This window comes from Engystomops pustulosus, chromosome 2, assembly GCF_040894005.1.
Source record: "Engystomops pustulosus chromosome 2, aEngPut4.maternal, whole genome shotgun sequence".
NCBI lineage: Eukaryota > Metazoa > Chordata > Amphibia > Anura > Leptodactylidae > Engystomops > Engystomops pustulosus.
The window spans coordinates 57,896,256-58,171,076 of record NC_092412.1 but is presented as its reverse complement, the minus strand read 5'-3'; the positions used below and the strand labels follow the sequence as shown (position 1 = coordinate 58,171,076).

Genomic DNA, 274,821 nt, shown 5'->3' with positions numbered 1-274,821 from the left:
TAACTGTATTGGCTTCCGTGGGGGCATTGTAATTATATTGGCTACTGTGGGGGTACTGCAATCATATAGGCTACAGTGGGGACACTGTAACTATATTGGCTACTGTGAGACCCATGTTACTATATTGGCACGCTATTTGAATAGGGTTCGATGCTTTTATAATGAGAGGGGGCCCATTTAGGAATTTTGCCCCTGAGTCAAGAGGACTCTGGTTACACCACTGGAAGTACCTTCCAGATATACTGTATATACTCGTGTATAAGCCGAGTTTTTCAGCACAAAAAATGTGCTGAAAAACGTCCCCTCGGCTTATACACGAGTCATACAGTACATAAAAAATATAAATATAAAATAAACAATATAAAAAATATTTAAAAAACAATAAACTTATATTCTCACCCTCCGGTGGCCCCGACCTGCAGCGCTGCTCCCCCGATGTCCGTGCGGGTCCTCTTCTGGCTTCCGCGCCCGTCTTCTGTCTTCTCTAACTTCATGCTGGGCGCCGCCATGTTTTTCTTCCAGGCGGCGCCTAGTATGATGTCAGCAGCGGCTCGTCATACTAGGCGCCGTCCGGGGGAGAACAATGGCGGCGCCCAGCACGAAGTTAGAGAAGAAAGAAGACGGGCGCCGAAGCCAGAAGAGGACCCGCGCGGACATCGGGGGAGCAGCGTTGCGGGTGAGTATATAAGCTTATTATTTTCTTTTAATGCTGGGCTGGCTGTATATTACTGTAGGCAAGCTGTACTGGGGGTAGTGCTGTATACTACTGGGGGCAGTGCTGTATACTACTGGGGGCAATGCTGTATACTACTGGGGGCAGTGCTGTATACTACTGGGGGCAGGCTGTATACTACTGGGGCAGTGCTGTATACTACTGGGGGCAGTGCTGTATACTACTGGGGACTGGCTATATACTACTGGGGGGGTCTGTGACCAATGCATTTCCCACCCTCGGCTTATACTCGAGTCAATAGGTTTTCCCAGTTTTTGATGGTAAAATTAGGGGTCTTGGCTTATACTTGGGTCGGCTTATACTCGAGTATATACAGTAATTTTTAACAAAGATTTTCCACCACTGCTCTTTAAGATAAACTTTCTGACACTCAAATATGCAGTAATAGGTCCATAACTACTAGGAATCCAGAGATATCATTCACCTCAACTCCCATTGTAGAACTCCCAAAGGACCCTCTATCAAAATTAATACTCCTTAGTTGTTTAAATAACACAATATACAGAAAAAATGTATCGGAAAGAGAAAGTATCCGACTTCTATGGTTTAACAAAAGAGCAAGTATTCAAGGGACTTCAAACAGCTCCCTCAGGTTGTGTAATATACTTTTAGAATTCCTTTTATATGTTAAAACTTGTCCATTTACCTATAAAAAATCACCTCCATAGTCATATGCAAATGAGCAGAAAAGAGTCACTTTATACTGAGATGAATCATTTTTAGATGCTGGAGGGGAGTGTCACTAGTTAGCATGTAAAAGTTCATGACAAGACATTTAAAAAAAAGACTGAAAAGTGTGGCTTGTTTGGAAACCTGCAAAATCACAGCCGAGAAAACCTCAAGACTTCTCTAACAATTTCACTGGTACAAATAGGTCAAAGGTAAAGATGTTTGGTAATAATGCACAACTCCATATTTGACCGATGGCAAACAACGTATCAGCACAAACAATTTGTGCCAACTATTAAGCATAGTGGAGGAAGAGTGATGGTTTGGGCTTGTTTTAGAGACACGGGGCCTGGGAACCTTATAGTTATCCATTTTCTTGCATATAAGCCCTAAAATAATCACAATTACTGGTTCACTGTCAGTAATTGAGATTATGTCCCCTTTATGCTTCCTTCATGCCAAGTGGTATTAGAGTTAGTGAACTTTTGTAAGTAAATTTAATACCAGCGCAGCCAGCCCCGCCAAATGCATCAGGAGGCTGGTGGGGAGTACTTATGCACCTACCCATTGAGGTTTGGGTTTGCCGAGTTTGGCCAAGCCTTGAACAAAAGTTTGGTTTGGGTACATCAACCCAAACACCCAGTGATAGCACCCTTGCTGGTGCCAAGCAAGGGTGTTAACCCTTTAATTGCCACTGGTATCCACTCATCTCTATATAACACTCATATTCCTTGCCAGCATTTAAATGCCATTTTCCTTAGGATGGTCATCATCATGGACATCTAATTGCCAGTGCACACATTCCATCGGTGGCAAATGAACACTCAGATCGAAGGCGGTGCCTGAGTGGGTGAGCCACTCATCCCTACTTAAGAGAGCTAACGCCCCCACAACTCAATAAATTGAAGCAATGTAGTAGAGAGCTTTTTTTTAAATTATCCACAATAATGTGAGTGACTGATAAAGTCATACAAAAAATGAGGAAGGACTTCAGGTTACTGCAAGATGAAGGTTCTACGTGTTATGAAATACGTTTTTTACATTTTGGGTGAATAATGCCAGGGGATATCTGAGGTCCCTCTGAGGATCTTTTTACCTAATTTACATAATTGTATATTGCCAGACATATAAATAGATAGTTGAAAACAAAGGTGCATGCTTTGCTTCAACACATATTAAACATTGGAGGGGAAAAGAAGACATTGTGACATGAAGGCATTGTGACATGAGACAATGTCATAAATTATGACCTACAGAGAACCAGGGAAACAAGCTGAAATCCCTCTTCAGCACTACGGAATCTTCACAGGTCTCTGCACTTGACAACATACTAATGAGAATCAATGTCCCCAGTTGCAATTGGGAATTTTTAAAGGGAATTTGTCAGCAGACAATATTCCGGGAATATGAACATCTGGTACAAAAACCCATAATGCTATAAATAAATGAATATCACAAAACTGACTGTCATTAGTCAAAATGGAGCTTAAATAGTTTGATTTTATGATTCATAAAATGTTATGGGCTTTTCTAAAGTAGGCAAAGTTATCACCAAGATGGCCGCCACTGGAAACTACAAGTCCCATGATCCCTCAGTTATCAGTAATAGCTCCCCCCTCTTAAGCTCTGCTTCCAGCGATGATGTAACAGACTGTCCTGCTCTGTTACCATAGTAATGATGTGTAACTGCCATCGCTGCACATTACCTCACTGTGATGACGTCTCACCATACCACTGGCCATAATGGATGCACTGCAAACAACCGACTACAGTCAAAAATAGTGGTGATCACATGACCTGCTCTGGCAGGTACAGGACATGTGATGTGGACATGTGACCAGTGGCCATTTTCTGTTCTATGTCTGCTCTGCGTGGAGAAAATCAACGGACTGATTAAAGGACCAGTAGCATTTTAATTTCAACAGCATTTTTCTGCTAACAACAGCAAAACTAATTACATATTAGCTTATGTTTTAGGCTACATTCACACGAATGTATGGGGGACGTATATATGTCCATCGTATATACGGCGTATATACGTCCCCCATACACTTCTATGGGCTCACGGCCCTGTACGGGAGCGGTACAGTGCAGCACAAGTGCGGCACCTTACCGCTCCGTAGCCGGTAGAAAGATAGGACATGTCCTATCTTTCTTCGTAATACGGCACCATGCGCTGTATATTCCTATGGAGAGGGGCGGGGGTGAAATGCGCTCATGCACTGCTCTTCTGCACAGTGCTGATGTATGCCCCACTTATTCCTGGAATGCCCCTTTTCATTTTTTTTATAAAAATTATTATATAATTATAGCTTGTAATGGAGATTTTTGTATACAGGCGGTCCCCTACTTAAGAACACTCGACTTACATACGACCCCTAGTTACAAACGGACCTCTGGATGTTGGTAATTTATTGTGCTTTAGTCCCAGGCTACAATAAACAGCTGTAACAGTTATCACAGGTGTCTGTAATGAAGATTTATTGTTAATCCTGATTCTTATGACAACCCAACATTTTTAAAATCCAATTGTCACAGAGACCAAAAAAGTTCGGGCTGGAGCTACAATGATAAAATATACAGTTCCGACTTACATACAAATTCAACTTAAGAACAAACCTACAGACCCTATCTTGTATGTAACCCGGGGACTGCCTGTAATTCATTGTGGGCAGGGACTGAAAGCGATATTTGCCCTTGTTAACTGTTTGCCCTCTACTACCTATATGTTTTACAATTTTCAAATTGAACACTAACCGGATCCTTAGGCTTATGTTCTTGTGAATAAGGCAGTAGGGGTTCATACATTAGGAAATGCACACCAAAAACTTTGGAGGAGATTTACAATAAAAGGGTTTTCCCACAGAGAAAAGTTAGGCCCGGAGACCCCCACAGATCACGAAAACGAGGTGTCCGATGGGGTCCCTCCTACCTCCGTCAGACCCTTTGTCGCTCCGTCAGACTAATGGTGCAGATGCATGACCGTTCTGCTCCATTAATCTCTATGGAGCTTACGGAAATTGACCGCACTGCCAAGCGTGGATAGGGCCTAACTTTTCTTTGTAAGGAACCCCCTTTAAGAAGGCATGTATAAAGTTTTTCGTCACTTCCGTCCTGTATGCCACTGATGGGCAAAGGGGGGGTGGGGTGGCGAAGGTGTGAATGCTCCGGCCTGCTATATTTATTATAGTCTCTGCTGGAGACTATAGCTGAACTCTCTGCCAGGGTCAACCTTGCGGAGATTTCCCCCACATTCAGAGGAGGAAGCAGAATGGAAAGACCTAGCTTTCTACATCTTATACCGCATATACTCGAGTATAAGCCGACCCGACTATAAGCCGAGACCCCTAATTTCAACACAAAAAAACCGGGAAAACCTATTGACTCGAGTATAAGCCGAGGTTGGAAATGCATTGGTTACAGCCTCCCAGTATATAGTCTGCCAGCCCCTGTAGCATACAGCCTGCCCAACCCCTGTAGCATACAGCCTGCCCAGACCCTGTAGTAGGAAAAAAAATAACACTGTACTCATCTTTCCGATGTCCCCCATAGGTCCTCTTCTGTCTCAGACTGTCTCAGACAGAAGAGGACCTATGGGTGACGTCAGAAAGGTGAGTTTTGTCTTTATGTTTTTAGTTGACTCGAGTATAAGCCGAGTTAGGGTTTTTGAGCACAAATTTTGTGCTGAAAAACTAGGCTTATACTCGAGTATATAAGCGGATGCATCATATGCTACTCAGACGGAGGAAACAACTATGCCTCCTTCATACATGCAAGTTAGGTTCGTTGGGTCTGTACTTAAGTTGAATTTGTATGTAAGTCGGAATTGTATATTTTATAATTGTAGCTCCAAACAAAAAAAAATTTTGCCCCTGTGACAATTGTATTTTTTACATTTTTAGCTGTAATGGGACCAAGGATTATCAATAAAGATTCATTACAGACACCTTACAGCTGATCATTGCAGCCTGGGATTAAAGTTAAGCATCCAGAGAGCTTCACCAGAGGTCACAGTGGGCAGAGGGGTCTGTCTGTAACTAGAGGTCATTTGCAACTAGGGGTCTTCTCTAAGTCGGGTGTCCTCAAAGGGGTTATCCGAGTTTACTAATAATTTAGAGCCGGGCTGCAGCTGGCTATTTAAAAATAATAAACGTGTACTTACCTCCTCCGGCGCTGCCAATGTCCTCTTTACAGGGGTGCACAGAGAGCTTTCGGCCAGCCAGAAGCTCCCATCCGACACCATCTCCCAGCGCTTACAATGCTGTTAGATAGGGACGGATGGGAGGAGCCGGCCACCTCGCCGGCCGGATGATCCCTGTGCGCAGCTTCTGTGCCCTTGTAAATAAACAGAGGCACGGATCAGACGGACCACGGCGCAGGACATTAGTGGCGCAAGAGGAAGTAAGTACATGTTTATTATTTTTAAATAGCCCGCCCCATCCCGGACCTAAATTATTAGTAAACACGGATAACCCCTTTAACCCCTTAGCGCTCTGCTACTGTACTGTAGCTGTACTGCGCTGAGTCCTGCTAATAGCGCTCAGCGCAGTACAGCTACTGCGCAGAGATGATGCCGGTTCAGCTCTGCACAGGAGCCAAACCGGCATCGGGGGTCGCGGGATGTCAGCGGTAATGTACCACTGACATCCCCGGCTAACACCCGCAGTTGGAGTGGGCTCCGATCGCGGGTGTTTAACCCATTGAATGCCGAGGTCAACGCTACCGCGGCATTTAACCTGCCTTCCGGGAGTCTTTGACCCACGATCGGCGCCCCCGCACCGTTTTCGGGGGCGCCAATCAGTGCAATGGAATGCAATGGTCCCGATCGGACCCCAGAGATGCCTGAACGCAGTGCCTTTAAGATGGCGTCTGTGACGTCATCTTAAAGGCACAGTGTCAGCCTATGCATGTGCATAGGCTGACACTGCTAATACCCTGCAATATATAAGTATTGCAGAATATTACCATGAACAAGCAATCAGATGATTGCTTGTTCATGTCCCATGGTGGATCAAGTAAAAAATGTAAAAAAAAAATGTTTTTCAATAAAAAATAACTTTATAAATCACTAAAAATGCCCATAAGCCCCAAAACATATGAAGAGACAAAGAACGCTCAAAAAAGTTTAAATGAAAACACAAACCCCACATATATTGTATCACCGCGCCCATAACAATCCGTAGAATAAAACTAAATAACTATTGAACCCGTACGATGAATGCCATAAAAAAATGCTTTTAAAAAACCTGCCAAAATTATGATTTTTACCTATTGAATCCCACTAAAAATGCAATAAAAAGTGATTAACAAAATATATGTACTCCAAAATGATACTATTGCAAAGTAAAACATGTCCTGCAAAAAACAAGCCATCAAACAGCTCTGTAGCCAAAAACGTAACAATGTTATGCCACTTACAAGACGGCGATGCACAAATGATACATTTTCCCCCACATTAGGGTTTTATTTGGCAAGTTTAGTAAAACATAAGAAAAAATATTCATGTCTGGTATCCCCGTAATCGTATCGACCCATAGAATAAATATAACATGATTATTGGGCTATATGCTGAACAAAAAAAAATCCAGTACAGAATTGATGCTTTTCTATTCGTGACCTCAAAAAAAGTTCCTACATTTTCAACAATAGGGAATAACAACCCCTAAATGGTAAAATTGGAAAAAGCATCTCATCCCGCAAAAAAAAAAATGCTGTCACATGGCCCCAATAACGAAAAAGCGAAAATTTTACATCCTTCAAAAGGGGCCAATTAGGAAACTAAAATCCTGGCAGCTGCAGGGCGCTCCTTCACCTCTGTGCCTCGCTGTGCGCCCATAGAACAAGTAACGGCCACATGTGGGGGGTCTATTGCCTCGGGAGAAATTTCATAACAAATTGTATTGTGGGTTTTCCCTTTTTATTTTTTGGAAATGTGTAAATTTTAGGGCTAAATGAACGTATAACCGGCACAATTTGAGCATTCTAAATTGCACCTCCATTTTGATTCAATTACTATGAAGATCTCAAAGGGTTAACAATCTTTGTAAAAGCTGTTTCTCATAGCTTGAGGGGTGCAGATTTGAAAATGGGTTGATTATATAGGGGGATTTTAATGCTAAATATGTAAAATTTAATTTCAAACAGTATTTATCCCAAAAATAGTCAATTCTGAAAATACGGAAAATCGCTATTCAATTTGTAAGCCGCGCAACATCAAAATAAATTATTTAAAAAATGATGAAAATGTAAAGTAGACATATGGGAAATGTTATTCGGCAAGTTATTTAGGTGGTAAATCTATCTGGCTGAAAACGCGATTATTTCAAATTTCGAAAATTTTTACAAAAATTCATAATTTTTTTCTTTTTTTTGTAAATAAACGCAAAACTTATCATCCAAAATTTACCACTAAATGGGGAAAAAACAATCTCAGAATCGTTTTGATAAGTAACAGTGTTAAAAAGTTATAACCATAAAAAGAGACGCAGGTCAGAATCCAAAAAATGGGACTGAGCCTTAAGCTACAAAATGGCTGCATCCTTAAGGGGTTAAGTAGGGGACTGCCTGTGTATGTATGTGTATGTGTAATCACATGAGGCAACTCACTAGGCATGTAGACATGGTCAAGACAGTCTTCTGCAGTTCAAACCGAGCATCAGTATGGGGAAGAAAGGTGATTTGAGTGCCTTTGAACGTGGCATGGTTGTTGGTGCCAGAAGGACTGGTCTGAGTATTTCAGAAACTGCTGATCTACTGGGATTTTCACGCACAACCATCTCTAGGGTTTACAGAGAATGGTCCGAAAAAGAAAAAACATCCAGTGAGCGGCAATTCTGTGGGTAGAAATGCCTTGTTGATGCCAGAGGTCAGAGGAGAATGGGCAGACTGATTCGAGCTGATAGAAAGGCAACAGTGACTCAAATCGCCACCCGTTACAACCAAGGTAGGCAGAAGAGCATTTCTGAACGCACAGTACGTCGAACTTTGAGGCAGATGGGCTACAGCAGCAGAAGACCACACCGGGTGCCACTCCTTTCAGCTAAAAACAGGAAACTGAGGCTACAATTTGCACAAGCTCATCAAAATTGGACAGTAGAAGATTGGAAAAACGTTGCCTGGTCTGATGAGTCTCGATTTCTGCTGCGACATTCGGATGGTAGGGTCAGAATCTGGCGTCAACAACATGAAAGCATGGATCCATCCTGCCTTGTATCAACGGTTCAAGCTGGTGGTGGTGGTGTCATGGTGTGGGGAATATTTTCTTGGCACTCTTTGGGCCCCTTGGTACCAATTGAGCATCGTTGCAACGCCACAGCCTACCTGAGTATTGTTGCTGACCATGTCCATCCCTTTATGACCACAATGTACACAACATCTGATGGCTACTTTCAGCAGGATAATGCGCCATGTCATAAAGCTGGAATCATCTCAGACTGGTTTCTTGAACATGACAATGAGGTCACTGTACTCAAATGGCCTCCACAGTCACCAGATCTCAATCCAATAGAGCATCTTTGGGATGTGGTGGAACGGGAGATTCGCATCATGGATGTGCAGCCGACAAATCTGCGGCAACTGTGTGATGCCATCATGTCAATATGGACCAAAATCTCTGAGGAATGCTTCCAGCACCTTGTTGAATCTATGCCACGAAGAATTGAGGCAGTTCTGAAGGCAAAAGGGGGTCCAACTCGTTGTGAAAATATATACAGTATACACTGTAAAAGCAATACAATCATAAATCTCTTTTCGTTCAGTAGTTGTTTGTGTGATCAACATGGTATCTTCGGATATTTATGACTGGTCAGTCAACTGATCCGATGATTTCTTCAATCTTCATCAGTTTTCACATGTTATGAAGCTCCTTCTAACTATAGCCAGTACAGTCTGATAAAGATGTCCTCCCAGTACAACCAAAAAATAGCTTTTGATTCAGTATGGGCTGTACTTTAGAACGCCTTTTTATATTCAATCTAGAGAAACATTGTGAAAACATGAACTTGCACTCCTACAAATATACCATTTCAAACCAAACCAGGTCTTTGTAGACCAGGACCAGTAGACTGCAGCTACTCATCCCAAATACATCAAGAGCCCCCTATTGGCTCCTCTTCCTTTTTTTTTCACCTCTATCATCCATGACGCCATGGATGTCTTTACGCTTTTCCTTATTTTCTTCAATATTTCATAGCATTATCACAGGCACAATTGGTAATCTGTATGTGTAGAACTGGCTCAGTTGCAACATAGCTTTGTACATTTAATATACAGGATTTTGGGTCACCAATAAGGAGTAAATATTTTTTTGTTCGCTCGCAGGTATCTGTTTATTACATCTTTGTACCAGTGTTACACAGTAAGGATACATTTGCTGGAGAGGAGGTGACCCCTCCCCCTCCATAGAAAACAGCTTCGCACGGCCGCACACTTGGGAAAAGAGAGAGGTAGAAAGGTTCAGCACTTTGCTGAGCTTTGTGGATAAGGGTGATTAGTTTAAATAGTCCTTGGAAGGAGAAGGGCAACCATTGGAGTGACTGGCACAGACTGGAGGCATCTGTGTAGAGTTTGGTCTGAAAGACAAGCTTGGCTGATACATTAGGGATAGATAACAGTGGGGAGAATTTAGTCAGTGGAAAACCGATTAGCAGGGAGGTCCAGTAGTTTAGAGGAGAATGGATAAGAGAGAAAATTAGTGTTTGAGGTTTCCATTAAGAACAGATAACCTAAGACAACGGGCATGCTGCCTCGGAGTTATGGTAATATTCACCCCTTCCTGCCGATGCCCTTTTTCATTTTTGTGTTTTCATTTTTCACTCCCCACCTTCAAAAATCTGTAACTTTTAAAATTTTTCATGTACAGAGCTGTGTTATGACTTGTTTTCTGCATAACAAATTACACTTCAAAATAGTGGTATTTAATATTCCATGCCGTGTACTGGGAAGCGGGAAAAAAATTACATATGCAGTGAAATTGGTGAAAAAACGCATTCACAACATATTCTTGTGGGCTTGGATTTTACAGATTTGACTGTATGGATTTCACTTTTTTTTTTTTTTACTATTTTTCAGACTCCCTAGGGTACTTTAACCCTAGGTTGTCTGATCGATCCTACCATATACTGCCATACTAGCACATTGTAATGAAAGAGTTAACACGAAGCAGCCTCAGGTCTTCGGCAGACCTGAGGCTGTCATGGTGACGGATCGCAGCTCCCCGATGATGTCACGAAGAAATAAGTGAACCTAGGCCCATGAGCCCTCTCCATGCACCCGCACCCGGCATGTGACGGTTAGTAGATGGCAGAAAGACAAGAAGTTCTGTTTTTGGAAAGATTGAGTTTCAAGAAAAGAGAGGATGTAATACTGGAGAAAGCAGAGAGGCAATCACAGGTGTTCTGCAGTAAGGCAGGGGTGATATTACATGCAGAAGTATATAATTAGGTACCATCAGCAAAAAGATGATACTGAAAATCAAATATGCTGATGTTTTGTCCAATGGGTGCAGTGTAGAGTGAAGAAATAAGTGAATCTAGGACTTAGCCCTGAGGAACCAAGACAGTGAGAGGAAGAGGTGATGAGAGACATCCAGAGAAAGAGAAAGTGTTGTCAGAGATGGAGTGAAGCATCCTGAGTAGAAGCTGCTGGTCCACAGTATCAAACATTGTCGAGAGATCCAGAAGAATAACGAGAGAATAGTCACCTTAATATTTAGCAGTAAAGAGATGACTGGAGACTTTAGAAAGAGCAGTTTCAGTTGTGTAAATAGTATGAAAGCCAGCTTGTTGGGGATCAAAGAGTTCAATGGCTGCCAAGGGAATATGTCAACACTAAAAACTTTGTGCTTACCACTTGTCTTCTCTTGTAACAGGTAAAAATATTATGGTCATTTTATATCAGTTTCCATACATGCATAGAACTGCACATTCTCAGTAAATTGAAGACCTGCACAAAATGGTCATGTGACTGCAGGTCCTTTGGCAGTAACAGTTTCTGCACACATGTAACATAATGGGGCTTCACATCTAAAGATTAAAAAGTGTTTAAACCGCAATAAGAAAATATGCTCCGGCACCAGCTCACCCTGAGCTGGTGCTCGGTATTTGGAGCTTACAACTACTATTTCACGTGGTAGGTTTCCTTTAAGTACAATGTAAACCAATTTTAATGCTATATGATAGAACATGACAACCTTGTGACTACTAGCTGTGCAGGTGCACTGTAGTATGCAAATGCCTGGAGCAGACAGGATGACAAGATACTGCTTAAACTTGTTTTCTTCAGCCACCCCAGGTGTGCAAAAAACATTATATAGTATTTAGAAGTTTGGGAATGATTAATCTGTTTCCAAAACTCCCAGACATCTTGGGTGGTTTAGTATAGTCTGGAAGAAAAAAACATACACACATAGACTTGCAGATTCAGCAGAATTAATACACTATATCACTTTCTTAGGCTACATTCAGACACATGTATGCTTGCCTGGCCGTAGCCAGACGACTATACGGCAACGCGCTAGAGAGGAGGAGGAGTGAGTGCTGCTCACCCCTCCCCTATCCATAAGAAAACAGTGTCGCATGGCTGCAAACACAGGGAAGTATAAAGCATGCTCTACCTTTTTCCCATGTACGGTATGGCATATAGCCCCAGCACCCCTGAGGACGCCACATATTTGGCAAAACATTTCGGGGCAGGGGCTGTAGTAGTAAGGTTAATTACTTTAGGTTAGCAACCTTAGGACTGGAAATACAGTTGTGATTTAGGTTCAGATAGTGGCAAAATTTATAGAGTATGTGTGAATGTACGGCATTGTGTCCTGGATATATGAGTGTGAAGGAGCATGAATACCTTCCCTCTTTGGTATAGTGGACACTAATAATTGGAGTCTCCATATGAAATCATCCCATCACGGATAAGACTGTAAACACAAAATATTTAATACCATCTATCACCATTGTTTTTGGAAAAAAAGCAACATTCTATTAAGTCCATTGCTATTAATGGAACTCCATACGGTCACTTAGGCTAAATTCACACAAACGTATGGGGGATGTATATACAGCAATGTATATACGGCGTATATACTTCCCCCGTACACATCTACGGCACACATGCGGCACCGTGCCGTGCTCTGTGCAGTGAGCATAAGTGTAGGGGTGTGGAGGTGGCATTATTCAGTGCAGGTCATATTGGAGGGTAATTAGTGTAGGCTGCATTATTACATGTTAGGCCACATTTGGGAAACATTATTGCCACTGTGTTTTCTGTAAATGAAAATGATAAGGACAGATGATTTTGGCACAAGCCTGTGTGAGAGGAGTTATATACAGTAGTGTAGTTTTTAAAATCGACTTGTGAAAAAAATTTAGAAAATTAACCTATGGGTTGCCACATTCTTAAAGGGCACCTACCACCCCGATTCTACCTATAAAAGGTAGAACAGGTGGTAGGTGGATGAATGGGACGTGGGCTAATCCTCACGTCCGTGGCTATATGCCATACCTTCTGCGCATGCGCAGTAGCTCTGGCCTCGGAGCCGCGGCCGCACAGCCAAAGGCCTGCGTTCTGCGCATGTGCAGAACGCCGGGAACTCAGCCGAAGATTAATTGGTAGGCGGAGGAACAAGGCTACTGGGGCATGGAGTAGCTGCGACTAGTAGCCTCATGTCCGGCTACTCCACGCCCCAGTAGCTGCACAAAAAAAAAACGTACATATTCCGACATTAAAGTTTTCTAAAAGACACCCGGTGCGTGAGGATTAGCCCAAAAAAGGGCTATCGTCACGTCCCATTCATCCACCTACCACCCGTTCTACCTTTATAGGTAGAATCGGGGTGGTAGGTACCCTTTAAATAGTTGCTCCCAGTCCTTCGGTGTCGTTGCCCCTAAGTGCCTCACGCCTATTTTTTTACAGGGGCACGGCACCTTTGCTACAACTAATTCCAGCTACCTGGCACCCCATCTATCCTGTTTGTATCAGTGACTGATACCGTGCTTGGACAGGAGACGAATAGACCTGTCAGTCAGACATCCCCTAACAAGTTATACAGAGATTAGTTAGGTTCTTTCATTAAAATATTTTAAATAACACATTTTAAATTGTCAAAGAACATGCAATTACTGTGACAATGCAAAGCAATGTTCTCACCCCCCCCCATTGACACCCACCCACTTCACCCGTCTGTTCTCATTCCTACCCAGTGCTTGCCTAATCTGACTTTAAAAACTGTGTGCAATTTCACCTTCAATTCAGTATCTGTATTGCATTAATCATTCTTTGAGAATAATATAAAATCTGCCATCTTTTTCATATTTTTCAGTTGATGATAATTATAGTAAATATCTAATACAGAACTGACTTCTGTCTGACTTACAGCAAAGGGTGATAATGATAAACTGTCTTATGGAGAAAAATAATATTAGAAAATTTCTATATAATATGGTTTTGTCACATATCTGTAGTTTTTCCATGTTTACGACTAGATGCGCACAAATAAGCTGATTCTCGTAGTTTAAAAGGAGATGTTAACATACTTTTTCACAGCGGATTTACATCCCTTTGGCATCTATTGTTCTCAAATTCTGTGAAAAAACATTCGGACTAGAACCTACTCTTTACAATGCCCCCACATGTTTTGGTAGCATTGGGACTCATTTACTAAGGGTCCGAACGCCACACTTTCGTTGGGTATCCCGAATATTTCTGTTTTGCGACGAATTGCCCCGGGATTTTGGGGCACGCAATCAGATTTTGGTGCATCAGCGTCGGCTTGCACGTGACAGAAATTGGGGGGCATGGCCGTCGGACAACCCAACGGACTGCGGGATCACGACGGGACCGGGTAAGTAAATCTGCCCCATTGTGTTTCCAACACGTTAACTAAACGCGAAGCAAATTTAATTTTATCCCAACATGCGATCGCAGGTGGAGCCTTAAGATTGCATTTCAAAATGCAACCAAAATGCCACTTGTGAACACATCCTCAGGGGCTCTGCACACATGTCATGGCAAAAAAGACATCGGTATCCAGCCTTGTCAGGAACAACTCCATTTCTTTATTTAGGCAAGTTATAAAAATCCATAGCAAGTCATCTTTTCCAACGCGTTTCAAACAGGCTAGCCGTTCTTAGTCATGGCCTTAGTAGTGCCATGACTAAGAACGCCTAGACAAAGTTCTTCTGACTGAAACACGTGTCGGGGCTGGTGCTGGGAAGCGTGGTCCACTGTTTAACATTTTGCCCATTCATAGACTGTATCTTGCACTTTATGGATGCATTTGGTCTGTACTTTTGCTTATGATTACTTGTCTACACTGTGTATTGATTGGTGAGTCTAGTGCTGTGTGTGTATATGTGTGTGTAGCATATATGTAAATTTTGCTGCATACTTTCTAAAAACCCGTGAGCATTCACTGATGAATGGTCACAGGTTTTTACACAAACTACGCCAGGATCTCGTGTACTTTTGTCTGCCAGCGCAGCACGGCCGGTAGATAGATCATGAAGGCTAAGTCTCATGATGTATCCACCGTGGCGGCAGTGGGTGGAGCATTATCATACACAAGTTTCTATAAAATCTTTGCGAATAATAATACAATAAAAGTTATGTCTGCCCATGAAGATTTTTTTTCTTGCTTTTTTTTATATTTTTAACAAAATTTGTGGACTGGAAAATTGTGAACTCATTGTGGCATATACATGAGCACAGCTACAGTTGCCTTTTTCTTGGCTTGGGGGCTGCCGGATCCCTGGTTACCTGGGTGGTTGGATGTGCGCAGCCTCAAGCTCATCTGTGGTCATGGTGCTGGTACCAGGGAACAGAGGCCTTGTCCACAGCCTGGCAGGTCTCTGACAGGTGGAAGTACAAGAAAGGAGGGAAAGGCTGAAGATGTAAAAGGTTTGTTTCTGCTGGGAAATGGGGTGCCCTTGGTAGTAACAGCCATAAGCAGAGATAAGAGGTAGGGAATGTAAAGCATTCAACTTACAGTTCGTTTATTAGGAACTCGCTAATGGCCACAACAGCAGTAACATCAACTGGGTCAAGATGGCTGGTTGGATATAGTTCCACAGGAGGTGCTCACAGCCTGGTAAAGGTAGCTTCAGGCTGGAGAGGATAGTTGGCTGCTTCAGCAGCAGGATGGGGCAGATTCCTGAAGTGGATGCCTGCTTTGGGCCTGATCTCCACACAGGCCAAGTGTGTCAGGGTAGCATGCCACAGGCACATGTGTTTCTATGAAGCTCAGTAGAAGAAGACCTCTTCCTCTGTCTTAGGAAGAAATTAGTGATGGGTCATTCGTGAACAAGCCACCACAAAGAGCTCACTAAACCCCGCCCCTAAACGGCTCACCACGCTCGCTTTAACCTGATAAAAGCGGGTTAAAAGTGGACTGGTGTGACTGACTGGCCTGCGGCTCCCTATTATATATTTAATAGGGAGCCGTTTAGGAGCCAGAAGAGCCGGCTCTTCTTAGTGAGCGGAGCATAATGAGCCAGTTTACTGAGAAGAGCCGGAATTCCAATCACTACAAGAAATCCCTGACTTTTTCTGGCCACAAGGGATTTTATAAACCCCCCCCCCCCCCTGGTGAAGTGGCGAGCACATTATCCAACCAGAATTCTCTTTACAATGCAACAATAACATTACATCTGATTGATCACATAGTTGCAGCTTCCTTCTCAGGAATAAAAAGCAATAAAAGCTGCAACTGAAAATTCTTCATTTGGTGTGGGGTTTATTTGTGTGGATATTTAGCACGTGTCAGTTTTTTTTTTTTACTGCAAAAAGTCTTCAGCATTGCTGCCCTCTGTGGACATTTGCTTAGAGAACATTTACATGCAGGTCTCATGCACATCATATGTGCCACATTTATTTCTGACGTGCGCCACAATTGTGCAGCATGAACATAGGTCACAAAAAATGGTGCACTCTGGTTTCCAGTTTTTCTGAAATCTAATAAAACCTACATACATTTGGTATGCCCATAGCAACCCATAGAATAAAGATCTCATATCATTTGGAGTGCACAGTGAAAGTAGTAAAAACAGTACCCACAAAAAATTGGTGCAAATTTGTTTTTTTGTCAATTTCACTGCATTCTGATTTTTTCCTGCTTCACAGTACATGACATGGGAAATTAAATACCTCCACTAGGATGTACAGTTTGTTATGCAGAGTGATACAGCTCTGTGCACGGAAAAATAAAAAAGTCATCGATTTTTTAAGGATGGGAGCAAAAATGGAAACATAAAATCAAAAAGGTTAATCTCATGTGGATGCACCCTAGCATTTCACTGTTGGTGGGAAAATGACCTCAATATATAAATATGTGCACATACTGGGGCTTATTTACTAAGGGTCCCACGGCCACATTTTCGGCCACATTTTCGTTTCCCAATCATATCGCTCCGTGTATTGCATCACACCCAATGAAATTGTGCCGCAAACGTGCCGGCTTTCATGCGACACAAATTGAGGGGCGGGCCTTTGGGCATTCCAATGGATTTGGACTAAGCGTGGGATATAACATTCAAATCTGTGTCGCAAGCCATGCACTCACATACACCGGGAAGAAGAAGGTGCACTCTGTAGGACCTGAGTGGGGAGTGACACATGCAGGATATCGGGCGCAGGATCTACGTGGATCGCGGCACAGTGCATCATCGTCGAGGAACGCACCTCGGGGATCGCGACTCGGACAGGTAAGTAAACCCCCCCTATATTTTATAGCATTCTATGTAGTGATTCTCTTCACCGCATAATGCATTTTACAAGTAAAGTTTCCCTTGTAAGTACATTTCCTGCTCTATGTACAATTAGGAACCTCTAGGGAGCCAAGAAGCTGATTCAGATGAACAGACCAGTGAAGACGAGGCCAGCCATATACACAGCAGATATACCACTTTATGTGAAACACCTGGCCTAAGCTCTGGAAATGACCTGAGTGCTGAATCTCCAGTTGTAAAATGTACAAAGCTCAGACATGTACTGTCTGCAGTGATGAAACATCTCCCATATATTGGATATATGAAACATGGTAGCAAATGGATTCTGAACCACAAAGTTGCTTGATAAATATTTAATGTAGTATTGCTGGCATTGTCAGCAGGTCTCTACCCTGTCCAAGATCATTACTGCTCTCCCCATCACTGTAAGATCATACAACACTCAATGCAGAAGAGATAGGACGTGGTTATGTGTTTTATGTCTCGTACTTTATTACACCTTGCTATACTGAACTGGATGATTACATGATGTGCTGCTATTGAATAGGAGCTGACACCTTGTGCAACCTGCCTGTTTAGGTAAATAATGGTATTCCCAGTGAAATAAAAATTCTTAATATTTTGTGTTGTGCTGTTCCTCTTAATTCTGAGAGAAGTGTATGAATAAATAGACAGCTGGGTGTCACTTGTTGGCAGGGCCGATTGTAGCCCTTTTGCTGCGTGAGGCTAAAACTGAAATATATATGGCCCCCTCTTTATTTATATACAGACCCGCCTTGATTTACAAAATGAATATAATTTCCTAGTGCAAGAACCAGATGAAGTGCTTGAATCCGTTGTTCTGGATTAATTTTTATTTGTATGCATATGTGTTTAAGGTTTTTATTAAAGAAATTGTATTTGCAAAGTCTGAGGATTATTCCAGTGCCATTGGTGAACATCCATTCCTCCTACAAACCTCCTATACTTGATGTCCTACTTTCAGTGGAAAAGTAACAGGGACATAACATGTCTGCAAAGGAATATGTCCACCATATCAAAGCAGCACAACCCCATCAGGTGAGTGGAAAATCACACAAGTTATCTATTTCTACCAAGAGTATTACAGCTAGGAGCGTACCTTCTCTCCTTTTATTTTTCCTCCCCCCAAGTTTATTTCTTGACAGTTCCCCATTACAGCCCTCTCCACCCCACCAGTTTAATTAATATCTGGCCCCCATATGCAGATGCATTCCCCAGTACAGTTATATACAAGAGTCCCCTAAACAACCCCTTACATGCCCTAGTTTATTATATACAGTATTGCATATGCAGAGTCTCCCTCAAGTTTAGACAACTGCAGAGCCACTTGACCAACTCCCTCCCCCCCTCCAGAACTGGTCCCAGTATCAGATCTGCCCTCCAGTTTTGTATATACAGCCTCACTAATACATTTTGGTAAGGATGTGGCCAGTTTCAAAATAATAGATACCTCCCATGCTGTTGCAGTGCTTGTCTTTTTCTGCCTTTTGCTGGGATGTCATCAGTGGCATCAATTATATCATCACACTGAACCTCCTGGGGCTGCAGAACACACCTGAAAATCCAAGACTTGCCCTCTAAGTCCAGGGAGTTTGGGAGATAGGGCACTGTATATGGGCACATGCATCTGCATCCATTCCTAGTCCATAATAATTCCTCCTGGGTGCCCATAGAGAGGGCTCGCAGTGCCACCTCTGGCACCCGTGCCATAGGTTCGCCACCACTGTTATAGAGGCATTTTTCTAAGGATTTCAGCTGCAGATAAATAACATGTAACATTATTACACATGACATATAATAGAAAATTTTCTGCTCCACAGGATCTGCCTAAATACTAAAACTGTTTGCAGGACCTCTAGAGACAGAATGCATCTATGCACATGCTAGTCATGCATTTAGACTCTGAAGGCTGAAGAACACATCTTCTTAGTCCAGAGCTATAATCTAGTGAGACCCCTAGTGGTTACACAAAATATTTATGAAAATAAAACCTTCACTTCTAAAATGACCACTTACTTGCTTGAATTCAATAATCAATTCAAAGTGAAGTGATATACTGCTGTCAAATACAGTATAAGACTAAGGTGATTTATAGTTACATAGTATAGGTAGGTAGTGTTTTTCCAGGAGATTATATCGGCAAATACCGCTCAGAATCCAATCTTTGTATACACTTACCATATATACTCGAGTATAAGCTGACCCGAGTATAAGCCGAGACCCCTAATTTTACCACCAAAAACTGTAAAAAACCTATTGACTCGAGTATAAGCCGAGGGTGGGAAATGCATCGGTCACAGCCTCCCAGTATATAGCCAGCAAGCCCCTTGTAGTATATAGCCAGCCAGCCCCCAGTAGTATATAGCGAGCCAGCCCCCAGTAGTATAAAGCCAGGCAGCCCACAGTATATACAGCCATCCAGCCCCCATGTAGTATACAGCCAGCCCACATGCAGTATACAGCCAGCCCCCAGTAGTATACAGCCAGCCAGTTTCAGTAGTATACAGCAAGCTAGCCCCCATGTAGTATATAGCCAGCCAGCCCCCTGTAGTATACAATCTTCCCCTATGTAGTATACAGCCAGCATGCCCCAGTAGTATACAGCCACCCAGCCAGATGTAGTATAGAGCCAGCTCCTAGTAGTATACAGCCAACCCGCCCCCCAGTAGTATACAGCCAGCCATCCCCATGTAGATCATAGCCAGCTCGCCCAGCATATAAAAAAAATAAGTTCACGTACTCACCCTCCAACACCCCGATGCTCCACGCAGCTCCCGATCCTCGGCACAGCTCCCAGCGGCTCTGCTTCTATCTTCTCTATGCTGTAGTAACCGGCAGAGATGCATCCATGCGATGTTGCCTCTGATGACGTCATAGTGTTCACCGGACGGCAGATTGCATGGACACGTCTCTGCTGGACACTACAGCGTAGAGAAGATAGGAGAAGAGCTGCCGGGAGCCACCTCGAGGATCGGGAGCCTCGTGGAGCATGGGGGCATCAGAGGGTGAGTATGTAAGTTTATTTAGGTGAGGTTTCTCAGCACATTTTTTATGCTGAAAAACTTATACGCGAATATATACAATAAATTTCTTTATTAGCTTGAGTAAGATGCGTTTCAAACTCGGACTGGGCTCTTCATCAGTTACATGAAGCATACAGTACAACAGGGATATCTGACATATAAACCTCTCCTCTTGGCAGGAAGATGACCCCCAGCTGACGTCAGTATGAAGTCACAATGTAAACAAATACAACATATACTAATTTGTCCATTGAAAAAACTGACCCACAGTTATTCCACAAAATAAAATCTATAGAAAACAATGATACGCTAAAAATATATTAATATCTCATAGAATCCTTTTTGCATGTGACTGGTTGGATTATAATATGTATCAGCTCATATTATGTGTCGTCCATGTGGCGCCCCCACACACTTTCTTCGATTCAGAAGTGATGAGGCGGATCAGGATTCTTTTTAGCTCCTATACCAGGAGCCTTTCTCAAGGGGTAGAGAAAGGCTCCTCATCTAGGAGCTGAAACATAGCACTCTTGGAATAAAGTAATTCAGTTTTTTCACTAATTTTGGTGTGCCACCACTTTTTGATTTATATATGTGAAGGATCTAAGAAACCTGAAGGTTGAGCACCCTATTTTTCTGAACTGGTGCAGGAGCTTAAAGTGAGAAAACCTTGTCACCTCTGGAGATTAAAATTTTTTTTTTACGTACAAGATAGGTTCCAGAGGTTTGTTTTTTTTAGTTGAATTTTTATGTATGTAAGTCGAAACTGTATATTTTATAATTGTAGATCCAGACAAAACATTTATTTGCCTCAGTGACAATTGGAGTTTAAACATTTTTTGCTGTAATGGGACCAATGATTATAAATAAAGCTTCATTACAGACACTTTACAGATAATCATTGCATAGTAAACACAAACAAATACTAGTAACTGTTCATAAAAAGGTTAGTCAAACCTATATCAATATGCAGAGCAGTTGTGACAGGGGACACTAGTGATCCTCACAACTATATAGAAAAATACATCACACAAAAAATAAAAACCGAGAAGAATGACATACAAACTATAAAGTATGTAGGAAATAGGTAAACAAGCTTTATTGATCACAAATCATGATAAAACATATTCATTAGTATGGCAACAGGAGAGACAAAAATTTACATAGTCAGGAACCATAGTGCATAAGATCAGTAATGGTAAAAGGCATAATAAAGTAACCAACCGTTATTAAGTATGCCCATCCGGATCAAAGTGGTGTTTACCACATCAATACAATAAAGTAACACTTAAGTTAGAACATAGATACATTTAATATGTGATTGTGGTCCGGATCCCTATGACCATGGTTTACCTGGCTTGTGAAATTGCAACCGGCGATGCTTCACCAGAGGTCAGAGGGGTAACTAGGGGTCCTCTGTAAGTCGGGTGTCCTTAAGTAGGGGACCACCTGTATTTAATTGCTTCATTTTTCAGGTTCTGGCCTTCTTCCTAGCTAAAAAGCAGATTTTTGGATATTTCAGCTTGAAGGAAACCTACCAGTTAGAATGGTAGGGGTAAGCAGTAAGTACTGAGCACGAGCTTTATAGCAGAAGAGGCTTCGGGGCTGCGCGCAACCGTGCGCGCGCAACATCTCCGGCATTTCCTATGTAGTGCGCACGCAGCGCCGAAGCCTCTTCTGCTATAAAGTTTAAAAAGTGTTAAAACCGCAATACAGCGGTTATTAACACCAACGAAAGTAAGTACCGGCACCAGCTCACCCTGAGCTGGTGCTCGGTACTTACCGCTTATCCCTACCATTCTAACTGGTAGGTTTCCTTTAAGTGATTTTATGTTGATTTGTTAATATGAACAGGTATCTATGTACTCTACACATGTCTATCATTTATGTTTAGGAGGCATTAAACATAATTTTTCTATTTGGGGCACATTTTTGCCATAAAATTTACTTTTTATGCATTTTCAATAAATAATTACACTCTGATTCAAAATTGCATGTAGGCGCCTATGTTTATAAACTTCTTAACGCAATTTTGAAATTGGGACAAGTGTCTGCTTTCACAAAATATATTGTTTTTGGGGGTTTAGTATAATTCTTTATGCTGTAATTTCAGTTTTATTTATACAGGTACATACAGGCGGTCCCCTACTTAAGAACACTCGACTTACATACGACCCCTAGTTACAAACGGACCTCTGGATATTAGTAATTTATTGTACTTTAGTCCTAGGCTACAATGATCAGCTGTAACAGTTATCACAGGTGTCTGTAATGAAGATTTATTGTTAATCCTGGTTCTTATGACAATCCAACATTTTTAAAATCCAATTGTCATAAAGACCAAAAAGGTTCTGGCTGGGATTACAATGATAAAATATACAGTTCCGACTTACATACAAATTCAACTTAAGAACAAACCTACAGACCCTATCTTGTATGTAACCCGGGGACTGCCTGTATTAAAATTGTAAAGATATAGCAATTTTTACCATTTTGATTTCTATCTTTATAGATAAAATGAAATTACAGCAACAGAATATTCAGAAATGCCTGGCAGTGGAGGGGTTTAAAGTAAAAATTCTGACCAAAAATCCAAATCAGAATCCTGTATTCCTCCTAAAAAATGAAGCAAAAATCTCATTCATAGCTCAAAAACTGAAAAAGTTTTTGCATGGCCTCCCTGTGGTAACACTATAAATATATGGCCACAATTTATGGTTTGAAGTCTTCCTTCCTCTCACAATTACATTCAGAATTAGTATAGGGACAGATGCCATTAACTACCTCGGTGAGAAGGTCTGCACATAAGGGGCGAACCAGCCACCCACTACATCTAATAGTTGTATGTCAGGAAAAACAAATAAGTTTACACATCCCATATAAATAACTTAAATAAATAACTAAATAACTTGGACATAACCCATATGTATGAGCCATCTCTAAAAAGATAGGGTCAGAGGGAATTGTTACACATTAAAATCTTAGTATTACTGTATATCTTTCTGTGTACCTGTCAGTACCTGTCCAGCAAACCGCGCAACCACAACCAGGCTTGGCGCTAGCTGCCAGACTAGGTAGGTGGTGACGAACTCACCCTGCGACATCCCTGCGGGCTAAGGCCCTGCCTAAAGCAGATAAACTGCCCTGATAAGGGTAAACCCACTATCAGGAACCTAACTGACGGTCCCTAAGTGACCCTACAAGATGAAGGGGAAAACTTACTTCGTCTGTCAGCTGCGGGATGGTGGACTGGACAGGTAACCGGGATACAGATATAGGTCAGTGTTCACACCGGTAACAGAAACCAACACAAGACAGACAGGAAGGTGGGGTCATACTAGGAGATAAACGATACTGAGGGACAAACAACGGATACCGACAGATAAGCGAAGTCAAACAAACCGGGTCAAAACAAAGATGACGGCAAAGGTACAGATTCGTATAGCAAATAGAATGGTCAGTAGGCAAATCAGAAGTCAATACACAGAATAGCAAGAAACACAATAGCAAGAGCACTAGATACACAGAAAGACTGCAATAACCAGCACCAAATGAAGGGGCTGAGCAGAATATAAGGCAGTAATGGACACTGCCTCCAGCACTGACTGGCTCAGCCGTCCATCACTCAAACCGCAGCTGCAGGCAAACACCCAGCTTTCCCAGGATCAGAAATGCATTTGTCAATCACAGGCAGCACTGGGTGTGGTTTCCAGTAAGAAGCCTGAAACCTGATCTCATCAGAACAATTTGTGAGTTCCAACAGTACCCCACTAGATTACATAACCCTAATTTTAGAGGCAACACCCCAAAGTTTGGTATGCAGTTTGGTATGACAGAGAATGGGATACCCAGTCAAATAAAAACGGTTGCATCATTGTGACAATCCTCTGTGATGAGTTATGAGTTGTAATAACAATTCATTTATAAAATGTTCCTCATTGAGGGGCAGTTCACATTAACATGGAAGCATGCTACTCACAGGGAATATCACATGTATAAATTATTAATTACTCAGTGCCAGTCATTTTCAGACTCCATTCTAAACTGGATAGGCTGCTGAGCACAAGTAACTTTCCACTATTCACTAGTAAGATGTATTGTATCTATGTTCTTGCAACCATTTTTTTTTTTATTTTTTATCAACTGTATGTCTTATGTCTGCACTGCACATGCATGTATTAAATATTTTAAACTTCATAAGTCTCTGCTTGTAATCATAAAGAACTTAAAGGGGTATTCTCGTCTCGGCAGTCACATTCAGTTTCATTAATCTGCCATATATAAACATTTCTTCAATTGGATGTTATTAAAAAAAATGTTCCTGTGTGAAGATAATTTCCCATAAACATAGCCATGTTGTCCCTTAGAAACGAGATAGCTTCCTCGGATACGACCACGTCGCACTCTGGCAGCGGTGGCCAGACTTGCGCTATAGGGTCCTGCCGGACCACCAGGATTCAGCATTCATTACCATAGGGTGGCTGTGCGACATGTAGTAACTCCAGGACATTTTATATACAATAACCTTTTGTTTCTTTGTGCAATCCCTCCAGCAGAGGTGGCCGTATCCAGGGAAGCTATCTCGTTTCTAAGGGACCATATGACTACATTTATGAGAAATTATCTTCACACAGGAACATTATTTTTAATAACATCTAATTGAAGAAATGTTTATGAATGGCAGATTAATGAAACTGAATGTTAATGCCCAGACGAGAATACCCCTTTAAGTTTCTAAAAAGATAGTGTTACCAATATCAATTTTAAGGAATATTATAGTTAATTGGGTTATCTGTAATTTAGGTTTCTAAATTGTTGAGAATAGGAGGGAGGAGGAGGGCTAGCAGAAGCGTGAATAATTTTAAGTCTCCCTCCCAATTAGGTTTTAGTTTTTGAAATCATACATTAACCACGTACCCAGTTTCTCTGAAAATAAGACTACGCCGAATATAAATCGTGTTATTATTTTTCAGAGTGGGGCACAACTTTAAGACCTATCCAGAAAATAAACCCTTCTACAAATTTCTATATCCTCTGAACTTTGCCGACTAGAAACACTTATGGTGTCAATTTAAAGAGGAAATGTTTATTGGTGCCACAGAACACCAGATATCCATTGCTATAGACATAAAAAATTGGATCCAATGATTCTAAAGGCCACAGAGTCACAATAAATTCCCCACCTAATTCAGGTTTGGAAAGTTATGATGATGTACCAGAGGAAGCAGATGTGATTAAATTTGAATAATTTAGATTTTTGAATAAGCATAAATGTAGTTGTTTGTTAATGGAACAAAATAAGATAACCCCTGAAAGGTAGCTCTAACATATATTCAGAGAAAAAACTAATTTTCTCATTTTATCAGCATACATATAATCTTAGCAATACTCATGTTCTTCTGTGTTTTCTAAAGTATAATACTACAAATCAACCAAAACATAATTGTCGTGTCAATGATTATACTACTGTTCCTAGAGCATGTACCGTAGAATACCTTACAGATTATTTTTAGCTTGTACGTCCTCATCTCTTACTGCCTGTCAGTGTTCTAACCTCTCTGGGGATCTGTTACATACTGCCCTGTTTCTGTCCTATTCCCTACAGAGACATTGATAGATTCTACCACCAAATCTTGATTTATTACAAGTTGCATACAGGTTTTTCCATGAAGTCTTACCTGCAGGTAACATCTTGAAATTAGACGCTGCTCTGACCTTTCTAAGTCCACTTGATTTTTTTCAATTTCTCAGCTCAGATTGCACTTCTGCACTGTAGCTTTGTGTATCTTCCATAAGAATATTCATAATTTAATATCTTCCTGAAAAGTTGGCAGCAAATAAAAAAATATATAACACAGTGGAAGCCATTAGATAATGGAAAGTTGTACTGCAGTGTGTAAAAGGCACCTTCTGCCTCATCATTGTTTTTTGTAGGGCAATAAACAGCAGGTTATCATCTCTTGTAGGTACTGACTTGCATATCATTTATGAGTTGGGAGGAGGGTTGCTTTAACTACTTCATGACTGGCCCGATTTAGGGGTATTCCCAACTTACAAGAAATCTACCACTTTCAAAACATAAAAAAACTGCAACTGTAAGTGCCTGCATTACGATGCAATATGACAGCTGAGCAGAGGAGATTTGCCTAATTACATTGCTGTTAACATCTTTTTTTACAAAATACAATGGGGCAGATTTACTTAACCGGGGCCATTCGCGATCCAGGGGTGCGTTCTCTGCGGTGAATTCGGGTCTTCCGGCGATTCAGTAAGGCAGTTCCTCCGATGTCCACCAGGTGTCACTGCTGCGCTGAAGTCCGCCAAGGTCCTCCGGAGTTCACAGTCCGTTGCTGGGTGCAGGTAAGCGCGTGTCCAGCGACACTTTTTTAAAAAAAAATGCGGCGGTTTCTCCGAATCCGTCTGGTTTTTGTACGGCCACGCCCCCCCGATTTTCGTCACGTGCATGCCGGCGCCAATCACCCGCATCAGGACCCAGAGCAGAGTAGAACAGGCAGAAGAAGAGGAGTAAAGAGAAATGAGTGTGCTCTGAGGTCGCAAGTATAAGTAGTCTGCTCTTAATGTTGGCAATATTAGTTGTCTGCTCAAGGAGTCTCCACAGGGTCGGACTGGCCCACCGGTGTTCTGGTGAGATCACTGGTGGGCCCCAAACCTTCTGGCTCCGTCCCCTCATCATGCAGACTCCTTTTTCTACTTGGGACTTCAACCTTACCCGATGGAAAGCATTGCTGATGCAGAAAGCTATGAGCTCTCCACATCATCATTGTGCCTCTCTGCTGCTGTGTATAGCAGGTCCCCTTATGATGGTGTCATCGAATGCTGTCCTGTTGTTCACAGCAGCAGAAAAGAAGAGCTACCTCAATACGGTGGATAGGTGAGGTACGTGTTGTTTTTTTTAACTATGTTACAAAGAGAAGAGGGGCCACACTAAGGGGGGGGGGGGGTGAGGAGGGCCCACAAAAATATGGGGTACTAAAGGGGGCCACATTAAAAAGAAGGATAGGGGTCACAAATAAGGAGAAATTTGAGAGGGGACCCAGAAAATGGGGGGCCAACAAGATAGTGGGCCCCAAAAATGGAGTTGAGAGTGGATTAGAAAAAGAGGGGGAGATGAGAGAGGGAGATATCAGGGGCCTCACAATAAGAGCAGGAGATACAAGGGAACAAGAGGGAGGTGAGCAGGGGCATAAATGAGGTGGGTGAAAGGGGGTATAGGTATATACAAGGGGGCCCATAATTAGAGGGGAGAGAAGAGAAGGGCCACAATAAGAGGGGGGAATTGAAAGGGGACCCACAAATTTTCAGTGTGGCATTAAAATGAACTGTATATAATCGAGTATAAGTCTATCCAAGTATAAGCCGAGGTGCCTAATTTTAACACAAAAAATGGGAAAAACTATTGACTCTAGTATAAGCCTAGTATATAGCATGCCAGCATATGCCCCCAGTATATGTCCAGCAGCCCCTGCCCCCAGTATATAACTAAAAACAGAAATAAATAACAGAAAAAATCTAAATGTGTACTAAACTCCCGACAGCCCCAAGCAGGTCCTCTTCCTATTCTCATTTTGTTACCATTTTTATGGGTGATAAAATGCACAAAAAGTGGGTCTCATCCTATGTGAAAATTGTTTTTCTATTTTAATGGATTGGGTGTCTTGGGATATTTATTTACATAACATGTTTTTGATTGTGTTGTTTATTATTATTTGGCTTCTAGAGAATGACAGAAGGAAGGATGACAGATGCGGACAGTGAGCCTTACTACTGAGCTCCCACAAAAAAACCCCTTCTTGCTTACTTGATACACCATAAACAATGCATTGGCCCCTCCCTGTTTCAAAATGCAAACAAGTAACCGGACATACAACACAAAAAGAAAAGAAAATTTAACAATCCAGGTCACAACAGGTCTAAGGTAAAGTCTAAACTGAGATCAAAATTCCAACAATAAAGCATACAGGGTCTCTCTCTAAAGGTATAGAACAGGTTTCAATAAACAGGTGAAGGGAAAGAAGTACCTCTGCTCCAGAGACGATTGAAGCAGAGCTTTCTCAGTCAAAACACTTAACCATTGCTGGATATGAGAAGACTGAAAAAGGGGGCGGGGGGGATGGTGCAATCAACTGTAAACCAGCCAGTAAGCTAAGACCATGTTTCCACAAGCAAATACCAGGAAATAGCAAGAAATACCAAAATCAGATTCTCCTCAGAGGCATACCTCGGACCAAGGATGAAAGGATGACGCTGGCGAGGGGCATAACTAGGAAAGGTAGGACCCCATTGCAGACTTCTGAATGGAACTTCCTACGCTTACAAAAAATATACTGTAATTTTATTTTTCAAATGATTTGCAAAATGAATAGAAAATATAGTCCAGACATAGACACGGTTTTATCATCAAAGTTTGCTCCATTCCAGCATTACAGACCTTTGGTATTCTAGTTGTTAATTTGCGGAGGTAATTTCCCCGCATGCTTCCAGAAGCCCCTCCCACAAGTTGGATTGACTTTATCGGCACTTTTTGCGTACCATATGGTCAAGCTGCTACCACAACAGCTCAATGGGGTTGAGATCTGGTGACTGGGCTGGCCATTCCATTACAGATTGAATACCAGCTCCCTGGTTCTTCCTTGAATAGTTCATGAATATTTTGGAGGTGTTTTGGGTCATTGTCCTGTTGTTGGTTGAAATCAGCTACAATCAAGAACTGTCCACAGGGGGGGTATGGCATTGAGAAATGGAGAGATAGCCTTCCATATTCACAATCTTTTGTACACATCTCCCACTCCCAATAGCAACAAAGCAGCCCCAGACAATCACATGACCTCCACCATGCTTGACAGATGGCATTCCTGGGGAACACTTACGGTAGGAGTGGGCTCTGATTGTGGGTGTTTAACCCTTTAAATGCCGCAGTCAGCACGAAATAGTAAAAAAGTTTAAAAAAAAGTTTCCAATAAAAAATAAAGTAATTAATCAATAAAATTGTCTGTAAGCCACATAACATCTAAAGAGAAATATAACGCTAAAAAAAGTCTTAATCATAAGACAAACCACACATATATTGTATCACCGCTTCCGTAACGATCCATAGAATAAGATTAAATAATTATTGAACCCGTACGATGAACGCAGTAAAAAAAAAAACTTTAAAAACCCTCCAAAAATTATGATTTTTACCTATTGAATCCCACAAAGAAATGCAATAGAAAGTGATCTACAAAACATATGTACTCCAGAATTATACATTTGCAAAGTACAACATGTCCGGCAAAAAACAAGCTATCAACCAGCTCTGTAGCCAAAAAAGTAAAAATGTTATGCCACTTAGAAGACGGTGATAAAAAAATGATAGATTTTGCCCCACATTAGGGTTTAATTTGGCAAATTTAGTAAAACATAAGAAAAAATATTCATGTCTGGTATCACGGTAATCATATAGACCCATAGAATAAAGATAACATGATTATTAGGCTATACGGTGAACACGTACAAAATCCAGTACAGAATTGATGCTTTTCTACTCCTGACCTCAAAAAAAGTTCATGATTTTCAACAATAGGGGATACCAACCCCAAAATGGTAACACTGGAAAAAGCATCTTGTCCCGCAAAAAAAATGCCATCACATGGCCCCAATAACGAAAAGGCAAAAATTTTATAGCCTGCAAAATGGGCCAATGAAGAAACTAAAATCCCGGCAGCTGCAGGTCCCTCCTTTGCTTCTGCGCCTCGCCATGGGGAGTCTCTGTACTCGGGAGAAATTGCATAACAAATTGTATGGTGGGTTTTCTCTTTTTATCATTTGGAAATGTGTAAATTTTAGGGCTAAATGAACGTATAACCGTCAAAACTTGACATCCTAAATTTCACCTCCATTTTGATTCAATTACTATGAAGATCTCAAGGGGTTAACAATCTTCCTAAAAGCTGTTTCTGATAGTTTGAGGGGTGCAGATTTGAAAATAGGCTGATTATGTAGGGTTTTAATGCTAAATATGTAAAATTTCATTCAAAACAGTATTTATCCCCAAAATAGTAAATTCTGAAAATATGGAAAATCGATATTCTATTTGTGAGCCGCGTGACATCAAAATAAATTATCCAGACAAAAATAATGAAAATGTAAAGTAAACATATGGGAAATGTTATTCAGCAACTTATTTAGGTGGTAAATCTATCTGCCTGAAAACGCGGTAATTTCGAATTTCGAAAATGACAATTTTTTCAAAAAAATTCATCATTTTTTCTTTTTTTTTTGTAAATAAACGCAAAACTTATCAGCCAACATTTACCACTAAAATGAAGCACAACATGTGGGGGAAAAACTATCTCAGAATTGCAGAGTTCAAAAGTTATAAACATATAAAGAGATGCAAGTCAGAATCCAAGAAATGGGCCTATATACACCTGGATATGTAGATATTGCATTAAACACCAGACGTTTGCAACTGGAATAGTCATTAACCACATTAACAATGTATAGAGTGTACTTATAATTAATTTAAAATAAAATGTGATTTTGTTTCAGAAATAAGGAAATTTCTAAGTGAACGCAAACGTTTGAGCGGTAGTGTAGACATATATATATATATATATATATATATATATATATATATATATATATATACTTCATATTATTAAACATACAGTATTAATACACCATAAACACACATACAGCATATGCAACACACATACAGTACCATACACAAACATATGGTAGATAAACACATAAACATACAGTAAATACACACCTTACACCTCTTATACATACATCATATACAGCATATACACATCACATATACACACACATACAGCAAATATACAAACCTACATACCGTACCATATACAGACATACAGCATATACACACATGCAGTATATGCACGCACATATACAGCAGATACACATCACATATATACATATATACCCTGAAACTGCTGACCCTGGAGCAGCTGCTATGGCTGCTACCCCTGAAGTTATGCCCCTTATGCTGACACAGATGTTACAGAGGGGTGATATGAATTTTCAGGTTTTTCCACACTTTTAGCCCTCACTAAGGAAGCCAAAAGAGTTTGATTGCTGCTATTGTTAATAAACTGCTTCATCATAACGTCCTGCTTCCAGTTGTTGTTGTTAACATCGCTGCCAAAACTGACCATAGGTGTTAACTGCAGGTGTCAAACAAATAAAAAATGAGATACGCTCCTTGTGCGGAGATGGCGCAGCCCATTACCCCTTTCCATACAGGGTTGATAACAGTGTGCAGTACTTGGATGTTGTAAAAAAAAAAAGCTAAAGAAAAACAGTTTTAATGTTTACTAACTTTTCAACAAACAAGTTAGGCAGACTTTGAAAAAATATTTTTTTTCATTTTCCACTTGTCATTTTGATGGTCCCTGGGTCCCCCATCTGTCTATGTTCTTTGTGCTCCATTGATGAAGTCTCATCACTGTATGTACTGACTGTCAGCAGTAGGGGTGTCCTGAGTGGTTTGTCCTTGTTTGTGGCGCTCTCGTTTTTAAGATATTAATAAAAGTTTCCAAAGGTCATCAGAGGTAAACTGGCCTCCCCACATTGCCCAAGTCAAACAAAACTGGTGCCAATCAATTGTTCTATGTTTGTTCTGGTTTGTGCTGCTTACATTTTTCTTTGTGCTCATCAGAGTTTATTCCTTCCAAAGTACAATGTGCTTGCTAGCTCCCTCTGGTGATCAAACCAGAGAGGTGTCACTAGGATTCTTTTTTTAACAGTTCATCCTAAACACCTGAACCTATGTAAACACCTAAAAATAACTTTAAAATGATAGCAGCACAAATGAAAATGTGTGCTGCACAAACGTATCACTAACGTTTGACACCAGCTTTGTTTGATTCACTTAATGTGGGTGTGGGGCTGATTGACCTTTTGACCTTTACAATTTTGTTGATATATTTAGAACTTGAGCAGCACAAACCAGCATATATGCAGCACAATTGATTGGCACCAGTTTAGTTTGATTTGGGAAATATGGGGGGGGGGGGGCTGGTTGACCTCTGATGACCTCGGGAAACTTTTATTAATATCTTAAACTGCAAAAATGAAAATTTCTGCTGCACTAACCAAACCAGCATAAACATAGCACACACGTTCAACACCAATTTTGTTGGTGGTAGGTTTGAAGTGTTTTGGCTTAGTCAGCTTCTTTTTTTTTTTTAGATACAATGGGCCGCATTTACAAACGGACCTCTGGATATTGGTAATTTCCTGTACTTTAGCCCTAGGCTACAATAAACAGCTATAACAGTTATCACAGGTGTCTGCAATTAAGTTTTATTGTTAATCCTGGTTCTTATGACAACCCAACATTTTTAAAATTGTCACAGAGACCAAAAAATATTTGTCTGGAGCTACAATTATAAAATATACAGTTTCAACTTACATACAAATTCAACTTAAGAAGAAACTTACCGAATCTTGTATGTAACCCAGGGACTGCCTGTATTAAAAAGAAAACTTTTTTCTTCAGTGACACTGCCATCTTGTGGATATAAGCGTAAGTGTCACAGAAAAAAGTAGTAATTAAGTAGTGACCGTAAACTAGTAATAAAGTTGCATGTATAATATATTTGGAAGCAGTGTAACAACTATCTTCATTGGCTACAAGGAACTGATTCTGGGGGCCTAACCTCTATATAAAAAGCAATGCATGTTCAGTTCTTAACAGCCCTGAAGCACGTTTTTTTCTTCTTTGTTGCTCAGATATTTCCATAAGGAAAGACAAGAGACATCATGTACATAGTGGTCAGTAGCTAAAGCTGTCTTATCATCAGTCTTGAGATCTATGAGCACCACAAAAAGAAAATGTAAACTTACAAAGGAAAAGTATCGCCTCTGCTACACATCAGATAACTGTTTGCCTAACAATCATTCAGCAGAAAGCTATATTTCCTGATTTTATTATACATATTATATGGTCATCCTAACATGTCAAAAGTGACAAAAGCGATTTTCTAAGATTTTCATTTAGTAAATATGGAGGTCCTTAATAGAGCCATAAGCTGTTAAAAAATAGAGGCATCTAGCAAGCATATAACTGTGCCAGAAAAGTGCTGATAACCCTCCAAACAAGCATTGCCAAATGTACTAAACCCATAGATAATATTGATATGCATTGTACATATAAATAATGAAGCCATTCCAAACCATGGAGGTCAAGATTCCTTTTTTTATATGGGATAGTATAGTGGAATTTTTTAATTATGTTATGCAATATAAAAATGTATATCCTATGCAGATGTTGCTTTATTTTTAGATTGGTTCACTATTAGTAACCTATGCGAATATAAGGCAATAGAGTGGAATACATCACAGTTATTGGTTATATATGAAGAGAGATTCTCCTTCAGCATAAGACTCCTTGATGTGAACAGCCTAACCTGTACATACAGCGGGGGAAATATCTATTGAATAAGTCACCAATTTCCTTAGTAAATATATTTCTAAAGATGGCATTGACATGAAATTCGAATTAAAATCAAACCATAGATGTCCGTAAATTAGGTTATGTGTAATAATGAGAAAATAGGGAAAAAATATTGAACCCCTGAAGAAAGAGAGGTGTAAAAAGCCTTGGAAAGTCATGATAACTTGCTGAAATCTATCAGTAATAAGCAAGGGTGAACCTAAAATCTCTGCTGCCTCAAGCGAACTATAAAACGCCCCCTTCCTCCAACTGATTCAATAGTAATAGATCATGTTATTTTTTTCTTTAGTAGGTGGGTTCTTCATGCCGTGTCTGACACCCTTGTTGAGGTCTGATGGGAAGAGACGCCATTTGTAATTCTCAGGTCCTGCTCACTGCTCCCCACCTTCCTGCAGTTGATGCTGCCTGAGGCGAGAGGCTCAACTTGCCTCATGGCTGGTGCACTCTTGGTAATAAGAGAGCAATCCTGCAACTTAGTGAAAAATAATATCAGCTGGTTCAGCTGAAGGCCTATAAAAAGGTGTCACACTTCAAGCATTTCATCATGGCAAAAACCAGAGTGCTGTCTCAAGGCCTTTGAAATCATTGGTTACAGAAGAATTTCTAAACTACTGCGGGTTCCAGTGAATACTGTTGGGAGCATAATATGGAAGTGTAAAGAACATTTCACAATAAAATAGTTACAACATCTTCTCCATTTAGACAGAGGATGGAGAATAATAAAATGATCCTAGAGCCAAGGACCAAGTGTGGAGAGTTACAGAAAGACCAGGAATCAGTAGGGAAAATTGTTTCAAAGTGATGCACATGAATAAAAATACATTTTCAAGCACATTCAAAATTTTCTCAACAGCATTTATATAAGTCTTTGAAATACTGATAGAAGGAACGTGTGCAATAGTGCGAAATGGCCATCACTTCTATAGAATATTCTGTATGTCCACTATGCCATCTCCATTTGTTTTGTGAGCATGCACAGTAAACCAAATTTAAGAAGACATCATTGGGTGAGTGCCTCCTTCATCTCCCTGAAGACTACATGCTGAAGCTTGGTTATGAATAGAGGACCTCCTAGAGTCTACATGAAGCATCTGCTTGATTAAGTCCATACTCTGGTTGTCAACTGGGAAGTCCAAGGTTCTCATACAAGTTTTACAGAATAAGAACAGACAGTAGCCACTCACTCTCTCTTTATGGGGGAGTTGTATTAATGTGTGCATAGTAGAACTAGACAGCTCTACTGTGCCTGATTTGCAGGGTACACCCTACCAAGTAGGAAGGGTGCCCCTGAACTGGTGGTTACTGTGTTTGGGTTATTTAGGAGGGGTGTGGCACTCTCCACGCCCAGTGAGTGATCTCATGACGTTCGCCCCTCCTTTTGCGGTATGTAGGGTGGATATAAGCAGTGGTTTTGGCTCCCCCCTTACTCCACGCAGCATTCTTAAGCAGTCCCACCCTCCGTTTTTTATTGTACTGTTTATTTGTTCTTGGTTCTTTATTAAGTCACAGCTGGTGGAATGAGATATTGGATATGGTGATGCTCAGCTGTCCGACTTTCCAGCTGGAAGTCCGTCTGGCATACAGCTGTGCTTGTTGTTTCCCATACACTCTTTCAAGTGCCTTCATTGGGGTATTTTTAATAATTGTGACCATTTTTATACCCAGCAGAGAGTTTTTGGCTTTATTTATTTGGTTGAATGTTATTTATAATGTGATGCATTGCATCTGCAGCTCTCCATAGGAAATAATGCAGCACGGACGTTCTTATAGGCAAAAATAGAGCATGTTGGCATGGCACAGAACATGTTGTGCTCACTGTACAGAACCCGGGTGCCGTAGCCTTCTATGGGGACAAATATATCCGCCACAAATTTGCAACTGTATATACATATCCACGAAGATTGTGTGAATGCAGCCTGAGACTGTTGAGAACTAGTTTGCACTTCCCAAAACTACACAGTTGGTGTAGTTTGCAGCACCGCACATGGACTATTTCCTGGCCATAAACTTTTTACTTTTTATTTTGCTTGTGAGTTAATTGTTGAATTCTGTGAAGTGCGTTCCTTCCAATGTTTAACTCTTTAATTTATTCAGCAGTTTTTTTATTTCAGCCAATGAGGAGAATGTTTTGAGCAAGAGCCATATATCTTGGAGGCCATCACCCTAGAAAAAGAGGCGCAAATTCAGATGGTGCTTGTGGTCCTAAACTCCAGTAATATTGAGTTACGGATGAAGTCACTTGTAGAAGTGATTAAGTAGTAACAGGTAAAAAGAAACAGCAATTATCCATCACTTGTAGATTTTGTAGAAAACAGCTAGGACCCCTGAAGTAGTCCTTTTGTACTTGGGACTTCTACCTATTGTTTCAAAAAAATCTATAATCTCAAATAAAATAAAATGATCAACAGAATTTCAACAACTGGCCCACCAGGGCACCAGAAGATCCTCAGATGGGCCCCGGTTGTAACCTAACATTAGACCCCAGAGACACACCAGAAAATAACCAGGGTCTATTTCCTAGGGGATGCTGAGGGTTGAGCTCCCAGAATAATTTTAATTGGTGGACCTAAGAAAGCCCAATCTGACACTGCCTAAAATAACATATAGGCTCTTACTGCTTCATAGTTAATTGCTGTACATGAACCTATATGCTGCAGTACATTTCTTGTTTTTCCCTTGTTACTGTTTAACCAAAATGTTGATGTGAAGATATTTCTATAACAGAAAATTTATGAACAGGATATAAACCTTGCTCTCCTGGTTGTTATTGTCATCCTATGTATGTCTAAGGCTTTGCTGTTGACCAGTAAAAGCAGAGAAAAACTATTTACATAGGTAACGCTTTGTGCATGCTGTGCTGAGCAGAACTTTCCACAGGCCCTGCATTGTGCCACCCTCCTCCCCCTCTAGGAATTAGGGGAGGCTCTACAGAAGCTAAACAGATGCCTGTGAATCCTGGACTGAGCCTCACTCTGAATCCACATTCTCTGATCCCTGCATGCAGCATATCACTCCAACAACATGTCCGTGGTTATATTTCTTTTGCAATTTATAGTGGCTATCATCATGCTGCCTCTTCACATCCTTAATTTTCTAGGAATCTGGGATTCATTCACTAAGAAGTACTTTCCGTATTTCCTTAGCAAATTCTCAGAAACATACAACAAATTGATGGACAAGGAGAAAAGAAATCTCTTTTCTAATATCTCTGACTTTTCAAGACCCTCTAAAGAACTCAGGCTCCTGGAGATTGGCTGTGGTACCGGGGCCAACTTCAAGTTTTACCCACGTGGTTCCAAAGTGACGTGCTTGGATATCAACCCAAATTTTCAAAAATTTCTTTCTAAAAGCCAAGCAGAAAATGACCACCTTACATATGAGCGATTTGTGGTAGCCTCAGCTGACAATATGACATCGGTGTCAGACGGCTCCATGGATGCTGTTGTGTGCACCTTACTGGCTTGTTCTGTACCTAACATACCAGCCATCCTGAAGGAAATCCAGAGGGTTCTCAGGCCGGTAAGTTCTCCTAAAACTCCTTCATTTTAAAGCTGCATAAAACCTAAATTGTTTACAGTGTAAGTTTTAATAGGAGCTGGATAAAAATCCTACAAAGTTCATGGCTATATAAGGTGTTAGGTTTCTGTATAACAGAAACAGAATGACCTTTCAGTCCTGGATCCTTGATCCATTGCACCGCAGACTCCAATTGTTCCCAATGGTGGTAGATATTAATACATTTTGACAATGCCTTAATCAAGAACCGTGGCAACGTAATCTGCCCTCCCATGTTCCCATGGTCTTCATTTTGTTATAGCTACCTTCCCTTTTTTGTTCTTCTGTTGTTAGAGTTTCCCATGGAGTCAATTTCCCTGAAGTTTCAGCTGTGTAAGGCTAACGTGTGCACTTACACCTTCCGATGAAAGTTTGCTGTTCCCAGGCAAAAACAATGTCTGTATGATCCTTATTTGTTCAATATGTGTGTTGTCTGTTGTCGAAAAAATTGGTTCTTAAGTCTGGCAAATCATGTCACTAGTTTGTCCCAGCCTTTTAAACGTTCACATTACCTATAAACTGATTTGAAAATACAGATGGCACATGGATGGCACATGGATGACACCTGTGTGCGGCCCAAACCACAAACATGGGCAAGAATAGGTCCCGCTGTGAGCTTTTTACAGCCTCCACAGGTCATTTTACATAGGTGTTGTAAAAATGCAGGAGTTTAAGTGAAACGTCACAAAATGGAGGAGTGAGAAGTAAACAAATATGTGTGTGTCATAAATAGTCATTAAGTGCCCCAGAAGTAATAGTAAACTTGAAATATGCCTCATACACTAAAAAATCCACTAGCAAGTATAATCGCCTGGACAATTTTATATTTCTGCATCTGAAAGTGGCAAGTCCATGACTAAATCCACTTGAGAACGTGAAAGTTCAAAGTTTGAAATCTGCTGCAAAATCTCCTTGCAAATTACAGTACATAAAATTCTGCAACATAAGAAACGAGAATTTTGTCACATGTGTCTTGGACATCGTGTTCCACTTTATAGACTGTGGTATAAATGAGGCATGACCAGTCCTAGTTTCCCATGTCTCAGAATGACCTCTCAATGTTTATTAAGCATGTCAGGGAAACTGCAGTCATGTAGTTACTGAGTGTATATATTCTCAATAACAGTCTGAAGGTTAAAGTGTAATGTAGTAATGTGACATGTTCTATTGCCAATGCTAGATACATTTCTTATATTATGCATGCCTTTCTAACCTTTATCTAAAATTACCAGTTATATTAACAGTATTTTCTACACTTGGCAATTTGACATGAATATATTGACATGATCAATTTGACATGAATATATTCCAGAGAATACAAAATGCCTGGCTCTTCACAATGTTTTCTAATTCAACAAGCTAAAAATCTAAAAATCTCTACACATAGAAAAGCCTATCGGTGCTTGCCCATGAAAGAAAGTTCTCAAATTTTAATCCCTTAGTGATGTTGACACAATCATTTTATAATAGTTTAATAGTTTTATTGTTGTTTAAGCTCCTATCACTCAGTGATGGTCAGGGTAAAATTCTGGAGTGTGGACGGGGACTCTAAGCAGATACTTCATGACAGTCAGCAAGAGGCTCCCTTTAGTATGGCAAAACAAACTGTAATTTTGGAGAATTTTATAGGAGATAGATCATAGGGAGATTGACGGGCAGCACAGTGGCTCAGTGGGTAGCACTGGTCAATATCTGCAAAGAGTTTGTATGTTCTCTCTGTGTCTGGGTGGGATTCCTCCGGGTCCTCTGGTTTCCTCCCACACTCCAAAAAATTACTGGTAGGTTGATTAGACTGTGAGGCCCATTGGGGACAGGGACCGATATTTTCTGTAAGCAGACACTTGCCCCATTTTCAAAATTGGGGCAAGTGTCAATTGGAGTTGAAACATTTTTTGCTGTAATAGGACCAAGGATTAACAATAAAGCTTCATTACAGACACCTTACAGCTGATTATTGCAATCTGGGACTATAGTAAAGCATCCAGAGAGCTTCACCAGCGGTCAGAGGGGTCTGTCTGTAACTATGGGTTGTCTGTAAGTCGGGTGTCCTTAAGTAGGGGATCGCCTGTATCTGCTTTTCAGCTAGAAATTTTAAGACAGTCACAACCTGCAAAATATAGCAATAAAACAGAATAAAAAGTAAAGGCGCCATAAATCCTATATAATTTTGAAAGCAGACAACCAGGCGATGCATTTGGCAATTAACATTCAAAATTTCCTCTAAAATATGTAAAAATCCAGAATACTTATATAAAGAAAATATACTTTCCTAAAACAGTAAGCTGTGAGGAGATCATAAAGACCCCACATGTGTATATTCACCAAATGTGCAGCAAAGGGAACTGCAGAAAATTGCACTGAGCTTCACACAGATCTATCATTGTATGCTCCCTTACACAATGGTTACCCAGATAATAACTATATATCTATAAACCAAGCGAATGAGATAACAAAAGTCACTTTTAGATGTCGCCATTGTATTAGCCGCACAATAACAGAACCCTCCGCGCTTCATAAAAAATTGAGTGAGACATAACATAGGTGTGTAACGGGTCACACAGACAACGGAACTAAAAGTCTCTATGGGAAGAGTCCGGAGGGAGGAGTCTGTAGACCAGTGCACCCTCTGGACCACCGCAGGAGATGGTATGAGGCCCGCGGTGGCAGCCAAGGTACAGGGATGTGCAGGAAGCGTATGGGAACGCTGGAGACGGGAGAGACGGAGGCGTCTGGAAACGCTGGAAGACAGGACACACCAGGAGCGTATGGGAACGCTGGAGACACACAGAAACACTGGAAAGCCTCTGGAAACGCTAATGGGCTTTCTCTTCCACAGGAACGGCTTAGGGAAGCCTGGCATGGAAACCATAGGAGATCCTAGGAGAAGATCCGGCAGGGAGAGAAGGGAGGTGCCGGATTATAAGGGCGAGCCAGATTAGCAGGAGCCAATCAGGAGGACGCTGGCCCTTTAAGGCTTGAGAAGTCCGCGTGCGCACGCCCTCTAGTGGTGAGAGCATGCGACTGCAGGCAAGAAGGCCTGCGGCCTACACGCTGGGAGCTGGAGCACAGACAGGAGCCAGGAGAGGTAAGTGAGGGCTGGGGGAGCGGGGACCGCGCAGCAGAGCACGGGTGTACCCGCGATCCACGACATGGATCGTGGGAGCACCTGTGACAAGGTGTACATAATGGAGGATGGTGGGAAATAAAAACTTTATTCCAGAACATGTGAGTGTCTTTGGTGTTACATGTAACTTCATGGACATGTTCTGGTTGAGGTGTAGTCACATTAGGCGAAGGGGATCAAATGTTCATCGTATCAGTCAATTTTCCCAACAAAAAAAACGATCACAAAATAAAAGGCAATAAGAGAGTAAGTGTGTTCCTAGATAGTTCTGCATAGAGAAGGACTAAAAACATGAATATTAGTTGATCGTATCCCTTATCAGAATGTAGTAACATATAAAGTGAATATTTCCATTATCTGTGAGGTGCAGCAGCTCCTGTGTGCAGCAAATTCTCCCTGCAGCCTGATCGGGTAGGACACTTCAAGGGGCTGTATCTTTGGCTCTGTGACACATAGAACCTCACTTCTTTTTTCCTATAAAAGAAGAGAGTCTCCTATTTTATATGAATATAAATCTGGGTTTCTAAGTGTTAGGAAAACAGAGATATTAACTGTTAAACTGCCTTTGGGAGTGATTTTTATATTTAAAAATTGCACCTGATATTCTCACTTTAAACCTGAATCTCTGGATCCAAGGCACCTAGAAACAAAATTCAAGATTCATTTGAAAGAAGAGATTCTCCCCTTTCAGGGGCCCTGGGCAATTGCCCCCTTTGCCTACCCATAGCACCGGCCCTGTATGAGATATTGGGGCACATTTACTTACTGCGCGATCCCGGATCCGGAGTGTTCAACGACAATGACGATTCACTACGAGTGTGCGCCCGATATCCTGCATGTGTCGCTTCCCTGATCATGTCTGCTGGAGTTCACCTTCTTCTTCCTAGTGCATGTAAGTGCATTGGATGCGAAACAATTTTAAATGTGAAATCCTGTGCATTGTCCAAATCCGTCAATTCGTCCGACGCCCGCGTGCGACACAATCCCCGGCACGATCCCCGAAAAGTCAGGAAACCCGACGAAAATGCAAGTTTATTTACACTTTTTTTTAGCTTCTGAACATTTGCTAGTATCTGACACAGAGAAAGAGAGATGAGACAGATTAGAGTAGTGATGGGAATTCCGTCTCTTCTTAGTGAGCTGGTTCATTAGGTTCAGCTCCCTAAGAAGAGCCGGCTCTTCTGGCTCCTGAATGGCTCCCTATTAAAAAATATTAAACACCACTTTTAATTTATTGTGTTAAAGGGGAGCCGGTAAGGTGCGGGGTTTAGTGAGCCATCGACTCACTGATGGGAGCTGGCTCAGGTCATTCGCGAATGACCCATCACTAGATTAGAGTTATGAGATGGATATAAAACACAATGACACTCTCAGCTTTGCTATCTCATCTAAAACACACAGTCAGCTGTACTATGCCTCTCCTCCATCTCATAAAGACCTTATCTTGTCTGCTTGTAGAGTAAGTCTCTGCACACTTCTGCAGTGCTTGTGTCTGAGCTGGTCTTGTAATGTAGTGCAGAGGGGCAGGGAAGATAAAGTACCAAGATTCCTGCACATTTTCCAAGTGTTCTTTTAGGTGTGGCCTGTAACTGTGTTCCAGATAAATCTGCCAAAAATGTTGCCACATTTTACTTTGTTTTGTAAGCCGACTAATAGGAGATGTAAGGGTAGACTAGACAGTATTTAACTGCAACAGATTTACTATACAGCATTCCAAAATTAGATAGTTTGATAATCCTGGTGCAGCAAAAGGGCTTATCCACATGAACGTGCTAAGTCCATGAAACAGGGACTGCATGGTTGGCACATTTCATGGGCTTAACACTGTCCTGGGGATGGAACTACAAGCATCATTGTTATATATGATGTAAGGTTTCCCTACATCCCCATGGGACCACTGCACCCTAATGTAATCATGATTTTGGTATGGAAACTACTTACTTCAGAACTTTTATTAAGTATCAGTCACAACTGACTGACCGATCTAGATGGGATATGTCATAAATAAATGATAGATATGGGTCATATCTCCAATTACCCCCTTCCTGCACCTGCGGAGAACAAAGAGTGCACCAGGCTATACGCTTGGCACTCCCATAAATAATGGAGAGTGGTTGCACATGGAGACCCCTGTTCCCTAGATATGTGCAGATCGCCTTTCAGATTTAGGACCTACTGCACATGTAGATGTAGGAATGACTTTCCACTGTAGACAACACCAAAGTTGTGTTGTCCAAGTACTGTAGTTAGTTAATTAACTACACTTTTGCTTATAGACCACTTTAGAAATAATGCAAGCCTATTCTACGGTATTTTCTTTCTTGGGTAATAAGTTTTACTTGCAGGGAAGTTTTTCTGGTTGAAACCTGATACCTTTCATGCTTGAATGAGGGATTTAGGTCAGTGAACACACACAATAGAAATTGTTTCAGCATCTCTCTTCCTGCAGGTTGATTTAATAGATAATAAGCAAGTGAAACAAAATCGTGACATTCCATAAAATAGTCCAAACTTTGGAATTTTAGAAATATTTCTTTCCAGATTATATAGATTTTAAACCACAATTACAACCTTTTTCAGGTAATTACAATTCGATGCTTGGCCCCAATGCAAAATCTGTAGAAAGGCCTCATCATAAATCTGATAACTTATGAAGTGCTAGTGTGGTCTTTGCTTCCCCTCAGGCATCAGTAGAGGTGATTGCTACCTCTGGATCTCCTCGGGTATGTTCCCAGTCCGTCTCAAAATCTGCAGTGGGTTTTCAGCGGGGATTTTCATGCAATTTATTTTTAGCAGATTCTATAGAATTTTGTGACTTTCTTTGTGATTTTTACAGTTACTCTACTGTAGAAACACTCTATGCATATTTTTGAATCTAGTTTTAAAGTTATACTCCTTGCATGAAAATGTTAGACATTATTTTTATTCTTAAAATAGCCATGTCCAAAATGTATTTTCTCATTTTTTATAATTCCTTTTTATTTTGTGAAAAAATTGACAAGTGGGTGGTTTCCAGTTCTGGCATGACCATGAACAGTCTGGCATTGAAAGCACTGATTGAACAGTGTCAGAATTTTCCAGGGACTCAACCCAAACTCTTAACAACTATATGTAAATTTAATTAATAAATGAAACACTCCAATGCAGAGTTGTATGACAAGCTGATAAAGAATTTTGTTGTATAATGGAAAATAAAAGAATTTATTTTAAAAAATGTGTGAGATGAGAGTTCCTGTTAAGGTGTCCATATACATTAGTTGGAAGATTAGCTGGTAGAATGGCAGCCAGCAAGTAATTCTGAAGGACCAGCCAACCAGTAGTCCCAGCAATGTGCTTGGTAGGAAATGAACACCCCCTCCCCCCAAAAAAACAACCCTTTCAATCAAAATGTACCTTAAAGGGGCATTTACATTTCAGCAAATTAATGCTAATGTTCATATTACAAAAAGTTTTCCAATATACTATCTATATCAATTCTTCATGGTTTTCTAGATCTTTGGTTATATTTACTACAGAAATCTGACCATGGTCACACAGGTGCACGACTCGTAATATCACACAGCTCTGATTACTCTCTGTAATACTAACGAGCCGTGCACCTGTGTGACCATGGTGACATTTCTGTCCACTAGTAGTAAACATAAGCAGAGATCTAGAAAATCATGAAGAATTAATACAGAAAGTGTTTTGGAAAGTTGCATAACTTTTTATAATACAAACAATGACATTCATTTGCTGAAATGCAAAAACCCCTTTAACCATTTATGTAAAATGATCTATATTTCTGTTGTATGTCGGTTGGTTTGTTATTCTATAGCTGTAACTTATTTACATTTACTTAACTGATGTATATACAATAGCGTGTTACTTATTTCTTGGATTCCATTGAATTTTAAGAGGGAATGTGCATTTCTCAGTAAAATAACAAACCACATTAGTACCCCAGGTTATAGAAAGTCTGGAAGAAGTAAAAAAAACAAAAAAAACATAAAAATTAAATGCATACAGCCCTATTTTGCCTGTAAGGCAAATTTTGTAAGATCTCTACAATATATACCTCTCTATATCACTTATTTCATATGGAGGCCTGTGAAGATTTATTCTGTTGGATTATTTATCAGGGAGGAGAGGTCTGGCAACAGTAAGAAAATGTAGAGCAATAGGTCTACAGACAAAAACGAAGATGTTTGCGCTTTCTTTCTGCTGAGTCACTGACTGGTAGCCGACACATACATAACTAATAATAATCCTGTGCATAATAGTTGGCATTAGTATAAATACAGTACTTTATATTACTATAAATACATGTATTATTGTATTGATGCAATTAAAAAATTAATATAAGACTGCCTAAGAACCGAATAGTACATGACCATATATTCCCTCCACATAATGACTAATAGGGAAGGGGGGGGATTAGTGTGACTGTGTTCACAAGCCCCAAGGAGGAGAAGGGGTCCGTGGTCTGCCCATTTCCCAGGTATATAGATTTGATAGAGAAGTAGGCAGCACCCTAGAAATTCAGTGAAACTCCATGCTGATAATTTATTTCTATAGGCCAACATTTCAGTGTAACGCACCTTCCTCAAATAAAATATGATGTTCAATGCAATATGTACTACAATGTAACCATTTTGTCTTTTATTATAGGGAGGAGTTTTCTACTTCATAGAACACGTGGCTGACACTGATGAATCCAGCTGGATTTGTTTCTTTCAGAAAGTCCTGAATCCCTCCTGGAAGATCATTTTTGATGGATGTAGTATAAGAAAGACCACATGGAAAGACCTGGAGAATGCTAAGTTCTCAAAGCTAAACCTGCGCCACATAAACGCCCCCACATCTATGAAGCTTATTAATCCTCATATTATTGGATATGCTGTGAAATAAGCTTTGGCAGAGCTCCATTTATTTCCAAGATTTTCCCATTAGCACCTGTGTTTAACAAACAAATTCCCAAACTTTTATTTGTGTTGTTCAATCTATGTGGCCTTTAGTTCCTCTGAGTAAGGGCGGTTTCAGGCGACTGTGGTCATCCTGTGAATCACGGATCGTGCAGCGTCCTGTTTTATGGACCAACCACAATGTGAAGAACTGGATTTATAGTGATAACATGAAACATGTTGTCACCATAAATCTTTCCCCGCAGTAATCATGACTGTAGTACAGCACTGCTGTTCAGCATGAAGCAGGGTCTTGGCGGACCGACCACGATTGTCTAAAACTTCCATAAAACTTCCATAATGGGGGCATATTTTACTGTATCTTTTTTGTAGCAAATACTGTGACATAGCATAACATGTGTAATATAAGATAAAATATAGTGTTATACTACTACCTACTGTTATTCTCTGCAATTAATATTTACCATGATTAATAATATTTTTCTGCATTTATCAATTCTTCACTGTCCTAATACTTATACTATTGAGAAAAGGAATCTAGTGGAACCTAAGGAACCTCTTTCACACTTGCGTGCTTTTGACGTTCAAAACTTGCATTACACTCTGTCCGATTGTTTGCAATGGGCTTTTTCTTATTTGCATTTTTTTCATGCCCCATTCAAGTCTATGGAGACGCATTAAAAACACATTGGAGTTGTGAGCATTGCAAGTGCAATACAATTTAAATGGATGGGTTGCTTGGTGATGGGTTGCTTGGTGGGTACCAGTTGAAGAATCATGTGATTTAAAACATGCGCATGAAAAACGCCCGGAAAACGCAGTAAAACCGCAAACAACACGCACGTGAAAAAAGCGAAAACGCTCACGAGTCCTAGCAAAATCTGACCAAAAACACAGGCAAAAACATCAGTTTGTGGCTTCTGTCCTCCATCCTCCTCATATTGTGGCCATCTGTCCTCTACCCTACTCAAATTGCGTCCTCCTGTCCTCCATCCCTATCATATTGTGGCTCCCTGTTGTGCATCTTCCTCATATTGTGGCCTCCTGTCCATTATCCTACTCATATTGTGGTTCCCTGTACTCCATCCTCCTCAGATTGTGGCCTCCTGCATATTTTGAAGAGTGATTTTAAACATATAAAGTTCAAATTATTACCTTGTGTTTTCTGGGGTTTTTTAGGTTTGTTTCAAGCAGCATCTATAAATGTTTGTGTTTTATTTTTATTACAGTAATCAAAACTTAAATTGCAATTATTTTCAACGAAAATAACCAACACACTGTTAAAAATCGCAACATGGGATTAATAAAATAAAGTAGACATATTTATGGGTTAACCCCTTCAGGACGCAGCCAGTTTATAGCTTAAGCCTCCGCCCCTTTTTTTTGTATTCTGACTGGAGTCGCTTTATATAACTTTTATAACACTTTTGAACCTATCAAAGCGCTTATGAGATTTTTTATTCCTCACATGTTGTACTTCATTTTAGTGGTAAATGTTGGCTGATAAGTTTTGCGTTTATTTATAAATAAAGATAAAAAGTCATGAATTTTTTAAAAAATTGGCCATTTTCAAAATTCAATATCATCGCTTTTTCAGGCAGATAGTTTTACCATGTAAATAAGTTGCTGAATAACATTTCGCATATGTCTGCTTTACATTTTCATAATTTCTGAAATGTCTGGGTAATTTATTTTGATGTCACGAGGCTTACAAATCGAATATCGGTTTTCCGTGTTTACAGAATTTACTATTTTGGTAATTATTTTTTAATAATTTCTATTTTTGATGAAATGTCAAATATTTAATATTAAAACCCCCTAGATGATCTACCCATTTTCAAATCTGCACCCCTCAAACTATCAGAAACAGCTTTCAGGAAGATTGTTAACCCCTTGAGATCTTCATAATAATTAAATCAAAATGGAGGTGAAATTTAGAATGGTCAAATTTTGTTGGCTATACACATTTCCAAATATTAAAAAGAGAAAAACCATCTTAAAATTTGTTCTGCAATTTCTCCCAAGTACAGAGATCCCCCACATATGGCCGTTACTTGTTGTAGTGGCGCACAGCAAGGCGCAGAATAGAAGGAGCGTCCTGCAGCTGCCAGGATATTAGTTTCCTCATTGGCCCCTTTTGTAGGCTATAAAATTTTAGCTTTGTCGTTATTGGGGTCATGTGATGACATTTTTTTTTGGCGGGATGAGATGCTTTTTGCAGTGTTACCATTTTGGGGTTGGTATCTTCTATTGTTGAAATTTTATGAACTTTTTTTGAGGGCAGGAGTACAAAAGCATCAATTCTGTACAGAATCTTTTACATTTTTTCTTTTTGGTGTTCACCATATAGCCCAATAATAATGTTATCTTTATTCTATGGGTCAATACGATTACGGTGATACCATACTTCAATATTTTTGCATCGCGGTCTTCCTAGTGGCATAACATATTTTACTTTTATGCAGCTGGTTAATGGCTTGTTTTTTGCGGGACATGTTGTACTTTGCAATAGTATCATTCTGGAGTACATATGTCTTTTTGAACACTTTTTATTGCATTTTTTTGTGGGATGAAATAGGTAAAAATCATAATTTCTGGGTTTTTTAAAAAAATTTCTACGATGTTCATCAAGCAGGTTCAGTAATTATCTTTTTTAAATGTACAGGTCATTACGGACGCGGTGATACTATATATGTGGGGTTTATGTTATAATTAAATGTCTCTTTATATGTTTGTGGGGATTTTTATCAATTTATTTTTATTTAAGAATATTTTTTTTACGAGTTACATCATCGGACGTGAACAAGCAATCATCTGATCTCAAGCTGAGCCAGCATCAGCTCTGGCTCTGATATATTGGACGCTGAGTGCTAGGTCACTGTGCTCTGTGTCCGATATATTGGTTAAAGACAAATAAGAAGAAATTTTAAAAAATGCAACAAAAGAGCATAGAACATGGAGACATTTATCACAACATAAATTAGGAACATATATAGAACAAGGTCTATATCAAAAATATGACACATGTCCCCCAGTATATATATATATATATATAATATATATGTGTGTGTGTGTACTTACTGTGATGCTGTGATGTGTTTATCTTTTTATTCCTATGTAGGTGTTTTATGGTGTAGTTGGACATGTTTTAATACATTTTTTTCCTTTGTGGTGTAGGAGATTACTGTATGATAATTTCTTACTATAATGCTGAGATCCAGTGCCCTGTGCTGTCAGCTCTGTGTGTTCCCTGCCTTGCTCCACACTAGATCTCTGAACAAGCAGTAACACTGATTCTATGTCCTGATTGGTGGCTGGGCTTTTTCTGCATGCTCATGTCAATGCCCTCAGTGCTTTGGCCTCACTGCCCTTAGCTGATGTCACAAGCAGGAAGTCCCACCCACTTCAGGAGAAGATGAGAGGATTTTTAGGCATAGGGCTGACAGATATATGAAACAGGATTTCAGGCTAGGAGAAAGCCAGCAGTATCATAGGAATTATTGGTATTGTTGTCAAAGGCTCTCTCCACCTGTTCTAAAACTATTTTTTGTCAAGCAACTTTACAGTTACACTTTAAAGAAGGACCACTCTTTTAAATGTAGAAAAGAAATTTAAAAACAGTCTGCTCACCCAATTACGTCTTAATTCCTTGAGGATATCCTTGATATAATGGTGCATGCAGCCCAGTCCTCAGCAAATCTACATAGCCATAAAAATGTAACAAAAGTGATGATTGTGAGCGACCGAGAAGAGGCGGGGCAGGGTGACTGTATGATACAGTTCTCCACCTCCCTGACTGGATCTTCAGATAGCAATGAGATGGAATCAGAGTTATTTTTCACAAATGGTGGCACCGTATATAACAAAATCATTGAAGCACAATTACCCTACACTGTTTGTGGTTTATGGTGATCTGTGGAGACAGGTTCCCAATAAAGACGGTAGCTACCTGTAGAACAATCCCGACTTTCAAGAAGACTTGTGATGTGATTTGAGAAAAAGACATTGGATACATTGGATATAAAAGAACTTGGCTATTGCCCTCATTAGAGTCACTAGGTATATGGCGATGTATATGGCCTCTGGAATACAGGAATTGCAAAATGGAAAACACAAAAAAATTAAAATGATTAGTCTTGAAAGTAAAATACAACTCATTGCAGATCACAACTTATAAGGACATTCTGTGAGTTTAAAAAAAACTGAAAGTTACCTTCACAACAGACTGGAATTACTCTACAATGTAAACTGGATGTCTGTAGAAGAACTTATCAGTCTCTTCTTGCTTCACAATGTTGCACTGTTGTACTGTAACATGATACAGAGCAGCTGCAATAGACATGTAGGTGAAAAGTCAGCTCTTCCAAATCCTCCACTCACCATGACTTTACAACTTCTCAGTCACGTATATCTTCTATAGAACCTTATATAGATAATATTTTAGCAGGTTTGTACTTTTATCCAGTCTTTTGCCGCACCACAAATTATAGGTCAAGTCCTCTTCCTGTCGGATTTGTGATTGGAGGAATGATAGAAGGAATGAGCACTGCCCCATAAGATTCCTTGCAATAAATAATTTAAAAACTGTTCAGATTTATTTCACATTCCAGTAAAAAAGAATAATACATCACCAAACTTTTTTTCATTCATCGTCCATAGTTTTATGGTAACGTATTCTGAGTGTAGTGTCTAACTGTTAACAGGTCTTCAAGGAACGAACAGGTAAACCACACCTGTTTGTTCCGTGAAGCCCTATGGTGTAGTTTGGTGTAGGGGAAGCAGCATCTCAGCTAGGGAGAGGAGCAGACTGGATAAACTAATTAGGAAAGACAGCTCTGTCCTCCTGACACTGTGCAGGGAGTAGCTGAGAGGAGGACACAGTGTAAGTTGAAATCTGGAGAATGTATCCCATGCATGCCCCCACCGAATGTGGGCGATTTGGGCGGTCGCATGACCACCCTAATCACCCACTGTGTATTTGGGACCGGGCTGTGTATTTGCTGTTCTGGGCAGTCGGCAGACATGGGGAATGCCCCGACTTCAGCCTATGGCAAAGCCAGGGAACAATACGTTCCCTGCTCTGCCATTAGACGATCCGAGGTAAATCAAGATGGTGGTGCCCTGCTGCTGGCACCGGTGCAATGTGTGACGTCACTGTGCCGACGCAGTGTGAAGTCACTGCCCTTCCTGACGGCAGGGTGCGCCATCTTGGTACACCTCCAAGGGACACCGCGAGGGAAGAGGTCAGAGTGCATCGGGGGATCGGAGAAAGTATAATTTTATAATTTTATCTTGGACTGTATATAAGTTTTATTGGGCAATTGTATATAGTTAGTTATTCTAGATTGTGCATATAGTTATAATAGAGTGACTGTATATTATTATAGGGGGTGTATATAGTTATTATGGGGGTATATAGTTATAATAGGGGGACAGTATATAGTTAGTTATTATAGGAGGTGTATATAGTTATAGGGGGTTGTATATAGTTGTTATAGGGGGACTGTGTCATATTTTTCAGACTATAAGGCGCACCGGATTATACGGCGCACCATCAATAAATGCCTGCTAAAACGTCTAGGTTCATATATAAGGCGAACTGGATTATATAAGGCACACCTGATTATAAGGATGAATGACCAGCAGGTGGCAGACCTGTGCACAGTTCAAGGCAGCTGCAGTTCCAGGCAAACGTGTCTCCAGTGCACAGATCTCAGATATCAGAGGCATGGTATGGGCTGTTAGGGGTTAATGTTGCAAGGGTAATGCTGCAGGGGTTAAGTTGTCTCCCTCTGCCCCTTCTCTTTCCCTACTCAGGCAGGGTGTTAGTCCTGTGGGGTTCCCTGTTGCTTACTCAGGCGGAGGATTGTTGCATGGCCAGCACAGCTGGTGGTACTGCCGGCCCTGCTAGTGTGAGGTATTGCGCCCGGTGTACAGTGGTGGCTGGTGCAGAATATTGCTGGCACATAGCTCTTAAAACACTCTTAAGTGTTTCATAGTACGTGTTGTCTGTAACTAGGGTTCATATATAAGGCGCACTGGCGCACCTTTGATTTCTGAGAAAATCAAAGGATTTTTTGTCCGCCTTATAATCCGAAAAATACGGTATATAGTTAGCTATTTTAAGGGGTGTATATAGTTATTATGGGTGTCTGTATATAGTTATTATAGGGGGTTTGAATATAGTTATTATAGAGGGTGTGTATAGTTATTATGGATGTCTGTATATAGTTATTATAGGGGGTGTGTATAGTTATTATGGGTGTCTGTATATAGTTATTATAGGGGTTGTATATAAATGTTATACGGGAACTGTATATAGTTAATGCTGAGGGACTGTATATAGGTTATGTTGGGGAGACTGTATATAGTTAATGCTGTGGGACTGTATATTGGTAATGTTGGGGGGGCTGTATATAGTTAAGGCTAGAGGTGCTTATAGTGATTACTGGGGGGCTGTATACAGTGAATACTGGGGGCTGTATATAGTGATTACTGGGGGCTGTATGTACTGATTGCAGGGGAGGCTGTATATAGTGATCACTGGGGTGCTGTATATAGTTATTGTTAGGGGGCTGTATACAGTAGTTACTGGGGCTGTATGTATTTATTACTGGGGGGCTATATATATAGTGATTGCTGGGGCTATATATAGTTATTACTGGGGCTATATTTAGTTATTGCTGGGGGGCTGTATATAGTGATTTCTGGGGGCTGTATATTGTGATTACTTGGGGCTATATATAGTTATTGCTGGGGGGGCTGTAGATATTTATTGCTGGGGGCTGTATAAAGTGTTTACTGGGGTGAGGTCTCTATACAGTGATTACTGTGGGCTACATATATGTATTGCTGGGGGCTGTATATAGTGATTACTGGGGACTATATATAGTGATTGATGGGGCTGTATACAGTGATTGCTAGGGGGTTGTATTAAGTGATTACTGGTGTCTGTATATAATGATTGTTGGGGGCTTTATATAGTGATTGCTGGGGGCTGTATATAGTGAATGCTAGGGGGCTGTATATAGTGATAACTGGGGAGCTGTATATAGTGATTGCTGGGGGGTTGTATATAGTGATTACATGGGGCTGTATACAGTAATTGCTGGGGTTGTATATAGTGATTACAGGGGGCTGTATAGAGGAGTGGTGGCAGAGCTGCAGTAAAATCGGGAGCAAAGAAATGTAAGCACAAGCCTATGGAGGAGTGAGAGCTGAAGCCGGGAGGAGCACTGTAAGTCTCTGCCCTGTCTGCTCACTACATGGGTGAGTGAGTTGTGTAGCTGTTCCTTGTGTGTTCCACACTGACAGCAGCATATATATACAGACTGTAATTTTCTCTGCTTAGCCCCCCCCCCAAAGACCTGATAGCACAGAGTCCCCCAATCCATGGTTCTACTGCTACTTATCTCCCCTTTATCCTAAGTATCCCCTGCTACTTATTAAGTTCCCTATAACCCAATTCCGGACACTTTTGTCTTTCCCTCTATATAGAATCCTAGTTTTCTGGGTCCCCTGCCCCCTTAGGGTACAGTTAAATTATGCGTTTCCCATGAGTTTGGTTGGTTTGAATCCATTTTTCCTCATTTTGTGAAGTGTAAGCAATCGTATTAACATTTTCACAGTTGCTTACACTTCCAAAAATGAAAAAAAAAACAGATTCAAACCAGCCAAACACATGGTAACCATGCAAAAAAGCATTTACAGTGCATTTAAAATGCACCAAGAATGGACCAAGAACGCACTGTGTGACCGCACTCTAAAGGTATGATGACTTTTGTGGATTTTGGCACAGATTTTGTATATCCCTCTCCTATTGGTGCCTGTTACCAATCGCATGCGTTACCTCCGCACAAACTTCTCCCCCTTCCAGTTGCAATGCGTTTCAAATCGCACTGCAAGCAGAATGTGTATCCGCACCCTGATATTCTGCTCATATTCCTGCCATGTGAGAATATTTTGCTATCTCCTTTGTAGATGTAACACCACAACCGAAAACTTATCCAAAAAGCAGTAGCATGTAACACATGCACAAAAAGGGAATCTATCATCAGGATTCCTGATTATCAACTATTAACGCTGCTGGGTAGAAGACTCTGTTTATTATGCATTATGCTCCTTTAGTTTCCTTGGAAAAGTAACTTTACTTTTATTATAATGAAGAACATCACCAGGGGACATCAACAGAGCCCATTGTTCTCCAGGGTCCCCAGAGCATTGCTGCCCCGTTACCTCAATATTTCCAGCACCGAGTGTAGGGGGGAGGGCAAAGGGAGGTGGGGGATGGAGTCGGGGGGCCCTGGCCCCCTGTATATATCTCCAGCCCTCCAGTATATATCTCCAGACACCCTGGTATATATCTCCAGCCCTTCAGTATATATCTCCAGACACCCTGGTATATATCTCCAGCCCTTCAGTATATATCTCCAGACCCCCTGGTATATATCTCCAGCCCTCCAGTACATAGCTCCAGCCCCCAACTACATATCTCCAGCCCTTCAGTATATATCTCCAGACCCCCTGGTATATATCTCCAGCACTCCAGTATATAGGTCTAGCCCCCAGTATATATCTACAGGCACCCAGTATATATCTTCAGGCCCCCAGTATATAGCACCAGGCCCCCAGTATATAGCACCAGGCCCCCGTTATGCTCCAACCTCAGTATTAAACACAATAAATGTGGCATCAGTGTGATGCATACCAGATAAGGTCGTCGTATTCCCCTGGTACCTGAGTGGCTGGCTTGAGCATGGCCTACCACTCGACTGGGTCACAGTTGCTCGGTATAGGCGGAACAGGCCTCATCGACATTAGTCAGGTGTCCACAGGTGGTTTGCAAAAAAAGTAGTGAGATGCCGTAAATGGAAGGAAACAGTTCTCCCCGGGGCACGTCCTATGTATGTATGTGCGAGGATCCCCAGGTAGATGGTAGAGGGAAGGCTCGTGATGGTATGTGGTTTTCAGGGAGCACAGTGAGACAAGGGATGTGAAACATCAACTCACTGTTCCTTTATTCCAGAACACCAGAGCATCATTTCCATTTGCGCCTCAGGCAGCAAAAAGGTTAGAACCGGCCCTGGCCTCCTGTATATATTTTCAGCCCTCCAGTATATATCTCCAGCCCCTCTCCAGTATATATCTCCATCCCTCCAGTATAAAGCTCTAGCCCCCCACTATATATCTCCAGCCCTCCGGTATATAGCTCTAGCCCCTGACTATATATCTCCAGCCCTCCAGTATAAAGCTCTGGCCCCCAGTATATATCTCCAGCCCCCCCCCCCACGATATATATCTCCAGCCCTCCAGTATATAGCTCTAGCCCCCACTATATATATCCAGCCCTTCAGTATATGGCTTTTGCCCCCCAATATATATCTCCAGCCCTCCAGTATATAGCTCTTGCCCCCTAGTATATTTCCAGGCCCCCAGTATATAGCACCAGTCCCCCAGTATGCTCCAGCCCCAGTATTTAACACAATAAATGTGGTATCGTTGCAGAGTAGCCGCTGCCTGGAAAGGCAATAGTTAAATGGGTGTAAGATGTTATACAATTATGTAGCTGTATTGTAAGCTGGAGTGTGATTGGAGAGGTGCTACCACCTGACCAGGGGGAGTATAAAACCCCTGTGCAGTGGGAGCCCATGGTCCAGTCCGCAGTGTCTTTCCACACAGCAGAGGATCTTCTTTGCCTGTCAGCAGTGCAGACCACATGGTCCGAGTGAAGAAAGAGATAGATTGCACAGCACACCTCTAGTGCTGTCACAGAAACCAATCCCAGGAGACTCTAATCCAGAGCTGCAGCTTCCATAGTTTGGAAACAGCTCCATCTAAATTATCCCAGCCTGCAGCTACCATCAGGCTTGTGTCATATCCTGCGGACCCCTCTCCTTGACCACTCCAGAACCAGAACCCAAATCTGCTGTTTGACCGTTTAGGTCCGTTGCCTGCTATGTGTTGTTCAATAAAGAACCATGAGTTGATTTGCACAACGTTGCCTCAGCCTGATCCCTGAATACGGCTGCTTACCACCACGGGCTTCCCATTAACCAGGGACATATCTTACAGACACTGATAATATAGCTGTATATATAAGGTAGAAAACAAAAATAATGTCATGTAGAGTAGTTCGTCCATTCATAATGAGATCTCCCTAGCCATGGTCTACCTATATTGCTATCTCCTAATCTTTCCGTGCGGTTGGCTTATAAACACACCTATCTCAAGAAAAAAAGCCATTTTACCCATTAAGTATGAAAAAGATTCATCTTTATTAACCCCTAGGCGCACCTGGACGTTATAGTACGTCCCCGTGGCTAAATACTTAGCGCACCTGGATGCACTATAATGTCTTCTGGCACCAGCTCACGAACGGAGCCTTCGCCAGAAGCAGCGGCTGTCAGCTGGCAATCACAGCTGACACCTCGCGATAACACCCGCGATTTGAACCGGCTCCGATCACGGATGTTAACCCCTTACATGCCGTGGTCAAGCATGACCGCGGCATGTAAGGGTGTTTCTGCTATGGATCGGATCCCCCGTGCCGCTTACCGGGGGATCCGATCCACTTCTGGGCAGCCCTGAAGTCTGCCAAGTGCTCCGGGGCTGCCCGATCTTCTGAGCAGTCAGATCCATTCCGGGTCTGAATAAACTGAGCGTCTGCATGCTCAGACAGTTTACACTGCTCTACAATGAAAAAGTATTGTAGAGCAGTGTATTGGACTTGAACCAGCGATCAGAGCATCGCTGGTTCAAGTTCAAGTTTGTATAAGTAAATAAAAATATAAGCCCCTAAAATGAAACTTTCCCATAAAAACACTTAATAAACTATATCAGCACATGATAATATATGAGGAGTAAAATCCCCATATACTGCCATACTGCCATCATATAAATATATACAGCCCCCCAGTATAAGAAGAATCTGGTGTCATATAATATATACACCCCCCCCCCAGTATAAGAAGAATCTGGTGTCATATAAATATATACACCTATACCCCCCCTCAGTATAAGAAAAATCTGGTGTCATATAAATATATACATTCCTCCCCCCCTCCACAGTATAAGAAGAAGATGGTGCTATATAAATATATGCACCCCCCCCCGAGTACAAGAAGAATATGGTGCCATATAAATATATACACCCCCCCAGTATAAGAAGAATCTGGTGTCATATAAATATATACACCTATACCCCCCCCCCCCCAGTATAAGAAGAATCTGGTGTCATATAAATATATACACCTATACCCCCCCCCAGTATAAGAAGAATCTGGCATAGGCCTATAACATTATATAATGTTATATTATTATAACTATTAATTAATAATTGCCCATGAAAATAATAAAACTTACCTCCAGACAGGGTGCTCCCACGCCGTGCGTCTCCCGTCTTCTCGCGGCTCTTCTATCAGCTATGGCTCCCAATAGAGACACAGGCGGCGTGACGCTGCATAGAACAGAATGACGGCAGCAGCCAGGAAGGCTCCATATGTAAATCGCACCTGTGTTTTAAAGAGACTGGTGCGATCTGGTGGACGATTCGGGCAGCGATTGGTGCCCAAATTGTCCACATCAGAGCGGCAAATTTCGCACAGCATTCTGCCGCCTGAGGCAAGATTTTCATGGTCTCATGGCAGATGCGGCCCTAGGTTTACATACATTACATTAAGATGAGAACAAATTGAAGTACATAAGATTGAAAGCCACATTGAACAAGTAAAGTGTAAGGAGGGCTCACAATCTATAGATAGATAGATACATAGATAGATCGATCGATAGGGTTTGATCGATGGGCTATAGTGATGGGCTACTCAGTTTTTCTGCCTCACGAGGCTCCTGGACATCTTTCTGTACAGATCTAGTCCCAGGATCAGTTGATTCCCAAAGGTCCCGTTGTCTATGTACACTAGGGGGAGCTATGTAACTACACAAATATGTCCTTTTTTATCCTCACTAGAAATCATATTACCATAACAGAGTTGTAATTGGACTTTCTTTATTCGGCACCATTAAATGGCACCATTTATGATACTGTGTAATTTATGGGGAAGTAACTTTTTAACACCTCTGTCTGCAGAACAGTAGGTGGTAATTTATTAGTGTAATGTTATAGATATCAAGCCATGTTCATTTTTTTCCGTTACAGTGGTCACAGTATGTGATAATAGTTTTTATATTTCAGGGACATTTTTAGAAGTAAGGACACCTGTTTTTGTCATTTTAGTTTGACGCAAATCTAGTTAAATCTAGGTAAATCTAGTGCTTTTACCAGTACCATTCACCTTATTCCATGGCTTTAATTCCCACCTAAAATAAGATCGACGTCAGTCCTTGAGGTGAATTTTAAACATAGTGGGGGGAATTCAATATTGCCCCTGCACCCGAAAATGACAGATTTGCCCCGGAAAAATGCCTTCCGACACATATTTATGAAGGCTTTTAGACCATTGTTCGTCTGTTTTCCGACAACGGTGGAATGGTCTTCTGAAGGGGCGTGGTCTTGGAGAAATGGGGAATGGTCATATGGAAATTAGTCTGTGCACACAAAGTATGGCTAGAAGCAGGTCTAAAAGTAGAACTCAACAGTCTTAGACTACATTCCCATGGCCATTGGGGGACGCCCATAGGCCGGCAATGGGCCCACGGCGCCGTACAGAGTGGTACGGTGCTGCCCACGTGCGACACCGTACCGTTCTGTGCCGGGCGCCATACATCACTATGGAGAGGGGCAGGGATGAGTAGTGCTCACCCCTTCCTTCACTCCCGGGCGCCGACGTGTGCCTGCCGTGCTACAGGCACACCTTTGTGTGAATATAGCCTACGGCCATGATTTCTCCTGTCCCGTATTTACGGCCCATATGTGCCGTATATACGGGACGTTTTTCCTCCATATGTGCACATATGTCACCGTATAAAATACGGTGGGCTGGCAAATAATGACAAATTTGGATGGTTTGGATTACAGAAGGCGCATTTTCAATTACCGTCTCACCGGTGTGAGACGGTGTGTGGAGTGTGCCTTCAGGATTCTTAGCAGAAAGTTACAGGTTCTACATAGCCATATACAGATGGACCCGGACAATGTTAAGAAGGTAGTGCAAGCCAGCGATATTCTTCACAACTACGTTCAGATCCACTATGGTGCTTCAGATGGTGAAATGGAGGGACAACATCCAATAGTGTCTATTCCCCTGGACAACAATCTCCAAAGATGACCTGCACCGGCAGAACTGTTTATTCGTGAGCAGTTTGCCTCCTACTTCGTTTCTTCGGAGGTTGCAGTCCCCTGGCAGATATCTTCAGGGGGTCTTCAAATCAGGGGCATGCCCGTCGGACGATACGACGGATGCAGACAACGCGCAGGATCTAACATCGTAAAGACACGCACTTACAAGCACCGGGAAGAAGAAGGTGAACTCCGGCGGACCTCAGCGGGGAAGCGACAGGATCTGGGGCGCACGTTGTAGAAGAATTGTGCCGGACTTCAACTTCGTCAGACCGCCCGGGGATCGCGACAGGACCGGATAAGTAAATGTGCCCCATTGTGTATACATGTAGGTTTTTTTGTTCAGTTTTCCACTACCACTTTTTTCGATCATGCTTTTCTCTCGCTTTTACTGGTCTTGGGGGGGGGGGGGTCACATGTATAATGCACAATGCTGCAGCGGTCACATCTATCATGCACAATGCTCCAGGAGTCACATGTATAATGCACAATGCTCCAGGGGTCACATGTCTAATCCACAAAGCTGCAGGGGTCAAATCTATCATGTACAATGCTACAGGGCTCACTGGCAAGTGGGTGCTGCACATGGCTTTAAGGAACTTTATAGGGACACGGGGACCAATCAGACTCACCGACTGCATTCCTTTGCTTAGTAGTCTCCGCTACGCTCCATTCTTCTGACAGCAATTGTGCCGTCACCTCCTCCCACACTTTTGCCTTCTTGACCCACTCTGCAAAGTTTCTGCCCACTTGTCCCACAAAATGGCATTCGCCTGCACTAGGGCAAGTAGGCATTCCATTGCCAAAAAATACATTTTTGAGAGTAGACAGTAACCAAATCCTACTAGAAAGTACACTTCTAGAAAATGCTGACAGGAAGGTCCACCCCCCTGATTCTGGTCACTCTGGATCTAGCACGTATATACCACAGCTTACGGTGCACAACCGTTTCAGCACATATTTAACCCGCGTTTATACGTTCCCGTAGACTTCTATTGAGCGTACGGGACCGATATACGCGAGAGAAAATAGGACATGCTGTATGTAACCTGTAAAAAAAACTGTACGGTATGAAAACGGCCATTTTCATATGTTCGTGTGAATGTAGCCATACTGTAACAGATTCATTATCACAATGATAAATCTGATGCAGCACAAGACTAGTGGTGACCAGCTCTGCACTGTTGGAGACTGCGACACATTAATTAATTTCTCCCAGGAATAAAAAGTATGTTTTAAGGTGACTTGTCAGGGGGTAGGTTCTTTTTAATAGCCCATAGTGAGTCTGAATCCAGTGGGAATTTTTTCTGTTCAAAAATTTTTTGTTGAAATTGGCAAATAACAAGGTTCAAAGTAACAACAGTGAATCAGGTACACACCACATCAGCATGTATATCTTGGAGAAGAAAAGATACTGAAGCAGCACTCCGTAAAAGTGATTTATTCCCTCTTCAAGATGCGACGTTTCGTCCATTCAATCAGGACATTCTCAAGCATGCTTGAGAATGTCCTGATTGAATGGACGAAACGTCGCATCTTGAAGGTGGAATAAATCACTTTTACGGAGTGCTGCTTCAGTATCTTTTCTTCTCCTACATACACGGGCCCTGAGTGGACCCCGATGTGAAGACCTGCACCCGAGTTTTTCTCCTTTTCTTCACGCGGTGCTGCTCCCAAACTTTTGTTTGTTGGAGCATGTATATCTTAGTGTACATAAGACAAATGTTATACAACTAAAATGGGTATGGATAGCCGCTTCATGAAAAAAGAAAAAATAGTATGAGTGCCACAATAGAGGCTATCCCAATATGAAGATGCATATAAAAGATGTTGTGAAGGACCATTTCTAATAACATTAACCGCAATAAACACATAAAACGAATATATACCTGGGAAAATACATTGCGAACGATAGGAAGGGAGAAAGGAAAGGGCCAAGGGAGGGAGCACAACATGGGGGGGGGGGGGCTAAAGGGTACGAGGATTCATCCACTTGATCCTAGGTTATCTCCTGTTCAGTCTATACTCCCTCTCCAGTGGGAATTTTTGTAATGTAATAACAATAGTTATACAGACTAATTTGAAAGTTTTATTTATTTCATAAATTGAAATATCTGAATCAATTAACTTTCTCTCTCTTTTCCACAAATTATTTTTGGAAGTATAGATCCTGTGCTCTAGAAAGTTAGTAGGGGAAAATTTACTTACCCGGTCCCGATGTGCGTTGTCCGCCAATCATGGACTCCTGGCACGATTCACCAAGATCGTGCGCCAGATATCCTGCATGTGTCGCTTCCCCGCTCAGGTCCGCCGGAGTTCATCTGTATCCCATATACAGCCCCCAGCTTAGTAATATACTGTATCCCATATACAGCCCCCCAGCTTAGTAATATACTGTATCCCATATACAGCCCCCCCAGCTTAGTAATATACTGTATCCCATATACAGCCCCCAGCTTAGTAATATACTGTACCCCATATACAGCCCCCAGCTTAGTAATATACTGTATCCCATATACAGCCCCCCAGTTTAGTAATATACTGTATCCCATATACAGCCCCCAGCTTAGTGATATACTGTATCCCATATACAGCCCCAGCTTAGTAATACACTGTATCCCATATACAGCCCCAGCTTAGTAATATACTGTATCCCATATACAGCCCCAGCTTAGTAATATACAGTATCCCATATACAACCCCCCCAGCTTAGTAATTTATGTATCCCATACACAGCCCCCCAGCTTAGTAATATACTGTATCCCATATACAGCCCCCCAGCTTAGTAATATACTGTATCCCATATACATCCTCCCAGCTTAGTAATATACTGTATCCCATATACAGCCTCCAGCTTAGTAATATACTGTATCCCATATACAGCCCCCTCCCAGCTTAGTAATATACTGTATCCCATATACAGCCCCCTCCCAGCTTAGTAATATACTCTATCCCATATACATCCCCCCAGCTTAGTAATATACTGTATCCCATATACATCCCCCCAGCTTAGTAATATACTGTATCGCATATACAGCCCCCCAGCTTAGTAATATACTGTATCCCATATACAGCCCCCCAGCTTAGTAATATACTGTATCCCATATACAGCCCCCCAGCTTAGTAATATACTGTATCCCATATACATCCCCCCAGCTTAGTGATATATAATATATAGCATCCCCCCCCCAGTATAAAATAATTATGGCCCCATATAATATATATAGCATCCCCCCAGTATAAAATAATTATAGCCCCAAGTCCCCAAATAAAATATACAGAACCCCCCCTAGTATAAAATAATTATGGTCCCAAATAATACATATAGCATTCCCCACCTAGTATAAAATAATTATGGCCCCAAATAATACATATAGCATTCCCCCCCCCCTAGTATAAAAGAATTATGGCCCCAAATAATACATATAGCATCTCCCCCCCTAGTATAAAATAATTATGGCCCCAAATAATATATATAGCATCCCCCCCCTAGTATAAAATAATTATGGCCCCAAATAATATATATAGCACCCCCTCCCTAGTATAAAATAATTATGGCCCCATATGGTATGTATAGCGTCCCCCCCCCCAGTATTAAACGCTTTCTAGCCCCATATAGTACCCCCCCCCCTCCCAGTATAACATGAAACCTTCCCACATTTAATTAAAGTACATGAAAAATAATAAAATCATACTCATCTGCAGGCAGCTGCTCCCTCGGCGCGGCTCCGGTCTTCACGCGGCTCTCCTGTGAGCTGCAGCTCCGCACAGTGACACAGGCGCCGTGACGTCATGACGTCTGTGTCACTGCTTAGAACGGAGCGACGCAGCTGCCGGAAAGGCACTGCGTCGCTCCGCATGTAAATCGTGCCTGTGTCTTAAAGAGACAGGCGCGATTTATTTAGCTGGTGGGGGCGATTTCGCCGCCCTTTACAGGGACCCGCATTCTGCCGTCTGAGGTGAGATTTTCATCTCGCCTCATGGCAGATGCGGCCCTGCCCCCACCTTCAGTAAAATGCTCTGTCATTTCTGCCCATTTAAATTTTTTCAACCCCTCCTATTTGAAATAGATGCATGATGGAGTGGTTTCCGGAGGATGGGGGGGAGGGCACTCCTCACTGGCCACTCCCATGGGACACAGCTCTGCAGAGAGAAAGGTAAACTTTCATCTAACTTTTTTTTTATCGGAAAGTTTTATTAAACAGTTAGGCAATGTGCACATTATTCTCTATGGGGACAAAGGGAAGCCAGAATAAGGGCTCCTGATGACAGGTTCCCTTTAAACTCTGCAACAGTGAGAACATGGATTGCCATAGTTGGTCGGGATCATGTAAAGACTTCCAGGCTTCCAGGAGCAGTGTTTCTATCACTACCATAGAGTAACAGTGAGATACCATAAGCCAACTGAAGTGCTTTATTTATAGGGGACAATAAGGCAGAATATAGGGACATTAGATTGTGTCTATAGAGAGTGAAAGATCGCTCACAATTTGTAAGTGAGTTTATATTTTAAAAGACACTGTATAAAACAAAGCCTTGTAGATAAAAAAAACTAGTAACTAGTAGTAACGTGGTTTTACCACACCTGCTATTGTCCCGGAGTTTGTGTCATTACTAAATTATGTGGGAGAATGCCCGTCCATTCAGGGCTATTGGAGGGGCATTCATTCTTACATCAACGAGCGTCTGGGTCTTCCGGGTGTCTGCTCCCCTCGGGTGTGTCTCCTGGGCCTAGTAGGAGACGTCCTCCAAGCAAAATTTGAGAGGATTTTGTTCCGGCTACTAATGTTTTATGGGAGGAAGGTTATCCTGCTAAATTGGAAGCCTCCTAAGCTCCCCACATTGGCCAAATGGGTATCACTGATTAATGTACAAACTCACTTATACTGCTAGAGGTGCTCCGGACCGGTTTTCCTTGATCTGGGATGTGTGGGTGACTGCTCAGACTGCTTCAGGAGAGGAGGAGGGATAGCTCTGTGTGTGTGAGGTGTGAATGGAGGAGTGAATGAGTTTCTCCGCCTTGGGGAGTGTGATGCCCTCTGCAAGGCAATATACAGGCTTGGTATTGCATTACTGACCGATGTATTTCTCTAATATTGATTTCTTTGTACTGCTAACCCTAACTTTATGATTGTGCCTTATACTTCCCTGAGGCGGATGTGTTGTTGCCTATTGTGCATTGTAATTTTGAAAAATGACAAATAAAATCTTTAAAAAAAAACCTAAACTATGTGGGAGAAATTGTGATTATTAGTTGTGAGGAGGGCGAACAGGGAGGCAGCCGCTAGCGTAGTGTTAGGGCACGGGGTGTTCCTGCCCAATGCCTGCAACTTTTTAAAAACCTGTGCACTTTCTTTAGCAGATTTTTGCGCAAAACTATGCCAGGTCGGACCTTTTGTAGTTTTGCCCGGCTGCCGCACCACCTGACATACACATCAAGAGTGGTTTTATTAGGTTTTAGTAGATTTTTAAAAAATTTAATGTACAAAAAAAAATATTTCCCATTTTGCCAAATTCTGAGGCCAAAAACTTTTTCACACTTTGGTGTACAGACCTGCAAGTTTTGCAGTAAGTGCTGGCGTTTTAATTTATATCAATTTGGGACCTATATGACTTGTTTGATATTTTTGCTGGAAATCAAAAAAGAGAAAGGCAAGTGTGTATAGGCAACAAATTCCAAAAACTTTATTTCAATATGCAAATACAAAAAAGTCCAATATATATGTTTTAAAACCACTTAAAAAGTGTACAAGTACACATATATACAAAAAACGGAGTGGATCCAAGCCAGTAACAAGGACCCACTCACAGCCACAGGTGTGTGCAGAGCACCGCAGTATGAGCAAATTCCTTACAATAGATATAAACAGCAGTTCAAGTATGTATGCCTGAATGGAGTCCTATAAAGTGCATTGCTATATAGTATCCAATGTGAACAACAGAATTACAAAAGTAACATCACATCATTAAGGTAAACATAATGGAAATGAAACACATGGATACACAAAGTAAGACGTCCAAAAATCCAACACCGGACAAAGACCATAGGCACATCAGATTGAAATTCAAGCTAGAGTAAATGGAGGAATGCTAAGAAGTAAACCTGTGGCTGGAGGCACCCCACGCGTTACGTCGCCAGATTGCGACTTCCTCAGGGGTAAGTTGTTTGATATTTTTCTATTCAAATGTTTATGGGCTCTATTTTCTGTTATGGCGTTCGCGAACCTCAAGGTTGTTTTGTTAATGCAGCCTAGCAGCAATACATATTTGGAAAATGTGTGGATAGGCAGTACAGTTCTTTTTTTCGCTCCAAAGGTTGATACATTTTTTTATATGTATAGGTAGTAAGACACATGCTCCCAGTATATAGCTAGTATATATATGTAGAGCCAGCCCATGCCTCCAGTATATAGGTAGCCCAGCACACACCCTATAAATAGGAAGCCCAGCATATTCCCTCAATATACAGGTTCCTTAGCTCATGCTGCAAGTATATAGGAAGCCCAGCACAGGCCTCCAGTATATAGGTAACCCAGCACATGACTCCAGTATATAGGTAACCCCACGCATGTCTCCAGTAAATAGGTAAGCCAGCATGTGTCCCTAGTATATATGCAGCCCAGCAAATGCTCCCAGTAAAAATGGTTATCCCAGGAAATGTCCCCAGTAAATAGGTAGCCAGCACTTGCCTCCGGTATGTAGATAGTCCAGCTTATGCCCCCAGTATACAGGTTGTCCAGCTCATGCCTCCAGTATACAGGTAGTCCAAATCATGCCTCCAGTATAAAGGTAACCTAGCACATGACTCCATTCTTTAGGTAAGCCAGCACATGCCCCAGTATTTAGGTAGCCCATTACATGATCCCAGCAAGTAGGTAGTCCCGGAAGATTCACCAAGTATATAGGTACCCCAATACATCTCTTAGTATATAGGTAACTCAGCACATGCCCCAAGTATATATGTAGCTCAGCACATGACTAAAATATATAGGTAAGCCAGCATCTGCCACCAGTATAAAGGTAGCCCAGTACATGTCCCCAGTAAATAGGTAGTCCAGGCACTCCTCCCAGTATATAGGTATCACAGCACAATCCCCCAGTATATAGGTAGCCCAGCTCTTGCCCCCAGTATATTGGTAGACCAGAACAAGACCAAAATATAGAGCTAGTCCTGGCACAAGCCCCCAGTATATAGGTAGCCCAATACATCTACCAGTGTACAGGTAGCTCAGCACATTGCCTCTGTATATAGGTATCTCAAAATATGCCCCCAGCATATAGGTAGCCCAGCACAGCAGAAAATTAAAAAAAAATGTATACTCACCTACCAAGCTCCCTCTTACCTCCACCATGCAATACTGCCAGTATCCTCTCTATGACCCAGGTGGTGCTAATGACCTCACTGCTCAGTCAATGGCATCAGATGGGTCAAAGGAAATGGTGACATTGCATTGTCTGCACCCAGTAATCAGTGAGGGTGTGTGTCACCATAAAGCATACATTACCACTTCATAATAGAAATGAAATGAATAGAAATGAATGCAGGAAACCTTTAATAACAGGTTTACTATGTTACAAGATCTTCCATTTGGTTGTCACTTTAGTGATATATTTCTATTTATAATGTGATTGACATAATAAGAACAAATCATCGCTGACCTGCAATACAAAGAGTGATGGGATGAGCTATGAAATTATCCAAAAGTACAGCTCCATTCTCAGTGCAGTGGCTGAATCTTGACTGATCTTATATTGATTATTCTCTGGATGACACAACCTATGGCTAGTCCATCAGCATCAAAAAGCAAAAAAACCTTTATCTTATTTCAAAACCTCTTGATGTACTAATGCTGTACTTACTTGAGAGTGTTATGAATGTTGGTTTTGGGTTCCTCCTCTGGGTCTGTCTTCCTTCTTGAATGGATGTAGGACGGGTGGAGGGATGATCCTTGGACCTCTCATGCTGAACTCTCTCCATCATCTCTCCTCTATGGCCCATTAATAGTCTGATCTTTCTCTCTTCCATGCCCGGTGGTTGGATCTTATGCCATGATCTAGAATAAGTTTTCAGAAAGATTATTATCATCACAGACTTTTTATCAAAGTTCATATTGTTTCTGTATTCTGTTACTTACCACATTCTGTTTATCAATAGTTTGTGTTGATGATGGAGCCAGTCTCTCTTAGTCCAAATCCATGCAGGGATAGATCTCATGCCAAACAGTGTGCCCTCTTCAAACTCCAAGTAAGAAAATGAAACCAAAAAATGAAAAGTAAAAATACAATCCCCACTTATCTGATTCCGATCCTTCCAGATTCTGTAATGGTCTTTATTATTGCATCAGCAATGATATACCTGATGTATAAAGCTCTGAACCAATCACTGGCTGCAGCATTGACCCTCCACAGCTTCTGTAGTAATTGGCTTCAGTATTGACCCACTACATTTAGAAAGTGACTGCAGCGAGTGCATGTTCCTGTGTCAGGGGGTCTTTGCCAGTAATTCAGGGCACCAGTCTTATAATTCATATGTGAATGACTAATTAACTTCATAGTTTACAGTGCCACAGAATATATTCAGCTGATACTTAGAGACAAGGAGAGAAGAAAGTATGATATTCCTCTCTACACAGTCTTTCTTTTGAGAAGGTATTAGCTACTAGTAGATTTCCTAATACATAGTATAATGCAGTAATATAATTCTGTACATTTGGGTATTTATAAATATATGTGTAACAACTATTATTCCTGCACATTTACTTACCCGGTCCAGTCGCAATCCCGCGGCGCATTGTCCGACGAAGATTCGGGTCTGCCGGGATTCAGTAAGGTCGTGCGACCGATATCCAGCAGGTGTCGCTGCTGCGCCGAGGTCCGCCGGAGTTCACCTTCTTCTTCCTGATGCATGTAAGTTCTGATCTTGCGACACAATTTCGTTTTTAAAATTCAGAGTTTTTTCTAAATCCGTCAGGTTGTCCGACAGGCACGCCCTCCGATTTCTGTTGAGTGAAAGCTGGCGCCAATGCGCCACAATCCGATCGCGTGTGCGAAAATCCTGGGGCAATTCGGTGCAAAACAGAAATATTCGGCAAACCCAACGAAAATGCAGCGTTCAGACCCTTAGTAAATGAGCCCCATTATGTTTTGTAGAAATCTGAAACAATTTGCTATTCTTTTCCTGTGTAGGAAGAACCTGATGTAGTCATCTTCTAGAAACATTGCACAGATAAGATTACCTCTGTTTTATCTGTTTCATAGTATCATAGTATATAAGGCTGGAAAAAGACACAAGTCCATCAAGTCCAACCTTCAAGAATTAAATAAATGTTTTATCCCCATAACCCGTGATATTTTTTCTCTCCAGAAAGGCATCCAGGCCTCTCTTGAACATGTACATAGAGTCGGCCATAACAACCTCCTGCGGCAGAGAGTTCCATAGTCTCACTGCTCTTACAGTAAAGAACCTTTGTCTATGTTGATGGTAAAATCGCCTCTCCTCTAGGCGCAGAGGATGCCCCCTTGTCCTGGTCACAGGCCGAGGTATAAAAAGATCTTTGGAGAGATCCTTGTACTGTCCGTTCAGGTATTTGTACATTGTAATGAGGTCTCCCCTCAGTCGTCTTTTTTCTAAACTGAATAATCCCAAATTTTGTAATCTGTCAGTGTATTCTAATCCCCCATTCTCCTAATAATCATGGTTACTCTCCTCTGCACCCGTTCCAGCTCTACAATGTCCTTTTTATACACTGGTGCCCAAAACTGTATACAATATTCCAAGGGCAAAACTATGTCTTTATCATAAGAATCTATTCCTCTCTTGATACATCCCATAATTTTATTTGCTTTAGCAGCAGCCGCCTGGCTCTGGTCACTAAAATTAAGTTTACCATCCACCAATTTCCCCAAGTCCTTTTCAGCTCCAGTTTTACTAAGTAATTGACCGTTTAGAACATAATTATACCCTTTGTTTCCGTGGCCCAAGTGCATAACTTTACATTTATCTACATTAAACCTCATCAACCATTTCTCTGCCCACTCCTCAAGCTTCCACAAATCCCTCTGTAATGCTAAACTATCGACCTCAGTATTTATTACTTTACACAGCTTAGTATCATCTGCAAATATTGAAACTTGACTGTGTAAACCCACTACAAGGTCATTAATAAAAATATTAAAAAGAAGTGGCCCCAATACTGACCCCTGTGATGTCAACCCAATCTGAGAATGTGCCATTAATGACAATCCTCTGTTTTCTATCACTAAGCCAATTACTTACCCAAATACACAGATTTTCGTTTTAGCACCTTAAACGCCTTATCTTTCTCGCTTATTGCTTTCCTTACAAGACTAGTTAGCCACATTGGCTTTTTCTTGTTCCTCTTATGCTTTTTCCCATAAGGTATGTGTTTCTCACAGGACTTTTTCAGAATATATGAGTGATAATCTATCACTTATGAAATATTCTGAACTTTACATCTAAATTCAATAGAAGAACTGAGAAATAGCATTAATATTGGGACAGATTTTAGAGGAGTGTCTTAAAGACAGTGTAAAGATAGTGTTATACTGCAAAAAATACTCCAACAAGTGCCAAATGCTGGGGGATACATTTGGTGTAGTTTATGATTTGCGCCTACAATTGGTCGTCATAGATTATGCCATTTAAATTGATTATACAAACTTTTTGTCATTACAGTCACTGTGGCTTGAGCCTTGGAGGCCAGAAGACAAGATATAAGTGACAGAAAGAACACTTTTACATATACAATCTGTTACATCTGTTTGTAGAAAAAGCAATTATTTCTGTCTAGTTAAGAGGATAAGACGATGTTACCCAGGAGTCATTATAAAGTAGTCCTATATTCTAGGTGCAGGATATCATCGGCCGTCTCCTCCTCCTGGATTCCTCTTGGGCGTTGGGCTGTGATCTGTGATAGACGAGTTTAATAAAATAGTATTATTGCCCATTGTTTTACATCCATATTTAACGATTTTCCATTTGCAGACATCCCAGGACTACCTGTAATTTTATACAGTCCCGCAATGGGACTGTTTAAGGAGGGTATCCACTGACTGGGGGTGTCCTGAGTTTATATTTATGTTTACAAAGGGGTGATTGCACTTTAAGAAGGGGGATCTTCCCTCTCACCTCCCCTCCCCCTAGCCTTTATATTCTCTCCTCCCTGCTTACCCCGCCTGGATCAGACAGTAGGTGTTCTCCTTAAGGAGACAATGCCAATTAAGGCCACCTTAAAGGCATGTGGAGACTTAAAGCCATAGATGCTCCACTCGGGAATTCTGGGAATAATGCAAATAAGTTTTCCAAGGTGTTAAATGGAAAACAATACCTCCTTTTGCTACCTTGAAAGGCAGCCCCCTTAACATCAAGTATGACCTACAAGAAGTCTAAAAATATGATGTGGGATTAAGCCAAACCATTATATCTATTCCATAAGGAACAGACTCCCAACTGTAGACAGCACTGTTTCGACCTGGTTGGGTCTCCTCAGTACAGTGTAAGGAACTGATTTGGCTGTGTGAGAGGCTATTGACTAGGATCAGACAGTAGGTGTTCTCCTTAAGGAGACAATGCCAATTAAGGCCACCTTAAAGGCATGTGGAGACTTAAAGCCATAGATGCTCCATTAGGGAGGGAAGGCAGGACTGCTTCCAGAATTCCCTATCTCTTATGGTTTGTGTGCTGTTGCTGTTCTCTTGTGTTTTAGTGTTCTTCAAGTCGCAGCTAGTAGAAATGAAAGAACTTAAAACCGCCTGGAAGTCCGTAGTGCCGGATGGGAGTCCGTCTGGGCAGTCCGTTTCAGGCAGAGCGACTACAAAATAATGTGCCTTATGTTTGTTTATGATTGTTTAAAGTATTCACTCTAAAAAATGAAAGAGATGCAGCCTTTTTACCACCCATCAGGAAGTATGTCCTCATTATTGGATGGGGTTGACAGCCTAATTACGGGTATTTTGTTATTTATAAGGGTTGAGTACGTGTTGGCAATATAAAGTGCCTTTGTTATTTAATTGATATGTTATGCTGCTCCTACCCTCCAGTCCACTCATCCTGATAGTTCTCTTTTCATGTTCATGTCATTTCAGCTTCCTGGGAATTTAACTGAAAGAAAAAATGACATCAGTAAATGGGTGAAATAACTCTGGGTAAAACCTTATAGAGTAGGTTAACAGTGTATTCCACAATGTATTTATTAATCATCAATCTGGCAATGACAGATCTGCTATTTCAAAAGATCCCAGCATTTGCATGACTTCCCACCTCATTTTTATGCAACTTTTGAAGCAATTTTTAATAGGTAAATGGGTGTCAGGACCACCACGGGAGATGGTACTAGCCTAAGTGGCACCTGGTCTTCACCATAGCCCGCGGTGGCAGCCAAGTTAGCAATGCAGGATGACAGGGATGACAGCAGGAGAACAGTGCTGGAAGGAACACTAGGACTCATGGCAGGAACACAGGAGCTGGCAAACGGAAAAGGAATGCAGGAACGGACTTGCACACGGAACAGGAACACAGGAGCAGGATCACGGGGACACAGGAACGGAACTGGAATTCAGGATACACAGGAACAGAACATGGGAACACACTGGAGACACAGGAACGCTGGAGACACAGGAACGCTGGAGACACAGGAATGCTGGAGACACAGGAATGCTGGAGACACAGGAGGGCTTTCTCTTCACAGGAATGCTGGAGACACAGGAGGGCTTTCTCTTCACAGGAATGGCTTGAAGATAATGGCAGCCACCGGATTAATTGCAGACCTGGAAGTGGCCAGGGCCAATCACCTGTGAGCTGGCCCTTTAAATCTCTGAGTACCGGCGCGTGCCAGGATCTCTCTTCGGGCCCGAACCCTTTCCATTCTACAAGGAAGAACCTCTTACCTCTCAAAGATTTCATGTCCAGAACCTCCCTAACACTCTCTACACATCCGGGGAATCCGCCTCAGGAGCAGGAGGAGGATATTGCCGAGAGAAGCGGTTCAAGACGACTGGCTTCAGGAGGAAGACATGGAAGGAGTTTCGGATGCGCATAGAAGGAGGAAGGCGGAGCTTGTAGGCCACTTGATTGATGCTATTGATTACCTCAAAGGGTCCAAGGAACTGGGGACCAAGTTTGTAACTGGGTATCTTAAGCCGGACGTATCTGGAGGAAAACCACACCTTGTCACCAGGAGAGAAGATAGGAGAAGCTCAACATTTCTTATCAGCCTAGGTTTTGGTGTGGTCTGTGGCTCGTAAAAGGGACTGGTGGGTCTGGTCCCAAATAGACTTGAGGTCCTGCACTCCCGCTGGGACATCAGAGGGAGTAGACAGTGGAAGAGGAGGGCGAGGAAAACGTCCGTAGACCACAAAGAATGGAACCGAGCCAGTAGACCCCAAGTCAAGGGAATTGTAGGAGACCTCAGCCCATGGTGGAAGATCAGCCTAGTTATCTTGATGGGCTTAGACGAAGTGGCGGGTGTAACAGTCCAAAGTCTGGTTCATCCTCTCTACTTAACCATTCGACTGAGAGTGGTAGGCAGAAGAAAAGTCAAGGTTAACTAGTTTACGCAAGTAACGCCAGAATTTGGACACAAACTGGACTCATCAATCGACACAATGTGCAGCGGAAGACCATACAGACGGAAGATATGTTTGAAGAACAAACTGGCAGGCTGTGGGGAAGACGGAAGACCTGGGAGGGGAACAAAAGGGGACATCTTGGAAAACCGGTCAGTCACCACCCAGTTGACAGTACTGCCCGAGTAGACAGGCAGATCAGTGTTAAAGTCCATTGCCACGTGAGACCACGGGCGACTGGGTATCAGCAATGGAAGTAACAGTCCATCCGTTTGAGATGAGAGGCTATGTTGCAGGCACAGGAGGAGCAGGATCCCACAAACTCCCGAACATCTTTGACCAGATCTGGCCACCAGTAGTAGCAGGAGACGAGGGCCATGGAATGTTGCACCCCTGAGTGCAGGTGCAGGTCTAACATATGCAACACCCTCGCCGATGCAAGGCAGAGCTGTGTTTGCAAATACGTCCCACCATGTAGCTTGCAGCCTGTGTAGGGTCTGATTAGCCTCACAGCATGTCACTACATAACACTAGATAACACAGATGAACTCTGCAGTGGTAGATCCTGCCTGGTAAGGCAGGAGTTAATTGCTTTATGTGATGTAAAATGTGTCCTCCAATCACATGTCTTATCCTAATGTATTGTAAGCTGGGATGTAATTGGAGGAGTAACCACCACATGACCAAGAGCTGAGAAAAAGTGACGGTTGGAGATTTCCAACAGTCAGTTCAGTGAGACCAAGCAGTGAGTTAGACAGAGAGAGGAAAGGGGTATCATCCTACCTTCCAGGGTGATACCTGAACCACTCCAGGACAAGCTGAAGCTTCCTATTAGGACACGGCTACCTCCCAGCCTGCCCTCTGCATCCTGGCTGGCGATCTACCTCCTGTGGCTCCCTCCAAGTACATCTCAGAAATCCACTGTCGGTTCCAATAAAGAACTGTAAGTTGTTTTTGTTCAACCTCTGCCTCCGTCTGGTCCCTGCTACTACAACTACCATCATCACAGGCACCCTGTCCACCACACAGAGACTCATACTCTAGACACCAAAGGGTCGCCCCAGGGAGATCCGCTATAGCAGCCTCTCCCTCATCATTTCTTGCCAACACCACCCTGCTGGAGACCTGCCAGGCTGTAGGACAGCCCTCCGGTTCCCCATACCAAGCACCGTGACACTAGCGTGCCTAGGCCGCAACCGCCAGCCACTCAGGTACTGCGGGCCCCGGCTGACTCCAGGCCCCGAGAAAAGGCTAGGCCCCGGTGGGGGATGTTGCACATACATCTTGCTGGGAGGTAGCTCCAAAAGATCCGCCGGAGCTGCTCCTGTGCCGAGGAGCTGGTTCCTCTCCAACAACATACTCAAGTTCTGGAGAGTACACCAGGATGTCATCTAGGTAGACCACAATACGTATAGAGAAGGTCCCGAAAAATGTAATTCACAAACTACTGAAAGACAGCAGAGGCATTACACAGACCAAAGGGCATCACAAAATTTTCAAAGTGCCCGTCCCAGGTATTGAACCCCGACTTCCACTCGTCACCTTTGCAGGTCCGGATGAGATTGTAAGCACCACGGAGATCCAGCTTGGAGAACACCCTGGAACCACGCAGGCGATCAAAGAGTTCTGTAATTAACGGCATGGGGAAGCATTTTTTAGCCCGCTATAGTCTATGCAGGGACATAAGGAGCCGTCCTTCTAGGTGACAAAGAAGAACCCCACGGCAGCCAGAGAGGAGGACTTGCGTATTAAACCCCTTTTCAGGTTCTCCTTGATGTGGCAGCCGCTTCGGGAACAGAAAGAGGATAGACACGACCTCTGGGAAGAAAGGCACCCGGTAGGAGATCCACAGGGCAATCATAGGGACAATGTAATGGCAAAGTCTCTGCTTGTTTTTAAGAAAGAACATCTCTAAAGTCCTGGTAACAAGCTGGAAGACCCTCCAGAGACTTGGAAGACACAGAAGAAGTCAGGACCGAAAGTGGTGCCCCCATACATCAAAATTGGCATTCAGGGCCCCAACGCAGGATCTCACCAGTTTTCAAATTAAGGACCAGAGCATGGAGTTGTAGCCATGGAATACCCAAAAGAATAGATGATGTGGAGCGAGGCAGTACATAGAAGACTAGTCTTTCTAGATGTAGGACTCCAAGTTTGAGATGGATAGGTTCAATGAGGTACTGGACCGGATTGGAAAGAAGCTTACTAAGGAAATAACAAGGGGTTGCTTGAGGGGAACCCCGGAATGTGATGCCAGGAGTCTAGAGCAGCATCCACAAAGTTCCCCACGGAACCAGAGTTCAGGAATGCTGAGACTTGCATGGGAGCGCTGGTACCAACACTGAGGAGCACTGGAACAGTCAGGCGTGGAGAAGCTGAATTCACACCTAGGGACACTTCTCCCAGAAGCCCTAGGTGCTGGCATTTCATCGTATTTATCAGGCATAGAAAGTCTGAGCCTCAGTTCTGGTGCCGGTGGACAAGCCGGGATGACAGGAGAAGTCGCAGGGGTAGTCGCTGGAACTGCCGCAGGAGTAGACAGAGGAGCCTGATGCTGAGGCTGAGAGTCAAGCAGCTGTTGAAGGGCAGCAGCAACTTGGCCTAGTAGTTCTCCTTAAGAAGCAATCTGTTGAGACTGTCGAGCGACAACACCGGAAAGATCAGCCAGTAACTGACGTGGCTCCTTGGTGGGGTCCATAGCCGGATCTTACTGTCAGGATTCAGAGTCTGTGGACCCTCTGGACCATTGCGTGAGATGTTACTAGCCGACACCTGGGACCAGAGTCTAAGTGACACCTGGTCTTCACCAGATCCCTCCACAAAGGGTAATGGTCTTGCTGCTGCGGGGTACCACCAGGTCGTTCCACAGGTGCGATAGGTCAACAGTGCAAAAAGACAGGATTCTGGACCACGCTACTCAATTATATACATCATTTATATAGAAAAAACAGTACAAAGTGGATAACGTGTTTCGGGCGAACCGCTCTTTTCTGCAGGTCCGCTACTCAATTACATAGATAGCTTATTTAGAAAAAACAGTACAAAGTGGACAGTGCGTTTCAGGACGAACCGCTGCCTTCTTCAGCTCCATACAGTGGAGACAGTATTCTGAAAAGCCTGGCTCATCGAGGACGGTTGTGGGATGGTAATCACAATAGGTGGTCCAAGATAGTGTCAAAACACCCTTGTAGTAGAAGGGTTAGGTTGGAGTTTAGTATATAGAAGAAGGGAGCGGTTCGACCCGAAACGCGTTGTCCACTTTGCACAGTTTTTTCTAAATAAGCAATCTATATAATTGAGTAGCGCTGTACAGAATCCTGTCTTTTTGCACATTCCATATTGCATATACCGGCTCACAGGACACGCTGCTAGCTCATTTTAGACCTTGACAAAAGTTTACTATGTTATGCTAGAAATGTCACTTACAGACATTTGATGGGATGTGGTATTTTTTCTATTTGTTCTTACATTCCACAGGTGTGACTAGCCCGCGGTGACAGCCAAGGTAGCAATGCAGGAGACAGTCCGACCCCGGGGTGACAGAAGGAGAACAGCGCTGAAAGGAACATTAGGACTCATGACAGGAACACATGAACGGACTGGCACATGGAACAGGAATGCAGGATCAGGATCACGGGAACACAGGAGGAGGAACTGGAACGCAGGATACACAGGAACGGAACACGGGAACACACCGGAGACACCGGAATGCTGGAGACACAGAAACGCTGGAGACACAGGAGGGCTTTCTCTACACAGGAATAATTTGAATATCTGGCGGGGAATGATGGGAGCCGCCGGATTAAATGCAGACCCCTTTAAATCTCGTACCGCCGTGCGCCCTAGACCGCGGGGATGCATGCAGGCCCTAGAACGGATGAGAGCAGGAGCAAGGAGAGGTAAGTCCAGGGCCAGGGCAGCGCCAGCATCACAGAGTGGGGCACTAGTGCACCCGCGATCCGTGACATGATTTCACATAGAAGAATGAATTCTATAAAGGACATTTCATACACTATCTGAGGGAAGACCCTGGGGTCTCTCGCATACCAGGTAACTTTGTACACAGGTATCCAGCTCACAGGTATACATATAAATGTACCTAACTCATACTTTTATAGGCTATTAGTTGTAACCAGGGGCGCACCTGCCATGAGGCGAGTTGAGATTCTCGCCTCAGGCGGCGCGCCTCCTGCTAGACTAGGGGGCGGCGTCGGGCTCCCGCCCGCTGGCAAGTGTTCCAGCCGGCACATCTTACCACCCCCCAAACTCCCCCCCCAACATTACCGCCGCCCATCATATTCACCCGCCGGCGACCGGCACCTGTACCAGCGCGCAGGCCGACACTTCCCCCAGCGGCCCGCCCTTCATATCCAAACACCCGGCACAGGTACAAATGCGCGGGCAAATGCGCGTCCCGCCCATCCATTCAACACGTGCGCGGCCGGCACATGTACCTGTGCGCCAGCCGACGCTTCCACCCCCGAGGCCCGCCTACCACATCCGACCGCCCGGCACAGGTACCAGTCCCTGCCCCAGCCCAGTGTCCACGCTGGTCGCCCCCCGTTCCCCTCCCCCCCCCCCCGCTCCGTTTCTGCCCCCCCCCCGCTCCGTTTCCGCCCCCCCCTCCGGCTCCGACATCCCCTTCCCCACCCCGGCTGCGGTTCTCACCTCCCCGGCAACCCCCCCCACCGGAGGACAAGGCCGACGAGAAAAGAAGAAAAGAGTGAAGGTAACTTCTATGTATGTGTATATATATGTGTGTGTATGAATGTATCTATGCATAGATGTGTCTGTGTGTTTTGTATGTGTGTAATATATAGATTCTGTATATGTATGTCTGTATATTTGCTGTATATACTGTTTATATATGTGTATGTATGTGTGTACATTCAGTGTGCCACCATGTAAAATATACTATATGGTGGCACGCTGTATGTATTATATGGTATATGGCGGCACGCTGTATGTATTATATGGTATATGGCGGCACGCTGTATGTATTATATGGTATATGGCGGCACTCTGTATGTATTATATGGTATATGGGGGCACACTGTATGTATTATATGGTATATGGCGGCACACTGTATGTATTATATGGTATATGGGGGCACGCTGTATGTATTATATGGTATATGGGGGCACGCTGTATGTATTATATGGTATATGGCTGCACGCTGTATGTATTATATGGTATATGGCGGCACGCTGTATGTATTATATGGTATATGGCGGCACGCTGTATGTATTATATGGTATATGGCGACACGCTGTATGTATTATATGGTATATGGGGGCACACTGTATGTATTATATGGTATATGGCGGCACGCTGTATGTATTATGTGGTATATGGGGGCACGCTGTATGTATTATATGGTATATGGGGGCACGCTGTATGTATTATATGGTATATGGCTGCACGCTGTATGTATTATATGGTATATGGCTGCACGCTGTATGTATTATATGGTATATGGCGGCACGCTGTATGTATTATATGGTATATGGCGGCACGCTGTATGTATTATATGGTATATGGGGGCACACTGTATGTATTATATGGTATATGGCGGCACGCTGTATGTATTATGTGGTATATGGGGGCACGCTGTATGTATTATATGGTATATGGGGGCACGCTGTATGTATTATATGGTATATGGCTGCACGCTGTATGTATTATATGGTATATGGCGGCACGCTGTATGTATTATATGGTATATGGCGGCACGCTGTATGTATTATATGGTATATGGCGGCACACTGTATGTATTATATGGTATATGGGGGCACGCTGTATGTATTATATGGTATATGGGGGCACGCTGTATGTATTATATGGTATATGGCTGCACGCTATATGTATTATATGGTATATGGCGGCACGCTGTATGTATTAGATGGTATATGGCGGCACGCTGTATGTATTATATGGTATATGGCGGCACGCTGTATGTATTATATGGTATATGGTGGCACACTGTATGTATTATATGGTATATGGCGGCACGCTGTATGTATTATATGGTATATGGCGGCACGCTGTATGTATTATATGGTATATGGGGGCACGCTGTATGTATTATATGGTATATGGGGACACACTGTATGTATTATATGGTATATGGCGGCACGCTGTATGTATTATATGGTATATGGGGGCACGCTGTATGTATTATATGGTATATGGGGGCACGCTGTATGTATTATATGGAATATGGGGGCACGCTGTATGTATTATATGGAATATGGGGGCACGCTGTATGTATTATATGGAATATGGGGACATGCTGTATGTATTATATGGTATATGGGGACATGCTGTATGTATTATATGGTATATGGCGGCACGCTGTATGTATTAGATGGTATATGGCGGCACGCTGTATGTATTATATGGTATATGGGGACATGCTGTATGTATTATATGGTATATGGCGGCACGCTGTATGTATTATATGGTATATGGGGACATGCTGTATGTATTATATGGTATATGGCGGCACCCTGTATGTATTATATGGTATATGGCGGCACGCTGTATGTATTATGTGGTATATGGCTGCATGCTGTATGTATTATATGGTATATGGGGGCACACTGTATGTATTATATGGTATATGGCTGCAAGCTGTATGTATTATATGGTATATGGCAGCACGCTGTATGTATTATATGGTATATAGGGGCACGCTGTATGTATTATATGGTATATGGGGGCACGCTGTATGTATTATATGGTATATGGCGCCACGCTGTATGTATTATATGGTATTTGGGGGCACGCTGTATGTATTATATGGTATATGGCTGCACGCTGTATGTATTATATGGTATATGGCGGCATGCTGTATGTACTATATGGTATATGGGGGCACGCTGTATGTATTATATGGTATATGGCGGCACACTATGTATTATATGGTATATGGCGGCACGCTGTATGTATTATATGGTATATGGCGGCACGCTGTATGTATTATATGGTATATGGCGGCACACTATGTATTATATGGTATATGGCGGCACGCTGTATGTATTATATGGTATATGGCGGCACGCTGTATGTATTATATGGTATATGGCGGCACGCTGTATGTATTATATGGTATATGGCGGCACACTATGTATTATATGGTATATGGCGGCACGCTGTATGTATTATATGGTATGTGGCGGCACGCTGTATGTATTATATGGTATATGGCGGCACGCTGTATGTATTATATGGCATATGGCGGCACGCTGTATGTATTATATGGTATATGGCGACACGCTGTATGTATTATATGGTATATGGGGGCACGCTGTATGTATTATATGGTATATGGCGGCACACTATGTATTATATGGTATATGGCGGCACGCTGTATGTATTATATGGTATATGGCGGCACGCTGTATGTATTATATGGTATATGGCGGCACACTATGTATTATATGGTATATGGCGGCACGCTGTATGTATTATATGGTATATGGCGGCACGCTGTATGTATTATATGGTATATGGCGGCACGCTGTATGTATTATATGGTATATGGCGGCACACTATGTATTATATGGTATATGGCGGCACGCTGTATGTATTATATGGTATATGGCGGCACGCTGTATGTATTATATGGTATATGGCGGCACGCTGTATGTATTATATGGCATATGGCGGCACGCTGTATTGATTTTATATTGTATGGCGGATTGTTGTATGTATTTGTCCTTTGTAGTAGCTCGCTGTGTGTATTCTATAGTACACGGTGGGATGCTCTATGTATTTTGCATCTGGGTCTGGTCCTGACACTCCTGACACATATTACATATATGGAGTCGGGGGGGGGGCGTCTTTTTATAGCTCGCCTCAGGCAGCAGAAAGGCTAGGTGCACCCCTGGTTGTAACTACCTTTGTTTGTAATCCTGTGAAGTGGTTGGGCACATATAACGCAGTTGTAACCCACATATTTTCTATTGCAATGCCCTATATAACAAATCATTGAATTCCTGTTTACTGTGTTTCCTGGTTTGTACAAACTTCTACCTCTCCTGTTGCCCCTGTTTTTAAGATGATTTTATCATGCTGTGTAATTAATAAAGTTTATTGTTCTAATTTCTAAAGACACTCTGTATCCGATTCCCCATTTCTTTGGTGGATATATACGTTATGGGACAGTCTACCACCAAGAAAATGGTGGTAGATGTTCAGTAAGTCCTGTACCTGATAGAGGACAGAGATCACCTTCTGCTTGTCTCCAGCCTTAACCCAGGACAGAACAGAACATCGGTGAGAAGTCTTACACTTCTGTCCTTCAATGTTGCTGCACTCTGATACAACAACAAAAAAAATCTCAATTTAATAAAAGTATTTTATCTTGCCAGGTTTATATACCAGGTTTCTTTTTTAATAGTAGAATGAGTGGTGCACAGATATGGGAGCCCACAAAACTTACTGCTGAAAAGCAATTTTGCTACTTTTCATTACAGAAATAGCAACTTTATAAAGTTCATATAAATATTCCACGGTAGCGGTGACGACACTTCACACTTTCAATGACAGTGAATGTATGCCAGAACAAGGAACCCGAAATGTTTTAAATCAGCATTGGAATATTGGAATAATTGAAATATCCCTTATGATGATAAATCTTTATTTATATATAGTGAAATAATATTCTGCAGCGCTGTACAGATCAGTTACATATTCTAACAAAATAAGACATAACAGATAATATAAAAGTAATGAGGCCCTGCTCATATGAGCTTACAGTCTATGAGATGGCTGTTACACATTGATCCTTTGCATCATCAGTAATTTGCTATTTTATTGTTTACAAGCAACATATCAATGGCATAATGCTGGTGACTATCACTTGTGTTTGCTCCTTGGCCTAGCAGCAGCAGATGGAGGAGGAGGAGGCCGCTTACATGTCACACCCTCTGCTCACTGTAGAGAACGTCACGTACTAGCTGGAGAAGCTGCTCACATTACACAGTACAGGCGATGATCATGGCTCTACACATTGTATTCTTCCAGATATGTGTTGCTCTTATTTCACTGCCAATACACATACTTGCACTGCTGGGTCTATGGGATCGTATAGCCAAGAGGTACCTACCTTACCTCCTGAATAAAGTCACCAAGAACTACAACAAATATATGAAAGACCATAAGAAGGAACTATTCAGCAACTTGAGTGAATTTAAAGGACCTGATGGAGAGCTCAAAGTCCTAGACCTAGGCTGTGGCACAGGAGCAAACTTCCAGTTTTATCCTTCAGGATGCAAAGTGACATGTGTGGATCCTAACCCTAACTTCAAGGCGTATTTAAGCAAGAGCGTGGCAGAGAATGACCATGTGCGTTTCCAAGACTTCCTGGTGGCTCCAGGAGAGAATATGCCCCAAGTAGCCAGCGCTTCCATGGATGTGGTGGTCTGTACACTCGTACTTTGCTCTGTGGACAATATTGATGGCATCCTGGCAGAGGTTCATAGGGTCCTGAGGCCTGTGAGTCTACACTTTTTATTACTAATTACACAGCATATTGTTTGATTGAAAGATGTATATCATGTTGGATGGTAGATCCTACTGTAGACCACAGTGTATGACCATGGATGTTTTTCACCACTGTGTTATATCCACCACTGCAGGTGAATTTACCCAAGGGCTATTGTCCTTGTATAGTTGGATAATTGCAGGTTGCTGGTTTACCTTTCTCTACCTGAGAAAGCTGAGTAGCAATCAATATGGTTGTCATTTTCTAACGTTCATACATGGGGAGGAGGATGTATTACTCTATAATGGTCAGTTTGGATTGTTATATAATATCGTCCGTATTATGGCCATAACTTTCATACCATGAATGGATCTGATGACTTGAACTTACCGCACAATGGAGCCCTAGGTTAGGTCATTAGACCCATGATCAGGACAGGATTTGTGGCTATAATATGGATTATACAATACAGATGCTTTACTGTACTATATACTAAAAGGTGTTTAAATAGGGGGATTCCTGCTCCTACCTGTGACCTAAGAGGTGGTCCATTGTTGCTAGTGCCATCAGAATTCCCAATGGGCAATTTGTTTGGTGGGGTCGCAGATGAGGTTTATGTGAGAGCATCTGCAACACCTAACAATAGTTGCATAGAGATAAAGTTAGATAAAGTTAGATAAAGATAGAGGTCAAGTTATGTGACCCATCCTTTTTAATACATATAGAAAGCGATCAACACGCTGTTGTATGTGAGTTGCCCTGCTATTAATGTATATGCCAACCATTTTTAACTAAGTATCAATAATAGCTATGTTTTAATATCCCCCATTTTTCGCGAAAATAAGTTATTCAACTGAATTATTTACAAACTTAAAAAATGTCATCACATCTTCCATTTTCTATTATTCGGTTTCTTTCCCCTCTAAACTTCTTTCTCTCATTTTCGATTATGTTCACACTAGTATTTTGTCTTTTGTTTATCATAAAACCCTCCCCTCTGTGATCTTTTATTCAATGGACTAAGGTGCTACATTTTAATAGGATGCTTCAGATGTGTTTGATGGCAATAAAAACTGTGTACTGATGCTATCTAAACTCTTGGAAAGTTTGACAAAACCTATGAAGCACAGTCTAAATGAGACAGCCCTTATATAAAATTGAATAGTAAAGTGGGAGAGGAAAGTAAAAAGCACTCATAGAGTTGTGGCATTTTATTAAAACTGGACAAATTACAATCCTTAAAATAGGTAGGAGGCTCACCGGATGAGGTTCTGTAACATTTAGGCACAGCTCTAGTTGGAGTTGTGCCTAGTTGTGTGGATTTTGATTATGTTGGGTGCTGTCCCTTTGGTGTCTCATGGTCACAATCTCTTTCGGGGGTAGAATGATGCTTGTTCTAGTGCAGAGACTGGTGCTTAGATGTATTTAGGAAAGTTTTCAGACCTGAAACATGTTCTGACCCTGAGATACTTATCTAAAATTGACACCTTATATAGTTGTCAGCCAAGTAACCATGTCTTGTCAAGTGTGAGAAGCAGTGATAAACCTAGAGGCCTCTGGGGCAAATGTCCTAATGCAGCCCTCCTTCCGCTATATGTGGGGGGTCAAAATACCAGGATTAAACACGTGTTAGCTGTAAAAAAAATATAGCTACCACAAATCCTGAAACAATGTTCAAATGCAATGGGCCTTAGTTGTGCCCCATTTAGATTGACCACCATCCTGCATGCTGCTGAGCATAGTAACAGAAGGCAATTTCTACGTCATTTAGCCAAAAGGACAACCCTTAAAATGTATGCTTAACAAGAGGACCCGCAGCTGTCTGCAAGAAGAAGGGAAAGAGATTGAATGGTGACAGCCGCAGGCCCCCCTGCGGGCCCAGTTACGGTCATATCCCCTGCAACCACACTTGTTATTCCCCCCAGCGAGAAGGAAAAAGCTCCTGCCACAATAAAAGAGGAGGGTCAGGGCACCTCTGTATATATGACATGGGGAGTCAGTCCTAGATTTGACCTTGTGATGGCCGAGGATATTTGTACAGCTCCTGTAAGGGTCACTTCAAATGGGGGTATTTGGAAAGCGAAACATGATCTATATGCTGGCTACCATATACCAACTGTGGCTCACCTGAACTGAATGATTACTGTGGGATCAGATTTAATCATGCAGGTATTCAGATGTCCTCATACACATAAAGATCTACTCGAAGCTTCTCACATGAATACTACTGTAGAGAAAGACTAATATCAATCTAAATACCCTTAGAGAGAACTATTTGTCTAAGCTTGATAAGCTCAACACATGTTAGTCAGAGCCGGAACTAGAATCTACTTGAAGTTGTTCTTGGTTGTTACTGATAATTCTTCATGTGCTGTAATACATATTCATTCCTATTAATCTTACAGAATATCAGACACATTGAGAAAAAATCTTCATATCTAGGGTAAGCGTTAGTCAAATACTGTCACAGTTCCAAGGCTGCAAGGTCAGCCACTCCTTACTGAGCCTATAAAAGTGCTCAGAGCCCTTTAACCTGGATATACCATATCATGAGACAGGGATTTTCCTCCCCTATGCCCTTCATTATTTCTTCCCCTATTTGCCCTAGAGAAGCTTCATTACACACACCAGTGCTGCCAGTAGTTACAGTGCCATCTATATTCAGTAAATAGAGCCTATAAGCATCATAGGTTTGTACTTCCACACATTCTTCAATTCCCATTATGGATGTACATAGGTAGGAAAAAATTTGCAATAGTTAACATGCATTAAATGGGGTCATATGTACCTATACCAGTAAAATTAAGATGAAAGAATGCTTTATTAGCAATTGGGTTTAATGTGGTTTCTTTATCTCCCACTATTCCAGGGTGGAGCCTTCTATTTCATGGAACACGTAACGGCAGATCCTTCTTCTTGGAATTATTTTTTTCAGATCATTTTGGACCCAACATGGAAATATATAGGAGATGGATGTAAACTTACAAAGAAAACATGGAAATACCTGGAAAGATCCAAATTTTCTGACGTTAAATATAAACACGTATTGGCCCCATTCAAATGGAGTCCGGTCAGACCCCATATTTATGGTCACGCATTAAAGTAATCATAAAAAGCAATTCCTTCAAGAATCAAAACTCTCTAGTAAATATAAGATCTTCGTTAAGTTTCTTTACCAATTTTTTAACATTTTTTCTTGATTCCTGTAAAGATAAATACGACTGGAAATACATTGTTTACCCTCCACAGGCATTATACTCAGACATTATACCCAGACAGCATGAAATTCACTATAATATTCAACATATCTTTATTATAAAGATCCATTATTATAAATATCTATTATAATCTGTATGCTAATGAGACAGTTGGTGGATTATGTCCTAAGGATCCAGTGCACTGCTATTCATTCCTGCGTGAAACCACAGATAAAAAGATGTGTCTTGTGAGATGGAAGAAGGGGTAAGAGGTTATTAAGATGGGAATAGTAGTGTTGTCGATGCTTAGGAAGTGACCACGACACTAACGACCACAACCTCATTAGCATATCAAAAGAAGAAATAAGAAAGATGTATTGGAAATCTTCATTTCTCCATAACATGGTGCCAGCAGATTACAATGCCTGGGGGAGGTGGTAGACCCCCTTTAACTTCAGCAGGAAAAGGTCAGGCTTGGCTCTCACTACACTATAAACACTAGAATGTCTTCCTGGTATACATGTATCCTAACGGGAAACTCATTATTCAAAAAATGACATTATAGGCACAAATTGAATTTAAGAATTTCCAAAAAAATTATATCATGGTGCATTGAAACATTTTGGGATATATTCCCTACAGATCATAAATAGAAAGAAAAGTGGCATCCAGGCCCTTTTGAGGGGTCGGTAAGAAGCTTCCTAGAGTCATCACAAGTTTAGGGGGACGACTCAGGGAAGATACTTATGGTTTATGGTCAGCAGCTGAACATTTCTCTAGTTTCCTTCTTAAAGGGGTATGCCCATCTGGGCATTCACATTTAGTTTGATAAATCTGCCATATATAAACATTTCTTCAATTCGATGTTTTTTAAAAAAATGTTCCTGTGTGAAGATAATTTCTCATAAATGTAGCCATGTTGTCCCTTAGAAACGAGATGGCTTCCTCGGATGTGATATTGATCCCTGTGGGACCACCAGGATTCAGCGATCATTACCCCAGGACGGCTGTGGGACATGCAGTAACTCCCGCACATTTCTTATACAAAACCTTTAGTTTCTTTGTTCAATCCCTCCAGCAGAGGTGGCCATATCCAAGGACACAGTATTATTTTTAAGGGACCAGGTGACTACATTTATGAGAAATTATCTTCACACGGGTAGAACTTTTTAAATAACATCTAATTGAAGAAATATATATACAGTATATGGCAGATTAGTGAAATTGAATGTGAATGCCCAGACGAGAATACCCCTTTAAGTGTCCCTGGAGGGCCCATAGATAGTTTAGCTAGACAACAATGGGAAGTTATCCGCCTGCAAGGTGACTGGCAATGATCAGAAGTATCAGATCCTAGTGCCGATACCAGGGGTTTCTAAAAGTATTTAGACTTAATTGAATCTTATTACTAACTTGAGACCTGAAACGAAATTCAGGAAATCTGCTCAACTCTGCTTATAATTAAGGGGAAAAAAATGTTTCAAAAAAGAAAAAAAATACCACTGAAGACCTAAGATTGGGAAGTGATTTGTATTCTATTTTAGGCACAGATTAAACCTAAAAATTGTACTTCTTTATTATCTCTGATCTTAGTTTTTGCAAAATTGAAAGAAATTCGTACTGAAAAATGTTCTTGTTTTTATACATTTGGCCTCGGTGGCTATGTGTCATGTGTATTTTTTTTCTCTTTGCAATATAGAAAAAATGTAAAGGAAATTATTGCATAAAGTCAAAAAACAGTTATTGTGTCTTAGGAGCTTTTATTAATGTATTCTTTTTTGCTTTTTACTGAACACACTAAAACCTGATTTGACATGCCAGATGCAGTATAAGTCACAATGGGATACATTTATGGAGTATTGGTAAGTCCTTCAGGCAGCTATCGCACCCAAGACCGCAGGTTTCTCTGGTTAAAGCTTACCTGAACTTTTAATTTCAGACATCAATAATTTTATATATACAATCACTGGGGGACATTGATCAGGACTTGTACGGACGTGCACCAGTAATTGGGATTTTCCCCTATACAGCACCTCTACTCCAAGTGAGCACGGCCGGCGATGATTTTGGCATCCCTGCCCCATGCCTGCGCACCTGGTACAGCCAGTGAACTTTCATAAGTGAAATTTTGTAAGCTGCAGAGTATTGCTACCGGAGGGTGGGTCGTACATCATATGGTGGTGCACGAAGGCCGGCTTAGGATAAATCTCCCCCACTCTCTCCAAAGGATATTCCTCACCCACTACATTTATCACTGACTTTTTGGTGTAAAAAAAGTGGCAAAAAAAATTACAAAGGACTTTTTTTTTTGCGATTTTTGGAGTCAAAAAATCACATGGGCCTTTTCCTATCACTCAGAAATAGTGGCTTAAACATAGAACCTCTGCTAGTGCATCACCGTGCAAAGACAGATTTATGATTTGTGGCTTTTTAAAAATAATTCCAAAAAAGTAGCAAGGTCATTTTGAGTGCAGCGCTTGGCAATTTCCATCAGCTCCATAGAGATTAATGGAGCAGAACGGTCATGCGCGGCCGTCTGCTCCATTACTCTGATGGAGCAACGAGGGGTCTGAGGGAGGTATATGGGACACCATCGTACATCTTGTTTTCATGATCTGTGGAGGTCTCATCACTGAGACCCCCACTGATCAGAAAGTTAGGACCTATCCTGTGTTTGTTGGAAAACGCCTTTAATAATCCCAGCGATCCCACGAGGTAACCAGATTACACCCGTGCAAATAACAACACAAATCTCATGCAATGTTTTCTTTTTTAAGCAGGTCCTATTCCTGTCCCTATTAGCAGTCCATGCCTTCCCATAGAAGTCTACGGAGCATATGCTATGTAGGTGTCATTCACATGCTGTATGTTTTTGCATATTGGTCGCTAGGTGACATTTTTTGCCAGCCTTCATTATTTTATATGGACTGTAAATGTGTTGTACATACGAGTGACACAGGGACGTCACATTTACGTCCATACGAGGGAAACATACAGAGGACAAATACAAGCAACTGACTTGTGCTTGTCTCGGGCAAGTGTCTGACTTGTGTATAAAACTTTGTGCTGTGTGCATGTAACCCGGGCCATAACGCATGAAGGATTGTAAACCAAGCACACGGACATACTGGTGTGTGCCCCCTCTGGCAGGATCTGCTCTTCTTTAAGCTTAATATGCCCTTGTTTTTAAGAAGGCTTTAAAGGAAAGAAAGGCTATAAAGGTTATGCAAATGAGCCTGAGGGGCTCCAGGTTCCACTAACATCTTTGGAGCCTAGAGCCTCTTAGGCTTGTTTGCATAATTTTACAATTTATTTGTAAAAACAAGGACATAAGAAGCTAAAAGAGGGGGGACACACCAGGATGTCAGTGTGCTTGGCTTACAATCCTTCATCCTGCTGGTAGATGTCCTTAAAAGTAAAGCAGACAGTAGTCCTGCGTAAGGAAAGAAGAGGGGGTCTGGATATAAAATATGGCACTATTATTATTTATGCACAGGGTTGCTGCAACCAATGGCCCCATGTTATATATAGAAAAGCTACAGCAAGCAGGGCAGTTTTAAGCAGTGACTGGCCAAAAAGCAGCAGGTTCCATGAGTGGGCCCCTCAGCAGCTGAAGGCCTCGACACCTTCCCGGGACATCCGGTGCTGTTACCGGCCCTGGGCTGCTCCGTTCACACTGGATGGGAGATAATGTACAAATGTTACATTGTATTGAACAGGTTTTTAAGAAATCCCATTTACAAATGGATGTTCAAATAATGTATTTTTTTAGATCCTGAATGCAGTGGAAATGTCCACTCCACTGTCGATGGTGACACAATGGGGCATATTTACTGACCTGTCCGCTGGAGTTCCCCAAAAGTGCATTGTTGGAGATGATAATGCACTGTGACGCGATTCACTAAGATCATGCGCCCAATGTGTCGCTTCCCCAACGAAAGTGAGCAGCACGACCTTTAGTAAATGAGCCCCAACATCACTTGTAATACAGGTTTTTACCTGCAATATCATATCATGTGGCTATTTTGCTTTTTGAGCTTGTCATATATTTCAAAATTTCCAATGAACGAAAGCAAACCCCTGTAACATTTTGCCTCATTTACACAACTATTTGTGTGTTGTCTATTTCTACTACTGTAATACACATTTATCTTTTCACCTGATTTGTTCTTATATTTAGTAGAATTGTATGATGCGTGTAATGTTTATTATGAACTATATACCTTTATACATAATGTTTGTATTTGTAATAAAATAGTTTTCTATATTCGTTTCTTATATCTTATGCAGTTTCTTAAATACCAAACATTTGACATCCTTTTTTTCTTTTTTTGCTATTATAACTTGTAACCAGAGCTAATAAGTTATCACAGAGCTGTGCTGGGTCTTGTTCCAGCCCTCACATGATGACCGGGATCTAAAGAGGAAGCGCTATTCTCACTTCCACCACTATAAGCACATGTGATCAAGAAGGAGGAAACAGAGGGGCGTGGCTTGGCCGCAGGAGACAATGGCCGCATGATACCGGAGCTCTGCCACTAGTACCGCCGAACAGCGTATTTATAAGGCAACCAAGAGAATCAAAAGCTGCCACGATGCCCAATGCCACCGGGGCGCAATCTGGCAGGAAGCGGGGGGCAAAAGATCACCCCACTAAACAGCCGCAGCAACTTCTCCGACCAGACCCTGCGACCGCGCCGAAAAATCAAGATGGCGCCGGCCGCCTGCAGCACAATCCGAGCACACGCTCGAGAGGAGCGCTGGAACGTCTAAGCTTCGGCAGACAGCCAGGTAAAGCCAGTGGTGCAGGAGATCCCCATGCACAGGAGGGGAAAAACAGGGGCCTGCCCAAAAAATCCCTGCCAGGAACATCTAGATCGCCAGAAGGCACAGAAGATGAAAATAGCATGCCTCCCTTGATCTTACCTCCCAGCAGCAGCAGCCCAGGGAGCTCCTCTCCATCAGCGTCTATCTGCTCTGCCCCTAACAGCCTGGACAGCACGGATTCCCCATCAGGAAGCCCTGCAAAACAGAAACTGAAGCATAACATTGAGCTCTATGAGCAAGAGGTGAGCAACTCAGCACCATGTAACCTAACTACTGACAAAGAGACTGACATGTTTGCTACCCTGCAAGCCTCTGATAAATATATATCTGAAAATATGCTTAAAACTATGCTGACAGTCCTCAGGTCTTCACTACAGAAAGACATTTCTACTTTGATAAAACCTCTACAAAGTACCATAGAGGAGGTGGGAGATAGAGTTAACCATGTGGAGAACAAAATGGCGGAATACGCCAATGCATTCAATGATCTTGCAGATTCACATAACGCTCTGGAAGATTCCGTCTCATCAATCCAAGCTAAGTTAATAGATACAGAAGACCGTGACAGACGGAACAATATTAAAATAAGAGGAATTCAAGAAACAATATCTAACTCCCAGTTACGCACGTATGTACAAAAGATGACCAAAACAATACTCCCTCACCTCGCTGATTATGAACTCAGCATAGACAGAGCACATCGTATTCCTAAGCCTAACAACCTGCCCGACACTATCCCAAGAGATGTGTTGGCCAGATTTACTTTCTATCATGTTAAAGAGCAACTCCTGACACAAACAAGAAAACTACCGAACTTACCCGCTCCATACAATACAATTAAGTTGTATGTGGATCTTTCAGCTGCAACTCTTCAAGCAAGAAGAAATTTCGGCCCTATAACCTCTCTCCTAAGAGACCACGAAATCCAGTACAGATGGGGCTTTCCAACAAAAATTTTGGTAAAGCGACAAAGTAACATAATACAAATTAAATCACTTGAAGAAGGCTTCGGTTTACTGGAATCTTGGGGCATACCAAAGGAAAAAATCATACTGGCAAAAACAAGACCTACAACAAAAACAAGGATCAACCCAGAATGGCATACCAACACCAAATGATCTGAGCTAAACAGAATGCAAATCCTCAGGCGGTTACAAGTTGGTAATCTCTGGATTCTCATGTTTCCACAAAGACAATCCAAACCCTCACCTCTAAACCAGTACTAAACAGGTGACTTTAGTACCTTTCTGTTGTTCGCTGTGTTCTCAACACTAGTTAGACACAGTATTGTTATGTTTGACCTGAAAATTTTAACCATGTTTTGCTATTGCCACTGTACAGGGCTACCAGCTTTTGTTAGATATTGTGATGTACTGCCATTGTGTCACAGCGGGGAAAATTTCCTCCCGCCATGAGTATCAAAGTACTCTCACTAAACGCTAAAGGACTTAACAGTCCCTTTAAAAGATCTATGCTTTGGAAACAAGCCATGGAGAGCAAGGGGGACATAATTTGTATTCAGGAAACCCATGTATGTGTCAAAAACCCTCCTAAAATATCGCACGCAAGGTTCCCTGAAATCATTGCGTCAACATTTGTAAAAAAAAAAAAGAGGGGTATTGATAGCATTTAAAGATACAATCGCACTGTCTATACACAATACCTACATAGACACATATAGCCGTTACATTATCATAGTTTGTACTATCAACAACCTAGAATACACCATTGTAAATTTGTATGCGCCCAATAAAAGGCAAGGCCCCTTTCTGAAAAAACTACTATCTAAGATCGAGAAGGTTAAAAAAGGAGCATTGCTTATCTGTGGTGATTTTAACTCAATAGGCAACACAGAACACGACACTACCTCTAAATCCTCCCATAGAAATTTCACTTTAAACCCACTGCTGTGGGAAAATAATCTTTACGACATATGGAGAATCCACCATACCACCGAAAGGGACTTTACCTACTACTCCCCGAGACACAAAACATACTCTCGAATCGACATGATTATTACGGATAGATTTCTACTAGATAGGATGTTATCCTCTCACATAGGTAATATACAGTGGTCAGACCATGCCCCAGTGGAGGTCACCTTCAAAGACACTTCCTCATGTAACACAGATTTTATTTGGAAGCTGAACATGTCAGACCTGGCCAAACCAGAAAACGCAGCCATAATAGAAACAAGCTTGAGGGAGTTCCTCTCACTTAATGACAATGACTTGGTCAATCACTTCTCCCTGTGGATAACACACAAAATGTATATAAAAGAAGACTTAATTAAACTAGGTAGTAGACTACGTAGAGAAAGGAATAGAGAAATAACATCTTTAATGCTACAAATAGAATTTCTCGAAAGACAAAACAAAACACTTCCCTCCTCATCAATTAATGAAGCTTTAATATCAGCCAGAACCAATTTACGTAACCTTCTATTAGATAAATATGCCAGATCTTTACAGAAACTCAAAATAAGATACTACGCACAAGGTCAGAAAGCTGGGGCACTTTTGGCCCGTCACTTAAAACAGCGCAACCAGAAAACTAAGATCCCCTACTTATTTCACCACAAAACAGAAAAGAAATTAATGTCACCCAGAGATATAGCAAATGGATTTATGGAATACTATTCAGAACTTTACAACCTTGCAGACAATAATTTAGTGCACCCACCCACAACAGATCTTATATCCAATTTTTTAGACAAACTGCAACTCCCCAAAATTACAAATACCCAATTAGCACAACTTAATGAACCTATAACGGAAGAAGAAATCAGTAAAATTATTAAAACACTCCCTCAGAACAAGGCTCCAGGCCCAGACGGCCTCACAGGGGCATATTACAAAAAATTTGCAAAGATCTTAACCCCCTACCTACTCAAGGTATACTCCCTAGCTTCGCATACGGGGGAATTTCCTAAAGAACTCTTAGAAGCCATAATTATAACCCTCCCTAAACCTGGGAAATCTCCTGACCGTCCAAGCAACTTTCGCCCAATTTCCTTATTAAATGAAGACATAAAAATATTCGCTAAATTATTAGCTATGAGGCTTAAACCATTACTTAAAATTATGATCGGGTCCGACCAAGCGGGATTTATACCCACACGGCAAGCTCCAGATAACACCAGAAGGGCTATAAACCTATTACAACATTGCGAGATAAATAATATCCCAGCTGCTTTCATAACTGTCGACGCTGAAAAAGCGTTCGACAGGGTAAACTGGGAATATCTTTTTGCAGTTCTCCAAAAGTACGGTCTTAAAGGCCAAATCTTCATGGCTATTAAATCACTATACTCTTTCCCATCAACCACAGTATTTGTTAACGGAGTTCGTTCCAGGGGATTCAAATTATCGAATGGAACAAGACAAGGTTGCCCATTGTCACCCATAATTTTTATATTAGCTATAGAACCACTTGCAATAATAATAAGAAATAACCCAGACATCCAAGGGGTAAAGATCGGCAACATAGAACACAAAATTGGATTGTTTGCCGATGACATTATCCTATTCGCCACAAACATAGAATCCTCTATAAAACATATATTTGCAACAATAGAAAAGTACAGTACTATTTCGTATTATAAAATAAATAACAATAAAACACAAATTCTCCCAGTCAATGTTCAAAAGAAAGTTTTGAACAACCTAAAACAAAGGTATAGTCTGGATTGGAGGGATCAAAGCGTTAAATACCTGGGAATAGATCTGACATACCCAGTAAGCAAATTATATCAAACTAACTTTCTGCCCCTGATAGCTAAAGTAAACAAAGAACTGGAGAAATACTCTAAATCTATCCTTTCATGGTTCGGCCGGGCTGCAACCTATAAAATGATGGTTCTCCCGAAATACTTATATATACTACGCACAATTCCAATCCCAGTCCCAGATTTCTTCTTTGTTAAAGCTAAAACACAATTTAACAAATTCATTTGGCAGGGTAAACATCCTAGGATTGCCTTTAAAACACTATCTAAAAACAAAAATGCTGGTGGTCTAGGATTCCCTGACTTAAAAGATTATCATTATGCAGCAATATTAGATCAATCACAATACTGGTGGAATGACTCTCCTGACAAAATTTGGACAAATATTGAAACGTATTACCAAAAAAACATACACCTTAGAAACAGAATACTGATCCACACATGGAAGATCAAACCTCCTCCCTCTAAACTTTTAACGACTCAGGCCACCGATAGAGCATGGGGAAAATTAATCCTAACACAAAAAGAAGAAGAGGAGATCCCTCCTCAACACATCCCAATCAATTTGTTAGAGCTGATTATCCCAAACTTGAACTTAAATACTTGGTACACAAATGGAATCCATACCATTAAGGAAATCCTCACCAACCGGGAAATCTCACCCTATACTAATCTCATGCAAAAATATTTTCTCCCAACAGCAGATTTTTTCAAGTATATGAGAATACGTAGTTTCCTAAAATCCACCTCCACACCGTGTCCAAAGTTAAACCAGGAAATCGTACATAAACTACAAGCTACATCAGGCATAAAGAAGGGAATATCATTTTTTTACAATATATTAGAAAACAAAAAAATATTTACCAAACTCCCCTACATGATCAAATGGGAACTAGACCTCAACGCATCTTTTTCAGAAGAACAATGGGGTAAGGCCATTTCAACAGCAAACACACTAATAAGGTGCACTTCTCAGCAAGAAGCACTGGCCAAAACCCGCATGAGGTGGTATTTCACCCCCTCCCGATTAAATAAAATTTACCCCTCGACATCACCCCTCTGTTGGAGGAACTGTGGATGTAGAGGATCTTTATTACATGTTTTATGGTCGTGCCCGGTAATTAAACCATTATGGGAAGAAATATTTAAAATTCTTTCCAACACCTTAATCTACAGCATCACACCCTCGCCTGCAACAGCATTACTACTGATTGGTATAGAGACATTCCCAGCCTCTATTAGAACAATCATTACCCATACTTTAATAGCCACCAAGATAGTTATCACGAGACATTGGAAGGAAACTCAACGCCCTGGGGTAAGCGAAATTATTAACCAAGTGAACACCAACTGTCTATACGAGAAACATATCTCCTTACAGGAAAACAATTACCACAAGTATAAACTTGCTTGGGATAAGTGGATAAATAGCCCTCTATATCAAGGATAAACAAAGCCAAACCTATTGTTATCTTCAGGTCACTGTTTGAACTGTTTGAAATGTTTTATTCTTTTTTTTTTTTGCCTACTTTGTATTTGATGGATCTTCTGACATACTGTACCATATAAGTTCCTTAGCAATGCTCAATTAAGGGGAAATGTATACTTATGCTCACCGCATATCATTATGATTCAACAACTATTATAAAACAGCTAAGAAGATGGACTTTACCCACATTGAGACTTTATTCTTTGAGAAAGTTATGATATGTAAGGCAACTTATATTATGCTACAGTATATATGTACAACTATTAAAAATTTAATAAAAAATGTTTAAAAAAAAAAAAAAAGAAGGAGGAAACAATCAGTATCAGTTTCTATTAAAGAATAATGTCAGACAGGGGTGTTTTTTTATTGAATATAACCTAATCATACAATAATAATAATAGTAATAACAATCTTTATTTATATAGCGCCGTCAAATTCCGTAGCGCACTACAGATTTTGGGGAACGTAAGAATAAAATAAGACATTACTGAGTCATAGCCTACATGGGGGCATCATTTGGAAAATCCACATGGAATTAAGATGTAGATTGGTTGTCTCAAGGATGGAGAGTTTATACAACACAAAATATACATCTCACATTTAAGTAGATTTTCTGGATGTGTCTTGAAAGAACCATGGTCTGGAAGGTGTTGAAGGGAACCTGTCAGGATGATTTGGGACACCAAACCACTGGTGGGTCGTTACAGACCGGTGGTTTAGTATCCCAAATCGCCATGTAGCATTTTTAAGTTATTGTAATACAGGCGGTCCCTACTTAAGAACACCCGACTTACAGACGACCCTTAGTTACAAATGGACCTTTTGACATTGGTAATTTACTGTACTTTAGCCTTAGGCTACAATAAACAGCTATAACAGTTATCAGGTGTCTGCAGTTAAGATTTAGTGTTAATATTGATTCTTATGACAGTCCAACATTTTTAAAATTCAATTGTCACATAGACCAAAAAATTTGGTCGGGGCTACAAAATATTCAGTTCCAACTTACATACAAATTCAACTTAAGAACAAACCTACAGAACCTATCCTGTACGTAACCCGGGGACTGCCTGTAAATAAAAACTTTATAACTTTGTACTCCCTTGCTTCCTTTGGCGGCTAATTGATGCAGCAAGTGAAGCCAGCGTAGCAAAACCCAGCTGCAGCAGATGTGCAGTGAAGCTAGGACATTATCTTGTATTCACTCGCCACATCGCGCCATCAAGGTGATCATTAAAAGTTTATTATTTTTCTTTTTTTAAGTACATAAAGACTTAAAAAAGGTCGATTTGGAACCGTACATGTAGTTGGTTTAGGGTCCCAAATCGACCTGAAAAGTCCTCTTTAACCCCATAGCGCAATAAGACGTACCTGTACGTTTTATTGCGCATGGGGTAGTATGAAGAGGGTTCACGGGCTGAGCCCTCTTCATACACGCCGGGTGCTTGCTTCACAGTGAAGCAAGCACCCGTCGCTAACACCCGCGATCGGTGCTTGTACCGATCGCGGGTGTTAACCCTTTCATCGCCGCCGGCAAAGCTGCCGGCGGCATTAACGACCCGGCGGCGTGTGGGCATCACCATCTTGGCTCCGATCGCCGCTCCCCGTGACGTCATCGGGGAGCGGCGATCCGTTGCCATGACAGCCTCGGATCACACAATGATCTGAGGCTATCATGTTTTAGGCCATCTATTACAATGTGCGATCTGCACATTGAAATAGATGGTGTGCAAAATCCCCATATACTGCCATACTGTAGTATGGCAGTATATGGTAGGATCAATCAGACAACCTAGGGTTAAAGTACCCTAGGAAGTCTGAAAAACAGTAAAAAATTTTAATAAAAAAAAATAAAAAATAAAAAATTATATAAAAAAAACCTAAAAATTCAAATCACCTCCCTTTCCCTAGAACAGATATAAATATAAATAAACAGTAAAAATCATAAACACATTAGGTATCGCCGCGTCCGAAAATGCCCGATCTATCAAAATATAAGAATGTTTTTTTACTGCGTTTAACCCCGTAACGGAAAATAGTGCCCAAAGTCGCAAATGGCATTTTTTTGCCATTTTGAAAAATATAAACAATTCAATAAAAAGTGATCAAAAGGTCGTACAATTCTAAAAATAAAAGCATTGAAAACGTCATCAAAAGTCGCAAAAAATGACACCACCCACAGCTCCATACACCAAAGTATGAAAAAGTTATTAGCGCAAGAAGACGGCGAAATGAAGAATTTTTTTTTTGTACAGGAGGTTTTAATTTTTGTAAATGTGTGAAAACATTATAAAACCTATACAAATTTGGTATCCATGTGATCGTATTGACCCAATGAATAAATTAGACATGTCATTTGGAGCGCACAGGGAAAGACGTAAAATCCACACCCACAAGAATACGGCGCAAATGCGTTTTTTCACCATTTTCACTGCATTCAGAATTTTTTTTCTGCTTCCCAGTATATGGCATAGACAATTAAATGCCATCACTATGAAGTGCAATTTGTTACGCAGAAAACAAGCCATAACACGGCTCTCTACATGGAAAAATAAAAAAGTTATAGATTTTTGAAGGTGGGGTGTGAAAAATAAAGACGCAAAAACGAAAAAGGGCCTGGTCCTTAAGGGGTTAAGCTGCTTTACAACATACTGGTAGTGCTTTCTGCTGACAGGTTTTCTTTAGACAGAGATCATAATGGAAAGCCCAGACACAGGTGTGAACGTGAGCTAGGGGCCTTAGTTGGATTTTAGATCAGTGTAGTATCTAATATTGTGTATTGTGGACCCTAACAAAGTGATGACTTGCTCTAACACCTGTAGCTGCAGGGGACAATGGGAAAGTACAGCTGTGTCCTGTGTACCGAAAGGAGTTCTTGTTACTTCAATGCTCTTAATTGTGGCGCTGAGCAGGAAGCACAGCAGGGGAAGGGGGTGATGGGTGCCTTGTTACCATGGATATCACCTTCATCATGGCAGGTGGTGGGAGGTGTGCTCCATAGTGACATCTCCGGTGCCACCTGCAGGCCATTCCCTACAACTTCCCCTACATCTACAGATGGCAGAGAAGATGTTGTCAACCTTGACCAGAGCCTACATATTGTTATGGGTGACAGTAGTAGTGGGAAATAAGACTGAAGGTAGATGTGTGCATAATCACAAGCACCGCCTTTCATTTAAAGAAAATGTATTACTTTGGTATATTGTTTTTACGTATTAATGATGCCACTTAGATTTAGTTATTATACAGCAGGTTTATAGATAAGATAGTCCTACAGGAAGAAAATTCCCCACCGCATCGTGGCAAGATCCCTTTTCCCTGTTTCTGCCAGTAAACTATAGCAACAATAAAGGGAACCAGGAGGGGGTATAGAAGAGGGGGTATGTATTATAACACAAGTAGGGGTAAATTAACCTGTGTGACTTTTAGAATATCTATTTACATATGCAGGTACTATAGAAACAGTTTCCCAAAACCCTTCCTAAAATTTAGATGAGTGGGTAACTGCAGAGTCCTGTATATGTGGGTCAGGCTGGTTACAGGGGTGCAGTGCCTGTATGATCACCATGGGAACCTGGTTGTGACCGATAGCCTGGACTTCAGCTGTAATGCCCAGATAACCTAGATCCCTGCACTTTAACCCCCGTAGATGTTACTTTTGCAGTGAGAGGCCTGACAACAGTCTGCACGTCTACCATGATAGGAGTCCAGTAAAGGGGTTGTCCAGTTCTGATATTATAATGAGCCATACACGTGTGTCACTCACATTACATGACCATGGGCAGATTTCCAATCCAATGGAAGTAACCAATAAAGTTTCCTGCTTAATCACAGCAAGCAGAGATCTAGAAAACTGTAAGGAATTGATGCAGGAAGTATATTGGAAAACTATAACTTTTCATTCTTAAAAACAATATCAATTATCTGTTAAAATGGACAACCCTTGTAAGCTTTGCCATAGGTTACATGTCAATGTTCACTGTAATAAAGTATTACAATATATTATGAGAGCAATCAGTGTATCTGCAGTATAACTCCCCAAATAACCTTGAAAGATATCAAAAATGTGAAAAGATATGTATGCTTAAATAATTTTTGTTCATGAATCTCTAAAAAAGAGATTTATTGAGCAAAAGTAGAACAATATTAAAGGGAACCTGTCACCAGGGACCTTATTTTCACTAAATACAGGTTGCAGGAGCCCATTACAGCTGGATTGAAATTGCAAATGCCTTTTCTGTGCATTTGCATTAGAATATAATTGTGTGTTTAACTTATCTTGCACCCTGACAGAATCCTTTTCTGAGTCCCAGGTTTGTTTTGGTTTGGATGCATTTAAAAAAAAAACATGTGACTTGTCTGTGCTGATCACTCACTTCTCTGCCCCCACCTTTGTGCTCCTATACAGCTCTTCCCTCCTGCTCCTTCACTACAAAGAGATATAGCTCACAGCCTGTTGAGGGAGGGGAGGAGCTGTACACAAGTGCAAAGGTGGGGGCTGAAAGCTGAGGAGTCTGCAGCACAAACAAGTTACACATTGTTTTTTGACAAAACTTAGCCCAACCCCTTGGACTACACAGAGGATTCTGTTATGGTGCAAGGTAAGTTATAACACACAATTATATTGTAATGCGAATGCTTAGAGAAGGCAGAGAGGCAGAATTACAACGAAGCTGTGATGGGCTTCTGTAACCTGTCTTTAGTGAAAATGAGGTCCCTGGTGACAGGTTCTCTTTAAGAAAGCTATAAGAATCAATCCACAAAATAAATTTTGAAAAGATATTTTGAATACATTAAAACTACAACCTATCTTGCAATTAATCAATAAATATAGCCCACATATGGTTGATAAAAAATTAGACAAAGATGAAACAAAATAAAAAAGTTTCTTTTATGGCTCAGCATGATGGCATCATCTAGACTACTTGAAATTTCAACTTTTAAGTCATATGCAAATAATGTGTTATATAAAGGGTTTAGTGCTCTCTCATCTTAGAACCCCACTTACACTAATATTGACTTCCTTGGACATAAGGTTGCCACTATATGATTTTCTTGAAGGATGCAGTGATGTCAATCACAGTGGAGAGGGGGTTCTGAAACGGGTAGAACTTGGACGCTGAGCTCTACGTCTCTGTGACTTTAAAACACCGATTTGCATATCACGTTAATATTAATTTATAGGATATAGGGAGTCTGGTGAGGGGTAAGTACAAAATGTATAGATTACTTAATCTGGTCCTACTTGCTCTTTGTGTGGCTCCCTGTCACTGCAGGTTGGACCAGAAGTTTGAGGAATCATTGGACATGTCCTAGAACCCATGACACCGTTTTTTTTAGAAAATAGCTATGTTTTTCTTATCCTGTACAGCCCTTTAAGATGGTCTTGCTCTTCTGGTTTCCTATCTTTTCAGTTTGTGGGCAACGTCCACTCGTAGATACACTTGGAAGCCGCATTATAGGTGGGCATGACGCACTTCCAGGGGCCTGGCCATGGCAGGTTAGCCTACAGTATTTCAGATTTAGATATGGCTATAGACACGTGTGTGGAGGGTCCCTTATTAACAACATGTGGGTGCTGACAGCTGCTCACTGCCTCACAGAAAAACGGTGAGTATTATTCTTACTTTTGTAACTTTACCAACGTCTCTAGAAAAAATTGTTCTAGTTCTAGACTGAGCTGAGACAGGGTGTATTTAGCAGTGCTTCTATGCCACTTTCTGAAATTCCGTAATCACAGTTTTTTTGCACATTGCAAGCAATTGTGATTATTGATATAGCTGGGCCACTTCTAAGCCACGTGCGGCCACCATGGGAGTGGGACATGGTCAGCGCGGACTCCCAGAGGATACTTCAAGAAGCCTATGCCCCTTGATGTATCTGCCACAACAGGAAGGGGCATATGATAAATTCCCCCATAGAGTCCTGGTTATTTTCCCCTCAATATAATGATTGATATTTGAATTGTAAGCAGAAAAAAGGTGCACCAGCAGACATGGCTCTTCCCCTGGAGCCCTGAGAAGTTAATTTGCTTTAAAGTACATCTAGCACCAGGATAAAGACTGTATGCAAATGAGACGGAGGGGTCTAGGCTCCATTAACACCTATGGAATCTGGAGCCCCTCAGGTCCATTTGCATACTGTCCTTAATCCTGGTGGTAGATGCCCTTTAAACTAATCCAAGTAGATTTTTTTATCTGCAGTTCACATTTCCAACTATATTTTACCTGCTGTATATTTGGGTCTGTAGCTCACAGAACCACAAGCTTTGGTGTGATCTGAAAAATGAACCTCTTTTCTTTGATCCGTGGGGGTCCTATCAATCCCCATCCTCTGATAGGAGATCACAGTACTTGGGACAACCCTGTTAATGTTATATATTAGTTGACAGACACTATTAATATTACAATCCTTGTGTCTCACAGAAATCCCAGGTATTGGAGAGCAGTTTTTGGAGTAAATGATATTTTAAATCCAGAACGCACAAAGCAGATATGTGATGTCAAGAGAATTGTGATTCACAGAAACTTTGGATCTGCAACTATGGATAATGATCTAGCTTTGTTGGAATTGGCAAATCCAGTGAAATACACAGAATACGTCCTACCAGTCTGCTTGGCCACCAGGATGCTACAGGTAGACCCACTGGCCCAGTGCTTTATAACCGGCTGGGGGACAACTTCTTTTGGAGGTAATTTCACGTACTTGGTTTATCAACTGTTAAACTGAATTTTTAAGCATCAACTTATTAAAACCGGCATCAACCCCCTCCTCCACACAAACCCCCTACTGGTTCACACCATTCCAAATCTAATAAGTGATGTTCTGACCAGGCAGAGATTCCAGCTGTATTCTCATCCAGTTTTCTGGTGGAGACTTTTGGGCCACAAAAGTCTAAAACTGCCAAAGAAAGCAAAGTAAATCTTCCTCTAAGCTTTTCCTTTAAATGTCCGTTCTCCATGAACCTCACATTAGACTCAAAACACTTAAGGAGCCTATGCTGTAATTACATGCAGTAAAACCTAAAGGGGTTGTCCATTTTGATAGCAAACTACTTTTTAGCTCCATGACCTTTATTTTGCTGGGCTTATTTATCACTGTAATAGGGACATGATGTTCAGGCCATACCACTACTGTTAAAAACATTTCACAGTTTCAATGTGTGTAAAATCTTGTACATGTTTTGTGTTACTCTGTGATTTTTGTTACACAGTAAACTTTTTGTTGTTGCGTATTTTATGAAGCGGCCACTAGAGGGAGGCAGCATTCTTTATTGCTTGAATTTTACAGTATTTCCTGTAAATAATAACAATAATTGTAAAGTACAGGAATCACAGAAAGGAATATATGGCTATCCTTGAAGCTTGTCATACTTTAATTATAAACCTTTTTTTTGAATTTGCAGTCCATTCTAGCTACAAATTCTTGCACCAAAATGCAAAGGTTGGGCACCAGCCCCCACCCTGCATGGAAATTGCATTTTAAAGTATAAATAAGCCATTTTAGCACTTTTATTGCAGTGGTCCAGTCCTTTATGGAATGTCCAAAATTAGATTTCTGCAATGAATCCGACCAGTGTGAAGACCTGCTCTGCCGTTCTTCCTTTTCTTGTGCCTGATATTGCAGCCCATTCTATTGTAAGTGAATGGGGATAAATAGCAATACCAGAACAGCCCATGGACAAATCTGAAGTAGAGGATTCACCGGTATAAGGCGTCATACACACCACCGTGTGTCCAAGGGGCTGCAAAAAGGTTCCCCCCGCCAATGTCCATTTAAACAGGCAGGAATTGGACCTGCTCTATATTTTGCTCGGCAATTTGCATGTTTCTAGTACGGTGAGGTAAGGTGCATGCACCATGCATCTATGCACCACCAACATGGAGGCCGTGATATAGCTATGGTGTGTGTGGGTAGTTCACAGTCTCTGCTTCACAAGGTTGTGTACATGAGGCCTAATAAATCTGAGCAGAGAAGGCTGTATTGTTAACAACAGGTATAATAAATTCCAGACTTTCACAATTTAACCTCCTGCCATGTGGCATAGTGTCCTTGTAACCAGTGTCTGATGCACTTCTAGGATAAATAAAGAGATGGGGGGGGGGGTTAGGCTCGGGGCTGGTGGACCCACTGTAACACTGCATGCGATGACGTAAGACAAAACCTGAGAGCAGAGTCTAAGTGGCACCCGGGTTTTCACCAGAGACGCCGCAAACTGAGTTGGTTTTGCTGCAGTGTGGTACCACCACAAGCGCGACTTTGCTCATGGTGGTGGCCCAGGCGAAGTACAAAATCGTAATGCAAGAAGCGTAGTCGAAGGCAGGTTAGAGGTCAGGAAAGGCAGCACAGGATCGAAGTCAGGCAGGAGGTCACAACAGGAATCACAGAATCGCAGGGTCACAAAAGGGAAGCTTTCTCTAGGGCACAAGGCGCAAAAATCTGGATATTTAACAAGAACGGCGGCTGGCAAGCACCAATTATCGGGGTACTGGCCCTTTAAGTCTCCCATGGGTCGCTAGAGCACCCGTGCAAGTGAAAATTAGTATTGACTTTTCGCCAGTTTTCTGGCAGGCCCTAGAATGTTTTTCCCTTAGCCACAGCTTTTGCCCTGCCCCTTACTTAAACCCCACACAGTATAATTTCCCCCTTAGTTACCCCCATTCCATCTGACATTGTGGTTCCCTCATATTCAGGTCCCCCTTATATTGTAGCTTCCTCAGCAGGTACCCTCCATACTTTTCAACCGCCCCCTCCCCCAGCTTCTTTTCATACTGTGCCCCCTCATACTGTGCAGCCCCCACCAGTTTCACTTCATAATGTGCTCCCCCAGTAGCTCCACTTCATATTGTGCCCCCCCCCCCCAGCAGCTCCCCCTCATATTATCCCCCCAGCAGCTGCCCTTTTTACAGTGCCTCCTCCCTCCAGCAACTGGAGTGTGTCTCTGGACAAAGTGTTATTCGGGGAGGAGGGACAGGGCTGAGGCCAGGGCTGTGGGAGGAGCTGATACCAGAAGGTGAAACATGGAGCACTGGGAAGCAGGTAACAGCTGTGTCATCCTCGCAAGGTGGGACGCAGAAGAGATGTGCAGGACACAGCCCTGGAAAACCCGGACTGTCCCGCTGTCCGCTGGCACTCAAATTGGGCAACACTAGTTTTTATGCTGCAAAAATATGGTTTATGGAGTTCAATTTCACCTTTATGACCTTTTTGGTCATGCGCCAATTCATTCATTTCTTGAGCCACAGCATGATTCGTGTGCCAAAATTTTTGTCTTTTTGTCTCTATTTACTGTCTATGACTAGGAGGGGCTACCATCTTGCCTGAGTTCTTGCAATAGCATTCAGTGATATACTTTACAGCACCTCATGGAAATAGGCAGAAATAGTCTATGGATTTATGTCATCGACTGGTTTTCTGATGCATTTTATGCCTGGTTTTTGCTGCAGTTGGGAGGTGGAGCTTAAACTTTGCTTTGCAAAGGTTGAATCCAGTACTATGATCCACAGCAATTAAAGGGATTATCCGGGTTTTAAAAATAACTGAGGCCCGGGCTGGGGTGGTCTAGTTAAACATAACAAACATCTACTTACCTCGTCCAGCTCCACTGCCGGTCTTCTCTGTGTGCCAGTTTCATTACAAGGGCGCACAGGGAGCTGGAAGCTCCTATCCGACACCATCTCTCAGCGCTTACAACGCTGAGAGATAGGGACGGATAGGAGGAGCCGGCCACATCCTGGACCGGAAGCTCCTTGTGCGCGGCTTCTCTGCCCCTGTAAACAAACAGGGGCACGGATTGAAGGAACCTCCCCGCGGGACATCAGCGGCGCCGGAGGGGGTAAGTACATGTTTATTATGTTTAAATATCCCTCCCCAGCCCAGCCATAAGAAATTTTTAAAACCCGGATAACCCCTTTAAATGACACAATGAACATCAGAAATAATGTTTTTACACTGCTACTATAATGCTCTGTTTTTCTGCATAAAAATATTGTGTCACATTTATTGATGGTTTTGAGCATGTTTTTTGTCAGCAGGAGCAGGGTTTTTTGGTTTTGCTCCTGTTCCAACAAATTTACAGAACCACAAAAACCTCAGTTTTCCAACACTCATGACTTTCTATTTATTTTGTCTTTCAATTTGGGCACAGTTTTTGGACCATTCCTGACCCTTTTTTGTGGCAAAAATTATGACGCATAATCAGACCAACAATAAACAAGTCTATTAACTTCTAAACCCCTTCATGAATGAGGTTTGTCATTTCTGACGCTCGTTTGTTACCGTACCAAATACATTAAGGTTGTGCACCACGATATATAATCACAGCTAAAATTGGATGCAAAAACAACTGCAACACCCCTGCCAATGCAAAGGTTAATCGGGTGTTGCAAAACTCAAATCACTCTCTATGAAAAAGGTTTCCCTGTGAGAGTGATTAACTCACTGAGGGCCTCTAGTGTGGGATAGCGGTACAGCAGCTGTAAATCTCTGCCTGCTGAGGTGCAAGATTATACTTTAGATTTTTTTTTTTAATCTGGACATCCCTCGTATTAAACAGGTTATGTTATATTTCAGGTAAAACATCAGATATGTTGCAGGAGGCAGAAATCGATAGGATTCCTACTTTCCTCTGTAACAGTAGTGGATGGTATAATGGGCTCCTTACAGACAATATGATTTGCGCTGGCTTTGAGGATGGAGGAGTGGACACATGCCAGGTAAGTAGACTTAAATGGGATCTGATAAGGGCAAGTTATTTAGGTGTGCTATAAGTAAAGCCATCATCAGATAGCTATGCTGTATGTACAGGACATATGGCTGGCACACTGTATAATCCATATATCTCAGACTGAAGCTGACCTGATATTAATAAAGGCTGTGAAGTGAATACAATGAAGCTCTTGCGAGCAGGGACCTCACTCCTTTTGTTCCATATGAATGTTTGTGCTCTGTAATGTAGTATTTTATTTGTATATGTCCCCTATAATTTGTAAAGCGCTACAGAATATGATGGCGCTATATAACTAAAGATGATTATTATTATTGCTTCCAGTCTAGAAAATGGTCTGTTTCTTGCAAATATGTGAAATTGTAAAGTTGCCCTTTTAATGAATACAACAGTAGAATTCCCATTGTATTTCTCCTCATTTACTTCAATGTCCTTTCCATCTGGTTTCAACAGCAGTTTCCATTAAAAGAAAACCATAAAACCAGATCGGACCTCCCGATTTTATTTTAGAATTGAATAGAAAGGCTGAATACAAATACAAGGTCTTCAGTTTGTATCTAGTAATAACAGGCAGTGTGAATGTGGCAGGACTAACCTTTCCTTTGCTGTCATCTTCTAGGGAGATAGTGGAGGACCCTTTGTCTGTTACATAGCAGAAAGTACAAGCTTCTACCAGTTGGGTATCACCAGCTTTGGCTACGGCTGTGCTAATGCCCATTATCCTGGAGTTTACACTCGAGTAGAAAAGTATGCCAACTGGATACTAATGCAGATGGAGAAGGTCGCAAACAGTATGGATGACTCAAGAGGTTTTCCTGGAGTTGCCATGATTTGTATTATGAATGTAATTGGAACATTAGTCTTTTTTACAAAACTTATGTAACAGCAGGGGTGGACTCAGAATCATCCACTCCTACCGTTACATAATGGTCCACAATGGTCATCACTCACATGCTTACCCACCCACAAGACAGGAATTTTATGTTTAAATTACTTGCAGAAAACTTTTTGCCCTTTTTGTTGCTTTGCATAAAGGAAACCTGTAATCAGGTAGATCATTTTATATGATGACAGGTTCCAATAGCCCCTCGCATGTTGATTTTAAAAATGCCTCTGTCATGCATCTGGATAATCCCAGTGCTTTTTAATGGTTTCTTTAACATAACCTGCCCCTCCTGTCTACAGTATTTGCAGAGAGTTGGTGCTGTGACCGACTCTCTGAAAGCCTTGTGCTTACTGCTAGTCAGACGGCTCAGTCATGTGCAAGTTATGTCACCGGCTCTCTGCAGACGCTGTAGGCGAAGCGCAGCAGGAGCGGAGAAGTGAATAAATAAAATCCGGTTTGCACCGAGAGGAGAGGGGCTCCGCAGAGCGCCTCAGACTTCTTATTTGAATAGAAAATAAAAGTGTTTTTCTAAAAAATTGCGGCCGTTCCAGCTAACACAAATAGTACAGCACGGTGGAACCAGGAGGTGCATACTAATCATCCACCAACTAATCCAATATTTATTGGTAAAGCACTAATCCATATCTGAGATGCTGAGACACAGCGGACATATATGCTATTACGCTACTATGTTTATATGTTTCCTATAAAAGCAATAAAAACTGTTCAGTTTTAAAAACAAATTAGAATAAAGTGTAATAGATAACATAATTTCTTTGAAGTTGTTAAAGCACTTGTGATCATCAGATTTATTGCAAATAAAGTTTTATTTTATTACACCACAAAGGTGTGGAAATTGGTAATTCACCCTCTGTATGAGAGGGAGATCTGCAGATATGCAATGGCATGGATTGAGAAAACTGACTAAAAGCATATGGCCTTTGTTTTCCCATTACAAGACCCTGAGGGATCCTGAAATTAGTGAAAACACTACAGAGAACAGAAGTAGCGATGGGGCCACTACATTGTGCGTCTATAAGCCACCAACAGGAGGAAGGCTGGAGCAGATGGATCCTTGCTTCACCATTGTGATGGTTAAGAACGAGCAATAGTAGGGAAAGAGGGTGCAGGAGGCAGGGTGCACCTCTCAAACGAACCTGGCTCCATGCTGCGAATAGGTCACAAATGAAGGATTCACGGAAGCAGCACAGCAATGAAGTATAAATGGTTTATTCACCAACAGTGAGAAACATACAACTTTCAGCTCCTCCAGGAAGCCACTGTGCTGGTTAAAAGGTATAACCCTGGGTATCACCCAATACAAAGGTGATGTATGCTAATACAAACATACAGGGCTCATGCTGCTATAAACATGCCACAATGTGGCACATCAACTAAGAACAGTGCAGTCTGTACCATGTGCAGTGTCCTGTGTAGTGTGCAGGGGGCGCCAGATTCAGGATTTCTGTCACACGTCCCCTTCAGTGCAGAAATTTGTGGCGCAGGACCTTCTTAAATACCTGTGCAAGCAGTTTGCTCCTAAAAGAATGTGCAAAGTCTGACAGAAAATTGGCACAAGAGCCTTCGTAAATGTGCCCCAATATATGTAGACCTTATTTAAGACGTTCTGATGGATATGGAGAAACAGGGGCATTACTGAGGATACACTTGGGTACAATACAAAGTAACTTAGATAAATGGATATTTATTAAATATGTCAGGTGATGATAGATTAAAATGAATAATCATGATCAAGGTCAATTATTCAAGTCACACATGACATGTATAGATATCTTTTTTGTGAAAAAAAGACTAAATGTTTAATGTAATTTGCTTAAAGTCATATTCATTTATTGATCACCTCAGATTTTTGAAGTTATAGTTTAAACAGATAAAACAGATTATCTTATCCCTGCAGTTTTTCTAGATGATGAGTAAAAGATCTGACAATTTACGATTGTATGAAGGGAAATATAGAAAATATTTTCAGATTTCTACAAAACAAAGTGGAGGGATAATAATTGCTACAGATGTTAATAAGCAAACACTCATACATGTACAAGTGCAGCATTATACTATGTATTAGGAAATCTACTGCCAGCTAATACTTCTCACCCTTCCATTGGAGGCAATGGTCCTCATCTACTTCCAGAGAAAGACTGCGTATGGAGGAATATCAAACTTTCTTCTTTCCTTGTCTGCGAGTGCCCTTCTAGCAGATGACAAGTGTTAAATATACAAGCATGGCCAATGAAAGCCTGTAATGTCTCAATGCTACGGCCAATGAAAGCCTGTAATGTCTCAATGCTACGGCCAACCACCACCTGTAATGGCTCAATGCTACGGCCAACCACCACCTGTAATGGCTCAATGCTACAGCCAACCACCACCTGTAATGGCTCAATGCTACAGCCAACCACCACCTGTAATGGCTCAATGCTACAGCCAACCACCACCTGTAATGGCTCAATGCTACAGCCAACCACCACCTGTAATGGCTCAATGCTACAGCCAACCACCACCTGTAATGGCTCAATGCTACAGCCAACCACCACCTGTAATGGCTCAATGCTACAGCCAATCACCACCTGTAATGGCTCAATGCTACAGCCAATCACCACCTGTAATGGCTCAATGCTACAGCCAATCACCACCTGTAATGGCTCAATGCTACAGCCAACCACCACCTGTAATGGCTCAATGCTACAGCCAATCACCACCTGTAATGGCTCAATGCTACAGCCAATCACTACATGTAGGTAGCAGGTCAGTGCTGCTGCCATTGATTGGTGCAGAGTTTGTCAGGATTGGAGTGAGATAATTGGAGGAGTAGTGAGGTAAGTATATTTTTCTTTTATTTTCTACCACCCTGAGATGTTTGTGCTTTCTTATGAGGTTTAATATGGCTCAGTATTTATTGGTTTGAAGAGGACCTGCTGTTTGGCATGAGATCTATGACATTATACATGGACATGGGCTAAGAACTGGTCCACCATCTACAAAACCCCTTATTGATCAGGATGGGAGTTGGAGCTTGGGCGGACAAGCCAACCTGTCATATGGCAACTAACATAATACAGAAAAGCTATAAGCTTTGATTAAAAGGCTGGGCCATACACCAATGGCGGATCTTCATATAGGCATGCGCCAAGAGCCTAGGGCTTCTCAGGGGCCCACTTCCGCCCATACCTGGGCCCTATATGAAGATAGCTAGGTTTAAAAAAAAAAAAAAAACCTCCATACTCACCTCCGACTCCTTCTCCCCAGCTCAGTCTTCTCCTCTTTCGGCCAGCGCACACAAACATCGCATGACATCATTGTCTTGCGCACGCCGCAAGACAATGTGAAGGGGGGGATTGCTCTGCTGTGGACATTTCTCTACAGAGGGACTCTGCTTTGGTCATTTCATTAATGGGGGGGCCTGTACGGGCTGCAATGCTGTTGTCGGGTGGAAATTAGTTCTTGGGGTACGAGGTTGGTTTGGATGCTATGGGGGGGTCCTAGCCGTGTAAAGAGCCTTGGGCCCATGGGACACTTAATCCGTGACTGCCTGTATGTATGTTTTATGGTTCAAGATGATAAACTGCACTGGGATATAAAGAGAGGTACATAAAATATGCCTCTATGGAAGTCAGTGAGGTCTACGAGGGCCCCTCCAGGCCTCCACTGAGTATGCTCTAACGGAAGGTCCCCAGTGATAACTCGGGAGACACCTGAAACATCGGCAGCAGCATACAGTGGGATACTGTATCCCTATGTTGTATAGGCATGTTGGGAATCTACCCAATGCGTCTTTAAGTTTGGCATAAATGAGGTGTGGATCCACTTCTGTACGGCTCAGCTGCCCCTTATGGACTGCATGTCATAGGTTCACCTTAAGTTCTCAATTATATTAGAATATTGTAGTTTTCTGCACATATAAATATCATATACAGATCAAATAAAAAGTGTGTATTTTATCCATTTGTATATTTTTTTAGTATTATTTACCGTATATACTCCAGTATAAGTAGTTTTTTAGCGCAAAAAAATGTGCTGAGAAACCGCAACTCGGCTTATATTCGAGTCTAATAGAAAAAAAATAAAGTGTACTCCCCTTCTGACACCCCCGGCAGTTTCTCTTCTATACATCGATGCTCTGGCACCGGCTCCTTGCCCCCGCGTGGTTCGTCACACGCACCATGACGCCAGCCGCTCGCTGACATCATAATGTCGATGGCGGCACACACATTAAAATGTCAGCAAGTGGCTGACATCATGGGGCTTGTGACAGACCACGCGGGGGCACGGAGCCGATGCCAGAGCATTGATGTATAGAAGAGGTTCTGTCGGGGGGGGGGGGGGGTCAAAAGGGGAATAAACTTTTTTTTTTCTCCTTATAGGCTGGGTATATCTCAAGGAGGAGGCTACATTCTTCATACCGGGGGCAGCTGGCTATATACTAGTGGGCACGAGCTGGCGGGCTATGACCAATGCATTTCCCACCCTTCGCTTATACAAGTCAATAGTTTTTCCCAGTTTTTTTGTTAAAATTAGGGGCTTCGGCTTAAACTCGAGTATATACAGTATATTTTACTATACAAAACCAAATTCTGTGCTCAGGTGAATATGGACAAACTAGGCAGGTACCCAATGACCATTCCTGCACTGTGTCTTCTAGAACTAACAGACAGAAGCGCATAGACAATGTAAAGAATCACACATCATTTATTTATAGAAATGTGAATCACACCTAATAGCCAAATATCAGAGCACGTCTTATCACCTTGTCCTTTTCTTTCAGGCCGACCTTCAGTAAACTGGATCAATTTATAGCATGATCTGGCTATTAAATTAGGACTAAAAGTCAGAATTCCCCTTTAAACCCAGATGGATATATTATAAAGTAAACACCACAAACAACATAATTACACTATTACCTGCCGAAATAAGCTTTTTTTTTTTTACTGTAAAAATTTAACTTTTTTTTTTCTGAGCAAAGTAAGCCTTAACCTGTAACTGGAAGTAAATGAAAGGAGGTAAAATATGTACATACAAATTACATAAAAATAGACCTGCAATTAATTCAACAAAAACCAACTGCTGCGTATGAAAATATGTTCCATTGTGTAATCTCTGTTATTACCAGTAGAGCCTGGATCCACCATGGCTTGAACAATGCAGGACTTTCAGTCCCTACATGGTGTTCCAGCGACTGGCCTAGGGCGCCACAGAAAGCTAATGGTGATCCTTCCTAATGAGTGATTCTACTATATTGCCATTGTCGGCATATTCTGCTTATAAGTAACAGTCACCAAATGCTCACACCCCGAACATATAGCGACATGTTGTAATTCATTATCTGTTTAAACCCGCGTGAAAACTAGGTAAAAAAGCCGTCGTCTGTGGCCCTCTTGTAAAATTTAGAAAATTTTGGTATAAAAGAAAAACAAAAACTCATCTAAAATGTGTGTACAGATCCCAAAAGTGGTCTACACTGCTTTGTGGCAGTACAAATCTTTTAAAGTCTTTAACTCTTCGATTAACGTTTTGTTTTGATTTTCGAGAACGGCCACTCTGTTTTCCAAGCATTTGACGTATTCTTTCTTCTTTCTCCGACATTCCCTGGCGGCTTCCCTGGAAGAGAAAGGGGCATGTAAGAAAAATGAAAGCACATGTGATTTATATACTTATGTTTCTTCGATTTTAATCAATTTCATTCAAATCTCTGAATAGGAACACCTTCCATGTCAAAGGAGACCAAAAACACCCAACCACACAATTTTGACCTCTCCTGAATCTGACATATGTTGGAAGCTATTATCATTACAAATTGGCCCCTTTACATCAGTCTCAGTGTTGGGAACACATGGATCATGAGAATGGGGGACCCTCTTGCACCCCAAATGAACAGAGCAGACAGTCGCGCACACGACCTGCCTCTGTATTCATCTCCACAGCACTGATCGAGATAGCCGAGCTCGATAGTGAATGGAGAGGCAGTGTACATGAACCCCCATTCCTGTGATCCATGAAGCTTCGATCATGGAGACCCCCCATCAATCAGTAAGTTAGCTCCTATACTGCGGATATGGGCCAACATGTGACTGGACAGCCCCTTCAGACTGTGGCCCTCCAACTACTACAAAAACCAAAACTGTTTTTCCACTGATCCCAAACCAATTTTCCACACTTATTTATTCTACCCTCCTCTGAATCATATAATGAGGGAGTAAGGCCTCTTCCACACTAGCGTTGCGTTTCACGTCAGGGTGCAATGCGTGAAAAACTGACGTTTTTGGCTGCGTTTTTGTTCCATTTTTCCTTGGAGTAATTAGCGTTTTTGCGTTTTTCACGCGCGTGTTGTTAGCGTTTTTTTTGCGTTTTCGGCGCATTTTTCACGCGCGAGTCAATGGGAGAATCGAGCAGTTTTCAAAGGGACCATGGTTTGGGATTAAAATGGGTTATTTAATTAAAAAATAATGTCTTCTGATAAGTAGCAAACATCTGCGATCTATTCTTCACTGTTCCCCGTGTATATTATCTCTCGACAAGTTAGCAGATGTGAAGAACAGTGAAGAATAGAATAAAAACAGTGAACACAGTGAAAACAGTGACCACAGGATCATTTAAGAGAAAAAAACAGTGCAGAACACAGTGCAGAATAGATTACAGATGTTCGGCACATCTGCTTACTTGTCGGGAGATACGCGCGGAACGGTGCGGCCAAAATAGCATGTGAAGAACAATATATATGTGTGTGAAGAACAAATTGCAGATGTTTAAATACATCTGCAATGTCTTCTTCACACATATATATTGTTCTTCACATGCTATTTTGGCCGCACCGTTCCGCGCGTATCTCCCGACAAGTAAGCAGATGTGCCGAACATCTGTAATCTATTCTGCACTGTGTTCTGCACTGTGTTTTTCTCTTAAATGATCCTGTGGTCACTGTTTTCACTGTGTTCACTGGTTTTATTCTATTCTTCACTGTTCTTCACTGTGTTTTTTTAATTAAATGATCGTTCGCGAGCAGGGGAAATACTGTTATTCTGGTCACCTAGCAACCCTTACGTTTAAAACGCATTGCACTCGCATTGCACTTGCAATGATTGCGAGTGCAATGCGTTCTTGATGCATCTCCATAGACTTGAATGGGGCGTGAAAATTGCGCGTGACTCGCAAAAATAGAGCATGCTGCGATTTTGACGCGCGTGCAAACGAACGCAAGCACGCGCGTCAAAAACAACGCTAATGGAGAAAGAGCCATTGAATACAATGGGACAGAGTGCAATGCAAGTTCTGCGCGTCAAATGCACGCGCAGAACTCGCGCGTGAAAAACGCCAGTGTAGAAGGGGCTTAAGGCTACCTGCACACCAACGTGCATTGTTTCCAGGCAATAAAAACACAGTCCATTTTTGCAGTCCGTGTGCCATTAGTTTGTGGTCCGACGGATTGTCATCAACGTGGCATCCATATTTTTCATGTTACCATAGACTTCTATGGGAAGGCACCGGCCACCAACAGAGACGGGAATAGGACCTGCTAAGAGTTTTCTACAATCTCCTCCCCCTTTAGCCCATGAAATTAACATGTCAGTGAGTTAACCAGAAAAATAAAACAGAGCACACAGACGAAAAAATAAATACATTTGTGTTCATGTATCCAAATCCTTACATGACTCCCATATACAGGGATGGACAGCACTCCCTGTAGCACTGTGTGTATACAGAAGGCTCTCCCTGTATAACAGTGTATACAGGGTAAGCAGGACTCTAGCTGCATACCCCAACAATCCTTTCAGTCCTTCCTTACCTGTTTTTCATGAGTCTTATTTCACGCTTCACCTGTGGGTCATCTGACTTTGTTGGAGGACATGTCAGCGCGACAGGTGAGGTCATGACCACGGTCTGTGGTAGTGAGGTGGTGGTTGAAGTGGTACGGATTTGATAAGTCTGCATATCGCCTGAGGCAGCTAAAAAAACACAAGTTATTCACAGACATGCAACAGATGGCAAAATAGTAATATGCCTGGAAAGTAAATAAATCAATGAAGACTTACTCTGTACGACCACTTGGTTGCCAGGTACAAGAATCTGCTGGCCATCAGAGGTTTGCGCGTATTGTAGTATTGTTGTACCCTGCTGGTTGGTACCGGCATTGGCCATTAGAGTTTGTAACCCTTGTACCCCATCAGCTCCGGCTGCCAGCTGGAAGGTTCCATTAGGTCCAATGGTTACTAGAAGGAGGATAAAAGAAGGGAAAAGATGACAAACAACATGACATGCTTTTCTGGGCTTGATTATGGATTAAAAATAGGACTATTGTACATTTAAAGTGTTATAAATAAGATAACATATATATTAAATGGTTAAAGAAGAAAACTTAGCAATTGCAATTCAGATTGAGACATTTCATTGCAGTGCACTCCTCTCTGCTCCGATCAGACAGCATACTGACTGTTTCCATGATTGCTCAGTGCTGCATCACATGGGCACCTAAAGGCTGTACATTTCTGCTTCCCAGAGGATTATTCTAATTATCCTTCAAAACATGCAAGAGGTCATACTTGTGTGTCCACTTAGTGACATTGTCACCTTCTACATCATAATTGTGACAAAACTGACTAATAAATAGTGACTATGATAGGATGTAACCCCCTCTGTGCTACAGACCCTGCAATTACATCACCCAGAAAACCTGATGGTAAATCCCCCTGAGATAACATGGTGCTTCACAGGGGGTGACCATGAGCTCACATAACCCAGCTGAAGAATATAGAAAGAATTTTCAGATACAAACCAACAACTAAAGAAGGTAATACAAAATAATACATAATTAAAGAATTAATCTGGCATCAAAGCAGTATCCTAAAGGACTCACCATACTGTCCAGTGCTGGTCTGATAAATGGTGGTGGTTGTAGGTGAGGCAGATACACCAGCCCCATCTTCATTTCGCTTTCCAGTGTCTTCAGAAGAGAGATCTTTCAAGATTTGCCTTAAGAAAATATCAGCAAACAAACTTTCAGATTTCAGAAAAGGTCATGCTTGATGTGAAGTGGGCTGCCTTGCAAGGCAGCCAAGAGGTAATGTTTTCCATATCGTCTCCCAATAAAAGGAATATTAAGTCATGCCATACATTTTAAAGTGTGGTTCCTGCCATTTCTAAAGACCAATCATAAAGGATCCACCACAGAAAGTATTGGCATATTTTGAACATAGGAGCCCAGCGCTGGTTTATTTAACCCCTTGCTTCCAGTATAGACATTTATTTACCTATAGGAAGGTCGGCGAGCTAAAATCCCACGCGCCTTTCTGGAGGAATCAATGCTGTCAGAGGAGTCTTGAGAGTCTTCACTATCTGATAGCGAGGATGCCTGCAAAAGAAAAAATGTAAGTAGAATCCTTCTCTCCTTCTGCCATAGCAAACAAGGAGCGATAGGGAAGACTCTCCAGGCCATCACATTACAATGCAGCAGGTTACCTGTGATGCAGCCACTTGAGGAGAGTGTATCACAGAGGACTGAGCAGTCTGGATGACACCTTGTACCTGGACCTGTTGATCCCCAGGTAGTACGACAGTCAGGGGGGTAGATGTACCTCGAAGTGCCATCTAGTAGGGGATAAAGGGTAAACCTGAGCATGTACGAAACATAATCAGACTTACTGTGTCCATGGTAATTCATGATGACTAATAGTAGAAGGTGAATGTTGTCAGTGCATCCCCCATACAACACACGTCACTCCTATCACAGCATAGTAGATCGTCTCTCACCTGTTGGGCTAGTTGTGCCTGGAAAGCTGAAGCTGGGAACGAAATGGTCTGCACAGCTTCACTGTCCACTTTTTTAGAAGCTTCTTCCATAGCAAGCTGCAGAAGAGAGGAAAAAAAAAATAATTTTTACACTTGGAAACTGAAATCTATGAGAATGACATATACTATGTAATAAAATAAAAGCATAAGGAGCAAACTATAGCTGCAGTCTGATTCCATACAACACGGGGACTATCACGACAAAGTCACCCCCATCAGAAGACGACAAGGGTCACTTTAAGGCTCAACAATTACGGGAAATCAAAATATGACCTGGACATGGAGGCACCAAGGAGCCTTGGTCATGAAAGGGTTTAAGTAGAGGCATTTTAATTTATTTAGGCAGTTTAGCGCTTTCCACACCTGTGACTGGCGAGGAGAGGGGCTGCTGGAGGACAGACCGGGAATAAACTACATACTAGCAGACAGAAGCCTCCCCCCTCCCCTCTTTATAGACTAGTGTGTGTAGTTTTTACACCACTTGACGAACTCCAATGTTAAATGTAAATGGACTGAAGAGTAATTTCACTTTTGGAGGTTGCAGTGAAGGGCGTTACTGTAGACGCCACCATCTTTGGCCCGATCATTAGTAAATGAACCATAGTAACACAGCACAGGTCTACAGCGTGAACACAGGAGTTTCTTTAATGACCCAAATGTAGCGTTTATAGCGCAGGACAGTTTTGTCAAGGCATCTGTCTTTCCTATCTTTCCAGTGAGATGACTTATTGTTTCTCTAGAAAACCTGAAATACAAACGCAAAAGGCATAACTGGAAACGTGAGCTGCAGATATATAAATATCTATTTCCTGCCTCCATCTCCGGTTCTGTAGCTCACAGAAACACATTTGTTATCAAATACTAAATTCTCTTTACAATTGGACAAATCATATTTCTAGGTACTATAACGCCCATGAAGAGGGTGTCCGATGTGACCCATGAAAGTGGCCACTAAAATTGGCTCTTCTGAAGCAAAAGAGGACTCTTCTCTGCTCATTTTCACAAAAAGATGGCAATTTTTTTTTTAAGTTAACCTGATGAGAGACATAAAAGAAGAAATTCTAGAAAGGAAATTTCACACCCTACCCAAGGGGGCTGGTAGTTTAATGGCTAGCCATCTGACGTCATTGGGAAGCAATGACCTGTCGCCATGATGGCCTTGGGTCTTTGCAAGACCCAAGGTTTGTATAATTTGCATCGATATGTCACTGGCACATTGTAATAAATGATCAGTAAAAGGAAAAAAATACAAAAACCTAAAAATTCTAATAACCCAATTTTCCCTATATAAAAATAAACTCTAAAAATCATAAATTATATAAACTGAGCTAATATAACTATAAATAGTTATTCCAGGGGATTATGAAAAGGCCGTACAGTCCTCAAAATAGTAGCAATGAAAACATCATCTAATCTCTCAAAAAACAACACTTCACACAGCACCGTACACCGAAGTATGAAAACGTTGTTTGCCAGAAGATTGTGAAATGAAGATTTCTTTTAACAGAACGTTCCAATTTTTTTAAAAATGTATTAAAACATAATAAAACTTGTATAAATTTAGTATCTCTGTGATCACCCAAAGAATAAAAGGTGTCATTTGGGGGCGCACAGTGAAAGCCTACAAGAAAATGGCGCACATGTGTTTTTATTTTCATCACAGAGTCACTGTGAAGTTCAATTTGTTATGCAGAAAACAAGCCATCAATAAAATAAAACAGCTATAGATTTTTGTAAGTGGGCAATGAAAAGTGGAAACAAAATCAAAGAAGGGTTATCAGTGGGAAGGGGTTAACATTTAAACATTATATCCCCTATCCCAGTGATGGCGAACCTTTTAGAGCCTGAGTGCCCAAACTTCAACCAAAAGCCGCTTATTTATAGCAAAGTGCCAACACAGCAATTTAAGCAGTAATTTATTTCTCCTTTCAATCCTTCAGCCTCCCAAGGACACCAAGGCAGTTGAAAGGAGGAGGGTAAATTCGCCTATCATTGTAGGAAGATTCTGTAGGAAGATTCTTTGAGTCCTGCCTGGTGAGCTTCATGCTGGGGCGATGGCCTGGGTGCCCACAGAAAGGGCTCCGAGTGCCGCCTCTGGCACCAGTGCCATAGGTTCGCCACCACTGACCTAGACTATTCACTTATATATCAAGGTACCCTCTATAATAGGAAATCTTAGGAGGAGCTGGAACAATAAGTTTGACACATCGCTTTACACCTGGCTGGTAGGAAAGCACAGATCTCATGTAGTAGCTGCTCAATAGGCTCCAGCTACATTATAATTATGGAGAACCAGACTATAATAACAATAAATGCTGTCACACTGATACGTATAATTACCAAAGTCCATAACTTAGAATTATCAAATTTAGAACAGTGATACATAAACCATAAAAACTCAGGCTTTATACCAAATCATCTTGTAGTCCGAGTGGAGGAGATTGTGCCTGGAATCTGAGAAGTTGTGTAATGAGTATAAACCATTGGTACACATCCTAAAACCAGATGTGATTCTGCGGGACGGTTCTGTGTAACCCATATAGTATTCGTATTAACCTGCTATATAAACAGTTCAGTGACATCCTTTACTCCCAGCTTGCCTCAGGCTACATTCACACTAACATAAGCTCGCTGGCGCTCACCCCTCCCCTCTCCACCCTGGTGCCGGCCGTATGTACAGGGAAAGATAGAGCTTGCTTTATCTTTTTCCCAGCAACGTTATGGAGACACACGTGTGCTCACCGTACTAGGGCCGGGCACCACAGGTGTCTATGGGGACATATATCCATAGGTTCCCAAAACATCAGTGTGAAAGAGGCCTCACACCTTATATGACTAAACGGAGGGATTAACATCTAATATGCTGTTATGTGGAAATAGGATCTTTAATATGACTAACACTGTGCAGAGTTTCTGGGTCCCAAAATTATAGATTGTGAAACATTAAAAACCATAGGACAAATAAAGAAGCAAAGTTCAACTTCTAGGTAAACGACTTAATCATTGGGCATATAACTCCTCACTAGTAACAGAGGCCACATAGACCTCAAGCAAATAAGCCTGACAAGAATCTGCAAAGGACAGTCCAATATCCCCCAAGGTGTGCACAAATTAATCTTCATCAACATATAAATTATGATATTCTCAAATGCAGTTCCATGGATCCATCAACTGGGGGAATTGTCCAGAAAAAGTAAAGTGTAGAAAGTGTAGAATAAAATAACAGTACCATAGCAAAGGGATAGGCTGACGCGCTTCAGACCCGAAGGTTTTAAAGGGAACCTGTCACCAGCTTTTGACAAAATTTGGGCTATGATAGGTTCCCATAGAGTCCTTATACAACAAGGGCACCTTGTTTCAGTTTAAAAAAAAAATAAATAAAAAAAAAAAAATCACTTCTCCAAAAACAAGAAAATCTACTTTGATTCCCCATCTGGTATCCAGGCAGGAAATCTAGCGAGTCAAACTGGGAGTGTCCTCTACAGGTGATTTGAGCCGCTCTTCTTCATCTCCTTATTATTACCACTTTACCCTACATCATCCGGCTGGCCAAATACCACACGTGTGCATTAGCCTCTCCTGACTGTCATGCGCCCTCTCACACCGCATGAGCGGCTTTGCGATATGCAAACTTTGTGCATGCGCCTATGAGCGGATGGAGTACACGGACCTTTGCCAAAACTCACTGCGCATGACTGTTGGCAGAGGCTAGTGGGAACCTGCTATAACCCAAATTTTGTCAAAAGGTGGTGACAGGTTCCCCTTAAGGGCATTATGCAGGAGGATAATCTCTCTGTAACCTAATAATACAGTTGGTCTGGAGCAGATGTTTCTTCATTTGGTGAAATATAGTTTGGTTTTACCGATTGCAACATTTGTTATGCAACACGTTGGTTCCACAAACAGCTTTGAGGCAGAATTGAGAAATTTCTATTTACAAGCAGGATGGCTCCTTGTCCTAATAATAAGAGAATGTGATATAAAGCATGCAGAGTGATATACATGGGATCACATCACCGCAGCCTGGATGATGTAACCTCACAGCATGAATATGGTTGTATCTACCCCTTGGAGGAGGTATATACGAGGCTCTGTTGGCACTGCAGGGTTATTAATGGACACACAGCTGCAGTGGTGGGATCGATATCCGTGTATTTCCAGGGAATCTGTGTTTCCGGCTTCTCAATCAGTGAGAGGACTTGAACATCTATGCACAGGCAGTTACTACATAGTCCGCTCATATGTACCGGGTAGTCACCCACATCCTAGCCGGGACTTCCAATGTCAGCTCTATCATCTGATTGGGCCATGTAAAAGATGACACAACATGACCACAGTCTGAGATCATCACTTTCCTGCTGCATCAGCAAAAACGCAGGGAGCCTCAGTGCAGAAGACATCAGGCTTTCCTGGTGTAGGGGATCGGAGTGATGCCATCTTGGCGTCTCCTGCTCTATTGCTACAGATGACTATTGATAGACCAGGACTTCCCTATGTTGTCAGTATTTTGCATTGAAAAATATGCACCACACTACAAGGATCAGCACCACCGGAAAATTTGCAGCCTGACAGGACCCTCTAAACTTCAATTCTGTTTTTGGATGTAAAAGAACAAATCCATATAGATCAGAACAGCAACGCGGCAATTATTGAGTTCTGCTTCCCATAGACACATGCTGCTAATTCTTCCAGAAACTAATGAACACCGAGCAGTGAAGTCCTGTCCCGTCTGTGACCACAGTGGTCAGAAACTTCCCCTCTTGTTTTACGTTTTCAACAACACTATTTCCAAAAGTGTGAATTTCCAGCCCAAACTTGTAATATCAGTGTGACATTTGGGGAGATCATACACCTGCAGAGGCTCCGGCCGCCTCATGTACTTGGCACCATATAACTAGGATTGAATGGTCACGGGCTGTAACGAGTGCAAAGGAGCAGGACAGAAAACCCCACGACGACCACGTCCACTACCACATGGTGTCGAGGTGGTGTAAAAGGGATAGTAGCCGTAAATCGTGGTGTTTCGCTAGGCATTGTTATTATTTTGGAGCTTATACAGCAGAAAACTGTAATACAAGAGCTGATAAGTCTCCCCCAGTGTGTCCAATAGCATCATTAGGTGTGACCAAAATGATATATACTGTCTATATACTCCATGAGGTGATCCCTATGTTCCAGGCCTGCAGATCTTACTATACAAGTACATGTAATGGATAATCCATGTGTGTCTACGTGCCTGGGGATCTGTAGCTTCTCCATGTGGACTTGCACTAACAGATATATCCTCTGAATGCAACGGTCAGTATCCCTTGAGAAATGAAAGGGTGCATCAGCACTTGTGACCATACAAAACTGCAGACAGTGTCAGGTACTGACCATATAACCATGTTTGTGTGTGTGCTAGCGTCAGAAAGACTGCGGAAAATACATTTGTATTTTAGGATTGTAGCTGGACTAGGTGTGCAAGTCTTTTTACTCTACTGCCCATGGCCTTGAGTAACTGCTGTAGAATTCAACAAAATGTTTGCTACAGCAGTGACTCAGAGGAGAGGTGCTGTGCTCGAGAACAGTGAAGAGATCTCACACACCACTGCACTAGAGAGCTTCAAGTCCAGCTACTGGAATCTCAATGTATATTTCACATTCCTGCTGTTTCTAACAACATACACAAATGTATCGCCATACAGATCTCCACTGCCTGCAGCTTTGTATAGCCAAAAACCTGTAAAATCTTCAGATAGCTAGTGCTGATCCTAAAGTGAAAGTGGTTCTCCAGGATCTACTGAAGAAAGAACAGTAACAAGATGAGTTCTGGGGCCTCAACACTTCCAACCAAGCCATGTGCTCCTTACCGGAGTATTTTAACACTTGGATGGAATGTAGTAGCGTACAGGTCACATGTCACCCCTGGACTGAGCGTCTGTATTCACAGGAATGAAGCAATAGATCACAGGGATGTCGCCAGTTTCAAATTGATAACTGGGCCGGACCTGAGGATTGGTTATCAATTTTAGAAACCCCCCCCCCCCCCCCCAAGCAACCCCTTTAAATGGGTTCTCAGAGGTTAAAGGGAACCAGTCAGCAGATTTTATCCAATTAAACTACCAGCACCCTCATATAGGGTATGAAATGTCCTTTCTAGAATTCATTATTTTATGTGAAATATTACCTGTTTACCTATTTTAAAAAAAGAGCCCAGAAGAGTCATATTTGCCTGAGAAGAGTCAAGTTTAGAGGCTGGAGGGGTAGTGTTACGTCAGATACGGCTATTTAGAATACCTAGATCTTCAATTTGCACCTTTTATTTACATGTCTATCTCCAGTTCTGTAGCTCACAGATCCATAAGGCCAAGATCACCATCTGTAATATTTTACACAACTTAAGGACTGATAACACTCAGCAGGTTAGACTTGTTTAGCAGAACATTGCCCAAGGAAAAATATTTTATCCCATATCCAGGTGTCAATAAAATATAACTTTTGGTGGTGTTGAATAAACCAAAAGTGATTAAAGCAAATAAACTACTTTAAAAACCCAACGTTTGTGTGGAAAACACTATATAGACAGCAAAATTGTTTTCCACATAAAGGTTGGGTTTTTAAAGTAGTTAATTTGCTTGAATCACTTTTGTTTTATTCAACACCAATAAAAAAAGTTATATTTTATTGACACCTATCTTTAATATGACACCAGCAGCACGTTCCCAGGTACTACAGAACCAAAAATAGAGCCTCTTGAAGTGACACTTATGCAGCCTCTAAACTTGAATCATCTCAGGCAAAATATGACTCTTCTCTGCTTATTTACACATGAATTTGGAGGTGACAATTCTTTTACTGGGCTAAAAACCCAGGGACAGAGGCCCTTGAACAAAACATCTTTCTTCTACAGCGCCGCACCATGGTCGTGGGATTACAGCAATGAATGGAGATCAGTTGCACTGCCTATGGTCAGGAGAGATGTTTTTGAATAAAGGCAGCCATGTTTTTCACCGTGGACAACCCCTTTAAGCTATGTGCACATCTGTCTCCCCCAGAAATCTTCACTTAAGGGGGCCAAACCCAAAGCCATCTCCCAAAACGCTGGAATCCCCACACCCCTATTAGTAGTAATGTGTGTTATATGAAGGACAGTCTGTTCCTATACTGGAAATCAAAACTGGAAAGTTCCTTGAAGAGACAGTGGCCACACGCTGGGAGCTGTGGGGGCGCTGTGGGGTACAGTGGTAGCACACATACAATAGCGGAGCACTTTATTCCTCGGTGCAGGCGGCGGAGGTGCAGGCAGGGGCAGCCCCGGGCCTCTGCCCCGGTCCAGGTGCTCTCGCCCTGCTCTCCGCTCCTCCTCCGCCCAGGCAGCTGTTTTGCTTTAATTACCTGCGTCCTCTGAACTCACAGCTCAGGGATCCGCTCCAGCCAATCACCGGGGTGAACGTCTCGGGTCCCCAGGGGAGCCGCCTCCTCTTCGGATCCCGTCACAGGAAGAACCTCACAAAGTCGCACACACGGAACCGAAAAAGCGCCAAACCCAGCGGAGCCGGAGAGCAGACGGGACAACAGCGCCCTCATCCGCGCAGGGGGTACACCTTGTACGACGTCCGGTAGGCCTTAGCTTGACGTCAGCGTAGACCGTGACGTCACTGCCATGGTGACGTGCTGCCAGGGGAAAGGCGGGAGGTAATTCCTCTTCCGTTTGGGCGCCCGGATGAAAGGTCTGCGGAGGGGTGGAGGGAAGATACACTCTATTCCGTGGTGCTGTATGCTGACCTGTTCCCCCCTCTGTCATTGTAATACTGGTACGTTCCCAGGTATGGCGCACGGTCAGCGGTGATCTCATTGTTCGGGAGGGAGGGGGAGCCGCTGCCTGATATAGAAGATGGGACGGCCTCTTCCAGGCAGGCTGACATCACACGCCTCATACACCGCATTACGTGACACCGAGTCATGGTGACTCACCGCATGCATGTACGGGGCGCTGCACAGCCATATCTATTCCTCATTTGTAAGCTATTTCCCGCCACAATTACCCTGTAATTTCGGAATTGGTTGGCGTTTTGCAGTTAAGCCCTATACAGTACGTCTGCAAGACATGAAATGCACACGGTGGAAACTAACAAATAGGATGCGTTTCAAAATGGAACATGTGAATGCAGTCTGAGGCCGTGTTCATACAATGCATTGCGTTTTTGATGCATTTTAAGAACTTCAACCGTGATCCCTTGCTGAGATTACATTGCGTGTTATCAAATGCAATGGAGACGCAATGTAACCGCAGCATGTGATCACGGCTGAAGCCTTTGTGACCCAGCCCTAGTCTCTATAATGTTTCCATAGAATAAGGGGAATTCATGTTGGCTTTTTTTTTCTTTTTTTTCAGATCAGTGATTTCTCAGTGAACCCGTTTTGGCTTATGGACACATACAGATTGGTTTTCTTCTCCTGGCTTCAGTCATTTGTCACTGATGTCTTCTTACTGACCTATTTTCTTCAATTAGATTTTTCACACTTCAGTTATTTTGATCCAATGTTGCACTGAACAAAAAAAAGAAGGTTCTAAACTGATCAGTGGAAAAAAACTGAAGTGTTAACCCCTTAAGGACGCAGGGTTATTTTCGCTCATTTCTTGCTCTCCCTCTTCAAAAATCCATTACTTTTTCATTTTTCGGCGTACAGACCTGTGTGAGGGCTTATTTTGTGCGTAACAAATTTTACTTTCCCGTAATGTTATTTATTATTCCCTGCCATGTAGTGGGAAGCCGGAAAAAAATTCCAAATGTGGAAAACTTAAAAAAAAAACTGCATGTGTGTCACGTTCTTGTGGGCTCAGTTTTTACGACTTTCACACTTCGCTCCATATAGCACCTCTACTTTTTTCTCTGGTTCGGTGCGATCGCGGTGATAACAAATTTATACAGGTTTTATTGCGTTTTAATACATTTTCCAAAATTAAATGAATGTGTACGAAAAAGAAAAAAAATCTTCTGACGCTAATAACTTTTTCATACTTTGGTGTACGGAGCTGGGGGAGGTGTCATTTTTTGTGAAATGAACCGACATTTTCATTGCTACCATTTTGCGACATTTTGATCATTTTTTGATTACATTTTTTATGTCATGTAAAAAGGTGTAAAAGTTGCGTTTCGGACATTTGGGCACCATTTGCCGTTTCGGAGGTCACCGCCGGCAATAACCGTTTTTATATTTTGATTGGGCATTTTGGGACGCAGCGATACTTAATGTGTCTGTGATTTTTACTGTTTATTATGTTTTATATCAGTTCTAGGGAAAGGGGGGTGATTTGAACTTTTAATATTTTATTAATTTTTTATTTTGAAATTTTTTTTTTTTTCCACTATTTCTTAGACCCTCTAGGTTACTTTAACCCTAGTTGGCCCGATTGATCCTACCATTTACCAGTATATGGCATTTCTACACATGATTCATTTCAATGAGGCACTGGCTCATTGTAACAAATCCTCAGAAACCATTCAGCCTCGGGTCTCACGAATACCTGAGGCTACCATGGCAACCAATCGCCGCCCCCTGATGACATTCGGGGCTAACAACAGGTTAACACCCGTGATCGGTGCAAGCAACGGCGGAGGGTGATAGCGATGGGTCTTTGCTGCAATATATCAGTCACGGAGCATGAAGGGGTTAAAAAGCCCATTGAAAGGAACAGTTCAGTAAAACATCAGTGAAAAATCCCTGAGGCCAGGAAAAGAAAACTAATCTGTATGTGTCCATAAGCCTAAATGGGTTCAGTGAGAAAAAAAAGCCACGTGAATGTGCCCTAACATTTGTCCAATACTATTTACGGATGACGTATTGAACAGAGGATGACCTTCCGTCTGAAAGCCTGACCCTGCAATACACTTTGCCACAACCTTCTTCTTGAGCTGTCTGATGTCTTGTTTGTTCACGCATGTTCTTTAACAATGCCTCTGAGGCCTTCAAAAAAAAAAAAATTTATACTGAAAATAGACAGTTGTTCTCTTTTGTAATAAATGTGTAAAACCATCTTTTTCTTTACACTTCACAAGTACTTGATACTTTATGTTGCTGCATCACATAAAATAGATTTACATTTTTGCCTAATGTTATATACTTTTTTGATGTGAAACCTTTTATGCATGCTCTAGGACAGTGGTGGCGAACCTATGGCACGGGTGCCAGAGGTGGCACTCAGCGCCCTCTCTATGGGCACCTGCGCCATCACCCCATCGCAGACTTTGCCAGACTGGACTCAAGGCCTCTTGCAGTCCCAGGCAGCCCAGGACCCTAGAAGGATGGTGCAACGATAATCCAAAATTCTTCTCCTTCTTTCTACTGTATTGGTGTCCTGAGGTGTATTGGTGCCTATACAATCTAAACATGTGACAGAGCAGGGAGTTGTTTAAATACTCCCCTCTCCTATCCAATGTGGTGCAGCCCTTCACTGCCAGACCTTTTTGGTATTTGGAGGCACATTGCATCCGTAGTTTGCACCCACCAGAAACAGACTGTGCTGTCAACGTTATCTTTATAGCAGCAAAGGCCATTGATGACGCACTGGACTAGAGTGTTGGGAGAGAGAATATTGGTTCTTTATTATTTTTAGTTCCCTGGAGCCCATAGTAACATTTTCTTAAGCTGGACAACACTTTTCTTAAGCTTGCATTACCCTTATCACCTACCAAATACTTTAGATAAAAATCATCTGAGCCCAATCCAATGTTTATGGGACTTCCTGACTCTCCTGAGATGGGTAGAAGGATTGGGCTATAATTTGGAGTGACATGGCTTTATCCTGGAAGAAAAGCCGCTGCCAGAAGAGTGAGACTCCGTTCTCTCCATTTGTTACACATGCACAGGGTATGCGGTGAAAGGAGAACAATCATTCAGCTATCAACTATCTCAGCTCAATAGGGGCCTTTATGATAGTCATTAAAGTGCAGGAATCCTTTATATTTACACATTACCTGGTCAACACACAGAACAGGTGAAAACCTTTGTATTATACCTTAGTTCTGTGTAGTCTCCTCTCCAGGTTTTAACTCACAGAGGTGCAAACTGGCCCTTTGGTAGCTAAACACACAATGGCTATGGATGGTATTTGTAGGGCAAATATTGAACCTTAATTGGAAAGTGCAGCTTCCTCATAGAGCTCACAGGTAGGGGGAGTGCAGACTGACATTAGGAAGAGTGCTGTGATTTGTAATCGCAGGGATGGTTCACATTCCTGGGGATATCATAAATTCTGCAATGCTGTATCACATTCTACAGCAAAACGTCAAGGATCCAGAAAGCCCAAGATGAGTAGGAAAGGTGCCACACAACACATATGTATATGAAACAGATTGGACCAGCTTTACAAGCTATCAGCCACTGTTTGATCAGTGGGGTTTAGCCATTTCTAGCAGTTTTATAGTGGAGAGTGACCTGCTCAGAAAGATTGGCTCCTTGTATTGGCGATTGGCGTGCCACCAAGGATATAGTTCTCACCCATGCTTGTGGATCCCTCTAAAGTGTTTCAAGAGCTTGCACCAACTTCAGATTATTATGTGGAGGAGTACAATTGATCAGTGGAGATACGGCTGCTTGGACTTCCACCAATCATGAGAACAGCCGCAGCTGATCATGACAATGGGGGTCCTGGTCTCACTAAATGAATAAGGTGGCACCTCCTCTGAGGTTTCATTTAATGGCCGTCATTTGCACACAAAACTGTATGTTGGTCCGAGCACACAGACTGTACACATTGCACAGAATGGGAGTCTTTGCATTATACAGAAATATGATGCAACTCACTGTATTCTGGCTGAACTGCAGCACCATCTCTAAGAACTGTTTAAACGTCTGGGCTGTAGTCAGGAAGTCCTTGCATCACATTTCTGTATAATGCAAGGACTCCCATCCTGTACAGTCCATGGGATCGGTTTTGTGCAGCCGGCCTAATACAGATTTTCTTTTTTTTCATTATTTCTTAATGTGAAAACTCTTGACTAATTTTTGAGAAATTCCTTAACCATTGTATGGAATTCAGAGAGGGTGCACTTTTTTGTTTTCTTCTCATAATATTCTCAAAAATGGCAGATATAAAATGCTTTACATTACATACAGTGTATGTGAATATATTGTATCAACAAATTTGTGTTCATCAAACATCTTTCCCTGTTTTGAATTATGTGGAGGCCAGGATCAAGCGAAGGGTTAAGTTTTATCCAATTCTTTTCCAAATATCACAGACACATAAGTAAAATAAAAGCAAACGTATTCAATACTTAAAATGTGGTAATACAGAATGAGATAAAGCACAAACTAAGTTTTATTTACATAAGATTTGTATAAAGACAATATGCCATCCGTAAAGCTAAAAGCAAACAGTAGTGGAAATGATCCGAGTGGTAAAAGCGTGCGACACACACATTACAAGGATACAAAAAGGTTCAAGTTTGCTTGTCTTTTTTTTTTTCTTAATATGTAAACAAGTGTTACAATGAATGCAATTTATTGAATGGACGTCCCTGTTCATACACAGTGTAACATTACAAGTCTGTCCAAGAGGAAAACCCACCTATCATTTACTACATGATTCATAGTAATTGTAATAAAAAATAACAATAAAAAGGAGAATGTCAGTGACTAAACTCAGGAATGTATGTCAGGAATAGCCTAGAACTGGACCAACAGAATAATTTGCAAACCCATAGCAATCAGTCAGTCATTAGTATCCTACAGTCTATAACTGGGCACACATTATTCCAGATAACCATATATCCTATTATATGCGGCTCGGATACAGAATGCTCATAATTTACTAGACTGACTGCCATCGGTTGTAATAGGATTGTGCTATCCCTTCATTAATAAAAATAATACAAGGGTATGAAATGTTGCTTGTAATGTTGTGCATGCAGCCCAAGCTCCAGTATGTTACAGAGCAGGGGGAGCTGAGCAGATTCATATAATATAACTTGTATCTCATACATTTAAATCCCTGGTCATCTGTCCCATAGGTGGTTTTTATCCTTGAATGATAACTCTGTGATCGACTGCCATGTCTGAAATATTCAGTGAAGTCTGTCAATCACTCAGTAGGACCGCCCAATGGATCCCTAAACTAGCAAAAAATGAAATTAAAAAAAATTATACTGAACGCTCACTAACATAATTATGCATCAATCTGCTTCGCTCTTCTTGCTCTATAACATGCTACACTGCATTTACAATGTGACACATTCACTTCTCTATAAAAATATATATCTATCAATATAGTTATTATCCCAGCCTGGTTCATAGGTTCAGTGAAGAGTTAGACACACAGTTATGAAATGAATGGGGTTATGTCATTTTATCAGTGAGTGCGAATTGTAGTTTTTACTCTTCCCAATTAAAATAGTTTCCCTTTTTAAAAGTCGTCTTCAATGGTCCCATGTGATGGATCCTGGAGCAGTAGGGGATTTAACAGCTGTTTTTGTTTTTTTCCTTGTTTGTATTACTTAAGAATTTAAAGTAGCTGCAAGAAATATTATAGCTAAACCTGAAGCATTTTTTTTTAATTATTTCAGAAATTAATAGAGCTGGTGATAATAGTAAATTGTAATATATTTCATAAAGCAAAGCAGCTTCTCTGTGCCATTTTCTGCTCTAGTGAGCAGGTTTATCTGAAAGCCTAATGAGGTCAGTCCACTTCAGACTGATAAGAAGGCCAATTATTTACTCTTTCCATACCTCGAAAATACGGATCGGAAAACCGATTTAGACGAGCTGGACACAGGAACACATTTCTTGAATAAAGTAGATTACAAAATTTACTATTACTGTATCTTCTGCACTACTGATTTATACAATTCTGACAAATTTAGTTACACTTTAAGGAATATGAATGTTGTGATCAATGTCCCTGTTAACACTGTCTATAAACATGAAAATCTAACCTGGCCTCTCATGACCATTTTATTAGCTTTATTAGTTTGTGCTTTACCTGCCAGAAGTTGTCAGGAACATGAGCGCTTACAAATCCCTGAATCCCTTGTATAGCAAATACAATTTTCGGGTCTGTGAATATTGCAACAAATTTTTGCTCACATGAACGAGTATTTCTCGGCTAGATTAATGTGGAGACTATTAGAAAGGTCTGGTCCATTCATATTCTATCCTGGTGCTACAAAGACCTGTGTGTACATGTAAATAAGCAGCACATAAAACAGGAAGGGAAGGAAATTCAGTGATAAAGGGTAAGGTCTAACCATGAAATCAATTGCTTTGCTCTGTTTATTTACAAGGTAGTTTGAAAAACATTGTAACCCATGTATTTATCTGTACTATAAAACACAAAAAAGGTAAATTCAACAATGTCAGATGTGATAAACCTGCTAAAGTTATAGAACAGTGATAAACAATAATTTAATAACAAGAAACATAAAAAAATGTAATGCATTGTTGTAAAAATAAAAACCAAGGAGAAGCATTTATCATCTGCAGGATGTATAGAAAGGGTGAAAGCATCAACTGTTAAATACCTACATGCTAAATTCTGGTAAAATACTACCCTCCTCCCCCATGTTGGTAGTACCCCCCCCCCCAACCCTTCCAGACACTACAGTATTTGGTGATAAGAAAAATAGATGAACTGTGGAATTCTCCAATATATTTTATAAAAATCTTTGAGCTTGTTATGTGCAAATCATTCCACTTCAGTGGTCCTCAAGTTTTAAGGTACATTCTTTCCTTAGGTCATTAGCAACGTACAGGCAAGCCCCCCATTGTCTTTTTTTATGTGTGTTAATTGTGTAGATTTATGTCGCTATCATCTCTGCAGACCTTACATACATGCAATTCTAACATTTTATTAATAAGGAATTTTCTCTTAAAGAAAATCTACCAGTATAATCCATCATGATCAACCAGGGGTTGGTTACTCATAGATCCAGGCACCGTAACCGTGGTAATCTTTTTATATTTGTTATCCAAGATCAACTATAACATTATGTCAATGAGACAGAAGGTCTCTGCCTGAGCCCTTCTACGCTCTGTCTTCACAGGCTGTTACACTTTGTATACTTCTCCCCTCCCACTGTGTGCTGCTCTGTGATTATATGGCAGAAAGAGGCAGGCTGACGTGTAGGCAACAGTGAAGACAAAGCACAGAGGGACTGAGGCCAACTGGCTCATTAGCATAATGTTAAAAGTTGATTTTAGGAATAAGGAGGCCATGGATAACAAATATAATAAGATTAGCACAGTCACAGTGGCTGGAACTAAGAGTAAAAGTCCCTGGTTTATCATGCTTTGTTTTGATGGTGGATTTCCTTGAAAGAATAGATACAATTTAGAAGTCTGAAAGCTATAACTACCCAGATATTAGGCCAATCTGAATGAGAATGTTAGTGCTAAGTGAGACAAGCTGTTTCCAGACACCACTTCGCTTTGAGTGTGCTGCAGAATTTCTAAACTGAACTCAACATGTCAGATCAGTCCTACGTTTCTAAGTTTGGGCCAGTAAATCCCACCGACCTAACAGCCCTTACACTCATGCACATGAACATAGTTTTGGACAACTTCATTTCAATGGGCGCACATACTATGGTTTCTTGCTGTGTGTACAGGCAGGCTTCTTAAGCAGAAAAAACTATTCCTACCCAAGTTTGTGGCATGGCCAGTCCATCAGTGTGTGCAGGAAGCCCCAGACTGGTGAATACCTAATATCTACGGGCGGTTCAAATTTGAAATCACCAAATAGTTGCTGGTTGATTTGGTTACTACCTAAAGTATATGATGCAGACACAATCTAAACAATTACCACCCCATGATATACGTCACTCATGTACAATGGCACCCCATAGGCCAGTGATGAAAACCCACTTATTTAAAAATTTAAAAACGCAGTAACTTATTCCTCCCTGCTCTGTTACAACTTCCTATCATATTGGCATTGTGTGGACACCAACCCAGTAGAAAGGGGAAAGCAGGGGAAATTTGTATTATTATTGCATCTTTCCTCCAGTGTCCCCTAAACAGGAAGAATCACGGGGCTGGAGAAGGATCTGCAATGATAGTACAAGCCCTGTACACAGCTCCTTGCAGTCTCAGGCAGCCTCCCAGTCTTTCTTAGACTGCAGGAGAGGCCTTGACTCGTGCCCGACAGCCCCACAGACAGGGCTGAGTGCCACCTCTGGCACCCATGCCATAGGTTCACCACTACTCCCATAGACTATGCATTCTCCGGTCTTTGGAAACATGATTTCTAATGTTATAAAGAAGGTCTGTCATGTTTCGGAGAACTATTTCCAATGGCTTCATAGGAAGACCCATTCACATAGGTTGGTAACGACAGACCACCTTTTTGGCAACCGAGAAAGTTTCCAAATATCTTGGACTCAGAAAAACGTATATTTACCATAATACAGCTGAAAACCCTGTGTCTACCATGGATCTAACAATCCAAACCAGCAGAATCATCATGGTTCTGCTAATTTAGGTCATGAGACCCTTAGGGTGCCAGAGCGTTTTTAAATGGACTGAAACCGCATGTGTATTTGTATGTTTTCCATGCGTTTGGCTGGTTTTAATCTGTTTCACAGCTGCCTACACTTCTAGAAATCAAGATAAATAGGTTCAAAGCAGCAAAACACATGGAAAACATACAAAATTGCATGCGTTTAAAAACGGTCCAAGAACGCACTGTGTGGCAGAACCCTTGGGCTATATTCACACGATGTATGCCCGCCATATACATCAGCGCCAAGGAGGGGATGAGCGCCGCTCACCCCTGCCCCTCTCCATAGCGATAGATGGCAGTGGCGCTGTGGGGCGCCGTGAGCCCATTGCCGTGTATGGGGGGACGTATGTATGCCATATATACGTCGGACATATATATATGTCCCCCATACATTCATGTGAATGTAGCCTTAGTCTGGACTGACCTTGCAGTGTTTATACAGTCCATATAATAAAACTGTCTGAATAAGCCCTTACTTACAGAGATGTTATACACAGGTAGAGGTTTGGTCTGCAGAATGCCAGAAGATGACAAAAATGTGACATTCCCCTAATAATTTAATATATTCTTCTTCTTTCTATAATAGTAGGTATGGATGACACTCAACATGACAGAACTTTACCTCTATTGTAGGTCTATAATTCACAGCTTTTGTGAGGCCCAATTCGATAATCAAACCTAAAACCTTATGATATAAAAGAAAATAAAAACAGCTACTCCTATAATAAACCATGCACAGTAAAATGTTGGCCTTACACCAAGTACAGAAATGTGACTTTCAAAGAGAACCTATTTGTGGAGCTGTATACTGGATATCTCCTGGTAAATCTGATGGATTCACACAGGAGAAGAGAACATACTGATATATGCAGTAATACCATACAGTGGGTACACATATGCCCAGGTGCCATGGAGAAGAGCTTATGACATACCCTCCCCTAGAGGTTCTGCTCAGATTCTAGACAACGGGCTGCAATCACATAGCTGTATGCGGCATGCAGCTTATAAGTTCTATTGCAATGTTAGACCTATATGTGCTACTCCTAAGCTTGGATCCAGCTTTTTGGCAAGTGATTAGCATAAGAAATATATGTACAGACAGCTGATAATAACTTTACAAGCAGTAGTAACCACAGTGTAAATATAGAAAACTATCATTCTAGTTGCCAGAATTCTGTACAATCACTGTGGAAAAGACCATTACTCCAAGCTTAAAAGGGGTGGCCACCTTACCTTAAGTTTTTTGTAAGTGTGGGAGACAGGGTATTAGGTAATTTACCAATAAACATCTGTTAAAAGTTCTGCTCCGATTTATTGATATGTAAAGTGAAGCCTCCTGTCTTTTACCTCATTTTTTATACATTTCTGACCATAAAATGGCTGCAGATTGAGGGTCATGTGATCGTATTTGTCCATGAACAATTGCCCTCATGCCTATAAGATCAAGGTCCCGGGTAGGGTGATTGTTCATGGACAGAAAAGATCACATGACCCTTCATCTACGGCCATTTTATGGACAGGAATGTCTGGCTGATGAGGTAAAAGACAGGAGGCTTCACTTCACATATCAAAAAAGTGGCAAACCCTTTAAAGTGAACCCATCACATAAAAAATGCAGTACAGCCTGTTATGGAGCAGGAGAAACTGAGCAGATCGTACATATTCTGCAGACAGCACATTATAGACCAAGAGGAGCTGAGCAGATTGTATAGTGTCCTAACTGCAGGCAGAATATTATAGAGCAGGAGACACTATGCAACTTGTATATATCTGCAGGCAGCATATTATAGAGCAAAAGGAGCTGAGCAGATTGTACAGTGTCGTCTTTTTAAAGGCAGATAAGAATTTCCCACGAAACCCATTATAAGAACAGGTTTAAATAACAGATATGACTGCATTTTCCACATGATAAGTTCCCTTCTATGACACTGTACTATTAAGAATCACCTCGAGTGCATATATGACTATTGCTGAGAGTATGGCGGTGTTATATGAGAAGCTGGGAATGAATGAGGACAATCCTGATGGTAGATATTATTTAACCATTGAAGCAAATCGCTTGCTCTCTTGCCACAATGGAAAAAAGGCAGTAATGAAAAAGTGCATCAATATTAAGTCCTGTTTTTTTTTTTTTTTTACCTGCTGGCAATACAGTTGAGTAGTTAGCAAATTTTCCAAAAGACAAAATTCATTAAAACATTCAGCATATATTTAACAACATATATTAGTAGGCAACAAAATACTTCTGTATGGATCAGGACAATCGTTCTATCACTTGCATTGTCTATACCAGGGACGGGCAAACCATAGATTAACTGCAGCGTCTGAACATGTGCCAGCATGCTAGCCCACTCATCGGCTGGTTAGGCTACAGCTGGCATGCCCCTGTATTCTATATACTCAAAAACTAGTAAAAATGCTAGACCCTCTGCGATTGCCATGGAACAACTCAACATCACCTCCATATTTACCACGAGCAGATCCGAATGTTGATAATTGTTATATTAATATTTACATATTTAAAATATAGGCAGAATATTTTACATACAAGACCTATCTAAATGAAAAATCTAAAATTCTACACAGTTTGCTGTTTACCTAATGTAAGTTGAACGCCCCCACCCGCCTCAGTGGCACGTCGGCTCAGCGGACTGTGAGCTCTGTGCCAGAGGTGCAGGGCACTCATGGCACCATATGAAGAAGCAGTTTGACTACCTAGAATCTTAATTTAATAAGACAAAAACAAAGCTACAGCTGCAAATAGGAAGGATTTAAAAAAATAAATCCTTTCAATATTAAATAAATCTCCACTGAGGAACTAGGGAAGTGCACATGCAGGATGCCCAGGGGGCACCATAAACGCTGTACCCTCACCCACAGTTCTGGAGCCGAGATACAGTTTACGTCCAGTGACTTACTTCTTAATGCTACTGCAGCACATTGTTCCCTTTCATAAAATAATGCAGATAGACCATGATCTACAAGAGGTTAGGCTAAAAAGATAACACACGTTTTAAACTATTATCAAGCATTGGAATTAAAAGTGAAATTTAGAGAAAAAAATAATATCCCGGTGGTATGTGTCGAGTGGTTACTAGGAAGTCCATTATCTTTACATGTTGTACGCAACATAGATTGGATCTAATTGATCCGCTAAGAAACTGTCCCGTAGATGCATCCGTTGTTTTTCCCCTCGAGAGTTGATGGGTATGACTCCAGGATCTACCACCACCACCACTCCCACGATCAAGTAATGTTCTTCCAGCACAACGTTGGTCACTAGAGGAACCAGGTCCAGGGCTTCTTGTTCAGAGCCACAAAGCTCAACCACCACCACCAACAGGTTGGTCCATGTGAAGACAGCGCTGATTTCAAAGGAAGGAACCGAGAGGAAATGTTTCATTACGATGACACTATCATAGTAATAGACTTATTCTATAGCCATCTTTCTCCATACCACTATACAAACATTTATGTCATACATACCACTCCGCGATGCTCCGGTGTGTGCGTGACACTGATGTCTCAATGTCGATAGGATGGTAACGCAGTCCCCTCAGCTCCAGTGTTTCGTCCAGTGCTCCAACAACAAATAAGGCATCATGCCGTTCTATAGTAAAGACGGAAAAAAAAGCCATTAAAAAATTCTACAGGAAGAGTCGATGTTGCTAGTATTTAATGTATACAACACTAGATCATTACTTTACCTCCACTTGCTGCTGTTAGTTCTGTTCTACGGACAAAGCCAAGATATCCAGTTCTCGCCCAAAGTGTCTGAGTGTCCCCGAAGCTGAGTTTGGTGTTGAAGTGATCAGCCTGCAGACTTTCACTGTCATATATAGTGTAGTATCCACTGGCTGTGTGCGGACTGTTCACCCATATCTATGGCAAAATAAATGTGCAATCAGTAGTCACATAAACATGAATGTCATGAAGTTATGCATTAGGGCTCATTCACACAAACATAATGGGAACCAATATGTGGCTGCACCACTGATTTCTGTGGCACCCGGTCACTGTGGTGAGTACACGTTTCGCCGCACCGTGAGAGTGCACAGCTAAATATAGGACATGTCCGATATTTCGCCGTGTTAAGGCGCTGGCACGGCCCTGCGCTACTCTACGGAGCGGGGAGGAGTTAGCAGTGCTCATCCCTCCTCTCCAGCACGCTGACGTGTGCCCGCCCTACGGCATACCCTTAAAGCATACCTACCCTCAAGATTTACCTAATAAGGTATGTCTGATAGTAGGTTGCTGATATAACCGTTAGCCCTATAGTATTTTTTAACATTCATTAGAAGAACTTTAATTCTTTATCTTTTATTTATGCAAATTTTCAGCAGAGACTACTGGGGTGTGGAGCGGCCTCTCCATGGAGTGGGTCTATTGCCGGCACATTGTCCTACATTATTTTCAAGTCCGAATCTAGAATAAAAGGCATAGATACCGCTTATGGCTTCCAGGGTCATACTCAACTCGCTGTAGTTTAATGACTCGTTTATCACTGAATCCTCTGAGGCTCCCAGGAACAAAAGTCCTCCTGATTGAGCTCCCCAATCCCAGGAGCTTGCGTCTCAGGTAGCGGACAGGTAGTCCGCTGTGAAGGTTTTCTTTTATTAACCCCCACCTGACAGAATGAAGAATAATCTGAAAAATCTTCTGATCCGAACTGAATTCTGTTCCATCACAGAAGTCTAGTATGTAAAGTTGTGGACGATGCGTGTACAATTTGTGCCCACTGGACACCTGGGACTGCTGCAGTGAAAAGTCCCAGGACTGCCATTACCATTCTTGTGGTATGAGATCTGTGGAGACTCGAGCTCCGAACTGCTTTCTGTATCTTTGTTATCTTCTCCTCTGGTAAGAAAGATTTTTGGCATCTAGAATCCAACCGTATCCCCAGAAATATCTTGAATCTTGTTTGGATAAGGGAAGACCTTTTCAGATTTACCATGTAACCTAGGCAACTGAAGATTTGCTGCACACATGTTATCTATTGATTTACTGCTTCCTCTGATCCCCCCAATAATACAAAGTCATTGAGATGTGGAACAAATGTCCCTTGTTTATTTTTTATGAAGGATGCCATCTCTGATACCAACTTTGTAAATACTCTCAGAGTGACCGCTTCTCCGCAGGGTAAAGCCTTAGAATGTAGGTGCTTTGATACTAATAGGAGACAATGCATATTGCATAGGACAATGCATAGGAATAAGCCGATGGTGGCAAGCCCTGCCTAGTAAGCCTTTCCTGCACTCATGCTGCCAACTAGCGGCTTTCAGCACTCCTTTCCGTGCTTCCCTGACTCAGGAGAAAGCTCCAACCACCTTGGGTATCCCAGGTACTCCTATTCCCCCCTTGTTCCGATTAACACTAGAGAGTCAGGGAACCTCACTGATGTGACTACTTGGTCTCCCACCAGGAACAGGAAAAAGGTGGAGTAAAGATTTATGGACTAAGGTTCCTGTCCCTGGAGACGGACCCTTTTCTGGTTGGCGCTGTAGAGATTATGGGGAGAAACTTGACTTTTCTCTGGCAAAATACGTCTCTTCTTTGGTCATTTTCCATAAGACTTTGGAGGATATTTTTTTATAGGTTAATGGATGAAATGTCACATAAAAGAGGGTGATCTAGATGACATTTTACAACCTGAGGACGATAGTAGTTTAATGACAGAAAATCTGGTAACAGGTTCCCTTTAAACACTGGTTTGTCAGACAAGGCCGAATGGTAAACCCAGGTCTACATTTATAATAAATTATATAATTTAAAAGGAAGAGGGAATGAATAATAATCCAGATATCTATACTCGACCATAAGAAAAGTTACCCAGTTTACAGAGCGCACCTACCTCACCAAGATGAGAATCACCCAGGGGTCCTTTGGTCTCTGGATTAACAATAATCACTGTGACTCCAGGTAAAATCTGAAAGAACAATAAAATACAATGTATACTTAACTTACCATTAATAACCATACACGGACATACACTGTACACTATTAGAGGATGTATTCATCTATTATAATGGTAGCGCATTACCTTTCCAGACTCCAAGAGAAGCAAACTCTGAGGAGACCCCCTCTCCACTAAGCGTACCCTTTGAAAAGAGACAAAATATTTAATTCATATCTTTTTCACTTACAAGATATAAAAGATACAAAACATTGTACAGTATACATTTATATGCCTTACAACCTACGGATAGTGAGGTGAGGTCAGAGATGCCCAATGTTACAATAGAGAGGTGCGGCGGATTACCCCGAGTACACATAAGATCACCATACAACTGTCCATGTGAGTGAGAGATGTTAAACCCAATGTTCACCGGCAGCTATAAAGATACATAATAATAACTGCAGACAAAGGGTCTTTTGTGTAGCTCCATGTGATATTGCTGCAGGTGACTTAGAGACAATGTGAAGGTGGAGAGCAGCTGGATGTGTATTCAATAACAGATGGTGCCAATACCACAGATATATGTAAATTACTGGATGGTTATCAATGAGGCTGCATTCACATGCAACATTTAAATTGTGTATTAAATTGGAATTCAAAGTCCCCGGAGAGGGGCTTGACCTGACCGCATATACTTTTTCCACTGAAGCGCTTGCGATTGGGACATGTACTATATGGGAGAGTTATCATTAGTTTTGCTAAGCTTTGTTTGGATTAAGAAAAGGCACAAAAAGTTGCATAGAGGGTTTTTGCGACTTTTTAAAAGTCACAGATGACTATTCCCGCCACTTCACTATACTGGCATAAACAGAACTATTGCTAGTGTAAAGTTAGATTCATGACTTGCGACTTTTTTAAAAAATCACATAGTCCCTCCAGCCTCCTGCTGGTGTACGTGCTGTGACTTTTTATGAATTTTGCGCCTTTTTTGTGACTTTTTGAAAGAAAAGTCCCGGACACAAAAAGAGAATAAAAACATTTATTAAAGGGCCAAATCCATTTTAATGAATCTGCAGAGCGGCATAGCTCCAAAGACAGTCATAGCACTGTCTCAAGGAGCCGCCTAATGATAAATGTCCTCCTATGTGTTTTGCATATGAACAATGCACAATTGTGATTGGGAAGGAGCACCACCAAGTGTTTCAGTGGAAATGTATCTGGGATCAGGGCAAGGCCCTCTACACGGCATTTGCATAGCGTTTCAAAGCATAGTTGAAACACAACGTATGAATTCAGCCCCATCAGCCTCCTGTCCATACACATGTACAAAAAAAAGTACACTCAGCGCAATTCTTAGATTTCAAGTAAAAATAAAATTCAACAGAATCCAGCAAGTAAAGAGGTAGTGAATTCCCGAACCAACCCCTTTGTCAACTGTTGCAGCATCCACTGGCGTCCAGATGAATATAGAGAATAAAATGCAAAAATACCAGAAATATAGGGACAAGCTACTTCATTACATTCAAAGGTTGTTTATTTCCAAGGATATAGGCAAATGGCCAAGCGTTTCGGGGGCTGGAGCTCAGCTCAGCTCTGACACCCGCCTGCATATAGTAATAACAGATCTGATAGCAGCTTATCACCCCTAACAGCAGATCAGACATGCTGAAATATACATTCCCAATCTTTCTTTTCTATAAAAAAAAGGTGGAATAAGATGGCATTGGGGGTGATCCAGTTGGCAAGATAGAGTCCAACAAATGAGGTGTATGGTCCCATTTATTGTAGTATTTTTTTCCGCCCACTGAATATGATGCTCATGGCAACAATATTTGAAGTGAGCAATGTCAGTGGTTGTATTTTCATCAATAGGCCTGGGCAGCCATCATCATACCACAACTATAACCATCCACTACTGGAATCGTTAGCCCAGTGTGACTACATGTGGTGTTTTGGGATCATGACTTATAATTTTCACTTTCACGGTCTGTACGTTCTGCTGTGCACTTTCAGTTTGTGGGTGGAGTCTTTGCTCCTGTGACTTGCTGCTCCCCCTCCCCTCTCCATAGACTTCTATGTAATCTGACTCCACAGTGAGCTTCTGTCTCCTTGATAACAAGAAAAAGTTCACAGAAATTTCAGAGTGAAAAGCAGATTCAGAAGGAAGGAGAAAGAGGGGATAATAAGAGCCTAAGTGAATAGTAGAAAGAAGGACATTTCTGTAATAAAAAAATATAATGCAAGTTCCTTGTAGTCGTGTCTACCACGGATTCATACAAAGTTTGCTGAATAGTTAGTGACCATTTCAAAGAGGGGTTGAAAACATGCCTTCTTTATTCCAGAACAGCCCCATACCTGTCCATGAGATCCAAAATTAGCTCCAATGATGTGAATGGGATTGAACTGCAATTCCATACACAACCTGTGATCAGAGGTGGCACTGTTATTGTAGAAAGCCGCTGTCTTTTCCAATACTGTAGAATCCCATTTATGCAGTAGAATATCAGAAATAGTGAATATAATGGATTATAAATAGTGATATACTTTGTATAAAAAGTGACTTGTTTTTCATGACAGATAAAAAAAAAAGTAATACTATACACCCTGTACCCAGCTATAGCAAAATCACTGTAACTTTTAGTAGTGGTTGCTAAATACAAGAAGCAACTCATGAGATTCCCAGCGTCTCTGGATATGATATGAAGGGCATTGCAGCAGGTTTTATCCTGCCACTTGTCAGACTGCCAGCACCAACAGAGATGGCACAATGTTGGCATCCGCAGAGATGTTAGCAAGGATAATCATTTTAGACAGGACGATGAATTGGTTGTGTTGTGAGATGGCTGATAATCTGGGTTTGCATTCATTTCGAAGCATGCATATGCACTATGATATCTCTCTGTCTGGCACCAAGTATATACATATATACAAAGGGCTGTGCTTTGTGCAGAGCTGCATAATCTGTGTGCGCTATATAAATAATAATTATTATTAATACAATTGGTAGCAAAATGCTAACCATCAAACCACGTGAATATACAGAAACTTCAATGAAACTATTTAACAGCATGGAGAGAGCAGGCTGCACCTGACCGGCTTCTCTCAATGTGCTCTGGTTTGGGATGCCAGAGCTTTTCCAGCTGTCCACTCATCAATAATGAAGAAATAAGACCCCCGTAGTGTAGACAGCCCCCACGCTGGGCACAAGCAGAGCCAGTTACAGGATTAGGTCTGGTTTCTTCAACCTCTCACTAAAGACCATACCCTATATATTATATAACTGCTACAAAAGTTTCACTACATAATGAAAAAATACCTGTCATGCCGAAGGGATTTGAGATCCACATACACTGTAGAAGGATCTGGCCCTGAGGTTCCCTGGAAAAGAAATGAAAAAAAACATTCTTTATAACTTATTGAAGTTCATTCTTATTGACTCTCCTTATCTTGGAGGATAGTTTCTTTAGAGTGTAAGTGCTCACAAATCATAAATCATATTAAACAGCACAGATATGCAACACAGCTCTGGCTGATGATACATATGATGTAAGCGGGGCAACTGAAAACATATTACCGCACACATAAGCTACTTTATACTAAGACTGATAATGGCAGATTGATACTCCAGTCACAGCTAGAACTGTAGGCATCTGAGATGATCCAATGGTTGATAAATGATTGCAGCTCTGGATGTGACTGGAGTATCACAGATGATATGATCATCGTAAATTGAGAACTTATCACCTTGCATATTACTTTAAAGCACCTCGCATATTACCACATAGCACCTCGCATATTACCACATAGCACCTCGCATATTACCACATAGCACCTCGCATATTACCACATAGCACCTCGCATATTACCACATACCACTTCACATATTACTACATATAACCTTGCATATTACCACATAGCATCTCGCATATTACCATAGCACCTCGCATATTACCACATACCACCTCGCATATTACCACATACCACCTCGCATATTACCACATAACCACATACCACCTCACATATTACCACATACCACCTCACATATTACCACATACCACCTCACATATTACCACATACCACCTCACATATTACCACATACCACCTCGCATGTTACCACATAGCACCTCGCATATTACCACATAGCACCTCGCATATTACCATAGCACCTCACATATTACCACATACCACCTCCCAATTACCATAGCACCTCACATATTACCTCACATATGTGGTAATATGCGAGGTGCTATGTGGTAATATGCGAGGTGCTTTAAAGTAATATGCAAGGTGATAAGTTCTCAATTTACGATGCTCATATCATAACCACATACCACTTCGCATATTACCACATAGCACCTCGCATATTACCATAGCACCTCACATATTACCACATACCACCTCGCATATTACCATAGCACCTCGCATATTACCATAGCACCTCGCATATTACCATAGCACCTCGCATATTACCATAGCACCTCGCATATTACCATAGCACCTCGCATATTACCATAGCACCTCACATATTACCACATACCACCTCGCATATTACCATAGCACCTCGCATATTACCATAGCACCTCACATATTACCATAGCACCTCACATATTACCATAGCACCTCACATATTACCACATACCACTTCGCATATTACCACATAGCACCTTGCATTTTACCATAGCACCTCGCATATTACCACATAGCACCTCGCATATTACCATAGCACCTCGCATATTACCATAGCACCTCACATATTACCATAGCACCTCACATATTACCACATAGCACCTCACATATTACCACATACCACCTCGCATATTACCACATAGCACCTTGCATATTACCACATAGCACCTCGCATATTACCTCACATCACTTTCTTACTGAATGAGGACGTATCCATTGTAAATCCACAGAAGAAGATTGACATTTTGTGGATGGACCAGGTATGTCCATTCCATGCATTTACCTGTAAACATATTGCAGTATTGACCCTTGATCCAAACGTGGTACTGACAGCACGAGGAGACAGACCAAGATCTTTGAAAAGTTTAGAAAAGGAGTAGGTGAGGGCAACTCTGGGTCGTTCTTCTGCCACCACTACACACGTCCGTACGTAAGACAGATTTATTCCTCGTGTCTGTATGGGAGAACAATAGATTACTGAAGTATAATAAGGAAATAATCTAGATTTGCTGTTTATGCAATTCCTATTCATCAACAATAGCAGGACTGTGGTGTTGATAAGCTTTTTGTTATTCACATTATACACAGTCCTTGTCTGTATTCCATGTTAAGATAAAATAAATGTGAAACATGTACAGGCGGTCCCCAACCTAAGGACAACTTATAGACAACTCCTAGTTACAAACAGAGCTCTCAGCTCACCGTGACCTCCGGTAAAGCTAAATTTACTGAACTTTAGTCCCGCGCAGCTATCATCAACTTTAAAATTTTGCAATAAAGCTTTACAGTTAATACATTTTTCAGAATCCGATTGTCACAGGGACCAAAATATAATTTTTCCAGAATTACATTTACAAAATATACAGTTACAAATTTAACTTATGAACAAATCTACAAAACCTATCGTGTACGTAACCCCGGGACTGCCTGCATACAAAACTGTTGCCAATAGTAATTGTCGCAAGAAATCAATCGTGACATATTTTGCACTTTGAAAAAGACAAGACACTAAAACCACGGGGGAAGTAAATGAGACACCCTTACCGTTATGCACATTTTGATGTACGCTGTGTACACTTTTTTTGTGTTGTAGCTTTATTGTACACTGGTATTGGGACACATGCACACACATGTACAGATCTTACCTTCAGCACATCAATCTGGGTCCCGAGTCCCTTCGAGCACATCTCCATTACAGAATAGGAACAGAATGTGTCTCTGATCTTGTACTGACTCACTGCTGATAACCAAAGGAATAAGTTGGATTCCAACTCCATAGGAGGAATTAATATAGACTGGTGACCAGAGTAAACACTGCAGGTAAATGAAAACATAAAAATAATAATATTAGTTCATGTTTCCTTGTACTCGAGGATTGTAGTGTGCAAAGCATATGGCTCGGGATGGTATATGTAGTGTACAACGTAAAGACAATCACAGGTGATGTCACCTAGGCAATACACCCACATTTACTTATCCAGGCCCTCCCTTCATTCCCTGGGATTTTTCAGAACCCTGTTAGGAGGTTTATCCAGACTTTTATGGAGAACATCCATCCATAAAAAGGAACACAACATCCATTTAAATGTTGCCCGTGGTTTGATTGAAGGCAATAGTGCTAACCACCAGGCCACAGCTCTGGGATATAAATGTGGCTATTTAATAAATGCTAGTGCAAAGATAGAGAATGACAGACACTTGGACTATTTTTCAGTATTATTCTCAGCATTTCATGGGTTTCAACCAACCTGCAAAGGCACCATAGTACGAAACCAAGTCCACAATAAGGATCCAGACATATGGCAATCTGGCGTGTAGAGTACAGCTCACACTGTAATTTTATCGCCCGGCAAAGTGCATTTACAGATCCATGGGACATCTGCAGGAGAAGAGAGATTAACATTAATTAAGGTCAAGGGGCTCATCTTAGTTCACCACCTGGGAAAGGATCAAAAAAATAATAAAAAAATGACCCAGCTCCCTATACACACGGCACTGTCCTGTCTTGTTGTGACACAAATACTATTTTCTACAACTGTTTTCTATGTTTTAGCCTTTTACACACAATGTATACATTTTAGTAACTGATGATATTGTATTTCTTATCAAATCTTTAGTTCCAGCTCCTTGAATAATAAAAAACAAATGAGAAACAAGGAGATCATACAAATTCCGTGTACATGGTGTCATTGGTTGCAATTTGCCTCAGGTCCGTACTTTCTGCTTCTTCTTCCCTATGCACGGAGTCTGGATACGTCCCTGTTAAAGGCCCACATTCCTATATACCAGTGATGGCGAACCTTTTGGAGACTGAGTGCCCAAACTACAACCAAAATTCACTTATTTACCGTGAAGTGCCAACATGGCATTTTAAGCAGTAACTTATTGCTACCTGCTCTTCCACATCTTTCAATCGTATCGGCCACCTGAGGCAACCAATACAGTTGAAAAAAGGAGGGCAAATCAGACTCTTGTTGTAGCTTCTCTCCAGGGTCTCTCTGTAGAGAAAGAATGGAGGGTTCAGCAGAATGACCTTCAAAGATAATGCAGTTCTGACAACACCGTCTCACTTTTCCCGGAGTTCCAAACAGCCAAAGAAGTGTTGCTTAAGTTGCCTGGGACTGCAGGAAGATTTGGTCTTATTTGGTGAACTCTGTCCTGGGGCGATGGTCTGAGTGCCCACAGAAATGGCTCTGAGCGTCACCTCTGGCACCCGTGCCATAGGTTCGCCACCACTGCTATATACTATGATTCTCTATATGACTTTTTCTGTAGTTAATGACCAAGTCTGACTCTACTCCGTGATGGTGATCTGGCCAATGATGAAATAAAAAGAGGAGTTCCAAAAATGAAAAACGCCCTAGACACAGGTCCTGAAGTGCCTAACGGAATAATGTTTATTTCTGGCCACTATAATACTTGCATTCTGCAATTTTCACCAATATTCACTGCAATTTTCACCAATATTCACTGCAATTTTCACCAATATTCACTGCAATTTTCACAATCTCTAAAGGAGAATCTGCTCATTTAATTTAGCAACTTTAATGCAGAAGATGCAGCAGGATCATACAGGAGCAACAGCAACGTTTCCTCAGTCAGTATCCGTCTCACTCAGCTTCTACCTCACTTGCTTCACGGTTAAATTTAGGAGGGAGGGGAAGAGTTAAAAATAAGTGAAGAAAGTTTGTTATATTCACCAACCCTACTGATTAATGTAAAGTTTACATTAAAGGACACCTGTCATCAGGTCTGTGTCACTTGTCCTGTCACCACTACCTGTTGGAGCAGCTCACAAGGATCCCATCCCAGCCTTTATCTAGTTATTGCATACATTATTCATTGTAAAATCACATATTTTTATCATGTAAATGAGGCTGGTCACATGGTCAGAGGCAGTGATGTCACCCCTGTTCCCCCTCCCCTCTCCTCCCCCTGCTCATGTCTGTGTGTAATGTATAGTAAAGCATTGCTAGTGTCTGTGCTTTACCTGCTGACATGCTGCATCCTCCTAATATACAGGTGAGAGACACAGACATCAGCTACACATGAATCTGACATGTTCTGCTGTAACATGGCTGCAGCCTGGAGCTGCTGTATCTCACATGCTGCAGGGGGCGTGGCCACCAGCACCAGGAAGCACATCATTATACAGCCTCACATCATTATACAGGCTGTCAGTCAAGCACTGGGGGTGTGGCTGTGCCTCCCACTCATGAATAGAGTGGACAGCTTGAATATGCTAATGCTTCATTGGACATTTCACAGGTCATTTGCATACAGCTTTAGGACCTCATTGCTTAGGTTTACAGGCATGTAGAGGGACAATGAAGGGATAGAGGCAATGCTCTCTAATGGCAGTTTATGAAAATATATTTAGTTTAGGGGGGTTATTTTGCATGACGGGTTCTCTTTAATTGTGGGGGTGTTCTGTATGTATATTTGTTTTTTACTTCATTTTACACATTTTTATTTATATCTGTGGTTGTTTCCTGTTTCAGTAAGGGCATCAAGCCCTTACCGACTGCCATATTGGGTTTTTTTTTGGGGTGCAGTCACACATGGCCTTTAATGCACGTCTTGCAAAACGCATTGCAACAGCTGAAGAGAGATTTGCCTAATTAAATTGCTGATAACATTCGCATTTACATCATGCAACCCGGTAATGTGATATTAACACAATGTTAACATATGCGTTAAAGGTTGAGATTTGTAAACACAAATGTTAACAGCAATATAATTAGGCAAATCTTTCATCGAAATGCGTACATTAAACAGCACGTTTGACTGCACCCTGAAGGTACTTCTGATGTCTCAGGTTTCTACAGCGATGCATTAGAAGAAGATTGCAGAATATCAGTTCCTGGACAGGTTATAGAGAGAACATACCTTTACCCCTGTGAGCATGCCAGTGGTGCTAACACTGAAATCGAGGTAGGCCAACATTTCAGGTGTAGGTGGTTTGTATATCTGAGGTGATCGCTTCCTGGGCAAATCATCTAAAAAAAAAAAATTAAAAAGTTAGTCTTTCAGGGGAATAAATACTACTTTTAATTATTGCAATACTACAATACAATCAGATTATATTTTTATTGCTCTGTTTTTCATTCCCAAATTTTGAAGAGCAGTGCATTTTTAGATATTGTTTCTACATGGTGAAGTGTTGTGTTCCTCATCACATTGTCACTTTTTGCTATGCCATGTAAGCGCTGGCAGAACTTGCCATGTAGTCAGCTAATAAATGCACGCACATCAGGTCCACAGCTCTCAGGATGAACAATGGGCAGGAGGGCAGGATTGTGATGGCTCAGCATAGAACTACATCAGCATGTATGACAACATTAGCTATCTGGCAGGCAGCAGAGTACTGAGTGTCTCCCTGCTCACTTACCTTCTGGATGTGTAGTGAATGTGCCAATGACATGCAGTAACAGGTAAAATTAAAGGCGCCCTTTGGTATAACTTGGATCTCCGCATTGATGACTAGGCTATAATCATTGTCTGAAATTCTATGCAATGTAATAAAACACATAGTGCAGGGAAAAAGAGAAGCTAATACCTTAAATTTAAAGGACATCTATGACCATATTACTGGTGGTAGAGTGTCCCAATTAGACTGTTAGTTTGGTCTAGGGCAGTGGTGGCGAACCTATGGCACGGGTGCCAGAGGTGGCACTCGGAGCCATTTCTGTGGGCACTCAGACCATCACCCGAGGACAGAGTTCACCAAATAGGACCAAATTCACCAAGTCCCAGGCAACTAAAGAGATGCGCTGAGAGTTATTTTAAAGAAACACTTCATTGGCTGTTAGGAACTGCGGGAAAAGTGAGAAGGTGTTGACAGAACTGCAATGTCTTTGGAGATCCTCCTGCTGGACCAACCATTCTTACTCTACAGAGAGACCCTGGAGAGAAGCTACAACAAGAGTTTGAATTTGCCTTCCTTCTTTCAACCGTATTTGTTGCCCCAGGGGCGAACAGGTATCAATTTTTATAAACATTCTCTTGCATCTTCATTAACAAAATATTGACTTTGTAAAAGTGCTGGATGTCTCAGGCTGATGAGCACCATTCAGCTTCTCCGGCTTTTAATTTATGCACGCCCCCGCTGCAAGCCTCCTCCTGCTCCTGGCCGGGGAATTATGATCACGTCATAGCCGTGGTGTGGAGATAAATGTGTCATAAATAAACAAGATGAGAAAACACCTTGAATAAGTCATTGACTTTTGGTTCTATGACCTCAAAGCATGTCCGTGCCCCAAACGTCATTTTCTGTTTTGTGCAATGAGTTTGATAGGAAATACAAAGAGAAGATCCTTATATATTTCATAGATACATTTTATATTGCAGTAAGAACATCTGTCATAAGAACATGTAACCATTTTAGACTGCCTACTGGTAGCCTAGTAGAGTTTCTATTTCCCAGTGCACAAGAGAATATGTATCAGAATATGCACCTGTATCTATGATGGTCGGCCACGTTTTCACATCCACCGCAGCTGCTGCCTCTTTGGACTTTAGCAATCTCAGTAAGGTTTGCGTTGTGAGAATGCAAGAAGCTTTACTAACCTGATAAATAAAAGGAGAAATATAATGTATGATGTTATAATGTAATACCAAAATAATGTATATAAAACACTAACCACCAGCAAATAATCCTAGCCACACCGGACAGATGCTGACAATACAAAGATAAATGTACATCATAAGATGTAGGGGGCCCTGGCATCTGTGGTATTGGGTATGTATATGCTGTATATATATGTGTGTGTGTATAAATATACATACACACACACTGTATGGGTGTACAAGGTAGTGTATGAATTATATATTTGCTGTATGTATATATGTTTATGCTGTATCTGTGCATATGATGTGTATATGCTTTATGTATACAAATGTGTGCGGCTATGGGGCCCTGCCTCTCCTAGTTAGGCCACTGCTGCCACAGACGGGGGTGATGTCACAGACCTGGAAAGCATACGTAGCACTCAACAATGAACCTCACAGTTTCTTTGAGCACACTTCCATCAGACTAAAGACAGGTCAAAAAAACCCAATTGTTAATGGATCATGTCAGGTCATTAATACAAAGCTATATGAGGAGGTCCCACGTTCATTGTGTAAGGCTTGCAAATAAGACAAGTGACTTACATCTACAATCATCCGTACTGTAGGTAAGGTGGCTGAAAGGTTCTGAGCGTGGGGCGGCCGGACAGTAACAGGAATGCAACCAGCATATAAACAACCATAAAACGCTGCTATCAGCTCAATGCCTGTAAATTATGAAACACAGAAAAAAAACACAATGAGGACTTATATTATATGGTCAACTTCAATGTTATGGACTTAAGCTACCTGCACATGACATGGAAATGAGGGCGTGTGCTAGCCATTTTTTTCTACAGCTAACACATGTCCTCTTGGCCGGAGGGGAGAGTAGTTTCTAAAGGACATCTCTGTGGAGGAGATTTGACTGTGATTTGACTGTGGACTACATGAAATACCATCTGCTAGATTTCTGTAAATATAACACAGTGGCTCATTGAGTAGCACTAGAGCCTTGCAGCGCTGGAGTCCTGGGTTCAAGTCCCACCCAGGTCAACATCTGCAAAGAGTTCTCTCTGTGTTTGCGTGGGTTTCCTCCAGGTCCTCCAGTTTCCTCCCACACTCCCATACAAACTGGTAGGTTGATTAGATTGTGAGACCCAGGGACTGATTTAGTAAGCTCTGTGCAGCCTTGCGTAATCTTTGTGCGCTATATAAATAAAGGAATTATTCTTATTACCTGAGGGGAACAATTTACAATTGGCTTTTAGTCAATGGACTGTTCTAAGTGAAACTCCCCCTCGCCATGGAGAAGGGCCAGTTATCTTCTCTAAGACAAGGAGAGAACAATTTCCAATCTATGGCGATTGATATGGATGCCAAAAGTCTTAATGGTTTTCCATTATTCTTATGCTAGGGGTGTGACACTCACTAACCTTGTCTATAAGCTGTCTGACACTACTGATGCTAGAGACTATACAAGAGACTAGATATCTTCACACTTACCCGGTGGATAAAGTAGTACCACATTATCTCCAGCATTCAGATGCCCTTTATCCATCAGCGTGGCTGCTATCCTCTCCGCTCTCTTATGAAGCTGTAAACAGGAAGCAGTACAAACGGCTGTTCCCTAAAATCAGAGTTAGTGACACGTCCGTAAGAATCCGTCTTCCAGATGAACCTCAGAAAACTAAACTACTGCAGAAATGTATCCTGAGTACCTTTGCATTGAGTAGTATGAAGAGGATGTGTTCAGGCGTGGTTTGTGCTCTCCACTGTAGAATTTCAGTAAGATATTGGTGCTGTAAAGGGCAAAATTATATCATATATTATAGATATATTTTATATACCATATATCTCCTAGAGCTAAACTTTCTATGCAGCCTTTCTATCCAAAATAAGCCCTCTGCTTACCATGACTTATTATAATACAGGTGTCTTATAATGGATGTGCAAGACTGAGGTGTTACTGTCATGCCCCCCCACCATAGCTATGCTCCCCCGCTCTAGACTAATGTAAGATGGGGTGACAAGTGTAGTAGTCTAGGTAGTTTCACTACAACAGGTAAAACAAAAAACATAGTAATGACATTTTATAACAGATACGATAATTTACAGACCCCAAAAGAGTACCAATGAAAATGTAATCTCATCCTGAGACCTCTCGTCGCTCCTCAAGATGAGGAGTTAAATATAATCAACCACTTGTACAATTTTCTTACAAGCTGAGATCACTTACTGGTATGCATTTTCTTACTGATAAAGGCACTTATCTTCCATATACAGAAAACTGTGGAAATGTGTGGAAAAATGAGTTATAACATTGAAATTATGTTCCAGCATTTCAGGGCATAACTACGAAGGCGATCGGCGCTCCTGCTTTACATAATTTTGCACACTTCCCCCCTCTTCTCATGCCGAGAGGCGGTGATGTTGGCAAAGTCTTGTGCATGTACTTGTGATCTGCACTGTAAAGCCGTCTGTTGCAAGTGCGAATGTGCTAGACCTCACCGGCTCTCTGCCACAGCAAGGGAAGGGAGTGCATCATTATGTAAAATATCATGTGCCAAGCATATTATTAGTTATACCCTGAAACATCATTTACAGATTTTTAGAACTTGTTTTTCTACACATTTGCAAAGTTTCCTGTAAACAGAAAATATGTGCCTTTATCTGTAAGAAAACACTTACCAGTAAGTGAGCTCAGCTCATAAGTAGATTTTACAAGTGGTTCATTTTCTTTAAAAAGGTTTTAGAAAAAAAACCCACTGAGGTATCAAGTTTATTAAAAAAAAAATCCCTCGACTCGAGCACCAGCCCATGGTCCATGGCATTTCTGATTCCATCACACTGGATTACATGCATTGTGTATGTGGGGGATCAGTGGTTATGTACTACTCATTTAGATGTACCATCCAAGGATAAGCTTAGAGGTCACATGCACAATGAATGTGAAGTAATCACTTTACATATGACAGGGCCAGTAGCGACCCCGAAAACCATTGTTGCAATTGTGTGGGCCCTTCAAATAGACAACTTTGCAAAGTTGCTGTTTTTTGCCACTAAATTTTACCTTTTTCACCATATCATTTTCTTCTATTTGTCCAAGATCTCTACCAGATGCCTGAGCAATTCTCTTCCCTGCAACCAGATTACCAACCATAACTGATGCTGGACCAACTCCTACAAAAAAAGAGAAAAGTATAAGATAATTTATTATTATTTTGGGTTTTTGTATTTGGACTTACATTAATATTAACAAAAACAAATGCATGTGAGCCCCTAATTGGTTGTACAGCATCATGGAATTAATGGTGCTCAAGAAATAAAAAAAATAATTATTAAAATGTTACCATGTTGTTAATACATTATCAATGTTTAGTTATCACTGTACAGGCGGTCCCCTACTTAAGGACACCCGACTTACAGACAACCCATAGTTACAGACGGACCCTTCTGCCCACTGTGACCTCTGGTGAAGCTCTCTGGATGCCTTAAAATAGTCCCAGATTGCAATAATCAGCTTAAAATTGTCTGCAATGAAGCTTTATTGATAATTCTTGGTCCTATTACAGCAAAAAAATTTGAAACTCCAATTGTCACTGGGGCAAAAAAAAAAAATTGTCAGGAACTACAATGATAAAATATACAGTTTCGACTTACATACAAATTCAACTTAAGAACAAACCTACAGTCCCTATCTTGTATGTAACCCGGGGACTGCCTGTATAGTTGATGAGGTCAACTCAACAAATCTCGGGTAAAAGCAAAAATTATCCAATGACATAACCCCCTCCCCCACCATAATCCACAGAGGAGAATAAAAGTAAAAGTTTCAACCCAAAAATATGTACTGACAATGTTACTATAAACTACATTGTCACTGCTTACCTGGCTGTTTTTGCCTTGGCTTTGGCAAGTTGGTTACACACGTGTGAGGACACATGAGTATATTACATGGGTGTAAAGTGCCTTCCAAAAAGTGCTGTTTTGTTTGAGATAAGTGGATTCCTCCAAGTGGCGTTTTTGGCAATGTGTTTGCAGGAACAAGGGCAAGGCAGTAAACTCCCACTTGGTGGATACTATCAATGGCCTGTTCCAAAAAGAGATCAGATCATACAATGAAACAAATTGGTACAAATATTAAGGAATTGTTTCTTTTTAATAGAGTCACGCAACAAACTCCTTTCCCTCAAAAAAATACCCACCAATATCAAAAGTGGTTTTGATATCATCTTTGGCGCAAATTTTTGAGCCACAACCAAGAATAGATTCAGGAAAAAGAGGAATATAAAAGGAAGCGCTGTAGATCGACAATTTTAGCATCAGCTCAAAAACCTGCACCCAAATATATCCTGCAATTGACATTATTTAAGATAAAAAAAAAACAGATATTTACCTGCAGCACACGACTCATCCACTGGAATGAATCCTCCTCGGAAGCATCAGGTCGCTGCTCTGCGACCACCACAATTCGCTCATCGTAGAAAACCGTGACAGAAAACACAGCAATCCTTCCAGAAATAAAGCACACTGTCAGGGAAACATCTTCTAATAAATCAGATTATTATTAAAGATAAAATAATGGAATAAAGCCTCATGCACACGAATGTTATGGGCGCAAAATCCGTGGCCATATCACAGCCCCTATAGAAGGCTATGGTACCCATTCATGGTGCAGTGAGCACACAAGGGGAAGATCAATATGCCCTCTTCACCAGAAAACGAATGTCCCACCCACTTTTTCTGGCATCCCTAACCTGCACACCACTTGCATGTCAGGGCAGCTGGAACACCAAATTTACTATAGTCTCCGACAGAAAACCAGTGACTACACCAAGTTCAGACCTGGTCTTGGGTACGAACTGGGAAAGCTTGCCTCCATATTTACTAATATTTACTCTTAATAGATAGCAGCGAAACGCCAGTGGGGGAAATTTTAAGACCGTTGTTCAAAGCGCCAGTGTTGATGAGTTCCCCCGACTGTGTCTCACCGCACCGTGACCGGCCCGACGAGAGTCGTGCAAAATATGGGACACATACTATATTTTGCCATTTTACGTCAGCACCCACTCGGCTTTCTATGGCTGTGTGCTCGCCTGGGTTATGTGCAAGGGAAATAAAAATCATTGCTTGTCCCAGCTAAGAAACACAGTCACAAAATATCACATGACAATGAAGACTCTAGAATAAAAGTATATAATACCTTCCTCTGTACAAGGTTTTGAATGATTCCACAGCCAGTGCAGTTGCTACAATATCGTCTGCATTGTGCCGCCTGCCACTAACCACTAATGTTCCATCCATTTTTCCAACCACAAAGACTAGGTTCCCCTGCAATAAGAATACAAAACAAAATTATTTTTGAATCTAAGCAAATTTTCAGTTATGGGTCATTTAGGGGACTTGCAGTGTTTTTTTAAAGTGTGCAATTGGCGTTATACTTAGTATGTAGAGTCTGCATAAAAAGATTGTGCATCCACCTTCAGATGCTATAGTATCACATAAGTGACCGCTGCTCCTCTTACTACTTGTAGGGCAGCATTAAAAGAGAACCTGTCAGCTATAAAAACAGCACTATGAGCTGCTTACTAGAGTAAGCAGCTCCTAGTGCTAAAACAGACGCAGCAGTGTTACACTACTAGCATTATCAGAAACATGAGGGGGTGGTCCGAGGCGCTGCCTCTTCCCCAGACCGCACTGCTCGTTCCATAGGCTGGCGGTGACTGCTGCGCGTCAAGCGACAGTCACCACCCATAATCCCGCCCTCTCATGAATACGCCGGACCACTTCCAGCGCGATCCGGTGTTTCTAGTGTACATCGCAGCAGCGTCTGCTAGCGTTATCGTCGGTTGTAACATTGCTGCGTCTGTTTTAGCACTAGGGGCTGGTTAATTTAGCAAGTAGCTTCTAGTGACGTTTTTAGAGGTGACAGGTCCTCTTTAACATTCTGGTAACCCTATAAAAGTGGGGTGGTTGACTCATATGGAGGAACTAAGTAACCTGAGTTCTTATAATAATATGGGGGGGACACTATGTTCCCACCTCCAGATGGGGGCAGCAGCGCCTCATTGCTGCAACTATTTGACAGAAGGATATCCGCTTGTAAAATTCATCTAACACTAGAGGTATAATATAAAAGGAGTATAAATGAATTGTACCACTAAAGTAATGCTTACAGGCCATAGTTAAGGATATAAGTTACAGATTTCTATGGGTCCGATTGATGGGATCTTGAGCAATTTGGCATATTGAGGGACCTGTCAACGGCGCTGATGTAAATGTGTGAGTGGTCCTCCGCTGATTCTACAGGTCAGCACAGGATCACCACAAGGGAGTCCCAGAGAGCTGAATGGAGCACTGGTACCTTATTAGAACTGGTGTTCCACTCTTGATGATCGGCCCACCAGTGATCTGTATTTTATTCTCTATCCCATGAATAAGAGATACATTACTTGTGTGGCAAAGATTCTTGAAGCAGGAGCCAATGTATTCAAGAAAGAACAATAGAATATGTAAATTTGATAACTAGACTAGGGAAAGGATTTTCTTCACCCTTAACATCATGTTAACTTTATTAGCACTTACGGGTCCTACAAAGCCCAATAAGCCAGTCCTGGTAAACGGTAATTCTCCAATTTGGGTCCCAGTGGCACCAACTGGTAGCACCTAGAACAACAATACAAAAAACACAATCAAGTGAATCATTGCTAGAAAGTAAGAGAATGAATCTACATTTTATTTAGAATTTAAGATCCATGTGAGTAGCAACAATCATGCAGTATAAACAGCAGGTGTCGTATCCGCACAGTACTGAGTCACTGAGCCTGAACAGATGTCTTTCTGCAGAAAATCAAGGTTGGAAACAGACAAACCTGTATTCCGTTCAAATACAAGCAGATGACCACAGCACCTGTACTTACATTGCTGAACTGCTGAAATCACACCGGTATTTACAGATCTATACAAGAACCCATCCACACCATCCAAACTACTCGCTTTGCAATTTTAAGGGTGCGTGTACTTTTGCAAAGTGTCTTATGCAGCTTCAGCTGACCCGCTCCACAGGGTGTGGAGTGTCCTCATAAAGAGGAGAATATACCTCTAAGGGACATCTACCACCAGGATGATGGATTGTAAACCAAGCACATTGACATACTGGTGTTTGCTCTTCTCATAGCCGTTGTTTTAAAGAAAAAAAGGTTTTAAGAATTATCCAAATGAGCCATTAACATCTATGGTGTTTGGAGCCTCTCAGGCTCAATTGCGTTATTTTAAAAGCCTTTTTTGTAAAAACCAGGGAATAAAATGCTTAAATAAGAGCAGATCCTGCCAGAGGAAACACAGTATGTCAGTGTACTAGCTTTACAATCCTTCATCCTGGTGGTAGTTTTCTTTATATATGAGGACTGTGTTTCTTTGTGAAACAGACCAAGACATATCCACTCTTAAATTTACAGTCGGGAATCATGTCTTGTATTTTAAAATCACATTTTTACGGTAATTTTAACAGATCTGTTTCACCTAGAAACGCAATCATATTGCATTAAAGGAAAGAGTCTCCACTTTCATATGTCACCAAATGTGTGTTTCTAGGTGTTTAAAGTTTCACACTGTCAAGACATGAATATGAAAGCTATTTGTATACAGCCGTATGGTAGTCGTGAAGGGGTTAAAGATAGACAATATGAGAAGATAAAATGAAGATTTTCACTAAAAATTACATAGACTGCCTTGCTAGATCCAGGTTATTCAACCAATGTAAACTCTGACTCTGAAGTGTTGGGCACTTTCTTTATTAGGATTTACATACCTCAAATGTATTTTTTGTCACTCCGGACAGTCCGTAGTAAGTGATCCCGCCTCCTTTGTAACTCACACAGATTTCTCCAATCTCATCTGTTTTACATAACTGCGGTATGCCATCTGGTTTTATAATACACATCACCCCTGCATAAAAAAAAATAAAGTTATCTGGAATCAGATGGCAACATACTTTGCAGAATTCCAATGCTCCACTTTCCATCTTTGTTGGTTTAAAGGCATACTGAGCCAGGAAAGTGCAATCCAAAATATGACGACATTTCCGAAAGACTGCATCATGTATGAAATGTGAAGGCACCTTTCAAACCTACATATATATATATTTTCCCCATCACTTGGTGCCATGCACACAAACATAGGCTCCTCGCCCCTCCCCTCTCTGTAGGGAGACATGCAAGCCACGCCGTATTTCCAGACGAAGATAGAGCATACTCTAGGTTTATTTCCGGTGGTAGCATGGTATGGGGTGTTCACCGTAGTATCCCGTGCACAATGTACCTTAATGGCGGCCATATGCTAGCCGCCAATCGCCTGGCTAGCATACGGCCGCAATGTACGTTCATGTGCATGGGGCCTAAGGGTTTAAAGTAAATCCAACAGTGGATTAGGATTGTTTTCACCATTAACCACTACTGCTGAGTAGCTAAAAGCAGGGTGAATACAGTCCTATGTTTATCAGGGCATTATTATTAGACCAATAGTTTTATTAATCAAGGACTTTGATATATATGCAAATGAAGCGCCAGTGCCCCAAGGGGCATCACCAGAGCCTCTCCAGTCTCTGGGTGCTATGGCTCTACTCTGCACTGGTGAGAGATGTCGCCACACAGCGGCACAGAACTATGATTCCCAGCATGCCCTGTGCCGCAGCCCTTCCCAGCATGCTGTGTGCTGTGACTTTCCCACTATCCTTGTGTGCGTGAAATTGTTGTGTGCCATAATCCTGTGGCAGCCCAGAGTTCTTGTGTGATTTCAGCGCACGGTACGCTGGAGAAAGTACAGAGGAGAATTGCCCTAGGGGGAGTGATATAGTCAGGACCCGAGAGCCTGGTGTGACTCTGGTGATACCCCCAGTGTGCTCCACTAGTGGTCCAAATGGGCTAATAAACACAGGGGCACATTTACTTAACCAGTCCTGTCGCGATCCCCAAGGTGCATTGTCCGACGAAGAATAAGTCCGCCGTGATCCACTAAGATTGTGCGCCCGATATCCTGCATGTGTCGCTTCCCCGCTGAGGTCTGACAGAGTTTACCACCTTCTTCCCGGTGTATGTGAGTGCATGGCTTGCGACACAATTTGTATTTGAATCAGTCGGGTTGTCCGACGGCCCGCCCCCGATAAGTGTCGCATGAAAGTCAGCACGCTTGTGCCAAAATCCATTTGCATGCGCCAAAAACCCCTGTTAAATGCGGCGGAAATAGTCGGGAAACCCAACGTAAATGAAGTGTACGGACCCTCAGTAAATGTGCCCCATAGTGTTGCATTCCCCCTGCTGGGTGCTACTCAGCAAAGTTAAAGGTGAGCGCAGCTATAAACAAGTGGTAAATCTCATTTAAGGGAATATTTTTTTTCTTTAGGGAAATGAGATAAGCCAGTGCCTGCTGGAGCACGAAACACTGCCCCTTGCAATGACTGATCTGTGTAGAAAGAAGAATATGGGCACTTGGGGCAATACAAATGAGGCCATGTGCACCAAAAAATATCAATGTGAAACAATTTATATTGTTGTTTAAACCACTTTACTCTATTTGAAGACAGCTTACTATAATTCTAGATCCCCTGTTTTAGGCCATATTCACACATGTAAGAAGATTCTCGAACATAATTCTCATAGCCAAGTATCAGCCCATACTGAGCAGTTGTAGTCAAAGATGCATTTAATTTTAATAGAAGAATTGGTGAATGATGGCAGATCTACTTAAAGCTAATCTTTAAGAATTGTTTTCAACAATCTGAATTCCGCTCACTCACCTCCAGGCATCACATGCCCGACATCTTGCACAGTCAGAGCAGAGTTTTTATCTTCAGTGTTTACACGGATGACGCCATAACTCAAGCCATTCATAGACAGAATAGCCCTTCCAGGCAGCGGAGCCCCAGGAATCCCAGGTCTTAAAAAGAAATAATCTTGTTCAGGTCATTGCACTCTGTAAGAGTGTATCATAGGATACAGATAGATTTTACATATCCATCCTAAATCTAATGTATATGGCCAGCCATAAAAATTCAGATTCTTCTATTATAGTGGTTTATAAAACATTCATCTTTGTAGCCTTGTAGGTGTAGATCATACCCTTCCATTATGTGATGGTCAATGTAATTTCATATAAAAAAAAGTACAATATTTGTCATACTATTTAATGATATCATATAAGGCGGAACCCTGGTAGCCAGCTAAGGTGGATGTTACAATCACATTTCTTATGTCACATTACCTACTAACTTGACCAATGTAATGATACCTGCTGGACAGAGCATTTGGTCTAAAGTAAAGGGTGACTAGATGCATTTCTAGACTCTTTCGGATATTGGACATTTTTAAGGGATCCATCCCGCCTTTCCCCTCCAGCCTTACCTTCGGATGGCTACGGTCATGGCTTCCGGGGATGTGGCACATGGACAAATCGCTTCAGGCTTCAGACCATAATTTTGAAACAAACTTAGGAAAGCATCACAAGATGAGACAGACCCTGTGCAATACCAAAAGGACACAGAAATGTAAAATACTACAAGCATTAAGGGGGTTGTCCGGGATAAATCATTTTGTAATGTGAGCACCAGGGGTTATGAGAACACTAGTTCAATGAGACGCCCAACACGACAGCCTCTGTTTGCAGACAGATGTTCAGCGGTGGTGACACGTTGACAGCCGCGTGCCCGCTGCTGTCACCATGTCACTGCTGTGCCTCTGTCTACAAACTGAGGCCGCTAGTGATGGGCTGCACCACTAAGCCTGAACGCAGATGTGATCAGGAATAAGAAACATGTGTTTTCTCGGTAAACAATGCTAAACACATGTTGCTCATTCTCGATTGCAAGTGTATAGGTCTACACGTATCTGCGATCATGAGGAGCAGTTCCACCTGCGATTGAATTGTGCTGCTTGAAGATGCAGCCTAATGGTCCAATCCTTTTAAATATAGAACATGAATATACATAACATCTTAACATTAAATTACAACTATTGCAAAACCTCAAGTAATATCTTTACACAAAAACACTTGTCAGCAATCCCCAGTGAATGTTGTGGTTTAGCTCTATGAAATCTGGTTATCACATTCATAAATCATAAAACACAATGACACTTACATGGATTGGCTCCATCTGTTACAATGAGCATGCGGAGAGAGGCCAAGCTGATATCCTTCTGTTCTCGATGTGCGATCATGGCCCAGTGCAAGTCCCTGCACTTCACCACTGCAACCCTGGCTGTGGGACAAGAAACAACAAAGACGTATTCATAGCTTTATCACTGTACTGTACATACACAAAGGAGATGGATTTCCTTCATTTCTTGCTTCCAACGGAACAAAAATCCACTTAAATGCCAAGATCTCAGCTCCACATCACAAACACAATTGTGGGCTTTGGCACCAAATGAACTAAAAATACACCGCTCGCGATAAAGAAGGGAATTAGCTGAAAATTAGCAGCGCCCTCAGCCAAGATCTAACGTAATAGAGGAGAGACGTGTCTATCATGAGGGCTCATACACTGCATAGTCACAGCCACAGATCACTATTCCTCCTCTGCATTCACATCTACCTTCTACTAGTAAATTACAATTATACTGTAAACTTATTCAGATAGTCTTCAAAAGCTGGGATGACCTATGTACAATATGTGCTACCTGCAATTAGGACACTATGTAGAATCTGCTCAGCTCCTACTGCTGTATAACATGTTGCCTGCAGATAGGACACTATATACAATCTGCTCAACAATATCCGCTCTCTCTATCATTCTGCCTGCAGATAGGACACTATATACAATCTGCTCAGCTCCTCCTGCTCTATAACATTCTGCATGCAGATAGGACACTATATACAATCTGCTCAGCTTCTCCTGCTCTATAACATTCCACATGCAGCTAGGACACTATATACAATCTGCTAAGCTCCTCGTGCTCTATAACATTCCTCATGCAAATAAGACACTATCTACAAGCTGCTAAACTCCTCCAGCACTATAATATGCTGTATGTAGACAGAACAGCTCTTCCCGCTTTTTAAACAGCTGGCTGCAAATAGGACATGATGAACAATTTCCTAAGCTTCTCCTGATCTATAACATCCGGCCTCCATACGGTTTTATTTAATACTTTCGAGGAGGTTTAATATTGAACAGCTAATATTTCTTTCGGAACCATTACTCTTCTGCACCTTAGTTGACAATACTATACAGGATATTACCTTTATTTGCATGGACTCGTTGCACCCAGGACAAGGGACAGGCTTTCATCACTGAGTAGGGAACACTGACTGTGTGCATTTTGTTTACTACATTCTGGAGGACAATAATGATCAAAAAGGTCATTAGATGTTTGCATTCTTTTTGTTGTATATACCCATTATGCAATAAATATAAAACCTCAGCACTTGCCATCTGAACCGCACATATATACATACATAGTATATTAGAGTGAGAGTTAGGATTGCAGATAAGAGTGAGGACACCAAGAAGATTCTACCTGCCGTATCCACTGGACACTGACTATGTCCTCTTAATTTTACAAGGGCCATTGGAAAGGTCATGCAGTAACCTGACTAGCTTGCCATGGACATCTAACCCACTTCTCCCTAGCACCTATGTTCATACATCCCTCCCATTGTAGATGTGTTCCAATATCTGCAATTGATCTTACCGTTAGCATGCCGTGCCAGAGACCTGCATCCCTCTTAAAATCGAGGACATTAACCATGGTTTCACCTACATAAGAGACAATTTGGAATGAATGGTCATCCTGTTTCTCCCATGTGGTACTATGCCATATATCATCATCAATAATGCAAACGCAATGTATGTAGAAACTTTGCCTTGTATCAGATACACTTACCTTCTGTATAATTACAAGACTGTGAAAGAGCCTGACAATGAGACAGCATGGCAATTCGAGAAACTGCGACCCCCATCACGCTGCCTTCTTTACTTGTTTTATACTGTAAAATAACAGATAAAGTCATTATATCACATGAACAATGAACTGAAACAAAGCACTGCTGGAGAGATACAAAGAGACACAAGAGATACAAAGTAAAAAAACTAATTTTATTGTTCTAAAGCTTTAAGTAGTCAACACTTAATATGGTTTCGTTAGCATGGATACAAATTTTATCACAGCCAGGAAAGTGTGGAGAAAATTATAAGAGAAAAATCATATCCTTGCTCCCCTTTCCTGTGCCACGGCCCCTGGTCTCACTGCCTACAGTCCCAAATGGAGCAATGACCGATGTGGCAAATTGAATACCAACACATATGGTTCCAGTGGGTGCGTCAACAACAAGATTGGGGCCATGATTCGGGTCAGGAAAAAAAAGTTAAATTATTAAACTAAAAAAAAATTTGGGGAGCTTTCCTCAGCTTCTTAAAGGGGACCTACCACCACGATTCTACCTATAAAGGTAGAACGGGTGGTAGGTGGATAAATGGGACGTAAGGATAGCCCTTTTTGGGCTAATCCTTATGTCCCGGCTATCCTTTTGTAAACTTTAATCAGTTGATATGCTAATTTAATTAAGCGGCTACTGGGGCGTGGAGTAGCCGGACATGAGGCTACTAGTCGCGGCTACTCCACGCCCCAGTAGCCTTGTTCCTCCGCCTACCGGGTAATCTTCGGTGCGCAGCTCCTCGTAGCTGCGCGCCCTCATGCGAATATCCTGCGTTCTGCGCATGCGCAGGACGCAGGCCTACGGGTGCGCGGCCGTAGCTCCGAGGCCGGCGCTACTGCGCATGCGCAGACGCCGGGTGCTCGGACGAGGGCGCGCAGCTACGAGGTGCTGCGCGCCGAAGATTACATGGTAGGCTACTGGGGCGTGGAGTAGCCGCGACTAGTAGCCTCATGTCCGGCTACTCCACGCCCCAGTAGCCGCTTAATTAAATTAGCATATCAACTGATTAAAGTTTACAAAAGGATAGCCGGGACGTAAGGATTAGCCCAAAAAGGGCTATCCTTACGTTCCATTTATCCACCTACCACCCGTTCTACCTTTAGAGGTAGAATCGTGGTGGTAGGTCCCCTTTAAGGGTTTCCAGTGACCCAGAAAACTTACCAAATAAACACCAATGAAAAGTAAAGACACACTGCAGGAGCAGACTGAAGTGGGTTTGTTTGTAGTCTAACAGTGGAGAAAAAATGTTTACTTAAAGGACATCTACTACCAGGATGAAGGATTGCAAACCAAGCACACTAACATACTGGTGTGTGCCCCCTCTGCTCTTCTCTTAGTTTCCTATACCTTTGTTTTTACAGCAAGCATAAATTATATTGTACTGGGAGTCTGATGGTGCTCTGCACAGCACCATGGAATAACTTTTTTTTTTTTTTTTTTTTTTTTTACAAGGCCAGATGCTGCTTCAGGATGCAAAGATGATTCAGTCGTTGATGCTGGATTATAAAGTATGTATCACACGCTAAATTCCTAAAGTCTATCTGTAAGTTACTTAATTTTCCATTTTTAGGGGCATCCACATAATGATCATAATGAGAGTCTAGCCTTTACACCTACTCGCTTTATTTAGTTCCCATTTACATATGTATTTGCAGCACTATGCTAGTTAACAATGTAGTCAAATTCTTACTCCTATGATATTTACAGAACAATTATTACACAATTAAAAAGGAAAAGGAAGTGGATTTAGAGGAGGGGTGAAAAAAGTGCTTCCAGATATAGATAATAATCACAGCCCCCAACAGTGACTTATGGCAAGTCCAGCCAAGTCACACTGAGACTTATAAGACCCAGCTTGTCATATACTTGCAGCGCCGGCAGTCTGTAGCCATAGAAATGCCTCCATTTATCAATGACAGCTGTAAGTGAGACTGATGATTTTTTTGGAGACACTTTGTAGACAAGTGATGACGTTCTAGAAGCCTGTGGGTGGGTAGTGAGCTTATTGCTTCATCCCTTTAATAAGCAGCAAATGTTAATTATTCAGGGATAGTCTATTCCTAGTCTGCAGCATAATAACCCATCACAATGCAGCAGGATAAAAGCTTTTATCCGTCTGTTTGATGGTCATTTATAATGTACAGCTAAAATAAAAATATTTCTCAGGTACTTAGATCTTCATAAAATAATGGAGATAGGAGCATCGTGTTTAACTCTGTGCTTGCCATTTTCAACTCAATTGTACAACAGGCTGGGAAAAAACTTGCAACACAATGCGCTGTGCAATTATAAAGGGTGATGATATATGGGCCCTATTCATTAGATTAAAGGAAACCTTCCACATGGTAAATAATCTGCAGCATTTTATAGAGAAGAGCAGAGTAAATTACACATAGTAAGCTATATAGAGCAGGAAAAGCTGATCAGATTGTACATACTATCCTATATGAGGGTATGGTATAGAGAAGAAGGAGCTGAGAAGATTATACATAGTGTTCTATCTATATGCTGCATGTTATACAGCAGGAGGAGCAGAGTAAATTGAGTAAGTCTTATATGCATTTATTTTGCTGCCCTTTCAGTGTTTGGTATAAGTGGGATATACAGCCTCCCCTCTATTGTGTGTAAAGACATAGCTGCCAATTACTAACAGAACCAACTTCTTTCCTTCTCAATATATAAAAACGGATTGTATGTGGTATCGCAGCTCAACTCCATAGAAGTCATAATAATTATTATTATTTATATAGCGCACACAGATTATGCAGCGCAGCACAGAGCTTGCCAAATCAGTCCCTGTCCCCAATGGGGCTCACAATCTAATCAACCTACCAGTATGTTGTGAAGGGGTTGTGCAGGTATAACACACAAAACTTGTGGAAATGTTCCACACTGTTTTTTTTCCTTTGTATTTCAATTTACAAACAATCCATTTAAATGGAATTTACAGGATGATGGAGAACCCCACTTGGGGCCTGGGCAAGCGAAAACTAAAGTGTACTCACGCTACTTCAGTACTTTGTTCCAGCATCACAACCATAGACTGCTGAAACCAGGAGCAGGGTAAGTGCGTAATAATAATATCCCTGCCCTGACCCCTCATGGGATTTTCCCGGATACCTAGAACACCAGGGCATTGCATACAGAATGTAATAGAAGCGTTAATATATATACATTTATTATATATAGAAATAAATCACATTTAAGAGTTTCATAAAATTGAATACCTCAATATATGCAGGTTCTGTGCCGGCTGCTGTGATGTGTGGTTGCCAGTCCTTCGGTGCCTTGGTCAGGTATCTGGAATCAGTCACAACCCACTTCAGCTTTGGCCACCCTACAGAATGATAACAGCTTATTAGGCCCCCATCTTTATATAAGCACATGTACTCTTATCAGCAGAGCTTTATCTAGTACTATATATGTTACCTACTTTTACATCAAAACCTCTGTATAAGGCTGGCAAGAATTTATAAAAGTAACTTTACACTTAAGTAAGGTGTGACTACAGAATCCCACTAAAATAACAAAATAATCTTCATTTATACAGTGCCACCATTTATACAGCGCTGTACAGATTCTGGGGAACATATACAAATAAAATAAGACATTACAGAGTAATAACAGTCATATGAAACAATAGACTGTATGCTCTCGTGAGCAGAAACCTCATTCCTAAGAGAGAAGATATTCCACTCTATCCACTCTTTCCACTCTATCAGCATCATGTTACAGAGCAGGAGGAGCCGACAGCTAATGCATGGTTTTTAGAAAAAGATGCAATTAACATATGGATTATGATCTCTGCTCTCTCTATGCTTTGGAGTCCAGTGGGTGGCCCTAAACAGCAATTGCCCATTATAGTTATGCATATTGATATAGGGAAGCCACTTAAGTCCTAAGCAAAGAAAAAGATCTATTGCTTTTTCCCAGAAATCTTCAAAATGGCAACGCAAATGAGTTTCTTGGTGCAGAAGAGGCAGGGCCTGGTCTGGTTGGGTGACCGTTTTCTTTTAATGATTATGTAACAAGCTAATTTGCATAAACCTAAGAACAGAGTTTTCTCTCAAATGGAAGATTCCTAGGAAAAATGAAAGGCATGTCTGAAAAAGCTTATAACTTGCCCTACACAATGATAACTCTACACGTGGGCCGATTTGGGGTCTGGGAGACCCCTTTAAAGTACCGCAGATGTAGTTAGACTGCAGAGTTATACTACAAAGTGCTTCCAACGTAGCCAAAGTCTACAGAGAATCTTTTTGGAGGAGTTTTAGAAACCACATATGTAAAATTAGAAAAATATTAAAACCATGTAAAGTGGAAAATCTTCCACACGTCTCAGACATACACTTATTATAAGCACTATTTTTATGGCAAACAATAAATCTGCAGACACTATTACACAAAACAGCTGCAAAACTTCCCTTTTAGACAGTCTGACTGAAGAATTTAATTAGGGAAGAATGTTAATGATTTCTATTTATTTCACCAATCTCCAAGCTCAAGAAGCAACTTCATAAACAAAAATTGGGCAAAAACAAAATTGATTTACCCTTGAATTGCACAATTTCCCCATTCTGTGTTTTTGGCAGTCCCTTCAGGCAAACCTCAGTGGTAAGAGCCAGCTTCACACCACAGCTTCCCAGCAGGAAACCAATCTGATGCCCACCAGCATCCTGTTTATGAGGGAAAGATGAGAGAAGTCATATTGGAACAAGGTTCAGGGTTGTTACTCATTGATTTGACAGTTTTGTGGACGATCAATGCGGGGGGGGGGGGGGGGGGGCTAAAATTAAAATGCTTGTAGCAAGAAGGAATAAGCGCCATTTCCCACAATGTACACGACTTCAGCACAAGCTTGACCATAAAGTAACTCTGGAAATATATAATATATATAGTAGTGTAGCAGTATTATGGTAGTATTTAATATTCCAGAATAGTATGACCCAGAGTGTACTATAATGACTGGGTTTGTTAGCATGTTGGTATGATCAGGACCCTTGCCTGTGGCTACAGAAGGGTTTTTTTCAGGGTAAAAATACTAATAACCAATCCTAAGGATAGGTTCTCATGATCAGATCAGATGTTCTCAGCAGCTGATGTACAGAGAATGGGTTAAGATGCAGATTCAAGCTAAACTCCTACTGAATGATCTGCAGTAACATGGTGTCACCACTACACAGGGAATGGAGCAGTTTTCTTCCTGCTCTGCTAAGAACAGCTGATAGTAGAAGGTGCTGAGTGATGTAACCCCACAATCGGACATTGAGGATCAATTCCATAGACAATTCTATGTCATCAATAATTAGCCCCCCAAAAAAGCCCTATAAAGACAAGTAAGAGGTTTGCATCAAAAGTTTATGAATTTGGACCTCCACAGTTTCCTTGCCTCCATCTGCTCAGTATATGTTGTATCCTGCAGAAAACAAGGCATAGAAAGACATAGCAAGCTACGTCTTTCCGTCCTGCTTCGTACTGCTTATCAAGGCATATATGTGGGAGGTCCGCAGTGATGTCACCGTCCATATAAGGACAGTTGTGTCTCCGGGTGAACACCTTGCACATCGGTAGCAGCAGATCACTGACTGCTACTGAAGTTTACCCATCCTCCCACTTTCAGGGGGGACTAGTAGGTCAACGTATCCCACTGTATGTGCATAGCTCTCCCAATACACCCGGATGACGGGAATAGATGTGATGTGAATGTATCCTTATTGGGAAAATCAGTAAAACAAAACAAACGTGTCCCTCCTGAACACCTCTGTGTAACCTTTATCTGCTTACAGGAAAACAGCATTCTCTGAAATAAGTTCCCGCTCTACTTAGCGAGGGCAACCACATGTAAGAGTATCTTATAGAAAGGGATTGTTTTCTTGAGGAGATGACACTGTACATTTCTAGAAGAAGCTTTTTCTGCAATCAGTTTTACAGTAATAAAATGGCCCAGACTACATTACATATTCAATTATTCAAGAAAAAGTCATGAGCATGAATTATGAATCGCTTCTTTTCACTCTATGTCAGTCTCTCATTTGCAGGAATTACAGATTTAGGTCCAATTACTGGCAAACGTCAAAGGGCCAAGAGAAGTCTCCATTGGAATAGTCACCGGAGATTGATGGCCTGAGAATCTGTCCAACATCACTCTAAATGTTATTGTTACCTTTCTAGTAAGAGGTACCTCAATCGGCACTGGGATGACTTCTGCCAGGAGACAGCCGTAAAAAGCAACCATAAACATGACTGGATCATTATTGGGATAAACCAGGGCCACCTGAAAGAAGGCAATTCATGAGAAGATCTGCAGGACAGTAAATCAATTATTAACAGGATTCAATACTGCAAGCTAAGCATCTACTAATACAAATCATTAGGGTCTAATGAGAGAAAATGGAAGAAGCATTAAAGGCAAACCCCCACATAAAGGGTAATGTCCCAACACGAAAAATTGGGTTCTGTGGTACATGACTACCACTACCCACCACACCTTCTCCAGTTACAGTGTAACTAATGCACAACTGCATTAATGAACAGTGCAGATGATAAAACATTTTGTAATATATATATTATTAAATAAATCTGTCCCTGTTTCCTTTTTCCTGTCCTTTCTTCCTTAGCAGTTTGTGTAAATCAGCTTTCTGTCCTGTATCCACTGACAGCTGAGAGATAAAGGAGCCTGATAAAGTAATTAATGACTTAAAGGGTTTGTATGGCCACGGACATTGACAGCCACGATGTGCATTAACCAGAGTGTTGGCAATCATTAGTTCAATGTTAATAACAATTTCTGCTCATTTATTAACTAATCAAATCTTTAGTTTTTTAGGACAAAAAGGTGTTTACACGTACTGATCACTCCCGTAAGGACTAGGGGACTTTAGGAATAGAACGGCCAGATAACCCTTAAACTCTTTACAGAGAGTCCCTTAATAGTCTAATAACCTCTCAAGTGGATGGAGCTCTGAACACTTTCAAATACACTGCTCACTGCATGAGAAAGAAGCAGAAAGAAGGCACATAGAAGCTGTTTTACTTAATACAGTATATTACACTGTTTACTGTTATCACCTACTAATTTCTGAAATATTGCTTCAAAGGTTTTGTTGCACTAAAGACTGCAGGACTAGGGTTTATTACTTCCGTTCTCATAATATGGGCTTCTGAAAGAAATGTATGGCACATCAGTAAAACTGAAGGGTGGGGAGACCCCAAATCATGGCCTAGGACCTTTGATTCTTTAGGCCAGTCTAATTTGGCAGACCACAATTCTTACACAAAAAAAAAGAAGCCTCCTACCCATGCACAAGTGGATCAGCCAAGTGCGTGGGACTTCTTAATGGAAGAGTCACTACCAGGCCTGTTCGCCAGAAGCTCGTCTCCCGTGAGAGCAAAAGCTCAGGCATGTTGTAATCCAATATGTCCGACCTTCTCTTTCCCTACGGTACAGTTGGACCACCTTCTAAACATTGGCTGGTCCCACCACAATGACAGGTTTGGCAGAAATTTATCTAATGTGCATGACCAGCATTAGTGTGGGTACCTAGGGATTTTTCAAAGTGCTGTCAGGGGGGTCCACAGAACATGGGCCAATAGAACAACTAACAAGCTGACCTCAAAAATGTCAACCTATTTGTTAACATTACATCGAACTTAAAATATCAATGTTTAAGCGGATGGTCAAATGTGTCCCTTCTTCATGCCACTGAGAATAACAATGTCCTTAGACAAAAAAAAAGCAGAATGAGATGGTTGCAAATAAAATTTTATTCTGCATCTAGATGTGTCCCAGACATAACACCAGCTTATATTACATACATACAATGAAAGCAGCACTGTGCCAAAATGGTGCATTGATAGGACCAAAGATAAAATGTCTATAGGGAAGGGTGGGCACATGGAAATGGGCATGACAAATGAAAATGTTGGTACAATAAGATGCAGGCGTGACGTAAATAGATTTAGAACTCTTCAAAAACTTTTTGCAAAAAGAAGATACTCATCCAACGGATGTACATGGCAGCAGTGACAAGACAGGAAGTCAGACATTAAGAACACATGAAACACAACATATAACACCACAACATAACTCATATAATGAGAAAAGACAAGTAGCAAGAAGGGTTTTTTACATTTTATATATTAGAAAATCTACATATGTATAATGGCATACATCAGTTTAGGTTGGTTTTCTATGTCTACGTCTTTGGGTCTAGATTTTGAAGGTTTAACCTAATTAGCTAGCAGGAGAGACAGAGCAGCAGAGTACATTGAACAAAGTGTAATATCTGCAGGCAGCTTGTTATAGAGCAGGAGGAGCTCAGCAGATTGTACATAGTGTCCTATCTGCTCGTAGTATATTATAGAGCAGGAGGAGCTGAGCAGTTTGGTATATAGTTTTGTGGGAAAAGATTCAATATAAACTTGCACTTTATAAACTTTTCAGCTCTTTATATGCTATAAAGTAAGGCTCACAGGCGTATTACTGATTGGTAGCCATTCTTATATCAGTGTATCAATGGATAGCTGTCAATCACCAGTAGGTCTTATGAATTCAGGCGGTCCCCTACTTAAGAACACTCGACTTGCATGCGACCCCTAGTAACAAACGGACCTCTGGATTTTGGTAATTTATTGCACTTTAGTCCTAGGCTACAATAATCAGCTATAACAGTTATCACAGGTGTCTGTAATTAAGTTTTATCGTTAATCCTGATTCTTATGACAACCCAACATTTTTAAAATCCAATTGTCACAGAGACCAAAAAAGTTCTGCCCGGGATTACAATGACAAAATATACAGTTCCGACTTACATACAAATTCAACTTAAGAACAAACCTACAGACCCTATCTTGTATGTAACCCGGGGACTACCTGTACAGTGGTGCGCTCGATTCTCTATTTCTATGGGACCTAGCCACCCCAGGGGAACCACTGAAGTGTATAGAGTGCAGCTTCTGCTCGTGCACCAGTGTTCCATTTTTATGGCCATATAGGGAAATTACAATTCACATATTTGCTTTGCTGTGGATCGGAGATAAGAGCGATTAACAACAAACCAGAAGCAATTTTAACTAATCTAGAAAATGCAAGTGGAAATCTAGGCGACAATCTATGGGACAAGTTTGGCAGGTTCCACCAGCAACCCCTTTTCTTTAGGCCATGTATTTTGATGTATTTTCATTTCACGTATTTCAAGTGTATGGCAGCTTCCAGTGTTAACTGAAGGTGCAGTCTATCAGGTCCATCAGATCATTCTGTATTTAGCACCGCTATCTTCCCATTAAATGCTCCGTTTTCCCAGTGTACAGATAAACCAGATATGAAATACAATTATCTACTAAAAGTCCCCATAGACCTATCTTATTACTTCCACAGCTACACTAAGATCCAATCTGGGATTCACCATCTCCAGCTAGAAAATCTGCGGTCATAGGAAATACTAGAGGTGGCCCCAATCTCAAAGAGAAGCGATTATATAATTTTCTATGAGAAATATATGTCCCTATGTTTGTCCTGAAGCTGTGAAAGATCTGTCAGATCCAATTGGGAATATCAGGCTTCCAGTTATTTTTTGGAGAGTCATTTAGAAGGTAAGTGATAGTGCTAAATTACATAATAGAGGGGTTTGTGTGTGTAATATATATATATATACACACACACATAGAGACTGTTCCTGGTTTAGGCACTTTAGGTTGTATGTATGTATGTGTGTAAATATATATATATATATATATATATATATATATATATATATATATATATATATATATATTGTAGTGAGAGAGAAATTGTCTCAAGTAAAAAAAGAAAGAGAAAACAGTTAAAAATACATAATAAGTAGCACAAAATCCATGCAATACAAAAGGAAAGTGTGTCTTTACCCTATCACCTGGTTTCAGCCCTTGCTCATTTTTGGTCCCCAGTTTGTTGAGAAGCATGTATGCCAGTCTCACACTTCTACTCCACAATTTTCCTGCAATATAAAAAATATATATATATAGATTTTGTTTTAACTATTGCTTCTCAAAAATTTAAACCATTTAAAGTATGCACATCTGTGAACAGCAAGTGAACCCTTGTGGTGACCAGAATTGTATCTCTATATTTTGCTTAGAATGTTGCACATCAGTGGTTTTTATTCCTTTCATATGTTGATCCATCATGAGAGCAAAAATTAGGTTACAAATTTTCTGTCTTTAAGTCCTCCAATTTAAATGCAATAGATGTAAAAGCCAGTTTGCACATATTTCAACATGTTCCTATATTCTATAGGAAGCTTTATTATGAATAAAAATTGGCCCTGGTCATGTGATGTCACACAGGTGCATGGCTTGTTAGTATAACATCAGTATTGAGTGTCAACAGAGTCGTGCACCTGTATGATATCACATGACCAGAGACTGATGTTTATCCACAGGAGGTAAACAATGAAGCTTCGTGTAGAATGACAGCAAGCAGAGATCTAGAAAACTATGAGGAACTGATACAGAAAGTATATTGGAAAATTGGATAACTTTATCAATTATTTGCCAAAAATGGACAACCCCTTAAACAGAATAATGTGCTTCACTCTGCAACATGTTCATCAGTAAAACTGAAAAATGATAAATGCAAATCAAGTACCGTATATACTCGTGTATAAGCCGAGTTCTTCAGCACAAAAAATGTGCTGAAAAACGTCCCCTCGGCTTATACACGAGTCAGTAAAAAATACTTTTAAAAAATAAACTTATATACTCCGATGTGGCCCTGATGTCCGCGCGGGTCCTCTTCTGTCCTCCACGCCAGTCTTCCATTCTCTGTACATCGCGCTGGGCGCCGCCATTGCTCTCTCCCGAGCGGCGCCTAGTATGACGTCAGCAGCCCGGGAGAGAGCAATGGCGGCGCCCAGAGCGATGTACAGAAGACGGGCGCGGAAGCCAGAAGAGGACCCGCGTGGATATCGGGGGAGCAGCGCAGCACATCGGGGCCACCTGAGGGTGAGTATATAAGTTTATTGTTTTTTTAATGCTGGGCAGTGCTGTATACTACCGGGGGCAGGCTGGGCAGTGCTGTATACTACCGGGGGCAGGCTGGGCAGTGCTGTATACTACCGGGGGCAGGCTGGGCAGTGCTGTATACTACCGGGGGCAGGCTGGGCAGTGCTGTATACTACCGGGGGCAGTGCTGTATACTACCGGGGGCAGTGCTGTATACTACCGGGGGCAGTGCTGTATACTACCGGGGGCAGGCTGTATACTACCGGGGGCAGGCTGTATACTACCGGGGGCAGGCTGTATACTACCGGGGGCAGGCTGTATACTACCGGGGGCAGGCTGTATACTACCGGGGGCAGGCTGTATACTACCGGGGGCAGGCTGTATACTACCGGGGGCAGGCTGTATACTACCGGGGGCAGGCTGGGATGGCTGTATACTACTGGCGGCAGTGCTGTATACTATAGGGGGCTGGCTGGCTATATACTGGGGGGGGGGTCTGTGACCAATCCATTTCCCACCCTCGGCTTATACTCGAGTCAATAGGTTTTCCCAGTTTTTGGTGGTAAAATTAGGGGTCTTAGCTTATACTCGGGTCGGCTTATACTCGAGTATATACGGTATGTTCTTTTTTTTAATTGCCCAAAAAATCAATTTGGTTTAAACTAGACACATGGCAAAAAAATCCCAAAAAACACTTTCCAGACTTTCTAAGGCAATATTCCTCGGGTGATCTTACCATATGTCAATGTATAGACAGGTTTCCCAGTCACGTCTAGTGCCGTCAGACAAGAACATTTTGCTTGTGTTGTTCCCCAACGCTGCAAAGCAGCCTCGACGGAAGGTGGCCAATTACAGACAACTCCTAATGGCTCGCCCTTCACAGGGGTCATCTGGCGACCTTCTGGTTTTGGTTGGTTGGGATCTGGCCTAGGAACTAAATAGTACAAACATATTGTATGAGTATATAGAAAAAAAGTCAAAAAGATCCCTAAATGTAATAAGTCAAATACAGCGGGCACATTGTATGAAAAGTCCTGGTTTGAAAAGAGATATCATAATACCTTCCACAATCTCTTCAAAGTCATCCACAAAGAATTCTTTTAATGGTGGTCGTTTTGGTCGCTTCAGAGTATTGAGGAGCTGTTGGATCTTTGTAGATACTCGGCTGCTGACAGCAACACCTGAAGAAGGAACAGAACAGGGGTGAGGGGAGAAGCTGCATCATGTTCTGGGAGATGACATTTACCCTTCATACTCTTCATAACCCAACAACCAAAGACGCTGAATTCTTAACCCCGTTTTGGGATACTACAATGGCATTTGATGGTGGTGCTACTGAACTGTCATCATAGAAAGGCTATAAATCAGAAAAAGGCTGCAGTGCATTGCGTCCTACTGAAAGCCCAGATGTATCATCAAAGACCAAACAACACCAACCAAAAGATAAAGAACACATACCCATACCCACCCAGGTTAGACAACTACAAAAGTATACATCACTTATGGGGGGAAAAAAACACCAAGGTAAAACAACTTGCGTCTGAACTTACGTCTTTTGATCATTCATAAAACAAAAAATTATATTAAATGTGATCAAACTGTTTTATGGTTGTACAACTTAAAACTATAGGACATCATGAAAAAAACAAGCCCTCACAGTGCAAAATTGACTAAAAAGAAAAGTTCTAAAGTTATGCAAGTCGCCAATAGTATCCCCCGACCCAAAAGTTTTTCATTGTGCAAATGTACCAAAAATATATTTTTTTAAAAAAACTATACATTTGGTATCACTTTGTATTGATCGTTTTGACCCAGAGAAAAAAAAAAGTTATCATGACCTTTTGGTGCATGAGAAATGCAACAGAACCATGGCAGAATTGCTTTCTTTATGAAATACATTTTTAAGGTAAATAAAAGTTAATCGGTGAGATATGTGAAATCCAAAATTGTTTCAGTTTCAAACTATAATTTTAGATAATGGAAAAGCGGTAGTACTGTAGTAAATATGCTCTGCAATATTTTTACTAAAAATCCATATACAGGCGGTCCCCTACTTAAGAACACCTGACTTACAGACAACCCCTAGTTACAAACGGACCTCTGGATATTGGTAATTTATTGTACTTTAGTCCTAGGCTACAATAAACAGCTGTAACAGTTATCACAGGCGTCTGTAATGAAGCGTTATTGTTAATCCTGGTTCTTATGACAACCCAACATTTTTAAAATCCAATTGTCACAGAGACCAAAAAAATTTTGACTGGGGTTACAATAATAAAGTATAAGGTTCCGACTTACATACAAATTCAACTTAAGAACAAACCTACAGAACCTATCTTGTATGTAACCCGGGGACTGCCTGTAGTTAGGTTTCTCTCTGTAGGTTAAATGAAGCAACAACAGCCAAAAATACATGAACCTCACCATCCGCAGTGTCCATGAGGCTGGACCTTCTTGCTGCTTTGTGCACCCCCTTTACCAGGCCGGAGGGTGGCAGGTCAATATTTGCTGGGCGTACAGAGGACAGGGATGAGGAGGAGGACGAGGATGTGGTGGTGTTTGTGGTGTTTGTGACATCAGGAGGGGCTGATATATTTTCTGGAAATAAATACACATTGATATAAAAATGGAAGGTAAAATTATATATTTATATTTTATACACACTTTACCAAATATTTATACTTCGCTAAAAATGAGAAATTGCCCCTTTTGACTTCCCTTCATAAGATCTAGGCTATGAATACCACCTGCACACCCAGCCTCCTCCTAAAACCGAAAATATTTATTATGTATCTATGAGAAATTCCTCTTTACAGTCTTAGGTCTTGCTTTCTTACCCTCTTCTCCCTGTATTGCATCCTTGCTAGTAAAAATCGGATTACCATGGACACGACTGACTTTACATTATGTGTATCACTGTTTTTAAAGGGATTGTATCAAGCTTGCAAGTCGTCAAGCCGAGGGTCAATATGCTTGAAACTGCACTGATCACGAGAACAGATCCCTAACAATTAGGAGAATGGGGGGCCCTGTTCTCACTAATAGGAGAAACGACAAGTCAAGGATGCATTATACCACTTCATTCAATAGGATAGGACTGTTGGAAATTGCAGAGCACAGTGCTGGGGTATCTCCAGCACTCACATAGACAGTGAATATAAGTTCTGGAGATAAATGAGCACTGCACTCTATACAGCAGTATGTGAAATGTAGAGCGGCAAATGCATGCCTGGCATAATGCACCAACATTTAGCAAAAACAGGACTCGCATTCTCCAGATTGGTAGGGGTCTCCATTCTCCCAATTAGTGGGAGTCCAAGCGATTGGATTCTGACCGCTCAGCTTGTTATCCCCTATTATGTGGATATTGGATAATGTGCAAACAAACCCTTTAAGTGTTATTATTATCACTGCGATTGTGCCACCCACAATATGATCCTATTTCTCAAATTATGTTCAGATCCTGTTCCTTTTTTATTTTTAAATAAAAATAACAAATGCAAACACATTTATTGTGTAATGAAACATTACACAATTCTATTGTTTCCCATCTTTGCCAGCTGCTTGTGGCTTTAAGATATCTTATTGCACTTAGTCAATATGGATACAGACCTGTCCTGCTCATGTGATGGACACACAGGTTACAGTACAGTTGTCAGACCTGCCAATTATAAAAATATGACACAAACTTGCTTAAAGGGAACCTGGTGGGGGCATCATCCAGAAAATCAACTCTGAAGTCAGATGAGAATTGGTTGTATAAAATCATGGAGGGCGAGAGCTCAGCACTGAAGTCCAGCTCTCCCTTTCCCAGAATGCCCCCTTCACTGTAACTTAGGTCCCAACATCCCGGAACATAAGTAACTGTGTCTGCAGAAGCACACAATGTCAATCACAGCAGAGGAGGCATATTAAGGTGGTTATCTCTCTGCCTCTCCGACTTCAAACCACCAATTTGCATTTTACTGCAAAGATTATTTTCTGGATGATGCCACCACATTGGACCATGAAAGAAACATGATTTGGAATGTCTTTGTCCGCTTGAAAACAAACAGGTAGTGTTTTATTTGGTCAAAAATCTTAAAGGGTTTCTTCACTTTCAGCAAAAAAAATTGATATGGTTTGTTTAATGACATGTTATTCAATCCATTTTCTGTTCTAATTCCTCACGGCTTTCTAGATCTCTGCTTGCTCTCCTTCTATAGAAAACTTTACTTCCAGTGGGTAGAAATCTGTCCATGGTCATATGATGGACAAGCAGGTGCACGGCTCATTAGTATCACACGGCTCTAATTACTCTTTGTGATATAACCGCTTGTGCACCTGTGTGTCCATCACTTGACCATTGGCAGATTTCTATCCACTGGAAGTAAACATAGATGCTTGCCATAGAATGACAGCAACCAGAGATCTAGAAAATCGTGTGGAATTGATTACACAAACAATATCAATTATTTGCTGAAAGTGGAAAACCCCTTTAATTAGGCAAAGACAAAATAGGATGAGCTCTCTCAAAGGTCTCTCCATCCCAGTGCTGCAGGCTAGGTTCCAATTGGGATGGAATTGATGATCTCCCATTGACAGTTCAAGAGGCATAGGCTTCTCGATGTATCCGTCGGGCGGCCACACCACTGAGCAGAACTATAAGCTCTGAACTGGCGTATTTTTGCGCAAAAGGATGCACACAGGGAGTATGCATCCACAGTATAGGAATGCCCTGGGGCTGCCCCCTCCACGCCCACATGGTAACCCCAAAATGAATTGCAATTTCTTGCAGTGCACAAGAAATTGAGATTATTTCAGTGCTACTACATCAGAAACTGGCATTGAAGCACTGATAAATGCCTACCGTGGTCTCTTTTGGATTCTCACTGACCAACATTAGAGACATGACCAAAATCATTTCCCAAAGTGTTGAATGTAGAAGCGTAATTCACATATATAGGATATAAGTTGTTTGGAGGAGATGCATTATGTAGACATGAATAATAGGAATTTATTCTTATATAGTCATTTTACCTATATGTATATTGGAGAGAACATCGGCTAAGGAACTACTGGTGCTCTTAACATCGCCATGGGACAATGTAGACGATGCTGAAGATGATGTCGAGGAGCCCTGGATGGACTTGTTGATCCAGGAATCTGTATTCTGTAAACTTTGATTGAGAACAGCAGAGAGTGCAGCCTGACGTCTGAGGGAACCTTCATCTTCAGAGGCTGATGAAGTGTCTGAGAAGTAGAACATGTATTTTTTGTTCATATAAAGATTAAAACTGTAATATACTTCATTAAGTAAAGCAGCTTCTATGTGCCCCTTTTCTGCTTCTTTCTCCTGTAGACCCCATTAAAAGGTACTTCTAAAAATAATCAGAACTCTTATTTACCTGCTGAAGACTAATGCAGACCATAGACATGAGACATTTATAACTAGAACATGCTAATTTTGTCAAAGTATATTCTTATGTTGGCCATTACATGACCATGACCAGATGCTTTATCAACTGGAAGTAAGCAATGAATGGCAGCAAGCAGAGATCTAGAAAGCTAATTTCAGAACATGAAAGTACATTGAAAACTTGTATAACTTTTTATTATATTATTATATTTGCTGAAACAGAAAACCCCCTTGATTTACAACAATCTTTTAAGTGCAACTAAGCTGATGATGAAATTACTGAACATAATAATAGTAAACAATGTAATATATTTTATTAAAGAAATCTGTTCCTATGTCCTCCTTTTTCCCCTCTGCCTTACTCCATTATTTAAGAAGTTTGTGTAAATCAGCTCTCTGTCCTGTATCTATTGACAGCTGAGAGATAAGGCACCGGATAATGATGTAACTCTTTACACACAATCCCTGGATCATCTTATATCCTCAGAGAGTTGAATCAAGAAATCATATAGTTATAGAAAAGATACTCTTTTGCTTAAAGGGGTTGTCCGAGTTCTTGAAAAAAAAGCTAAAAGTGGCCGGGACAGCGCTGGACTCAGTTCCGGCCGGACCCGACAACCTTCCGGGCCCCCATACACAATGCTGTGTATGGGGCCGGGCACCGGCCACGGCCGGCCGGAAGCTTAATCCACCGGAAGGTAAGTACATCTTTATTTTTTTTAAAGCAGCCCTGTCCCGGCCACTTTAAGCTTTTTTTCAAAAACTCGGACAACCCCTTTAATTTCTATATCTCTATGCTGTGCACAGAACATCAGATACACTGCTCACTATAGGAGAGATAAGCAGCAGAAAAAGGGCACATAGAAGCTGCTTTCCTAGATGAAGTAAGTTACAAAAAGGACTATCATACCTTGCTATATAATAATTTCTGCAATTAAAATATTGCGTCAAAGGTTTAGTTACACTTTAATGCTCTTTTTTCACAAAATTAAAAAAAAAACATATAAAACATAATAAAAGAAAGAAATCGATAACCAATATATAGCTTTCTCAGTATCCTCATGCCCATCTCCCATTTCTTAACACTTATCTTTTAAGTTTCCAGGAATAATCATTATCTTATACTTCGTTAATTACTTTATAATTTGGAAATATAATACCTGGAGGTGTGCATGCATCTGCAGGGGACTGCACAAATGTTGACCTCCGCTTGGTTGGCATAGGCAAAGCCATCTTCTGTTCTTTATGCTTCGCCAGCGCAGCTTGGACTGCTTCTGTATGGATATCTACAAGGTAACGTGTCTGTTAATATTGATCATTTGCATGATGGATATTCTGTATTTTATTTTGTGTCCCTTAATCAGTAGAGAAAGTTCCGTTCCTCTGTATTATAATAGCATATGATAGTATTAAAAGTCTTGTCTGCTTACAGAGACACACATTTACATTGAATGTGACAGCGCAATCATAACAGAGCAAAATAGATATTTAGGTTTTTGTGAAAAGAAATGAAAGCGGTAGGAAAAGTTAATGGATTTTATGATAAATTATGCAACTGGAGAAGAGGAGTATAAAAGAAGGATATATTTTCAGAACCAGGCAAGCAGACTATGTTACATAATGGCAGAAACATGTGAAACTGACATCTAAATGTTATATGAACAGAAAGACTTCATAATGAGAGAGAGAAAACCTCAGTAAAAACAATAAAGTAGTAACATTTTGGAATAATAATGGAAAAACAAATCAAAAGAGCTTCATATTGTAAAAAAAGATTTTTCTCAAGAAATAAATACCCTGCTAGGGATTGAAATGTTGGGTTAACCATGGGATTAGTAAACTCCTTGATGGATGAGGTTTCTTCTCTAGGTTATATGGTCCACATGGAATTTTTGGACTGTGTGGTATTACATCAATGGCTACACCTTGCAAGTACATTAAAGGGGTTGTCTGCAGGTGGAAAACGTGGCTACCTTCTTCCAATAACATAGCCACACTTGCACTTGACCATGGTCACATGTGGGGCTATTTTTTGGAAGAAAGCAGCCATGTTTTACAACCTCCTTACAACCCCTTTCACTTTCACAGAGAAAGCAGCACCGGCCCCGCAACGGTCCAAATGGTAAAAAAGGTCAAAGTAGGGAGTTGCTGTAAATGGCTACCACACAAGAGCATAGACAGATGATTCTGAACCATTCAGAAGAACCAATGGGTCTAGGAATTGTTGGAATTGGGCTGGTTAGTGAAATAAGGCTCCTGTATAATGAATGCACAGAGATTTCTTACCTGAGCGGTAGCGTTCATCTCTGGCGCCTCCAGATCTGCCTCTATGGTACTTGGAGGAAGATTGTGCCGGGCCAGCAGGGGATCCACTTGTTTGGTTTCGATGGTCTTTTTGCAGGGATGGATCAACAGCTGTAACAATTAAAATACTATTTTACACAATTATCAGGAGGTAAACACATTTCAAAATGAGTCAATGTCTTAATGAAAAGTATCAATAAAAATACCAAAATAACAGATTACTGCTCAACAAAATGCTAATTATTTCACCGCCTTTAGAAATGTTACATTGTGTCAATGTATGGAAGAATTTCTGACATCCATGGATAAAAGCCGGTTGCACACGAGAAAGTTCGGTCCGTTCACTTGCAGGATTTCCTGGACCAAACCAAGAATCACTGAACTTAACCCAGCATGTCCATTCAGTTCAGTGATAATAGGTTCAGTCTGGGAAATCCTGCAAGCTTGCGGAGTAACTTTCATGGACCAAACCTGCTAACCTGCAATGGGCTCAAGTCTATGGAGATAGACAGCAAAGACTAGTCCGGCTCTCCACAAAACTCTCAACAAAAATTGCAATAACTTGCCAGAAACATTCACAGCATAATTGGAGGTATGGATACATGTTGAAGTCAAAACGCAGGTGGGATAGATATACAGAAATTGATTTCCTGGAAAATACTGAAAACTTTAAAAACATGCATTTTATACATTTAAATCCTGTCTCACTCAGTACTTAGGTGTCCTTACTGGTGTTCCTACTCACTGAACAGGACCACCTACTGGACTCAACTCCAGAGAGGGATCTAAATGAAAACGAGTTATACAGAATGATGAATGATGAATAAACTATTTTTAATTATTGGAAATACGAATCTGCCCATATACAGTAGCGCAGTACACAACACAAGCTTATGTTATTATTGGCATCTGTAATCACCCATGAGACACTGCAAATAAACCTACACCATAAAAAGTGTCCGCTATATAAGACATTTATCATACATGTGCCCCCGCGTTGTGCAACCAGACAGGCATTTTAATTAATCAGGACGTCATTAAAGAGCCTTGGGCTGCCATTAATAATAGATGAAGGCTGGAAATAGTTTCACATCTCTGGTTACTAAGATATTGGCACTGCCTCCCGCATATCTGTGAAGCACATTTACACTTAGGTGATAGAGCATAGTGTAGCGTACTATGTATCCCCAAAACACTAACGATTTATATGAATGGGTAAACATAGAAATTCCTGCAATATCCATCCACATAAATAGAAAAATCACAAACAAAATCAGGCTGTACCTACTATTATGTTGATGGAGTACAGATGTAAGATGAGGTACATACTGTAAGTAAAGTTCTTACTACTTCACTCAGTACCTACCACTCTCTACTATCTTTTATTTTACAGTACAGAGCAAAGAGGGGGAAAAAATAAATAAATCTGAGAATATCCATGGCTTACTGTGATAGAGCCCCATTATACTCTTGTTAATGTCCAGCAGCAGAATACAGACCGATAAGATTTATTGCACAACTGCCATCAACACAAAACACTTCCAGGATCTAAAAAAAAGAACCTGTCAGCAGTTTTGGGTTCCTTAACCACCAGCGTTCCTTGATGGAGCTATGATTTCCAAACTTTTATTTTTCTCTTATTTGTCTTGATAGTTGCTTTTCTGAAATGTCATACATTAAAGAAGGCAGGGGTGAGGTGACTAGTATCTGCTTCATAACTAATATTAGGTCCCTGAAGTCAGTGATTGCATGCTGGAGGCCATATAAAGCTGCAGACAGTGTCATCAGCTCAGAGATCTGTACAGCCATATCTTTTCTGTGTGTTAGTAGCAGCAGGAATGTGAAAAATACATTTATAATCCAGGATTGTAACTGGATGTAACTTTGAACAAAGGTGGGTCCTTCTCACACAGCTGGGATCTTAGATTTTTGTACATGAAACAGCTCCCCTGCCCTTCTCCTCTCCTGTAATATCCGACCTGAATACTACTACTTCTCTTACTCAGAAGCCTTGCTGTGAGGCCTCACACACCAGTGCACTAAAGTGCTCCAAGTCCAGCTACATTCCAGGAATATAAACTTATGTTTCACTGTCCTGCTGCTAATAAAAATGTACACAAAGGCATGGTTACACAGATCTCCAGGGCTTCGACCTAAAACTAGCTGCAGCTTCGTATGGTCACAACTCCTCAAAGACTCCCTTTAATTGCTGTCAGTCCAGCATTTTTCTATAATCCCATCATTCTAGAGCAATCCCTGCTATTCATTTTAGCTTGCTATTTATATATACTAGAGGTATATACAGGGATAACGTGCCAATGTGTTACCAGGACTATAAGCAACAATTCAGACAACGAGGTGGTTATCATAAGGATAACGAGCCTAAGGCTTTACAGGCGGCCCCCTACTTAACACCTGACTTACATACGACCCCTAGTTACAAACGGACCTCTGGATGTTGGTAATTTACTGTACTTTAGCCTTAGGCTACAATAAACAGCTATAACAGTTATTAAAGGTGTCTGCCATCAAGATTTATTGTTAATCCTGGTTCTTATGACAACCCAAAAGTTTTAAAATCCAATTGTCACAGAGACCAAAAAGATTTTGGCTGGGGGTACAGTTCCGACTTACATACAAATTCAACTTAAGAACAAACCTAAAGAACCTATCTTGTACGTAACCCAGGGACTGCCTGTATTCACATTTGCAGCTATTTGAAGGTCAGGGTTAAATCCATGCACATTATATGTATAGTATTCTTTACAATGCAAATAGTTTTTTTAAATATGACCAACTACTCTGCAGATCCTAGACAATAATGGATTTGTGTTTTGTCCATGCACAGTTCGCCAAAGAAGTGAAATACGTCCAATAAAAGTGTTTAATACCTAAAACTTGAGGAATAATCATCCTACTAGCAATAAGACTAGCAGTACTACTACTTGCCCTATTATAGGATTTGGACACATGAAGATCCTGTTTTTGTAATATTTACTGTCATAGGTTTTCAATATTCAGGAAAAAAAGATGAAAAGTTTCAAAAATGAAGACCCTTGTTGGTTAGTCAGAACAGATAAAACCAAATTAAAACCAGAGACCAAATAATGACCCACAAACCACATGGCAAAAAGAAACCTACAAATACTGTGCCGGGCCATATTTCCCTGAATGAGATAAATCTGAAACTGACCTTTTTCTTCCTTATGTTTCACCTCTCGGATCATTATTCTACGCCCGCTCCTTCATGGGAAGTCATCTAAGACAACTTGTATGAGGAAGTGCTTGTAACTTTACACGCCACATGAACTTCCTTCCGCAGCGCTGTGTTGATCAACATACAAGACGTGATGTGCCCTCACACACAACCTCTGCTGTGCCTCCACTACCTTATGGTAGGACAAGAAGATAGGAAGAGTTGTATCTTTATCTGAGAACTAATAAAGTTTTTCTTGAATGGAAAAGATAGGAAGAAAATGTATTGTATTGTTTATTCTTGTGGTTGTCTATCGATTCACTGTATCAGTTCCTAAGGGAACATTCAGCAGATATTTTCAGGAATCAATAGTATTGAGTGACGATGAACAAAAACAGGACCAAAAAAATGCATTTTACATGGTATTTTATATATTTTTTAAATGGGTTGTTAAAGGCAACGAAAACAGGATTCTTCGAAAGACAACCCATGTGTTTCCATGACCTGATACGGCAGAATAATTCACTAAAAGAGGTATTCTCAGAGGGAGTATTCATGGTAATACCACAATATAGGTTGTACATATTTATAATTCAGTGTCCCACCATAAGAACTTGCACTTGGATCGCAAACACACAAGCAACTCCATTGACCCCACCAGGCCTCCATACTCAAGATACAGTCCTGTACAGCCATTTTATTATATACAAATGAGTAGACAATAGTCAACTTCTGAATAAAGTCATATTTTCTACTCAGCTGCCACTGAACTTCGTCTCCTTCTTATGAAGCCCTCTCCCTGTCCTTACCAGGATCCAGACCCTCTCAATTCATGGTGAATTTAGCAGTGAGCACTCTGCAGATCTTCTCAACATTTCATGCACCTTGCAAAAAGTGGAGCCATGTAATTTAGAAGCCTGCAGATTTTCTTAAAGAGGTTGGCCACTTTACCTCATGTTATTGTAATATATGTGTGTGTGTGGGGGGGGGGGGGGGGTGCAGGAAATTAGGTAATTTACCAATATACATCTATCCATAGTTCTGCTCCGCTTTTTTTTTCCGCATCAGCCAGACATTCCTGGCCATACGATGGAGGGTTATGTGTTCTCTATTTGTCCATGAACAATCTCCAGTTAGAGATCACATGATCCTTTATCTTCAGCCATTTTATGGACAGGAATGTCTGGCGGATGAGGACAGGAGGCTTCACTTAACATATCAGAAAAGCGGAGCAGAATTTTTAATACATGTACGTATATTGGTAAATTAGGCCGGCAGCACATGTGACCTTTTGAACCCGTTTTTGGGGCGTTTTTAAGAAGTCCGTTAAAAAAAAAACATGCATTTTTTGAAAACGCATCCGTTTTTGACAGGTTTTACCAATTATCTTAATTAAAACTGGTCAAAAATGGGTGCGTTTTCAAAAAACACATGAATTTTTTAACAGACTGCTTAAAAACGGCCCAAAAACGGGTTCAAAACGCCACCTGTGCCACTGGCCTTACTTACCATCCTGCCCCACCACACACACATTACAAAAAACATGAGGTAAAGTGGCCAACCCCTGTAAGGGCGATGTCACACGGGGCGTTTTGAATGAGTTTTTGGCCCGTTTTTAAGCAGTCCGTCAAAAAAGGCATCCATTTTTGGCCAGTTTGAATTTAGATAATTGGTCAAACCTGTCAAAAACGGATGAGTTTTCAAAAAACGTATGCGCTTTTTGACGAGCTACTTAAAAACGGGCTAAAAACGAGTTCAAACCGCCACGTGTGACATCACCCTAAGGCCTGCGTTCACATGTGTTAGAATTGCATTTAGTAGAACTATTCAAGAACAGCGTGGAGGAACGACTTCCAATGCGTTTATGCCTGCATCCGAGAACTAGCAAAACATGTTTAACCAGTTAACAAGGCAAAACACATGTTGCTAGTTCCCAAATGCAAGTGTTTAGGTATAAACACATCTGGGTTCCTCCACAAAGTGCTTGAATTGTATGTCTAAATGCAATTCAAGCAAAATATGTGAACATGGTCTGAAATTAGGGAATTCCCATAAAGTAATTTTAATTAACAAGTCTAATTAAAACCCTTTATTGTAGTGCTCCTCTGGAAATAAATATAAAAGTTACAACTAGGTGCTCGTCCTGTAAATAAAAATAAAATTATAACTAGGTGCTACCACAACAGGATTATTAATTCTATGAGAATTAAGGCCAGTGGCACATGTCTGTGGGTTGTCTATGTATCATGGACTGGATTTCTTTGACCAACCAGTGAGCAGAGGACATGACTTCTGATATATGATGCATGGAATCATCCCTAAACAGAAGTAATCATGGTTACATATCACTACTATAGAGTACTGTCCTCTGCACTGCGGTCGCTCCATAAAAATCAGGCCAACGTCTAATTCACAGACCGACCAAGATTCTGTTCCGCGAGCCTCATTGGACTTGGCCAATTAAGTGTTACCGCCTAATTGTAAAACCACTAAGGCCGGCGGCACATGTGGAGTTTTGAACCAGTTTTTAGGTCGTAATTAAGCAGTCCGTTAAATAATGCATCGGTTTTTGACTGGTTTTACCAATTATCTTAAATGGGTCAAAAATAGATGCATTTTTAAACGGACTGCTTAAAAACGGACCAAAAACGGGTTCAAAACGCCACGTGTGCCACCACTTTAAGACATTTCTTGGAGGAATAACAGAGGAACAGCACGTCACATAGACAGTGCTCCAGACATGCAATATTTAGGTGGAATAATTGTTGCAGAGGAACATTAACCTGAAGCAGTTTTTATAGAAGCAGAGGATTGCAGGCGCGGGTTACACAATCTGTGAAGAATGTGAGCACCGCAGGCGGCTCTCCGCACACGCTCTCCTGTTTATATCTATTGCACAAGTAGGATGATATGAAAGGGACAATAAACCAGACTGGCTGCTTTCTATCAGAGAGTGATGACATGCTAAGCGATCAGAGGCTGATGACAATTAGATCATTGTGCAGGAGAAGACCAACTCCAGATGGAAGAACCCAAAAAAAGGTTACATCATTTCATTAGAGAGAATTTATTTGTGGCTGGCGAGCGGGTAGCACGGCGTGCAGGGGATGAAGTAGTAAGTCGCCGTGAAGTATGGGATTCATTACATGGCTTTCAGCACAAAGCTGCGAGTAAGTACTCTGCTGGGACCCTCCGAGCCTTCCCACATGCTATGGATGAAACACCGCCAGCAACAAGGAAATTTATGTCTTTTCTCTGCTAGTAGCATATGGCAAGGAATACCCACTGTGTAATATGCTTCTTACTGTAACAAATCTCAGGAATTCAGTAATACCCCTCAGCATGTACAGTGTTATAGAGGGATCACTACACTGAACTCTATGGCTCTGTTCACACAGCAGAAAGCTGCACTATGTACAAAGAGTTACCGTATCTTAGGTAAAAACTAGAAAAAATGCACTTCTTTATTATAGCTATGCACTCAATGGAGTAACTTAGTACATTGTGGGTTATATATTTGTAACCATCATGTAAATGTAACACATACTCCTACACCCGAGTGCACAGCCCCAGAGATTTCTTGACTTCCTCTTAGGCTTCTTTGAGGCAGGATGCCAAATATACAGATTTTTAATACAACTCAGGTAAGAGGAGCATTGGCTCCAGTCATCATTGATGTCATAGTTTTCCTCAAGACTAAAAAAAATCAAAACCCCAATAAAAACATGCCCTTATACAAGGGGAGTAACAGAAAGTCCTCAGATTCATGGGGCTTAAAGAGAGACTTTCAGCTACCAATAGATTATAATCTATTGCATGAATGCATTATGATTTTCGGAATATCTCTATAACTTCTGTCCATTAGGCCGGCAGCACACGTGGCGGTTTGAACCCGTTTTTGGGTCGTTTTAAAGCATTCCGTTAAAAAGCGCATGCGTTTTTTTAAAACGCATCAGTTTTTCACAGTTTTTTCCAATTATCTTAATGAGGATAATTGGAAAAACGACAAAAAAGGTAAAAAAAAACTGATGCATTTTCAAATACAGATGCGTTTTTTAACAGACTGTTTAAAAAGGGTTCAAAATGCCAAGTGTGCCGCTGGTCTTACTCAGTTTCTGAAAAATTCTCATTTTAATCCATATGCTAATGAGGCCCTTGGTGACCTCTGACAACTATTCCTGTCTGGACCATGAGATAAGCAGGAGATTTATTTTGTAAGAAGCATGGGGCTACACCTTAAAAAGAGGGAAGTGATTTGTTGGATGCAGAGGACACCGCTGTGGTCGCACCAACTGTCTCATTAGTGTATGGATTAAGCTGAAAAAGGTGTAATGTACAGTAAAAATGAAGGTATGGTGGGAAATCGTAGTGTATATCTATACAACATGCTACCAGTAGAGTATAATACTTGATGATGGCGGTACACCCCCTTTTAAATGGTTTTACTAAGTTTGATTGTTATTCACCATTATGTGGATCGGGAATAACAATGTATTCAGTGGTGGTCCCAGCCGTGGTACTCCTACCTGTGAATAGAGGATAACAAATAAACTTGGCAGGCTTTTATTACGCCAGTCTTCAGTAAATACTTTGTTTGGAAACTGTAGCCAGGAGAAATTTGCAGTTGAACACATAAAGCCACTTACACAGCTGCAGGTATCAAACGAGGAAAAAACGTAATGTAATAAAGGGTAATGGATGGGATTTATCTATAAAAATATGCAACAGATTTCTAGAGCAGATTTCTTATCCACAGCATGTCCTTCTGCTATGCAAAAGTTGAGGTGTGTCCCCTTCCACAGATAGAACATGGCAGAAACCAATTTAGGTTGGTGCACCCTTAAGTGATACACAGGAATCTGTGCCGCAAAACATTATGCTTCTCCTGTAGTCTCTAAACTTGACTCATCTTGTGGAAATATGACGCATCTTTGATCATTTGGAAGAAATTATTTTAAAAGAGTGAGATTTCACATCAAAAAGAGATTCTAGAAAAGATATTTAATACTGTAACTGTGGGGGCTGGTAGTTTAATGGGGTAAATACCCGGTGATAGGTTCCCCTCGAGTGGTCCGGTTCTGGGTTTCAGGATTTTGAAACTTTTAAGATTATAACCCAGTATTTCAGTGCGCATCAGTTGTTGTGCAGTCACTGCCCTCTGCGCAGTGTTACACCATTTATGTTACTTTTATAATCCTATGCTAAATCTTATGTATTAACGGATTACACGTAACATACGGTCTGACCCTGAAATGAACTTCCTTTCTGTACTAGGGATCAAATAAGTTCAGTAAATCAGAAAGCTGTGACCGCCGCCATGGATGAAAAGAACCTCAGACTATTTTACATATACAAAATCTACGTATAGATGTTCTGACAGGAAAAGGAAGGTATGTAGGCGGATTGGTTCATAAAACAAAATGCTGCCCCACAAGTCAAACTTATGTCAGATATGCAATTCTCTCAAGTTACCCAATGGATTGTGAATGGGGCTGCTATACCCGAGTTGTATCCAGCACAGAACAGATATCCCGCTTTGGATAATTTTATGCATCATGGTTACAACACTTTGAAGAAATGTGATTCCCTTCAGTTGGCTTTAACTTTTTTTTACATCTGCTTGTAATATTACTACATTAATAGATTTAGATTTACCCTGATAAAAAGTTCTTATAAAAAGGAAACAAAAACAGCGCTCAGAAGTTCCAAAGAAGTTTTCTCCATTTGATATGAGGCCCTTAAAGGAAACCTACCACTTGAAGTGGCAGGTTTCAGATGGAAATACCGGGCACCAGCTCAGGGTGAGCTGGTGCCGGAGCTTATTTTTGTTAGTGTTTTAAACCGCGGTATCGCGGTTTAAAACACTTTTTAAACTTTATAGCCGGTGCAGGGAGGTACGCGCTCGGCACTTACCATGCGCGCGGCTCTCATTCACTTCCTATGTAGCCGCGCGCACGGTAAGCGCCGAGCCCGTACCTCCCTGCGCCGGCTATAAAGTTTAAAAAGTGTTTTAAACCGCGATACCGCGGTTTAAAACACTAACAAAAATAAGCTCCCGCACCAGCTCAGCCTGAGCTGGTGCCCGGTATTTCCATCAGAAACCTGCCACTTCAAGTGGTAGGTTTTCTTTAAGGGAGTTCCAATATCTTGGGCTCCTAGTAGTTCCAGCAATTTAATACACATCACCTATACCAGTGGTGGCGAACCTATGGCACTGGTGCCAGAGGTGGCACTCAGAGCCCTCACTATGGGCACTCAGGCCATCACCAGAGATGACTCCAGGTATCTTCCTGCAGTTCCAGACAGCACAGGACTTGCTGTGCATAGAGCCATTTTAAAGTGACAGCGCTACCTGGGACCACTGCAGGAGTGGGAAGATGTGGATGGATCTGGATTATCATTGTAGCTCCTGCTCCGGCCCTTCCTGTTTATGGGACCCTGGAGGGAAGCTACAATGATCATCCAAATTTCTTCTATTTTCTGCTTTATTGGTGTCCTTAGGGTGCTGATATGAATGAAAGCTGTGACAGAGCACAGAATAAAAGTCACTAATTACATTTCTGTGTTGGCACTTTGCGATAAATTAGTGGGTCTTAGTTGTGGTTTGGGCACTTGGTCTCTAAAAGGTTCACCATCACTGACCTATACTGTACATAGGGAATAGTCTATTGTGGCATAGCTCCTTTAACACAAGACGTTCCAATGTATATTTCGATAATATACAGTAATATTAATATAATACTGAAAATTTCTTTTCAGTTTGTTTCTTTATAAGCCCTGTAGTACATTACTTTATCTAATAACATATCTACAGTAGAATATATTGAGTTTCTTAACTTAATCTGTATTCCGCAGCTGCCAGAGATATGTCGGAAAAAAACTGATAAAATGGTTATAACAAACCTGATCCATTCTTTCAGTGTCAGAAGCAATGTCCCTGCGCAGTAATAAATAATTGCTTGTTCAAGGTACATTTGTACTTATAGATGTATGAGAAGCTTGCCAAACAGAAAACTCTTTCACATATACATATATTTTTTTAAATAAATAAATTAGTTCATTCTGTTCCAGTGAACTGTGACATAAGGTACTCATGAGGAGTAAATCGGCACATAAAGGATGCATTACCGCCTTACCATGCGTCATAGATGAGGTGGGTGAGTGTGCGGTGAGTGCACGCGGAGTGTATGGTGCGTGCTTAGTGTCACACGGACAGCCTGATCCTTTACTGTGACGGGTCTGATATCATCGGTCCCCAATAACAGCAGCCCCTGAACACAGCGATCATACTGAGTGCTGTGCCTGAAGAGGGATCCCGTTTATTCTGTATACCGATCACGGATTATGGTGATCCCATGGGATTTTACCAGTAGATCAATGTTATGTGTGATCTGTGTAAAGAACAGTCCCTAAAAACACATAAAAATTACTAACACACAAATTCATTAATGTTAAAGAAAATTAAACCATTACCCTCACCCCTCCCCCACACACACAATTTTTTTTTTATAAAAACATTTGACACAGCAGCCATCTGGGGGAGCGGCGGCGGCATCAGCCACCGTCTGCTCTGGGGGAGGGGCGGCGGCATCAGCCACCGTCTGCTCTGGGGGAGGGGCGGCGGCATCAGCCACCGTCTGCTCTGGGGGAGGGGCGGCGGCATCAGCCACCGTCTGCTCTGGGGGAGGGGCGGCGGCATCAGCCACCGTCTGCTCTGGGGGAGGGGCGGCGGCATCAGCCACCGTCTGCTCTGGGGGAGGGGCGGCGGCATCAGCCACCGTCTGCTCTGGGGGAGGGGCGGCGGCATCAGCCACCGTCTGCTCTGGGGGAGGGGCGGCGGCATCAGCCACCGTCTGCTCTGGGGGAGGGGCGGCGGCATCAGCCACCGTCTGCTCTGGGGGAGGGGCGGCGGCATCAGCCACCGTCTGCTCTGGGGGAGGGGCGGCGGCATCAGCCACCGTCTGCTCTGGGGGAGGGGCGGCGGCATCAGCCACCGTCTGCTCTGGGGGAGGGGCGGCGGCATCAGCCACCGTCTGCTCTGGGGGAGGGGCGGCGGCGTTGCCAGACACAGCCTGGTCTGGGGTGTTTGGTGGCATCGACCACAACTTTCTGATAAGATGAAGAAAAAAAGTTGTGTACCCTTTTTTACTGCATGATGTAATATTACTTTTACTGCCACAATTTGCTATTTCAGCACAGAAGATACTGACCGAGATGATTTTATTGCATAAATAGCGTCTATTAACATTATTTACGGCTACGAGTTACATATTTGTATTTCTGAAAATGTCAATATTCCTCCTCAGCTAAAAAATACTCCCCAAAAATAGTAAGAGGAATATTATTACCCTTCTGGAAAAATGTTAGTGCAACCTCTGGGCACAAAGTAGTATAATTCCTTTTATTAAAAAAATAAAACAGCATATTACATGGCAGCCTAAAATAGGAAGTCATGAATGCTGGCAGCACACTGTAAGTCTCCTGTCAGACACTTACATTTTGCATGGGAGTTGCATACACAAAAATAGGGAAATTATACTCAAGGCTATGGATCATAAAATCTCAGCAAACCAACTCACATACAAGAAGAATGACTATTGGGCATATATAAATATCCATTCACACTTATCCTGACAAATACATGCAGTGTACAAGAACCACGACAGCCTTAATCCAGAAGATTATAATCGCCCATGTGTTCCCGTCCTTAGACCGTATTATCAACATGGCACGGATAATTTCCTTCCGACATCAAGCAACTGTTCACAAGCTGGGGGATCATCGGCATTTGTTTTACAACTGCATAGCGTGAATGAGATAAGATCATAGCATGGAAGAGATACATTGCAAAAAAGCGATGCAGAATTTATGGGAAACATGTCATAAGAAATAAAGAGGCCATCTAAAAAAAGTCAAGAGAGGGATGAGATAAAGAAACAATAACCTGGAAATAAAGTCAAACATTTTTTTCCCTGCTTGGGTTTCTAAGCTGTGATCATGCCTTCTTTTAACTGATTTTTTTTGTCTTAAACTGGGTCAGTGGTTGAACCCCACCACACGTGTGCACTTCAATGGCAAAGCCAGGGTTGGTAAACCTCACTTTACAGAGCAGGTGCCTTATGTTCAAAGCATACACCGTATAGTGAGGCCTAGTGACCTCAGCTGCCACTATGTGATCATGTGCTGGGGGTCCCAGCGGACTCAAGTATCCAGACCCCTTCTTTGCGTCCTACAATCTCATGAATGCAGTCACTGACCCAGGAAGGGACCCTAAAGTTCAGCTGCATGACAGCATGCTAGTGGATTTGGGCCCTTAAACATACTGACAACTCCCCTTTAACATTAGAGAGACCAGTTTATTCACTTATCCGTTTTTTAATGGCAGCACATATTCATCTGGAATTCATTCACACATTAATTTTATTACCAATCCAAACCCAAAATAAATATAGGGAATTTTTAAAAAGTAAAAATGGATCAACCACCAGAAAAATTCAATGACATCCGTAATCTGTAATTTAGGAAAGCAGACGAGACCCTTGCAGTGTGTAGTAGTAGTAGATGGCAGGAGGATCGGTGGATATCAGTCATATATGTGCTCATTCCAGATGAATAGCTACTAAAATAAAAGTATTCCCTGAGAAAGAGGATTTTTGTTTTTTTACACTGTTTGGGGTCACTTTAAATCATATAAGTAGAAACCACACCTTGCTCTAAAATTCAGGAAATATAAACTAAGGAATGTTAGAAAAATTTCCATGTCAGCTTTAAATTCCTGGTATATGAGACACGGGACTTTGTGAGGTTCTGATGGCGGGTTAGTAACGGAGGATACAACCAACAATAAAACACCAGTGGTAACAGGACATGGGGGGAATAAAGCTAAATATAGGAAACAGCAGGAGAAACCTTGCCTGCCAATAATAACCACCTTATTTATGTGCTATTGAGAAGACAATCTCAAGACATTATTGGGCAAAATGATGATAGGAAGTAAATAGTCAAAAAATAAAAAACAAAATAGTAAGCTACTTATTATACCAATATTGATACAAGAAGAGTAAATCCAATAAATATCAGTAATATTAAGTTTTAGCACTATAAACTATGTGCAAATGTCACACATAAATTCAGATTTCAAGTAAATGATTGTTTTGTTAATCTTGCCAAGCAAATTTTTGGGAAAATAAGACAGTGACAACATTCTTGTCTGTGCTGGGATTACCTGTAATGCTGGGGTAGCTTCTGGTTTATAGTAAATGTCCACACAGAAGTAAAATAAAATCTGCTTCATCAAAAATATATTAGTTTCTGATGCAGGTTCTGAGCCGCTATTCATTAATGGAATTGGGTCGGTCAATTTTTTTGTTTTATTTTACTTAAAGAAAACCTACCACTTGAAGTGGTAGGTGTAAGATGCATATACCGAGCACCAGCTCAGGGTGAACTGGTGCCGGTGCTTACTTTTATTAGTGTCCTAAACCGCTGTATTGTGGTTTAAACACTTTTTATTCTTTACAGCCGACCGAGAGTGCACCTACATAGGAAGTGCCGGAGAGACGGTGACGCTTGGTGCGCCAAAGCTCCTTCGGCTGTAAAGAATAATGTTGATGTTGATTCATTGAAGTATACTTTATGCTGGGCCTGAAAGGAGGAATACAATAAAAATTAATCATGCTCCTCTCTCATGGCCCGGTATCATGCATTATTCAATAAATTAGTTTTGACTGGAGTGTTCCTTTAACTACTATAACAAGACTCTATAGGGGACATTTATCATAGAAATTTCTTAACTTTTGTCATCAAAAAGCGACACTGGCCTTTTCACACCACTCAAAAGTGGGACTTAAAAGGGGTTATCTGAGATTGATTAATATATTAGGGCTGGGCTTTTTAAAAATAATAAAATGTCTACTCACCTCCTCCAACGCCCCTGATGTCCCGCGATGCGGTCCATCTGCAGTGCCATCTGCAGTGCCACTGTTTGTTTACAGGGGCACCGAAGCTGCGCACAGGGATGTTCCGGCCGGCCACTCTCATCCGTCGCCATCTCTCAGCATTGTAGGGCGCTGGGAGAAGGTGTCGGATGGGAGCAGGGGCATGGATCAGAGAGACTGAGGTGCCGGGCATCAGCAGCGCTGGAGGAGGTGAGTAGACATTTATTCTTTTTATAAAGTCCGTCCCAGCCCGACCCTAATTGCATCAAATCCAAATGGCAAATTTTCTTTAAAGAGGCTGTCCGCTTTCAGCAAATAAATTGATATTGTTTGTGTAAGGAAAGGTTATACAATTTTCCAATATCATTTCTATATTAATTCCTCACGGTCTACTAGATCTCTGCTCGCTGTCCTTCTAGATTTACTTCAAGTGGATAGAAATCTGCCCATGGTTTGTGATGGACACACAGGTGCACGGCTCGTTATAATCACAGAGATTAATCAGAGCCGTGTAATACTAACGAGCCGTGCACCTGTGTGACATCACATGACCAGGGACAGATTTCTATCCACTGGAAGTAAATCTAGAAGGACAGCAAGCAGAGATCTAGACGACCATGAGGAATTGATACAGAAAGTATATTGGAAAATTGTGTAACTTTCCATTACACCAACAATATCATTTACTGAAAGTAGACAACCCCTTTAAATGGGTAGCCCACCTTAAACCTTTGTAGCTCGGTTAATACCTTTGTCACAGCCATGTGTAAAAGTCAACTGGTAGCTTTATCACTTCATAAAAAATAGACTCCAAACCAAGTGCTGCAGAAACCACAGATAATTGAAAGTGAGAAGCAGAGATTGTATATTACCAAAACACATTCCACAAGAGGCTAGGAAGAAAACGATGAAAAGACGGGTGTGGTACACGCAGTGATGGACACAAAGACTTTCCTTAATTTTCCTTTATTGCTGCGATTTACGGCTGCACACAGAACGCAAGACCACTAGGTGGCAGAAGTAATAACTTTATTGTCACGCAGCAGCTGGATGTTTTTTTTTTTTTTTTGCATTCATCACAGAACTTTAACCCAGAATGCACTCAGTCTGTAGAGGAGGAAGGGTTATAATATATTTTATTAGATATAGATATATAGATGGAGAGAGAGCACAATAAGCAGCGTATAAATGCAATACACTCAACACCATTAAACATTTCCTTAACAAATCAAAATCAAGAATTGTCACAAAGAGAAGACGCAGAAACAAATGTCATACAAGAGAGTTCCTTGAGCAGACGTTTAAGCAAATAGCTCAAAATGACCATTTCCAGTATGTGTAACAGAATGACGCTGAATGGCGGTGACCTACTGAATCATTCACAGCAGACAAGGTGAAAAGGCTTTGTGTACGAGGCCCAGGCACGATCAATGACACCCGATCATACTGCGGTGAAGAATCACTGGCTAGAAGTAATCTGCAGCGCTGGAGGGAAGAGCTGAACCCTGGTGTGATCTGCTACAAGACGGAAGGATTATACTCATCTGCTTCTTCATAGTCATCTAAGAGAATGTGAGAACTGCAATCGGAAAAACTACACATGTTCTTCCTGTACAGTGAGTAACTGGAAATATGTGACATGTGCACATATATACAGCCCCCAGGTCATCCACTGCATCTTCCAATGTCCACGGTCATAAAAGGAACCTGTCACCACACTACAGCCCACCAAACTACTAACCCCCTAAGGTAGGGTACGAAATGTACTTTCCAGGATTCAGTCTTTAATGTGTAATCTTGCACATTTAGGCTGCATTTACACTGATGTTTGCCCGCACAGGTACTGCCAGGCGGAATACGTCTGGCGCCATGGAGAGGAGGTGGGATGACGCCTCTCCATAGAGATGCACAGCGCCGTAACACGGGGAAAGAAAGGACCGTATTGCTCTGTGCGCCAGTTGCCGGCCTATGGGGGACATATGTTAGGCCCCAAGCTTACGACCGTACATACGCCCCCCATACATTCGTGCCCATGGGGCCTTACCTATAAATCATCTCCTCCACAATCATGTGAAAATAAGCAGAGAAGAATCATATTTACCAGAACGAAGTTGTTTTTTTGTGTTAAATTAAAGATAAAAATCTCATCTTTCATTATCAGACTTGTAATTCTGTGATTTACAGAACCAGAGATTAGTCAGTTAACATCAATTCCCGCATTAATTCTATTATTTAACTGCCTGGTATAAGTAACTATATCTCTGGATATAGAGCTCACAGACTCACAACCCTGATATTATTATTATAATTATTAATCATCATCATCATATTTATTTATATAGCGCCATCAAATTTTGCAGCGCTTTACAAATCTGATATGATATGAAAGAGGAGATATCATATCTCCTTATAAAAAAAAAGAATGTTTCTAGGACCTATAGAACAGAATTTAGAGGCTTGTGAACCACTGAACTTGACTCATCGCATGTGAAAAATGAGAAGAATCATTTGGCTGACATTGGGGGAAGGTTTTTTTTTTTTTTTTTAGCTAAACTGGAGAGATTTCACATAAAAGAGGGAATTCTCAAAAGGACATTTCATACTCTAAGGTTAATGGGGTAAAACCCGGTGGCAGGTTCTGAAAGATGAGAATGAATTTTTAATATGACACCAACTGCATGTATCTAGAAAATATAGAACCAAAACTAGCAGTGTCTGAATTGACATCCCCTGCAGCTTCTAAACTTCACTCATTTGCGGTAAAATATGACTCTTCTCTGTCATTTTCACATTACTTTGGAGGATTTGTATAGGCATTCAAGAAAGGACATGTCATACCCTGCTGCTAGTTTAGATGGGTAAAACCTGGTGTCAAAGTTCATTTAAAAAAAGCTAAAAATCCCCACAAAGATAAGGGTGATGTCACACATGGCATGCTTTTTTTAAAAATGCATGCGTTTTGTCTGGCGCAATTAAAAACGGACAAAAAGGAATGCATTTTCATAAAACGCATGCGTTTTTTACGACCTGAAAACGCACTAACTAAAAACGCCATGTTTGACATCACCCTAAGGATGTTATCTCTCCGTTATATGTAAACTATTACTCAAGATGGCCTCCTGCATGTTACCACAGATCTCTTAATGCCTCATATCTATTGCCAACTTTATTATCAGAAATGATCAGGTATGAGAACTGCAAGGACTGTTAGGTAAAGGATCTGTACATGAACCTCAGCTGTTCTCAGGACTAAAACAAAGGATTCTGGCTCCATTTTTGTGTTCCATATAATATGTTGCTGTGCCGTATTCTGTAAAAACTGCCCATGTATCTTTGGTATAGGAGACCTTTTTTTGAAGAGTAAAGAAAAAGGAGAAATGAATGTGTCAATGTACAATGTGCTAGTAAAAATGGATACCACACAGACAAAAAAAAAAACAAAAAAAACACTGTAGATGTGCATGTAGCTTTATTCACATTGACTACAACACAGCTCAATTCACCTGATGAGGTGAATAGGACTTCTGTACAGGGTATCGGTCAATAGGACTTCCCTTAATTTTTAGGAATAGGGGATGATAGTCTCTCAGTCAGTAGACATCCACCAATGAAAAAGTTATGGCATATCTTTATTTCAAATGAAATCTACAATCTTATCTTCTTATATTTGTTATCCATGGCCTCATTCCTTCCATTTCATTAGTATAATTTTAACGTTCATTTTAGAAGTGCTCTGGGGGCTGTTACCAGAGCCCGTCCGTACTGTAGCTTCACAAGCAGTTACATCTCACCCTCCCCCCTTTTAATCTCACACAGTGGGATGGTAGATTTCCTTTAACCCCTTAAGGACGGAGGGTTTTTCGGCTAATTTCTCGCTCTCCAACTTCAAAAATCCATAACTTTTTCATTTTTACGTGTACAGACCTGTGTGAGGGCTTATTTTGTGCGTAACAAATTTTACTTTCTCGTAATGTTATTTATTTTAACATGCCGTGTACTGCGAAGCTTAAAAAAAATTCCAAATGTGGAAAAATTGAAAAAAAACCGCACGTGCGTCACGTTCTTGTGGGCTCAGTTTTTACGACTTTCACTCTTCGCTCCAAATAACACGCCTACTTTATTCTTTGGTTTGGTGCGATCGCGGTGATACCAAATTTATACAGGTTTTATTGTGTTTTAATACATTTTCAAAAATTAAACGAATGTGTACAAAAAAGAAAAAAAATTTTTTGCCATCTTCTGACGCTAATAACTTTTTCATACTTTGGCGCACGGAAATGTGTGAGGGGTCATTTTTTGCGAAATGAGGCGACGTTTTCATTGCTACCATTCTGAGGTCTGTGCGACATTTTGATCATTTTTTATTTCATTTTTTATGTTATGTAAAAAGGTGTAAAAGTCGCATTTCGGACATTTGGGCGCCATTTCCCGCCTCGGAGGTCACCGCCGGCCGTAACCGTTTTTATATTTTGATAGATCGGGCATTTTGGGACGCGGCGATACCTAATATGTCTGTGATTTTTACTGTTTGTTATGTTTTATATCCGTTCTAGGGAAAGGGGGGTGATTTGAACTTTTAATATTTTATTAATTTTTTTTATTTTTTAAACTTTTTTTTTTCTTTTTTTTTTCACTATTTTTTAGACCATCTAGGGTACATTAACCCTAGATGATCAGATCGCTCCTACCATATACTGCAATACTACAGTATTGCAATATATGGCGTTTTTGCAGGTCTTACATTACAATGAGCCACTGGCTCATTGTAACGAACCTGCATAAACCATGTAGCCTCGTGTCAAGAGAAGACCCGAGGCTACCATGGTAACCGATCGCCGCCCCCCGATGACGTTCGGGGGCGTGGCGATCGAAAAAAAGATGGCGGCGCCCGCGCGCCGCCGTCTTTTAACCGCCGCCTGCGACTTTGCGGGCGGCGTTTAGAGGGTTAATAGCCGCGATCGGTGCAAGCACCGACCGCGGTTATTAGCGGTGGGGGTTTTGTGCAAAATGCAAAAACCCCCACCTCTGTATGAAGAGGACTCAGCCCGTGAGCCCTCTTCATACATCCCTTAGACCTCTGCGCCGTAGAGCTACGGCGCAGAGCGTTAAGGGGTTAAAGAGAACCCATCAGGCAAAATAACCCCCTAAACTTAATATATTTTCATAAACTGCCATAAGAAAGCATTGCCTCTATCCCTTCATTGTCCCTCTACATGCCTGTAAACCTAAGCAATGAGGTCCTAAAGCTGTATGCAAATGACCTGCGAGATGTCCAATGAGTCATTATCATATTCAAGCTGTCCACTCTATTCATGAGTGGGAGGCACAGCCACACCCCCAGTGCATGACTGACAGCCTGTATAATCACGTGAGGCTGTATAATGATGTGCTTCCTGGTGCTAGCGTCCCCTGCACCCTGTGTGTGTTTAGGAGAGATACAGCAGCTCCAGGCTGCAGCCATGTTATGGCAGAACATGTTAGGTACATGTGTAGCTGATGTCTGTGTCTCACACATGTGTATTAGGAGGATGCAGCATGTCAGCAGATGCAGCACAGACACCAGCAATGCTTTACTATACATTACACACAGACATGAGCAGGGGGAGGAGAGGGGAGGGGTAACAGGGGTGACATCACTGCCTCTGAGCATGTGACCAGCCTCATTTACATGATAAAGAATAGATGATTTTACAATGATTAATGAATTGAATTGACTAGATAAAGGCTGGGATGGGATCCTTGTGAGCTTCTCCAACAGGTAGTGGTGACAGGACTAGTGACACAGACCCGATGGCATGGCCTAAATGAGGCATGAGAAACTACCTATGAGGCATACAAACCGCAGAAGTGTTCTGTGGGGTAAAGAAATGTTATCTAGCTGGAGCGCCTTTTCCTTCTTTAGCCATGCTTTTCCCTTCCATGTCACTACATACTTGTCCTGGAGGTGACTGGAAGCTACCGTTCTCTGTCATCACCCACTGTTCTTTCCAAAAGGTTTGTTGCCTACTTTTCTACAAGGTTGTTGGCACAGGCATAGAAGCACAGCCTTCTATTTAATTACTGTATAAATAAGCCGCCATATTCATTGACATGTACTTGTTCTCGATCTGTCACATTATAGTGAAAGCATAAAGATACTATGGGCAGTACATGTCTTCTAGAAGCCTTTTCTACTCTTCCTACTATATATTGCACATCTGTTCTCACCATCTCCTGCCCTTCTTGTTCCGATGTTGTATGATGGCAGGTGACAGATAATTACCCTGCTACCTGCCCCTAAAGTGACAACCGGTCTGGCAATTGCAGAGATAACTCTATTTTCTAAAAGGGCATCTCTAGAATAGTGACCCTGAGATAGGTCAGATTAGTGGTGGTCTGACTCCAGCGTCTCCATGCTGATAGAGGGCATTCAGACAATTCTATTCTTGTGTGGCTGATATTACGTTCATTGGTTACACAGCATTTCTGTAGGTCAGTGCTAGGCAGATACCACGTGATATGAGGGCTCGCGTTGCTCATCCGTGGAGGTGCCAGGATGTGAACCCACCACAACAATCCCATATGACTAATACCCCATAGGTCAAATATATCAGCTTCTGCTGCTGACACCCAGACTGGTGAAAATGTATCTGGACTATGGGACATTACATAAGCCAGGAGAGGACATCCTAGTACAGTGGTGACGAACCTATGGCATGGGTGCCAGAGGTGGCACTCAGAGCCCTCTGTATGGGCACCCAGACCATCACTAATAAGCATGAAAGGCATCTTCATGGATTCCCAGGCAGCCAAGGACTTGCCACACTCAGTGCTATCTGCTATTGGCAGGAGGTTGGAAAACTTGAATGCAAACAGCGCCACCCCTGACCATGGTTTGTGAGATGACTGTACCAATACTGGTACAAACCATAGGCAGGTGTGGCATTGTTTATGGAAAAATAAAAATCAGTCAAGTTGCTCTGGAGAACCCCTGTAAAGCAACAGTGCTGCCTTAGAGTACAGGAGGAATTGGAAGGAGAGGGAAGATCTGCATTATCATTGTAGCTCCGGCTCAAGGCCTGACAATTCTTCCTGTTCAGGGGAAACTGAATTTGTCCTCCATCTATCTGCTGTATTGGTGTTCTCGGGATACTGATATGATTGAAAGCTATGACAGAGAAGGGGGCAATAAGTTTACTGCTTACATTTCCATTTTGCCACTTTGCGATACATAAGTGGGTATTGGTTATAGTTTGGGCACTCAGTCTATAAAAGGTTTGCCATCACTGCCATAGTAGGACTTTTCATTGCCTCCTTGACTCTGGTCATCTGAATACAGCGTTTAAATATATATTACCATGTTAAGTGTAATTCTAGGACATCACTGTCCTGGATAACAGGTAAGTGCTCTATAATAATAAATGGGATGAAACCTGTTAATATATCCTACAAAAGAAAATAGATGCAGAACAAGAGATGGAGCTGGATTGACTCTGCTCAGTACTGCTCTACCATGTCCTTGATGTTGCTCCTTCTAGAGGTGTGATAAACATGAGTAGGATCTCCTCAACTCTGTGTGTGTAGTGTATGGGAGACCAGATAACAGATCACAGTCTCCACCCACTATGGACAGTCACTCATAGACAACTGAAAATAGTGGTACTAGTGGTCATAAAAAGTCAGTTCCAGTGTTACTCCACATGTATGAAAACACACACAAGATTATTCAGGAAAATCACTTTAAAAAATTGTTATACTTTAAGTGCTTTAATGTATCAATTTGCAGATCATTTCAACACTAAACATTTCCGTTTCACTTTGTACATCTACAGTTCATGGAAGAGATCCTGGAAATACAGGGACAAAAACTGAGACTAGATGTCAGTCATTTTACTTTTAGCTTCAATGGAACTGCTCAGCTCAAGACTCAAACCACTAGGGCAAGTGCTCTGCCAGCTATTAGCATCATAGGCCTCCGCTTACTGAATGCTACTCACAGCTCTTACAAGCAGAAATAGAAAGTCAGCAGCAAATAAAGTCTGACCTTTAGAAACAGAAGATCATTTTTGTATATTATTTAAGTAATGCAGGAAGAAAAAAAAATGATTTTTATTTTTAAATTGAATATTCCCAGGAGAATAGACTAGAATATGAAATCCACAATTGTATACCAGAGAACCAGGAGATGGACTCATTATGCAGAAAAAATATTTTTCCCACTACATCATTTTGGAGACCTATTAACAATGAGGGCCTGACAATATAACTCCTTAAAGGGGTTTTCCCACGAAAGAAAATTCTCAAATCTCAATCCCCTAGTGATGTTTACACAATAAAGATCATTTTAACCCCTTACTTTACAATTTTACTCAGTTTTATTGCTTTATTAGCTCCTATCACTCAGTGATGGTCAGTCTAATATTCGAGGGTGTGGGTGGGGACTCTCTAAGCAGACACATTATGACCCAACTAGTTCTGTGGGGTGACAATGTGGTTAGATTATCAGGGTACAGTGTTATATACACTTTTATCTGGCCTCTGACATTGTACTAACACACTGACACATAGAAAGAGAGAGGGCACAGATCAGAGATGCATGAAACTCTATGGAGTTGACGCCATTCATATTCGAGACTATGTTGATTCATTTGTTTATGACCCTTTTGTTTCTGATCTGTTAGTTCCTACGTGATCAACCTCGATGTATAATAACTTCTTCATTTATATAGAGCACACAGATTATGCAGCACTGCATAGAGCTTGCCAAATCGGTCCCTGTCCACAATGGGGCTCACAATCTAATCAAACTACCAGTATGTTTTTGGGTGTGGGAGGAAACCCAGCCGAACACGGAGAGGACATACAAAGTTAGGTTTTCTTTGCAGGTGTTGACCTAGATGGGACTTGAACCCAGGACCACAGCGCTGCAAGGCTGTAGTGCAAACCACTGACCCACCGCGCTGCCGCTATATGCGTAGCACATTTTGTCTCTATATTCCCCTAAATAAAGTTCAATGTTGATTGAAACAAAATGTTATTTGAAAATGGAATTTCTAAAGTATATCTAAAGTTTTGCAATGGTTAGTTTCCCCGATCCCTGCTTCTAGTGCAGCCTACTACTTGTTAGCTAGCTAACAAACCATATATCAGACATCTATATTCTCTACAGCCAAGTGCCATTAAGGTGTACAGGAATGGCAGGAGGATTCCCCCATATATATGGCATCCTTTAAAACTTTACAGTATGCTATTCAACTTCTTCAGGCAAACGTTAATAAGTCAGATGTTCTATGATGCTTCCAATTTATAGTAGATCAAGTAAAAGAGAAGCCAAGAGCTAGAATCTGCTCCTCCATAGTCAGGAAAGAGCAAGTACATGTTTGACCATTGCTCCATTAATAAGGGGCAACAGAATCTCTCGTGGATAGGGGATAACATGAAATCTTGGGACGTCTCCTTTCAGTCATTGATAGAACAGCTCCTAAGAGCATTTGGAAAAAAAAACAAGTTCACAGACCCATATCCCATAAAAGCAGATGTATTAAAGACTCCGCATGGGAATACAGTGTCCCTCCTTTAAATTCCTACAAAAAAATAAAAAAACACTATTTTCAAACACATCTACCATCCAAGGTCATGGCTGCCATATTTTCCTTCCTGGTAGCTGAGGATGGATGTTTTGGGGGATACTTGTCTTCAGAACTTCATATCTACACAGGTCCTAATGAGGACTGTAAAATAGGACCGTACGGTTTCCTCTTAGATTATGAAGAAACTGGAGAGATGAGCTGAAGTATAAAGCAAGAAAAACTGTATAGAAACAACTTGTATTATCTCAGTTATAAAGTTGCACTGAGGAATCAAAGTGCCAAGAAAACAGCCTCAGATGCAAGTTAATGGAAGGAAACATATTCCAACCAATGCTATTTTTAAGACACAAAAAATTTCTCCCACCCTATACTGTATAGATGAAGGGAAGCAACAAATATGATTACAAATACCTGTACATTTATAGAGTTCCTTCAAGCGACCAGCAAAGAAAAACAAGGAAATTCAGGCCAGTGTGAATAGCGGATGATGTATAGTTGTACAATGGATTTTATTTCCATTTCAGTTAAAAGGAATGTAGAAGAGTAAACAGCTCTGCCCTGCAACGCTCGCTGCATACGTGTAACCTACTACATGTCCGATCCGTACATAATGTCAGACTTGAGATATACGTGTCACATGCAAATTATTATTGAGACACTTGACTATGCAAAACGCACACACAACCGTTCCATCACAGAGAGAAGTGTCAAGTGCACTAATCTGGTGAGGGTAGTAAATTGCTACGTAAAGCCCCTTTGGTCTATTCCATAGACTGAACCACTTGTGACTACATATAGGTTGCAATTTTAAGTTTAGGGATAGATTGCAGTTCTCCGGCAAGGGCTAGCTGGCAGTTTGACCCCAATTATCATCCCCCAAACCCCCAGATTTTATAGAATTATTAAATAATTACTGAAAAAGTAGAATTAAATCATTACAAATACCATAGGTAATAACTATACAAAAATCTGGACAATGTGACACTGTTATATAACAATGGAAATAATCAAACTTCAAAATAAATGACCCCCATTTTCATTTTTTTATCCATATGTAGAAGGGACCGCAAACACCAAATAGATGAGTGGCACAGCTAAAATTAAAGAGTTTGTACCAAATTTGCATATTATCCCCTATTCACAGCGTAGAGAATAACAATCTAATTCGTGTGGGGCTGACTCTTGAGACCCCAGGTGATCATGGAAACAGGACCCGACAGCAATTTCGAGAATCAGGGTTCCGTTTTTGCTACTCATGACGCCATCTCCATCACTTTCATCAGTGGTTCCATAGATAGCTGAGCGCTGTGCTCAGCAATTTCTGACACTCTCATACTACTAAATAGAGCGCCAGGACACATGCTCATCTAGCCACTACACATATTAGTGAGAATGGGACACAGGTCACAGGGGCTCTGTTCTAGTGATCATGGGGTGGGGTCCTCACAAACCAGATTTTTATCTCCTATCCTATGTATAGGAGATAACATGCAAATGTGATACAATCCCTTTAAATTAGGCATGTCATATTGTATTGATGACAAATTCTGCACACTCATGGTAAAGTCCACATCAGCAGTGATAGTTTCTGTTGTTCCCTTACGTTATGGGAAAAGAACAACTGAAACTAAAAAGTAATATTAAATAGAAAATCTTCCATTTAGTATCAGTTCCCATCATATTGAATGCATAAAGGGCTAACCTCCAATATGTACAAAATACCCACTGGTGTCAACTCCTACTATCAATTATCATACACTTTTCTGCAGATCCATCCATGTAGTGATCTGGACATTTACTGTATTATTTATAGACCACTGTACGTGCTGCGCGAGGATTTTAATTCCTTTTTTTTCCAGAAAAATATGTTTTCGTTGGACTTACAAACTTCCCTTTTTGGGATTTCTGTAGGTTGTCTGTGTATACTTTGTAGCAATACAAAAGTGCAATATTTTATATATTGAAGTGAAAAAAAACGTAAAATCGGTAAAATATTTAGTACACTTTAGCTTTCTGTATACAGTATCTGCAAGAGAATTCCCATGGAAAAATCTCATCATGATCTTATATCTTTAGAGATTTTTACCACCAATGCCAAGGGTTTTGTCAATAATCATTGATACAGTTGTAAAAGTAGAAATAATGATCTATAATGCACTGAGAAATCAATATCACCAGTCATGTAATAATCTACAGAACAATAAAGATGCATATTGTCAATGTATCATTCAATTACACAGTTTATATGTGGTAAATTAATAAGAATCAGTAAAACCTCTAGCAGCATGAGTGGAGTTTAAGGGTTAACACGTCAGTACAATATCTGTGCTATTGGCCGTATTCCAAGAGTTCTTGTAATGAAAAAGCTGAACTATAGAAGGGAAGGGCAATTCCACAACTAAAAATACTCTAAGTAGCAATTTCTTAATCCACTTTGTGAACTAACTCGTTAGACCCCAGTTATCACAGGAATAGGGGGGCTGCAAGTGCTCTGTATGAATGGAGCAGCGGTGCCAAGATCCCATAGAAGCAAATGAAGCATTGGTTGTCCATATGAATAATGTGGGGGAGATTTATCAAAAAGTATCTGAGGTAAAACTGTTTTAGTTACCCATGAAAACCAATCAGAGCTCAACTTCCATTTTATAAACAGCTGTGGGAAAATGTAAACTGAGCTCTGACTGGTTTCCATGGACAGTTTTACCTCAGACACTTCTGATAAATCTCCCCCAATGGCTCCATTAATATTGGGCATGTGGGGTTATGCACAGAAGTGTATATGACAAGGAGACCCCTTTATTGAAGCTTAGCTACAATATCACACACAACCAATGGACTAAATCATCCCATACAGTGACATCACAGTATACATCCGCTACCTCATATACCTTCACAGTGTTTATTAGAGATAAATTGTGATCTTGGCATGTTTATTACTGCTTTGTAACATTAGAAATGATCTTTGATGCTACATGATTACTACATCATATACAGCCACAATTTTTATTATTCAAGTAATCTGATATCACTGACTATATCCTTAGTGCTTATTCACCCTGCGCTGTTATACAAGCAAATTTATTCTCACACCATGCTGCTTTTTATCCCCAAAATGTGACATCATCATGTTTATTTTCCTTATACAGCTTAATCGTAGTTTCCATCATTTCCGTGCTGTGACATCACTGCTTATCATTCCTGTAATGTGACATCACTGCTTATCATTCCTGTTCTGTGACATCACCGATTATTATATCTGTTCTGTGACATCACCGATTATTATATCTGTACTGTGACATCACCGATTATTATATCTGTACTGTGACATCACCGATTATTATATCTGTTCTGTGACATCACCGATTATTATATCTGTTCTGTGACATCACCGATTATTATATCTGTTCTGTGACATCACCGATTATTATATCTGTTCTGTGACATCAGCATTCATCATTCCTGTAATGTGACATTACTGTTTATCGTTCACAAACTGTGACATCACTGTTTATAAAATCTGTACTGTGACATTACTGCATTATCCCCGTTTAGTGACATTTCCTGCTATCCCTGTAGTGACAGATAACAGATAATATTATACTGTAATATATTTGTACTGAGGTATCACTGTACCGTGTTTGGACACTGGTAAGATATTACTGTGGATCATGAAGTAAATTTGTAAATTAGCATGCAGAGAGATTCACAAAGAGTTGCTCGGCCCAGACAAACATCTCATTACACAGAAGTGAATGGAGAAGAAATACAGAAGGATCTAATATCCTATTGCCAATAACTATGTAGAAAACAGGTAAATGCAACCAGCAAAACATAGACAAGAACTTGCCCCACTTTAGCAATTATAATTTTAGTAATGAAGAGATTTGGATGGATTATAGGTATTCTTACCTTGCGTTTGAGGGATATAAGGAGCCAGGAGTTTTGCCCTTTTCTTTTCATATCCCTTCTGTGTTATATCTCCTATAAATACAAGCAGAGAATGTAGGTAAGTGATGGCAATGTCTAGAGAATACAGAGAAGAGATTACCATAGCTAATACAAGAGACAAATCAATGGAAGGGGAAACCCCTGGGATATGATAAAAGCCAGAATAAATACTATAATAATATGCACAAGTGCGGATCCGCTTCCCTCTGGGTTTTGGGCGTCATTCATCGAACGACTCGTGCACAAGGCGACGCATACATTGCATTTCTTATGGCCCTTTGTATCTGATACATAGTGAAAATACTTGTCATTATGTGTTTTGTTTCTCAAAGAGATCAAATACATGACGTCTTTCTTCCCAAATCAGAATAAGAAGGGGTCTGAGCTGCAAAATACACAGCAAATATGACAAGTGACATTTGCAATGCTTCTTTAGCTAAAAGGGCTCGTCCACAATCATTTTGTTTTTTTATTTAACTTTCAGTCCCAAAATAAGAAAAACAAACCTGTAATACTCACACACCTCTGGTGCTCTGGTTCTGCATGCCGCATCCCATCACTGACAGACTCTGTTTGTATACCAAGAATGAGCAATGCTTGCAATTTGACAGCTAAGCACATGCTACAGCCTGCAGCTGCTGCTGCAGCAGGCACTTGCTGTATACAAACACAGGCCAGTAGAGACGGGCAGCGCTGTGCAGAAACAAACACCATATATGTATAGGGTATGTAAAGCACATATAGGGTACGGTAACACGGTGAGTTCTCACATTTTTGCACGTTTAGCATGTATTTAGCTGCTTTGAATCCGTTTTTATTCATTTCTGGAAGTGTACGCAGCTGAGAATATGTAAAAGCACCAAGAATGGACCTATATATTAAAAAATAAGTAAATCCTGATCGCAGGCAATGCCTTAAATGAGAGGTAATTCACCTCCCCCAGAATAATATGGCTTTGCTAACCCTAGCTGTGTTCCAAGGCTTGTTGAAGGGTCTACTACTTCCAATAGTTCATGAGAAAGATATCTTTATTTACAAGTATCTCATCATGGGTTAATATATTAGATACCAGGCATAGCTCTCCCCAATTAAAAAACCAACTTCCCATCGTGCCGCACGGTGGCTGAGTGGTTAGCACCACACCACAACGTTCAAGTCCCACCCAGGTCAACATCTGTTAAGAGTTTGTATGTTCTCTGCGTGTTTGAGTGGGTTTCCTCCGGGTCCTCTGGTTTCCTCCCACAATCAAAACATAGTGGGAGGTTGATTAGATTGTGAGGCCCATTGGGGACAGGGTCTAATTTGGCAAGCTCTGTGCAGCGCTGCGTAATCTGTGTGCGCTATATAAAGGAATTTTTTTTTTCCTCATACACTCTTTAGTTTCTGGTTAGGAGCTGCACATCTAATACCCTTCAACTATGATAGCCAGAGTTACACCTCTACTGTAAGATCAATTCTTGTTAAAGCTTTAAACAACCGCTTTATGGTCACCATTTCGAAAGTAAGAATTAAAAAATAAGTTAACTTTTGTTATCATGCTACAGTGTTAGGCTTTAAATTATTTCCATTGCCAATAGAGAACTCAGTTATGTACCTGACAATGCAGTTTGATAAACCTGTGAATGATTCAGCCGCCCTACAAACATTCTTGTGCAGTAAATGAGCAAAATGTATAGTAACTGGGTGCTGCAGTATTTCCTGTTTCCTGAGCTTTTTATCATAGAAAAACACAGATAAGTGGGAGGAATATGATAGCGGTATAACTACGCATGGAGCAAGTAGTCATCTCAACTTTCACTTCCTCTACACTACAAGTGTGTGGCCCTAATCTGCTGGACATAGGGATGAGCAAGGTAACAAAATAGGGATAAACAATAGATTTCATTTAGACCTTGTTTAACAAACTTGTAATATAACCAACATCTGTACTTTCTGAACAAAATCAAATATAGCTCTATAATATCCACTAAACAAACAATCTTGTATAAAGTTGTGTAGATATATCAATCAGATACACTGTGCCCGTGTGGACACGTGATCACTATGACGGATACTGTTGTTTCGTGCATATACACTCAAATGAAACACATACAATCACATACAAATGCAAAATAGTAACATTAAATTTGATAAAATACACACGCTGAACAATAATAACCAGCCCGAGATAATATATAATCAGCAAATGGAGTAGTCAATATGGAACCTAGTCTTCGGCTCATATATCCTCCATACGATGTACCACTAACAAAAAGTCATATGTCATAGACTATAGCTATTTTAGTAATATGTATATTAACTGCAGAGGCTACTGGGGGTGTAATATCCTCATCTCCCAATGCCCAGCCAGGCTAGTACACACCCCACTAGCCTCTGCAGCTAATTTACATATTACTAAAATAACGTTTTAAACAATTTCGGTTAGGTCCCAGGATTATTAAATTACAGATTAGGGCTGAGGCAGGAGGAATCTCCCATCAGATCTACTTCTGGTAGCAGATTACTCATGACAGGTATAAGAAACTCCTCTTTCAGAAATTTGTGAACTGGATCTCTATCCACAATTTTCCAAATGTGATCAGATGAGACCGAGATGAGACTCTTATCTATAGGCACACTTCTAGATTCTGTAGCCCTAGAAGTGACACTTTTCCTTCAGCCTATAAAAGGGAAAAAAATGACTCCTCTGCTTATTTTCACATGCCTTTGAAGGTGATTTTTATAAATAGGTAAGTGTGCATAATTATACAAAAAAGAACAAATGCTAGAAAGTATATTTCATACCCAACATGAGGGGCTATTATTTTAATGGTGTGAAACCTGTTGGCAGAGTCCCTTTAAAGTACATGCTATAAGATCTGCATTAAAGGGAACCTGTAACCAGGAGACCCATTTTTAGCAATCCCCCAGTCCCCATAGAGCATAGTACAGTACATACACTGCCAAAGTGTTTTTGTATAAAAAAAAAAATGGTTTTACAGAAAAAAAGATATGTTATATTGTACCTTTCATTAGCATCTGCTGTGTGACTAGGCAGTTGCCTTTTGGGAGGAGCTGGAAAGGAGCAGATCCCCCCACCCTTGGGATTCAGTTACTCCATGTGACCTTTTGAAATATATGAAAACACCCATCACTGGCCTTAGCGACGCCCCCTGCTCCTCTACAGCCAATCCCGAGTGTGGAGAGTTATTCAATATAACATATCTTTTTTTCTGTAAAACCAATTTTTTATACAAAAACACTTTGGCAGTGTATGTACTATGCTCTGTGGGGACTGGGGGAGTGCTAAAAATGGGTCTCCTGGTGACAGGTTCCCTTTAAACCTTTAAAAGACCAATAGGATAAAGGGCAGCAATTCCTCTAACTGGCCAAAATATCTACATACAAGTATGCGTCTTCAATTATGAGAACAAGCGTCTTTGGTGGTAGATTATTTCCAGAGAAAACAATAGGAATGATACTGAAATTCCACTTCTTTCCTCAGAAATCAACCTTTTGGGAGAAACTGGAGACCTCAATCTTAACTAGAGAGTCATCCAGTCCACCAAAACCATAAAATATAAAGTATTTAGATATCTTTTGTCAATAGGTATCCCACAAAAAAAAAGGGAAAGTGTGACCCCTTCCAAATGTCGGAGAGGCCATCTTAAGTCAGAGATTATGGCTACTATAAGAGTTTCCACTGCTCTGGTGGCTTTCATGTGACCACACAATACTGGTAGATGTAATATGTAGACCTTCTTCAGGAGTGCACACCTAAAAGATAGCACCACAAGCAGAGCAATCTGCTGTTATATTATACTTCAGACAAGTGAGTGGGCACAGATATGAGTCAGAGCCCCAGACACAGCCGGGGAGAGTAGTCTAAATAGTGAGGCACAAGTCGTTTTTCAGTAAGGATTAGCAAATGTTACTCACTGACCAACCATGTACTTGCCATTTGTCTATTATCAAAGTCAGCCCGGCGGACCCCAGCAACACGATGACTCAGCCTGGAGCATCACTTGACCAAGTCTCACCTTCCAGTCATACATTTCTTCTTTGTACTTTATAAACACTAAAGAACATAATGGGCTTCATGAAGGAATGACACACCGAAATATCACAGCCCCGCAGAAGCATACAAATAACCTCTCTCCCATCTGACTAGGGTGCTTGAGTACACTTATATTCCCAAGGCTGATATTTTAGACTTAAAGCAGAACTAATCCTTTGAAGTAAGAAAGGCAGAGAGGAACGTAGGAACCCAGGAACAGATTTATTTAACAAAGTTTACTATTATCTGCATTGTCCCATTGACTGTTTAGTTATACTTGGCTATTGGCAGAAGAAAGTATGTAGCTTTAAATAAGTTCAATCAAGCACCAAAAATTGTCTATGTTACCCACCAGTTCCCAAAAATAGTTTTAGCTGGAACTGCTTGTGAATAGAGTATATTATATAATTGGATGATGATCCATCAACTCTTCTGACATGTTTTCTGGATCATTGTCTTATTCCTATTATTATGGCAAAATCAATAGGGTTTTACCAGTTGGGGGAGAAGGTGTAGGCTTTCACACTATGATACTGTGCATCAGTGCTGATGGTATAAGGCTCAGTTCACACTGCGTTTATGTCGTCAACTGTAAGGGTGCGCTCATATGTGGCCGGCAGCCGCACCCCTCTACACCCACATGGCGTAGTCACTATTATAATCGCAATTTGCTATTATTTCACGTGCGACAAAATCCTGGGGCAATTCAGGGAAAATCGGCGCAAATTGGAAATTTTCGGATAACCCGTCGGAAAACCGTGAATCGGGCCCTAAGTAAATGACCCCCAATGTCTTGCTTCTCCCCCATGGAAAGCGGGAGGAGGAGTGAACGTCAGCAGTACCCCCCCCCCCCCCACCTCCTGTTGAGTTAATTATACTCAGCGGAGGCCAGGAAGGGATGCAATAATTTGCATCTGCCTCCATAGGTTCTGACAGCCACCACGGAGCATCTGCATAGCTCAGCAAGAGGGAGCAGCTTGCTACATCTTTCCATCCTTTGTTTATCGAATGGCATACTGGGCAGATACAGGTAATAAGGTTGACGTATACAATGAGAGTATATAGAAAACGTGATGTGTAAACAAGTTGGATGGAAACGCACCCCTCTGATAAAAAAAAATAAGTATTTGTAGGAAAAAAAAAAAACATAGAAAGGGTGCTCCAATATTATTCCAAAATACAAGTATTTAGTTAATCAGATTCTTCTCATACTTTTACTGCAGACGAGTCAACTTTATTTTCACATGAAAGACAAGTTTGCTTGTTAATAAAAGCCAAAATGTTTCTTATTTGGAGTTTCCTGCTCTGTCAGGAACCAAAGAAAGAAAGCCCACTTATATCTGAACATAAATACGGATATCCTGCCAGAATCACTTGCTGTAAATTTTAGGACAGGAAGTAAAGCTGACAATAAGAACGCTTAGAAGTTCAAGAACAGGACTGGCAGCCATGAATCAGGCTCACACGTTATGGAGGAGCACATAAAGCACTGCCGCACAGTACTACACAGCTATACAGTAATAGACACCTGACCAGACAATCTTTTACTTGGATCCAGCTTTAGTATGTTCACGCACCACTAAAAGATACAGATTTATGCTTCCGATTGCTTGAGTTTATCCTGGTGACATGGCATTAGCCCCATTAAGTGATGCCACCCAGATGCAGCCTGGCACCCCAGTGGGTTTGAGCTGCAGTAACTGGCACAGTCCCGTACCTGGATGCACCATTGTACCAAAGAAAACTTTAAAGAAGCCGTGATGGACTGTCATAAGAAGTCCAACGACCCCATTGAACCAGACTATGGTACTTTTACCAAACCCAAGTCTTTACTAAACTGTAATATCGATTCAGTTCTCCCACCATTTATCAGAAGTCAAGTGGTTGGGTTTGTGCCCTTTATGCTAATCCATGTTGTTGTGTGACCTAAACCTCCGATACCTCCTCACATGTGATCTTGTAAAACTTCCTTCTTCACCCTCTCTGGAATTTCTCCTGAGCATCCCCCATACTCAACCCCAACACATAAGGCTGCCCCCAAACTTCAAATCCATGAAAAAGCATAACCTAACTCAATAGGGAAGCTTAAAACCTACAATTACCCTGCCATAATATTATCCCCATGTTTATATCCTCACCTTCTCTATGTTCCTCTCCTTATCTTGCAGACATTTACCTCGTCAGGGTCCTCTTATTATCTAAACATGATCTAGATGAGTGATACATACTGTAATGTATATTTCTTGGTCTTATGGCGACCTTTGAAGCATATATTATTTCAGAAATGAAGAGAGCAGGTGATACTAGATAATTGTATAATATTTATTTTCTGTGCAATTTTTCTGCTTCTTCATCCTGCAGTGAGCAGTGTATCTGTGAGCAGAGCCTTCTGAGGTCCCTTTACTTCAGAAATATAAGGAGTAGAGATGAACAGATCTATGGTTGCAAGTCAGGTTCGGCTGTGTGACCTGGAAGTATTGCAGGATTAGTGGCCAAGTGTTCCCTCATTCATGTCCATCAATTTTCCAGATTGGCTGTTTAGAGACTAAATATCAACTCTTTCCATACCTAGAGAACATTTCCTTTAATATAGCTCTCTGAGGAGATTACACTATCCAGGGGCTGTCTGTAAAGAGATAAGTCATTAGACACTTTATCAGGCTCCTTTATCTCTCAGCTGTCAGTGGATACAGGACAGAAAACTGATTTACACAAACTGCTTAAGTAAGAAAGGCAGAGGGGAAATAAGGACAGAAGAACAGATTTCTCAATCATCTCATCATCTCCATTATTTTATTGCATTATTATTTGTGTTAGGTTTTACCTTCCTTTAAAAGATGACAATGATAGTGTAGCACATTTACTTACCCGGTCCCTGCGCGATCCCCTATGCGGACTGTCCGACGAGGATGAACTCTGCTGCAATTCATTAAGATTGTGCGCCCTATTTCCTGCATGTGTCGCTCCACGCTCAAGTCCGCCGGAGTTCACCTTCTTCTTCCCGATGCATGCAAGTGCTTGGCTTGTGACACAAATTTAAATGCTAAATCCCGTGCGTAGTCCTAATCCGGCAGATCATCCGACGGCCCCCCCCCCAATTAGTCTTGCGTGAAAGCCGGCGCGATTGTGACACAAAACGATCGTGTGCGACACAATCCCTGGCGCAATCCCTGAAAAGTCGGGAAAACCAACAAATATGTGGCCGTGGGACCCTTAGTAAATAAGCCCCAGTATCTTCATCATTACTGAAGTTCGGATGTAAAAAAAAAAAAAAACTTCTGTACAGCTTCAATGATACTTATATTAACTCTATTACTTGATATGGAAGAAAAGGATAAAAGATGTCCCTGTATGAATGAAACTACACAAACATGCACAATACTTGACTGATGTACCTGTATTTGTGCCCTATGTTGTCTTCCCTGATCCTTATAGAGATTGCCATAACCAGTCATCTATCTGATAATCTGCCTCGTAATGATGCCATGTCACAAACATATTAGGCATCAGCCGGCCTTATCATCACAAAAGACGCTGGGCTTTCATTAATGGACAGAGGGATCCTTCCCACAGAGCCAAATATATCCCAGCCTGCAGCTGTCCAGGCTTACCGCTTCCATGGGCCCAGCATCTAATTGATTTGTATCTGCCGCAGCTCCAGGGAATGGAAATCTCTATTATTCCTGATATTTATCACAGGCTTGTTACACTGCATATCTCTAGTGATACAAATACTTTCCTCTCACTGCAAAGACACCCAAGTCCAGCGATTGTTACAGACACAACCCGCTCCCTGTCATTCTAGGCACAAAACCTGGGCACGGCTACCATGTATGATTTCTACCAGTGCCATCATTTATTACAGGCTCTATGATGGCGGGACATATCCGGAGGGGTCATAGGACTGAGCGTTACCATCTGCTCAATTAAAAATGGTTTATTGAATCTCCGCACATGAATATATTTCACATTCAGCGCCTCATTCATTGATTTTCGGCTTAGTAACCGCGTGAGGACAACGTGCCAGCTTGGCAGTGTGCAGCAGGGATGAAGAAACCATTAAAAACTTTTCTGCTTTTTGTCTTAACGCTTGGGTGATTACTAAAGCAATTTAGACTTGGGATTTTTATGTAAGGTAAGACTTCATCCCATTGGGGAGAAACCAAACAGATCCAATCATATGCCAAAACGAGTGCATCCTAAAACATGAGTTATAGACCATCAGAGTGAGACTTGAGATGTCATACATGTCCACCACTTACATGAATAGTAATGGTGATATAGCTAGGGCGACATGCACACAGGTGATGTTTAAACCCTTTTACCATTAGTGGTTTTTTGTTTTAGCTGAGGTCCCAATCTTTGCAATGGACACAAAAGAATGTTTCACTGATCTGTGTAGGCTGTCATAAACTCACAACAGTTCCTATTTCTATCCGTATTTGCGGTGTTTGCGTGGGTTTCCTCTGGGTCCTCTGGTTTCCTCCCACACTCCAAAACATACTGGTAGGTTGAAAAGATTGTGAGTCCCATTGGGGACAGGGACTGATTTGGAAAAGCTCTGTGCAACGCTACATAATATGTGTGCGCTATATAAAGAATTATTATTGTCCTTTAGAGGTCTATGGGGCTGTGAAAAACACGGAAGACACAGTTGTTATCCACGTGCTGTCTGTAATTGCAAATCTACTACCTGTGTAACACAATCATGTGACCGTTCAATAATTTGCCAGCCTTCCAATTTTTCTTTACCAAATATAATGCCATATGGATGACACAAAGACTTGTTTTACGGACATATGGGACACAGCGATCACAAAACTGAACCACAGATCGATTTATAACCTGAGGATAGAACACCGGTATTCTAAGGTTGTGTTTACACCACATTAAGACTAGAATAGTACGGGATACTTTTTTGGGTACCCCCTTATCAAGGTCCCAGTGACCAAGCCCAAATGGTCCCTGCAATTTCAAAAGGTGATACCACAAATTTTAGCTTCATTGAGGGATCCTAAACTAGAGTAATGCCCTAAAAAGTATCTAGAATATTCTGCAAACATCTACAAGCTCTCCTCTCCCATTGGTCTCCGGTGTACTGGGCTTTCAGCCTCAATTGGGTTGATATTCTTATTTTGAATGAAAAAATTAAGCATCATGCCAACAGCATGATGAACAGTAGAGTGCCCTCTACCGCAGCCAAACTACTGTATACCACCAACATAGGATGAAAACATGATGCGAACAAATTGTGGAGGAATCGGAGAAGATAATGATTATTTAAAAAAAAAAAAAAAAAACATTATGGAGGATCTTGTTTAAAACTTTAATTAGTACATATGTGAATTCTTCAACTTTATTGTTGCTTGACATGTAAAATATATGTTCTTGCCTTCTGGAGAAGACAGGTCAGAATTTTATGTTTTAATCAATGGGACACTTTATGCCATTTGTCTCATTTTGGGATGTAAAGTAATAGACGCTGCCTACAAGACTGTTTGCTCAGCTGTCCGTGTCATATTATTGAGGACAGCGGGGCACATGTGGAGATTAATAGCCCAATCTAAAATGGAATCTGCCCTATTGTGGAAAGTGACATTTAACGGAGCCCGGGACCATATTTTCACTTAACGATCTTTCGGAAATGCGATCCATTAGAATGTAAGACCTAATTGTTACATAAATATTATGTATCTTTTACAAGCTGCTGGCGTACAGATTACGCAGGAGCTAAACCTATCTCTACAGAGGGCTTTCACCTCACACATGTATTGTCCCCAAGAGACACGAAATATGTTACATAGTCTGGAATGTGGAATTTAACATGATACGTGAGGAAACAAATATACACAATTCAATATTGAAGAAACATTATCCAAACCGAAATATGACACAAGTTAGAATAACTCTGGCGGTAAACAGAGGTTTCAGATCATACAGGATGACCATTAACCCTATCACGACTGCCATACGGCTATTTACCGTACATCTTATCGGACTGACGGTTGCACTGGACCACAGGAGAGCTGGTGTCTTTTTACAGCTGCTGCATCAGCCCCCAATCCCTTTTAGTTATTTGTCAGCTAATTCTATAATAATATTAATTAAAGTCAATGATGACATTCGTACACCAGTGACCCTCGGTCACAAAGGACTGAAAGATCACATGTCTATTGATAGGACTGGACCTATTGCTTCTGACTGATGGAAATAAAAACCGTAGTGAAAAGTATGGAGCAATAAAAGGGATTGCATAGAGGTTCATGTTGACTCTACTATACTGTTACTATATACTGAGTGTCTGTTTTATTTTATTTTAGATCTTCCCATGCCCCCAGTTCAATATAGAAAACCCCTTTGGGATTTTTGGCAGGCAAAATGTGCAAAGACCAATTAAAGAGAGGTCAATAAAAAAGTAAAATGCAGTAATATATTTAATTTACTGTTCTTCTTAAACCCAGGCACATGCTTCTACATAAATGAGCTGAAGCCTGTAGATGATTTTACATATATGTGTATAAGTGTGTGCAGAAACATGTTCCCACGTGTCTGATACACAGCAGATGCTACAACCAGGGGCGTCGCTAGGTCAAAAGATCCGGGGCCCGTGCCCCGAATGTCAGCAGTCCAGGTGGATTTCCCCACTCTCATCGCTATCTACGTCCTCAGGACATAGATAGCGATTAGCACTGTAGTGGGGAAGGAGCCGTCAGCTCCATTCACCAGTGCAGAGAGCAGGAGACGCTGTGTACTTACACGGCGTCTCCTGCTTCTAGCAGCTCAGTACAGCTGCCGGGAGCAGGGGACGCCGGGTGATGACGTCACCGCGCCTCACTCCTGCAGTCCTCAGAGAAGCCGGAGGGAAGACACGGGTGAGTATGTTTTGTTTTTTTAATTGTGTGTGTATGGGGGAGAATTATTTGTGGCTGGAGGCTATGAGGACATGGGGAGGGGGTAGGAGGGTAATTTTTGGAGGTTGTGAAAAACATTGAGGAGACTGTGGGGACTACTACAGGGGGTTATGAGGACATGGGGGGGGGGGGGCACTTTACCTGCAACTGAGAGCTAATGGGGGCTATGAGGAAATGGGGGGCTGTGGAGAACATTACAGGGGGCTATGAGGACATGAAAGGGGGCTATGAGGACATGAAAGGGGGCTATGAGGACATGAAAGGGGGCTATGAGGACATGAAAGGGGGCTATGAGGACATGAAAGGGGGCTATGAGGACATGAAAGGGGGCTATGAGGACATGAAAGGGGGCTGCAGAGGAGTTTTTTGGAGCTCTGAGGACATTACAGGGGGCATTTTTGGTGGCATACAGCTGCCATAGGAGTCCCCGGTATGGTGAGCACACTTTTGCGCCACCGTGCCATCGCTGGAAAGAAGACCTTTCTGGAAAGAACAATCTGGCTGCACGACTTCATATGGAGAGGGGAGGAGTAAGGAACACTCCCACCTCTTCTTCAGCAGTCCTGGCCCAGTTGTAGCTTGTGTATGTGTGACAGGGGCTTTGCAGTGAAGGAGAGAAAGTGTTTGAAAATAAGTTAATAAGATTTATGTGTGGTAAACTCCCCAGGGGTGACCCGTGGCTGAAGAGGAGACGTGGTGATGCCGGGCCTAATGGAGAAGATCGAGAAACAACTACATGTCACCTTGTGTAACAGGTAGGGATTTCCTCTGTTTTCTGTAGCGGTTAGGTACAGTTGTTATTGGCACAACCATACGTGAAGGGGGTTATGTACAAGATACACTACTGAAAATTTTGTACATATGCATTGGGGCCCGTGCCCCGGATCTTTCGCGACCCTAGCAACGCCCCTGGCTACAACCATCAGAAATACACACTTTAGTCAATCATTCTCAAAGCAGTCAACCAAAGGTGAGAGCAGAGAGAGTGTGTACACATCCATTCATCCGTTACTACACTCCTCCTTACCACAAAACTAACACAGGTACATTATATGCTGGGAAACTACCGTATACACATCGGCTAGGGTGCAATTTCATCCCCAGTAGCTGTTAGTTACTTTGGCTTTTTACTGAATTTTGGATCTGCCAGCAGAGATGCAACATAGACGTGCGCAAAGCGATTGTTTGGCAGCATAAGTTTTTCCAGAAAGTCTTCTACGCCAAATTAGAGCATGAGTCCTCAAATGCCAAATTATGGAGCTAGCGGCTGGTAAAAGAAGTTTTGCGTGGAGAATAAAGGCTAAAACTGATGGACACAGTCGGTACGTGAATAATGAGGTGCACGCTGGTCGTGTTTAACGGACCGACCACCGTGCGAAGGCCAGGACTTCGGGCATCACAGTCATATACCATATACTCCCTGCATAACATATCACTATAGTTCCATATTTGGCATTGTGTTCGTTCTGAGAAATTCGTCCTCAAATTGTGTGATTCATGGACCGAACACAACTATGTGGGGAGATTCATAGACACAACTATCTGTTATTTCCATCACTCTCATTAAGAATAAATTATAGAGCCAAGTGTGGCCGAGCACCAATACTCCTATAGACATTAAAAAGAGTGTTGACGTAGGGCGCCACCAATTTAGAGGAAGTTGGCCCCTGTTGTTACGATCTGTGACTGTACCAACAATCAAATCCTAACTGATGAGAATTTTATCTCCATCTGTGGGGTTCAATGCAAAATCAGTATCAGGTACCCAGACAATAAATGTATAGCACGGTTGATCGTATATTGTGGTATATGTGGTACACTGAATGTTATTCAAAGGAAATAGATTGACACTTGTGTTATTAGCTACTTATAGTTAGGGGTAGCCTCATATCTTTGTTTGATCTTTTGAACTTCATACTAGAGAATAGGCCCCCAGTATTTTGCTGCAACTGTTGGCTGTGATATTTACCTCCGTTATTACATATGATATGTGTCTAAGTAGAGTCACCTTTTACAATTACATGTAGACTCACATGTCTTTCATTGCCAAAACGTTAATAAAGTTTATTGAACAGAAGTGTACAGTACGGTTTACCATACTGGTCTATTTGTAAGGGGAGGAGATCACTTACAGGATATCAGACCACCTACAGGACCACCACCCCAATCACAAGAACTGAGTCTTGTTCCCACCGATTTCTAGACTGGTCGAGGAAAATTAATGAAAACATGGAACATTCTAGGGAATAACTTGTAGGAGTTTGGGCGAGAGAGGGTGTTGCATGGAACAGGGGTTCAAAGAACACCCAGGGGTGAGTGTCATCTACCGCCCAAAGGCCTACACTAAACATAACATAGCTGTGCCACATAGTAGATAGCAGTTTTACCTCTTCTGATATGAGTCAGCACAGCACAAAGAGGACATACAAGCAAATACAATGAGTCATTTAAGAATAAGGCTGAAAAGTACACAGATAACATGATTAACCCCGTACCTGCTGGGGAAGCCAGCACCAGAGTATAAGAGGTCAACAACCACATGAGCCTCCAGCATGAGCTCATCCACTGTCTGTATACAAAGAGATGGGTTTCATCTTTTGTCCTGGTTGGGATGAGGAACACAACATCCCTTATTGTCCACATAATGTTCCGTAAACAGTGGAAATATTTCAGCAGATGCAGCGAGACAATATATATCACAGACGAGGCCTGGAACATAGTGAGGTCATTGATGCAAGCCAATACTTTACAAGAGCCTCTTAAACCACAAAGAAGAGGAGAAAACACAAAAAAAAATGCTGAAACATGGATATTAGGTGAACCATGTATAATAAAGGCATCTATGGACCATGGATAGCTGTCCAAGGTGGAGAACAGGGATGGACAGCGAAACAAGCCATAGTCTCCAAAAGTAAAGTTTATATCCAACATATCCATACAACTGGGTAAAGTGGATCTGCCCTCTCCTCCGACAAAACTGGTATACTCAGTCTACAATTATCTATTGTTTACAGCCACCCTCACACATGTGAGCTATAACTTTGGGTTACATCCTTAATGTCTGATCCCCAACCACTGGCTAAGGTATTAGTACCCAAGTGGGTACAGAATGGAGAGGTCGCTGGAAGCTTCAACAATGGGAGGTACAGAGAGAGACAAACATCCTCCTGCTGTATCTTATGGTATAGACTTTCTTAGCTTTAAGGTCCCACCCATTGGCCTTGCGGAGGTGTTCCTGTAAAATGTATTAGGGACAAATTGATAAAAATAAAAACATATAAAAGACCTTGAACATATGTATTCAGTGTGTAGAAAGTCTAACATATAATGTAACCATCAAGTGACCATGTTCTAGAAAGACTGACCTATGCTACAGCATATGACCACACCTGAGCAACGAGAAGACTATCACCAAGTCTAAACTTCTATCATCTATAGTAATTTGTATACCAAACCACAATATCTACTGCATAATCATCTGTTGAGGTTTCCTTTAATGAAATGATCTGATTTGTGTCACCTAGAACATACCTCAGCTCTCAGCTATGTGAAAACAAATGGCTACACCCTGGAATGACCTGGAGGCTGTAATTCTTGGCCAGAAGCCGGAAACGCTACCTGCTCATACACAGCGCTCTTCCAATAAAAACAATTACTAATTAATTAAATGATAATGTTAAGCGACTTGGAAAACTCCAATCAATATGGGATATTTAGGATACGGCCAGGCATTGCAGCAATCGCATACAGTCAGCCTATCATAGAGTAAGGTATTACCTTTACACTGGTGTAGTCACTGGTGACTAGAGAACAAGTACCTGACCTTAGGCCAGGGATTAATGATTACACTTCAATTTTATATTTGTATAACATTTTTATTTAATTATTCATACATAAAATATTAAAATATAAAGTGTTAATCGTTGCAAAAATCACACAAACCCAGTGAAAATGTACTCTAAGTTATAAATTATTTCAGCTAGAATAGCGGATACCAGCAAAGATGAGCAATTCATTGAAAGATTCGGGTTGAAGAAGCTTTGTCAAATATTGCAGAAAATATACTTTGGATCCAAATCAGTTCAATGTGTACAGGGGGTCTTCTGTAAGTAGGGTGTTCTTAAGTTGGGAATGGCCTGTATAGGATACTGATCATTGTTTTGCTGTATTTGGTATTAACTGAGGTAATTTTAACATAAAAAAACTCTTTATTTAAAAGGGAAAAAACAATAGGAAACCCCTACTCTTACCTCACAAAAAAGGTCTTGAGGAATGTAAAGCAATTGTCAATTTTCATGAGCCAAAGACTGGATCTTACAAGCAAGTTTGTTTCAATTTAGCAGATCGAACCTAGAACTGCCGATCTGATATGTTAGAGGGAACCTGTCACCAGGGACCTCCTTTTCTCTAAAGATGGGTTGCAAAGGCCCATCACACCTGCAGTGACAGTATGCCTGTCTGCCTTCTCTAAGCATTTACATTACAATAGAATTGTGTGATATAACTTACTTGCGTCCTGACAGAATCCTCTCTGTAGTCCTAGGGGTTGGGCTTTGGTTTGGATGCATTTCATAAAACAACATGTAACTTGTCTATGCTGCAGACCACTCAGGCTCCCACCTTTGTGCTCCTGGACAGATCCTCCCTCTCCCACTGTCAGCTCACCAGTGAAGGAGCCGGTTGGAGGAGAATGTACAGAAGCACAGAGGTGATGGCTGAGAGCTGAGTAGTCTGCAGCATAGACAAGTTACATGTTGTTTTATGAAATGCATCCAAACCAAAGCCCAACCCCTGGGACTACACAGAAGATTCTGTCAGGATGCAAGGTAAGTTATAACACACAATTATATCGTAATGCAAAGGCTTCGAGAAAACAAAGAGACATATTTGCAATGCAGCTGTAATGGGCTTCTGCAACCTGTCTTCTGTGAAAATGAGGTCCCTGGTGACTAGTTTACTTTAAGTTCAGTTTTGTGTAGACAGAGTCGGAACAAATTTGCTTTGGGGCGACGGGCCTAAAAGATGCATAGTTGGGTATGTTACATGGCAGAGTATCACAGAGACCGTAGACCAGCCAGAATACTAAAAAAGTACCCATCAAATGCCCTTCTGGGGCTGGGAATATAACTGCAAAGTATGGAGAGACAATAGGTGGATGGAAAGCCTCTATTTAAGACAAAGTCTTATCACAAAAGAAGGTCAAAAGATTTCTTTTGTTAATAACTTAAAATATACTTCAAAAGAGGAACTATAATACAGACAGTCCCCGGGTTACATACAAGATTGCATATAAACAAGATTATAAATTATAGCCGTTTACTGTAGTCTAAGGCTAAAGTACAGTAAATTACCAATAACCAGAGGTCCGTTTGTAACTAAGGGTTGACTGTAAGTCGACTGTTCTTAAGTAGGGGACCGCCTGTAATAAAACGAATCTATGACCATGTGCGAGTCATCATAATAGACAACGTCACGCTAAATACTAATAGGTCTTTATTATTCATCAACAGTGAATTAGCCTTAGATATTAATTACAGAATTCTGAAAATGTGTAATAGTGAATACACCTTTCTTTCTCCCATAGAGAGATCATGTTTAGTATGTATAGAGAGTCCAGACCACAAATACACCTCCTTACAATGCAAACCATAAAAGTGCTGATCGAGCAGCGCAGTTACTGCCAAACTCGGCCTGGAATTCCCACTACACAGGAATCCTCAAACAACCCTGCTCTTATTTATTGCACTTATAAAGCGCAGCCATTTAAAGGAACAATGTCTGTGAACTGGAATATAAACCTACTTAACATCAATGATTTAACCATTTAATAAGCTTTCATAAACAAACAGACGCTGCGCTGCCTACAATGGAAAGTAACACAGTTTTATTTGCATTGGTGTCACTCCATGAAAAAGGGGATGGATGGAACGACAGGAATCCCTAACATGAACACAATAGATTTTGCAGCAGGCCGCTTTCAGGCTTGGGGGCAATAAGCCCTCGTTGCAACCAATCACAGCATAGCTTTTGCTATTCTACAGTAATTTACTGTATACAGTACAAGTGGAGATCCGGTCATTGGGACCACCAATCAATTGTTTTCATCAGAATCAGTGCTTTGCATGCAGTAGCGGGGTACATTCTCGACCACCACCCCATTCTGGTGATCGATGGGGGCACCAATCTAGAGGTGATCAAGTATCCTGTGGATAAATGCTTCATACCTCAATTCTCTTTTGGGACGTCAATTCCATTTTCCAGGGGACTTAACCTTTTATGATGTCCCTTGATACGAGGAGGCCACTCATTGGATGAAGCAGTGACCTCTGAAACTTCTGATTAGACAACGATTTCCTGTTACTTCCAGTTTCAGGCCAGTGGGCGGGTGGGGGGGATGGGGTGTCAGGTGTGTGTTTTTTTTTTTGTTTCATACTCCTACCTCAGCAGCAGTCACAGAAAAGCGGATACAAGTCATATACATGCTGCATAAAAGCACACATCATAAATCAATTTCTAGAATCCATAGTCTTTAAATTATTGCTACAGCTATCAACCTTTGCTATGCAGATATTTAAATTCCCGTAACTCAAATTACCGAATTTGCATATAAAAGCTGCTGCATTTTTGTCGTGCGATGATCGCTAGGTGGGACCACTCTTATGTTGGAAGAAGTTTCTCTGGTGCAGCTTACTGGCTGCTATTCGACATTGTAGGTCAAAGCAACTAATCCAGAAATATTTTTTAACTTCCTTAGCATGTGTTAGGATTGAATGTTGTTGAAAACATTTTTTCAGAGTTGCATCCCTTAGATGTCTTAACATGGGACTACTCCATAACAAGACATTCTCCGGACCACCATAGAGCAGCATACAAAAGCTAAGGACTGTGTATCTTCATGTATCTTCGGTGTATACAGGTTTGTTTTTTTTTCATTTACCCCACTTTTATTCACTGGGTTAAAGTTTTGTCGTAAAAACATATGAAGTCTGGAAAGCCTTCATATGCTGTATGTAATAAATGCACAATTTATCATTTTGAGTGTGAACCACAGGCTCCAGACTGAATATTTCCACTACCTTGCTTTTCCTTTTCCCAGCAAATTTCCATCTCTATCTCTGATGCCCAAGTACTGGAATACTCCGTTATTGCCCTAGGCAAGCGAATAATCGGGTGTTTGTGAAACCACAAGCTGTAGCATGCAGAAACCGGACTAATCTGTTATTCTGAGTCATCATGTCATCGTAAAAATAATCTGTGATATGATCTGGTGCTTCCTGCTACCTGGTCATCCCTGTAGTAGGCAAAACTGGAACAGATGGGAATTCTCTCTGTGGCCAATGGTTAAATATACACTCACCGGCCACTTTATTAGGTACACCATGCTAGTAATGGGTTGGACCCCCTTTTGCCTTCAGAACTGCCTCAATTCTTCGTGGCATAGATTCAACAAGGTGCTGGAAGCATTCCTCAGAGATTTTGGTCCATATTGACATGATGGCATCACACAGTTGCCGCAGATTTGTCGGCTGCACATCCATGATGCGAATCTCCCGTTGCAACACATCGCAAAGATGCTCTATTGGATTGAGATCTGGTGACTGTGGAGGCCATTTGAGTACAGTGAACTCATTGTCATGTTCAAGAAACCAGTCTGAGATGATTCCAGCTTTATGACATGGCGCATTATCCTGCTGAAAGTAGCCATCAGATGTTGGGTACATTGTGGTCATAAAGGGATGGACATGGTCAGCAACAATACTCAGGTAGGCTGTGGCGTTGCAACGATGCTCAATTGGTATCAAGGGACCCAAAGAGTGCCAAGAAAATATTCCCCACACCATGACACCACCACCTCCAGCCTGAACCGTTGATACAAGGCAGGATGGATCCATGCTTTCATGTTGTTGACGGCAAATTCTGACCCTACCATCCAAATGTTGCAGCAGAAATCGAGACTCATCAGACCAGGCAACGTTTTTCCAATCTTCTACTGTCCAATTTTGATGAGCTTGTGCAAATTGTAGCCTCAGTTTCCTGTTCATAGCTGAAAAGAGTGGCACCCGGTGTGGTCTTCTGCTGCTGTAGCCCATCTGCCTCAAAATTCGGCGTACTGTGCGTTCAGAGATGCTCTTCTGCCTACCTTGGTTGTAACGGGTTGCGATTTGAGTCACTGTTGCCTTCCTATCAGCTTGAACCAGTCTGCCCATTCTCCTCTGACCTCTGGCATCAACAAGGCATTTCCGCCCACAGAACTGCCACTCACTGGATGTTTTTTCTTTTTCAGATCATTCTCTGTAAACCCTAGAGATGGTTGTGCATGAAAATACCAGTAGATCAGCAGTTTCTGAAATACTCAGACCAGCCCTTCTGGCACCAACAACCATGCCACGTTCAAAGGCACTCAAATCACCTTTCTTCCCCATACTGATGCTCGGTTTGAACTGCAGGAGATTGTCTTGACCATGTCTACATGCCTAAATGCACTGAATTGCCTCCATGTGATTGGCTGATTAGAAATTAAGTGTTAACGAGCAGTTGGACAGGTGTACCTAATAAAGTGGCCGGTGAGTGTATATATACATACACTATGCGGATCAGAAGGGACCCAAATCACTACAGCAGCATATTCATTCATATTACCTATTTGCAAGTCAATGGGCTGAGCTGCATTGCCTACTACTGTGTGTATAGCCATAACTACAGGTTTGTACCAACTATTTACAATGTTTGTTGTAAGCTTGTGTCGGAAATTGCAGAATCTCCAGCCTCCATATGGACAGTGAATGAGTATGCCAGAGATAGCCAAGCGTTGTGATCTGCCATTTCCGGCACTACAATACAGGTGAATGATGTGGCAGGGCACGTGTCTGACTGGCCGCCCCACCTATTAGTGAGAACTGGACCCCGTTTTATGAATTGCAGAGGCGTCCATTCTCATGATCAGCTATCGGACCCTCACCGATCAGCTTGTTAAGCCCAATCCTCTGCACAATGGATAACTTAAAAACAATGATGCTATCATTCCCCAATGAAATCATCAAATGATTATAAAGTTTTAGCAGACATTTACTACAGGACGGTTATAATGGAAATGGAGAAAGGTGCAGCCGTTCCCTGCCCCAGCCCTGCTTCAGATGTTATAAGGTATACACTGCACATGATCTATACAAACCCTTCATCAACCCCTGTCAGTAATTACTACGGGGAATCTGGGAACTGGGCCAAGGACGGCTGTCAGTAAATATTTTACAACATCAGTATGCGGTGTTACCTACACTTGGTGGTATTCTCTCCCTCCCGAGTACTATACATGGCCAATCTCAGGCCACAAATAAGATTTCGAAATTCTTTACACGTAACGCATATGTACATCATTAAAGTTTGGCCTGAGGGTGCCCAATATTTCACCCTCCCTTAGAAAAGTTTGTTTCATCACATACATAGTATGTATAAATAAATTTATCCCACAGGGAATAAAGAGATGTAACTACAGAGGGGGCTGTTTAAGCCAAAAGCAGGTCCAGAAATGGATGGAAAGATAGATGGACGTAGAGAGTGACCTAGGAGTTGAATATGACTGGTAGACCCCCCCCCCCAAAAAAAAAGGAACATATTTCAATCAATTAGATGTACAATCAGTTATTGGAACATTTCTTATTGTCAGCCACACGTGATCCAGAAACTAATTTCCATTTGCATGGAAAACCCGAAAAGGGAAGTGATGGGCAGCATATTACTCAAATTAAAAAAAAAAAAAAGACATAAAATTATTAAATAGGTCTGTGCGGCCCCATAAATGCACTAGTAAGACACACACCCATCCTATGTAAAGGCTCGGTATCATCAGAGATACACTGGGAAAGTCTAGCCCCAGTTTATGGCGCTCTTAAGCGTCAAAGAAAAGATTATTCACTTAACAAGAAAGGCCAATAAAAAAAATAACAACAAAAAAATAGATGCAGCACCCTCGCCGACCAGAAATACAAGGCCAGCGAGCAGGAACGGAAACAAAGGCATCTGTTTTACAGATAGCAGAGGCCTTTGTGTTGTGGAGGAAATATGCAAACCAGATAAAATTTAGGAGCGAATAATACAACAGAAAAAAAGATGGAAAAAAATCCCTGCTAACTTATACTAAGCCGCTAAATCATATAACAATATTTCAACAATATTTCCATACAAAATATACATGAAGATAGATGTAAGATTTGATCGGTTTGTTGTCCTTACTAGAGATATAATATAGTGATGTCATGGAGTTTGTCCATGGAGTCACTGCTAGACAAGTGACTTTTCCGCGGGTGGGGACAAGGCACCAATCAGGAAACCATATAATCAGTTTTCCTGATATTCCCACAGTGTTATGTCCCCCAAATCTGGAAAATGTGAACAAATAACATTTTAGGGATCAACCTGTATCCACAGGAAAAGGGGATAATGTGATTGGTGGGAGTCTCACTAATTGAAGGAATAAGGCTACATTCATGCCATCCATTGTAAGGATACGTCAGGAGGATTCCAGATGCTCCCACACAACAGAATGCTACACGTTATCCCACAGTATCCCTATATAGTGAGATATGTCCTCCGTTTCAGCTCCACCCTGCTGAAAGCGGGAGGTGGAGCAATCAAGGACAAGAGACGGGTGTCTCTCGGTTGCCATAATTGTCCATATTTGAAGAGTTGCATCAGAGGGAAACACCCACATCATACACTCAACGGAGGTTGGGGATGGATGCCATACAGTGGCATCCATCTCATAGCCTCTAATGGCCCCTGCTGGCTATATACTATATGTGGCTCTGCAGCAGAAAGCAGTATAATATAGTGTAGACTGCTGCACTTTCTTATCTGGTGCTTCCTGCTGAACATGACATATATTGAGCAGACCAACTAAAAAAAGGATGCCTCCCACTACCAGTATAAGTCAATGGATGCTTTCAGTTTATACAACGGAAACTTTCCTGCCATACAAGATGAACATGTCCAAAAAATTAAATCTGAAAGTAGCCTAACAGTCCAGGCCTGTCTCCTACCCCTCCATTCAATACTAGGAGAGTGGCAGAAATTGCAGAGCACAGTGCTCGGGTACTCTAGACACATTCATTGTCTATGGGAGTGTCAGAGATTACGGAGCACTGTGCCCGCCAACTACTGGCATTGCCATTTATTATTGTGAATAGAAACCCCTGTGTTTTATCCCACCTATCAGATTCTAACAGTAAAAGTTGATACAGCCCCTTTAAGAGCACCTAAAAGACAAAAAAAGGCATTGTACTAGGGACTTCATAAGCTTTCCATCCTGCTTTCCAGGGATCTGTTCACAAAAAATACAGATTTTATCTTGATACAAATGAGCTTCTAATCACATAATATAATAATGTGTGTGTTTTCCATATTCGAGTATGGCTTTAATCATTGTCACTGACATGAGTTATGCTTTGGATCCAGATGAGAAACAAAAACTTTTATTGCCGCAATTTTAATAAGCCGATAACATTTTAGTTTAAATCCTAGGACATGGGCACAGAGTTGGCACGTTATTCCTGTGTTTGGGGCGTGATGTATAATGTACTGTGTATGACAGTTTTATATACAAGTTGGGCAATTTGGTACATACCGGTCATTATACTAGACTTGGTAATGCAGAGGGCAACTAGGTTACTTAGCAAAGACAAATATTACCCTGACACCAGTTAAAGGGTCAGTAACAGAAAACATTTTATCAGTAAAGGTGGAGAAGGGAGCCCAATGTCACAGTAACCTTCCTGCCCAATACAAAACTTTCATTGTTTGGTGCCTTGTGTCACTTAATCCTTACCCTGAGAACAGAGGTTTATTTATCTATTAATTCACCCTTAGGAAATGAACACAAAGTGGGCATGACCATGAAAATTAAAAAATAAAAGCTTAAAATCCTTAAAAACACAAGCATCGCGCTACATAGTCAAATGGCACTTTGGGAGTCTTCACAGTCTGCGTTACATATAGGAATCCTTGTCAACTTTAAGAAAGGAATCAGGGAAATTATAAAGCCTCTTGCTTTATTAATTAAATTGGAAAAGCCCTTTCCTACGGTATCTGAAATACAAAAATGGAAAATAAGCCCCCAAGTCACACCCCAAAATAAATACAGGTAGTCCCCGGGTTACATACAAGATAGGGTCCGTAGGTTTGTTCTTAAGTTGAATTTGTATGTAAGTCGCAACTTTATATTTTATAATTGTAGATCCAGACCAAAAAAAATGTTTGGCCCCAGTGACAATTGGAGTTTCAAAATTTTTTGCTGTAATAGGACCAAGGATTATTAATAAACCTTCATTACAGACACCTTATAGCTGATCATTGCAGTCTGGGACTATATTAAAGCATCCAGAGAGTTTCGCAGAGGGCACAGTGGGCAGAGGGCTACGTCTTTAACTATGGGTCGGTTGTAAGTCGGGTGTCCTTAAGTAGGGGATTGCCTGTATAGGACAACATGAAATGATACAAACTACCCAAATAAATTATACCCAAATACAGAGCCCAAGTCCAGGCTATACCCAAATACAGAGCCCAAGTCCAGGCTATACCCAAATACAGAGCCCAAGTCCAGGCTATACCCAAATACAGAGCCCAAGTCCAGGCTATACCCAAATACAGAGCCCAAGTCCAGGCTATACCCAAATACAGAGCCCAAGTCCAGGCTATACCCAAATACAGAGCCCAAGTCCAGGCTATACCCAAATACAGAGCCCAAGTCCAGGCTATACCCAAATACAGAGCCCAAGTCCAGGCTATACCCAAATACAGAGCCCAAGTCCAGGCTATACCCAAATGCAGAGCCCAAGTCCAGGCTATACCCAAATGCAGAGCCCAAGTCCAGGCTATACCCAAATGCAGAGCCCAAGTCCAGGCTATACCCAAATACAGAGCCCAAGTCCAGGCTATACCCAAATACAGAGCCCAAGTCCAGGCTATACCCAAATACAGAGCCCAAGTCCAGGCTATACCCAAATACAGAGCCCAAGTCCAGGCTATACCCAAATACAGAGCCCAAGTCCAGGCTATACCCAAATACAGAGCCCAAGTCCAGGCTATACCCAAATACAGAGCCCAAGTCCAGGCTATACCCAAATACAGAGCCCAAGTCCAGGCTATACCCAAATACAGAGCCCAAGTCCAGGCTATACCCAAATACAGAGCCCAAGTCCAGGCTATACCCAAATACAGAGCCCAAGTCCAGGCTATACCCAAATACAGAGCCCAAGTCCAGGCTATACCCAAATACAGAGCCCAAGTCCAGGCTAAACCCAAATACAGAGCCCAAGTCCAGGCTAAACCCAAATACAGAGCCCAAGTCCAGGCTATACCCAAATACAGAGCCCAAGACCAGGCTATACCCAAATACAGAGCCCAAGACCAGGCTATACCCAAATACAGAGCCCAAGACCAGGCTATACCCAAACGCAGAGCCCAAGACCAGGCTATACCCAAACGCAGAGCCCAAGACCAGGCTATACCCAAACGCAGAGCCCAAGACCAGGCTATACCCAAATGCAGAGCCCAAGACCATGCTATACCCAAATGCAGAGCCCAAGACCAGGCTATACCCAAATGCAGAGCCCAAGACCAGGTTATACCCAAATACAGAGCCCAAGACCAGGCTATACCCAAATGCAGAGCCCAAGACCATGCTATACCCAAATGCAGAGCCCAAGACCATGCTATACCCAAACGCAGAGCCCAAGACCAGGCTATACCCAAACGCAGAGCCCAAGACCATGCTATACCCAAATGCAGAGCCCAAGACCATGCTATACCCAAATACAGAGCCCAAGACCAGGCTATACCCAAACGCAGAGCCCAAGACCAGGCTATACCCAAATGCAGAGCCCAAGACCAGGCTATACCCAAATGCAGAGCCCAAGACCAGGTTATACCCAAATACAGAGCCCAAGACCAGGCTATACCCAAATACAGAGCCCAAGACCAGGCTATACCCAAATACAGAGCCCAAGACCAGGCTATACCCAAATACAGAGCCCAAGACCAGGCTATACCCAAATACAGAGCCCAAGTCCAGGCTATATCCAAATGCAGAGCCCAAGACCAGGCTATACCCAAACGCAGAGCCCAAGACCAGGCTATACCCAAACGCAGAGCCCAAGACCAGGCTATACCCAAATGCAGAGCCCAAGACCATGCTATACCCAAATGCAGAGCCCAAGACCAGGCTATACCCAAATGCAGAGCCCAAGACCAGGTTATACCCAAATACAGAGCCCAAGACCAGGCTATACCCAAATGCAGAGCCCAAGACCATGCTATACCCAAATGCAGAGCCCAAGACCATGCTATACCCAAACGCAGAGCCCAAGACCAGGCTATACCCAAACGCAGAGCCCAAGACCAGGCTATACCCAAATGCAGAGCCCAAGACCATGCTATACCCAAATGCAGAGCCCAAGACCAGGCTATACCCAAATGCAGAGCCCAAGACCAGGTTATACCCAAATACAGAGCCCAAGACCAGGCTATACCCAAATACAGAGCCCAAGACCAGGCTATACCCAAATACAGAGCCCAAGACCAGGCTATACCCAAATACAGAGCCCAAGTCCAGGCTATATCCAAATGCAGAGCCCAAGACCAGGCTATACCCAAATGCAGAGCCCAAGACCAGACTATACCCAAATACAGTGCCCAAGACCAGACCATACCCAAATACAAAGCCCAAGACCAGACTGTCCCTAAATACAGAGCCCAAGACCAGACTGTCCCTAAATACAGAGCCCAAGACCAGACTGTCCCTAAATACAGAGCCCAAGACCAGACTGTCCCTAAATACAGAGCCCAAGACCAGACTGTCCCTAAATACAGAGCCCAAGACCAGACTGTCCCTAAATACAGAGCCCAAGACCAGACTACACCTAAATACAGAACCCAAGACCAGACTACACCTAAATACAGAGCCCAAGACCAGACTACACCTAAATACAGAACCCAAGACCAGACTACACCTAAATACAGAACCCAAGACCAGACTACACCTAAATACAGAACCCAAGACCAGACTACACCTAAATACAGAACCCAAGACCAGACTACACCTAAATACAGAACCCAAGACCAGACTACACCTAAATACAGAACCCAAGACCAGACTACACCTAAATACAGAACCCAAGACCAGACTACACCTAAATACAGAACCCAAGACCAGACTACACCTAAATACAGAACCCAAGACCAGACTACACCTAAATACAGAACCCAAGACCAGACTACACCTAAATACAGAACCCAAGACCAGACTACACCTAAATACAGAACCCAAGACCAGACTATACCTAAATAGAGAGCCCAAGACCAGACTATACTTAAATTTTGAGGAAGAGAGCAAAACAAGACTGACTCCAAATAGAGGCCCCAAGACGAGACTATAGCTAAATAAACGCACCAAGACTAGGCTATAGCCAAATACAGACCCTCAAGACCAGACTAAACCTAAATAGAGACTCTCAAGAGCAGACTAAACCTAAATACAGACCCTCAAGACCAGACTAAATCTAAAATATGTACCAGACGACCAGAAAACCTTTAGCTCAGTTCTTCCCACTCCTATACTACTCTTCACTCTACAAGATTGTAAAGGGGATAAAGAAGTCTACAGGGACAGTAGGTAACTACAATAGTCACCGAGGAAATGTGCTTGCTCCTCTTCACAGTCCCTAAAAATACGGAGCTATACTCCCGTATGATATTGAAAAGGTAGTCCCTCATAGCAGTGTGCGAGAAGCCAATAAACAATGGATTCGTCATAGGGCTATTCATCCAAACTTATGTACAATACTTACCGTATGTAATGATACAGTTCTCAACATAGCTAGAGACCTGCAGAGACAACAATGCAGTGGGAAAAAGCAGGACTGATGAACAATAGACAATAGAAGAATTTAGGCTAGAAAACCAATTCTCCTTGGCCTTCATTTTTTCCAAGGGTCAGATCTGTATCATGAAGAAAACCAACTACGGTTAATTTTGTCTCTATTCTTTATCAATTGCAGGGGATTTCCAGAGTAATTGTCTGTATAGAGTCGCATAAGTACGGAAATTGTTCTTACCATGCAGAGCATTTGTCTGATAAAAAATGCAGACTAAACGAGAAGAATCAGCAAAATGAAGGAAATCACTGAATGCATAAATCTGCACATCCCAGGCCTAGTAAAAACTTTGTATGAGGCAACCACCACAAATTAAAGTGAACCAGTCAAGGCGATTTGGAAAACTGGAGCGGAAACATGTCCCACATCATCCGATATATTGTATGGGAAAAAAAACCCACTTAGGGCAGGTGCCCACAACAATGAAAATTGGATGTTTTTACAGATTTTTGTATCCATTAAAACAGATGGTTGTTAGGATACAATCTTGAAATTCACCGATGCCATTCATCTGTTAAAAACAGACACTGGGAAACAAAACTCAGACTGAGAATTGGCTACACAGTGGTTCTGTGAAGCTACCGATTCTACTGAACTTTCTCTGTCTCTGCACCTTATGCTGCTCCCCATCCCACCTTATCATAGGCAGTATCAGCTCTGTGCAGCTCTGTAAGCTATTAACCCTTAGTGCTCATAAAGCACAGGCTATAGACGTCATATAACTGGTTTACTTGCGATTTCTACCACTTATTACATGTTTCCTGCTCCTCCCTGTGAGGGAAGCTGCCAGGCTGTCACCATATACATCCTGTACGTGCACTGTACATGTCCCCTGCTCCTCCATGTGATGGAGGCTGCCAGGCTGTCACCATATACATCCTGTATGTGCACTGTGCAGTGTTCAGTAGATTTACTTGTGGGAAACTAAAGGGATTTAATGCTAAATTACTTTGAGAGAGAACACAAGGCATTATGGGATCTGTGGGCAAGCTAACTGGCCTCCGCCTGAGGGCATACACCAGTGGTGGCGAGCCTATGGCACGGGTGCCGGAGATGGCACTCAGAGCCATTTCTGTGGGCACTCAGATCATCACTCCAGGATAGAGTTCACCAAATATGACCAAATCCACCAGATCTTCCTGCAGTCCCAAGCAACTTAAAAGATGCTGCATTATCTTTAGAGGTTCTCATTCTGGACCCAACATTCTTCCTCTACAGAGAGACCCTAGAGAGAAGCTACAACGAGAGTCTGAATTTGCCCTCCTTAATTCAACTGTGTTGTTTGCCTTAGGGGCCGATATCATTGAAAGAAGTGGAAAAACAGGTAGCAATAAGTTACTGCTTAAAAAGCAATGTTGGCATTACACTGTAAATAAGTGGATGTTGGTTGTAGTTTGGGCACTCTGTCTCCAAAAGGTTCGCCATCACTGGCATAGACTGACAGTCATTAGACTCCGCCCACTTCACCTCTAGTGAGAAAGATTTTTGTCAAACACTTTCAGAACAGAAAATGCCAGAACTTTAGAAATAATAGGCCGAGCAGCACAAAGTAGGCATTGTTATGTTTGTTTTCGCAGGGGAAATCACATATAATAATTTCGTAAAATCACTGAAGCTTTACAGTTACACTTTAAAAAAAAAAAAAAAAAAAAAAAACACCAGACACCAAAAACTCCAAAATAAAAAGGCTACAGGTACAGTTATAGTGCTAGATTCAAGCTCCGTAGTCCCTAGGATTTGTCTGGCCATCTATCACTACACCACCTCTGTATTAATGCATTTGTGAACTTTTAGGAAATCTATAGATAGAACAGGTTTTGAAATCTTCTGCAACACAAAGTCTTGTAATCTTTTCATGCGGAGCAAGCAGTTCTGGTTACAGGAATCACAAGAGCGGAGTTCCCCATACGAGGAGTATTACTACTAATGTGACTGTAGAAGCCATACACATATGGAAACTGCTGGCCAACACCAGACTGGCTGCACTTCTCTACCAGGTCCCACAGACTTTTAGAAGACAATGTTAAAGTCCAGTGACAAATCCTACGTCTACATCGATTGTTGCTGAACAAGTTTTTTGCTAGATGTTTATATGAAGTCTTCTTTCCTCAATGACTCTATTCTCCACTGCCACTCACAACTCTTCCATAATGGAGTAAACTATTTGGCTATGCTGACTCACCGGCTTACCTTGTGTATTTCCTCCCATGTAATGAGACGTGGACAAGACCCAACAAGAGAGGTGCATCACATCCCGGGACAGCAATCATTGTTCACTGTTTATCTGTAGGTTACTAGGTGCGGCCCCAACTGATATATATATATTATTGTTCACACTTGTTCGAGTCAGATTGTCAGTGAGAGTATATTCTACCACCGCACTGGTCACAAATCATTAAAAGCTACTCATGCCATTTACACAATGGAGGAAACAAGAAGTATTATGGAGGAACAAGGACCAAACCGGAGGCATCAACTGTCCATAAAAATTACATTGGATATGAAAAAAAGGGGGAGAACAGAATTTGAAAGACAAGGCTGCACCCTACCAAAACAACCACCAAATTACGGCACTACATTTCAGTAACATTCACTGCAGTACCACCTACAGCCAGAGGTGATGCTGTTTTTGAAAGAAATCACTTTTTTTCTGATTTACTGGAGAACACCTTTTCTATCAAATCAGATGTGTACTAGAGTTTTACCAAAAAAAGGTTGTACCAGATTTTGCCCCTATCCTCTAATTACAGAGCAAACTTGGGACTCTTCAATCAAGAGAACAGACCCCAATGATCTCAAGAACGGGGGGCCCGTTCTCAATAACCGATGGCTTAACATGTCGAGATGGCATCCTGGTACCGCAGTGAAATGGAGTACCAGACATAGCTGAAAGGCAATTTCCAACAATCCCTTAGTATTGAATGGAGTGGCAGGACATTTGTTTGAACTGCCAGTCAAGAAAATTAAAAACTAGACCTCCGTTTTTTTGATCGGTGGAGGTCCTGTTCTCGTGATCTGAGGGAAGAGGCCAACAAATAAACTTGGTGAAAACCATTTAACTGGAAACCTGGTCATAAGCTTTTGGGGTCACTAAAGGTCCCAAATAATCGTTACCCAAAGCTGTCTAAGGCTGCAATATAAAGTCTCCTACTATTCTTAAATCCCTAAGGTTTGCATTGTACTAGTGCGAATAGAGAAAAAAAAGAAGATTTCAGTTGTGAGGCCAATGATTAGACTATGTAACAAATATAGCAGATTCAGATCATCCTTGAATGACTGTCCACAGAGATCGGATTTCTAATGGTGCACAGGAGAGGGGGAAACAGAGATTGAAGCAATCCTCCAAATTGCTGTGTCCATCCTCAGCATGTAGCAATAAGAAAATATCCTCTCTAGCACTCCAAAATATCATTAAAAACATCTTCAGTTTATTGAATCCATTAAAAACAACAAAGACACAACGGATACGTTGAATACCAACGCGTTTCGGAATGTGGAAAATGACTATTTTTGTGACTAGAAACAAGACGAGTACCAACTTATTCAGACGCATGTGCATGGCACCGCAACGGAAACGTAACACACTGCGCAGTCGCAGGAAAAATATAGAATGAAATTATACCCCAATCCAACATATGAAAGGAGCAAAAAGGAGAGCATACAGTAAAAATGATGAACGAAGCAAAAATACATATAATATCTATCATCTATTTTTGCTACGTTCATCATATATCCATATATATATGTCCATATATGCTGGATTGGGTTGTCACTATGCACGGCCTTAATTTCATTTAATGTTTCTCTGCGACTGCGCGGCGAGTTCCCATTCCGTTACTGTGACAGCGCATGCGCCTGAATAGGTCTTGCTCATTTGTTTGGTTATTCAACTTGGTTGTCGTCTTGTTTCTAGTCAGACCACTATGAAGAATGGATCATTTTCAATAGTTCAAAAAGCGTTGGTCTTCAACATGTATCCCATGTGTATTTGATGATGTTTAATCATATTTTGGCGTTTTCCTTAGTGACAACCATGTACTTGAGCCGGCTCATCACTCAGCACAGTGGTCACTTCTCTTGTGGAAAGTAATGCCCCACTGATGGTGGCATCATATTGGTAAGTAGCTCTGACAGCTCTAACAATCACTACAATCCTAAGGATTACCATTAAGACTTGCTTTACAGACATATAAACGCAGCTATTACAAAGAAAATGAACCTCTACTGGTAACACACCCTAAAAAGCACACAGAATAATGCTGACACAGCATAGGGCTGCGCTTAAAGAAGAGACATCCAACCCCCTCCCCAATATACCGAAAGGATCTGTAAAGGCTGTAAACCATGTACACCAAGATTTATACCAATATATATATATATATATATATATATATATATATATATATATATCAGTGTATACTGATGGTACCGACTACAGTTGTGGAGAATAAAATAGTCATCACAGGCTCTGGCTGCTTGTTATGTCCCCTGTGCTTTACAGTGCAGCACTGCTTGTTCACTGCACTTCAAACAAGACAACCAAAAAAAAAAAATCAGTGAATGGAAAACTATGACAGAATCGTATGGATCATCATGAATCCAAGATTGTTGGGTATCCAACACCCTATATTATTACAAATCACCTGGAACAAGAAGCAGACAGCGCCATAATCTGTGAAGTGGCTGAACTGAGACACTGCAACTTAGCTTACTCACATGCAGTAACCCTGTCTGACCACTACACAAAAAAGGGAGCTATCCGAATAGCTTGTAAATAGCTATCAGAATTAATGTCTTGTAAAGGATTTATTCTAGGGATACAGCATCAATATTTTTAGCAAGTCTTAATGTTGTTTTTAACCCTCTGAAACAAATGTATACCCAGCAGCCCTCGCAGTCTGTTACAACAAATCCCCCTACAGGGTGAATAGTCTGAATACAGAATGCAAGTGAGGTCTTCCTAAGGGGGATGCAAATCCTGTAATTACATGTATTAGGTGGCAGAGCAATGCTGGCTGATGTCTGCGAGGAATAACATGACACCCGCTCTACAAGATCCACCATCAGCTGCTACTGAATTATTAATGAACTGTAATGTACAACAATGATTGAGATGTCTTACAGATCGGGAGCACAAAGTCTCTTTGTTTGGTACACAAGGCTCCATTGAGAAGTAAAGAGCACTACTAAACTTTGGAGTGAGGTCCATTGTAACGACCTGCAGTGAGAGCTGGACGTGGCCTACACGAGCATGGTCACCAGAGGTAAAGGGATCGGGGGCAGTTAAAGGGCTGCTTGTAATATGGCAAAAGTGACTTAAAGGGAACCCGTCACCACTATTTTCACAAATACAGCTAGTGACAGGTTCCTATAGAGCTCTAATAACTATTTGACACCCTGCTTTTAGCTAAAAATTATGCCCCTGAGATTCCCATATATTCAACTTTATAGTTTTATCTGGTAACTAAGCATGGCTACATGTAGTCCAGGTGGGCGTGGCCTCCTCGGGCTGAACCCAGCAGCTCCTCCCCATCCCTATCTCTGTATGCTGCTATAATGTCATGTGACCAGGGTGACATCATCGCAGGTCCTATAGCTTTTGTAGCATTAGGAACTGTACACTAAGCATATATGTCATGAAATCACAGCATATTTTATCACATGAAATCACAGCAGCCTGCATGGAGAGGAGTGGAAGTCCATGGAGGCTGCTGTGATGGTTTTATGTGGTCAGATATGTACATGGGGTATAGTTTTCATATTAAGTAGCTCAAGGACCTTTGATGATGTCACCCTGGTCACATGACATTAGGCCACGCCCCCGTGGACTCGCTCCAAAGCTGCATAGATACCAGGCAAGATTATAACTCTGATTTTATGGGGATCTGAGGGGAACAATTTTTAGCTAAAAGCAGGGTGTCAGATAGTTACTAGAGCTCTATAGGAACCTGCCACTACCTGTATTTGTGAAAATAGTGGTGACGGGTTCCCTTTGATAGGGGAAATCCAGATCTAAAAAGACATTCATCACGGCTTGTACGGCCCGTTTTCTCAAATAATCACAATTACTTGTGAACCGCCAGGAACTGTAATTATTTTTCCCCTTTATGTCACCTCCGCACCAAGCGGGCGTGAAGGGGGTCGCAGCCAATGTGACGGGCCCCGCGTGTACGCACTTACTACAAGCCAGCCCAGTCAGGCTCAGACAGATGCATTGGAAGGCCAGAGCCTCCTGATGCATCCGATGCGGCACGATGCACCAGCATATGATTATGTCACACAATAGGGGACATTAAGCTCCACATACACTATACTAACATCATGTTATGGCGATCCCTTTTCTACCATAATGTACAGGACCCCTACAACTTATCAATCACCAGAATAGGAACCTGGCGTCTGTTCTCAATAATGGGTGGAGCAGCAGGACAAGGATGCATCTTGTATCTCCATTCAATACTATGGAAGGGTCTGAAATTGCCCAGGACAGTACTTGGGTACCTAAAGCAATCACATTGAATGGGAGTATCGAAGATGGGCAAACGCCAATACAACTGAATAAAGTGGCAAAAAACATGCTCGTCCTGCTGCTCCAGGATCGGTGGTGGTCCCAACTTTACCAATCACCTTTTTATCCCCTATGTTGTGTTTTGTATGTTGCAAACTTGGTATAACCCCTTTAAGGAAACTGAACTGTAAGCCAGCCATGTGACATTAAAAAATTCACTGGAGCACTGCAAATCAGCAGGACTGTCTGAACCTGTCTGATATTGATCATACTTCCATAGGATAGGTGATCAATAAATAAGTCAGGGAATACCCCTTTAATACATAATGACAGCTAAAAGTGGTTTCCCCACCATAAATAATACAGTACTGGTAAACCCAAGGTTAATATAGCAGAGCAGCTCCACTAGTGCAGGCATCAAGCTATTCCTACTAAAGGGAGCTTAATGCAGAGGTTTCCCAAGAGTCATAATTACGAAGTAGAAGTAGTATCCAAGGACTCCATGGATTCAATGTATTATTAGCATGTGTGCAGGACGGGGCACCTTTATCTATCCCCATATACTTGTAGTTAATATATATAAAAATTCTACTTTTTATTCTTACAAATCTAAAGGACAATAAAGTAACAACTATGTGTTAACATTAAAGTGATCCTGTCACCAGTAATGCCTTTTTTAGCAGGTGACAGGTTCCAATAGCCTACGCTATGCTGATTTATTTTCCTTTGTCAGCATTCTGATTCATTTCAGTACCTTATAAAAGTTTATTTCACATTAACTGGCTCCCTGCCTGCAGCGATTGCTAAGTCTCATTGGTGTGGTTGGGGGGCAGCTGCAGAAGCCTGTGTCTCAGTCTCCTCTTCTGCAAACTCATCCAGCTCTTTCCACCTCCACACTTTCTGCCACGTGCATTGAGCAGGCAGGGGAGAGAGGAAAAGCATGCAAGAGGAGACCGATACAAAGACACACAAAGACTGCAACTGCCCCTGGCCCCACAGTACTCACTAAATGCTGCTGGCACAAAGGCTGGTAATGTGAAATAAAGTTTTATCGAGTACAGGAAAGAATCGAAATGCTGACAAAGGCACTTTTTAAAAATCAGCATAGAATGGGCTACTGGAACCTGTCACCAGGTAAAAATGACATTCCTAGTGACAGGTTCGCTTAAAGAAATGTGGCCTTGTACAGGTCGAGTAAGACTGCGTACATTGAACTTTTGGGAGGAATTACAGAGGAAAAGGGGAACTCTACATAGTTGCTAAGTATTGAATAAAGCAGGCTACTCTTCCAAGGAACAAATGTGTTTTATTGGGTAGATTAACTTCTACAAATGTCTATGGAATATACACACAATACAAATCTATAATCACATGTACAATATACACAGGCGTGTAATGTGGTAATAGACGATGGGAGAGAAAGAGACGGAGTTAAGTGAGGAGATGAGTGACATCTAGGCTCACTGCCAGGATCCCCCATAATGCAAGCCACACAGACAAAGCCCTGGGCTGAAGCTACGACATGAAAGAATGAGGGCAATTCATGCACACATGCCCCAAGTCTAAGATGTCTTACAGCACTAAGAAGCAAGCCTCGCCGAATCAAAGAAAATACTTAATGCTAAGCTTTCTAATTTCAGTATTTTCTCAGTACCACAGCTATGTACCCATCATACCCCCTCAAAGGCTAAAAATAACGATTTTCAAATATTTTCTAATACTTGCAGTTACACCCAGAGCTGAACTCACAGTTCTGCAGGATTCCAACGTGGAATGCTCAGGGTTTTCATTCGGCTTTCTCTATGTAATGCTGAACATTGTAGCATGTGAACTATGCAGAAAAAAATGGAAAATGCATTTAATGTGCAGTTTCCATGCAGATTTTTTTGTTTTATGTTTAGGGTAGATTCACATCATGCCTCTATTCCCTCTGTTGTAAGCATCTGTCGTGAGGATTCCTGATGTAGTCTTAAAGTGGAGGCTTACAACATATCCCACTGTATTATCATACAGTGAGATACATCCTCCTGTTCTGCATATCCCCCTAAAAAAAGGAAGGAGAAGGGGGATGCTCCACTTGTCTCCTAAATGTCATATGTCTCCTTACATAAACAGTTACATCACTGGGGTCCTGCCACATTGTACACTCAGCGGAAGCCAGGGATGGATGCCATACAGTGGCATCTGTCCCACATTGGTTATTACAGCCTTCGCTGAGTTTATACTGCGCTCTACAAAAGGAAGAAGGATATAAAAATTGAACATGCTCTGTTTTTTCATCCAGTCTTTCCAACTCTATGGGACATATAATGAGCAGACTGAGACAAACAGGATCCCCCACCATCCTGCGTGGACACGTTCACTACACATGCCGGGAGATCTGCTAGCGTACATGCCAAATGTGTACAAAACAAATTTATATATTTATGTAAGCCCAGCCTTAGTGTATTTTTGATGCAGATATTCCTCTTTTTTCACTTGATCTGACATAATTTCTGGGAAAAATCTCCATCAAATCCATATTGAAAACAAAGTTAACTTTTTTTTAGATTTTCACAAGCCCATAGACTTCAAGTAACTAGAGACACCTCAAATAACAACACAAAGCAGTGTCAAAAAGGGACAAAATGATTCATTTCTACTCTGTATCACACAAAATTTCTGTGCTGGTAACTTTTCCACATCACATTCACTGTAATTCTACTGTGTTAAGCCGCTTTTCACAACAAAACCTGTGCGGCAAATCTGTATGAAATATGGACTTTCATCAGCTTGTCCTAAGGAAAGAATGGATCTGTCATAATGAACTTCAACATGCCTGATACTTCTCAACGTCCACCCCTCGAGTCCATTCCCCCATAAAGTCTTCTGTAGATGCAACCCTCTTTGGCCGGTTTATTACATCCAAAATGGGAGACCCTTTATATTACGTCAGAATAAGTTATAAAATAATATGTAGAAGCTATGGAATAAACATTGGCCAGGGATCACAGAACTTTAGCGTATATTATATACAGAACTCCAATATGGAAACCAATCCTACTAAAGACTCATCTAAGCCATAGGATAAGACGGGAACTATTCTTGCAGGCTCTCTATACTTTTCTCTCTAGATTATATCGACGATCTATCTTCCCATTTACAGCCATCACTATCCACTCTTAGCCTGACAGATCATTTTCATTAAGATAATAAAGTTGATATTCGGGCACAAGTGGAGATATTGATCAGCTGTCCACATTCTAGTTATCAGTCGATAAGTGTTTTCTGACATTCAGGCCGATTACTGTATTACTGCTCAGCTTCAACTGGCTAGAAAGATAAGGTAGATAAAGCTTGTCATGCTATGTGCCTATATGCTGGCAAATACCATTAAAGTGGTGATCCGGGATATATTGATGCAGATTTACAAGAATAGGAGGTGAGCTTCAGTCATCTGGGTCAGCAACAACATAGAGAATGGAGATTTCCAGTGCAGTACTGGTACCAAAACTGCTGCAAAAGATTTATAAATTGGGTGCTGGTAGTTGGACCACCCAATCTAGTAGCAATGACCTCCCCATGCCTTATGTCTGCTTACTGGTCACAGTTCATGTCATGTGACCAGAGTGACATCATCTCAGGTCCTTTAGGCTCTTAACAATACCAAACTGTATCCCATGCATGTATCTGACCACATAAAGTCACACCAGCCTCCATGGAGTTCTACTCCTCAGCATCCTTCATGGAGGCTGCTGTTATTTTATGTAATCACATACCTGGTGTACAGTTTGCTATTCTTATAAGGTTAAAGGACTTGCGATGATGTCAATGGTCACATCATGAATGTAACACAAAGCACTGTGTAAAACAATTGACACAATATTTCCTATCTGTACTCTTTATGTGTCTATAGTTGAATATTAGCAGATGGTCCCTAAGTACAAGGAGGCAGAGCAGTCAGAATAATGGGGTGTGCTTCACTGCCAGCCTGAGTGAGAGAGAGGAGTCACTGATACCAGACATGAGTCACAAAAGCTCATTTGCATATCAGAAAAACTTATAATTATGGTACAGTGCCCCACTGAAAGCTAATTTTAGGTGATATGGGGAGGACTTGTAACCCTTTACCAGCAGGCATTGTTACTCAGGGTGGTCAAAATCTGGTAACAGGTCCTCTTTAACAATGATCCAAAGCCAGTGCAGCATTCCAAGCAATTCCTACAATGGTGTGAATAGGCCTGCTGTGATGGGCATTAAAACCTGGCCCAAAATACACATGAAATATATCTGTATTTTAATTTTGATTTTCCTGCAGATTCACGGAGGTAAAAATCTGCAGCAGAAAATAGACGTATTATAAAACCAGGGATAACATTGATAGCATTCAGCAACTTTCTAATCTCTTCATTCCAAAATGAGTGCAGAAGCCCTTAGGCCAGAAGGCCACAACCATGGTTGGACCATTATCATGATTTGGTGCTACTCCATTATATTTCACTGCTCAGAGTCCCCTCCTCCGGACTGTGAAATCCACCCAGGACATATCATTTACAGACCGACCATCGTCGTGTTCTTCGGGCAATTGGGATTACTTTTTCATCTATTACTATGGACAGAACGCCTTTGGAAATAATGATGATGATTTGGAAGAAAACTGAAAATTAACACCATAAATAATGGCTGACCATAATGCCTTGCTCTCCACTTGGGACTTATCCATAGAAGCCAGAAACGAGACCATAACCATTAACAGCGCATCTGAATGACCAATTCTTATAGAATGGTTTCATCAATAATACATGGCCAGAACATAATACTACACTCCCACTATAGCTAAAAATGGAAGGCGCGTGACAATATAGTTTATTGCTTTCTTTTATTCACTATACAATACACTCCGACTGTATATTGTTCAGTTGCTGTATTATACTATACATTTATCTCCATGTCTAAGTATTTGTCTATACTGGCAATATACTAAGAGCTCATGACATGCCACATGACAGACACAACACTCCGACATGGTGATAAGAAAGGGACTTTCACCTGAATGATATCATATGTCTACAGTCATAACCACTTCCCTCCGTCAGCGCTCATTTCATTTCAGTAGAAGCTTTTCCATTTTTATGGCAGCTGTGACTATGAACAAAACATGAACTGGAATCAAAATAAACTCTGAGAACAATATAAGGAAATAAGACATCTATCAAGTGAAAGAGAGGAGATCTGGACTCTCCTATGAGTTTCAGGAGAAACATCTAGGCTTAGGGTTACGAATCCTACATTCGGAGCCAAGTATTGTTATCAGAGCACCTGCATCTTACAAACTTGTGTCGTTCATGTGGAGCAAAAGAACAATAAAAGAAACAAATATTCTGATAAAAAAAAGTTTCTTTCCTCAGTAATGCTAAAAGGCAATATCAGGAGAATATTATAGGCAGTCCCCGCTTACATAAGAACAAACCTACAGAACCTATCTTTTAAGTTGAATTTGTATGCAAGTCAGAACAGGTATACGGTAGTTTAGAATTGTAAATACAGACAAAAAATTTTTTGTCCTGGTGACAATTGGATTTTCAATAATTTATCTAATGGTAACAAAGATTATCAATAAAGCTTCATTAGACACCTTACAGCTGATTATTACAGTCTGGGACTATAGTAAAGCATCCAGAGAGCTTCACCAGAGGTCACAGTGGGCAGAGGGGTCCGTCTGTAACTAGGGGTCATCTGTAAGGGGACCACCGGTATACGCCCTCAGTGCGATCTTACCCCCCTTCACCCTTCCAATGTCCAGTCAGAAACGGTATAAAAGTCTAAAGCAGGTCATACACACCAGGAAGAATTTACCAATGTGTCTCAGGTTCTGCCAGTCTCTGGCTAGAAAACTCTAATCTTTTGCTTCGCCAGATTTATTACTGCCATGACGAATTCTGGTCCAATTTAAAAATGTCCGTTCCTACTTTACACCTATTTGTAGTTGTTCTAAACTGTGCACCACAATTTCTGGCGCTAGGACTATTTCCCATTGACAATAACCACTGTCCCAACAAGGCCACCTAAGCTGGAAAAGTGCAAAAAAAAAAAGTTTTAAAATCCTTGAAGAAATGTGGCAAAACCATTTCAGACAGACAAGTGTGTTAATAAATTTCCCCCATTGTATCAATCTCATTGGAGCAGTCTGACCACTGCCTGTATGGGAGCCGCTCGCTTCTCCCATGATGGATACCAACGTCACTTGGTAGGTCCAATTGATTTGTTGCTGCATTCATCGGGTGTTATAATAGGAAAACCATGCAAATCTAGCAGAACCTGTGGAAACTCTGGACTCCATAAACTCCCCCTGCCCCCACAACACACATATAAATCCAATGTACATTTTAGAAAGTCATCAGATTCTAATGTGTATGGGGCTTCCACACTCTCCTCTTTTCTTTCTGAGAGAGGAGTTGAGGCCATACATCTTCTTTATTCACTACCCATATATAGTGTATAAGGGAATCAGGAGGGGTAGTCATAAGCCAAACAGCTGACAGCCATCATGTGTGCAAGAAACCCCAAAAAAAAAAAAAAAAGCAAAAAAAATTTTTTTAACAGGTTCGGCCAACTATCTAATGTGTACAGGTTTTCCCACTCCCCGAGACCCTCCACAATGGTGAAGTACCCAATTCTTTTGGCTTAGGGGAGTTAAGCCAATTCCAGAGGTATCCAACATTAACTACACACATTTTTCCGTCAAGCCAACACCACATTCCCTCATAGGCCTCATAAACTTGAAGGCTGGTGCCTGTAACAAAGTTACTAAGCAGTTTTTTTTGTACAAATTTCGGCTACAGGTCAGCATTCAGTATAAATCAAATGTGATATGGAAAGAGATACGTGAATGAGTAAAATCAGAAGGATGTGTAGAATATTTAAAATAATTCTGCGCCATTCAATTTCACACACATAATTTTCTTCTGAAACTCAAGTTACTGTTCCCTGTGATTTCCTACTTTTTTATGGCTTACTCCGGCCATCGCTTCCATCATGGTCCACAGGAGCTTATTCAGGGGTCACCACTATTCTCTAGCCCCACTGAAACGCTAATGTCCTTAATACATTGAACTAAACCTTATGACTAAAGTACTTATAGGACTTCTGACTAGAATTCAACATAAATAAACCAAGGTGTTCAACATAACTTCATTGTTTTTGGGGATGGGGGTGATCCCATTGAATTTGGCCACCGATTCTTTTAGAGTCTTCTTCTGATAGTTTGGATGAGCCTCAAAAAATGTGAACAAAGCCCAACATGTGAATTATTGGATTTACTGAACCTGCTTAGTAAAAGTCTGGACACCCTACCAGAAGTGGATCCTTCAATTCCCAGTTCCCTCTTCTTTAGTAAAACGGTCACCAGCTCCTCGGTCTATTCAGCTCTGATAACCACACATAGTCTTCTCTGATACAGACTGTATATAGATTAGTCTAAAGAACTGGCGACCATCTCACCAGGACAAAGAGGGCATTGGGAATTAGGGAAACAAGACCTGGAAGGATAATAAGGAGGGCCTATGGTAATTTATCTGAGAATTTACAAGCAGCCCCCGATTTACGATCACATAACCTACAGACTCCTAGCTACAAATGAACCTCTTTGCCCACTGTGACCTCTGGTGAAGCTTTCTGAATGTTGGTAATTTACTGTACATTAGACCAAGTCTGCAATGATCAGCTGTAAGGTGTCTGCAGTGAAGCTTTATAGTTATCCTTGCTCTCATGACAACCCAAATTTTCCTAAATTTGTCTGGAGTTACAAGATGGGTTCTGTAGGTTTTCTCTTCAGTTGAATTTGTATGCAAGTCGGATCAGATATATTTGGTAAGTGTAACCCAGGAACTGTCTTTAGAGGGAAATTTTTGTAGAGAAGCAATAGGGTAGGAGATATTGAAATGTTCTCAGTCACAAGTCTAAGTGCCCTTGCCCACCGTTGAGTATGGCTGACAAACTTGGTCCTAATGAAGGGCAAATTTACAACCCTGAAACCAGTTCAGCTGAAATGAACACCACATTTCAGTTCTCCAGGACTGGGTTTGGGTCAATGCTTTGACCAAGTTTATAGGACCAAGTGGCCTCATATCAAGTTCCTCACAACTCTTCCAGCCTAACAATTTATTGTAACGTGCTTGTAACTTTTTCCTCACGTCCTTATAAAGAGCGGCATCATGAGCACAATGTCATATAGACATAATATAGACATGAGTCAATCATTACTTTTATTTTCTTTATCACTGCTATCAAGAAAAAGTCCTACAACTTTTTTTGTACTTTCAGCCTTTGTCCAAGAAAAAAAAAAAAAGAAAAAAAAATAGAGCAACAAATGGACAAATATTCCCAAACTTTTTTCATAAGCAGTTTGACTTCTCCTTTACAGCTGTGTTGACTTCACCTTTTTTTTCGGCTTGTTCCACAATTCCTCATTTTGTGCACATGCCACCTGTCTGCACGCCGTTAATATGTAACGTATTATGGGAGCAGGATTACAGGGAGCTCTTTCCATAGGCTGCGGCTTTAACAATGAAGAAGATAAACTATACCTTGCTGATAAAACAGAACGGCATATAATACAAAGAGAATACTCACTATTTAGTCCTTGGGGTCTTTAAGAGCTTGTTTTCTAAAATGTTTTATTTACATATTACTTAAAGGGATCTAGAGAAAACAGAAAAAAAAGAGTGGGGCAACGTATGGGGGAATTTGTGTGAAACAGAAGCTACAGTCACAAATTTGGAGCATGTGTCTTAATGGACCTTGATCGGTATATGGACTGCAATAGGGAAAAAACTACTTTACTTCCAAAATTAAAAGGAAACTTAAAGGGGTATTCTCATCTCGACATTCACATTCAGTTTCACTAATCTTCCATTTATAAACATTTCTTCAATTGGATGTTATTAAAAAAAATGTTCCTGTGTGAAAATAATTTCTCATAAATGTAGTCATTATGTCCCTTAGAAACGAGATGGCTTCCTCGGTTACGACCACGTCACACTCTGGCAGCGGTGGCCAGACATGCGCTATTGAGTCCTGCCGGACCACCAGGATTCAGGGATCATTACCACAGGACGGCTGTGGGACATGTAGTAACTCCCGGACATTTCATATACAAAAACCTTTGGTTTCTTTGTGCAACCTTGTCAGCAGACGTGGCCGTATCCGAGGAAGCCATCTCGTTTCTAAGGGACAAAATGACTACATTTATGAGAAATTATCTTCACACAGGAACATATTTTTTAATAACATCTAATTGAAGAAATGTTTATATATGGCAGATACATCAAACTGAATGTGAATGCCGAGACGAGAATACCCCTTTAACCTAAAATTTTAAGGCAAAAACTACAATATAATGTTGCACAACTTTTCTCATCAGTCTTCACAATTTTCTGCAGACAACCGTTAAAATTTATGATTATCTGTTTTATATTAAATGGGGGAGGGAAAGTATGCGTTCCTTTCTTTCCCACCCTGGCCCCCTGGGGTTTTTTGATATTTCTGGAAATCCCATTTAAGAGAATCAATCATGTAACTTTAGTTCTTAAAAATGAGACAAAAATCTTCTAGGTCCTACAAAAACCCTAATCCGAAGATACCAATGATCTCCCGATACTTTATTTCCCGAACAAGTGTTTGAATAAATATGCTGAGCCTGAAGTGCTTTGGGGTGCATCACCAGAGCCACTAATCTAAGCCCCTGCTGCAGTTTTTGATCCTTACTCGATGTCACTAGTCTGGCTCACATGAGCCCACACCAGTGGAGTGTATCTTGCAGTCTGATAGCAACTTCTGTCTGTTGGGCATACGCAATGTACAGAACAGTGCAGAAGGCACCATATAATTGAAGACCATGCACCAGAATTCAATAAGGAGGCAATCCCTGCACCCTAATGAGGCAAACTGCACATAACGTATATACTCAAGTATAAGCAGAGTTTTTCAGCACAAAAAACCCTAACTCGGTTTATACTTAATTCAATTATAAAAGTTAACAATGTACTCACGCCCCCCTTCCTTCAGAGGCTCCAGTGCCACTTCAAGTCTTCTTGCTCCTCTTTGTGTTCCCTCGCGATGCCGGCGGCTCACAAACAATGATATCGGCAAGCGGCTGACGTCATTGTGTGTGCCGGCCGTGCGCCAGGAGGCGAAGAGGAGCCAAACAACCTGATGAGGCACCGGAGCATCCAAAGCAAGAAGAGGACCTGCAGGGGGCGTTGGAAAGGCGAGTACAGTGTTCATTTTTTTTTTTTTTTTTTAATTAAAAGCTTGGCTTGACAGGCTATATGGCGTGGTCAGTTGCCGGCCGGCTACATAACGGGGGGAGGGAGGGGCGGCAGGGGCTGGCATCTTATAAAAAAATATAATTTGGAAAAATTTAGGGTTGTTCAATGTTGAAGTCATCATAGGTTTTGCTAAATTTGATTCCCCACATTTGGGAGTTGCACTTGTTACGATTCTTTAAAAGTTTCTACTGCAAGCATATTTTTTAACAGACAGTTTATTTAATCCGGTGGACGAAGACGTGATGTGGTTTTATCAGCCTCCAGTCCACTTCCGGCAATATGTACTTTCAGAAAATAGAGAGAAGGCAATGAAGAAGCTTTACAGTCTACACATGTCTTTGGAAAACATGTTAATAATTCAGAAATTCACGTAAACTAGTCTATGTTCATAACTGGCAGAGGCTCATGTAATTACCCCAGCATGTCACTTCTAGTCTGGAATAGAAGTGTGGGCGGATGAATTTATGATGGATAAATATAAAACATATTAGATGCAGGATGTGCGATTTAAATAGAACTTGTAAAAAAAAAAACAAATGGAACCACAGTGACGTATTCACAACCGTCTTCTCTAACATCAGCTTTGATTTGGGCCCTAGATCTCTGGTGACCTGGAATAACCTAGATCTCGTCTACATTTTCTGAAGATTAGGGTTTCTACATACCCAGTGCTATTTTTAAATTGTGCAATTTCAATCATGTGAAAAACTGATTCTCACTAAATATAGGGCACTGAAAAGCCGTATCCGCTGCAGAAGGGATTCGGATAAATCCTATACACTACGCCTCTGGTGTATTACCCTGCAGATTTCATCCAATATATGTGGGAGGGACCTAAAGAAAAGCAAAAATAAGGGACAAATTCACCCACTGAAGTAAATAAGCTCAAGCCTAGAGAATTAGCCACACTCATGTGCATGTAGCCTGTGTGTACCATACAACTGTAAACAATGCAAGTAGTTTTTGGCGATTCTCCTACCGGCTGCAAATGTTATAACATGCAGGCAGCACGCTGTAGAGAAATGCACTATAAATTACCATTCTACTAAATTGCCAACTTGATGGCTCTAAATAAAGATTATTAATAAAAAAATAAAAATACTATATTAGGAATTAGTGTTGGCCCATTCTCATGGGACATCAATGTTTTATTGGTGGGAGGTCACATTCTCGGCCCACAACTAACACAGGGCATGGAGCCGGAAGCTCTAGACCAGGGCTTTGTGTAGTGGCCATCATCTGGAACTGCAGCCACATTCCTCATTCGCTTCTAGGCTCTCTTTAATGGACAGATTTCTTTTCAGTGTTAAAAGGATCCTAAATTGGCACCTCATCCAATGTAACCCTCCCCCCCATGATGATTGGGTGGTACATTTCCAGCCACATCTTTTGGTCCTGGGAGTGACAGGCCGCAGCAAGAGATATCTATCCTACATACATGCATGCTCAGTCAAGCCGAGAGTGAATGTGTATGAGGGTTCCAGGATATTTACGGACAGTCTAATATATAACATTGGTCTATTTTTAACATACTGGATTAATATAAACAAGTAATTACAATAAACCCTCCGCTCACTTGAAAAAAAAAAAAAAAAAAAAGAAGAAGAGATACAAGAAAATGACTGCAGTAAACTATTTAATCTAATCCTGATTATTATTAATGAAGGCGCTAATACTTATAGGAATGCTCAGAGCTTAAAATAACCTCATGTAGAAGTATCATGGCTGCTTTTAGACATATACTGCACAGGGGAGAAGAAGACAAGTCATCCCCATTAATGAGAATATATTGATCGGCACATGCTCAATACATTTTGGAGAAGCAGTCACTTATCAATACACAGAGCATACAAAACATGTATGTGTAAAAGAGGAATAACAAAGTGACTGTGCAAATTTACCTCTGCGGGAAATAGCAAAGAAATACCCGAAATGACAAGTGCTAGGATGGATAACTCAAGCTTTCAAGTCATTTAAAATGCTATTAAATCCATTGATCCCATACATCATCCCACTGTACATAATCCTTCAGGAAGGGCCGGTGCTACCCTCTTACTTTACAAGGATGATAAAAGCATTGTGAAGTCATCCGGAGCATTGTGGCATCGCTAAAGTCCATAAAGTAAAGTATCAAATGAAACTCGTAAAAAGGAAAACCTAAACCTCTGATCAGGACCTAAAAATCCAGGCACAGAGGTACAAAGAGAAGAAACAGAGGGGAGCTAGAGATTTCGCAGCCGTAGGGATGCAAAAAGTGAAGAGGGCACCAAAACAAAAATAAAAAAGTGCATTGACCACGTGTAGCCTTAATACTTTTCCAGTGCTTATTACATTCCCTTACATGTTAAAGGGGTCTACCAAGCTTAAAGGGATTCTAGCACCTTTCCAAGCATATATATATATGTAATAGAAATCTAGTATCATTTCAAAAACCTTTATTCTTTCTCTCAATTATGCCGTTTCTGGGACATTCAAGTTTTAATCCATATGCTAATTAGGTAATTGGTTCACCAAGGTCTTGTCCTTAGCACCCAATCAATCGATTTGTCGTGTGAGAAGTACCGGGTGAAACTGGAAGAAAAGAGAAACTATTTTTGACACAAATAGCAGCATGTGTGAACACGGCCTAACTCCATTCTAACAGGCTAAGACCCCTTCCACATAAACGTTATGGAGAACGACTCTTCCATACATTTGGCTGAGCATGCATGTGTATTGGGTAGTAAATAGAAGAGTGAAGAAATCAGGCGATACCTTTTTGAGGCCGAGTATATCTGATGGTGAACTTTGGAGAATACTAGCTCTTTATGTCAGACATAACACAGTACAAATCTACACTACTAGGGGACTAAATACACCTAAAAAATGGTGATTCAGCCAACAGCTATTCCTTCTCATCCCACATTTCGGCATATATGTGTTTTTTAACAGTAGAGTCCCAAAATATGGAAGTCATTTTATCACAAACACGAATCCAGACACAACAGAATCTCAGTGGTCCATGATCACTGCATTATCCCCAGATCTCCTCTACATATAAGGCTACATTCACACGATGTACTACGGTACGGCGGGCATACAACTGCGCCGGGGAGAAAAGCAGGGGATGAGCACAGCGCACAATGCCGTATTCCGTAGAAAGATAGGACATGGCTTCGGAATGGTACGGTGCCGCAAGTGTGCTGCACTGTACCGCTCCCGTACGGCGCCGTGAGGCCATAGAAGTGTATGGGGGACATATATACGTTCCTCATACATTCGTGTGAATGTAGCCTTACACTGGTGTGAAGGACAGTAACAGAACTGCTTATAGGCTTTATGTGGGACTAATAACACAAGAATCAGTCATATTGACAGTTAAGGACTGGGAAAGAAAAAGAATACCGTATTGTGCCCTTATAATGACGATACGAGGGACGTCCTCGTCGTTTACCTTCCGGTCTATGTTGACATGCTGCCTCCACACACCTGGCACAGGATAATGTGTCACATCTCGCAGGGAGGTGTCACATCCAACAAATGGGTCATGGGGACTTCAAAACACTGCATGTTTACATGTCAACAAATGTCACCTGTTTACACGGATGACACCGCAAGGGATGTATATACAAACCGCCCTCTAGATGATTACTGTGTACAGCAGATACCATCTAATATTACATATATCACAGGGTAAGTCTACAGCCCCGGCCTGACCATATACACCGCTTTATCCTGCCAGTTCCCATTCTGCACTCACATTACTACTGCACAAAACAAACCGCAGCAAGAAAAACAGAATTAATGTGTTTGCGGTGGAACGTGGTCAGTAAATTAGCTTATAAAAATAAACTACAGACAAAATAAATTACAAAATACAAAAAAATAAAATGAAAATAAATGAACATTCCTGTTACCAATAATAATGAATGGCCGTGCTGTCACAATCCTAGAAGGGTTTTCTGGTTTTTATTAACCTTGGTATATATTAATTATAGTATAATGGAGTTATGCAACTTTTCACTTCTTTTGTGTAGCATGAATCTCCCCCACCCCACTCAAGGAGCATAGAATGCCTCTGCATTGTGATTGGCTGGTGTGGGTTTTCAACAGCTTTGATGAATGAGGCCCCCTGCTTCTGAGGACCAGTGAGGCTTGTGGAATCGAAGTCGAGATTCCTCACAAAATCATACTGGCAAATACCATATAAAGGAATGATTTCCGCCATGATGCCAGAGTTATTATCCGCTCCTCACCTTTCTTCTCACTAGTAAACACCATCTGGATGGGCGGCTGCTTTCTACAAGCAGAAGGACATATTCATGACTAAACAGAAGCATCAAACCCAACACAGGAGGACACACGACTCCCGTGACTAAGGATGTGGGATTTATGATAATTCACTACCACACAACACGCACATTACCTGTGACCTCCTTATATACAGGATTCCAAAATCTGTTCTGTGCTAGGGATTGTGAAGATAGGGAGCAGGGACGATCAGCTGATCATCATGGTGGCCACACATTTTGAAAGAGGTTTTTGGTTCCGGGTCTATCCCATCAAATGACCCAAGTAACATTTTCAATCTACCGAACCCTTTGCAATCAATGCAGATCTGTTAAAATGTCTATTGTTTACCAATGGACAGAAAATTTGGACGGAACCGGCATCGCTATTTTTCCATCTGAAATAACGGAGGCCTAACGGAATGGGTGCAAATGGAAGCAAATAAATGTCTGCTGAAATCAACTGAGATTTTATCGACTTGCGTTATTAATGATTTAGACGACTGAACGCTGGTGTGAACTGGGCATTACCCAAAATGAATAAAAAGTAAAATGTCGAGCAGTTGTAAAGGGCAACCAAACCGATTCCAGTTCCTATTCCACAAAGCCAGAGCTGTATACTATGCGCAACCTCTGGGATTTAGCGCTGCACTTGTATACATGATCCCCATTGTCTGTCAATTGAAACTCAAACAGGTCAAGCGATAACGTAATGGACCATAAAGTACCTAATAGTTCCAAACCAAAACACAGATCCACCGGGTTCACATTAGTTTTTTGCTTGCGCTCAGCGTATATGCAGGGAAAGCTCCTAGTATATACGTAGTGGGTACACATTGACATATCCTGGAGACGGAGGCCTCTGACTACTGTACGTTGCATTCGCTGAAACAGGCAGGATGGAGAGATTTAGCAAGCCAGGTCTTTCCATTAGGATCGCTCCTGAGACAATAGTAGCCTATGGGGAGGGGATGCAGCATCACGGAAGCCACAGTTACTGAGCGCATATGTCACTGAGCAGGAGGGGAGGACCTGGGGATGTCATTGTCCATATCGTTACTGATAAACGACCCTGTACATAAGCAGCAGCCAATCGCCATCCTGCTGCAGTTGTGCACTTCCTTCCACCCTTGCATTCAGGACAGGGAAGGGGTCCTCTGGTGCCGGCATCTGTGCCATACGTTGTAATGGCACGTCAGAATCCCCCCTCACAAAACGTGAGGTGAATCCAGCCTAAGGCTGCGTTCACACGTGGCGCTTATATTGCGTTTTGAGACGCAATACAACAGTTGAGGAGAAGAGATTTGCGTCTACAAAACAAGTGAACACAGAGACATAAATGACCAGCCTTACTCGTGAGCATCTCCCCTCCATCACCTTCTGTTCTCCACCCACATCTTCCCCCTCTCCAAATGTTCCTTGTCAAGCAACGTCACCCCCATATTGTCACAGCCACAAGTTGTCCTTGTTAACTGCATCGCATAAAAAAAACAGCTTCCTGCAGCTCCATCACAGCACCGAAATCCTAATGAACCCAGCATGGCGCAGAATAACACCCTATAATACACAGGGGAGAAAGGGTTAACAAGTGCACACTAACCCCAGCATAGGCCAAACAACCCCTAGAGATTTACATGTAGCCATAGGCACAAGATCCCAGCTGAAAATATGCAGATCCCATAGTGTACATCCTACAAAGGCCGCCCTAATGGAAGCACCAAGCTACACAACAGGATTTCCCCACTGACACAAGTCACTTTACATGGAACTTACCAGTCATATAGCTACATACAGAGATCCATGTAGTCAATGTACATTACTGTAGTCCTCGCTGGACATCCCATGAATACAGTACAGGACGGTAGTCCCACAGGGTGTCCTAGTATCATACATGACTATGATTCCGGGTGTCCCAGCCAGAACTACAGCCACCTCATGATCTGTGCTTTGCAGACCATACAAGCCCCTCTGAGACCTTATAGATTTTAGCTGGATTAAAGTAAAAGGGTTATTCTGGGAGGCGAGTGCATTCACCACTAAATAAGGTCACTCATAACATTATAACCCCATTGCGCTTTGCTGCATTTCACATATAAATAATCATATGATTGTGCTATCTAATGCATTGCAATGACCCCCTATCTGTATCATGTGATCGGGGGATGCATTCATCCTGCTGTACTGAAGAGATCCAGTCCCCACAAGTGGCGCATGTGCATACAGATTTGCTCATGTGCTGGCTGTTTGGCAACTCAGAAGGCGGACAGGATCTCTATAGGACAGCAGTGTAGCATGAATCCAGCCCTGTGATCACTTAACACAAGGGCGTTCTGACTCTTCGGGGGTGCAGTCACAACCAGGACAACTGGAACGGGAAGTGGTTTGTGTTGAACGCATCCGAATTTGCAATGAAATGCAGGCGTTTGCATTGTTTACGTGCTTGTTAGCAGAAGAAATGCAGATGCAATCAGAAAAACACAATGCAATCAGAACGTGTGAACGCGCCCTCAGGGTCACATGCCAAGCTTGCATTGAGTTTACAAACATAAAGCAAGCACCGGGGGAACACAATGCAAAACGCATGCAATCGGTAACCAGCACCCGTTGTCTTGCAAATGAAATGTAAATGCAACCAGGCTGAGGCCTGCCCAGTTTGTAAACGCAACGCAAGTGCCATGTGTGACCACACACTCAAGGACATTTTTTTCCAAATTTGGGGCCTAGAAAGAAATTTTCGCAAGCTCAGACATTTCAGACATACGTACAGTTCAACACAAATGGAAATAGTCAAGCAATATATACAATATGTATACACAAAATATTGATAAAGCGGAAGTATTTTGTTTGTAAAATATATAAAATACTGTCCAATAACAAACCTGCACAAAGGATCCAGCATTAGTTCTAATAACAAGATTAGGGAAGATAAAAGCTGTGCAGGTCGTCTAATAAACTGGGTAGAAGTACTGGTTAGGACTTGCCATGAGCCTCAGGAGGAATCCAGCATTATGTGGCTGTCAGCGCCGATGACTCCTTCTCTCCCCTCCTCACTATAGACAGATCACCAATGAACTGAGCTGCTGCTTACTCTTAGATACCATACAGATATCACGCAAAATGAAAGAATGCAGTAGATGCCTGAGCGCTGTGCACAGCAATTTCTGACACTTCCATACTAGCGGCAGGCCAAGTCCACGAACCGCCGCTCAACCCATTACAGAGAACGGGAAGCCATATCAGTAGTCAGACTTTCAATGATTAGATTCTTATCCCCTACCCTGCCATCATTTGTCAGCCTCCTGCAAAACTGGATGCCACAAAAGTGGTTTTTGAGGCCATATTATAGATCAGCAACAAATTATACGCTGATGAAATATGGACCATGGATTAGAGGCTACAGTTATCACCAAAACGCAATAAAGACACAACACAAACAGCCTCTTAAAAATCTATATATAACAGAGTTCAGCTATTCTGTAACATCTGGCAAAGACCCCATATAGGGCAGAGGAAATCTGTCTTAAGGACTACCAGACATGAGGACTATAAGGACCATCACGGATACGAGTTCTTTTCTCCTCCAGAGCTCGATTGGTTGGTCCACACATGGGAGAATTTTGCTGGAATATACTTGACATAGTGTAAATCCTCAACAGATTTTTACTGTGATTTCTATACGATTCAAATTTCCTCCAGATGCTTGGCGGTGTAGCCCATTATGGATCTGTAGTAAATCTGCAGTAATCCTGTCCCCTAGAGTCTTTACTTATAAGGCCGCGGTCACACATACCGCTAGACGTCCGTTCATAACGCGACGCTAGCGCACAGGGGGTGGTCCTCGGCCCCAACGCACATGCGTTTCCAGAGAAACGCATGCGATCGGCTTAACAATCGCATGCGTTTCCCTGGAAACGCATGTGCGTTCGGGCCGAGGACCTCCCCCTGTGCGCTAGCGTCGCGTTATGACACGTTTTTAAACACGATACAAAAGCTGAGATTTACATTGCTGTTAACATTTGCAAAAACACAATGTTAACACAATGTGTTAATATCGTGTTTTGTAAACACAAATGTTCACAGCAGTGTGTTTAGACAAATCTCCTCTTCTCCGCTCCTGTATTGTGTTGTGTTTAAAAACGCAATCCAAACACGGCCTAAGGATATATCCACACACAATAGGATATTTACTGCCAGAAAAAAAAAAACCTTATCACCAGAATCGCATATTAACACACAAACTTATTTTACTGATCTACTGCCTATGAATACCTCTTTACAAATGGCACATACAGCCAGCGCTGCGTTTACAAACATTAGCGCGTTCTGGGGTCGGCCCCAGTGAAGAGCATGCAATTGGTTACCGATCGCACGTGTTTCACTGGAAACGCATATGCGATAAGGCCAAGACCATTTACAAACGGAATGTGTGACCGCAACCTGAGGCTGGTGCCACACGCACCGCTTTGTCTGCGTTTGAAAACGCAAAACGCAGCCAGAGCCGCACCCACGGGGGCGGGCATCGGCGTTTCTATGGGATCCTGCGATCGGGACGGAGACGCCGGTGTTTTGCGTTAATTTACCCCGGTGGGTGCGGCTTTGTTTGCGTTTTCAAACACAGACAAAGCGGCACGTGTGGCACCAGCCTAAGGCCACCAGCTTAACGCAAAACACCGTAGAAACGCCGGTGCGATCGGGCACCGGCTTTCACATATTTAGGGCACGGTCACACAGCGCGTTTTGATTGCGTTTTAAACTCATTACAACAGCTGAGATGTGGTGATTTGCCTAATTACATTACTATAACATTTGTGTTTACAAGACGCAGTGTAAACACGATGTTAACTAACGTGTTAACAAAACCTAAACAAATGCATTGTAACATTGGGGGACATTTACTATGACGTTTCCGCCAGTTTTGTGGCGCTCTCACCACATGTTCTGCTCTCCTACCTATTTATTAGCTGTCGGGGACAGAAAAAATTCCTTTTCCCGCCTGCTCCGACTCTTCTCCGAAAAGGGGCGTGGCTTTGGCGGAGTGGAAACTCAGACACAATTAATATGTGTCACAGCCATTTTTGGGCGCTGTAAACTGGCGGAAAGTAGACCAAAAGAAAACTGGTCTAGCAGGGACTGTTGGACACATTTCTGGTGCTCGGGACAGATTTTGGTCCCAGGGACAGAAAATGGGCTGGGGGACAGAAAATGGGCTTGGGGACAGAAAATGGGCTTGGGGACAGAAATGTCTCTGCACAGCTCTACAATATTAAATGTGTATCTTCTTTCCGAGAGCAGGTCAGTAACAAAGCCAATGCAGACACCGACACTTTAAGTAAATGTCCCCCATTGTGTTTACACTGCGTTTTGTAAACACAAATGTTATAGTAATGTAATTAGTCAAATCACCTCATCTCAGCTGTTGTAATGCGTTTCAAAACGCAACCAAAAAACGCACCGTGTGACCGTGCCCTTAAACATACATGCTCCATACTATCCTGCATCACTTTCATCCTGGTTTTGGTTACCAAATAATTTCATTTTTTTTTTAAATTAAGCTGATAGAAAAGGACGAAACGAAGCAGAATCTAATGAAGTTTGTGCTCCGTTTACACATCTACCGCCATAAATCATTCCTGGATTTTCAGGGGAGGAATGAAAGCTCGTGCCCCAGGTGTTATTATTTCAGAGGCTTGGAAACATTTCATCATTCAGGCGACAGAAACGCCCAGAGATTAGACAACGGATTGAAAGCTCAGAGGAAGCAATGGCTGCGAACCCGGAATTACTCCACAAGAAGCCGCACGGCTACCGGGGAGTCAATGAAAAAGCCATGATATCAGGAGGTTTCATTCAGCTGGGGCTCATAGCTATTCAATGCACACCCCAGGGAGCGCAGTCATTGTACAGGCCTCTGGTAATGACGCTGCCAGCATACATAATGCAATGGCCCTGGCTTCACACACAAGAAACGTGCAACTCAACCACCAAAATGGACATTTACTCAATTCTGAATTTAAGGAAAAAAAATTGTGTTAGGCGCTTATAATTTCTGTTTTTGTTCTAAAACCCACAATTGTAAGGCATTATGGAGCATTGATGAAGTGTGAGCACGGCCGATACATGAACCTCCGTCTATCAGCGTGAGAGACGTGAAGTCTACTGCGCCGGGATCATCAGGCAGCGGAGCGGAGCGTGGGATTACCGGGAGACAGGCAATATTCACAGTGATCCAATGACCTTCATGGGTGCGTGCACAGACCTGCAGCTCAGCTATACTCATCTCACATGGAAATGGTTCCCGCTATTGTATAGGAGAACGTCATGCTGGAGTATAACATCAGAACCAGTGCATACAATCCATACATTAATATGGAGATATAAGCCTTCACTGCTAGGCAGTCATTTCTGTTTGGGTTACTTAGTTCTTAGGCCACATTCACACTAGGCCCATCATGTTAAAAGTGATGAAACACAATCATTGGGGGGATATTTATCAGAAGTGTTTGAGAGCAGAACTGTTATATTTGCCGCGGTCCCACGTTCCTCTAGGCAGGGAAACGCATGTGCGTTTGGACCGAGGACCGCCCCCTGCGTGCTAGCATTGCGTTATGAACAGACGCCTAGCGGAACGTGTGACCCTGGCCTAAATGTTACCTCAACATGTGATCGCAGGAGAAGTTTTTACATAGGCTTTCGAAATGCAACGCAAACCTCACGTGTGAATGCAGCCTAAGGCCGGTGCCACACGCACCGCTTTGTCTGCGTTTGAAAACGCAAACAAAGCCGCGCCTACCGGGGCGGGCCGCACCCCAATCGCATCGGCGTTTCTATGGAAATGCCTGCGATCAGGAACAAGCAGCCAGTGTTTTGCATTAAATTAACGCAATTTGCGTTCCCGATCGCAGGCGTTTCCCCCCGTTAGGATGGGCTTTGTCTGCGTTTGCGTTTTCAAACGCAGACAAAGCGGTGCGTGTGGCCCCGGCCTAAATGTTACCTCAACATGCGATCGCAGGAGTTTTTTGCATAGGATCTCAAAATGCATCACAAACGTCAAGTGTGAAAGCGGCCTGAGGGTGATGGCACGCGTGGCGTTTTGAACACGTTTTTGGCCCGTTTTTAAGCAGCCCGTCAAAAAAAACGCATGCATTTTTTGGAAAACGCATCCGTTTTTTGACATGTTTGACCAATTATCTTAATTGAAACTGGTCCAAAACGTGGTCAGGAGTCTACGGGAGCCATCAAAACAAATGTTGTCCAACGGAGGTTAAGAACAAATAAATAAACCCCCCCAAATAATAGTGCAGGCGACAGATGGTGGCCACAGCTACCTTGAATATGACACATGCAATAAACATCTTATTAAGCACAGAAATCCAATCGTGATGTAAACACAGGGAAATATTACCCCAATTATATTGTGCTCTCAACACTCCAGAGGATTCTCCATGGTTTCTCCCTACAAGGTAATCCTACATGTACCCACACAAGGACACTTTCACTACAGATAATAGGACCAGATCCCAGAAAGAACGGCCCTACTGCGACAGTATGTAAATAAATGACATAAAACCTCTCACAATATGACGTATGCAATGGCAGTCAGAACATCTATAGCGCACTGTCCATATCCAACGTAAGAGGACTGCAGCACATCGCACAGGTCACCCGGCCGCTCTTCTGCAGAGCAATAGACATAGGGTTTCCCTTTGTTTTGCCACCAGATGCTCTCGCTATTAATTAACACTTATTGATAAGATGCCAACACATTCCTGCGCTCACACTGGACGGGGCATAGACAATAGTACAACATATAGAAGCTATCACAGAAAAAGATAAAGGTACAGGAAGCCGAGAGACACTTGACTATACCCTGTAGAAGGTACACAACATATAAGAACCAGAGAGAAACGTCATTATCCCCCATAGTACATACACAATTGCAGAACGTATAGAAGTCAGAGAGATATAAGACTATGCACCATAAGCGATACACAATGACACAAAGTATAGGAACTGGAGAGACACTTGACATAGAAGATACACAATGGCAGAATGTATATGAATTACAGACACAAGACGACTATACAGCATGGAAGACACACAATAACACAACGTATAGGAACCAGGGACAAGACGACTGTACAGCATGGAAGACAATGACACAAAGTATAGGAACTGGAGAGACACTTGACATAGAAGATACACAATGGCAGAATGTATATAAGCCAGAGAGAAAAACAACTATATTCCATAGAAAATACACAATGACACACTGAATAAGAACAGGTGAAACATGATGATAACTATAATACATACATGATACACAATGACGCAATGTATAGGAACCAGAGACACAAGACAACTGTACAGCATGGAAGACACACAATGACACAATGTATAGGAACCAGAGACACAAGACAACTATACAGCATGGAAGACACACAATGACACAATGTATAGGAACCAGAGACACAAGACGACTATACAGCATGGAAGGCACACAATGACACAATGTATAGGAACCAGAGACAAGACAACTATACAGCATGGAAGACACACAATGACGCAATGTATAGGAACCAGGGACACAAGACAACTATACAGCATGGAAGACACACAATGTATAGGGCTGTAGAGATATAGGACTAGGGAACACAATGGAACAACATAGATATATTATGACTACAAGACGTATGAGATACATAATGGGGAGCGCACAGCATGAGATATTGGGGTACAGCGCTGCCACTGCCTGACTGTAATAATAAGGTGTATAATAATAATAATAATAATATTATATCACACTGTCAGTCCAGTCTGCCTCCAGTGCGCTGCCTGTCTGGGTTATGGAAAGCTGGGTATGCTACACATTATACTGGATGAGTGGTGACTGCCATCATGTCTCCCCCTCTCTCCATTCATAGCGCCCGGCTCCACCTGTGCTCCCCGGCAGTGGTATCTCCCATGTCCTCTCACCTTCTGACAGCTCCAGCTCCAGCTCGGCCAGCTGTTCCCTCACCTCCTTCGGGAGGGCGGACAGGTCGAAGCCTCTCTCCGCCATGGAGCCGGCCGGATATACTGTATGAAGCCCAGGGGTTTGAATCACCGGAGCTCAGCGCATAGCTACGGCCGCCATGCCAGGCCCAGCCTCACGTCACATGACCACAGACAGACATCCAGCCTGCACAACGCGGCTGACAGCGGGGACACTGACACCTGCGGGACTGTGGCGGTACTGCAACCGCGCGAGGCGACTGCATTCTGGTAAAAGGAATCTAGCGCCGCCCAGTGGAAGGAAATCAATATGCGCAATCACCATTCATCCCCCCTATCTCTTGTACAGTGCTTAGCTGAGGATAAATCCACACACTGGAAAACCTCACAACATGGCTGCCAACATTACCACAGACAGTGACAGATTAATAAGTCATCTTTTTACCTCTATATAACTGGAGATCACAATATTATCAGTCTATTCATCTGCAATTTTTAATAAAACTGTGCACAATGCTAATTAACAAGAGTACACAACCTTTATTGGTAGTAACCAGCACTCTAGATGCATCGACTACCACAGTACAACACAAAATATCACTACATACACTAAACGCCACCCTAGAAACATTCATACAATAACTAATAGAGACTAGACCATAAATAATAATAATGACCCTGAGCACCCAATAAATACAGTATTCAAACCAGACAATAAATAACAGAGACCCTAGAGAATAAAAATATTAATAACGGAGACCACAGATAACACAATAATAACTATGAATACCCCCAAGCGGAAAACAATGATAATAGAGGGACCCCCAAAGCAGATAAATACTGGAGACCCCCAGAGAAAACAAATACAAGAGACCTGCAGAGCAGACCAATACTGAAGACCCCAGAGCATACAGCTAATACTGGAGACCCCAGAGCATACAGCTAATACTGTAGACCCCAGAGCATACAGCTAATACTGGAGACCCCAGAGCATACAGCTAATACTGGAGACCCCAGAGCATATAGCTAATACTGGAGACCCCAGAGCATACAGCTAATACTGGAGACCCCAGAGCATACAGCTAATACTGTAGACCCCAGAGCATATAGCTAATACTGGAGACCCCAGAGCATACAGCTAATACTGGAGACCCCAGAGCATACAGCTAATACTAGAGACCCCAGAGCATATAGCTAATACTGAAGACCCCAGAGCATACAGCTAATACTGGAGACCCCAGAGCATACAGCTAATACTGGAGACCAAAGATGAGTGGACTTGATGATCTTGCTCATCGTTCAGGTTTAGCCACCTGACCCGGACATAATGCCGGATTGGCAGCCCAACAGCCAATCCGGCAAATTGACACTCCTTGTAACTTGCCATCTCTACCAGAGACCCCAGAGCAAACAAAAAATAATCACATCTCCTGCCTCCTTTCAACGCTACCCAGGCTCCTGCACCTCTAATCAGTTCAGTCAGTAATAGAAGCGCTTATTGGTCTTGGCTGGGCAGCGGGTGTGCGCCTCTCATTTAAAAGGAACCTGTCTTTTGTAAAAGTTGCTAACCCCATCACACAATGTATAATGCATAATGTAAACTGTATGTAAAAAAGATCCTTTCATGCTGTAAGGTCTCTGGAGGGTGGGGGGGGGGGTGGATATCTGTTTTTGTTTTGAATGTTGTAAACTGAAAAACTGTTGAATAAAAAAAGAGTGGATTAAAAAAAAAAAGGAACCTGTCATCAGCAATAAACATATGCAGCCACGACTACTGCCTTATCCAGCTCCTCTTAAATTCCAAATTAATCCTCCTTTAATCCTGTTATGTCTCAGCGTTGCTACATTTTATGAAATTAAATACATTTCAGTTCATCAATAATTTCAGGGGTGAACTTAGACTTTCTACTTCTTGAGGTGAATTATAGCAAGTGCCCCCCTTCCCCCCTCTTAGGGTGTTTTCAAATTAGCATTTTTTTCACATCAGTGATTTTTCACTGAACCCATTTTGCCCTATGGACGCATACAGATTGGTTTTCTCCTCCTGGCTTCAGTGCTTTGTCACTGATACCTTACTGAACCATTCTTTTCAATTTTTTCGCACTTCAGTTTTATTCCACTGATCCAGTGTCACAAAAAGAACAAGTTCTAAACTGACCACTGATCAGTGAAAAAGTGTGAAAAAGACCATTGAAAAGAATGGGTAAGGCATCAGTGACAAATTACTGAAGCCAGGAAGATAAAACCAATCTGTATGCGTCCATAGGCCAAAATGGGTTCAGTGAAAAAAAACTGATGTGAAAAACAACAACGTGAGACCACCCTTATAGTAATATTTCATTGTTGTTTTAAATATTATTTGTATATTGAAAAGTAAAACATGTTCTAGTTTACTTTCTGTATCACTTCCTTACAGTACATTCACAGACGTGTGCTGGAGGTGAAGAGGAGGCGACCTTTCCTCCCTCCATAGAAAACAGCGGCGCACGGCTGCACACTCGTAAAATGATAGAGCATGCTCTTTCTTTTTGAAGTGTATAGCGCAGATTGGTGCCACACATGTGTGGCACCGTACCACCGCCGGGACAATATTGCCGTCAATAGGGACAAATTTGCGGCCGCATGTACGTCCCCCCAGACGGCCGTGTGAATGAGCCCTTAGGGTTTTCTGCTGTCATAAAGGAAGCTTTTATGTTTACTTCAAGTGGATAAAAATCAGTCCCTGGTCATGTGATGTCACACACACGGCTCGTTCTAACACACTGCTCTGATTACTGTAATGAGCCATGCACCTTGTGACATCACGTGACCAGGGACACGTGATGCTTTGTATAGAATAGAAGCAAGCAGAGATCTAGAAAGCTGTGAGGAACTGATAAAGTATATGGGAAAATTGTATAATTTTTTACTATAAAGAAAATAACATTTATTCACTGAAACTGGACATCCTTTTAAGCAGATTCACCAACAATGCACTAGGTGTGAAGAGACACTGTTTTAACCCTTACAGGACTTCTTAACATCCACGTCTTAACTGCCACGACTGGTGCCAGGTTCTGTTCCGTGGTATTAGTATTATACAGCTGACACCCAGTGAGTGCTCAGTGCTCAAGTGAGGGAGGCAGGGAGCTTAACCATCAAGCCAAGACTATGCACCAACCATAAACTTCTGGATGGTACATAGGGGGTGCTATTCTATAGCCTGCCTCAGACAGCAGAGAGTTTAGATGAATCCCAGAGTCAAGCTCAGCCAACCCCTTTGTTGTGAAATCTGTCTCTCATTGCTGTTACGTCACTACCCCTGCACAGTCTCGCACATGCGCTGTGTCAGTGTGCATTTTGGGTTAGAAAACCCTTTGCTATACACAAAGATAATACACACCGGGGCCATATTACAATACACACTGAGCGTGTGTGAGACGGCACAGGAAGAAGTGAGTGATGTAGCATCGATGAGCAGCAGATTTCGCAGAGATAAGGCATAATGGAGGCAGAGAGATCTCTCCTTCATGTCAGCGCATCCCTGACTTTATAGTAGGAGTGAAAAGGGGGTCGAAAAATTGGTTAGAATAGAATAAAACTTTATTAATCCCTATTAATTAATAGGGATTAATCTTTATTAATTAATTGTTTTGTACATCATTACTCCAGGAAAACAGCTACCTTGATTTTACCAGCAATCACTACAAAAAATGGAAAACAAACATCCCATATGGTCAATACAAACGAATAAGACGTAACTGTACCACAAATAAAGATTTTGAGGAACAAAGCAAAATTCTGAGTGACAGGTTCAAGGCAAAAGGCTATCCTCCCCCCTTAATCTCATCAGCACTTACCAAGGCTGGCACCCTGAGCCAAACAGATTGCCTTAAGATAGTCACAGACAAACAACATTTAGATCTAACAACACTGGCGAGACTTTTCAGATTAACAATTTCTTGAATTGTAGCTCTAATTACGTCATTTATCTAATCGAGTGCAGTTGCAAACTACAATATATTGGTCGAACTATCCAACCACTTAGAGAGCGTTTAAATAAACATAGAAGTAATATCTGTAACGGCTTCCTTTTGCACAGTGTATCTAGACATGCTGCTCAACACCATCAACGTAATTATAGGGACTTCAACATCACCCCGATTGAATACATTTCCCTGTCTACTCCTCAGAGGTATAACCACCTTACCAAACGTGAAATGTACTGGATCTACAAGCTCCAGACTTTGGCTCCGGCCAGTCTAAATGAAAGCCTAGAAAACATTTTTTGACCTCTCCCACCTTTGTTAATATATTCATTAATAATTGATTAAACATAACATATCTACTTTTACTGTATACCTTAATTTCCATCTAATATCGACATTGTATATTTCTTTTGGTTTCACTTTGATATATATATATACTTTTTATGATTCAGCCTGTCATCTAAGTGCTGTTTTTTATGTATTTTATCATTTGATTATTCTTTATGCATTTTTTGTATTATCCTCTATAAATATTTTCTATCACCGCTACCTGCTACATCATGCTCTTCTCCTTACTGCCCACATTCAGGCGCATACTTATATATCTCTTTCCTACTCTACAAGATATCCATTCACATCGCTACTGGCTATTCCTTACTGCGCATGCGCCAGTATTCTGTCGCGACCGCGCATGCGCCAGTTTTCCGTCGCGACCGCGCATGCGCCGGCGTCCTCGAGCGCAATAAATACAATCGGTCCACTAGCTCCCAGCTAATCAGCAGCACCTCTCCTTGCCAATCCAAACTTCATGTAAGTACATATTTCCAGTACTACCAACACCGCTTTGGAGCTATCCATTAACATTATATTATTTTTCTTTGCATGTCTCTTATGAGATTGGCCACTTAATACATTCTCTTGATCTACTCATCACTTTTTGGCTCTGCTGCATTACTTTCTGCAAAGTTTTATCTGCTGCATCTCCAATAAGTCCTATCACACTACTCCCTGTACATGCTATCTCTTCAGTACTATCGAGTATACTTCATCCTTTACTACTCATACTTTATGCTTGCCGATCATCATCCTACAAATATTTTATTTTAATTTATTTTAACCTTTTTATTGTATATTCTTATTATATGTTTTAGTTAGGTCTGACGAAGGGAGTGTTTCCCGAAACGCGTAACCATTACCATTGGATTTCTTTTACTGCTGTATCAAATAAAAATACACATAATTTATCTCATTCCATCCATTTTCTATTTATTGTATACCATTTAAGCATTGTATACCCTTTACCTCCTCATTTGGTTTGTAGCGCACCCGCACATAACTCCAAAACTTTTTGCTCATGCAATCTACACATTATTACGGTTTCCGTTGGATACCGGTCTTTGGAGTTAGTGGGAGCTGCTCAAGACACCAATATTGGAGACCTGACTAAGGAGTGGATACGTTTATTTCCATCCTTCCCTACTGCACTTTTACAAGTGCTCAACAGGTGAGCACATTCTATACTTACCTTTTTCAACTTCTCCGACGATATCACGCGAGGCGCCGTCCTCCTTGTTGTCCTTTTTGTTCTCCTATTTTCGTATTACTCCAGGAAAGGCATGAACATTGTTTCACATAATAAACAACACAAATAACATAATAAATACTACCTTCATTTTGGGGGGTGGGGAGAGGGTTTGACTCAGTCCTTCGCTTTAGCCACCGTACGGTTGATTAGTTCTAATGCCTTTGGGATGTAGGAGTTGTGAAACCTCGTGGTACGGCAAGCGAGGACTTCTGTCGCTCCGTTGCTGCAGTAGTGTGTCGTGTAGTGGGTGGCTGCCGTGTTTCGCAAAGGAGTAAAGTTTCCTAAGGCATCTGGTTTGCCAGACTTCTTCCATTACTCCAGTATTCTTCCAATACTGCTCTGGGCTCTCCGGATGACCTTGTTGAGCCAGTTCTTTTCTCTACTGTTTAAGCCTGTGACAACTGTGTAGAACAATAAGCTCCCATCATCGTTTGGTAAAATATTTTTAATGTTAGGGTGGAGATTAAGAATGACCTCAGCTTCCTCAACAAGTGCAACCTGGTCATGGCCTTGCCGCATACCCAGTTGATATTGGTCCTCCATTCAAGCCTGTCATGAATGTATGACCCCAGGTACTTGTAGGTGTTGACCTGATCTATTTCTAGCCCATTGATCCTAATTGGTACTGCAGCCGTTTTGTTCCTCTTTAGATTGGATAACCATTTCCTTTGTTTTTTCGACATTTTCATTATTACCACGATGCAGCAACACTTGCTTGTTTAGTTTATCTTTAAATGAAGCACAAGTGCAACACCAGAGCTCTGGCTATTACATGCCGCCGAAGCTTGTGGCTTGTGGCCCAGCTCCCTGCTCCGTCACCTCTACCCTCTTCCGCCTTATGCTGAAAATGTTGCGGCAGCAGTAAGCCAATATTTGAAACATGGATCCTAATACACAAATATTTCTATTAATGCTGCTGTGATCTGCCAAGAAGCATTCATAGCTAAAAAAGTGGAGATAACTTTGATCTCAGCCATTCAACTTATTCAGATTGTAGGGGGAGAAAAAAAGCCAATGTTGATGACTGCAGCACCCAAGTGGTTTTAGAAAGTGAGAAGGATGCAATCGCAAGGCTGCTTCCAGGACTGATATTTTAATGAACCAAAGTATTTAACATGTCATTAAAAAACATGAGAATTCGAAAGTTTTAGAAAAATGATAAATGGTTCATTAAAGAAAACCTACCACGTGAAATAGTAGGTGTAAGGTGCAAATACCGAGCACCAGCTCAGGCCAGTCTTTTAGGGCTGGAAGTTTTGTCCATTCAGGCTGCAGATTCTCAATGGGATCAATGGGGTTTAGTTCTGGACTGTGACTGGACCATTTTAACACATGGGTAGGTTTTGAAGTGAAATCTTGCATTTTTGTTTTGACTGTATGTTTAGGGTCTGTGTCCCTGCTGTATCTTGGCATCCTCTTGGCACTACGCTTCACAGTGGGGACAGGGTGATGTGCAGTGTTGGCTTTCCAACACACATAGCCTTTAGTATTTATGCCAAAAACTTCTTTAATTCTCATATGCCCAGTGCACCTTCTTCCATGTGTTTGCACTCCTGATTCTGCAAAATTTCCCACCTACTAAGGATGGAGAGGTCTGTAATGTTTAATGTATGTGCACTTCAACTGTGTGAGACAAACTAAAAACAAAACTCCCAACCAGCAAGAATACTGGCTCTCTTCAGTGCTGTAATGTATTTGTTAAGTAGCTCCTCCTACTTAAGGGTGATGCCACAAATGGCGTTTTCAGTCCATTTAAAAACACATGCTTTTCATTTTATTTTTTAAAAACGCATCCGTTTTTGTTGGTTTTTCCCAATTATCTTAATAAAACAGGGTGTAAGCAGCCAAATGCATGGTAACGGCCCAAAACAGATGCATTTTTAAATTGACTGAAAACGCATGCTTTAAAACAGTCTAAAAACGCCATATGAGGCATCACCCTAAGTATAAAGGACAGCTGTCCACATACTCAACCACACTCCAAAGTCTCCACCATGTCCAAGACCAAACATCTGGATAATGACACTGGGGACAAAATTGTAGACCTGCACAGGGGCTGCAGGACATCGAGTAAGCAGCTTGGTGACAAGACGACAATTGTGGGCGCAACTATTAAAAAAATAATGGAAGAAACGAGGGATGACTGCCATTCCTCCTCAGTCTGGGGCTCCACGAAAGACTAATATCACGCAGGGAACACAAGGTCACCCTGCTCACACCAGCACATGGCTTGAAGGTCATGGTGCCAGAAGAGACCAAAATACAGCTTTTCTTTGTCAACTTTATTCGCCATGTTTCAATGGCGTGGCAAGGGGGTTCAGCATATTTTGGGGGGTGGAACACGCATCCATGGACCCCTTTAAAACACATGTACCGGTACTCCACCATAGTGACCACATAGTAATAGATACTGGTTATTCTGAGGTCCCCCTTAATAATTATAGTATATAACAATGCTGCGACTTACAGGACACATCTCTGTACTCACACATTTTCTGTCTCTTCCATCTGACCAGTGCAGCTCTGACTTCTACCATCGAAGTCTTAGAATTGGCCACATGTTCTTGATGGGTGTTAATATTTAGGACTCTCCTCTGGAGCTCTCAACACTTCCTCAATCAATGCTTTAATGAAGCTGAAATAACACCCCAGCTTCATAGTGCACACTGCATATTTATAGATATATTTGGTGAAAGGCATCATTTTCAAGGGATGTACAAAGAACAGATGAAAGGAAAATCTTGAAACCTGGCTTTATCAATACTAGTACTGAGCTGTGCCAATATAGAGGATATGAGTAGTAGCACTGAGCTGTGCCAATATAGAGGATATGAGTAGTAGCACTGAGCTGTGCCAATATAGAGGATATGAGTAGCAGCACTGAGCTGTGCCCAATATATATCACACACAGGACAGAGGGAGCAGTACTGTTCTGTGTCCATATATACAAGATAGTAAAGCAGTACCCATAATATGAATTATAAAGTATAGGAGAAATAATGTGGTACTCACATATACAGGATAGGAGTACTGTGTAGTAGGGATGTGCTTTATTGCCATGTAGGAAGGATGCAGTAGTGTTGAGATATGATGTAATGTAGGATAGGTGTAGTGGGGTAGACAAACACAGAAAACCCATACTTTCCTCATACACGTGCTCTGTCTCCCCTGCAAGAATAGGACCTGTGGATGGACTTCTTCCAGGTCCTGAAAGGTCAACAGTAATACTGGAGTGTCAGGAGCCAGCACACATGTATTACTATAGGGAGCAGAGAAGGGTAGCACTAGTCACTGCATAATACTCTATTTGTGTCCCTCCTAAGGACACACATCTGAAAGCTCCTGAGTGGGCCCAAAAAGCCCTGCTCTCCCGGTAGCTGCCTGGTTTGGAATAAGTACAACCCTAAGAACACAGTTCCCAAAGCATGAGTGTGATTTTCTGCAAAGGGGACATGATTGTGCTGTATGAAAGGAAAGATGTGACCATGTATCACAAGATTTTTGTATTCACCCCCCCCCCCCTTCCGCTCCCCTTTCAAAATCCTGGAAAGGCCTAGACAGTCCCCAGAGCAGAAAAGAAATTCTCCAAAAAAATGCAATTCAACTGTGAAGGTGAGGATCTTGGCTTGTAAATAATGCAAAACAACTGGTGCCATTTACAAAAGGCAAGTGTTTTCAGTGTAAATGAACACACAACCTGGTAACCTATGAGACCCAGTCTCTGGCTCCAATAGTCCTAGTAGTGGGTAGGGA

The 274,821-nt window shown here is 41.5% G+C and overlaps 5 protein-coding genes and 1 long non-coding RNA gene across 9 annotated transcripts; 4 read left to right on the top strand and 2 right to left on the bottom strand.

The window, feature by feature from the left end:
* The first annotated feature begins 36,591 nt into the window (after positions 1-36,591).
* Positions 36,592-46,694, top strand: LOC140117738 (thiol S-methyltransferase TMT1A-like). The gene is made up of 2 exons (XM_072134750.1): positions 36,592-37,167; positions 44,978-46,694. Exons 1-2 carry the CDS (start codon positions 36,670-36,672, stop codon positions 45,215-45,217), a joined length of 738 nt encoding a protein of 245 aa, XP_071990851.1. The 5' UTR covers positions 36,592-36,669; the 3' UTR covers positions 45,218-46,694.
* Positions 46,695-80,994: 34,300 nt separating this feature from the next.
* Positions 80,995-84,776, top strand: LOC140117737 (thiol S-methyltransferase TMT1A-like). Its single transcript, XM_072134749.1, has 2 exons — positions 80,995-81,551; positions 84,410-84,776. Exons 1-2 carry the CDS (start codon positions 81,048-81,050, stop codon positions 84,644-84,646), a joined length of 741 nt encoding a protein of 246 aa, XP_071990850.1. The 5' UTR covers positions 80,995-81,047; the 3' UTR covers positions 84,647-84,776.
* Positions 84,777-97,697: 12,921 nt separating this feature from the next.
* TMPRSS12 (transmembrane serine protease 12) lies at positions 97,698-106,849 on the top strand. 2 transcript variants are annotated; one of them, XM_072133022.1, is made up of 5 exons: positions 97,698-97,919; positions 100,195-100,390; positions 101,206-101,471; positions 105,353-105,495; positions 106,126-106,849. In XM_072133022.1, exons 1-5 carry the CDS (start codon positions 97,838-97,840, stop codon positions 106,387-106,389), a joined length of 951 nt encoding a protein of 316 aa, XP_071989123.1. In that variant the 5' UTR covers positions 97,698-97,837; the 3' UTR covers positions 106,390-106,849. The 2 variants fall into 2 exon arrangements, with proteins under 2 accessions (XP_071989123.1, XP_071989124.1); XM_072133023.1 differs by lacking the exon at positions 97,698-97,919 and adding an exon at positions 98,463-98,635.
* A 4,232-nt stretch (positions 106,850-111,081) lies between these two features.
* On the bottom strand, positions 111,082-123,895 carry ATF1 (activating transcription factor 1). Its single transcript, XM_072134748.1, has 8 exons — positions 123,568-123,895; positions 116,152-116,247; positions 115,861-115,989; positions 115,653-115,753; positions 115,259-115,374; positions 114,438-114,614; positions 114,191-114,350; positions 111,082-112,008 (listed from the first exon to the last, which is right to left on the bottom strand). Exons 2-8 carry the CDS (start codon positions 116,239-116,241, stop codon positions 111,864-111,866), a joined length of 918 nt encoding a protein of 305 aa, XP_071990849.1. The 5' UTR covers positions 116,242-116,247; positions 123,568-123,895; the 3' UTR covers positions 111,082-111,863.
* A 4,584-nt stretch (positions 123,896-128,479) lies between these two features.
* DIP2B (disco interacting protein 2 homolog B) lies at positions 128,480-265,733 on the bottom strand. Of its 3 annotated transcripts, none has more exons than XM_072134746.1 (38): positions 265,498-265,733; positions 208,530-208,601; positions 180,901-181,029; positions 179,775-179,900; positions 178,236-178,448; positions 175,641-175,814; positions 174,278-174,397; positions 173,953-174,150; positions 172,119-172,210; positions 168,418-168,510; positions 166,789-166,912; positions 165,464-165,573; positions 162,185-162,287; positions 161,993-162,057; positions 161,541-161,634; positions 160,438-160,557; positions 159,704-159,818; positions 159,100-159,239; positions 157,117-157,253; positions 155,892-155,972; positions 154,510-154,637; positions 153,703-153,817; positions 153,195-153,396; positions 152,377-152,486; positions 151,025-151,105; positions 150,810-150,933; positions 149,910-150,031; positions 149,213-149,324; positions 147,645-147,754; positions 145,004-145,134; positions 144,401-144,569; positions 143,539-143,709; positions 141,886-141,947; positions 138,714-138,771; positions 138,525-138,599; positions 136,381-136,555; positions 136,160-136,283; positions 128,480-136,038 (listed from the first exon to the last, which is right to left on the bottom strand). In XM_072134746.1, exons 1-38 carry the CDS (start codon positions 265,580-265,582, stop codon positions 135,786-135,788), a joined length of 4,713 nt encoding a protein of 1,570 aa, XP_071990847.1. In that variant the 5' UTR covers positions 265,583-265,733; the 3' UTR covers positions 128,480-135,785. The 3 variants fall into 3 exon arrangements, with proteins under 3 accessions (XP_071990847.1, XP_071990846.1, XP_071990848.1); XM_072134745.1 differs by having other exon boundaries at positions 168,400-168,510; positions 265,498-265,732; XM_072134747.1 differs by lacking the exons at positions 208,530-208,601; positions 265,498-265,733 and adding an exon at positions 184,112-184,182 and having other exon boundaries at positions 168,400-168,510.
* On the top strand, positions 148,039-163,745 carry LOC140117735 (uncharacterized). Its single transcript, XR_011853073.1, has 3 exons — positions 148,039-148,189; positions 152,413-152,504; positions 163,689-163,745. It is a non-coding gene; the product is annotated as an uncharacterized lncRNA (long non-coding RNA).
* Positions 265,734-274,821: the final 9,088 nt, after the last annotated feature.

What these genes read in the sequence shown, in the direction of transcription:
- LOC140117738 (XM_072134750.1), top strand. Translation starts at nt 36,670, where the DNA reads ATGTCCGTGGTTATATTTCTTTTGCAATTTATAGTGGCTATCATCATG. An exon ending in TCCAGAGGGTTCTCAGGCCG is followed by an intron (nt 37,168 to 44,977) that starts GTAAGTTCTCCT and finishes CTTTTATTATAG; the next exon opens with GGAGGAGTTTTCTACTTCAT.
- LOC140117737 (XM_072134749.1), top strand. Translation starts at nt 81,048, where the DNA reads ATGATCATGGCTCTACACATTGTATTCTTCCAGATATGTGTTGCTCTT. An exon ending in TTCATAGGGTCCTGAGGCCT is followed by an intron (nt 81,552 to 84,409) that starts GTGAGTCTACAC and finishes CCACTATTCCAG; the next exon opens with GGTGGAGCCTTCTATTTCAT.
- TMPRSS12 (XM_072133023.1), top strand. Translation starts at nt 98,521, where the DNA reads ATGAGCCATACACGTGTGTCACTCACATTACATGACCATGGGCAGATT. An exon ending in CACTGCCTCACAGAAAAACG is followed by an intron (nt 100,391 to 101,205) that starts GTGAGTATTATT and finishes TGTGTCTCACAG; the next exon opens with AAATCCCAGGTATTGGAGAG. An exon ending in GAGGAGTGGACACATGCCAG is followed by an intron (nt 105,496 to 106,125) that starts GTAAGTAGACTT and finishes GTCATCTTCTAG; the next exon opens with GGAGATAGTGGAGGACCCTT.
- ATF1 (XM_072134748.1), bottom strand. Translation starts at nt 116,241, where the DNA reads ATGGAAGAAGCTTCTAAAAAAGTGGACAGTGAAGCTGTGCAGACCATT. An exon ending in AGGCACAACTAGCCCAACAG is followed by an intron (nt 115,990 to 116,151) that starts GTGAGAGACGAT and finishes ATCCCCTACTAG; the next exon opens with ATGGCACTTCGAGGTACATC. An exon ending in CTCAAGTGGCTGCATCACAG is followed by an intron (nt 115,754 to 115,860) that starts GTAACCTGCTGC and finishes TTTCTTTTGCAG; the next exon opens with GCATCCTCGCTATCAGATAG.
- DIP2B (XM_072134745.1), bottom strand. Translation starts at nt 265,582, where the DNA reads ATGGCGGAGAGAGGCTTCGACCTGTCCGCCCTCCCGAAGGAGGTGAGG. An exon ending in GCCAAGGCAAAAACAGCCAG is followed by an intron (nt 152,487 to 153,194) that starts GTAAGCAGTGAC and finishes CTTTTTTTGTAG; the next exon opens with GAGTTGGTCCAGCATCAGTT. An exon ending in TTCTCTTGGAGTCTGGAAAG is followed by an intron (nt 138,600 to 138,713) that starts GTAATGCGCTAC and finishes TTGTTCTTTCAG; the next exon opens with ATTTTACCTGGAGTCACAGT.